This window comes from Onychostruthus taczanowskii, unplaced genomic scaffold (genome assembly GCF_017590055.1).
Source record: "Onychostruthus taczanowskii isolate IOZ18803 unplaced genomic scaffold, ASM1759005v1 scaffold53, whole genome shotgun sequence".
In the NCBI taxonomy this organism is placed as follows: domain Eukaryota; kingdom Metazoa; phylum Chordata; class Aves; order Passeriformes; family Passeridae; genus Onychostruthus; species Onychostruthus taczanowskii.
Genome location: NW_024502902.1, coordinates 256,869 through 545,226, shown reverse-complemented (window position 1 = coordinate 545,226; position 288,358 = coordinate 256,869). Strand labels below are relative to the sequence as shown.

The following is a 288,358-nucleotide window of genomic DNA, read 5'->3' as shown; positions in this document are numbered from 1 at the left end:
TATGCACTCTCAGGTCAAGAAATGGATTTTATTTTCAGGTGGAAAATAAGTACAAGATTAAAAGCAAAGTGCTCTTGTCTGTGCTTATGGAATTGTTTAAGAAATACCATTTTGGTTAAGCAGAGCATAGAAACAGATATAATTGTCCATGCTATCTAGACTGGAAAGAGTGCTGCAAGGGAGGAGGAGGAGGAGGAGGATGGCTTCCTGCTCCAGTACAGGCAGGGCAATTTCCCACAGTGGAAGGACTGTCCTTGCTGCTTAGCAGTGCCCAGTCAGTCACAGAGTCATGGAGCAAAATGAGGGCAAGGTTCTTTGAACAATAAAGCATGAAGCAAGAGTCTTCTTTTCTTACCTTTATGCTCCTTAAAGAAATAAACTTATTTTTGAAACGTTTCTCTATCAACAGGCTTTGTTGGAGCAGTAGTCCTGGGAAGGAAGGATCTAATTGTAAGGGTCCTGCTCAGAGTTGGGACATTGCTGAAGGGCCCTCCTCAGTCACTGGGCTCAGTCCCCCCACTCTGAGGGGCCCTACTTCTTCATACAGGCAAACAGGTGGGTACTTGCTGATGGTGATGCTGTTTCTGGCATGCCCATGCATAACTACACCACTCTAGGGGTGCTTGCAGAGCTGAAGCCTGATGGGGGAACAGGGATGCCTCCAGAGCATATGGACCCCTTTGCTATCAAACAAACAAGGATTGCTTTGCCAAATAAATAGTTCAGACTTCCAACTGGGAGAACGCATGATGAATTATATCTGCTTCAGCTAGAAAGTTGAAAATAATTTTTGGGATTCCTACTGCTGTGTCACGATCTCGTCTCAGTGAAGGGAGCTGTCTCCCTTGAGAGGCCATTGCAGGGGCACAGCATTATACCTGCCAGCAGAAGGTCTGGCTATGGGAGCTGCATGATGAGGCAGGGGAGAATCAAGTGGGTGGCTTTGGGGGCAGTACTTGGCAGCACTAAGAGCAGCCAGACCAAGGTTTTCTGCTGTGCCTTGGTTTTGCTTTTTTCCCCTCTTAAGCCTTATCTTACTTTGTAATTTTTGCTCCTTGTACTTGTCACAGTAGGGGGAAGCAAGAGGGACTTCATTCAGCTTTGTCTCTTCCTGTCAGACAAGTGAGATGCCTATGCCACTGCAGCCCTGACCTTGTGGGGGTCCTTTGGAGTCACCATTCTCTGGCTTCTGATGGAATACTGCCTTAGCATTGCCCACACTACTGACTGTGGCTTTAGGCACACAAGAGACCAGGAATGACTGCCACCCCCTTCTCTGCCAAAGGTGTGGTACAGCTGTCTGCAAGAGCAATTAGGCTAGAAATCCCTCTGGATAGAAGAAGCACTGGTGAAGATGGAGTAGGGTCCCCATAGATGGGAGGGACCCTTAGGACATGTGTTTTGAGAATCGTGATCCCTCAGCGAATTGGCGGCTGGTTCTCCTCGGTGTGCTACAAAAAGCTTTGAGGAGAAAAAATAATTTCATCTGCAGAGGCTTTAGATAGCACTCACCCCACACTGACTTGTAGTGGGAGACTGATGGAGGGAGAGGCTCCCATGGGAGGTGTGTGGAAACCCAGCCTCCAAGCATCTCTGGCTGCAACTCCCACTTTAGCTCCTCGTGTCCCTGTGACCTTGGTTTGGCACAGAGTGAATACAAAGCGAGGAGCAGCTTAGTGCTCAGAAGTGTAGCTAGCTAACTACAGCTGTCTTAGATCACCCTTCTGCAAGATCTACAGATTGCAAGGCAAGAATGGGGGTGGGGGGAGAGGATTTAGTCAGCCGATGAGCCTGGCTTCTATGTCTCTTTTAAGAAAGCGGATTTATTGGTATTAAACATGTCTCTCTTAATGTGGGTGATTTAAAATGGAAATTGCCTTTGAAAGGGGATTTCCTATTAACTAGCTGAGAAAGAAAAATAGGATAATACCATCATCCCTATACAGGGTCCATAGATGAGATGCTGGAACAGAATTATTTGGTTAACTGCTGCTTCTTCGGAAATTATAGATTCTCTGACAGAGCGAGACTTGCTCAGATTCCTCTGTGAGGAATGGTTCTATAGATGCTTCCATAAAGTTATTTTTACAGGAAAAGCGGCGATTTTACTGAGTCCTTAGGGCTTGAGGTAAGAACACAATAAATAATGATCCTGAGGGCATGTTCAGCAGTGTGTCCAGCTCTTGCAAGTGTTACATTTGGGGCCAGATGGAGACAGAGACACTAGAAGAGTGGACTGAGTATTCACTTTTGTTACCATGCAGTTAATGCCAATAAAAGCTTGGATTAGTTAACAATTTTAGTAAGAAAAATAAAGCCTTGTCTATACCCAAGTTTGCACTAGTTCAGTTCAGGTTGGCCCAGTTATCAATTTAATTAAGTCTATGCAGCCTCTTTGTGTGGGAGGATTGATTTACTTAATCTGAACCCTTTTCAGTTAGCTTTGGTTAAAATACATCTTTACAAGGGCATGGCTGTACAGCCAATGGAGATGGAGGTAGACATGTGTAACCTAGGTCTGGACAGACCAAATCCAGAATTCCTATCAGCAAACTAGTGCACATGGGCTGATTAATGGCATCATTATATACCACAATTAGGATTTTCTAATGTCAGTGTACTGTACCGTGGAGCAGTGTAGACATGCCCTGTCAAACCTAACAATTTGGAAACCAACATCTTTCCCCAAGTCTCTCAGGACAAAAGGCAATATGCGTTGGAAAGAAGTGGCCACTAAGTCTTCTGTCCCTAGATGGTCAACTTGGAGCAAACCATGGAGGTGATCCCAGCCCCTAATAGTGATACACCTGGTAAAAACAGTGTGCCCTTTAGTTATTGGGGCTGCCCTCGTATGGCTACACTCCCAGGCTGATGGTACCAGCACATGAGCCGCTGAGCTCAGCCTTCTCCTGGGGTGACTTCTGAGATTGCCCACGGCAGTCTGGGGAGCCTTTCTCAGCTGTGCTGAGTGGAGACAGCAGTTGGCTCATCCTGAAATCTCCACCCCCTCTAAACTCAGCTGATTGCAGGCAGTAAGGCCAAGCCTTCAATTTCTCCTGAGTGCCATGAGTGCCTTCCAAGAGTTTACTGCCTCTCATTTGCTCATAGTATCTGCTTAAAAACTTCAGGAGAGTGAAGCAGAGACATGACCTTCTGTCTCCATCTCCCTTGTACATGAAGCTATGTGGTTGTGAGACAAGGGATTTGGTGTTTGGGATCCGCTAGTGCTGGTCCCAGGAGGTGCTGTGACTGGCACCTGAATAAAAGCAGAAAGACAGAATAAAGAGCAGCAATTAGTCACTTCTGGATCTTGCTGCTGTGTGTTTGTCTCCTGCCATTGTGGTTTACAGCCCCTAAGGAATTTGTTCCAAAGGTGGCCAGCTGGGGTGTGCCCGCCCTGTGGCTCTGGTGGCTGGTTGAACCACCAGGATGATCATGTCATTGCATCTGCTGAAAGCCTGCAAGGACAAGGTGTGTTTCCAAAGGCAGATAAAAACATTTTGTTTCATTTGAAAGATTGGGGTGAGCCTGGAGGAGATACTCTCTGTGTTGCAACAGTCCTGTGGAGCAGAAGGAGGACTTTAAGTCAGGCAGTGGGCACTTGAATAATTTGTCTTGGTCTGTTGAGAGGGAGCTGACCTTTAGTATGTTGCATAGAATGACATTTTAGGTTGGAAGTGGCAGGAGTGCCTGGGATGGTGCTGTTGGTTGATGAGGGAAGAGAAGAGGATGGATCTGAGTGGGACTGAGCTATGGCTGGATGGAAGAGACGCTAAGAGGCAAAATGGTGTGAGGCCCATAAGCTTTGGAGTGGGTTTGCAACGGGTTGCTGTGGTCTGCCATGGTTGGTTGCTTGGAGGATTCATGTTGCTTGGCAACCCTGTTGTCACCATTCGGATGCAATATCCAAGGAGGGGACGCTTTGGTGAATACTCACTGGGAGGAGAAGGGGGAGCTGGGCCACAAGGGTGGGTACAAATAACCACGGTGGAGACCGGGAGCTGGTGAGAACCTTGGTGCTGTACAGGGATGTGGGCAGAGCAAGTGACAAGGAGGATGGGCACCCTGTTTTGGTACCGACCAGGGTTTTGAAGAGATTCATGGAACATGAGTGAGTGGGGATTGTGGAGCAGGCCTCCTCATGCCCTTGTGAAGGCATGCTGGTCTGTCCAGCCATCATGGTGCTTCTCAGAATTTTGGGCTCAGAGACCCTGTGGAGCATACTTCCATGCCTCTGCAGGAATTGACAGAGGACAGGAAGGCAGTGGGACAGATTGCTCAGAGAGGCGGTGCAGTCTTTATCCCTGGATATTTTCAAGATTCATCTGGATAAAGACCTAAGCAACTGGTTCTGGTCTTCCAAGTGACCCTGTTTGGAGCAGGAGATTGGACTAGAACCTCCTGAGGCCCCTCCCAGCCTGAATTATCTGTGATCCTATGACTGCCTGGTTGGTGAGGAGGGGCTGCTGTTACTTTGTGCTGTAAAATGCCCACAGACCTCAGGCCAAGCACCTCTACCAAGTATGGCCATTTCCAGTGGGGATTCCTGCAGCCACTTGCACAGTCCTCCTCGCTTCTTCCTTGAAGATTTTCATGTTTGGAATAATGACAGTTGAAGTCAGACTTCTCTGCAGCTGTTATGGTCCCCTAGTCTTTTTTTAGTATTCTCAGAAAGGAAAAATTCTCAGTTTGCATTTTTGGGGAATAAAGGCTGAGGGAGACAGTGGGAATTGCCTGAGAAACAGAGAATAGGTTGAACTCAGCTGTTAACTTTATGTTAACCTGTATGCTTGCACTCAACCCCAATCATCTTATCCTATTGCATGCTTTTTGTCAGGGATCCTTTGATGTGGGCTGCTGGCTTTTCTTCTGGTGGGGACCTGGTCTGGGAGCAAGGCCTTTTCCAGAATCCTGTCTATTCTCATCTCTGGGACCCAGTATATCTGGCAGAGAGAAAAGCAATTCTGTCCCCCTTGTTTTTTAGGCACTATTTAGATTTTTTTTCCCCCACTTGCAGGTGACTGACCCTGATTCCTGCTTCTGTGCTGCAGACCATCAGTTCTGGGAGACATGGATCAACACTCCACGGGTTCATGTTCTCTGCATCTCTAAGGCCAGCAGCAGCAGCAGGTACAGGTGCTTGTATACATGTGAAGATCTTCTGAGTTGCTGTCCCGTGAATTTGCACACATCCAAGACTGCTAGTGTGCAGCCTTTAAGGCCAAGGGTGCAGAGGGACACCTATCAGCTTCTGTTGATGGGTAGCAGCCTTAGTTCATCACTGAGGCTGCTACCCATCACAGAAGGGGAAAGCACTGTCATGGTGCTCACTTTTTATCCCATCTTGATGTGCCCCGTGTCACTGCACACCTTGTAGTGTCCCAAAGGGAGTACTAACAGTTTTAGTCAAACAAATTCTCCAGTTGCTGGGCCCATGGCTCTACAGATTGTCAGCCTGAGGTGATAGCTCACCAAAGGAAGAAAAAAGAGTCCTATGCCATTATAACATAGGGAGTAATGAATGGTTGAATAGGATGTTTGACCTTCTCTATGGGCATTAATGCAGACAATATTGGGTGTGTGTTGGATGCCTACGTAGTCAGGAATTCTCTGTGTTGTCATGGCCAGGTGAGGCTTTTTTCTGCCTGTGGACATTAATTTTCTAGCACATATCCACCAACCTGCATTCCAAATGATGCAGCTTATCCTAATTCTTGCATCTCTTTCTATTTCTGGCCATCATGAACATTGCACTATGCCTTCAGGTCCTGTTGCCCTACCATGATGTGCATGTTCAGTCAGTCACCTCTAACAGCATCCCAGGGTTTGCTGACATTTCTGTACCCTGTTCTGGACACCACAAGACAGTGAGGACAACAAGGAGCCATTTCATCAACAGTGGATTTGCTGAAGTCAAACCTACCTCTGCTCAGCCCAACCACATCACCAGTATTGGTGACTCCTGGTAAGTAAAGGTCTCTTTTGGTAATATAAATGCCCATGGCAGAAAGGAAGTGAATGTAATTCAGTTAGGATTGACCAGTCATAGAATCACAGAACAAGCTGTGTTGGAAGGGACCCACAGGGACCATCAAGTCCAACTCCTGGTCCTGCACAGGATCCCAAGAGTCACATCATGTGCCTGAGAGTATTGTCCAAATGCTTCTTGAACTCTGTCAGCCTTGGTGCTGTGACCACTTCCCTGGGGAGCCTGTTCCAGTGCCCAAACACCCTCTGGGGGAAAAACCTTTTCCTAATATGACACCTAAACAACACCTGACATAAAGTCATAGTTTTGCCAAATACTGATCTCCTCATTACCCTCTCCCAGCATCTCTCTTCTCTCTGCATCCCCTGAGCTGTCACAAGGAACAATATAACTGAGACACAGACCCTCTCTAACGTTTTTGAAGATGAAAATATCTGGGGAAAGCGGCATTAGTGATACCTCTCTTCCCTGTGTTTTTACTTCATTGGATTGTGGACTGTCCCTTTGTTGTGACACTGAGACAGTGTTCTCTGCAGAGGCTGGGCTACAACAAAAACCCTGTTAGGCAAAAGATGGGGGCCTAAGAAAGTTGAGTCATGCACGAGACACCAGTCAGTTTATGACAAAAAATGTACAATTCCTTCAGGTAGCATGAAAACACTTGGCTGTCCTTGGCCTAGGAAAAGAACATGACCAACAAGGGCACAACAGCCTGCAGGTTCCCTCTTTGTCAGCATGAGAAAGCCTGGTGGCACATCAAGCCCAGGGTTCTGACTCTTGACTGACATATGGGCTGGAGCAGAGATGTCCAGCTGCATTTTTGCCAGGGGAACAAGCCATAACTCCACAGGAGTTTAATGTACTCGCACTTAAAGGGCACAACAAATGACAAATGGCCTTGTTGTAAACCCACAGAATACAGTCACAGATTTCCCTCTACTCAGGCAAACCTATCTACAAGCACCACAGGAAGCCAAGATTTTCACTGTGAGCTGCTTTAAGCTGTCCTTCCAATAAATGTTGCCTTGCTGTAATGCCCAGCCTCCGTCCTTGGACTGGGAAAGTTGCCAGGGTGTGGCCAGAGCTCTAGGTGGACATTTTCTCAAGATGATGAGGGAAGAGGAACAGAACATCGTGTGCTTTTCTGAATTCGGTGAGGAAAAGGCCTAGCCCATGCACAGCAAGGGTCCATATTTTACATTTTCCCACTGCCAGGGCATAGAAACACAATCAACCCTTGAATCCTGGAAGTAACATGGCAGGTAGAGGGCATACTTACAGACTTGCTGGAGGATGGAGGCTGGTCAGCTGAAGATAACCCTGGCTCTGAGTCCATAATCACTGTGAAGGTAAAAGAGAACTTATATTTGAGTGAGGCCTGGTGTTGGAGTCAGGTTTACAGCTGATGTAAAAGAACCACCAAACAAGCAAAGAGAAAAAGTCACAGCATGAGACATTTTGTGAATAGTGCATGCCATTAAAATGCTGAGGTTTGAGTTTGGGTCAGACCTAACAGGAGAGCAAAAATGGGCTGCTGGGCTTCAAAGCTGTTGAGACAAATGCCTCCATTTCAATTTGATGGTAGATTAAAAGATGCAGCTGAAGTGTACTAGAGGTCTTTTGCTTATTGCCTCTTCCTAGATGTCTAAGTAAAGGAGAAGAGAAGGTGGCAGTTTTCTTTAGAATATAGAGTAATCTGACAGAAATCTTAATGTTTCTTCTAGCCAGAGGGCTGAATTATTGAGTCAGCTGGCTCACTTGGAAACAGCTCAAGCAAAAGAAATCTATCTCCATTTGCATAACGTAATTTGCCAAGGGTAGGTCTCATTTTATCAGGAAGGTGTGGTGGTGATGGAGCAGCAGGATAACCTCACTTGCTGTAGGCAGATATTCTCTCCCGGGACTGTGAATATTCAGGCTTAGCACATGCTTTTCCATATTTTGAATTAATGAGACTACGAAATAAATGGGCAGAGGAGCAGGTGACCCTAATGCTGCTGGCTCTCAACTGACCATGGACAGCGATTTTCAGAGCTACTTTTAAGCTCGTTAATGTCTCTCTTCTGTTTGCCCCCGGGCAAAGAGCTATCTTGGGGGACCACAGCTGCATGCTAACAGAACTAATTTTTCACTTTAAAGTGTGTCTAAAGAAAACATTTGTCTTAAATTAGATGGTCAATGCAAATGTACAATAAATGCTGTAGTGAGCACCTAACTCAAACCCAGTGAGAACATTTCCAGCTCAGAGGCTCTTGGCTTGCTGGTGAAATCATTCGTCCTTCTGTTTCAAGGAAGGATTTCAGGCCCATATTTCTGTGTTAGAAAAGTGACCTGCTTTTCTAACGTCATGCTGCTTCTTTTTCAGAATCCTTGTCAGTATAAATAATATTTTCTTTCTCTACCATGTCTTCCCCTGCACCCTCTTGGTGAGTTTTTTGTAATACCATCTGCTTCACCTGAAGGAGAAATGAGATGAACAGAGAGAGACTTGGTGCTGTTATCAACCCTGAACTTTCCCTGAACATAAGCAGGAGCTGTTAGGATGTCATGAACTAAGGGATTTCCAGAACTGTGCCGACAGGGAGCCCAGCTGGTGATGCTAACCAGCCTGGTTATGCCACACCGACATTAAAGTGAATCCCTTTGCTGGATATACCCTCTCCATATGTACTTGTGTGTAATAAATGGTATCAAAAGTTCTGACAGAGCTTGCAGTGAAGGAGGGCGCAGGAGATGTGTGGGGTTTTGTCTTTGTTTTCCATACATTGTTTCCCTGTGTAAAGGACTGGAAAGAATCTGTGGAGAAAAGATAGGAACCATGTGTTTGGGAGGAAAATAGTAGTGATGCTTTGGTGACAGTATTTTTATGTCACAAGGTGTTTAAACAAAAAATGCATCCTTTAGGAGAAAACCAAATATTTGTGGACACTGCTGCTGTTAGATTTGGCCTCAGTGGTGACACATGTATTTTTAAGAGTGAAGGATTTATTTTTTTACCTGCAGTAACTTAATGTTCTAAGTGAGTTTATAATAGCACTGATTAACTGGTACCATTTAGTTTGAGTGAAATATCAGCTCTGATGTCTCTCTGTACTCTATTTTGCTCCAGACACTTATCAGTCTTGGAGCTATTTAACTTTACTTATTCTTTTCGTAGGAGGTGGTACATGTTTTAGCAATGTCCCATTGAACAAGCGTTAAGGATTTGAAGCTGCAGATGTGAAGTTGAGGCATTCTGGGTAGTGTTAGGAAATCTGTGGAAAAGCAAGTAAAAAGCTAGAAATGTCCCATTGTTTCGTCTAGAGGCCATTGAAATGGAGTAGGGCTTACTAGCCACTTCACCAGCATGTAGGCCTTCTGGGTAAGAAAAAGAAATGTGCTTATTTATGATAGCACCAATACTGTAGAACTTTGACCCAACTGTAACACACGGGGCAAAGAAGTGTCATGTTATTAAGTATTCTATTCTCTGCAACAAAGCAAGTTAAAAGGTGAAAGCCAGGGAACTTAAGTGACTGAAAACTTATTGCCCTGTATATTTGTAGTGGGCAGTTTCCCTTTTAATACTGGGGGCTGGGAAGTTTCTGGGCATGTGACCAGTTGAGCTTTTGCCTTTATGTGGATATTGTGTTAAAGATGAGACCATCTAGGTGAAGCGGATCCCTGAGGGTGCTTGCAGCAGCTCTCAGTAGCATGAGCAGTAAACTAGATAATTGGTGTGTTGGTTCTCATCCAATAATAATTTATTTCCTGGGAGCAACTTCAAAGCTTAATCCTAGAATTAAATCCCCTATTCCTCCTTGGGATTTTAATTTAGTTTTGAATGCTCTGATGGATCATCTCCTAGAACATTAAAGACAGCTTTCAGACATAAGGGTGATTTTCTGGCTGCTGTATGCCCTGTATGGAGAATAGGTGAATGCAGGTACTTTCCTGAAGAAACTCTTCTTTAGCTTTTCATCACGATAAGCTGGCAAAAGCTACACTTTATCTTTTACTGAAAGCGGTTTTTCAGTTTCCTTTAAACCGTGAAGGCAATCTGCCTAATCCATTTTGCAGCTCTTCCAGTGAAGAGAGTCATCACTTGAATCTGGAGAGAACCAGTAAGATTTTCATCAACCAGAAAGTTGATTTTAGAAAAAAAGCCCAGATAATCTGTTTGTCTTGTTAGGGTTGGAACAGGATGGAGATGACTGCCGGGAGGGTTGTGGTTTCCCATTCATTCAAGTGTGTCAGGAGACTGTATCTTGTTAAGACCAGTGAGATGGGACAAAATCTCCAGCCACTGGAATGATCTTTGCACCCCAGAGGTGGAGAAGAAAGGCATCTTCCTCAGAGTGATGCAAGGCAGTGAGTGCTTCAGCCTTTCCTTTCTGCTTCTGCATGGCAGGGTAAAAGGGATGGTGTCTATGGCTAATGTTTGTACCATTCTTTGATGAAATACAGTACTGCATTTGATGTTAATTACTATTTATTATTAGATAGATGTGGTGCCTTTTGACAGATAGTATCTTCAGTCTGGGTGTGCTATAGGAAGAAGAGCCATGTATCATCTTAGAGAAGTGACAGTGTCAGTTTGAAATCCTGGCTGTACTTCTGCAGTTCAAAAATAACACATTTCCATTTGAAAGAACAAACTCCACAGTTTCTTAATTTAATGTGCCTGTATTTCATACATAAATGACCATTGAGGAAAACCAATTTCAGTGAGCCTGACATTCCATACTCAAAATAATAAAACAAGTCTATAAAGACACAGAGAAAGCTATTTAATCTGCTTCACATTGTTTTTGATTCTGCATGACAAAAACCCAGTCTGCTAGTTGTTAGAATTTCTGGGGCAGACTGACCATGGCAGAGACAGTAGGGGATGCTGCAACTATTGCAATGTAAAACGATGAGAGCTCAGCTAAGTGTCCTGGTATGACAGCTGAGACAACATGTGTAACACTTCAAAGCAACCACAGCAGTGCTCACAATTCCCTTCTGCTGGGCTGCTGGCAGGATGAGTGTCCTCCAAGTAGCAAACGAAGTGATCAGTCTCCTTGTGCCCAGGTGTCCTTGCAAAAGACTGATGAGATCTCCCCACCCAGTGGCTTCTGGCTCAATCTTGCTCTAGCATCTCTTGGCCCTGAACCACGTGCAAAAGAGAGAAGACAGGTTTCATGCCAAAATTTAGCTGAGTCCTTCAGCCAGGTGCTTGTGCCACTCTCAGGTTTGTATGCTTGTTTCTCCATTTGCTTTCCCTTTAATTAGCTGATTAAATTTCTTCCATGCTGTTCTTTATGAATCACGACATGGCATCTTTGTTTGTGGACCTGCATAGCCAATGTTATGGTGATCTTCCAAAACTGACATAGGCCTGGTATCTGAACACCAGGACATGCACATAGACATATTCAGCCACTTTATAATCTGTCTGGCTGAGTAGAGCAGGGCACAGAGCACCGTGTAAAAGCAGCTGGAGTCTTGGTTACCATGCTCTGCAGCCCATGTGCAAACACCCAAACGCTACTATGAAAAACCTTTTTATGGTGTGAATTATCCAGAACAATTGATCCATTACATTGACTATAAGAAATTGTTTTCCATAGACCTGGCTTTCCTTCTACTAATGCCAGTGTGTCTGTGTTTGAGCAGAGGACCTATGAAGTGGCAGTCTCTTCCCTTAGCCGCAGACCCCATTTATCTAGAGCCCTGAAAATAGACTCTGATTTCATGAAGTCAGCAGGGGTCAAAGGGTCTTTGACTAAGGCTCAAAGCTACTTTGGTCCCTGTCAGTGCTGGCAGAGGCTGTTCTGTTGTGACAGAATGGCTCTGCTGGATTGCATCCTCGCCAACATCATCACTGCCACATCCAGCCCCGGTTGCTTTTGATATAAGAACTTTCATTCACATTCTTTTATCTTAGGCAGGACAAAAATAATACAGCCCTTAATTTATAGTAAACATGGACCTGTTTAAAATAAATCCTCAATTTGTCTTACAAATAACCTTTAAATGCTTTTGAATTGAAGAGATGTTTGAAAAACTGCTTCATATCAGAGATGTTATTTGTTTCATTTTATGCAGTTTATTCATCCCAGTTGATTGGAGAAAAAAAGAAAAAAAGCCTACCCCAGCTAGTGAGAGTAAACCCTGCCACAGTACTGTGCTGTTGTAGATTTTGCAACATTTTTTTTTTATTTGGAGCCAACCTCCACACACATTATTTACAATAACTATTACATCTTAATATAAAAATAATTTGGGTATTAGATGCTGTGCAAAATCTTGAGGAGATAATTCTGAAGCAATTGGCATTTTTATGTGCCTGATTTCAAACTTGTAATTGAGCCTGATTTCTTTAGTCAAGGGGAACACACCCATTTTGTCTGAAAAAAAATTGTTGAATTGGACACTCAGGCCCCTAATCACTCTAGGGAACTTAACCCTTATGATTTATTTAAGAAGGAATTCTAAATATACACATGTATTATGTTTATGCAAGATGTGCATGGATATCTATCAAGTAGAAAGGCAACTAGTCTCATCCTTAAAAGTAAACAAGGCTTTCATGTACCATGTAACTGTGGAGTTGTGTAGTTTTATAAAGAAAAACAGTTGATGAATTCCTTCATCTTAAGATCACAGAGAATTATAACCTTAAATACTGCTGACTTGCTTAAAATGACTGCAGCCCCTTCTCAGAAATTGTTCCTAGAAATACTTCTTAACCCTCCATTTTGTGTTTCTAAGTAATATGCTGGATGAAAACTGCTCTCTGTCTTTTTCTCAAGCTCCTTGTCTGCTTGTTTCAACCAGAAGAATGCAGGAGGACTTGTAGAGTCATAGTTTATCCCTTCTTGCCATATAGAAAGGGAAAAAACATCCCTTGGCCAAATCATATTTGCTATTCCTGTATCACTGTTATCAGTGAAAGGAATGGCAAAGTCAAATGACTAATATCTTCAGCTATTAGCAGCTTCTGTATGTAAGTATCACTCTACAGTTCTTTTCTCCAACTGTTCTGAGATAATTTCAGATTACTTTAGGCTTTGGCTAATATGTCTTCCATTTTTGCTGAAATTAGAATGCAAAATATCATAGTCACTTTTTAAAGCATGCCTAAAAATGTTAGGAAAATCTTTCTTACAGGAGAACAGCCCTTACCAGCACCCTCAGGAAGATCCAGGCTGTCAAAATGAAAATATTGGTGACTGCTTTTGTCAAAGAGCTCAAGCACAGATTGGTATTGCTTGTGGTCACTGCAGCTACATGAAAAAATATCACTGTACACACACTACACATGGAAACAGAAATTCATTCAAGCTCCAGATGGCATATTGATATAGATGCACGCAGTGCTACAGCCACATTGCTGTCCATTACCTTCCCTACAGACCAGCAAACTCTATTTGGAGCATGTGGATCGATTCTGAGGTACAAACTGAGAAAGAACCTAGGGGTTAAGAGAGAGTCCACAGCTGCTGTGGCTCTTGTAGGAGGATTTCCTCCCTCAGAAACCTTGGCCAAATGCATGTTTTGCCCTGCAAATACATACCTGCAACAAAGGTCCAGCATTGAGTGCTCATCCGCTCGCTGGAACACAATTCTTTGGCATGTGGGGTTCAGCCCTCCTTGCCTGTCTTTTGAGCAGCATCTTCTTCACTGCTCCTGGACATAGAGAATGCTAGGTAGGTCCAAGCAAGTGTGTGTTCCTTGGAGGGTGCTTTCAGTGAGAGGGGTGCAAAGGCTGGACAATGCAGTCTGCATTGGCACTGAAGCACAGCATGTGATGTTCGGCCTGGGGTCTGATTTCCTGCAGGACAAGTGTAGCTGGCAGGGAAGCATGGGGAGGGCTTTCCTCAGCGCTCTTATTTATAGGGCGTCACCAAGGACCATCTGAGCTCTTCCAAATCTCCTGCCAAGACTCAGACATTGGAAGGGTGGGTGTTTGCAACCCTGGAGTGACTACACATCCTGAAGGCTGCACTTGACACTTCCACCTGGAAGGGCTTTGCTTTTGTTACCCACTCTGGCTTTTCCTGGTAGGGCGCAAGACTTACCCTAGGGCCATTCTCTGGTGCAGAGAGGGGTAGGTGGGCACGCTCTGCTCAGGCCACCCATGGCACAGGAGGGGACAGGGATGGATCTGTGACCACAGAGTGGATTGCCCTGGCTCAATGAGGCTGAGAGCACCATGGGCTGCAAGGGTGCAGGCATCCATGGGCAGGGCAGGATGAGGATGAAGACACGAGTTCCTTTCTGTTCAGGCTGATTTCACGTTTCTTAGCTTCCAAGGGGCTCTGAGAATAGCAATTAAAGCACCGGGCTTAATTGTGGAGTATCCAATTTGGATATTAGCGTTATCTCTGCTCTCACTGCTTTCTTTTCGTTCGGATCCAATTCTGCTGCCTGCCTGCTGGCTGGGTGCCCGTTCCTTTCTTCTCATTATTACTATTTTATGGCTATTGTTAATACATTTTTTTAAAGCATTCCTACTCTCGTTGCTTCCAAACACGCGGGTCGCGGTCCGGGAGGGCGCCGATTGCAGGGAGCCCCGGGCGGTCCCCGCGGGGCTGCGGCGGCGGCTCCGCTCGGCTCGGCTCGGCTCGGCTCGGCTCGGCTCGGCTCGGCTCGGCCCGGCCCGGCTCGGCCGGACACACAGGTGCCGCCCGGGCACGGGCTCCCCTTCGCCCCCGCCGGAGGCCGAGACCTGCTGCCTCCGGCAGTGGGCAGGGGTTGGTCTCCCGTTGCCCGTACTGTCCTTCCTCCTCGTCTTCTCCCCCCGTTTCCCCCACTGCTCACTCGCACAGCTTTCCCTCCCCGCCCCTTGATATTTCCCCCTCCCCACCATTTTCCGCGGGTATATTTAATTATTATTAATTATTAAGCTGCTTTATTAATTCACCTTCCCATGCTTTCCCCACCTCCGGGAAGCGTTCTCGGAGCTTTAATATTGCAGAGATTTTTTTAAGATGTATTTTTAGAGTGATGCTCTGAGCGCTTCCACCTCTCCGCCCCTCATCTCCCACCCGGCCAGTACCAGCGAAGAGAATGAAGAAGTTGAGCATGTCTGAGGCGGATCAGCCTTGCAGGCAGAGAGGGGGGCAGTAGCTCCTCAGAGCAGCCCGAGTGCTTGAAGCAGGATTTGCTGGTATGTATGTGGGTCTGGATTTTATGACAGCTCTAAGTGTGAATCTTTTACCGAGCGAGAAAGGAGGGGAGAAGAAATAAATATCTGCGGCTTCATTAAATAAATGCCTGCATAGCTGTAAGCCCTGTCCGGCTGTGCTGGAGGAGGTGGAGGTGGTGGTGGGGACACTCCCAGCCATCCACCCACCCCTAGGCGAAAAAAAAAAAAAAAAAAAAAAAAAAGCCCAAGCAAAGCCCGGAGAGCCGAGGGTTGTGCTGTTGTGTTGCCGGGGCCGAAGGAGGCGGGGGTCTCGCAGTGCAGCCCGGGCCGTGGCAGGTGCAGCAGCCCCGGTGCCCGCACCCCGTGGCGGTGCGTGTGCGTGTGCGCCCAGCGCGCCCCGCGCTGCCCCTGGAGCCGAGCGCGGCGGGCAGCGGTGCCGGCAGCACTGCAGAGGGGTGGGCACGGCCCTCGCCAGCCCTCGGGGGCTGGGCTCGGGGGTGGGCGAAATGCTGTGCGTGCATGGGGAGGGGGCCGCGGGGGGTGGGGGGGAGCCGCTTTCTCTCCGCGATTCACATCGCGCCCGCTTTCTCGTCTCGTATGCATGCCTATCCCGGGAATGGTGTAGTCAGCCCGTATCTGAATTATTTATAGACTCGTGCCAGCTGGTTTTTTTTTTTTAATATTTTTTTTTTTTTTAAAATTCCTCTTGTGTGCATTATTGGGAAATGCGTTTTGCCTTCCTTTCTTCTCAATATATTAATGTCTTTGTTGGGGAGCGTTTTCTATCCCCTTCAGATCCCTCTAATACAAAATTGATGCTTATTTTTCCCTTCAGGAAGGGGACGCTTTGAGGATAATCATGCTTCACAGAAGAACGGCACCGACCTCCAGTTGCATTAAACACAACCTCCTTCACTAGGGCTCCAGGAAAAAAAAAAAAAAAGAGAGAGAATAATTATAAGAATAATCATTAAAAAGGCGAAAGGAATGCTTACTCTGGAACCTGCATTTGACGATCCTCACCACTCGCGCTGAATATCCTCTGAAGTGATTCTCTCCAGCTTTTGAATTTGCACCGCTTCAAGACGCAAGATTGCCACAAAGAAACCTCTATTTTTTTTACAGCCAAATAGGATTGTTTTTTAACTCATTGCCCTACGTTTGCCCCCGACCCTTATTCTTCTTATGTGGATATGCAAGCAAGAAGAGGAGACTGGACATTCCCAACATGCTCTCTCCCTTGATCTGTCCGTCTAGAGGTTCTGCTTCTACAAACCAAGGTAGGGAAATTCCTCTTTTTGTGGTTTTGCTTGCAGCTCGTTTTGGTACGCGGGTTTGCCCAGGGAAGATCACTCACGGCAGAACAAAAGGTTTAGGGATGCTGCTTTTAGAAGCAGATAGAGGCAAAAAACCCCCCCAGCATTCACCAGACATGTTGATCCCCTCTTGGCTCATCAAATAGGACACGAAGAGAAGGCGAAAGGGTTTGACTCAGGTACCACGTTGTGAATTGGGGGAAAGTCCCTTGTGATTTTTTTTTTGGGGGGGTGGGCAGGTGGGGTCGGGGGAGACACGGGAGGAGGAACACGGCTTTGGAAAGGGGTGAAAACGAAAATAATTTTCATCCATCCACCCGCAGCGTGCCTCCTCCTTTTCACTGGTCCAGCAGCTCCTTGCCATGCTTTGATGTGAAAGCAGAGCTGGTCAGGAACAACGGGACGTAGAAACCCGCTTGTTGCCGGGGAGGGTGGTGCATTACTGAAAACCCACGCCGGCCTCTCGATCGTGAGCGGCCTAACGCGGGGGCCGGGGCCGGGGCCCGGGGAGTGGCCGGGGCCGCCCCTGGCACCGCGGCAGGAGCCCGCCCAGCGCCGGGGCGAGTGCGCCTGCTTGCGTGGAGGTGGAGGGCTATTTTAAGTCCAAGCACGTCAAGCGACTTAGCCTGAACCTACGAGGCGCTGTATTCAGGCAACTTCACGTGTTTTCATTTATCCCCGTCCCCCTGGTGCTATCAGCGGGCATCGTGGCCCCTCTCCGCCTCGCCCCATCCTTCCCCCTCCCCATCCACCGCGCCTTGCGCCCCGCGTCCCCGCGCCGGCAGCCCCTTCCCCAGCCCGCTCGGGAGGGATGCAAAATGGCTATCGTGCCATCGCTCGGCTGTAGATACGCGAGAGATACCGGTGCACCCCGACCGTAACGCGACATGTGAGTCTTTCCGTAAGATGGTGGCAAGACAAAGGGAGCCGGGGGGTGCGGGAGCACCGGGCACAAGGTGTTGAACGTCTCGGGGTTATTTTAAGCCTCAGCCCGTGCCCGCCGCGCCGCTTCGCCCGTCACGCGTGGGTCTGCGCGCCCCCACGCCGGGAGAGGCGGGGGCAGGGTGAGCTGCTGCACAGCCCCCCGGGGGCGGACCCCCAGCACCCTCACCCGCATCGCCAGCCCCCCGCCCAGGCTCCCCCGAGCCGCCTCTCCCTTCCACACCGGGAGCTTGGCGGTGGGTGGGGGGCGGCAAGAGGAGCGGGAGGCGCACCCCACAGCAGAGGGAGGAAGAAGGGGGGTCATCCTCCAGCCCTGCTGCGGGGTGGGGCAAGCCTTAAGGCACTCTGAGCCCTTGATGCATCCCGAGCATGCCGAGGCGGGGGCGCGCCTTCCCTACCACCTCCTTTGCCTGCATCCTTCCAGTAGCTCCTTGCCACATTTCTGGGGGGATGGGGGGGGGGGGGGGGTTTGTCGGCCTATTGTTAAAAACCAGGAGCGGTTCCGCGTGAAGGGGTTGAAGAGCCACCTTTCCTGACATATTCTGGCTGTGCTTCTATAAATATCTAAGGCTTCCCAGGGTATCCGCGCCTGGATCCTCCCTGCCTGAGCTCTCCCTCCCTCGCCGCAAGTGGGAGTAGAAAGTTTACCTGTGCGGAGAGGAGGGCGTGTGGGAGCCTTTCCCCCGTTTTCCGAAGGAATTTCTCAGGCCTCGCAGCTCCTAGATCTTCCCAGGGCCCCAGCACCGAACTGGTGGGGGATTGTAGCCCCTTTCATCGGCCATCGCTTACCCCTGAGAGCCCCTAAAAGCACAAACCCTGGCGGGGGGATGCACGGAGAGGGGAGGCTGGGCTCAGTCCCTGCTCCTCTGCCCCCTACTCTGGGTTTTGCAGGCACATCGGACGGCAGAGGGGAAGGTTTTCTCGGCTGCCTGGCCAGGGTGGCAGCCGTGGGCAGCGGGCCCGGGCTGCCCGCTCCCCTCGAGCGGTGCCCAGCTCTGCCTGCCCGCTGCCTGCCACTGCCGCCAGCCCTGCCCGCGGGGCACCCAGCCCGAGCGGGTGCCGCATCCCTGCCACAGCCCTTCCTAGCCAGGGCCAGGCCAGGCTCCTGCAGGGGTGGAGCTGGGCAGGTGGGACTTGGGGAGGGGTCTTAAAGCTTTGATGCTCGGCCGCGGGAGCCAGGAGCACCGGCCCGCATCCTCACTCTTTACTGCCCAGTCTCTCTGGCTGCTGCCTTTACCTGTGACTTTTCCTCATCTTCTCCAGTGTGGGCAAAAGGAGATGTCCACTACCATTGCTTTCCCCACCATCAAGCACAGCTACCTCAGGCTTTGCAAGCAGTGTATGGAGGCAGCTGATCCCACCTGAGCTGCCCCTTGGGCGGGCAGGAAGGGCTGGGCATGCAACACTGCCAGCTCATGGGGAGCTAGTGCTGTCCCACACCCCCAAGGCCTTGGGGAGCAGAGCAGGGACACAGCGCCCTGCCGTGTTGTGTGACCTGGTGTGCCCCAGCTGCAGCTCTGCAGAGAGCAGCAGTTTGTTCGTGGGTGCAGGGTGCTCTGCAAGAGGGGAGGGAGGTGTGGGTGTGGGCAATTTTCAGCTGCTCACCCACGCCGCCCCAAAGCAGCAGCTCTTGTCGCCTCCGTATATCTTGCTTTTCTTTGGTCCCTCACCACACCAGCTTGTCTCCTGGTCTGGGTGGAGGTCTTAGAGGGGTGGGAGATGACGGAACAGGTTGAGAGCAGAGTCAGGAAACAGCCTGGGGATGGTGAGATTTGCTTCAGCTTCCTCTTGGCTCAGTCATTGTAACACAGGTATCAATGCAGATCTCAACAGAGAAAAGGAAGGAAGCATGGTGAAAGCCACAGCTCCTCTTCCCAGGGAGCCTGGGCTCTGATCTGTTGGCACACCTGCTGCACCAGCCAGTTCAACTTGTGTCAGTCCTGGTGCCTGTTGTGATCCCTGTGCCAGTGAGACCATTGCTGAGCAAAGGAAGGTGTCAGCAGCGGCACCCAGCCGTCCTGTTCTGGGCAAGGGTCTCATGACAGCAAGATTGTTGGCTGAGTTCTACACTGCACCTGTACATGCCAGAACACCACACAAGAGATCACAGAACAGGGGTAAAAATCCCAAGCTGCCATCCCCATCTAATAACTGATGCTTTGACTCGTATTATCCTCATTTTGGATTTCCAGCTGTCCCTGTATAAAAAGTCTATCAACCTATGAACAAGCACCTGATCCCCAGCCCCTAATCTACAGGGAGAAAAGGTGATGGAATTAATTTATATTAATTATAAAATTATTTTAATTGCTGGGACTGTTTCTCTTGCTTGGTTTGGAAGAGGGCAGGTGCTCCTGGCACCGCTCGCTTCCGGTGCCAGAGCTGTGGAGCTGTGCTTGGATTCCCACACTGGACTCACATTGCCTGGGTTGGCACCAGCAATCGCTCTCTCTGCAGTACCACGTGGGAGGTCTGGATTTGATTCCTGGTGCTGTTTTTCATTCCCCCAAGCTGGCAGAGGGTGGGAGCACTGTACAGATAGCACTGCTTGTATCTGCAATGGGCTCCATTCCACATTCCCATCCTTAGGATGCACAAAAGCTGCCTATGAGAGTCCAGACTGAGGTCTGCTCCCAAAAGGTTTAATCTTCTTGGCCTTTAGGGAGGCTGCAGCTCTACCCTGCCTGGACTCTACTCAGCAGTGTGGTTTGGTGGCCCGTGGTGAAAGCTATCTTGCGGCTGGAGAAGCCGCAGAGGGTTTTTGGAATTTTTTCAGTTTTCTTTTTGTAATCTGAAATTAATCACAAAAAATTGGATTATTTAATATGAAAGATGGACTAGATGATCTTTCTGAGCAAAATGGCTCAGGGTATTGTGATTGCCTAATCCACCATGGAATGCTCGTGGTACCCACGCTGCCTGACATCAGGGCTCTAGGCCTGCCTGACTCTCCTGCAATTCTGTGATTAGCTTTCTTTGATATTTATTTATACTTGAGAGAAAAGTGGTTGGGAGAAGCACAGCTGATCAGTTATCTGCTATTGCCCTGATCTGTCCTCTGTCTATCCATCCACAAGAACTCTTTACACCAAAGTGAGTCAACTTATTAATTGTCGCTTTGCTGCAGTCAGACAGACTCGCTGCTGCCTTGGGTACCTCCCTGCGTAAAATGAAATGGCAGTTTGAAGATCACAGCACTTAAATATGTAGAAGGGGAATCAGAGGAAAATAAGATATTTGAAGCTAGGCATGGCCCACCTGCTACTACTGTCTTGTCCCTTCTTACGAGTTTTGTCTTTCTGCTTTCTGCTTTTTGCTTACAAGGCAAAGTGCCTTGTATTGGGAACTAAAAAACCCATTTCTCCAACCACAAACAGGGCTCCACCATCCCTCTGACCTACCTTTCTTGCTTGTCTGTTTATCTAAAGAGAGGAAAGAAGGTTCCTGGCAGCTATGGATTGGTGCTCGCTCTGGCGAAATTAGTGCCATGGTGCTAAGTGCCTGGGAACTAGGAGATTGATCTGACCAGGTTAAATGTTAAAGCTACCTTTCATGCTGGGGAAAAAAAAATCCAAGCAAACCCATCCTTTATTGTTCAGGAGATCGTTGCTTCCTTAAGTTGCAAACCACAAGCTCCCAGCTAGAACTGTACGGGGTGTGAACTGGTGTGTGTAGAAGTTGACCAAGTGCAGGGTGGTGATCTGTGCAAACCAGGCAGCGTATCTCCATGTGCCTGAGGTCACTGCAGAGAAAAAAATCCCCTCTCTATGCACTCAGAAACAAATGTATGGCACAAGGCAATGTGCAAACTGTGCAAATTCAAATTCAATTCAAACCATGGCTAATTTGGACCTCTAGAGGCAAGGCTGCCTTTTATTCAGTTTTCTTGGAAACAGAAGAGAACACTGACTCTGGATGGGAGAAGGGACAGAATTCTCTTTATAAAATTTTTACATATATATTGAATATGCTTCATGTGAGAAGAATAAAAACACTTATTTTTCCGTACCCAGGGTCACCAAAAAAAGTGAAGAGTGAAAGGGTATGTGTTCTGAGACTCACTGCCAGCTCATCTTCTCAATACAGCTGGTATTTTTAGACTGCAAAGTATGCTGGGTGACTCTTCTCCCTTTCTAACACAAACAATTGAAGACCATGTTTTATATCAATACATATAGTCTAGATATACCAATATAGATTAATTGATTAAACATCGGGGGGAAAAGAAATTTTGAATGAGAGTGATTATGGGCACAAAATGAAAGGGATACTAGCCTGAGATCTCTGCACCATTCACTCCCTATACCTCAAACCCCATCCACAAGGAAGGTTCCAGACTGAAAAGAGTCACTGAAAGTGGCTGAGGTAAAAGGTTAGATTGCTAGCTCTGAATACTGAAGATGTTTCTGTATTCCCAGAGCCTGTACAGTATTACTAACATTGGTGTGCAAGGCTGTGCTGAAACATTTATAAGAAAGAAACACTCTAAAGGGAAAAATGTGAATTTGATCTTCATGTTTGGTGGCTTATCTGTACTAATTGTTCCTCCACTAAAACAGGTGTAGGGCCACCAGGTTGTCTGGACTGATTAATCCATGGGATATAATTATGTCACTCCTGCACACCGCTGGCATTTTGGGGTTGTAGGAGCTCACCTCCAATTAACTGTCCATGTGACAAACTCTTAAATTGCTTCTCAAGGTAGCACTCAGCCTGCTCTACTTTGTCTGTGTGTAGCTATTTAGTTATGGTAACAGTTCTTGCTTACTGTACTTCCAGTCTGGATTTTCAAACACAGATCAAGGAATTAAGCAGCGTAGCTACCACCATCCTCCTCCAAACCCACTGCCCAGCCCGTGTGTGAGCTCTGTGTACAATCCTGGTTTGTTCAAAACAGTGAAATGATCTGTCTAGAACCTATTTACAGAGGTGGTTTAGCTCTGCTTAGGTAACTATGTTCTGTTTGAGGGCAGCACTTCTAAGAGAGGGAAGGACTGGGGGGAGTGTGCGGGAGTGAACTAAGGCAATGATCACAGAGCAGAGAAAACAAGACCTGTAAAGAAAGAATGAGAGAGACCTAGGGAAGCTCAGTCTGGAGAAAAGACAACTGTGGGTGGATCCTTAGCTGTCTGCAAATACATAAAAGACTGTTACAGAAAGAAGAGAGGGGCCAATTATTCTCATTAGTCACAGAGGACAGATCAGGAAATAAATGACTTTAAGATGAAGCAGGGAGAATACAGATTAAACATCAAATTAAATGTTTACTGCACTAATGTTTTAGTGACAGTAGAAGAGCTGATAAATTTGGCAAATGCGCTGTGACTGACAATATTTAAAGCTAGATGTAGGTGCTGAACTATCAGGATTTTGTATCTAATAAAGTCTGTCTCCAGTGAACCTCAGATCATGATATTTGCATGCCTAACCAAACAGCTTTGGAAGAAAGATAATGAGGTTGATTTGTCCTGTGTGCAGGAGGGAGAGGCTGTCCCATTGGAGGAACCTGATTGGGTTTGGCTCTGTGCAACAAATCTCATATGGTGCCTGTAGGAGTCAAAATGATGGTGTCAACTGGTGGCACAGCTTGCGTGTATCAGGAGCTCCCCAAAGATGCCTGCTTTACAAAACCTCTGGTAGGCTGTGACAGCTCATACTGTCCAGGGGACTGGCAAGAGCTGCAGTATAGAAATCGGGCAGAAGAGGCTTACAAACATGTCTTGTGTGAACGATGCTTTAGCATTTGCAAGCACAGTTCTTGAATCCTGGGATGAGTTGGGCTGTTTAGATTGAGACAGTGTCTCTTTCATTCAGAATCCTCACCTGTCTGTAGCCACTGCTTTCAAGGCTTTACACTATCACAGCATCTGAATAGCTGCTGTGCCAAAACCTGATTCTGCAGGGGGAGGAGAGGCTGACCGTCACACACTGAACGGTGTGAAAATTCACACCTTGCTATTGCATGATGTCATTCTTTTGTTTTGCAAGACGAGATACGCTTTAAAAACACCTTCTGTTTACTCCTCTTTGCTGCTTCCAGAAGATAAAATGGGATATGGGCAGCCATGAACATTGTGGTTTCTGAGGATCATTGCTCCACTAGCCAGCCTTCACTGTCACGTCTCTTTGTGCTCTGAGTTGGAGGAGCTTCCTGTGGCTGCTTGGGGTTTGGGTGAACAGCTCTGGCAGTGGGTTCTGTGAGGGATCTTCCTGCCTTGGGTCAGTGGAGATTCCCCTGCCAGAGGCTGAGATGGCTGAAAGGGCAGTTTTGAAATTGTGAGTTTGGCCAGCATTGGGAACGTGCTGTACAGCCTAAGGCCTATACCACTGCAAATCCTCCTGTGCATCAGCAGAAATGGTGACTGTGGTGCAGCCCTGCTGGTGGATTACACTATTTTAAAAAAGAGTGACAAGCATGTAATCCTGACCTCTGGTGTTTTTTTGTGGGAATCGGGAATTTTCTGTACAGGTGTCCAGGACACACTCAGACTCAAATGGAGGAAATGACACAATATGTTCTCTCATTATACTTGGATTTCATGTTTTTATTTAGCTTCTTCACCTAATCTCTTAGTTAAGGTTGCCATGCTCTTTTGGGAGATACAACTCTCTCACATGGATGTAGTTTCTTGCATGTATGGCCTTTGAAGCATTTGGAGGATTTTTGAAAAGGAAACAAATGTAAAATTACTAAATTCACTACTTCGAAACAGACTAGGAGGTGAGATGGCTACTTGAAGCCAGCTGAGGCAAATAAAATTTGATGTCACCAACCTGATGATAATTTACTAGTGCAAATGCCATGTCATACATCACGGCTGATTGCCTAGTGAACAGAAAATTGGTTTCAGGTGATAGGCATAATAGCCTCCTGGATAGCTTAAGAGTGCAGTGGTCCCATATTGTTACCTCTGCCTGTGGGCCCTGAACAGGATACAGTGGGGCACAAGTAGGTTAGAGATTGAAGTCTGTTATAACAAGGGACTGTGGTTTCCCTGTGTCACATGAGACTTCTGCTACTCAGAGCTTGAAATGAGGTACTGGAGATACACAGTGGCTCTTTGGAACGTGAAAGGTGAAGGTCCTAAATCAATACCACCTGGAAATGAATTGCAGAAGAACTGCTAGGATCCTAAATCCAAAGGCAATCCCAACTCTTCACGGCAGTGGTTTTGAAGCCTGTGCAGTGAGAAGAATGGCTCTACTGCTGCATGAAAAGGTGTCAGGATGCTGCCACCTGCTCCAGGAGGAGGATGGAGGAAGGGTTGCTGCTGTAAATTTGCTGTTGGCTCTTTGTGCCAGGTAAAGCAGGATGTTGTTTAATTGTACACAGCTGGATTGCTGGGGAATTTCTGTCACAAGGCTTTGCTTAGAAATGCATTTGAAGTGCATTGTGGCAGAGGAAATGCACTAGAACGCACTAACTCGCGGCTGCTTGCACGTAGGCATACGCTTGTATGGAAAGCACATGGGAAAGATCTGCATATCCCTGCACCCCTCTCTCTCCTCCTCTATAATTCTCTATTATTGCTGGCTGCTGTAGTCAGTGGCCTAAGTATCTCAGGGGAGATTCCCTCCTGTCAGACGTGTGTTTCAGCAGAGGCAAGCTGAAACATCAGAGGCTGACAATCCCCAAGGGAGAGTCTAATGAAAGCGACAGAATGACATAATCTGTTCTCATAGTCTCTCCCTTTCAGCTCTCCACGTTTTTGGTGCAACTTGAAATTACCCTCTAATTTATTACTGAAAAGGTGACTATCATATATAATTGAAGTTATATAGATAGTGTTCTGAAGTGTTGGAAGTCAAAGTATAAAATCAGTGTGGATGTGGTCTGCACTACTGTCTTTCTGGAAGGAAGCTTTTAAGACTCAGTCTGAAAGTAACAGTGGTAAATGCCATGAAAGTATAAATAGAATCTCAGAAAAGACATTGCAATAATTTCATTAAGCTATGGGGCACTGGTGTCCTAAACAGGAGGAGACAAAAATTAAGTAGTATAGAAAAAGAGGGTTGCTGTGGGATGGCTGCCTTGAAAGATACAGTGGCTCTTGCAGAAAGCACTTTGAATCCCTGGTTTGGAAGTTTGTGAACTTTCAAACGAGGGATCCAGAGAGAGAGCCAAGGATCATGCATTAACCATTTTTAATTTGCACAGTTTCTATGTAGAGTAAAGGGGCTCTGAAGCTCTCTGAACTTCAGTACTCAGAGAACTTTGCAGGATCTGAGTGCTTGTACCTTGGTGCTCTCTGAAGCAGCAGCTGGATGACACAGAGGGTATCATATATGAACAACCCTTTCTGTGCAATGGCCTTTTTCTTACTGGAGGGTATAATAACTTTCAGAAACCAGGAGATGCACAGATAGGACTGTTTCATGACATGCCTTGCCTTAATAGTCTCGTATGTTTTTTTTTGTTATGACAGATTGATTCCTGACTTCAGCTTTTGACATTAGAGAAGATGATTTATGTTTTTGACATAAGAGGTTTGGAAATGGGTTAACTGCCCAAAGGAAAAAAAAAATAATTTCAGAGGTTTTGCTAGTTGTGCACTGAGCTTAATTAGAGTGTTTGATGTGTTTTTATGAAAAAGCAGAGAAAAGAATAGCTAGCAGCCTGGTGGGCAGAAAACTAACAGGGTTTTGTGTGACGCATCCTTATTCTGCATACTTCGAACTGGGGACTTGTCCCTGAGGTTGTCCTAGCCAAGATGAGGGCTCAGACTACTGGGTCCTCTGCAGTAATGCTTTCTTAGTTGGAACTTTTCCAGTTGGAACTGTTCTACTTTATATAAATGCCTATTCATTGTGCTGGAGAGAGAGTGCTCTAACGACTGGGCTGTGGAGGTAGTTTGTTTCTTTGGCCCAATACAAAGTAATTACTTATAAAAAGAGAATTTATTTCAGCCTGAAAGAAATGGAGGCATAGGCTCTGTAGCCCAGAGGCAGTGGAGTCCTGTGAGACATGGGAGGCATGGGAGCTAATTCTTCCTCCAAATTAGTCAGTGCAGGTTTGTTCTTGTTCTGCTTTGGATGCATTTGTTTTTTCCCAGTGACATGAAAACAAAATGTTTCATTTAGCATTGAGCTCCAGTGCTGATTCCAAGTGGGGAATAAAGTGACAGGAGGAGGTGAATTCCTGGGAAACAAAGACCTAGATCCTCAGGCAAGTGCTCTTAAACTAAGGATGAGGGATGAGAACTATGGACTCTGTGACAGGAAACCAGAGTTACTGCTCCAATGAAAATTTTTATCATTTCCTATAATGTGCAGGTATCTCTTTACAATTGTCTCCAGATCTTTAAATTCACTTGGGATTTTCATTCCTGCAGTTCATATCCTGGAGTATATCCCCTCTCATTTATATGTTATACATTTGCTTTGATAAGCTTGGTGAGATGTTTGACTTTTATATGGAAGGGGGAGTTTTTCCAGAAGTGAACACTGGCTGTGGGAGACTTGTTTCCAGAAGAACTCCAGGGAGTCAGTGGAGAAAGACCAGGTTCTTCGAAGGGCAGTGTAGAGCAGGAGTCCCATGGATGTGCTCCAACTTTCCCTCTAGAAAAGTTAATCCCTGTTGACTAAGGTCAAAGGTAGCCTACATAGATGAGCTTTCTAAAAGATTTTATTTATCTCTTTTGTTCTACGTGTATGCATTTTAAGGATGTACTGGGTTAGGAGCTAGAAAAGACAATAGGTGTATTAAATTATTACTCTTTCACCATCCAGTTTGGAAAACAGTTATGTTCCATGAGGAATCCAATATCTCCTAATGCCTCTTTCTGTGTCTTGTCCTCTGTAAGAAAACTGTGTACCTGACAGTCCATCCCTTTTTGAACGCAAGGGCTGGGAGATTCCTTAGTCTGTGCCCAATGTAAACGGTTCTCAAATGTGATTTGAGTTTGCAAGTAACACCAATGTCCCCTTAGATGCGCTGAGCCATGATTTATGGATTTCTCAGACCTTCCTTTCAAATCAGACAGTGGCAAGCGGGTGCCTGAGATCTGCTGACGTGACCAGGTATAGGGCTGGTCTGTGGCACCCCACAGAGACCTGTTTCTCTGGATGTTGCAGGCTAAGGAGAGATGGGCCAAGGCTTGCTGCTTGTAACACCACTGTGTCCCAGGAGGGAGCTAGTTTAAGGATGACATTTTATTATATGTCTTTGTGCTTTTTTTCCTGCATGCGTTTAGAAGCATTGCCCATCTTCATCAAGGCACATCTTTCCTAAGAAAATACTGCTTGCGTGATGAACCATAGAAATCAAACAAAACAGAAAATTAGACAGAAGGTTTGCCCTGATAGTCTGTGTCCTTTTAAGTGCACAGAGTAACACAGAAATTTGTGTGTCCTCCGAAGTGACAGCCTTCTGTGATAGCGCAGTTCGGCAACTGTGGCAGGACAAACTGCAATGTGTACCTGTGCAAGGGTGCAGCTGCAGCCCAGAGCCTGGCTCCACTGTCCCTTTGAAATGGGGACTCTTGGCATTGGTTGTGGAGTCAGCATCAGACTGGATTGACTTTGAATGTCTGCTCTGTGGTACGAGACATAAGGGCTTCCAATATTTATTTGAATCAGCTTCATTTTAAAATATTTTTGTTTATAAACTGGTTCACTTTTGTCAGCAGAGGGACATCATAAAGAGCTATTTAGGTGCTGTATAGGCTGCTGTTGCAGTGCCTGCAATGAATGCTGCATTAATGCTTCATGTTAATACAAAAGGTGCTATTTCTTGTCCTTGTGTCTGATCATTTCCTTTTTTCTCAAATGTTAAATAACATGATTATAAGGATCCAACAGATTCTTAAACACTTCCATATAAGTTTTCAGGTGTTTTTCTTGATTGTGTAATGTATTGCTTTTCCTGCAAAGCAGAAAAGAGGAGCAGGTATAGAATCTACCTGACATTCAGTTTTGAGATCAGATTAAGTTGTATCAGGTTTGCTCCCCCAAATCCTCATGGACTGTGCCTGGGGGAGAAAAATCAATGCTCTCTGGTAGAGCTGCTTAAAATTGACTGTATTTGGCATAGCTGAAATTTCCATCTGAACAAAATTTGAGACTTTTAAAGCAAATTAATTGGTTTTCTCATAATCTGAACTACTTTGAAAGAATAATATAAAATGGTTTTAAAGCTGCAGGACAAAACTTGATGGAAAAATCCTAGAACTTGATTTATGGTCAAAGATCCAGAGGGAGAGGGGAAAAAAAAAAACTATTCAAAACACAAATTCCCTTTAAAATTTGATTTCCTTATAGGATGTCTAAATATTTAGTGGCAAAAATGTTTGGTCCAATGCTGCTCCTGCAGTGGACAAATCTATGTATGTTATTTAGTCGAAGCCTTGGGGTTTAACGAGTTTGTATGCAAAAGACTCAGCTTGAATCTTGGCTTTACTGAAATGCCACATTTATTACACCAGCCAAAGAAATGCAGAACTTGGGTAAAATCATCTGGAGATAGTAATGCTGCATGAAAGATTAGAATAGCAAAGTAAAGAGAAGGTAAGCTTCCCCTGGGAGGAGGATGTTAAGCTGTGCCTCTCATAACTGGGAATGAGACATGAAACATTCATATCAGTAAACAGAAGAACACACTGGGGAACAGCTGTAGAACCTTGACCAGAACTTGTGGTGTCCTGAATGGATGGCTGGAGTTCCTCAGTGCAAAACTGAAGGGCTTGGAGAGGATGTAATTGGGAATCATCTTGTCATGTGCTAGACTGGGAAGGTAAAAGCCCACTAAGCTTTCTCTTGGCCATAGTCAGCTTGCAGTTAGGTGAAGCCAAGCTGACCATCTCCATTCTGGTGGAGCTGGTCTAGTACATGCTGATCAGCATTTGGCAGAAAGCGGCCACCCTTGCTCTGTGCCTGGAGATACGGTCAGGTGCTTTGGATGGAGCTCCTCTGCTTTAGATATATGCATAGGTCTGATCTTTCTTTTCAACTAGAAGCACACTGGTCTCCTGCAGGAGGGCCCTTGGGCTTCAAGTAAGTGCAAAGTGTGGGGAAGGTGTATGTGTGCATCTGTGCCATCCCATGTTTTCTGAACATACAAAGGACAGACACAGTTTTGTATTTTTATGCAACCCACTTTGTTTTCTCTCTGCTGAGATGGATTCTGTTATAAAGACCTTTGTCATGGTGCTAACAACTGTCATGATTCCAGCCGATTCACACATCTCATGGCTTTTCAAGTGACTTGAGTTGTGCTTAGCTTCCTTTGTCCCTTCTGAGTCTGGAAAGTTAATCAGAAAACCTTCTCTTGATGCTGGTGAGGGGGAAGTGGGCTGACAGGAGTTATGAGAATAAGTTGTGGCCAGAAGACAGATTTATACACCTTGTTGGACTTTCACTGGCTGTAAATTGCATTTTGGTCCTGCTAAAACCTGCACCATGAAGGACTGAGAGAACTGGCACGTTTGCCCACACTGGCAGTACATACTCATGGGAGAGGTGGGAGTGAGTAGCTTTATTTTGGACTTATTTTCTTTGAAGAGGGAAGCTGATGCCACAAGCCACTCTGTGTGGTAGATGTGCACCCTTCATCTGGGTCCCAGAGCAGAAGGGCAGCAGGCAAAGTCAGAGATATAGTGTCAGGGACTCCCCACTTCATTTAGACACTGCTGAGCCACAGCTGCCTTGTGGCTGTCAGAAGCTGGACAGGGCTCAGCAGCCTCTTCTCCATAGAGCTGAGCAGCCATGGAGGCAGTCAGTGCTGCCCAGGGCAGGCTCCCCACCCACCCCCACCTTTCCCTCGTTCTTCCATCTTCTTTTCTCCTCCTACAGTCTGGACAAGCCCAACTGGACTTCATTCTGTAAGGCAGAACTTTGGGCCAGGGCAGTCCTGCAGGGGGTTAGTGTGGCTGGGGAGGCAAAGCCAGTGTCTCTCAGTGCCTTTGAACTGCTTTGGGAGCTGTTGGAGGCTCTGGTGTCTGGGAGCTAGAGGGGCAGGGGAAGAGTTTTGAAGGAGATTTGAGAAGGAGAAGTTTTGGAGAAGGGAAAGGGTTTTTTTCCTTTTGCATCCTAAAAAATACTCTTTGCACCCAGGTCCTGCTTCTATGACTACTTGCTGCTCAGGCAGCATTGGGTGTGCTTTGCACAAATGTGATGTCTCACAGAAAGGCTTTGAAGTAGCCTCCCACCTCCCCTCTCTTTGGAATGAAGGAGGAGGGAAGGCTTAGGCACCGCTGTTTGGAGGAAGCTGATGTTCAGACTATTGGGAAGTACTGTGCCCACTTTGAGGGTGTGCACAGGGAAAGGCAGTGTACAGGAATGTACCTTGGAGTGATGCTTAAGCACTGCTCAGTGCTCCCAATTGTTGTCACAGGACCTTGCCTGGGTCTCCAGGGCCCACTGCTTTTTCTGAGAGCAGCAACGCTGTCACACAGCAGCCCAGCATTGGTCACCACCAAAGCAAACTGAAGCCCTTGAAAACCTTTTGGCAGTTTTTGCTGGGGGACTGATGACGGGGACATGTCTGTGAAGAATCCATATTGTCTTGTGAATTTTTGGGATGTGTCTTGACTTTACTCTGATGACAAACCCCATGCCTTTGCTTTGTGAGAGTTTTTCCACTGGAAATCAAAGAGATTTGAGATACATAGCAAGCTAAGCAGTCATACCTCAGAATAGGATTTGGGGATTAACAGAGTGGATAGTAAATTGAATAGTAGGAGTTAAAATCAGACTGTGCTTGGAAAGAAAGCAGAGATGAGAGGTACACCCTGGAAATAAGTAATGCTAGAAATGACACTGGGGTTATAGTGGTTAGCAAATGAGACATGCACTCACAGTACAATGCGGCAGCAAAGAAGCTGATGTGATTTCTGGATTGCATAAACAGAACTGTTGTGTCTTGAAGCAAGGAAATGTTTTCTGTGTCTTTCTAGTCATGTTTCCTTCAGGAGCCTCATCTGAGTGTACCTAGTCTAATTTCTGGAGAACTTAGTGCCCCAAAGATGGCAGCAAATTAGAACAAATTCAGTGGAGCAACAAAAATGATTAAGATGCTGGAGGGATTGATCTAAGAGGGAAGATTAAAGCAACTAATTACATTTAGCTTGGCCAAATGACAATTAAAAGAGAGATGTGATGACTGCCTTAAAGTGTGTGCTTAAGAATGTAAACAGAGAGGAGAGAGAACTGGAAGGAGGGATTGTCTAACGCTGGTCAGATGCCTGCTCTGCACTGCTACCGGAGCTGTGTAGGAGCAGAACCAGAGACTGAGAAGTAGCTGTAGCCAAACAATAGCAGCAAATGAACAAAAGAAAGCACTGAATAGACAGCACAGTTCCTGCTGTGAAATGTGGCAGAGGCTAAAGTACTGTTTCCAGGGAAGTGATGGTAGACTCTTGAAGCTGTGCTACAAGCAGTGTCCAGAATTCTCCTGGGGAGGAGGAAAAGGGTGTGGTGTTCCCATAGAAGTCCTCCCCCTCTGATTTGCAGGACCCAGAGATAATTTCTCCTCTGTCCTTTTGTCCGTGAATGTGTAGTGTTGCATCCATGTCAAGGTTCAGTGTTTCCAAAAAGATAGTTTGCAGGGTAGAGTGGGAGCAAGCATGGGGATGGGGTAGATGACACCTGTAAGAAATGCTGAGAGAGCCAAACATGTTCAGTCTAGAGGAAAGATAACTGTGGGTGGAAACCAAACAGCAATTCTGTAAAGGACTGCTATAAAGAGAGGACAGGGGCCAATTATTTCCTTTAGTCACTAAGGGCAGATCTAGAAGAAAGTGGGCCCTTGGCTGAAGCTGGGAAAAGCAGGACCTGTATAAAGAAGAAGCCTGAGTGTGGGGTGACAAGGAGGCCAGGAGGAGTGGGGGGAATTGTTATGCACGTAGATGGCCAGGGGTGACATGAGACCTTGTTTATCACACACCACAGGTATTGGGAAACTGATCTTGATTCAGTAAATTTTCATGTGATTGTGGAGCATCTAAAATCTTCTTGAGCTTCTGAACAAGATAGAGCTGTGGTCCTTCCCTTGCAGGTTTTTTATTCATATTATGTGTATCAACATATTTATTAATATTTCTGTTTATATTTTCTTTGATTATAGATCTGTTTGAATGCTGTCTTTTGCAATGAAAGGTCTGTGGAGGAAATATACCCTTCTTGCAAAAAGAGCAATGAGGGGTTAGTTCCAACAAAGTGTGGATTAGCTGGGGTTTTTTGCCCCTTTGGTTTGAATGGGTTGTTTTGAGGAATAAAATAAACTAATTAGTTTTAAAAAAGTGTACAGTTCCCTATCTCCTCATATTGATAGGCATGGGAATAGTTGAAGTAAGAGCCCTTATCACAGTAGTTCTCATCCAGTTGTGCTTAAAAAAATCTGCACGTTTTTCATATAAAGCCCATTTTCACATGTTAGGCTATTTCATACATGGAAGTCTTATATACCTGGAAATGTTAATTTCTTGATCTGCTTTTAAGACTGAGTGCATTTCCAAGTGAAAGGAAGAGGTGGTGATAAGAAACAGAACCATTAGCTGGTGCAGTATCTCAGCTGGTGGCTCCAGCCTCCGTGGGTGAATAGCTGTGTGGATTATGATGTGAAGAGCATCCTAAATGTATTCTTTTGTGATACCTGTTTGCAGGACTATTTGTAATGTAAGTGCTTCAGCATAGTTCCCCGTAGGACAGTGACTGTCTCCTGGTGTCACAGCTAGTTCCTGGGCAATTTTAAGAGGAATTTCAAAGAGTGACAGGAGCCCGGCATTAGAGGAACGGGTCCTTGCTGCAAATTTGTAAGGGCGCTTTTTAAGGCAAAGGCTGAAGCACTGTGTGCAAGTGTGGGGCTGTGCTGTCCTGGGCTACAGGGAAGACTGAATTTGTAGTAAAGATAGGAGGCACGTCATCAGGGTCCTCCTGTCTGACTGTTCCATGAATTGGCTTTTATTTAGTTAATCAAGAGCTGTGGTCAGTAAAGTCATTTTGCTTCATTGCCTCAGCAGTTTTTTCCTGCAGTAGTTCAGTGGTCTGGCAAGCCCACCTTCATTGGTGGCTGAGGATAGAATGTCAGGCTGTCAGCTGGAGTAGCTGAAATGCAGGCACAGGTTTCCTTCTGCCTTGCCAGCTGCCCACAGTACCTTCTCACAAGCCTAGCAAGCTGGGCTTGGACAAGTCTTGAGCAGTAGCAGGATTTGTCAGAGCCCATGAGTAAGTCGCTCAGCCTACTTGTGCTGCTGCGAGCTGGGATGATGAACACTGTACAGCTGTATTCAAAAGTCACACTTCCTTTTGTGCTTGTGAGGTGTCACTTTTCAGCTGATGGTGCCACAGAATCATACTTACTCTTGGTCTTAGCTTTCAGAGCTCTAGCCTTGGCATTCTTCAGTGATTTGGCACTTACTGAAAGAAAGCGAGCAAGCAGAAGCACCATACAGAGCAGAAAAGCACTTCACAAAGCATATTCTGATGAAGTCAGCTCCCTGAACAGCTGCAACAGGGACAGCAAAGCAGCCAGAAATACAGAAAGGAGAATATGATGGGAGACTTATGCTGGTGAATCTATTGGAAGATCTGCAAGATCTATGCCTAGAGAAGATCTCAGGGCTGCCTTATCTGTGAAGCCCTCATCCCAGACTTCCAATGCTCTGCAACCAGTGTTAGATTTGCAGGTGTTTTATGTGATATGGGGTTTTGGATACAGTAAAATCCCATGTCCTCTCAAACAAGTATGGAGCATATTGGTTTTTCCCAATATTTCTGTCATGGCTTTCCACTGCTTATGTATTTATTTATATCTATTTATTCTTGTTTTTGGAAGGTAGCTACTTGGCTTATGCAGTTTGTAAGTTGTCAGTGCCAGTGTGCTGAGGCAACCACATGCCCTGGACCTGTAGAATTTTTAGGAAGAGCTGTACTCCTGCTGCTGGAGTATTGAATGGTGGTGAGAAACTTGGTCTGAAGCTCTCTATAGCAGAGCAGAATATTTTTACCTTTGTTAGTTTTGGAAAATCTAAAATGTTATGTTATAGCTAAATAAACAACCCTCTAAATGCCTTCATTCTGGAAATAAGTGGATTTGAACAATACAAAATGATTGAAAAGAAAGTCTGTTTCTTTCCCCAGACTGCCTCTGAGTGGCCAGGTTTGACTCTAAATCAGGATGGAGTTGTAAACTGCAAAACTTTTAAACTGCAAAAGCTTTGTCTAAACACAATCCTCCTCCTTTGCAAAGCTCCGAGAAGCCACTGTTTGGGAACACAGACCCAGCTCAGCTGCTGGCTCAGGGACTCCAGAGCCGACATGGACAGCAGTGCCTCTGAAAGCTTTACGGGCAGAGCTAGCAAAGCAGGACACTGCTCTGGGCGTGCAGCGTGCACGTCCCTGTTGGCAGGGGGCTGCCCTGTGTCCCTCACCATGCTGCAGCAGCAGCTAATCAGGTTTTCTACCCCAAAGGGCTGTGTACCTGCCTGCTCCCCATCTGCCCTGCTGCATTCTTGGTGCTGGCTTTAGGACACACGTGTGCAGGACGTTCTGACCTGCTTCATGCTCGGCAGACGGTGGAAGCTGATTGCTGGAGGCAGCCTTTGGTCTGCCTGCAGATTGGCTTCAGGGATTACATGCAGGGAAGTGTGAGGCAGTAGAGCTGCAGCATTGATGTACCACGCTTCTGCATGACTTTCTAGTGCTTGAGGGATGTGAACTGCATTGTGTGAGATCTTTGCAGCAGCATGTGTGTTCTAATTTCCAAAGAAGACAGTTGGCATGTCCACCTTCCCTTTTTCTCTAGGCTGCAGTGGGAGCCAAAGTCCATAAACAGCACCCTTCCTCTAGCCTGTTTCTAATGTTGCTAATATCCATTGACAACATTTTTCCCTGCCAAGTGCTGCAGGTTGGAAGGATTGGTGACACCCATGGTGAATCACTACATGTTGAAGTATTTACTTTACCTGTTGCTCTGTAGAAGCTTGAGATCCAGACTCTGAGGTTTTAACGGCTCCCTGCCAATCAAATTAAATATTTAGCAGCAATAGATTCTGGGCATCACATTTCTGACAGTGTATTTCATGCATCATTTGCTGTAAACGTTGGGAGATTTTTAGCTACCGCTTGCAAAGTAACTCCCTCTCCACTTTCTCTCCCACTATTATCTCTTCTTTTCACTGTCCCTCACTTCTTACTTTTCTTCCTGTCCTCCCTTTCTCTGCTCTGCTGTTTCCTTTCCCTTAGGTTTTATCCACTTTCTCTGATCACTGTTCATGGGAGTGTGGGTGTGTGCATTTCACCTGTCATGGAGCTCAGCATGTGGTGGTGTAGTTGGACTGCCTACACCTAACTGTGCACAGCCACCTCCTTGGAAAACCGTGCATTGCTAGAGGAAGGGCGCAGGCTGGTGCGCTTGTCAGGGAGTAGTAAGCACCTGAGGACAAGAAAAGGCAAAAAGCATCTCTGTCACCCCTCTCTCTATGATGCAGCTCTATCTGCAAGGACTGTCTGCTTTACTCTTAGCACATCTGCTGGTTGCTCTGTGACTCTGTCACTGTAGGGCAGTCCTTTTCCTTTTAGTCCCCTTCTGGCTGAAACTTTTGTAGGAAAAAGGTACATGTGCTCAGTCATCTGACTGAAAGTGTGGTCAAATCCATCCCCACGGGATCCCCTTGTCCCACCAGTTGTCTACTTGCAGCAGAATTCTGTGTCAGCTGTGCTGACATCTGGCTGGCACCCTCGTGCTGGGATGAGGCCCATCAAAACCAAGAATCCAGTGAAGGTTATCAAAAAAACAAAGGGGTGTCTCTAGGTGAGGTTTCAGCATTAGATAGTATTTTCTGTAATAGCAGAGGGTTGTCTCCTGGAACACAGCAAACAGTAGGGAAAAGACAAGGACCTTCCTTTGCTTCCTTCAGGTGCTGGACAACAGGTACAGGTTTCACAAGTACAAAGATTTCACAGGTACAAAGTACAGTGTTCTAGTGGTCATCTGAGTTTTCAGGTGTGATGTCTAAGGACCTTTAGAGGAGCTCTGTGAAACGAGGATTAGAACTGCCACTAGTGGTCATTCTGGGCTGATGCTGGGTTGGGGAGGGTAAAGTCTTCTGGGCAAGTGTACTCTGTAGGGAGGCTGGTGCCCTGCATGTTTTATGCTGCAGAACCTTCCCTAGACCTTGCCCTTCTTTCACACATTGCTTGTCTTGCTTTGATGCTGTTCATTGTAAGCTGTGGTCAGATGGTTTGACTCTTCATTACCCTGCTCCCTTGACTCTTTGGTACGTGCATCTTTTCCACTGCTCTTGCTCTAAATGTGTTGTCTGCTGAACATGTCATTGCAGTCCCAGAGGGAGCCTGTGGTTCTTACTGCCTCCATGTTTGCCCTGTGTGACTGCTGCTCTGCATTCCTGTCATCTCACATCTGGTATTCAGCCCCAGCAGCTCCAGCTGCCCTGCACTACCAGTCCAGGAGATGATGGTTAGTGCCAGGGCCAGGTTTTTCAAGCATGTGCCGTAATAAGTCCGAAACCATCTGGCAAAACATCAGCCTTTTCTTTTCACATTTCTGCTGGCATGGGACATTTCCCCTCTTCACACCAGTGGCCTTGAAGGCATGAGGGAGACAGGACCAATGTTACCAAAGGGATGCTTAGGATGCCTTGCTTTGAAAGCTGGAATGTGTATGAGATTATTTTTCTTCATGAGGGGACTGGGGACCCTCTAGGTAGAAGGAAGAAGTGAGGGAACCCATAGATCACAATACCTAGAAAATATGTCTCTTCTTCTTCTCTGATCCAATGGGCAGTGAAACCTTTCTGGCTGAGAATCTGCTGGGCTGGGGTATGGCAAGCCAGCTGGTTTGAAGCAGGTACTGGGACATTTGGGAAACTGCTTCAGCTGAGATAGGGAGTGGAAAACACCTGTAAATTTTGTGAAGCAGAATAGGTAGTGATGAACAAATGGGACTGCTTAATTTCTTGATTTATTTCTCTCTCTTGCTTGCTTTTTTTTTTTTTTTCCCTTCCCTTCCCATTGCTCTGGGCCCCTGCAGTCCATTCCCTGCATCTGGTGGCTTATTTCCCTACAGATGTCATCTTGGCAGTAACTCAAACCTGAGTACCTCCCTTAGGGAGTTGATGCACTGCCTGAGTGCGTTTTCTTTCCCCAGTGTCTGGGTATCTGATATTTTGGATATGAGGTGGTGATTTTTCTTTCTTTTTTCTTTTTAAATTTAGGCAATTGTATTTTATATATAAATAAAAATTACAGCAGTGGGGGGAAACTGGAAGGCAGATGGACCTGGAGAGGCTGGTTCCTTAGCTGTATGGAGGCCAGCCTGGGTAGATGAATCACCTGGAAGGGCTGCACAGCTTGCCCACCGACTCACCTCAGTTCCAGGTCTATTGAGTCCTCTGATTTCTTTAATTAGGAAAGAAGGAACGATAAATGGGTATTGTTTTTTGTCTTGCTGAAGTACCCTGGGACTCTGGATGAAGTGATGACAGGGCTGTGCTAGGAATATGGTCAGGGAGGTGGAGAGTCCCTGAAGCTTTGCAGGCTCTGAAGATAAAGTATAAACAAGAGGAAGGGGATCCCAGAACACCAACAGTGCAGTCAGTTGATAATGCATAAGTGTCTTATTTGTTCCAGCTTTTCCCTTTCTCCCCTGAGACAAATAGCACTAGGAGTGTGGCAAGAGGCTTCTCTCTGGATGTATGCTCTGTGTGTAGATCATGACTCCCCTCCTGTGGCACACAGTACCTCACAAAGGTGCAAACACCTCTGCAAAATAGGTTTAAGATGCTGCCACATCAGATCAAAGGGGCTTTGCACCCCTCTGGCACAGTAATAGTGGAAATGAATAGTGCAAAGGCCTCTGAGAATTTTAATGTACTTTGCCATCTTCATAAATATAACAATTGACACAGCTGCGTGCAGAAATGCCTCCTGGCTTGGAATCAAGGTCCTGCCACATTGTCATCCTGAAAAGGACACCAAAGCAGGGCTGTGTCAGAGAGGTTTAGCAGGAAGCAAGGATGGTATCTAAGGGCTGATTTTTTTTATTTGCACCTGGGGACCCCATGGGGCTGAAGTTCACTGTAGCCTTGTCCTGGCCTGGAGAAGAATCAAAGCTATGTTGAGTAGAAGAAACATGAAAACCCCAAAGTGAGCATAGCCCCAGGAGGTTAGAGGGGGATGAGTGGTGTGCTCAAGGCACTTGGACAGGCAGTTCATATAGACAACTGGGTTTGCTTGATCTACATCATTTTGGGGATGGGTAATATTTGCAGCATATAATCTTTGGCTGTTCAGGATGTCAATATTGGTACTGCTGTATACAAACAAGGGTGAGACGAGGCAAAGACCATTTTAAGTGACTGCTTTAACGTGGTGGTTATTTGCCACTATAACCTCAGGGTTGTATAAAAGTCCTTCAGAGGGCAGGACTGGCACCTCAGTGCTATTGCAGCAGTTCAAGATGGGCAGTGTTGTGACAGCCCTGACAATATAGGCACTGAACCCCCACCCACTGTCTGAGTGGTGCCTCTTCTTCCAGCCCAGAAACAACTCTTGGGAGGGAGAACAGCTGCTTTGTGCTGGGTGCTGGCCTGTGGTGAGCAGTAACACTTGGGTTTTATGACTTAGAAACTGATTTCCTTCAAGGACCATCCTAGATGTAAAAGGGATGCAAACTTGAATGTTGTCTCCACCTTTTCTTTTTCTGCCCCAGGACGGTTTTTGAGTTTTCCCATTTTCAGGTATACATGGATTTAATGTGTTTGGGAACTGGTGCCATTTTAGGTCTGACAGAAAAGGGGTACAGAGCTGCTTCTCTCATCTATTTTCCACCCTCGAAGAAATGCAGACCTGTCTGTTGGTTCAAGATGAGATGGAGTGCATATATACCCTCTAAACTGATATAAAAATAAACAATGATAACAAACTCTTTGTTTATATATAAACAAATATATACCGTGTGTGTGTGTGCATGTAAAAATGCATACACACCCTTATTTTACCTTATAATTAATTCTGCAGTGGGAATGCACTAATCTCTCAACTTTTGCTCCATGGCAGTGTAATCCAAGAAATAGTGGGAACTGAAAGAAGAAACTGAGTCAGGGTGGGCATCTCTTTTCTTGACTCCAGGACTACTTCAGCCATCATCATTTGTCCCTGCCCAACGGGAAAATTCCCCAAAGCAGAGCAGTTTCTCTCTGTAAATTTGTCAATGACAACAACTACCCTTTGGCTTCCAGACCCCCTCAAAACCCCTTGTGTTCTCCCCAGATGTCAAAATTCCCTCCTTTTCCCTGCAAATATTGGGATACTGCAAATTCAGAGGTACCTGGAAGAGTCACTAATTAACTGTGGTGAACTTGTCACAGCTGTATTTCTTCCCCCAGCTCCCAGGGCTTCTAGTTGTGGGCTGCTGTAACTCATGGTCTGGTCTAAGGGCATGGGGCCTCAAAATTACATGTGAGGACTTCTCCATGAATTCCAGATTTCTGGCACCTCTGACACTAAAGCCCCATACAGGACTCTTGGGGTCTGCAGGCTCCTGGATTTTGTTTGGGAATGAACTAGAGCTTCCAAGACTTTTTGTCCATACTGCAGAGCCTGCCAACTCTGGTCTGCCCACCTTCCTCCAGATCAAATTAAATCCAGGCTCTCCATTTTGGAGACCCATGCCTAGGCCATCTCCTTTTGGAGTTTCTGCAAGTGAATTGAAATGGAGCTGGGCTTTACATTTTCACTGTCCAAGAGCTGCTGGAACCAGAGCTCCTGGATCTGTGTCAGACCTTCAGGGCAGGTCTCTTGATGAAACGGGAGTTTCCTGGGTCTGGTTGGAAGTTGCCTGGAGGATGGACCTTGGTGCTGAGAAGAGCTACAGCTCTACCCCTGAAGGCTGGCTGCCCACTGCAGCTCTGCCTCCCTCACCATCGCTCTTGCTCTTCCTTGCCAGCAAGGCTTGGCACTAGGTGAAATGTATCATGAGTTTAGATATTTTTGTGAGCATAAGCTTAACAAACCTGCAGTTGCTAACATGTTTCATCAAAAACTACAGATCAGCAGTGTTTTCAATTTGAGTCAATGTGGCAAAGTCGATATTGAGTATCAGGAATTAGCTTGGCAGTTGCCAAGTATTTATGGAGTTACAGGATTTCCTTTCTCTCTGCTCCTAGCTAAACTAGAATTTATTGTCCTCAAGATCTTGGACATACAGGCTTTAATACACTCTCTTGGGATCCTGTGAGTAATGTTGGGTACGATCTCACAAGAAGACATTGCTGCCTTCGGGTAAGTGCAGTGGAAAGCAATAATAATAATCTCAGCTCCTGTAGCTTCTATTGCTTGAGAGTCAAAAGTACTTTAAACACCATAAATAATTAAACATTCCAACTCTGTGAAGCAAAGAAGATGCATCTCCATCTTTCTGATGAGGAGAATAAGGCAAAGGATGAGAAAAAAAGCAATGGTATTTACACTTTCAAAAAATGCTATTGGTTTTAGATGGTGATATGAAGGATTAGAACAAGACTTCACTTCTTGTGATTTGTTCCCTCCATGCTTTTAAGATTTAAACCCAGACAATGAATGGTGTGACTACAAGTAAGCTAAGAGACAAAAAGAATGGACCAAAAATATGACAGTGCTTAAAGTGAGAAATGGAGCCATGAAGAACAAGAAATGGATTGGAGAAAAATGATGGATGGAGAAAGAAGGGTGCTAGAGTAGGACATACATTGTAGCTTGAAGGAAGTTGATAGGGAGTATTGAAATACTGGATTTTTAAAATTTTTTTTACTAAGTCCTCTTATACTATTTTAAAACTAAACTGGTCTTAAAGCATTAATGAGCCAGGGTTACACTTTGTCCATAGTATTGATATTTATTTACTGGTATTCTCTATTGTGACAATTGTTGCATTCTGGTCATGTTATCTCTTACTCTTGCTGCTAATGCTTCTTTTTCCTGCTGCAAAAGTAAGCTATAGTGACTTTTGTGTAAAGCAGATGTGGTCCAAGGGAGCTGAACTGCACCACGATGAAGTCAGTAGTGGAGCTGGGCTGGAAGTTGACATGGGCTGGTACTTCCTTGCATGCATTCACAGGCATGAGGAGGAATGAACAGTGGAATGAGCTACTGGGAAAGGTGCCTGAAGTAGCCAGCATCAATGAATTTGAGAGGCTGTAGAAAACAAAAGCCAGAAAAAAAGTGCATGGAAATGGCATTCAGCTGAGCTAAATCTGGTCTGTTTGCACTGGATTGGGTCTTCCATCCCTGTCCCTGAAGCAGCAACAGCCAGTGATGAGCTGTGGTCTTGACATGGCTTTGCCTGTGTATCTTTCCTTCACTGCAGCACTGTAAATATGATGGAGTGCTGAGAGAGGGAGAGGTCAGTGGCTGCTGGCTGGGTCCCTGCAGTTGGGAGAGCTTTCTGGACACCTTTGATTGAAGGTCTTAGAAAGATGAATTGGCCCTGACCTGTCACACAATCGCTGGCACAGCATGGTCTGGTGCACAGCACTAATGTACTGTGAAAGCATATTGTATCCAGCTGCTTGATGGCTGGTCCCTTACTGGTCACTGAACTCAGAAAGTTAGGGAAAGGGAAGAGACTTGGGTTGGAAGAAGAAGGAGGGAAAGGAGAAGAAAAATGAGACTACCACAAATTTTTCTGATTTGCAGTTATCAATTCTCCAGTTATCCTGGCTTTAGTGTTTGTCATAAGGATCAAGCTTTTCTGAAGTGATAAGTGTTTTTTGGGATGCTTCTGGATAGGGAGTGTACAGCTCCAAATACCTTAAATTGCACCACTTTAGGTGTCATACATTTGTCTTGCCTTATCATTTCTCCTGGGTAGACTTTTTATAGTTTTATTTTTCAATAAGTAATGATAACAGGAATATAAAAGTCCTTTACCAAGGATCAGAGTGAGAAGAAGGGAGGGATCAACAGACAGGCCATTACAAAGAAGGAGACTCAAACCAAAGTTTTCTGGGTACTTTATAATTTCTAGTGGCCTGACCAGAATTTGCCTTTGACTCTTCTTGGCTTCAGTGGCCTTGTCATGCCTATTTCCACATGCTAAACCCATTATCTCAGTCCCTTTCACTTTCAGATTAATTCCCTGTCTTATTTCATAAACAAGGCTGGCACTGTCACAGCATCCCTTGGTGACTAAACCTCACTTTCCAAAGTGCTACATAGCAGTGGAGAACAAGAGCCCATGAGGCTCCTGAGGGATGTTGGTGGCTTGTGAAATGTGGCCCATCCACGTCTGCAGCAGTGCAGCTTTGTCCTGCACCAGGTCACAGGATGCATCTCTCTCTCCACCCCACTACCTCCACTTAGCAGCTCTTTTGTCCTCATCACATCTTGGTGCTTCAGGCATCAAGTGATCTTTTCTGCCATTTCTGCTGTCTGTAACAACTTCATAAGAGTCTGATCAAGCCTGGTGAACCCTGGCACTCTGCTTTGGGGCTGTTTCAGATTTGCTGTAGCAGTGCCAGTATGAGCGAGTCAGTGCATATTTTTTCCTACCTTGTCCCTGCCGCATGGTTTCCAAAGCTGACGTGCACCCATGAAGATCTTTCTTAAGGGATGGGCAGCTTTATGCTTTAAAACTCAATCCCGTCTCATACATTATATGTGAGAAAATAGGTAGCAAACAGGATGACTGTGTCCAAAGTGCAAGTGTAGTTTGAGGCTGTCTCCCTCTGACTCAGATGTCCTTTATAGAATTCCCAGACTTGTAGAAGAAGGAATCACTCAATTTTGGCCTAAAAAAGAAAATATTTTCTTTCCTGCTTGTGTTATGTTTAAAAAAAATGATTCTGAATTGGCTTTTACATGGTTTATGTCTGGCATCCAAATAATTTAACACTGTCTCTTGATGTGAGACTTTGAGTGATCAGTGGGGATTTTGGCACTGGTGTGGAATTTGGCAGCTGCCTTTGAGAGCCAGTGCAGACTCTGTTTACCTGCTCTGTGTTTTCCCTTTAAGGAAATGATGCAGGGAATGAGCAGGTACTGAGTGAGATGCATGAGAGAGTGGGAAAAATAAAATTTCCCATTTAATTTTCACCATTGGAAATCCAAATTCTCCTTGTTTTTTAAATTTTGAAATTTATTGTATCAATCTGTCAATGCACAAAATGCAGAGTTGATTAAAGTTGAATAGAAAACCTCAAATTAATATATCAAATAATGAGAAATGCCAAGGATGTGCTTTTCTAAACCATCCAAGTGAAGTTAAATGTGCATTTCTCATGGTTATTAATGGATCGGAGGTATTTAAATCCCTAGCTTTTGGAAATTGCAGTCTTTAATATCCTCATGTTATTAATGTGCTGTCAATTCCTTCTTGGAGGTGAAAACTGGAAGTGGAGAATTAAGAAAGGAAGGAAAGGATGGTCCAGTGGATTTTCAAAGGGCTTCACTTCCATTTAAGAGCCAACCTGGTGTTGCTCTGCGCAGCATTCTGCTGCCTGTTTAAACTGAGTCTTGCTCTTCAGGAGGCAAAGCTGCTGAATTTCAGCCGTGCTGAAGTGCTGTGGAGGGGCCCTGCATGCAGCAGCCTGTCCCGTGATTTGGATGGTCTCGCTCTGAGCCGAGATTCAGTTCTGAGGTGGGGCAGACAACAGTTGCAAGTGGGAAATGGTGTATGCATCGTAAGCCTTGAAATCCCTTGTTTCAAGTGGAGCATACACATGCATGGAGTGACAGCTGTGGCAACTGAACCCTCCAGGTGGTGAGGATATTTCAGTCTCTGGCAGGGAGGACCTGTCTAAACCCTCTAAACTTCTCTAAGCAGGATGCTGGGGGAAGGGTGAGATCCTGGCAGGGGAATAGTGGCTTTAGCCTGGCTCCGCAAGCCAGGCTTGCAGAGAGCGGTGGCTGTGCCAAGCCTCTCTGCTCTGGCATTTAGAAGCTGGCACTGGGCAATGCCAGACTGACCTGCTGTCTCTCTTAATGGCTTTTGTGTGTGTGACACTGAGTCCTGCAGCTCTGCACGTGTGTGCCAGTCTGGGTAAGCAGGTCAGACCCGCTCCTTCGCTCCCTTGCCCAGCCATTTCCTTCATTCTCCCTCGCTCATCCTGATGAGGATTCAAGGGGACTCAAATTATGAGGAGCAATAAACACAGCTGAACTTTTCCTGCAGCAGAGGAAAGTCTCAAGGGGTGATCAGATAACCACCTACAAGCATTTTCACGGTGGAAATGGTGAGTTGAGAGGGAGAAATGGTTTAGGCTGAATGAAGGAGATGTTACTAAAGTTGCAGGATAGCTGAGCAAAGGGAAAAAATCTAGGCTGAGTTTAGGGATAGGTTTCAAAATATGAGCCATCTCCTAGCAGTGGTAATCTTATTGTCTGAGTTGTTTCAGAGCAGGTAGTGTGCTAAATCAGGTGCTGTAGACAGTAATCCTGAAGTGACTGGGGGAAGGGCAGGACTACTAAGCAGAGGATTTTCATTTTTGATTTCTATGAATCATTTCGTGTTGGTCTCAACAGAAGGTTGCAGGCTGTGGCTGTATAAGTTATCAGCTGTGATATGTAAAATATGTGGGTGGGAGGAAGTGGGAAGGACACTGGGAACTTATCCTTGGGCAAGCTTGAAATAATAAGACATAGTTCTTCATCTATTGGGAATGATATGGGTCTAATTGATGATCAAAGTATTTTTTGTACTGCCTTAAGTGCAGGGAGAGAATGACTCTTCTCCTTTGCATGGGGTAGAGAAGGGGAAGCACTTTTTCACCTTATTCTGTTGGACAGACAGAGGCAAACTAGCCTCTGATGTATCTTACACTGCCCAAGTCAGGCAGGAGTTTGTACCTGGTATAATAAAGAAAGAACAGCTCTGAAGAAAATAAATAGAGACTAGAAGTAAACATGTGTGCTATTTTCCACACAGTGTCTATGGAAAGAGAGCTGACAGTGAGGTAATGAGAGAGATCCAAGGGCTTTGAAGGCTTCGGCTGGGGGTATGTGATACATCCCCCAAAAGAATAAGGCTGACTTGGGAGAAATAAGGAAAAATTGGAAACATTTTGTATGTTAGATAGAAATGGATCTGTGGGATGTTACAGGCGTGAACAGAGGTACATGTTGAAGAGGGAGTGATTGTGAAGAATAGGAAGAAGACTGGTCCAAAAGACCTTAGAGGAATGTTTCTGCCACTATCGTAGGAGCATTTATAGCTCAGAATGGTAATATAAGTGATGTCCAAAGCTAGTTAAAATAAACTAAACCATATCACAACAAGTTTTCATCTGAAAATACTGAAATGCCCTTGGAGGGCTGTTTACCCAGGGTCACCATAATAAACCCGTTTGCTGCAGGTGCTGGATTGTTGCATTCGCCACTGTGTATGGCACTTCCATTGTCCCCAGTCTCTGCCATCTTTCTGCTCTGAATGTATGGAAATTTTCCTGCAGCATCATTCATTCGGTTTATCAGCACCTGAAGTGTGCAGGTGCTTTCAAGATACATCTATCGTGCCCCAGATCCATCTTCCTCTTCTTTGTGTCTGTTGACAAAATTCCTGGAACAACAGGGCTGTGAGCGAGAAGAAGATTTATGGGCATTTATGTCACCTATGTGGTAGCAGTAATATGGGAAACAGCAGCACAAGAGTTGTCAATGAACAAATAGCCTGGGCTGAAGGTGTGGTAGGATAATAGTTACAGCAGTGTTAGAAGAAGAGGAATGCCTCTTCAAAGGTATTCAATATGCAGCATGTCTACATTGCAGAGTAACCATGAGATTGAGAGGATGTCCTAAGCTGAATCTGGGTCATCAAAAATCAGAGAGATGGAGAAACTTAGGTGTAAATTGTGATGTGGTTTATAGCTTTAAACCCCAGCTCTTCAGAGTAACTGTTGATGAGATTCCAGTCTGTCCTGCCTCTTTTTTTTCATGGGTCTTCTTAGCACTTCCAGTTTGCCCATAAGGCAGATAGTAGACAAAAACATGAAAATGTCACCAGTCTTTTGTCATTGGTAAATACAGAAATAGTGTTCTTTGATCTTTGGACATACTTGTATTTCCTTGTGTGACAGCCCAGTAGCCATCTAGTGCAATGCTGACTTCCCTACAGCTTCTTCTAGTGAGCTTGTTCTCTGGTCGTGTGTTGGATGCTAGGCTCAAAGCACCTTTGAGGTTCTTAAAGTATTTCACAGGTGAGATGAATTTCTTCCTACCTCCAGCTAGAAACCATAAGGATTGCTTTTGGGTTCATTGTCTGATACTGCTCAAGCTGTCAGAGAAATGAAGGCAGTGTGAATTAAGATGCTATCAAAGGTGAGCAAATGGCAAAGGGTAATGCTGATGTCTCACACTGGGTCTGGCAGGACATCTGTCTTTAGGTAGTAATGGAACTGAGGGTGGTGATAGTGGCAAGGTCTGGAATTGGGCTAGTGATGAGAGTAGGGTTGGGAATTACCACTGCAGCTGGTACAGATACAAAATTAGCTGCTGAATTCAGATTCTGTGGCTTGAAGTCTAAGTAGGGCTTAGAGCATCAGAGCTCTCAGTGAGCAGAGCCCAAAAACCACTGGGATAGGAACTTCCTTGTGGCCCTCCAATGAAGCCTAGGAGGGGGAGGCTGGAGGTAGGCTTTTCATTCTCCCGTATGGAGCCAGTATCCCTGTGAAGTTCCTTTTGATGGTGGCTAGGGCATTGTTCAGCCTCCTGTCCCAAGTATTGTCTTCCTCTTAATTAGGAAAGCTGCCTTCAAGACAGCTTTTTGTCATGAACTGCAGTATTACATCACTTCCTTTTCTCTTGCTGTCTTGAGCTTGGTGGTTAGGTTTGGGGAGCCTGCAAGCACCTTCCTGTTGTGCAAGACTACTTAGAAGGCATGATTGCAGCAGGAGGAGGTACCAGTGTCAGCACACAGCAGAACTACCCCCAAAAAACTGTGACCAGCCCTTGTTCTGCCTCAGTTTCTTTACCTGACCTGAATATGGTTTGGCTTTGCTGTGCACTGCTGGAGTAGTAGTCTATTTACAGTTAGCCTGGTTGAACACACAGTGACCTATTTGTGTACTTTCTGTATTTTGAAATATCATCCAGAACTATCTCTTAATGCTGAGCTGTATTTTGCCTGTGCAGCCTAATAATTTTCTATTAATACTTAGGTCTGATCCATGTAAAAGTGCAGTATCAAGTAAGGTTCTCATGATATTTTTAAGCAATCTAACCTTTGGTCCTGGCTAAATTCCAATTGGAATAATTACTGTCTGACTACCTACATTCCTCTTACATTTTCAATTGGAGAAGTTAGCTTTCACTTCCCATTTTGAAAGTGATTGTGTAACATTGCTCTGCAGCAAGTACACGCTGCATTCCCCTACAGTGGTGGATATATTTTATTGGTAAGTAAAATAAGATTATAGAGGTGTAATGATTTTACTGGCATGTTTATACCTAAATATAGATATGTCTGTAAAACCACTTTATCTAACGGCCCTACCATATATTATTTTCTAGGGAGTCAGAGACAATATAATAGTGTGCAGTAATGTGTAAAGGATTTACGTACCAGTCTGGAGTTTGGGATTTACTAAATTGTTTTGGAGTGCCATAATCACAGAAAATACTTCGAACACTGTGCTGCCCCACACCACCTCTAAAGGAAAATCTGCTCATGTAAAATACTTGGTAATAAAATATACTTGCATATTTTTATAAACATTCTTGGCTGGTGAAATTGTACTGTAAAATTATTAAAATTTCTTGAAATGACAAAGGGTAAATGCCCTGTTTTACAGCTGTAGCCTTGTCAGGTGCTTATGAATTTCTTTGTGTGTGAATTTCTCCATCCCCCTTTTCACTGGAAACAGGAACACACTTAGAAGGAGGTCTGTATGCTGCCTCCAGTACTCTCTTAATTGAGTACCTTGAATGTTTGCACTTGAACACTGTGGAAATCACAGACAAAACTTGTTGCTCTGTATGCAGAAACACATTTTCGCAGTAGTTCTGGGGTCCCCTTGATCTGATAGTAAGTCTGTGGTGGTTCACACCTGCCTTGTCTCTACTAAAGTGAGCCAGACCAGAGGAGGAACATGAGGTGAGGTTGGTGTTGGGATGTCCTTTCTGTTCCTTCCTCTAACAGCCAGCACGTGCATGTGGGCAGCTGTGTGAAGAGTGACTACTGATGTGAACACAAGTCAGCCCCAAGGAGGGAAGGGATTGTAACACCATAAGCATCCCTGATTTAGTCTTTGAGCAGCTCACCCCTACGCTGCCTTGTGGGAGCTAAATGGTGAAAACCACACTCTGCCCTGGGTTGGGTGTGATTTATTGATGTTCTCCTGCCTTATCACATCCCCAGCTCCCATCCTATGAGGGAGCCCAGCCTGGACCTGGTACCTGCTATTCCCTTAGAAGAACTCTGCTGTCTGTCACACAGACTGCCCATGGAGCACCTGAAAAATATCGTGAGCATGACAGATGTGTTATGTGTGAGTGAGAGATGGAGAGAAAGATGTCTTGGCTGGTACAACACAGGGTACCCAAGCATTGCTCTGCCTGATCCAGAGAGGGCTTGTGGCTGAGGATCTGAATTGGAGATGGCAGGTTGGCTACCGAGCCACAGAGAACCTCCTCTTGGAATGAGCTTCTTCCTAGCCCTGGCTGCTCCCTGCATATCTGGCCAAAGCCTGAGGATCTGGCACTGTGCAGATAACTCCATCTTGTATTGAATGGAAAAATCTGCCTGAGTGGGGCACAGACACCCAACAGATTGGCACCTAAGTGCTCTTCAGGATCTAGACTCTCTTCTCCTGCTTGGAGGTAGATGCTAGAGATTTATTTGCTTTAATGCAGGTGAAGAGTAGGGAATAGGTTTCTTGGCTGCCATTTTTTCCCACTGGGAGAAGCATGTGCATGAAGGTGACAGCTGCCATGACTGCTTGTATAGCTCCTTCTTGAATGCTGTCTGAGCCCTGGGTTGGAAGGCCCTGTACATTATTCCTGGTGGGAAAGGGGCTGGGAAAAACCTACACTCTCCTCCCTGGGCATCACAACTAGCCATTGCCTAACCAACCATAATACACTGTATGAGTCGATGCAGAGGGACTGCAGGAGACATATTTTAAGAGAACAAATATAGCATTTAAGTGAGTGAGCAAGAGAGTGAGAGACAGAGAGCGTATAGAGTGCATTAAAGTTAATAAAGCATTGCAGAAATGGGGACTGCATTTCACTGTGAAGGAATCTAATTTAGTGACTCGTAATTGGAGGATAACAGTCATACTGGAATGAAGTTAACTGTTCATTTTGCCAAACTCTCAAAGTCTCTTGGTTCTCCTTGTGAGCATCTCTCAGAAAGTGAATCCTTCAGAGAGCTCAGAATCGATTGGTGCTTCACACCCGCAGTCCCTTTCAGCTTCTTAAGTGGATTTGGTTTCTCTGCTGCATATTTATTATCTATTTTATTATCTGCTTATTTATCTGGTAATCTCAATGCAGGATACATCCTCTCTGCTTAGCATAACAATGAGGGAGCAGGTGTTGAGCCTGTGTGTTCTCCTGGGCAGGGCAAGATGGGGCCTCTTGGGCCTTTTCCCTGTGGGCTGGTGTCATCTAGGGATGTTTTTGGACTTCCTGCTTCCACAAAGTTTTGCCAGCATTGTCCCTGCTGCTGTGACTTTCTGTTAGTTTGACAGAGGCATGTGTAGCAATGAACAGAATGGAAGGGTCCCATTCTTGGACACCCAAGACCAGAGGCGTAGCACAAAGAAGTGCAGGGCTGGTGTATTTATTTCAAGTGTGCCTGGTTGCTGAAGAACAGAATTCTGGGCATGAGTAGCTAAGCAGGACCTGTTGTTTGAGGGAAAATCTTCTTTAGTTTGAAATGCCTGAAATCTCCTTGGGACATCAGTGTGACTCTTGGTGGGCACACCAAGCAGTGCTAGCTCCAACAGGTGTGGTGGGCAGATGGGGGGACACTGTTCTGTTGTCTCTGATATTTACACTGCATGGGTGTTGTAAGAATTAGTTCATGAGTGTTTGTAGAGTGCCTTGAGGATGAAAAGCGCTGTGGAAATGTGAACTATTATTAAAGTGGGACTGAATAAAGAAAGAGCGAGGAACAGTCCCACAGGGAACTGTCCCACTCAGGCAGGGGCTGGAGAGATGACCTCATCAGGTTTTCTTCATCTCTACTGTTGTGATTACAAAATAAAGTGGACACGCTCAGGGGGAAGATTAATGTGGCATGCCTGGCTGTAGTAGCTGAGGGTGAACCACTGTAAGCTCTGTTGGCATTTCTACTTCTGTGCAAACACAGCTGTCATATGGACTTGGAGGATCCTGATCCAGTTTTGGCCATGACAGCTGGGAAATTTTGTATTCCTGTTTTTCTTCTTATTTTTTTTAAAAATAATCCTGTATTGGTGGAAAGCATATAGTTGACTGTACTACACACTGGAGCTGCGTGTGTCCTGATGGTGTGTGCAATGGATACACACATACATATACATCCAGTGATCTTACCCATTTGTCCTCACTTTATTCTGGAGGGACTGTGCTGAGAAAGGAAAAGGGAGTCCCCATCTGCCTGGTGTCCTCAGTCTCCCTGCCTGTACCTCCAGCACAAGTCCAAACTGATCGCAAGCACCAGTCATTCCTTTGTGTTGAGGGTGAGCACTCTGACATGGGCTTGACATAAGCAATTAATTTCACAAAGACAGCTGATCAGCTGTCAAAGGACAATTCTCTGTCACTTTTGACTTGGGTCTCAAAGTGACACAGGACCTGAGAGATGACATGATCCCATCTTCTGCTGACAGCTGTTCTCTTAAGTGATGCCAGACTGAAGTAGGGGGCTGAACTGGTCTGACCCCCCAACTTTAACAGAGCCTGAATATAGCCAAAGGGCTCGGCATCAGACTAGAAGGATCCTTGGGAGGAGAGCTAGTGGCTGAGCATGATCAATGGATCTACCTCGAAGGCTGAGTGCGTGATTGACTTGTCAATTAATCACTTTGTTTTACTTTTCCCCCTTTTTTCTTCCTCGCTCAGGGAGTGTAAGAGCCGAAGATGAGGCCCAGGGTGGAGTGCTACTCTCCAAGGTTTTGGCTGGTGCTGGCAGTCCTCGCAACAACAGGGAGCGGGGCCCATGCCCAGAAAAGCCACCCGAGCATTGGCATTGCGGTCATCCTGGTGGGGACCTCGGACGAAGTGGCCATCAAAGATGCCCACGAGAAAGATGACTTCCACCACCTCTCAGTGGTGCCTCGGGTGGAGCTGGTGGCCATGAACGAGACAGATCCCAAGAGCATCATCACCCGCATCTGTGACCTCATGTCTGACCGGAAGATCCAAGGGGTGGTATTCGCTGATGACACAGACCAGGAAGCCATTGCCCAGATCCTGGACTTCATCTCTGCCCAGACCCTCACTCCCATCCTGGGCATCCATGGAGGCTCCTCTATGATCATGGCAGATAAGGTAAATTTAAATGAGCTTCCTTCTGTTGCAGACCTGTGGATCCAAACTTAAAACAAAGAGAGGTATCTTATTCTGTGATCCTCAGGTGGTGTCTCATGGGGCCAAAGGCTTGGGGGATTAGGCAGCTTCAGATTCAAAGACAGATTAAACGAGCTAACTGTGTGTAGCACTACTGAGAAGAGCCTATTAATCATGTGGAATTATCTGCAACAGAGAAAAACTGAGGAGGGAAAGAAGCAGGTAGAAGAGACCCACAAAAGAATCAGCCCTTTTCTTCTTCTTTAAGAAGGGTAAAGAGCCCCTGCCAATTGTAATTTTTTAAAGGTTTTATTTTTGCTTGTGTTTTACTTTAGAAGAGCCAGGGATCATAGCCTGGGTTTTTTCCTGCATGTAGCTGGAGGACATTGTGGTATTTTCAGGGATGCTTAATACAGCTCTTACATCTTAATTGGAATATAATTGAATCTTTAATAAAGCTATCCTCTCTAAAAAGTGTTCATTAGCTCCTGAAGTTAAATAGGTGTTAGCTGAAGTGACTAACCAGTCTGAACCAGTCCAGCTAAATCTTTCTTTTTTCTACTGCACTACTTTATTCCTTCGTGTCACAGACATTTCATTGTTTTCCCAGGCCCTAGCCAGTCTTTAAAGAATTACAACACAAACAAGCCATCCTGCTACTGCTTTTGAACAGGGCAAGATGCAGAGAGGGAGTAGCATCTTTGGCCAGCTGATAACTCTCGGTGAAGCCTCCATGGGGTGCAGGCGGACCTGATACAAGTCTTCCACCTTTCACAAACAGGACACACAGCAATTCACACCTGAATGTGCATTTGGCCAGGTAGTGTGGCTAACAGTGGCCTTGGGGCTACTGCTGGCCAGTGGGAACATGTGAGAGAAGCTGGCTGTCCCTTTTCCTGCAGGCTTGAAGCCAGACAGTCAAGGCCAAGGCTTTTATTGAGAAGACCCTCTTGACCATTCTTTGTGCATCCCAAAGAAGTAAACAGGGACACAAGCTGACAGTCTTTTTCTTTTACAGACGGCTCTCAAGTGTGTCTGAGACATTTAACTAAGCAGAATCAGGCCTAATTGAATGAAGGGTGAGAACTGACCTGGCCACTATGGCAGCTTCTCCTCAGAAAGAGAGATCTAGTGAGATGAGAAATCCAGGCACATTCTCTTTTATTTACCTTGCAAGTAAATAATGCAGTGCAGGCTTTTGAAGGTGCTAACAAATTATTTTCTCACTTTTTGACCAACCATTCAGTTGCCAAATAACACACGGTTAGTATGCAGTGTTATTTTCTCCTATTGCCCTTTAAACTGACATAGTCACTGAATTATCACGGGCCTTTTTTCTCTCACTCCTTGAATAGTTGCACGTGTGCTGAAGTCCCACTGCCCCATTCTACCCACAGTGAAGCTTTTCAGCTTTGGAGGCCAGGCAGGCAGCAATGCTGCATCTTGATGCTCTCCTGCCTGCAGTGTTGCATGGTTATCTATGTCTGTGCAAAGGAGGGTTGGAAGCAGTGCTCAAGTGCTGCATTTCACACTTGGGGTGACATCTTACATCTTTGAACAAGTGTAAGATTTACTGACAGAAGACCTCCTAAGCACTGGGAAAAGTCCTTGTGACTTTGAACATGGCAGGCCAAATTCTGATTTCAGATTCCCACAGTGCAAATCCAGCATGGCCCTGCTGCCTGTGGCAGGATTAGATCAGATTTACGCCGCAGCAATTCAAAGAGAAATTTGGCCTGTTGAACTTTGAAAAGATTTTTCTTTCTACCTGTCCCTAGTCTCTCCTTGGGAAGGCAGCATCTCCTGCCACTGCCCTGTGTACCCCACTGGCTCGCTTCTAAAGAGTGTTCTGGCAGGCAGGCAGCCCACAGGGAGCTCAAAGGTGGAAGCCTTATGAATGGAAACTTCTATTTTACCAATCTTTTTCTTTTTCTTTTTTTTTTTTTTGGTAGTTTTGCAGACAGGAGGTTTGCAGGTTATGTACAAAGATCTGAAGTTTTAAGAAAGGGCAAGGTTTCTTTGAAAAATAATTTGAAAAGGCTGACCTTTACAACTTCTGATCCACAGGTGTGTAATCTTTAATGGATAATATTTATTTGATGAATTAAATTAAAATATGGTAGAGTGTAAATACACTGAAATTCTACTAAAAATACTGAAGTCAACCTGGTAAGTCCTTCAGCAATTTATTTTCCATTGAGGGCCTTGACAGAGGCTTTGCTTTTAATGACTCTTAGTCATATTCTTTGCAGATGAGTTGTGTGGCTGAGGTTTGATCCTGCAAGCATGGAATGCTACTTTCAGCATCCCCTCAACGCCCACAGCAGTCAGCTGTGATTGAACTTGCTCAGCATTTCACAGGTTCAGATCTGCACTTACAGCTTTGTTAAGCTCCCCGTGTGTTTGTGATCAGTAGTGCCAATGCAAACCTAAGGAATGCTAGAAACCATGAATGTCTTGGTGTGACAGATAAGCCCCTCTTCACTGGAGTTTAATGCAAAAAAAACCTCCCCAGTCAAACCACCTTTCCTGGAGCAGCATGCGCAATTCTGTTTCACCTTCAGTGAGGGTTTAGTAAGTGTTCTGTTAGGAAATGTGGGTCATGTGTAAAAAGGGCTTTGTAATGTACCATGCAGCTGGTAAATTGAGGCACAAAAGGGCAGGCAAAAAGAAAAAAAAATTAGGGTTTCAAGCCTGAATTTTCTTTTGTCTTGTATATAAAGACAGAAATATTGTATAATGTGCCCTATAAGCTGGCTTTATCTCAGTTAATATTCATCTAGAAGTTTGCTACCCACCAGCTGGAGATCTAGGCATAGATCTCTGAGGACAATTCACCCCACCCAATTCAGGGTGCAGTGAAATCCTCATGGGATAGTCCTGTGTCTCCCCACTGGTTACTGAAGAAGGCTGTACCTCAACGTGTTCATGATGTCTCCAGTTAAATGCCATGAACCCTGCCCTAGGTGTGACATAGCAGGTGGAGGTATGTCGATAAAAGTGTAACATCATTTTTTCCTGATTTTTTCAAACTCACATTCTTTGATATTGTATTTTATTAGATTTTGTAAATAATGTTTATATAGTTTATTTTCCCTGTATTTTGCCTTTTTCCTCTGAAAAATAAGTATACGGGAATTTACATGTTTTTGCTGCTTTCACTCCTTGTGGCTCTAATTCCACCTGCGTGCCTGTTACAGAGTGTTACATTTAATTTCTGACTAATCTGGCGTAAGAAGAATGTGCCCAGATGATCTGTGTGCACACTGCGGTCTGGGTTTAGTTCCAGGAAAACGGTGGAGCAGAGACACACAGTGTGCCTCCCTCGAGCTCTGGAGAGGCCGCTTTGCCGAGTGAGAGTTCTGTCACAGCCAGTTCAGTCCCTAGAGCTGGGTGAGCCTGCCAGCAGTGACTCCAAACAGAGTGAAGTGCAGCAGTCCTTTTGTTGGGGCTGGGTGGCCTGGCAGTGATGGCTAAGGGGGTCCCACAGACCCCACATTAGTTCCTCTCCGAGGAGCAAGGCTGTAGCTCTGGAACAGGGTAGAAGAGTGCTCACACTGCTCCAGCTCTGTAAGAAAGCACCTTATTTTAATAGTGCTGGCTCCTTGAAAAGGACTAGGGCAATAGCACCATCTCACCAGGACCTGTGATTAGAAAGGCAATAGCACTGATCACTGGTGATCTGTGTATAAGCCAAAATAGATGAGATGGAGAGGAGAGAAATGTGCACCACCTGCAGAATTAGGTTTCTGTGGCCCAGAAACTTTGCTCTTGGAAGCTTGCTGGTCCCTTCAGTTTGCCTGATGTTGCTGCAATGACCTGCCTTTGAACAGCTTTGTGTTTCCTGATTTAAAGCATTAGTTTATATTGTCTAGAGGACTGCAATGCACATCTGACCAGAGAGCATATCTGCTGGCCTTCCAGCATTGTAAATAATTTATGGTTTCTCCCCACTTGTTTTGAAAGCAGAAATTAAATTGTATGAGGATGCCCTGTGTTAGGAGACTATTGGTGAAAGTAAATCTTCAAGAATGCAAACCAAACTTCAATTCAGATAACCACACAAACCACTATCTTGGGCTGAAGACCTGAAACTGTAAATCTGAACTAAATTTTTCTTCGTTTTCATTTCCATATTACCTAAAATCAGTTCTGCCCAGAGCTAGGAGGTAAAGGAGCAATCACAAAAAAACCAAAAAAACCCAAAAAAACCAAAAAACAAAACAAAAAAAAAAAAACCAAAAAAAGGAAAAACATTTATGAATGTACATTTATAGGTATCTCAAGGGAAGAGTAAATTGTTATTTTGATTTACAAAACTATGACCACACCATTTCCCTGACTGGTCCATTTTGTAATGATAGACTATTTATTTGTTTTAAAAGAATGGAAAAAGGCAACTTGGTGATAATGAATGCAGAAAAGCTAAGAACAGAAAATTATTTGGGTTCTCTTACAGCACAGCTGATGGCCATCATTTTTGCTGCAACTGTTCCTCATTACTTCTCAACATTCACGTTATTTTGCCAGAGCTTCTTGTCCTGTGCAGCTTTATAGTAACACAGTGGTGCACAGACAGAAGAGGAAAAAAGTCTTGGAGGAAGAAGATGGTTATGTTTTCCCAGGTGAAAATCAGTCTCCTCTGTCTCTGCATCCCTTGCTGTTCTCTCCAGGGTTTGCCCACACAGGGATACACGCAGTATGCATCAGCATGCTGATGGAAATAAAACGGTGGGAAAGAGTGATCTATTACTCAGCTGTGCCAGTAACACAATTGGTAGAAAAGCTGCATAAAACGAACCTGAAATTTAAAATCTGTTCTAGGCCAGATTCTCCTTCCTTTTTTTCACACAGTGTGGAGCTGGCTTTTCTCTCACTCCCTCCACTAGCCCGTTCTTTTTTCTGATTATACCAAAGCCGCAATGTTTTCTCTGCCTTTGTGTCCCCACTTCATAAATCCCTGTCCCCTTTATTTTGGTTTTTGGTAAAATTTCCAAGACGCGTTGTCTCTCTCCTTCAGTGCCAAAGGTTGCTGTGATCACTCTGTGTTTGGGCCATGCTGCTGCAGCTGTCATTTCTTTGGTATTTTGGTGGAAAGGAAGTCCAAAGTTGGACAGTGGGAGTAAAGCACCAGGGAAGGAGGGCAGCTGTTGGCCAGAGTGCAGCAAAGTGATGCTGCAGGTACAGGGAAGCCAAAACTAGTTGGATAAGCTGGGCACCTAGATACACACTGAAACCAGGACAAAGTCAAAGACACTGGGACAGTGCTGCTAAAAGCAGAACATCTGTAATTAAAAGGAAAGCACTTTCACTCTCAGGTTTTCAAAGGTTAAGTAATAGGGATGCAGAGGGAATGAAAACCTCATTTTTTGGGTGTAAATCTGTTTCATTTCCATTAGGGATGACATCTGAAGTTTTTCAAGCCCTTGTGTGAAGGAAATTCAGTAAAAAAAAATTAAAAAAAAGAGTTAAGTTTCCCTTTGAATGGATTATATGAATTCAAGTAAAATAAATTCCAAACAAAATGCTGCTTAGAAGGGGGGGGGCGGGGGAGAAGGCACATTTTGATCTGCAGACATTGAAAGATTTCTATCCCTTTTTCCTGCAAAACAAATTTATATGCAGTTCATGTAATTTCACAAAGTGTTTTTCATTTCTCTGAAACTGCATTTGATGATAGTAATAGTTTAAATGTTTCTTAAACTTATCTAGTGATTAGCAAAGATGAGTTTGATTTTAAAAAATAAAAAAGAAATCAGCAGTTTCTCTCCAAGCTCTTAATAATTTTATTAAGGACATGATTAATACACTTATTTTGCTTTTAGTACTCTGTTGTTTCCTTTTGCTGCCAAAATAAAGCTCTCTGTAGCTCACAAATAACAAACAAAATATAATGTGTTCTCAAATTACAAGTCTGCTGCAAAGGTTGGGGAAGAAGAATAAAAGGTAAGTCACAGAGACATAGACAATAAAAGCCAGTATTGTATGCCAGTGTTGTTTTTCCCTTGTATACACATGTAATAAAAAGCCAGGTGGGTCTGTAATTTATGTTTACATCTGTGTCTAATCAACCCGTACAAAATAACATTTTCTTTTATTCATATAAAGAAAGGGAATATGGGCAGCATATTTGTGAAAGTTTAACACCTGAGGATTTCCCTAGAACTATTTTTATTACTTTACAGATAAATTACAGCACTTAAAACCCCTCAGATATTATGAAACCTGGAAATGAACTTTTGAGAGGTCTAACCCCTCCCCAGTGCCATTAAGTCCTTGAATGTGAACTCTTATTTTCTAAGGAAGAGCTCAAGTACTCTCATTAGTATTATTCCAATGAAAATATGACTTTTCAAAGAAATGTATAATTTCTTTTATTAATTATCCTATTAAAATAGTGTGCTTTTTGTGTGGTTTGGTTTTTTTTGTTTTTTTTTTTTTTGGGGGGGGTTCAGTTGGTTTGGTTTTTTTTTAAATTTTTAAGGCTTTCCTCAAGTTCATCCCCAATTTTCTTGGGAGGAACTTAATTTCAAGGCCTCCACTTTTTTTCTGGGGCATTGTTTTCAGGAGTCACAGGAAAAAAAATGTGGAGTTGATTTCTTTCTTTTTGGTTTATTACTTAAAAGCAACAAGAAATCCTCTTTATGAAACAAAGAAAACAATTCTTACGGCAGTGTAACTTTCCGTAAAATATCCCTATTGCTTTTTCCCTCCTGGTAATTGATACTGGATGCACTTCATGTTTGCCCTGAGCCTTGGACACCTGGTGCTTGACGGTGTTACCTGAGTTTGGGTGTCAGAGAACCGGGAAGGAGGAAGCCTGGTGCCCTGGTGAGGCTCACGCCCTGCCGAGGTGCCCTGGGATGCTTCTGGGCAGGGGCAGTGCCGAGCGACAGGATGGGCACACAGAGGTGTGGCTGCTTTCCTTTAGCAGGAGTTCTCTCAGACAACAAATGTCAAGCAAAAGTGAAGTCTGATTCCTTCCCATCAGCCTTCTGCAGCTATTTATAAGCTGTTTTGTTTCGGGTCATAGGATTTTTCCTCCAGGAGTACGGAGTGTTAGTTTTCTTCTGTTGTTGTAGTGATGTTTTCTTTTGAGGGACAGAAGACCTTTCCTTCCTTAGCTCTGCACGCAACTTCTGCAACCCACCTGAGGTAAAGAAAAGGTAAATTAACCTTGTCACTCCTATTGCTTAAATGTGATGTTGCCACTGTCTACCTGGAAATAGAACTGTTGAACTCTCTGTGAGGAAAACATTGATTTCCACCCAGCTTAGACCTGGGCATTGTTGGATTAAGGTTTTTTAACACTAGGTGTTATTATAGTGAGTTGCTTAATGTTATATGGGCTACTTTTAATTTTTGAGGGATTTTTTTTTTTAGGTTTTATTTTTACAAATGAGTTAATATCTTTTTGGTAATTGTTGTGGGAACTTATTTAGGTTAGTAATTTTATTCTTAAGGAGTACTGGGGTAGTATAATTTGTACCTTGATTTTCACACTAATGATAATTAGGTACGTCTCCAAATCTGTAAGCACTTACCTGAAGAAAATCTGGAAGCTTGATGAGCTCTGGCCAGTAGTTATTTATAATCTTTATCACAACCCCTCTCTTCAAAACAAAAAACCCAACAAAAAGGTCTTAAATCAATTTGTGCCATCCCCAGCTGGACAAGGAGATTAGTTTCTTCAATCTGGACAGGCAGTCCTTTATTACAACCCCAAGCAGTAACTTGTCTCACAAAATCTAAATTAATTACACTCAAATTTGTCCCTACCCTAAACTGGCCTCAAAATGAAATTGAAAACACCGAGTGTGAAATTGCCCGATGCTGCTGCTTTAGATCTGCGTGTCATTCCCCAGTAACCGCAGGACAGAGAGAAACAATTCTTTCCAGGGAATCTCTTATTCTCTTTGCCTTTTATTTGCCTCATTAGCCAAGTTTGGAGGGATGGATTATGAAGGAAGCTAAGGGAATTACGTATACAGAGGCTGGAAAAAACAGGGTAAAGAAGAAGACATAATTGTAGTCTGGTAACAGTCTGGAAAGCTGATATATCAAGAAAGAGTTAAACAGCTGTATGTGTGTGCTGTAGATTGGTTGAACAATGAGTCAGGGTGTGATTTATATACTCAATGAATAGAGGTAGACTAAGATTGGAGAAAAAAATGCTTAGTGTAGCTGCCAGAAGCAGACATAGGGATGACAGGATAAAGTTAGGGAACTATATTACATGATGTATTATGATGCATCAAATGATCATATTAATTGATATATATGTGTATCAAGAAAAAGGCTCAGACACTGACTTAGGAAGTACTCCAGACTTCTTACGGAAGAATATGGAAACCATGTTTCTTCAGCTGTTTTCAAATAGGACTGAAATGAGTGCTGGAGAAGATGCTATATAAATGAAGCAGAGGAGAAAAAGGATAAAGAAGATGAAAGACAGATAGGAAAACATCCCCTGAACCTAGCATCATGGGGAAAAAATTAAGGGAAAAAAAAGAGTAAGTTCTGAGAGTAAGAAAAAAAAAAACCTTAAAGGCTCTGTAGAATCAATTTTTCTCTGTGCTTGGCAATAGCTTTTAGCTGTGTATCTGTGAGGTTCCTGATAATAACAATAAATGTAGGTTTCAGAGGAAGGGGGAAGACAGAAATGAAGGATGTGGAGAGTCCAAGGGTGAGTGGGCAAAAAAGTAAAGGAGGCAGGTACATGCAGTGAGATTTGATCTAAAAGGTGCCAACAGAATCCAGCAATTCTAATAGACCCTAGTCCTCACTGCAGCTCTGCTATAAAAACATGACTGTAAGACACTTGCTCAACTGCTGTCTACAGCAATTTGCCCTTTACAAGAAGACCATAACAATGTTTTTGTGAAGTTTGAGCTCTATAAAAGGCAAAGGTGACCTAAGTACTAGGAAACAATTACTGGATTTTTCTAACCAAAGTAAATACAATGCTTGAGATGAAAATCTGGACTCCAGGAGGAGAAGCTTTAACCCCCGTTCGAGATGGTGGCTGAATAGCTGCATCATGCTGGAGAACTCATTTTATACAGAGCTGATAGTACCAATCTCTTGTAAGCTTGGTCAGCATTCCCCATTATAAAATTCTCTTGGGGGTTTCTTGTAGTTTTGCCAGACTATGACTGTTTGAGCAAAGTTTCCTATGCCAGATGTATGCCTCAAGCTGATTGATTTAATTAGATATTTATTTGGAAAATAAAACATCTCTGTCTGAAAATGTGGCACAGGACAATATGTGATTTATCTATATCACAAGTGCTGTCACATTTTCCTCCAAAGTTTCTGCCTGACCACCACATGTTCTCAGGTCTGGAGCAGGGGTGTCTTGCAAGGAAGGACATGTAACCGGAGATGTGCTTTGGCTACCACTGCTTGGCTGCTCCAAGTTTGGCCTTTTTATACGTGTAAGAAACTGCAGATGTGCATGGAGTCTTTTTAGATGTTTTCCACGTCTCTTGCAAAGAACTTGTCCTTGCAAAATGTGCTTCAGAACTGCACCTGGCCCTGGGGGCTGCACAGGCTGTGCTGGAGCTGGAGGTCTCCTGTGGGATCCTGGTGGGATCCAGGAAGCAGGAATGTGGTGTGCAGCAGGGAATCTGGGCAGAAATGTGGGTGGGGTGGGAGCCATGCAGGGTATTCTGAGGAGCCACTACTGAGGGTGAGTAGAGTATGGAAGAGATCCTGATATAAGGAGAATGGGCAGGGGGACTGGATAAAGGTAGGAAGCAGGAGATGGTGGATGGGAAAATGCAGAGAGGGAAAGAGAAACCTGCTCAGGTTATGCTTCCTTGCTGGCTGTGGGAGCAACAGCCAGGGAGCACAGGAACTGCTGAACACATGGGATGAAGAGCGTGAAATGGGAGTGGAAAACCTGTCAGGTGGGAACTGTGTAGTTGAGAAGACAGATCTGGGCCTGGGCCGGGCACAGGACAGTGGGATTGGGCAGCGATGCCTTCCTTGAGTGTGCTGCTTCCTTCCAGCTGGGCAGAAATATTTGCTTCCCATCCTGCCCTGAGCCACAAAGGAAGTCAGAAATGACTCTGCAGGGTGACTGGGACAGTGGCATCAGTGTTCCCTGCTGGGGCAAGGCCAGCGGGTCTTCCAAAGTGTGCCTGGGGCTGGCTCGGCTGTGCACTCCTTCAGCCCTGTTCCAGGGCAGGGGGAAATGGGCAGGGGGAAAAGCTCCTGCAAGGAGGGGGCAAGGCTCTCACAGCCTCCACCAGCTGCCTGGCTTGGGGCCAGCACAGTCACTGTCAGGCCTCTGTGCTGGAGGGGATCAGCTCCATGATGGAGCTGCCAGCTCCTCCATGTGCGAGTCCTGCAGTGCTGTGTCCCTGCTCCCGCCTCGGCTCACTCGCTTTCTGCAGAGGCAGAGCTCTGTCCTTGCCCCCCTGCTCCTGCAGCAGTACTGAGCTGGGCAGTGAGGAGCCAGTGGCCCTGCCACTGGGCTGGGCTGACCACACACCAAGTCAGCAGCCCTGCTGGGTCTCAAATCCTGCTCTGTACCTATCCTCGTTCCTATCTTCTCCCTTCTCCTGCTTCCCTTCCTCTCACCCTCTCCTGTCTGTCACTCTACCCATTTCTTAATTCTTGTTTGCACTGTGCTTTGAAAATGCAGAGTGCTGTATAAATGTAAAGTATTATTATTATTTCTTCTTTTTAATTAGCATCCCTCACTCTCTCTTCTATTGCTATTGTGGCTTCCAGAGAGAATGTGTGGGCTTACATTATTTATAGCTGTGTGAGAGTAATTACAGAAATGATTTAATTACTCAGTTAATACCGTTCTCCACATCACCAGCTTGACAAGCCACTGATCCTCTCACCACAGCCGAACATGCAGACTAGCATCCATGTCGTGGTTGAGTGGGTAAGGGGAGGCAAAGCTTGGGGAATGATTTGTTACAGCCCTGCATGTCGCTGGTCACTCCCCCGGGCTAAGGGATGAGGCTGCTGATCTCTCAGGGGCTTGGCCTGGGGCAGTGTGTGGTGTCACCTCAGCTGGGGCAGAGCTGCCCCCAAGGAAGTGGTGTACAGCGATGGTTCATGGCTCCCAGTGACAGGGGCTACCTCCAACACAAGCCTACTCAAGCTGAAGATTCAATATTTGGTGTGCTGCATTAACCAGCACTTCACATTTATCAAAGGTCAGAGATCTGGCATGGTTTTGTTTTCTTAACTTCTATTTAAGCCTGCCAGATCAGAAGGTAGAGGTCATGCACCCTGTGTGGGGTCAGAGTGTGAGATAAAATCATCATTGCCAGTAATGTTCTTTCTTGCAGGTGGCCATGTGTGGGTCCTGACCCTCTTTAGGTAAATGAACTTTCCCTCTGAAGGGGATGGCCTCTTCTTGCTGAGACTCCTGCCATGGGAAATGAAGTGTTTCCATCGCTTCCAGTTCACAAAGACTTGTGAAGAGCAGAGAATGTCCTGTTTCTGGTGCAGTATGGAAGGAGTTTGAGCAAGGAGAGTACATGCTTTCCTTCAGGGCATGCACCGAGCAGATGGTTACCAATACTTTTTAGTTATCTACCAGAGACTGTTGAAAAAAGCCCCACAAACCACCTTGTGAGCTCAGCAGAAAGGTAATGAAAAAGATTCTTCTCTGACTGCACTGTAGATAAAAAGGAGAGGTCAGTGAATCCTTAACAGAGGAGACAGTTGCTTGGGAAGTGGAGAGAGAGGCTCTTGTTGGATAGTGGGGTATTTTTCAGATAACGGTGTATGGGGAAAGCATCTCTCAGAAGTGCCTGCTTTCCATGTCTCCAAATTGCCTGGCTCCATTTGGGCTCCTTCATGGCCTGGGCTGTGGGCCAGGTTCAGACTGTTCCTCGCCATGGCAGGGCTGGGTGGGCGGCGGGAGGGTTGGGAACAGGTGGCACCGAGGCTGGTGGAGTGGAGCGCCTTTTCCACGCGGCTCCGGCTGCCAAGGCTGGAGGACACCTGGTATCTGAATGGGCTCTGCCCACCTCCCAGGAAGCGATGGCAATCAAAGAAGTAGGCTGGAGTGTTTTAAGTGTGAACAGTGAATATAGGTCTTTCTTTTTTTTCAACATCCAACATGAGACAGGTTAAAGCAGCTTACATTGGAGAAAATGCTGGGTGTCTCCATCTTCTGAAATTTGAGACTTTCATGTTGTGTCTCTGAATGGACACTCTGAGTCCCTCCCTCATTGCTTTTGTAAATGCACACTAGAGGCTTTTATTTATTTTTCCCTTTATTTGACACACTTGAAAGTGAATTTTATGACCTTACATTGGAACAGCTTATTGAGAAGACAGCGAGCAGAATGGCAATGGAACAAGTAATTTTGTCAGCTCCCAAATGAATGAATCCTGTTTTCACTGGATTCACATCTCACAGTTAATTGACTCTTTAACTGAATCATATACTAAGGCTATAATGTGAGCTTAGTCCATGGTAGACACCAGAGTGTCCACAGAGGTGAGAACTTGAGCTGAGTGAATATATTTCAGAAGAGCTGGACTCATCCTTTCCCCAGTGGTGAAGACCAGGGGCATTAAAAGGATCTCATTTCTTCACCCACTGCCTTGTATCAACTAGGAGATGACCAGTCCAAATAAGTGCGTGCACCCGCAGCAGCTTCAATTTTTCAGGACCTGTCTGCACCTCCTCCCTGAAAAATACCATTCTCCCCAGATCTCCTATTGTTTTTCTCCCAGTTTCCACTGTGCCTTTTATAGTCACTGGCTGGCACAGTTATGAGAGAACTGTACTGTGGTGGCCTGAGGCTTCTGTGTTGAGGGGCTGTTCACCACAGGCATGCTGCCAGCTCAGGATGAAGTCCATTTGATTGCCTAGCGAGCCTTTGACTGGGAGTGGGTGAATCATACACGCTGCTGCGAGGTCAGACCAAGGCTTTGGGACTGCAAGCAGTTGCAGGCTGTGTTTTGTAGAGCACTCCAAGAATTTAATTCTCCTTGAGTCCTCTGCCCCTTTGTCAAATCAGGTGGAAATTGGCCAGCAGGTCCAAGAGTTACTGGAAGGCGTGACAAACACACACTCCCCAGGTTTGCAACAGTCTTGTTTCCTGAAGGAAACAAGCTAAAAACGCACGCAGAAAGTGGGCACGGTGCTGCACCAGGGCGTCTCGGGAGCTGAGCTTTCGACACGAGTGTCCCAAACACACACGGCGTGTCCCGAACACACACAAGGTGTCCCGTGCCGCACACAGCGTGTCCCGTGCCGCACACAGCGGGTCCCGAGCACGCACCGCTGCGGGCATCGGGGCCGGGCGGTGCTGGCCCTCGAACGGGGCGCACATGTGTGTGCTCTGTGACTCACGCTGGAGCTGGGCTGCGGCAGCGAGGGAGGCACGGTCACCGACACGCGCTTGCTCAGTGTCGCATGCTCCTGTCGGTGAGCTTTAGAAGGGGAACGTGGCGCCAGGCTTGGAGATTTTAATATTTCTGTCCCACGACAGACCTCCCGAGAAAAGAAATTAGCCTGATGACAGCAGCAGTAATTGGATTATTCCGTTAGTATCCTCTGTGGAAGGGAAAAACATGTGCCTTTAACTGTATTCTCAATGCAGACTTAAAACTTGCACTTAAAATGTGAATTGTGCCTTTTTCCCTTCATAACTGTCAAGCAGAGATCTGTTTTCTGCCCCACTTTTTTTTCTTCCTTTTGACTGGCTGAGCTTTCTGACTAGCTTTATTCTTAGCCTTGTGGCAAGCCTACAGAAAACTGGTGGTTTGAGTTCCTCACCTGGCGCTGAAGATCAAGGCATACTCTAATCACTGTGTGCCTCGGGTGGGCTGAGGAGGGGCCAGCCTGGTGATGGAAATAAGGGAGGATGGATGCCTTGATCTAAATGAGGGAGTGTGCTGAATGGGCTGAAATCCTGGGAATGGGAGAGTTGGGGAGATCTGAATGGTATAATGAGATGAAATGCAGGGCAGGGAAGTGCCCAGCAAACTTGGGCTGTACCTCTGAACAGGTAGTCCTCCATGGCTCGCCAGGCTAATCTCTGCAGCTGCAGCCTGGCCATTGAAATGGTCTGTAATGGGACTGACAAAGTTTTGGAATATGTGTGTGTCTTCAGGGGACAGCGCTGCTGAAGTGGAGGGAGATAAGGTGGAGCTGGGCAGAGGATGAACCAGTCAGCCATCTCTTTCAGTTAGTTTTGGTCATCTGAGAGACTCCCCAAACCCATGTGACCGGCTTCTATTTTGTTTATAACTGTGAGGTTAGTTTTGATGTGTTTTAGGCACATCCAAATGTTTGACACAGCCATTACCTACCCAGAGATTTAATTTTTTTGATAGTCAATTGGTTCTTTAATTTGGATTTAATAAGCCACTTTGTGCTCCATTAAATAGGCCTTCATGCAAAATGTTTAATGCCAAAGTGTGCTTGCCTGCAGATGGTGGAACAGCTTCATTTTGGGAATGGCTGGAAATCTCACCAGGCTGTGCTGGTGCCCATGGTCCATTTTCCCCCAATGAGCCATGCTGCCATTAACCTTTGCTGTCTCCATGTCCTCCTGTGAGACTGCAGGGCTCATCTTCATCAGGACTTGTCCCAGCCATTCTCTCTGTTTCATCCCTCTGCCCTTGTCTGATCAGCCTTGGAAGATTTTATGTGCACATGTGGATTTGAGGTTTCAACTGCTTAATTGTTACAAACTGAAGTGTGGCTGGCTGCTTTTTCACCAGAGGCTGGCAAAAACCATGCTGTGATACTGACCACTGGGAGGAGAAAGAGAGGTTGTGAGTGATATTTGTTTGCTATGCTTAGGACCACGTTTTTGTCTGACAATGTCACTCAGCGGTCACTATACTGGTCCTGCAGTCTGTTGCTCTATGTCTTGAGGTGTGCTTATAATAAAATTCAGTAATTCACAGTACAAGCTGTGGGGAAGCATTTTGTGCTGCCAGAGAGCCAGAAGCCAGCCAGCAGCTCATGCCGTTCTGCTTCTACACAATACACAAATCTCTTGAATCATACACTGAAGGCTTTTTTTTTTTTTTTTTGTTTGGTAATAGTGGGGTGAGTTTAGTTTTTCCATTTTTCCCTCTCCTGGTCTAGTCTAGACTAAAATACTAGGGAGAGGATTATCTTGCTTGGCTTATTTGGGTTTCTGTGGCCAAGAAGAAATGGTTTAATATAAGAATGGGTAACAGCACCTAGGAGAAATGTGGCTGTGTCTCTGTGTAACCATGCTCACGCAGAAGCATGTCCTGTCCTCAACACTGAATCCATCTCTCCTCTCAAGGAATCCTTTTAGCCAAATGTTTTGCTGCATTTGATGAATAAATTGGATAAGGACATGAGGTGACATGAGTAGGTTAGATGAGTGATGAGGATCTTGCCTTGACAATCAATTTATTGCTTTGCACTTAGGAATCTGTAGGGGATGGTCCTCTGGGAACTCATCCACTGGGATTAGTACCTTCAGTTACAAGGAGGTAACCTCCAGAAGATAAAATATTTTCCTTGCCACTCACCTGGTCTTGCTATTCTTCATACTGGTCCACCTCCATGTACCAGCACTCTGTGAGGTGTAGCCCCTGCAGACTTGGTGGGACCTCTCATAAAGACTGAGAAAATGTAACAGAACTGTGCCAGGGGTAAGAAAAGAGATGGGAAGATCTGCTGAATATGGGTGTTTCACAAAGGGCAACAGTACAGAGGAAGGGTATCCCGAGCGTGAGGGTGGAAGGAGGCCAGGGTGTGGGATAAGGAAATTTGTTAAGATATTCAAAGTAATTCATAGACTAAAGCAGAGAGAAAGGGCTGAGGGTGAGATCAGATGATTAATTGACAGCTGCAGAGATTCATCTTCCTCTCTCAGCCAGCAGGATGTGCATTGTGTGACTACCAGTGAGCATGTCACTACTGCTGCTTCTCTCACTTAGCCCATGGCCAGATGTGCTCAGCAATCCCAGATCTCTTACAAACATCCCGTATGTGCTTTCTCAAGGCTATGGACCAGAGGCTGGAGCTCCTGGTGGTCACTGCCACCCTGTATCATGTTGCTGCTTCTTTGGTGAGATGTGCTGCCACCCTGCAGTGTCCCCATGTGATTTGCCATGTGTTGCCAGTTTCTGCCTTGTCCTGGGAGGTTTTGGTAGTGGACTTTAAGAAAGGAACAGGGATTCCAGTTGCCTTTCCTCCCTCTGTTGCCCAGTAGGCAGGATCTGACCCCACTGCTGATGAGCACCAGGCTGGGGAGGGAAGGCAGTGCAGGCAGTAAAGAGTGACTCATTCTCCCCAAACAAGCAAATCCACAAAAATGTGTCTGCACCTAAGGATGGGGAAAAAAATACAACTTAAGACTCAAAAGGTTCACTTCTGTTTCCAGAGTACCCCAGAGGAAAGCTCTTTGTTGCCAAATACTTTCCCTTCCACAGCCCCATTATTTTTTTCCCCTTAGTATTTTCTCTTAATGGTTGAATCATTTAACACCACATATAAAGTCGTATTTGGCCGCTCTGGGGCGATTCTGGGTTGCCATGGCAATGAGCCCTGTCTCTCCAAATTAGGACATTTTTCCTGCTGCCTTTTCTATGCGAGGCTTTCTCTCATCTCTTTCTCTCTTACTCTCCCTTGATGTCTAAAGTGCTGAGCGCTGCCTCTTCTTTCGCACGCTCCCTGAAAGGGATCAGACTTTACCTGTCTAAATTAATTCCTCTGAAGCCTGTGCCAGCTTGGCATGGACCAACTTTGTGCTCCACAATGAACCTGCTGCAGAATCAGGATCAGGGCGAGGAGGGGTAGGAAGGTGTAAAGGTGGTGAGGTTAGCAGGGGACAGCAGCGTGTGACCATGGTGTGCTCATTCCCTGCTTAGCACACCATTGCCTCATCTCTGCCTGGCTGCTGCCAGGGCTGCGTGGAGCTGGGTGCTGAGGTGAGAGCTGCTTAGCTTAAAATATATCTTAGGACTAGAAAAGCTAGTGTAATAAAGCTAGGGTGAATGTAAATGTGTAGCATGCACAGATCTGTCGGACAGCCTTGGCTCCCCAGGGTCCCATCCTCCATGGGGCAGGCACCTGCAGCTGGAGGACCATAGGAGTAATTTGTCTCACTGGGGAATTGTGGTTGCTGGATCTTGTCCTCTGGATACACTGAGCTGTACCTGGTATGTGACAGTGTGCTGAAGCAGGCAATTGGCTTTGTACCACTTCTGCACCTGTATATTCCCCTTGCTGGCTTTGGATTTGGCATGAGTCAGACCCACCTCAATTTATTCTGGCTGCTGACAGACTCCCAGGGCCCCTGTGGCAGCTGGGAGTAGTCTGACACATGGATGCCCCCAGCCAAACTGTCTTCCCTGGGCTATGCATCTGACCCAAGGGAGTAGGAAAAGAGCTGGCACAGGCAGCACTAGAAATTTGCAGAAATTGAGGCATGCCCATATCAGGCAGGTCTGGGTGGCTGAGTATTGTCAGGAACTGGGAGCAGATCCACTGTCCCAGAGGAGTGTCATCCTGACAGTGTGAGGTGCTACGTGGCAGAGCAGTACAATCCAGCATTTTCTACCCATCAGGGCAGAAATGAAAAGGTGATGAGGTTTCCTTGTTCTTTCTTCCCCTAGCCAAATGGGCTACTATCCCAAGACCTGTTTTTAACCCTGTGGATTATTTTGGAAGTTTTACATATAGCAGAGGGTAGAAAATCAAGGGAGGATGAAAATAATTGTGAGTGTTTGGAACAGAGATGAAGGTACAAATGTAGGTTGAGAAAGTGATTGGCCTCAGAGCATGTTCTGTCCTAACCATGGTACAGCATTGCTGTTTTTCATAAAAGATGTTTTGAAGCTGGGGGCAGTTGGCTGTGAAGTGAAGAGCAAAGCAGAGTGATGTTCCATGGCTGAAGTCCTTGGGCTCAAACCCAGGTGCTCTGCGTGTTTGGCTGCCATGGGACAATGTTAATGTCCTGCCTTTTCTCCAGGAAGCCAAAAGCCTTCTTTCTGTTTAATGATGCAGTGTTTAAATAAAAAGAGGTGACTGAACTTGTATATTGGTTTGACTGATAGTGGTAGGAACTTTGCTGCACTGTCCTGATAGACTTAAAAATTGTCCAGTAATGTTAAATGTTATTTTAGAAACCTTTTTTGTAATGATGTGTAAACTTGTTTATATCCAAAGGTAATTTAGTCCAGGATTTTGCATCCAACAGCAATTGATAGAGGATCAATTAGAGATACTTCCTCAGAATATTCTCCAAACATCCCATGAGTTATCACTTGGAAGTCTCTAAGATAATCAGTGTGTCTTTGTGTTTAGTAGTGCTTGGTGGGGTTTTCTTCCATACCCTTACCAACATACAAGTTCTTGGCATTTGTGGACCCAGGCATGTTTTTAGCATCCAAGAGACAAAGGAGTTTCATCATTTAACTACTCATAGGGTGAAGAAGTTCTTTGTTGGAAACTTGCTCCTTGGTATTCTCATTTTGGTGTCCCCTCATTCTTTGACAGGAAAAAAAAATAGCCTAACAGTTATTCATTCTTCACCTTCTCTATCCAGCCCCTGACCTTAGAAGTCCTTACTATCAGTTTTCTTCAGGAGAACAATAACTTATTTAGTTGACTATCAGGAGGACTTTTCCAGTTGTGTCATCCATCCTCATACCTTTTTTTGCCTCTTCTGCATCTCTCTGTGGGAAGGTATTTCATAGAGACTCTCCACTGGAAATGAGAAGATCTGTAGGCTGTGGGAATTACTTGCAGGATCTAGCTGAGCTGGCCCTGACACAGACAAAACGTGCCCTGTGCTGTCCTGAGGGACTGTTTTTGGCTCTGCCCTCTGAGATGTGGGTAAGAGATGCAGGTATCCATCCCTGATTGAAAGGTAGTTATGAAGAGGATGGAGCTAATCTGTCCTTGGTAGTGCCAGATGGTGTCACGGAAGGCCATGGTAGGTCTTTGGACAACAGGAAAATAATTTCAATAGCAAGGTGGTAGAGTGTTGGAGAAAGAGCCTTGAGTCAGCTACAGCTAAGCAGATCTACTGCTGGTGATGGTCTTGTTGTGAGTGAATCCTTCAAACCCTGTCCTGCCAATGTTTCCGTGGAGTGCCATGAAGTGACATTGGGATGCCCCAGAGATGATCCATGAGTGTAAGATGCAGGAAATTTCTAGGATTGCTTGTATGGTATGAAAGCTCTTTATGACACTTTTTTCCCCATCTGATTTCAGATGGGGAAAAAAGTGTCATAAAGAGCTTTTTTTTTTTCAATTGGCATTGATCTATTAGGTTTTTGTCCCTTTCCTGTATTCCTCTAGGAAGCATACAGCAAGATTTTGGGCTGCAGTGCTGAGCAGGTGGGATTTTGTGCCTGGGAGCAGTTACCATATCCCCGGGAAGCTGCAGCAGGCAGAGTAACTGCTGTAGGAATGTCCTGGGGTTTCCATCAGCCCGCCTGCCCAGCTGCACAGGGATGCTCAAACAGGCCCCAGTAGCAGAGAAGAAAGTGTGGGACAGAGCTTGGAGTGAGTTTGGCTTGCTGAGCAGAGCAGCAGCTGGGTCACAGGGATGGATGCAGCAGAGATCTTGTAGAAACAACTGACGCCTGAATCATTGCGTGTCTGGAAGATGGAAAAGCCCATTAAAACTACAATTAAAAAAAAAAAAGAACAAAGCTCCTCAGAGTTCCTTTATTTGCAACAGATGTGTCTGAAGCTTCCTCAGATGATGTGCAGGTTTTGGTGGTGTAAGCTGGCTGAAAACATAAGATGTGCTGGGATGGGAGGCAGGATGCTTCCCAAACAACAATTCTCACTCCGAACTTTCAGTGCTCTTTTCTTCTAATTGTTCTAAGATATCCTGAAACTTTTCTTTCTTGTACTGCTATTCTATTATTTCAGGTGCTTGTCCTGTCTTATAAATCCTGTTGGATTTAAAGGCTGAATCTCTAGTCACCTCGTTTTGTCTGCCCTGATCGTACTGTTTCTGGCACCTTCATTCTTGTGCTGCTTTTGTAGATTATAGACTATTAGGATTGAAAATGTGTGGGAAAAAGGAAAAAGTATCTGAAATTAATAAAATAGCAGTGGAGTGTGTGTGTGTGTGTGTGTGTGTGTTTGTACCTGGCAGAGGTTACTGTGAAAATAATTTGTTCTGAAATGGTATGGGGTGTGCAGAATGGAGGAGACTTCAAAGGCTTTGTTTAACATTATTAATGCTACATTATACATGTAAATGCCATTATTAAAGGCTTCTGGGTATTTCAAAGAAAAATTAGAAGGAAACTTTGGGGCAACTGGTGTAAATCAAACCAAATGTATGAGCTGATGGCAAGAATAAATAATGATTCCCTTGCCTCGTAATGCACTCTTGCCTTAATTTCTATGGCATCCTTTCCCCTGTTCTACAATGAACAAATAGCCCCAGAAGAAAATAAGAATGAAATGAGAGCACTTGGTGCTCTGAGCATCATCTGGAAAGAGGGAACTGGAGTTCTCTTTCTGAATGTCTGAGAGAAGTACAGGAGGACTAAGCAAAAAAGCACATGAAGAAAGTCTCAGGCCTTCCTAGAAGTGCAAAGAATTTAAATTAGTGCTTGTAAAATGCAAAATGAATAAGACAGGTAGGTAAAAAGTAATTTGGTAATACCAAAGTGCTTGAAATTTTTGCCAGAGGGGAACATTTTCACCCTCTTGCTTTACTTGAGAAACAATTCCCTTTAAATTGGATTGAAAAATGCAAGATGACTCTTTATGTGTGGATTACTGCTACAGGATGACTGCCAAAACAGTCAACTACAGTGAACAAAGTAGGAAATATAATTATTGCTGCAATTTCAGATCACAGAGAAAGAATTGCAGCTGCCTCTAGGAAAAGCAGAACTATAGCATATAAAGGAAACAAATTTTTAATTTTTCCAGCCATAGAATCCCCCAGGAAGGAGCTCATGGGGTTGAGGAGAGCTTTCAAAAAAGATGAAATCGAGTCTGCAGTCCAGTATGCACACGCAATATCCACACTTTCCTGTGTGACAGAAAACATACAGGGATGGTACACTTGGGTTCTGTGTGCTGATATAATGCCTGTGTCTACAGCTTGTCAGCAGATCCTTATGGACTGCAGTGAGGCTCTTCACAAGCGTGGCAGAAGCTGCTTTGCAGTCAGCCACACGATCAGAGCAAGAATGAAAATTAGAGTTCACCTATGGGCCTCTCTTGCAAAACTTTGTGCTGATCATTCATCATTTTTACGGTGATTGGCATTTTAAGGGGCATATTCTGCCTTTTCTTTAGAGACATGCACTTGAAGTATCTGGAGATTATAGAAGGTGAATAGCATATTAATATATGCCCAACATACTGGTATATACAAAACATTTCTAAATGTGTAGTAGAACTACCTGAAAGTTTTCCAGTGGAACATTTTTCTGCTGGAAATTGTTGATTCTACGGTATGAAAAGTCCACTGTGAATGTGTCAGGCCTGTCACAGCTGTGGATGGAAATGAGGCAGGTTGGTGGGTCTGCAGAGAGTCTGTGCAGCTCTTCCAGATCCCTCGCCTGCCGGCTGAGTAGGTGACAAGCTAAAAATGCAATCTCCCAAACTGGAGTTTTTCAACTATTTATCTTCTGTAAGTTTTCTCAAATATTTGATTTTTTTTATACATGTTAGTGGGAGAACTTTCTGCTCTCTGACTTCAAACAGAACAGCAATTCTGTGTTCTTGCCAGCTCAAGGTATGCAGCGCAATTATCAGCACTCTTCCAGCTACCTGTGCAAAGCACAGCACTGTGAGGCTGCTAAGGCAGGAATGAACTCTGTCTCATTCAGACCCCCTTCAGACAAAAGCCACTTCCAGCATGCCCCTCAAGCTGCTCTGGTGCCTTCCTTCTCAGCAAAAGCTCAAAGCATGCAGGTTCCATCGCTATCTAATCTCTCTTTCAGTCCTTTTAGGCTGCAGCCTTATTGGCTGCACCCCCGCATCACCACCCACTGCACAGATGCTTCCCCATCCTGAAGACATATTTAGGTGCAGGGTATAGGGTGGGATGGGGCAAATGAGAAGAGCTACCTCCCTACAGAAATCCTAGAGGATGGAGGAGAGAGGCAAGAAATTTATATGTATGATTCCTCTGGTGCTTCTTTTTCCTCTGGGAGTCCCCTCTGTGGTGTGGGACTCATCCAACCCATCTTTGTCTCCGTTCCACCCACTTGCTGAGGACACATGTCCCTTCTTCTGAGACGCAGCGGTGGCCTGTGGGGTTTGTAGGGGCAGAGAAGGGATTTGTGGCAGTGGGGACTTGTAAGAGCAGGGTGATACAGTCTGTAACAGCAATACCGAGGAGAGGAAAGGCTGTGTTTACTAGGAAGAGTGAAGGGACATTGAGCCGAAGCTGTCAGAAATCTGTGGAAGGCAGATGGGATGGGGGGGGCAGGACAGGCTGAGAAGCAAGAGGTTTCCATTCTGAGGACATGCACATGTTGTGTGGAGAGGGGCGGTGCTCGCTGCTCAGTGCTTACTTCTTGCGTAACATCCTAGTCTGTTGCGTTAAGTGGGAGCTTGTGCAGGTCCAAGATGTCATGTCTGCACACTTGTGAATGCAAATATATCTCCAGGAGGCTCTAGATTAAAAAAAATTGAGCTTTTTGACTTTGATACAGCATGCTGCTGTCCAGGCCCTGGTATATCTAAACCACAGCTATGAAAGTCAGGGCATTTCCCCATACTGGTTTGTGTTCTTCTCTCCAAGCCCTGGTGGGTAGCAGGTAGGTAGGAGAGGTGTCTTGCTTGGACTCTGTATGATGATTGTCCAGGATGCTTATAATTTACCTTTTGTAATTGGACTAATCTGCAATTTGTGAGAAAGGTGACCTTTGCAGATCTTCTTGGTCATCCTGCAAAGCAATGTCAGTCCAAAATGCACTGCTATGGATAATATCCAGGGATTATTGGGGTGCAGAAGTGAAGACTCTCTGAGGAGCATGGCTGATAAAATAACTATTAGAGGGAGTCCATCCTGAAGCTGTGTGTGGGTGGCTAATTCTGCCTCCAGTTTGTAATGAGGCTGGCTAGTCACTCCCCAATAGTGCTTCTTTTTTGTTTCTGCATGACCAGAAGCCCTTGAAAAACAGAGTGATCACCAGACTGTTCCAAGAAAGGCTTGTCCATCACCAGAAATGTATTCTAAACCAGACTGTGTATGGTCAAATCCCACACATAAGGCTAATGTTGATTTGCAGCATGTTCTTCGTTTTAGTAGGCTCTTGCCTACTTAGTAATTTCTGAGCTGCCTGAGCAAGCCCTTGCACAGCGGACACATTCTCCAGGATGCTTTGCCATGACCCAGCTGTAGCCAGCTGTTGTGTTACAGGGATGCTTCCCTTGCTCCTGTGAAGCAACCTGTGAAAGGGATTCTGGATGAAGGTGGCTCCTTGACTCCGAGTGAATATTGGAAAATACATAGCACCAGGAGTAAAATGAGATAAAAAACATGTTGAGTAGAAGAACAGAGCAGACCAAAACCTTGCCATAACTGAGTCTCTTTGGAAGTGTGGGTGATGCAAGGGAACACGTGCATAGTAACTGACCTAAGCCTGCAAGCAAAATGAAAAGCATGGGTAGCTGGAAGCGTAGGCTTTTCTCAGGGGTTTTTGTCCATATGAGCTTTCATTTGGAATGGGAGTGCATAAATTCTATGATCCTGGAATTAGTGTAAATTCATCCTGTGGTTTTCGACCAGAGTAAAAAAAGAAGACAAAAAACTCAAGAGGGCTTGTGAAAGTGGAAAGGAAAAAGTCTTCCATATCTGGCAATTCTGAGATGTTAAACCAGTCCCTCATGAAAGACTGGATGGTGCTAGGAGGCAACAAAACTCAGTGAGTGTGACCAGAGAGAGAACGTGAACACAAGATTTTCTATGGTACCCCTTGGTAAAATATTCTGAATTTCTGATGGGAGAAATCACTGAGTCCAGTGAAAGCCTGGACTTGTTAAGGAACCTGATATGCTGCAAAAGAAGAAATCTGCAAAAAGCTATTTGGCCACCTTCCCTTTTCTAAGTCAGCATCCACCAGAAATGACACAGAGACGTGCTAATGTTGCAGCAAACAGCAATAACCAAGACAGGGCCGACATTTGAGAAAAGGCTGTAAGAACTGCAGCGCTGTGCTTTCTTTGCAAAGGCAGTCCCAATATAGTAATGAAGATGCCCTCATCATCATTAAAACTGGGCATTTCTTTGTAGCTGCAAAGAACAGTTCTGCAATAGATGATTTTGTTGTTGGCATCAAAGGAAGTGGGATACTTGAAGTGAACTTGCACAGGAGCATGTTATTCTGATGCCAGAAAAAATGACAGCCTTAAAAGTAAAAATAATGCAAGGAAGTGATAAAGCAGGGAAGTTTAGGATGTATGGGAATTGTTGATCTTTTGAAGGGAAGTGGCTGAATTTAAAGTATGGCTAAAAGCCCACAAACTTAAGAAGGAATGGCACGTAAGGGTCAAAACCAGCTAACCTTTCTCTCCAAGGAACCATTTGAGGGTACTTCATGGGGTGAGGGAAGCTGCCTAGCTATAGGGTAGAGTGATAGAAGTCAAGTCAGCCCATGATTCATAACCCTAGAAAATTCCCTTTTCGTTGTAAGTGGAGAGTAAATAAAGATTTTATTCCTCTGGAAATCGTCAGGTGATGAAGCGTGTAAAGCTGGACACATACGATCTTAAAGAGTAAATAAATGTTTAAAAATAGATCAGTTCCTGCTACTGTGAAGGGAAGAATTCTGAGACAGTGGGCATGAACATTTTGGCAGTGGAAATTTTGAGCTGCATTTAAACTCCATAAAGCCATTACCAGATCTTTGTGAGGAACCAATACCAATGAAGTGTAAATTACGTACTGTGAAGATTTGTTAATGCAGGTAGATCCAAGTATTGCCAATACTGTCCCAGAGACGAGGAGAAATTACCACAACTTTGTAAGAAATTTCAGTGCCTCGTTTAGTTCCAACAGCCCAGGTCTTGAGAGCACTTCTGTGCAAGATGCCCAGTGAATACAAGATGAGGAACTGAAGATAATGTGAAGGTAATTTAGGGATTTAAAAGGAACTTGAGAGGGGCCAGAGAGGTTTTATCCTGAACTCAGAAGAGCAGTGATATTGAAGAGGCTGTCAAAGCTTTTCACATGCATACCAAAAATGTAAAATGTAGGCCAAGTCAAGTGAAAGAGTTAGTGGTACAAGGAAAACTGTCCCCTTGCTGCCTGGAAAAAGCAGTGAAACAACCAACACAAAAATAAAACAATTCAGTATGTACTTGTCCTAAGCTATTATTCTCACTTCCTCGAGTTAACATTATTAGAAGACACTCCAGATAAGTAGGTGATCATGCATACGAAATTTGTTTTTCCAGACACCGTACACCTGACTTACTTAGTAACATCTGACTATAGGCCAGCTTAGTAGGCATGAATTTAAAGTAGTTTGCATGGATTTTGACATGTAACTGCTAGTTTTCTTCATCCATGATTTAACAGATGGGTTGAAAACCTCATTAAAATAATAAAGAACACAGTGAAGGGGATGTGGGTTATAGTTTGATCTGTATTAAGCTCTTTTAAATCACAGCATGGCATCTACAGGGTGAGATGCCTCCTGCAGGCTTTTTATTCAACAGAATACTGGAGTCAAAAACTGGGGTCAAAGTGACTTGGGATTTGTGGAGAAGTAAGGCAAACCAAAAATCTCAAAGCATTTGCAGTCTGAGAAGCTTCCTTTCTTCATGAAATGATATTATTCACACGTGCTGGAGAAGAGCTAGGGGTGGGCTTGGCGACACAGGAAAATACTCTGTTGTAGGAGACTGTCAGGTCAGGTGGACACAGGAAGACAAGCAGTCTTCACATTCTGCATGGGAATGCAGCAAATCAGTCATTTTGCTCAGCAAGCCTTCAGAGGAGTTACAGCCACAGCAGGTGAGAGATGTGACCCTGGTCACAATGTGACTGACAAACTCAGCCCTGCTCTGCACACGGAGAAGAGCTGGTTCACGTGAAAGCACAGGTTGCCTCAGAGGGTAACTCAATGTACTTCTTTGAGAAGGCAGTGGACAGGTTATAAATATGCAAAACTTGGTATTATGTTGATATTTGTTGATTCCTGTTATTCCAATACTTGCTTGGGAAAGGAAGGGGTGAGGGTCTGTGTCCTTGATGGTCTCTGACCTAAGACAGTTAAAACCAATCCTTTTCCCATCTGGGGGCCTACTTTGCTCCATGCATGTCAGATGACAGCTGCCATTTTTTACAGTATATAAAGAGTCTCTGTATCATTTTTTGTGGGTGATTTCCAACCCACTTGGAGCAAAATTTTCTGGTCTATCCTGGTAACACAGTATCTTTCTCCATAGCTGTGGCAGAGACCAGGGGGTTGGTAGAGCAGAGGCTAGATTTCTCTCTTGCTCTGCATATAATCCCTTCCTTAGGACCCATGATGGAGGTCAGTAAGATGAAGTTTTAGCATTTTTCTGCCTGTCAGTTTGATCCTGGGTCTCCCTTGCTTCTCTGGTGGTGTCCCTCTGAAATTTAGACTGTTCTCCTGTCCCATTCCTGGGATAGGTGGTCTAAGCGCTACAACTAAAACTCCTCATGATTACCAAGTCTGTTAAGGACTGACTTATCAAGGTTCTAGGTGGACCTGTGGTCTTCCAGCCAGTGGAGATGGCTTCTAACACTCATAGGCTGTGTGTCTTTGAGAGGCTCAAATACCAGCAGCATGCGCGTTGTGGTGTGCGCTTCCTCAGGCACTCAGTGGATGCAGGGAGGAAATAACACGTGTCTTGCATACATCCATTGTTTGATTTATCCCTCCATTTTATGGAGCTCTTGCCATGAGTATTTTTTAGTATGAACCATGGGATGGGAAGCAAAAAGAAACCCCAAACCAGAGGAGAAGATTAAGGGGAGCCTGTTCTACATTCTAACAGTTAATTAAATCCTTAGTTTTGGAAGCTGGTGTTCCTGGCAGACAAAGGAAGATAAAAGAGTCCATGCATGCGACTACTGTGACTACTGTGTTTTCACCTTAATATATTACCAGGTGAAATTTTGCTGGTGCAATTCAACTTGAATTTTAACTGTAGCTTTTTCTACTTTTATGCATGGAAGAGGGGGAAAGAAGCATGCTTTTAGTATTTATCTTCAAAGCATACTTCTACACATTGTGATTCAGCAGGAGGCCAAACAGGAGGCCCTGCTTTTCTTGTGTACCATACCCTTTAATCACCAGGGGCACACCAGGAGGTCTGGGGGCTTGTAGTGTGGAGGTGGGTGCTGGGGAGGAGCAGTGAGATGCTTCAGCCGCAGAGGGGCCTGAAGGCACAGATTCGCAGAGTGCTGTTTCCATGGCAGTGCTATGGAAACAGGTTCTGCTGCTCACTGCTGCTCAGGGTGGAATTTCAATGCTTCACACAGCCCTGGTACCCAGGAAACAGCAAACCCACAAACAAAACTCCACCAAACCTGTAGATGCCTCACTAGAGCATGGTTTCTCATTCAGTCTGTACACCCTACCCGCTGGCCTGGGGGAGGAAAGGACAAGCAAGCACAAATCAGCTGAAATTAGAGTTTGTTACACACTTGTCCCCCCCACCTCCATCTGGGCCCCTCAGAATAGTTTTGGAGGTTCATATAAATTTGACCAACTCTAGAATCTTTGATCTGCTGTTATATGTAGGCTGCTGAATGCAGTTTGGAAGCCTCAGGCAGCGCTACAGTCTGGAGGCAGAATGGCTGGAAAGCAGCCCAGCAGAAAAGGCCCTGGGGGTGTTGGTCAACATGAACAGGTTGAACAGGAGCCAGCATGTGCTCAGGTGGCCAAGAAGGCCAATGGCATCCTTGGCTTGTATCGGGCTTAGTGTGGCCAGCAGGACAAGGGCAGTGATTGTTCCCGTGTACTCGGCGGTGCTGAGCCTGCACCTTGAGTGCTGTGTCCAGTTCTGGGCCTCTCAGTTCGGGAATGACTTTTGACAGAAAAGGGTGGAAAAGCTGGTGAAGGGGGAGAGGACAATCCTCTATGCAGCATGACTGAGGGAATTGGAGTTGTTTGCTTGGAGAAAAAGAAGCTCAGAGAGGACGTTATCACTCTTTACAGCTGCCTGAAAGGAGGCTGTAGCCAGCTGGGGGTTGGCCTCTTCTCCCAAGGATGAGGGGGACATAGTCTCAAGTTGTGCTGGGGAGGTTCAGGTTGGACATTAGGAGGAATTTCTAAACAGAAAGGGTGATTGGGCATTGGATTGGGCTGCCCAGGAAGGTGGTGGAGTCACTGTCCCTGGAGGTGTTTAAGGAAAGGCTGGATGTGGCACTCAGTGCCATGGGCTGGTTGATGAGGTGGTGTTTCATGGATTGAACTTTATGATCTCAGAGGTCTTTTCCAACCTAACTGATTCGGTGATTCTGAGTGCATTGCAAAGAGTGAGGAAGCAGAAGGCTAAGAAAGACCCAAACCAAGAAAAACTCTCTTCTGCTCTTGGCTTATCTTCATGATCTTCTCTGAATCACTTTGGTTCCCCATGCCTCAGTGCCTCGGTTTCCCTATCTGTAGAACAGAGAAGATAATGACAGCTTCCCGTAGGCTGGGCAAGGTTGAATTCACCGGTCAGTGCAAGCAGGTCCTTGCAGGATTTGGGCTACTGTGAAAGTTGTTTAGCTAATGCTTGGAAAGTAGTTTGAGGCCCTCTGGTGAGAGCGGTTAGATAACAGCCAAGTTACGCCACTCTTCGGAACAGCAGCCTGTAAAAAAAATTACATAAAGCTTATGCAGGCCTCACCCTCTTGTTCCCTCTGACCTGTGTTTCTCCTGCAGGATGGAGCACTGGCACTGTGATTCAGTACATGGAGGCTCCAATACAGCAATTTTAGTAGTAATACTGGGATTGTTAGGTCTGCCTACCTAAACAACCCTTGCATTGCATCCCTTGCATACCAGAAACATCCCTTGCACAGTAATGGAAAGGAAAACAGCATTAAAAGTTGATCTTTGATTTTACAGCCTTTCAGTGCTGGCTGATTTTGACCAGTATAGCTTGAAACCCAGCAATCAGTTTAGCCTACTTAAAATTTGTCAGTAGTTTGCCTGGAATGCTGCTGAGTATATCCCTGTGCCAGTAACAATGTCCAAAAACCTTTTGGTTGGTGGAGGCAGAGTCAGAACAAGCCACAAGAGGCAACCTTCTACCCTTTCTCATCCCTTTTTTGTACCAGCAGTGCCAGTTTTGGACCCTGGAGCTCCAGGATTTCACCTCCTAGGAGCCTGTATTAAAATTAAATTCCCAGGGAGCTGCAAGAGCATCCGTGGGTCCCCCCACTGGTGTCTCGGAGCTCTCCCTTCTGCCATCCCAGCCAGTATGGCACACTGCATCAGGTCATCAAGGGCAGCCCATCCCTACAGAGAGGTACTGGCTTCTGAGCACATGTCCTGTGGAGTGGGAAACACAAAGCTGCCTGTGACAGCAGGGTCATGCAGAGTCACTGCTGTGTGTTTGGCAATGCTGCATGGAGGTGGAGAGGAAGCAGAGAGGGAAGTGTGGGTGTTGAAGGTCCCACCTGCAGGTCCACTGCTCCATTGGCTGCCTTGGGGAATGCTCCCCATCCTTCTGTGTTTCCTTAGCATGCTGAGGGAGCCAGGCAGGGGGACACAGCACCTCACAACCTTTGAGGGCTCTCAGGATGATGGTAATAACAAGAGATAACTTGCTGCAAGAGCTGTCAGCCTTATAAATACCAAGCCTATGACAGTAATAACAGGATGGTCCTTAGTCATATGTTGGGGAGAGGATCTTGGAGAATCCTTGGGGGCTGTGATTGTGTTGTCAGAGCAGTATCTCCTCACTTGCCAGGGATGCAGGCAAAGCTGTGGGCATCTCTTATCCAGAGAGCAGCCTTCCCTTTGGAATCAGCTGCCCCTCTCCCCCTGCAGAGGAATTGCCTTCTGCTTAATAAACGTCTGCTTGTAATATTCTGAAACAAGGAGGCTAATCAAAGGCCCCATTCTGTGGAACAGGGATGCTAAGTGACAAGATTAATTTCAGTAATCAAGCAGCTTAATTTGGACATTTTTTTCCCTTCTTCTCTGTTGCTGATGGAAATTGAGGCAAATCTCGTTCTGGAGAGACACTCTTTCCCTGCCTGATACCAACAACTTCCAGTACTGAAAATGCTTGTGTAGGGATGGGAGGATGGAGAAGAAAGAAGAGTAGGAAAGGGTCACATAGAACAGTGTCAGTGAATGTGTGTGGACTGCTATGAGTGATGTTTCTTGAGCATCTTTCCTCTGGAAAGCTCCCAAAGTGTTTTATAGACTGCATCGCAAAGGCTCCAGTCAGCAATGAAATGCAGTCATCTTGGCTGGATTGCAGCAAGTCTTTGAAAGGACATGGAAATTCAGCTGGTAAGGAGAAGGCAAGCAGGAGGCTGTGATACCACCAAAGGGAAATCATGAGACGTGAAACTGTGTGATGGTGTGGAACTTATCTGAAACACACCTGTGGCTCAAAGGTCTCACGCCTGCAATGAAGAACGAATTAGTCTTCATCCTTCAGTGGTACAGAGCGCTGAGGGCCCCTTTCCTCAGTTCAGGGCTGGTGCCACCAGCACAGCCTCTTACAGTGCTGTGGATGGTTCTCACTGATCTGCCTGGCCACTGCTGCTGCCATCCCACCTGCCCCACATCCACCTGTGGAACCTCACCAGACATGATGTCACTGAGCTCTGGTACCACTGCAAGCTGAGAATGTGTGCCAGTGATCGACCTGGGTGCCTTAGCCCATTTTGCCCATTCCCTGATCACAGGAGATAGTGGAGTCAGCTGGTGAGATGGTTGGGGAATAAATCCCAGAAAATGTGATTTATGGTGAGGCAGGAAGAGCCGAGTCCCTGCTCTGGTGTCATGAGGAAGCACTCCTCCTTTAGTTGCAATTTTGGCAGGGGAACACATTTCCAAGTGCCGTAGCAGAACTCGGGACTGGGTAAAGCCCTTTGGAGTAGGTAAAAGTGGTGTTTTTCTTGGGGGTAGCTTATGCTGGCCTAAGGCTGAGGTGTGTGCGTGGGCAGGCAGGAGAAGTCTAATAATAGCTATTTACTCATTCAAACGCCTGTGATCTGAGGAAGCCTGGACGGGCACCCAGTGGCGTGTGACAGAGCCCTCCAGAGCCAGCCGAGTGGGTTTAAGGGAATGACGTCCTTGCCCGAGGCAGTGAGGTTCGGGTCTGGCAGCTTTCCATGCCGGTCTCTCCGGTCCCCCTGCCGCTGCCTGCGCTCTCCTCCTCCGCCGCCACCTCTCCGGCGTGTCCCCGCGGGGGACATTCTAACGTGGCTGCACCCCCTGCCATTTCTGGCAATCAATTTTTCAGGGACAATCCGTGATGTTTTCCTGACCCCCCCTCCTTTCCCTCTTCTCCTTCCACTCTCTCTCCCTCCCTCCCTCCCGCTGACTTGTTATTATGTACTGCAGCTGCCCGGAGGATTTTAAATAGACCCATAATCGCACAGCAGCTCCTCTTGGAAGTTTAAATATAACCTCCTTGTTAATCTCGCGTGTGGCAGCAGCACAGCACCTGGGGAAGGGAGGAATGGACGAGCACTAACCCGTGGCTTTACATCAGAACTGGGAGGGCTTAGTGAAGTTATCAGGAAATTGCCGTGTTCATTTTAACCAGAATAGTTCTGAGGCTGGTGCGAGGTGCCAAACCGATAATTTTTTGCAGCACAAAATTATTTTCTTAGTTACCATCCCAGGCACATCACAAGAGAAGGCTGCCCTGCAGCTGCCCTCCCACTTGCCCTGGCTCGGGCCAGTGTCTCTCCCCTGCTCCAGGAGGCAGCGAGCAGCTCGGACTTCCTTTGCCTTCCTGCGACAGCGTTTGCTGTTCCTGCGGCAGTTCCGTGAGTGCTGCTGAACAAGGTGTTTCAGCGGGACACCCTGCAGCTCGCTTCCCAAATTATTTCGTGGTAGCAGACTGATTTCAATATAATTTCTAGTTGATGGATTAACTAATTTACCCCTCAGACTGGAGCAGTGTTTGCTGGGCATCATAGTTCGGGGACACTACAGAAGAGATCACAATTAATAATGGATTTTCCCAAAGGACCTGTTCTAAAAGAGCAAATTTAGTGTTCAGTAGTCCATTAAATGTAGTGAGACACTTTCAAACAGGAGCTGTTGCCTGTTGCTTTAAGCTAACAGGATCCCTGCTCTCCCTGCATCTCAAATGCAGCCGTCTTCTCATACAGAGGGACAAGGGATGTGTGTGAGGGATCATGTCCTAATAAGTTCTTCTGCAGTTGCTGGAAGGAGGATCTAGCTGGCTGTTCAGGGATGTGGGTTGTATTTCCTCCAGTGAGCTGGTGCACACCGGGAACTTTGACACACACTGATACCAGAAAGGTTGTTTCTTTATTTTCCTCCTCTGTAAAATATAGAAATAAACCAAACCAAATCAAACAACAACCCCCCTAAACCCACAAAAAAACCCAAAAACAAAAAACCCAACCCCCCCCCCCAAAAAACCCAAAAAAAAAAAAAAAAAAAAAAAAAAGAAAATTAAGCAAAAATCTGTCTTTTAATTGATGTTGAGCGGTACCTAGAAAATAAAGTATTATTATTGATGCTAAATTATCCATCAAGTCTAGTAATCCAGCCATAGTAATTGCTGAGCTGGGGGACTAATTCACAACATGTAATTTATTCAGTGAACTTAGCTGCTTTTTCTGTTCATGGAATATCAATTGTGCAGATCATAATTTCCTCAAATTTATTTGAATTTACTTAGTGAACTTCTTGGAAAATATTTACTCTATGGATTGATACAGGCTGCTTTACTTAATTATGGTTGGTCAGAGAGATCTATTTGGTATTGTTTCTATTCCCTTGTTGAATGAGCACACAAGCACTCCTGTCTTGAATACTTGCATATGAACGTGGTAGATGTACACTTCTGCAAGTTTTTGCAAATTTCCATACATGAATATGCAGATAAAACTCCTATATGAGAGCACTGACAGCAAACAAACACAGACAAGCTAGGCTTAAGTAATTTTGTATTAAAAAAGTGAATTAATATTTTTAAAGGGCCTAAATTACCAGGACAAAAGTTGCATTTTTCTGCAAAGTAACCTAGTCCTTGGTAAACACCATCTTGAATGGCAATAATGGAGTGTTGAATCATAACCTAATAATTTTCCTCTTTGCCTCTCTCTGCTGATCAGTGCAATGATTTCCTATAGTAAAAGGAAAGATTGGACATTTATTGTATGAAGACTGTTTCTTTTTTAGCTGGCTGTATTCATATGACACTTGCTGTAAATGTGCTTGTGTCCTTCAGTTGGGAGTGTTTGTCTGAATGGCAGACCTGATTTTCTCCCTTCCATTAATTACCTTTTTCCAACCTGTCTGCCCAGCTCCCTCTTTCCATCAGAAAGATGCAGTGTGGCTAAACCGAAACTTTCTAAACTACGGAATTGCAAAAGTTTCCAAATGTTTGGCTCTGGTTTATGGCCTAGAAGTGTGAGAGATCATATTCATAAGGACATTTGTGCACACGTGGGAGTGAGTAGTGTAGCGTGATCAACACAGAATGTAACAGGGAACAAACAGGAGCTACTGGACATTCTTGAGGACCACAACGTAGAGGAAGGTTGAAATGCACCAGTGTGAAGTCTGGGACCATGCAGATGGACGTGCCACTGCAGGGCCTGTTGTGGAGCCTTGCTTTGAGTAGGACCCACACTAGATCTTAAGGACTTGAGCAGCAGAAATTGTTTGGAGAGTGCAACACTAACACATTTATATTTCTTCTGACTGGTCTGGATGACTTTACACAGTCTGCTAGTCTGTATGGAAAGATTCTTTGTTACTCCTACTAATTGATCCCAGAAACAATAGGATTTTCAGTTATAAGCAAATGAAAAAGAGAAAAAGTGGGAGTATTATTTACTGATGCGATAACTGAGTCTTCAATATGAGACATCAGCATAAAAGGCAATTATATTCCTAGGTGCCAGGCAGGATATTCCCTGCCAAGGCAGGGAAGTGTCAGTATCATTGTAAAAGTCTCTACTGTAATTTCCTCTGTGTATAATTCTATGTATAATTCCAGTTATTCCAATTAAAGCAAAGTGGAGCCAGAAAAATATCTGGTTGGTAGAGAGAGGGAAGAACACATTTTACAGCAGAAGAGTAAGGCAGTGTAGCTTGCCTAACCTGGCAAAATGCAGTCTGAGAAATCAGAAAAGGCTGCCCTCCACTAAAACAAGAGTGAGGTAACAATAGTGCAAAGGTAAAGAGCTACTGGTGAAGGTATTGACTGGCTAGGAAAGGGCTTCAGCAGAAAGTCATCAGCACAGCAACTTTCAAATCAGATGGGAAAGTGAGAAACCTAACTTCCCTCCAGTGAGAGCATTATTGGTTCTTGAAAAGAGTAATATGGGAAGACTCTCTGGGAAACCAGGGCTGGGTCATCCCTCCCAGACTGCTGTTTCTTAATGATATCAAACGCCATGTAGGCACTCTGCTCTTTGGATTTAAAAGGACCTTAATTCAGTTTAGTTCAATTTTCTTCTAAGGGTTGGTTTAATTTGGAAGAACTGTGTCCATTCAAGGCTAATGATTTTATGAATTCATGCTAAACTCACAACTTAAGTTAATTTGGATTAATTTTCCCAACTGTTTCTCATCAGACAAGATGAGAATGTAGTAGAAATGGCAGAGAAATCTTGAGCAGTCCTGCTTGTGATTCAGTTCTAAACTGGAAAGTAGATTTTCTGACTGCAGAAGGCCTGACAAAACATCTGGCCATGTCATGCCTCTCCCTGGAGAGGTGCTGAGGAGGCTGCAAGCTCCCAGGCCCAGGGTCCCGACTGTTCTCTGGTGTTTTCCCTTCCTGCTGTGGGGACCAAGCAGAGCAGCCTGGTGCTACCCTTGTTTGGAAAGAGTCTTAGTGCTGTCCCATGGGAAGGTGTGCTCTGTGGGGCTACCTGCTCTCAGAGGTGGAGTGGGGTGGGCTTTGTGAGTAGCATTTGCCATAGATGAGGGTAGTGTGTGCTGTTTGGCTGTGTGCTACCTACACATAGAAAAAAACCCCCTTGTTTTAATTCCCTGAACCGCATTCCATTGCTTATGCTTGCCGGCTTCTAGGAAAGAAAACGCATTTCCCTGTAAAGCTGTTCTAAGGGCTTTACAGCTCAGCTGCGATGGGAGGTGTTATTTCTGTCGCTGCTATTAGCTGGCACATCTTTATTTGCCTCTTTCTGGCTGGCACGTCGTGGGTGGGAAAGCTGTGAGCCCTAATGTGTCGGGCTTGGGAAGGTGCACGGAGGGTCGCTGCTGGCGGCGGGCAGTGCTGAGCGCTGTCGGGCACGGAGCGCGGCGCTGCGGGAAGGGACCGTGCTGCCTGGCTCTGCGCGTTGCCATGGAAACAAAGCTGCATCCTTCATCGGGATGCGTGTGGACCTGATCCCACCGTCTGCTGGCCTTTTGGCCTCACCTCCTGCTGCACCAGTCCCAGCGTGGTTGTAACTGTCCTGTGCCAAGTGGGTGGGAGGGGAGCTGGTGTGGAGGGACCCTGCAGGGCTGAGGGTGCAGGAGAAGGGTCCAAGGAGAGAGGTTAAAGTCCACTTTTTTCACTCCTGGGTCCCAGGAGTGGAAAAAAAACACCTCTGCTGAGGCGCTGGGGGCAAAGGGAGCCTGAGGACCGGGCAGCAGGGGTAAGTCTGCCATGGCAGCTGTGGTGGGAAGCACTGTGAGATACTGGGGTGCCTAGGCACTGCAGGAAGGGAGTGAGTCTTGAGAAGGTCATTGCTACATGGCATCATGTGTGGACCTTTAGACAGCACCCAACAGCCTACCTTGAGGAATGGTACAATTGTATCACAACAAATTTAGCTCAGGGACCATACTGAAACCACTCTGCAGCCTCAAGGACCCAAGGTAGTAATTCTGCAAGGTGTTGCTGTGCCTTAGGGTCTTTTTAGGTTGTTCAGGTTAGCTCTGGCATTTCTGAGGTAGGGATGTGGCATTATACAAAATAAACATGGTTTTGAGAGTTCTGAAAATGTGAAGAGGCTGTTGATGGGGAATTAAAGCAATTGCATAGTGCACATAGAACAAGCTTATGCAAAAACGGGTGAGCAAAGAGATCTCACTTAATGTATTCCCTCTGCACCGTGAGCCATGCAAAGAAAAATTTGCTAAATGAAAATCTTTTCAGTTGTAATACCTAGCTCAGTCAATACCTAGAAGAGGGCATTTCAGGGAAATCCAGAAGCTGTAGCAAAAGCTCTTGACACCTCAAGAGGCAATAATCTGCCTTTTGAGTCCATAAAGACTGCAAGATAACTGATAAACTCTGAGGAGGTGGTTTGCTGGAAGCTGTAGGATGGAAAATGTTGCCCACTTGAAGTCCTGAAAAATCCCCTGCCAAGACTCACCATCAATGGTGATATGTCCATATCCCAGCAGGAAGGATTATGATCAGCCTGCTTAAAGTCCTCCTGACACTTCTGTCAGAAATGCTGTTCATGTTAAGTTTGGACTGTAAACTTGCACAGCATCACTGTACCCTGTTGAAATGCTGCTGTCACTGTTCCCAGAGAACTGAGGAGTTTCTTTGTCCAAGTCCAAGATACACAACTGACCTTGTGTAAGGGAGCAAACTGCCCTGAGAAGGACTGAGTCCCAGACTGGGAGGGCTTGTATGATTAATCTCTGTTGAAACAGACATGCTGGTGCTTATGGAGTGAAATGAAAATCTTCTGGGGATCCAACAATTGATGCATAGCAATGAAACACACAAATTACCACTGGGCTGTGCAGAATAGCCATGTGCAGAATGTACAGGGAGCCTGTCCATATATTCACTTCAATTTAGAGAGTATGATAACACCATGAAGATAGTGGGATTAGCCTGAGGAATAAAAGCACTGAGATCTACTGTCAGCCCTTAGAAACTGCTGGGTGACATAACAAGAGCAGTTGGACACCAAATGAGCTGTAGAACGCTGGGTTGATGTTTTCCATGCAGTGTGCTTCATTCACTGAGCTTGCCCAGTCTGCGGGGCTGCATGCCTTGAAGAGCACCAACACCAAGATAATAAATGTACATTGTTCCTCAACTCTGCTCCTTCTACTCTTAGCACACAGAAGAGGAGAATGTCCTCTGAGATAAAGGGTGCACAGCTACTGCTGCAGGCTCCTACGCAGTGCAGACAAATGCCTAGTGTAGGAATGTACACATCCTGAAGGCATTGAGATAATGAAAAGGTTGAGCTCCTTGCACTAGCCACCACTCTTGAAGGAAAAATGTTTCATCTCAGTGCTTCTCAGGAGGAGATATTCAGAAGTTTTATATAAAAAAGAGAAAAAACACTTTCTACTAGTGAAAAAAAAATGATCTTGAAGCTAGATGACCAGGGCGATGTCTTTGTATCAGCTTTCAGAATTGCTTAGCTGCACCCTAAAAGAAATGTTCCTGTGGCTAAACCCTTCCCACAAATATTCCCTCTTATGACCTACCTAAAGAAAAGACAATTTGATTTTTTTTCATTTTTGGTTTTGGGTTTTTTTTTTTAAACTCAGGTCTTCTTGATGTATATTATTTACATGATTACTTGCCTCCATGGAAAGTGAGTCCTGAAGGACTGTATTTTGTCAGAAGGAAGAAAGTCTGTTAAAACTATATCTTGAGTGTTTTCACCCATGATTTGAAGGCATCTGTCTTCCTCTGGGCTGTGGCCAGGGCTGTGTAGTGAAGCAGCCTGTGTAAACCCTGGCTTCTCCCTGAGAACACAAACCAGAGACTTAATTAGCTCTGAATGCATGTGTGGTGATGCAGACACTGCTCTTCAGTAAGTCTGGGCTGTGCCATCACCTGATTTCATAGGGATCATTGTCAGATGCTAATCCAGGTGCTGCCAGCCTGCACTGGAGTGTAGCTGGCATACTGGAGATGAGACACTTTGCCTGTTTTGAGACATCCTGCAAGTAATTGCCTTTGTACACATGGACATGTGTATGTCTATATAGACACACACCTGCGTGCAGTGAGAAACGAGGAGTGCAGAAAGACACAGGATGACTTAGAATGATACAAAGTGGAAGAAAAGACAAAACACCACAGTCTATGGTTCTTCCCTTGCAGCCAATGCAATGCTGGACTCAACTTTTTGTTTTCTCCCCTCGTATGGTCATTTGTTTATCTTTTGTCACAGGCCCTGGCCAGGCAGGACTTCAGTGTTCAGACTGAAAAGCTCGTTTCTCCGCTGCTTGCTCTAGCCCCTGCTGATGCTTCCATCTACTTCCCACCCCCCCATTGTGCCAGAGCATGTGGTTAGGAAAGAGAACAGCCAAGCAGATGAAGGAAAACAAGATGCACCAGCTTTGCCTTTGACTCAGTCAAAGAGCTATTTCTATACCTAACACATCTCACTCTGGCTTTTATTCTCTTAGATGCTTTTGTTACTCTTATTGTTAATGACCAGCGGAGGCAAATTCTTATGCTGCTCTGTCATTCCCTTTCTCTGCTGTGTCGATCCTCGACAGAAAGCTCAGTGTCTCATGTGCATGTGTGATGCTGAAAAAGATATGGCAGCTCAGTCTCAGCCTCGGGTTTTGTTTGAAAAAGTACAAAGCCTAATATAGATAGAAAAATTTGAATTCAAGTACAAAAAGTATCTTATTTATTATGCTGCTGCTTTTAAGTTATGTCAAGGACATATTGAATATATAGATATATATCAATGTGCAGGTAAGATTAGAAAGAACCTGAATTCAATTATGTGTGCTTCGGCACAAAGTTAAGCTGACTGGAAATGGACTTATTGACTTTCATTGTCCAAGCAAAAAAATATACAAAACTGAAACTTGGAAAGTCAGATGGACCAATTCCCACTTTCAGATCCTCTTCATCGAATCCTGAGGACTGTAAGTGTTCATGTGCTTAGATCATGGAAGTGGATATAATGGTCCTTACAGCACCAATCACTGTTGCAACAGTGAATATTTAGTACTTCAGGAACGGTGGGGATGATTTCATGCTCTAGCTCTACAAGTCTCTTGTGGTCTCCAGTCTTTTACCAAGAACAATTTCCAATTCCTCAGAGTTCAGAAATGGCTGTTCCATCGATAGGGAGTTTGCCACAATTTGTGCCTCAGTCTCATAACAACAAGAGCCGTGAAAAACAGCTATTAATCATCAAGGCAAAGAAAAGGAATTGAAGAGCTATGATCCCAAAGAAAAATAATAGAAAAAAAAAATAATGCAGCAGCTGTGGATTTGGCAGAAGGTGCTGCATATGTTTGGATGGGCATCTGTGCATGCAGGAGACTTCATGTATTTGTGAGTGGTTTTGTCTGTAAAGCTATAGAAAACCTGTTGTGTTTTCAAGACTTAATAGGTGGGAGCTCAAGAAGATTTGAGAAGAGAGCTTCTTTCCTATCTAATATCTGTGTAAATAACTCCATTGGTCTCTGAGTTTCCATTGGGGATGAGGAGAATAATTTAAAACTTTGTGAATCAATTTGATAAGCAAGACAGACATGACAGCAACTTCCCAACAGGGGCACTCCTCCCTGGTTGATGAGGAAGGAGAGCTGGGTAGGGAAGGTAGGTGCAGTTTTCATTCATCCTGGAACACAAGAGGTAACTAACTATGGCCACAGCAAGCTCTCATGGGGATGGGGTCTTCAAGCATATTGAAATACTTGTTGTTTCAGCCAAGAACTCTCACAACACACTTCAGTGATACAGTAGCTTTCCAAAGCAGGGGCCTAATCCAGAGCCCTGGTCCAATGGGTCAGGAATCCATCTTCTCCTCAGACTTGAAGAGTCCCCAGCTAGATGTAATACCAGAATAAGGGTCACCAGGATGGTGCAGGCTGGGATTTGAACTAGTTAGCTCTCCTAATCTGGCAACTCTACTGGACACGGGCTGGAGCTTCCATGCAGTGCTGATGAACAGATGCCTTAGGGCCAGTGCATGGTTTCTGTGCCTCCTGTTGCCTGGTGCAGACATACACATTCTGTGCTAATGAGACAGCTGCTTGCCAGCAGCAAGTCCAAACAAAAACGGACCAGGGTACTGTTTCTTCATTTTATGCCCAGATTATTTAATCCTGTTCTGAAAGTATAAGGCAGGGGATAAAATCCCTCTCCCTTTTAAAATAAAACTGCACAGAGCTGCCTTCTTGCCTGGTATACAGAACAATGATTTGGCATTCCTCCTGTCCCAGCCCTTGCTGTAAAACGCAGGTTGAAGCGAGCTGAGTCAGGTTTGGGAGAGCTCAAGACAGCAAGGAATTGTACTCTGAGCAAGCAGCACCTCCTTTCCAAAGTGATGGTATCTGATCTGGAAGGTGCGGTGAACGGAGTTGTGGATACTCACAGTCTCAGCAAGCTGTGAGTGTGAAATGGTGAATGCTCACTCCCAGGCTCAGGAGGAGAAAAGGTGGGCTCCCTTCTTTCCGAGTGTCCCCTCAGTCCCGCTCCCCTTCCCGAGCGTCTCTGCAGTCCCAGCAGGCTGTCGGGGGATGAGCTGCGCGCTGTGATAGTGACGGCCAACCCCAGTCTTCGCAGCTCCTATGCCGGGCCGTGCCGTGCCGGGCTGTGCCGTGCCGTGCCGGGCTGTGCCGTGCCGTGCCGGGCTGTGCCGTGCCGTGCCAGGCTGTGCTGTGCCGTGCCAGGCTGTGCTGTGCCGTGCCATGCCGTGCCACAGCGCTGGCGGGCGCGGTGCGGTGCGGTGCCTCCCGGCGGGATGCCGGCGGTCGGGAGCTTGCGGCCGCAGCGGGATTTCGTGTACACTGTTGCCAGGGGAACTTGGCTGCCCAACTGGGACCAGGACGGTGGGGCAGGACCGGTGCCTACCTGTCTCTCTCTCTCTCTCTTTTAAAATTTGTTTTTCCTTTGGGATATATTCAGAATATCAATTATGACTCTCTTAGAGAAGAGCCAGCCGGGTATGAGGTAATGGGAAATCTGAAGTCTGTGCAATCTAGTCAAACCTCAGCTCTTGGTTTTGTCCACTTGCTAGAGAGCTCTCCTGGCTTAAGTGAGAGTTTTTTTTTTTTTTTTTTTTTTTTTTTTTCTGCCAAGCAACAGAAATGCCCATTTACTGGTGTCCAGGATGGATGAGGCTGAAGCCCTTTATTGTTCCTTGCCTTAAGGAAAGCAGAGGGCACATCTACACAGACTTTGCGTGCAGCTGCTCACTCATTTGTACTCTAAGGCAAGCCAACTCTGATCCAAAGGGTATGAAAGTTATATAGATGTGTTAAAAATTATCTAAACTAGTTTATAATACCAGCCTGTGAGAAAAGATTAAATTCTGGCACAATATTACTTTAAACTGACTGCCTTACTTTAGCTGTCCATCTTAGAGCATAGATAGGCACAGCCAACTTTGCTCTGCCCATAAAGGCTGACTACACCTTAGGTATCATTAAGACTGCAGGTGCCATCTCTTAGGACAGAGAAAACAACTAACAGCTTAGCCTGCAGAAGGTTAATAATTAAATTAAATAAGCAAGGCAAAATTTGAGAGATAGGGGTTATTACTACTTTATAAGTGAAGAAGAATAGAGGCACTTAACAGACACACTCTGACCTGTCCTCAGCTGGACCATAGTGAGAAGAGATCTTAAGCTCCTGAGAGGGTCAGGGGGCATTGGATGCAATGCTGAACTTCCAGGACTTATGTAAATTGACTCTGTGAGCCTTTGGAGGTTCAGCTCATATGAAGGTAAGAGACCAAAGGTATACTCAATGAAATGGGAGAGCAGTTAATTTAGAAATTATAAAAAGAAATAGTATTTCACCCAGGATAGTTGATTTGAGAAATTTATTCGATGACATCTTGCCAAATACTGTGACTGGACTTTTTTAAAGTGCTGGATAGTTTTATGGCTGCTCTTGATTAATAAGGCTATACCAAATGACATCCCATTCAGCTTACAGTCAAAATTCAGTCCTTAGTCTGGAGGGTAAGACAGCCAGAAAAGAAGAGCCAGGCAAACACCATGATGTAATCAGATGGATGAGTAATGGGGCAGTCTGACTTTCATTTGTTTTGGGCTGGCAGTGTCAAGATATTAAGCCAGCCTAGTGGGCTTCTCTGAGTTGGGACAGGGAAACTGGTCGTGGGCTGCCCAAATTGCCCGCATGGTGTAATGTCACCTGGGGGGTGGACTCCACTCAGCATGGCTCTAATCCGTCCTTGTACTTTCATCAAACAAGGAAATACACACCTACAGAGGTGAAAATGGAAATGTAACAATCCTGGTGGGAAACTGTTTATCCTGGCAGCTTGTTAACTAGTGTTTCTCCTCTGTGGAAAAATGCTGGCATCCATGCATGGTGCTGTAAGAAGCTGGTACAACATACCACCATATATTAGCCTGCTTTTACCAGTCATTGTTCGTAAAAGTCACAAATTTTACACCCTCTCTTTAGCCAAACAACTGAATTTCTCTGAATTGTATATGTCAGACAACGGCTCTGGTACATTTGACTCCTTCATCTTTTTTATTAACTGCATGTGGTATAGAGTGGAACAACACCAAGATGAAGATTACAGAATCTAGGTTATCGTGTGTTTCCGCTGTTGCAAAGTCTTTTGAGCAAATTGTTTCTGCAGACCCTTAAGTAGAAAGTGGAAATCACTTAGCTTTTTCAGCCCTTGAGTCATCTTTAATTTGAGACCTTTTTGTTGCAGCTCTCAGGAACTCCTTGGTGCTGGAGCACTTGGACTGTTGCCCCTGGGTTAGGGCTCTGCAGCAGGTCTGTTTCCACTGCTACAGAGTGATTAATGTCCATTCCATGACTGGGATCTGTGTATATGATGAAACTTTTATATGTAGGTAATGTCATTATACATGTAAATTTAGTATATTTGTTATCATTTACCAGGGTAATAGTCGAACTGTGCTAACAGTTCTAGATTCTTCATTGCAATTAGGAGCCGTCAGGGATTGTGGCTTCTAGAGAAGACCTAGAGAGTCAACAACCATTCTCCTAATTAATTTATCACAGTGTATCCTGTCTTTCTATCAGTGGCAACATTGAACTGGATCTCTTGCTATCACTCATCCACCAATTCCTGTAACCATCAACTCTGAGTGATGTATCCCTCTGTCAAGTAAGTCTAGTGTGTTCAGTAATTATTGCAAGAACAAGGCAGGGAGCTGATTAATGATATGGTTATATAAGCCGCATTTGTTCATCTAAGAAATTTGAACTTCCCACTGATAGCACGTTCCCAGGGCAGCTTGGAGGATTTTCACTAAGAACAATCCACTCCTCAGTGAATCAGAACGTGGGAAAAGGATTGCAGGAGGTCATGTGCTATGCAAGTCAAAATCATTAGTAAGCCAGGGAACCTATTTCAGTCAAACAGGAAAGTTTTGAAATCTTATTAAATAGTATAAACTAGGCAGAGTCATTAGGAAATGACACAATTCAACGTGCTCCAACTTTACATTGAGTAGGTTTTGCTATGAATGTATATGTGGAAGTGTGTGTATATGTGTGTGAGAAGCAGAGATTCTATTTTAGATGCCAATTCCACCAGGAGGACATAATATTAGGTCTCTAGTGTCACCATGTTCTCATAGTTCCTACTGCAAGCATTCAAGAAAGCACTCACACAGCATGATGGCAACATGTAATATAAAAGCCAGAGTTTTATTGTATTGAGTTGTTGAAAACGAAATAAAAAAATTAAATTTGGAGAGAAAAAACCAAACAGACAGAGGATCCTGACTGTAGGCTAGCCTGAGGCAGTAATGGATTTGTGGTAAGATAAACAGAAGTAAATGAACACTTAAGCAACAAAGATCCTGATTTCCTGTCAGATATGTTATAACAAACGGGACTCGGACATATAAGTAACTAAATTATAGGACGTTGAACTGTAGTGGCATTTTCCGTCATGAGCAGTAAAACTCACAGTGAATCAAGTATCCGACCAGGACTGTGACAAATAGGTACACAGTGGTGTGTCTCAGTTTTGAAGAAAAGAAATACATAGGTAGGCAAATGAAAGCCTGTGTTTTCCCAGAAGTTATTTGGTGCTTGCTCACTCCTTTTTGCTCCCTCCAAATTGTGTGGTAGACAGGACTGAAATCTAAACAAGAGGCAGCCCTGTGTTATTTGGCTGTTGGTCATAGAGTAATTTTGCAAATCAAGACTGTACTAAAGACACATGAACAGCTTTTCTTCTAAATCAGGAAATGAGAAGAGGGCTCTGAAAAGTGATAGTGGCCTGAGTCATTAGGATCCAATAGGATCCCCTCTGTGAGCTGGAGAGGAAGGGCAGGCCCCAGTTGTTAAATTATGTCTGCATAGGAAGCCTAATGAAGCAGCAAATGGGGTTAAATATACAGATGTTCCCAAAAGCCTAATAAAAAGGGGCTACTAGCCTGGCAGTACCAATTGTATTTGTCCTGCAGCTGTGTGGAGACAGCAGAGTAGGGCATTTTGCAATGACACGGTAAATTTCTCAAAATCCTGGAAGCAAACAAGTGCTCTGGACTTGCTCCTTACTCAAATTCCTTGTGCATAACTTGACAGATCTTGCCTTATGTGGGGTCTGGCACTTCGACTGAAGCTAAAAGGAGCTTGCCATCCCTAGCAAAAATGTGTTCATGGACCAGCCAGCAGTGTGTGGAGCACAGAACCAGATTACATTCAGATGGGCTGCACAGAGCATGCTGATCTCCTCACTCACCGAGTCAGCAGTCAATACCATGGCTCAGTGCAGGGCTGGCCAGTTCCTCAGCATGAGTGGACCACTGCAACTGTTTTTGGGGATCTTGCATTCCCCTGCTTTGTGGATATTCCCCAGTCTGCCCCATGCTGAGAAGCAGTTTGGCTCTGGATTGTAAGATTCTGTTTTTAAGGCAGTAATTGTATTTGCTTGCCTGGGGAATCTAGAGTGCCTGTTAGGAAGGAACTTGTGAGAAAAGACCCCTGAGGACCTCTCCTGCCTCATCTGAGGTAAATGGCTCATTAAATGGCTGTGATTGGTTTCAAATGGTGCAACTGGAGGAGGGAGACTCTCCTGGGAGACTCATCTGCAGCCTTGCCAAGGGCTCACTTTTTCGGTGAGGTGTGGGTCAGACCTGGCCAATCTGCAAGTCTGAAGAACTTAGAAGCGTTGGTACTCTAAACCTTGTCCTACCTATGCAAACCCTCTTCCATCCACCTAGGAACTCGCTAGCCGCCAGTCTACCAGAGGAGGCTTCATGGTGAGTGTGTTTGTACCTTCACCGTGTGCAATCCAGCCTTCTTATTTGAAGGGTTAAACGTGCAGGAGGAGGAGGCAATACTTGTCCCAGCATTGGTAAACTTGGAGCAGATTTTCTGTGGGAAGCCATCTGTCAACTGGGGAGTGGTGCTGTGTCAATTGATCAGCTCCACCTCCAGCTCAGCTCTGCAAACTACAGATCCCTGGCCTTGTAGGGTGACAGTGGGGGAGTACAGGGATCTCTGGAAGCTTTGAGATCCTCCAGTGGAGTCTCTGCTCTTTCAGACTGTATGAGGGACACCCTGCAGCATCTTGTTTTCTCTTGCATCAGGTAGTGATGGAAAGGCTGAGCTTGCACGTGAAAGGGCTGTAAGGAAGACAAGCTTTTTCCTGTAGCCAGGGGATTGTATTTCACCTGGATGATGTGCAATGTAAGGGGCTTCTGATTAACACTCGACCTATCCCTGTCCCAAACCTAAAACTGCTTCCCAGTGGCAATGCTGAACCATATTTTGGCTGTTTCAAGGTAAAAAAAAGAAGGCGGAAAATGTGAAATTTATTCAGGAGAAAAATAGGAACTTATAATGTTCTGTAAAACCCTGTAATGTCTGGAAGGGTAAAATACTCCTTTTTTAGTTTTAGACTGTAATAAAGCAATAATGATTCTAAAGGGTATATGTGTGTAAAAATGGTAAAACCACCTTAGGTCTGTTTCCTAATTAAAAAACTTTCACTGTAGCACTACAGTAAGGTCAAATTCATACTCTGATACCCCCACTGTTCTGTATTAGTTCAGCTCCTTCTCTTTTTCCTTGACTTTTCATCAGGCATGCCCAAAAACAAGGCTGAGAAGAAAATTGTGGCTTTTGGACATTTTTCTTAGTTTGCTTTTTGTCCCCCTCAAAAGGTAGTGACTGAGATTTCTATCCAACTCTATCAGCAATTCTCCTGATTTATTATGAGAGGGACACTTTCTTCTCTGCTGTTGTCTGTCCTTCCTTCTTCACCCCTCTCTGAGTGCTGAGTTGGTCAGGTAATGAAGAACATTTGGCTAGCCCAACTATTGGGCTCATTAAGTGCCAAAAGACATCTTGGCAAACCAAGGTCTGGACTGGCTTGCACCTCCTTAATGCTCTCATTTTGAATATAAGTTGCCCCTTCTCGCTGCTTCTGTAATAGAAATGCCAACAGTTGCTCAAGAGCAATTATTGCCTGCACAGCCAAGTGGCTTGTGCTTGATGTAAAGTGGGATGCTTCCATTTCTCAATGGAGTGGAATTGTTTCGCTGGGTTGTGATAAATCTGTCTATTTGGTGTATTGGTTTTTGATGTTCTGATACACTCTTGTTAGTGAGGAGCTCTGAATTTTGTCCCCGAGTCTTTTGGGGCTGAATTCCCTCCGACAGTTAAGCGGTGCACTCATGTGGAACGAACTGTCAGCAGGCATTTTAGCTTGACCCTGTTTAAATCACTGGGAGGTCATTACCTCCTGCACCTTGCTATCATGCCTACTAACTCCTGAGAGTGTGTCTATGTAGCCTTGAAATAGCAGTGGATTTACCACCTAGTGTCCCCTGTTTGTCACTGAGGAAGCAACCAGACAAGACTTCCAGATGCTGTGTGTCAAATGTTCTTGTAATTCAATAACCAGGCCCTTCAGATCTTGGACTGTCTGCTAGAAATGGTGAAAAATTGCAGTCAATTCAGAGGCTCTTATGCATAAGTGTAGAAAGGCTCTTGTTGAACTTAATATAAAAATAAATACTAGTCATCGTTGTAGCTGTCTTGCCTTTTCGTGTTGCAGTAAGGCTGAGTCTTCACACTCTAGCATTCAGTTTGCTACAAGTGGCTTTCAAAGGCACTGTGCAATGAAGGGTGTTGGAGATGCTTGTTCAGGACTTTTTCAAATTCTGGCACATGCTGTGAGAATAGTTTGATTTTTTTTCCCTCTGTCTTTTCTAATTTTCTGCATAAGCTTCAAAGACATAAAGTATCTTTTTATTAGAAGAGTAGGTTCTTTTCCTGAGCACAGTTCGGACAGAAGGGGGTGAATTCCAATGATAAAAAATATGATATGTTTTCCATATATTGAGCAGCGCCAGTTGCTGCTCCCATTTTTTTTTTGTTTGTTTTTTTTTTTTTTTTAACTTGTCTTCAGTTTGTTGCTGTCGTCTTTTTCTTTTTGCATACATTTATTTTTCCACTAAGCAAAGAGCAGCCCTAAGAGAACTTTCACATGTGGGTGGTGAGCTGTATGGAGGAAGCAAACGGAGTTTAATCACCAAACCTTGTAAGAGAGGCATTTTGTATAGAATGTGACCCATGGGGAGCTCAGGAAAGAGAAACAAGCAGCTTAAGGCTGGGTATGGGATCAGGCCTTTACTTTTTTTTTTTTCTTTCCTCTGGAGTTGCTGAGCTATAGCATATTTTGTCAATATAGGAAATAGCTATAGATAATCAAAACCATGACTAAAGGATGAATGGATGATCGATTAACTACATCCCTGCCGAGAAACAGCTTTACCTGCCAGGCTGCAGTAGACTCAATTTGGTAGAGAGCTGTTCTAAATGTGACTATCTTGAAATAATGTCCTGAGGCACAATCAGTTTTCCCAGGTCTCAAACTCCTGACTATCCTTTGTATCTCTGGTCCAGTTTTCCGTCCAGTTTTCCAGGCTTATTAAAGGGAGATTGGGCTGTTCTCATTCCTTAAAGTAGAGTTTGGATTTGGAGAACTTTGTTATTATGATGGGAATCTCTACACAGAGAGATAGAATTTAATTATGGTGGTTTTCTTTTTTTTTTTTTTTTTTTTTTTTTTTTAATTTGTTGGGTTTTCTTTTATGCTCTAATCCTCCTCTATAGAAGTCAGGATGAGTTTGCAATTGCTTTTAAAAGATAGAAGATGTATCCCTAAGAGAGCATATTGGCAAATATTGTTCCCCATTCCTTTCCTTCATGAATTGGGCAAAAGATTTGCATTTTTCTGGATGTCATGAATTGAAAGCCTGGTATCTAATGAAATCCCAGGACAGAAGAGATTTACACTACACCATTGGAGAGCTGAGATCTGTATAAAACTCCTTGGAGTCTTTGACGTTGTAAAGTGATACAAGTTCTAATTTTTGCAAAGATTAACTTAGTATGGTAGAAGGATATGAGATCCACACCAAGAGAAATACTGAGCTGATATTTCTCTAAAACATGGTGTCAACAAACCTCATCATAGTTTAGAAATCTCTGTTTTATTTTACTGTATTTTATGTTATTCTGAGACTGAGCCTTCACAGTTGTACTGAGAAGAACTGTACAGAACTCTGTGCTGCTGCTTGCTTTGAGAGGAGCTAGCAGTAGAGATTGTCAGAGCTATTCCTATCCAATGATTTTGCCTACTCTATTGGTACTTCAGTCTGGATACTCAAACTGTCCCAAACTCAGTATCAAAGTGACTGTCCCAAAAAGCAGCATCAAAACTGCTGTGTATCCTGTTTATGCTATATATGAGGTTATGATTATCCTGATTAGAGCTCTTGATTTCATGGAAATATTTTGTACGTATTCCGCTTTTCTGTCCTCAATTGTGTACCACTTGTTCTCTGTCTGTTAGAATCAGGCCTAACAGTTGAAACCTTTAAGTAATTTTGGCAACCTGCCTTTAAAAATAAAGTAAGGACAGCTGGTCATAAAAAGGATTTTACTTCCTTCTCACTTGCTTCACTTAAATTTTAAAAAGTTAAAAATCTTTAAGCTCTGGCCAAGAAACGAAGTGAGATTCTGACTGTGTGCCTACCCTTTTCCACTCAATGGATTGACTAGGAATGCTGTTTATTTCCTTTGACCTATTCTTGTTTTCTTTTTTTTCTCTCTTCTTCTGAATTCCTATTCTAGGATGAGTCATCCATGTTCTTCCAGTTTGGCCCATCAATAGAACAGCAAGCTTCTGTCATGCTCAACATCATGGAAGAATATGACTGGTACATCTTTTCCATTGTCACTACTTACTTCCCTGGTTACCAGGACTTTGTGAACAAGATCCGCAGTACCATTGAGCACAGCTTTGTGGGTTGGGAATTGGAGGAGGTCCTTCTGTTGGACATGTCCCTGGACGATGGGGATTCAAAGATCCAGAACCAGCTCAAGAAGCTCCAAAGCCCTGTTATCCTCCTCTACTGCACAAAGGAAGAGGCCACCTACATTTTTGAGGTGGCCAACTCAGTGGGTCTGACAGGCTATGGTTACACGTGGATCGTGCCCAGCCTGGTGGCAGGGGATACAGACACAGTGCCATCTGAGTTCCCCACCGGGCTCATCTCTGTCTCATATGATGAATGGGACTACGGTCTTCCTGCCAGAGTAAGGGATGGAATAGCCATAATCACCACGGCTGCTTCTGATATGCTGTCTGAACACAGCTTCATCCCTGAGCCCAAGAGCAGCTGTTACAACACCCAGGAGAAAAGGATTTACCAGTCCAACATGCTCAACAGGTAAGGGAAAGCCATGGGCCAGCCATACAAAAGGGCGGTCAAAGACGACCTCTGATACCAGAGTATTTCTGCTAGGCATGTGGTGCTTTGGGCAGCAGATGGTGTTGGCCAGAACTGGGCAGGGGGAGGTGAGCTGAGGGTGGGACCCATGTTGCTGTGCATCATGAGTGCCAGTGTTGTCACCCCCTTAGAAAGCCTTCATACAACACAGAGGACAAGTCAGCATGAGGAAAAGAAATAACAAAGGCATAGTGCAACAATTTGAGTGTGCCCCTCAATGCACAAATTTTTGCTTTCATAACAGCACTGAACTTCTTGGGGTGTCTTTGCATGACTGGATCTGCACCTCTCAGGTGGGTTCTTGCTGCAAGCAATGGGAATGTTTGTGTTGAAGTCTAGAAGGCAGCAGCTTCTGTTCCAGGCACTAGCACTCTGTGAACAGGTGTTCCTTACAGGTGATGGTTGTGTAACCTACTGGAATAGTTTCATGGCAACTGTTGTCTGAATACCAAGTGTCCTTCTGCTGTTCATTAGCCCTGAATTGCAGGGCAGAAGGAAGTGCAAAGAGATGTGGAGAGCTAGAGCTCCAAAAAGAGTTAGAGCCATCGGCTCTGCTCAGATCCTTCTTCATACTCAAAGCGTTTAAAGACCTTGGATGTCTTAAGAATCTGGTTTACCTCAGAGGAGGGCTCATGCTGTCACCCTGCTCTTTGGCACTTCACTAGCCATTGTCTGCTGGGTGTTTTGGGTACCATTCTTTCTTGTGTACCTTAGGCAGAAAGCCTAGTACCTTGATTAGAGCAGCACGATTTTCCAAATTTAAAAGGGTATTTAGGCATAGGGAAAATCTGTTTGAATAAACATCTTATTTTTATACAAATTCAAATTTTTCTAAGAAACAGTGCTAAGGCATCTCTTTAAGGGCATAGAGGATGATTGTGGTGGAACAACCTCTAGAACAGCACTCTGATTACTACATGTTCCTCTTTGTCCCAGATGGAGTTTTAGCGTGTAGCAAAGCAACCCGGATAATTAGACATGGAATTCAGATGCCCCCTGATCTGCTCAGCTGTCATTGTGCAATGTTTTACATATAAAACCCTTGGACATGTTATATCCTTTGTGGTAAGAAAAGGAGAATCCAGGCAGTAACCATCAGGCCACACAGAGCTCAGTGTCTTTCTTAATTTGTCATGTTGAATCCCTAAGCAGTGCAAATGTGATGGATTGGTCCACACGCTGTGACCTCTCACTGTCAAATTTACTAGGCAGATAGAAGGACAAAGGGATAAGGAAGCAGGTTTTTGCTTTGCCTGAACGCTGGGGACTGTGAGAGAACTTTATTCTTTGGCCCAATATATTACCCATATTGCTATTTGTTCTTTGTCGCTATGATCCGTTGGCATATTGCCAGGTCTTATTGCTTTTTCTTCCTCTTCCCCAAGCTGTTTTTTTTCTCCATGCAGGCCTTGAAACTACCAAAGGTGCCCAGATCTTTTATCTTTTTCCTTCCCAGCTAGGCTTAGGAATAAGGGGTTTTTTTGCTGCTCTTTTGAGTCATCACTGAAATGATTAAGCACGGAAAATATATATATATATAGTGTATACAAAGTAATGAGAAGTAACATCAAGGCAGGCTTTTGTTCTACCTTTCCAAATGAAGAGGGATTCTGGGGGAAGTGCTATTATGTCTTTTCAGCAGTTATCTAGAAAACAAAACGTTCTCTGCTATGTGATGCAGCGTTCTGCAGAGACCTTCTGCTAATGAGTTCTGTTGACACTCTGTTAGCCTATGCATAACATCACACCCATACAGCTGTGCTGCTTCAAGGACTCAACATAATCTCTCTGCATAGCACCTCTTTGCATTGTTTAGAAGTCACCAGCTCAGAGACTCTTGAGTGTAGGTATGCCAGCACTGTTGTGCTGTTTAGATATGCCCTGAAGCCTCGGCACCCTACATGAAAGCAGTTCCTGTGACTTGTGAAGATCATAGCTTTCTTTTCACCTTCATGGCCCAAATCATGCTGTTTCTGCTCCCATGTCTGCTTTGGGCACGGCATTCACAGGAATGAATGCCAATACTTGTAGATACACCCCACTTAGTTTGGGTACTGACATCAGTCTCACTGAGAAGCACAGTCGAATTAGTCAGTGCCAGCCTCTGTTCTGCCACTGTAGATAGCTACAGGCACCTGAGCTAACTCATAAATAATTACACTTTTGTAGTTACTTGTGAGCGCAGTGCAAATATTCGCTTTGCCTCGCATGGTGCTGGCCTTTGAGGGGGTTCTGACCCTGCCTCCTTTCCCTCCCCCTGCCCACGTTTCCACACTCTCTGTATTTCCAAGTGAGGTGGCTAAAAAGTTTGACTTCAGTGAGTTGGGTGCTTAGTTTTTTATTTAAGTCAAATTACTTGCAGGCACCTTTTGAAGTTTAAAAGCTAGTGATGTCTGAAATAAGCCATTGCTTTTACAAATCCAAAGGTTCAATTGAAATTGGATGGCTTCAAGCTCAGCTTCATGCCTAAAGAGAAGAAGAGGTAGAGGAGAAGCACAAGATATGGAAGGAGGCAATCATGAAGATGTGAGTTTGCCTCACTGAGACAAAACCCACAGAGATTAATAGTTGTGTAATCTGTGTTCATACCTTTAAGTTCCATTAAATTTGCTGAAATTTACTATGTGCTAAGCTCTAAAACTCTCATGATATGCTTTGTCTGTGTGGGATATTACAGATTCTGCAGAGCTGGCTATTTCATGCTTTCCCTAACTCCTTCCACCTATTAGGATCCCACAGTACTTGTGCACTGTGCACACCAGGTAGCAGCAATACCTGCATGTCTGGAGCCTCGTTTGGCTCATTTTGGACTGGACTGGCTGCAGATTCTGGAAAGCTAATTTTACCCTTGCTCTGGACCCAGCAATACTATATTCAGCCATCTGTAACTTAAAGTTCCCCCTCCACATGCCTACACAGAGTAGAGAAATGCATGTACGTGGGCTTGATGTCTGGGGAGACAAAGTGTATGTGACCTCAGATAAAGCATTACCATGTAGCTACTGTTTCAGGAACTCTTGAAGCTAATCCAAAGGGGTCCAATTTACTTCAAATACATAGCTGGGGAGGCAAAGCAATAAAAAAAAATTCCCATTTTATTCTTTGGAGAGTGACACATCAAACTAAAAAAATGTGTAATTTAGTTCAGCTGGGGCACACTATACACTGACTGTGAATTAGTCATTTCCCAAGATCTTCCTTTGAACTCTGACCATTTCTTACTTTTTCCCCTTGTCTTTCTAAAAGAGCAGTTGTTCTGAATGCAGCTAAAATCAAATGGTCTTACTCAACATGGTGTCAGTGGTTGATCTGGGTATATAATGGAGTAAGGAGAAAATGAACTGAATGTTGTTCAGATTCTCCATATCCTTCCTCCATTTTACATTGACACTTGTTCGTTTTTGCAAGAACTTGTGCAAACAAAGTTTTATTTGAAGTATGGCTGTAAGCACAAAAAGAAACAAGACAGACTGTTATCTAAATGCCAGTTCTTGACAATGTAGGTGTTTGGTCTGCATCTTCTTGTATCGCTAATGGTCGCATAGCAACTGTTTCTGTTTTGAAACTGGTTCTCTTTTGTGTTAGACTGGAACTACAGAAGTATGGTCACGACCATTGAACATTTTGGATTTTGTCCAATAAGTGAACCTGCTGATGAGATAACTCCACTGAAGGGTAGTAAAATGATACTTTGAGAGAGTTTTGTTCTACAAGATTTGTTAGTTATCTTTTTGAATGATTTTTGAGGAATTTTTCCTCTAGTGAGGGATTTATCTCAATTTGTGCTGATAATAGGCTTAGGTGGTAATTTGGAGTCCAAATATCCAAATGCTGTTTCCCAGTTCAATTACAGTCTTTAATTCTTTGTTCTGTTTGTAATAATTACCTATTCATTTATTCCTTCATTGTCCCAGAAAAAAAATCTGATCTGAATATTTCAGTCTACCAAGTTTATAGTTATCCCAATATCTGGTCTTCTGGGCACCCAGCAAAAACACTGTGTGCTCTACTCTTTCCTATTGGGTGATAAGATCTCAAAGGTTGGGAAGGAAACGCTCAGAGGAGGAGTTCTTACCTCTTGGCCCTTCCTAGGACAGTTGCTAGGCTTCCAGGCATCCTACAAAGCTCATCTTTTTTCCCTTCACCATGGCTGCTGAGGAGTGAGTGGGCAGAGGTGGATGTGTTTATAGGCAGCCTTCTGCTTATTTCGTTATTTTAATTGATGGGACAGATTTCCTTGAGCTCTGGATTGGTGCTTCTCATTACATTTTAGAAATGGGAAGAAATAACTAAATGACAGGAGTATTCTTAGGAGTGGAATTCAGAGATGAGTCATGAGAAAAGAATATAATTTCTGGCACATATTTGAGGAATGGAAGCTCAGCTGTTTTCTATGGATATTCACAGTCTTTGGGCTACATAAGCTGTGGTTTTATTGTAGCCTTCAATGAGACCTGGATTCTTTCTCCTTGTTGTCATGGCTGCTTGTGAATGCTGGGCCATAACTACTAGTTTGTTGTTGCAGGGTTTCTAATGAGTTCTCCACTGATTGGCTTTAATAGTCTCTCATTTAACACCAGGCTGCACACAGCAGATTTCATTTTAATAAAAAGTGCAGTGGAGCATTTGCTTTGGAATTAAAATACAAATGTGGACTTATACTACCTTTGCAAAGAAATACTTTTAGAGGGAAACAAAGTTAGGTTCAATTCTGTACCTCAGATTATTCAAATAGGAAAAGAGCTGGCAAGCTTGCTCAGTGCACTGTTTGGACGTGACACTTCCACTGTGGGGGAAGTAACATTCATCTGTAGTTTTACCTTGCCAAACAGATAAGAAATTCAGAAGAACCTTTGATGAGTGCTGGGCAACTGTTTTTCCTGGAACAACCAGGGCAAGCTCTGTTCTCACATGACTACATTTCCCTAACAGAAGCTAGGAATTGGTGGGGCTTAGATACCTCAACTATGAGTCAGAGAGCAGAGAAAGTTCTTGAAATGGGGTTGTGCAAACAAATTGCTTCCCTGGAAACTCAAGACTATATGGGCTGTACACGTCTGTAAAAAAGTGCATTGCCCTTTCAGGGGGTATTGTGTCACCCTGATACCTGTGGGCAGCACCATACCCGTAGCACCCTGGACTTGTTTTCCCCAGGTCAATGTCAAGGACAGTGCCTAGGCAACACCTTTACTTCTTTCTCTGGTCTCTCTCAACCCACCCTCCTGCCCTCTCCTCTCTAATAATGGCAGCCATCACCTTCCACGCCAGACACAGGGGACATCATGTGTCATTTTCAGGTATTGCCATGGAGCCACTCTGTGCTGTCTCCTGAGTGGGTCACACACCTTCACAGAGTGCAGTAGGGGAGTTGAGGGCAGGAATGGACAATGGACCATTTGCAGTGTTCTTTCTCCATTCACAGGTTTGTCAAGTTATCCTTGCACTAAGAGACAGGAGCCCTGTCTCGCTCAGTTTGGCAGGGCTACTTCTACCTGCTTGGCAGCTGGCTGGGAAGCCCTGCTCCAGCCCTTGAATCCTGTGGCATTCCAGCTGTGGCAGGCACAGTGCTGGGACTTGCTTCTTAATGCTGGGGAGGTGGTGAGAGAAGGTATAAGTGGCATGTTCCCAAGGTTGCAGAAATTGCCCTTTTCAGAAACTTGGAGGGTGAGGGAGCATATGTAACTTTTGACCTTTTGGAGCCTTTAGGCCCATGTCTAGTTAGCAGCTCATTATGTTCCCACTGGTTGGTGTGTCCTGCTGCTGTCAGGCTGGTGCAGAGTGGCAGCACATGGCGTGAGCGCTGCTGACAAATTAGACATCCCTGCTGCTGAAATCTGCTTGTTCCTGTCACTGCTCCAGCAGCAGCTGGAGGCTGGGGCTAGCCTGTACCTCCTGCCTCTGTCAGGGTCTCTCTGCCTCCCTGCATCCCTTGCTGTACACCATCTCGCTCTCTGTGTGTACTGCCATCACATTTTTCTGTCCCTGTCTTGCATCTCCTGTTGCATTTCAGTGTGCAGTGCTGGTGAAAGCTGCTAGGTTTGCTGGCTTGGGGCTACTGGATATTCACATTGCCTGGTCAGGAGGTGAACAGTCATGTGCCACCACGTCTTGGAGGAAGTGTTGGCTTCTTCTGTTTCCTTTTTTTTTCTTGTCACTGGAGAGGAATGCTGAGGGCAGTTTGTAACATGCTCTTGATCCAAACCTCTCCCATACAGGTGGGCTGGTGAGGGTGCTGGATGCAGAAGAGCAGTCTGCATCTGGCTGTCCTTCTTGCTCTGCCCAGCTCTTAAGCAGTCCTGCTTGGCCAGTAGGAAGCACAGCTGACCTACAGTGGAAGGACAGACATCAAACTAACTTGTATGCTGGTAGGATACTGGAGATCCCTGGCTTCTAAGTGGGAGTATGTGATGGCACAGAAAAAAATGTTTGTTCCTCAGCAGACACGACAGGATGCCTTAGTCCTGCACAGCTGGGCTTTGTCAGAGGGGGAGAGTAGGCACTTGCTCAGTGTGGGCAGTTGGGTATTTCAACCTCCTTGCAATTAAAATAGGATCACAGAATCACAAAATATTCTGAGAAGGGACCCACAAGCATCTTTGAGTCCAACTCTTAAGTGAAAGGCCTGTAAATGGATTGAACCTGCAACCTTGCTGATATTAGCACCTTGCTCTAACCAGCTGAGCTAACAGAAGGGTTCAAGTTAAATGATGGGTTTTTGGCAAGGGTCATCTTTTGATTAAAGGACATACCCTTTCATAAACGCCTCCAAAATCCACCAGCTGGGAATGAATTTTGGTATGCACCATCAGTTTCCAGATGGGAAAATGTCCATGTTCTGCTTCCAGCCCTCTGAGACATCTTCTGCTCTGCAGCCAAGTCCAATTAGTGCTAGTACTGTGGCAACTTCACTTGCTGGTGACAATATGTTTTAATGTGTGCCTTCAGACTCTCTCCATTCTTCATGGAAAGTGAGTCAAAATCCTCCTCTGTGGTGGAGCTTGGAAACCACAAATCCAGTCTGGGCCACAGTTTAGCACCAGCTAAGCCGTTGCTGATCCTGCTCTGATCACAAAACGCATTTAGGGTGCTGTGGGCTTGAAAGTGCTGCAGGGAATTTGAAAACCTGCTTTAGCAGAGCAGTGGAGGGAAGGTGAGAAATATCCTTTTTCCTTCAAGAACTGGCTTGATGGGGAAATGGATATTTTCTGGCTTGCACACCTGCACACTGATAGCTGGCCATATGTAGTTTCATCACTGGTGCCTATCATGAACATGTGCATTTTTTTTCCTTTCTGTTAGAAACGTAGATTCTTTTTCTTTTTTTTCCCCTCTCTCCTCCCCTCAGACTTAATGTTCTTACTATCTTTCAAGTTTTTAAAAATAGGAACTGCTGCGTTGCTATGGCTCCCTGTGCAACTCCGGAGCAGCTTTTTCTTCTCTTTGATGCAATTTGGGTTCCTGATTTGGTTTGACAAGTGCTGCTTGCACCTAGTGGGGGGCTGGGGGGGGATGGAGGATGACAGCCTTTGTGTTCACTAAAAAAGGGAAAAAGATTAAGTCAGGTGACCTTTCTTGGAAAAGAGTGGAGGTGTTAACCCTGGTGTGTCTGGGATGAGGTTTTTTAATGTTCTGCAGATTTAACACTGTTCCTGTGGTTTAACTTTGAATGTTCTTTTCCCCTTTCTGCCCTACACGCCTGTGTGGTGGAGCTGAGCCCTGTCACACAGCTGGCTGCTCCCCTGCAGAAGCACCTGCTGTTCAGTGGCTTTTGCCATCCGTGCTTTGTCCAAGAGATTGTGCGTGGTTAAGTGCTTTTCTGAATTGAGGCTTAGAGCACTCTTGACTAGATGCTGCTGATGAAATTCCTCTCAAAATCATTGCTTTAAGGGTTACTTGAGTCTTGCATCCACGTTTTGGGAAAATGTGGATCTGCATATCTGTGGGGCAGCTGAATACTTATCTGAAAGGGACTCCACCAAAGTTTGCACAGGTAACAGGTTTTGAATACCTGTTACCTGTGCAGAATCCAGACCTCCCTCTGCAGTGTACATATCTCTCCACTGGCCTACTTTCAAGTAGCAATAATTTTTAAAGTACTTTTTGTTTTACTTAGCAAATTTTATTTTCATCCACAGTCCAAAGGTGAATATTTTTAAAAAAATCTGAGAAAAAAAATCCCTTTTCATCCAATTTTGAGTTAAGAGAGTGTGAAATGGATGAATTTGTTCTGCTTTCAAATAATTAGCCAGCAGTGGGCTTTCTGTTAGTGTGGACAAATAACTCAAAGCTAGCTTCACTTCAAACTTCAGAAATTGGTTTGCAGTGTTAGACAAGGGATTCCTGCTTTGCTAAGGTTAGAAAATGTGATTTTGAATTGAATATAAACATTTGAGGGTGATGTATATTACCTTAGTGTAATTTTTTTTTGTATTGTACATTTGTTGTGCACTATATTTCTTGAAGTATTTGAATGGAATATAATCTAGAAATGTGATGTTTAGAATGCTTGAATTTGAGTGAAATAATAACACAGAAAATAGAACTAGCAGAGACCTGTCAGCTTGTTCAGTACACCCTGCTCTATCATTTCTGCAGCGTGTTCTCTCCTGATTTAAGTAATAAAAATGTCCCTACTCAAGCCTGCAAGCACCTTAATATAAAATGAATATTAAAATCTGACCATAGTTGCCCTTGAAATGATCAGTCAGACTGAGTGGTGCCAGCCATCTTCATGCAAAGAAAGCTCTTTTTTTCCCCTGTGGAGAGATTTCTGATCTTGTTACATCACGCCAAACAGGTCTCTACCCGTCTTGACTGAATAAAGATGGTAAGGGGATTGGGCCTCCCCTTTGCAGTAAAGTACTGTGAGAAATGGTGGGAAAACAGCTTTGGTGAACTCAGTGTTGGTCTTTGTTAAGGATCTGGAGAGACAGAAGATAATCAGATGAAGAGTTCCCCCTCTTAATGGTGTGGTCATTGTGGAAGAGAGCTGCCACAGTGGACTGAAAACCTGTGAATGTCTGTAACCTGACAGCGGTTAAAAGTGCACAAATGCTGACTCGATGCTGACTTTTTTTCTTGGGTTTTGAAGCTGTATTAAAACGAGATGGAAATGAGTTTTTAGTGTCTTACCCAGTGTTCTTCCCTGTATTATTAGTGTCACAAATGAAATCATTTTTCAGCAAGATGGCTACCTCCAGTAGCAGTGTCAGCAACTTACATTTATTTATGACAGGCTGTAGCATCTTTTATCTGCAGTTCCAAGGCACTTTACAAAGTAGAAGGCGATGGCTTAATTCACAAAAAAATGCAGTCATCTCTGGGGTGAAATAGAGCAACTGTTTAACAGAATATAGTACGAAGTGGAGATGAATACTGCACCTCACTGGAGCTGCACGAGGAATTTCAGCTGGCAGAATGAATTTACTAGAGGTGGATTTTCGCCAAGACATTGGGGGTGTTTAATGAGTGCAAGATATTAGCGGCAGTGCCACACATGCCTCTCTGATGCCTGTGTGCAGCAGGCAGCCAGCAGCTCCAGAAGTGGTGTCACAAAGGAGGTTAGCAGCTTTTCCACTGTGCAGACCTCAAAAGCACATGATATCTAGTTTCAGTGACCTCCTTCATCTCAAGAGAATGGCATGTTTTGAGCTGATATATCTGGATTTTATGTTGATTATGTGCTTATTTCCCCTGGAGACAGCCCTGGGCAGTGGGAGATACCCAGCAAGGCTGCTGTGGTTACAGACAAGTGATAACCAGAACTGGATGGGGAGCAAAGGGGTTGACTGCAATGAAGCTCTGAGAGGTTTTAGCCACATGGGTAATAGATGTCATATATAACAGATGGTCCTCCCAAAAGGATACTTTTCATTGCTTTCTTCCCCCTTAAAATAATGTGTCACTGACAGATTAAGCCCTGTGAGTGACATGAGGTACCTCAAACAGATTGCTGCAAGCAATGCTTTCTACCTTCTTCACAAAGATGCTGATGTTGTCCTCCTGCATCTGAGTGGTGACGTATGGCATGGTGGGTGCATACAAGTGCTGGTACTTAAGCCATGGTAAAATGCTCTTCAGCATCACCAAGGGACTGTGAAAACTTTGAGGTGCAAAATACAGATGCTTACAGCCTCTGAATAAATCTGAACATCTAGCAATTACTGTGCAGTATGCCTAGTGTATATTCATGTCAAAAAGCTGTTCTGCAGGGCAGTGTGGGATTTTGGGCTTTCCAGCTTTTGACTTGCCCAGATTCAGGAAGTGCAGCAGAACCATTATTTCAGAGTTCTGCATGCTTCGCTGCCCTTGTCTCAGTTTCCTTTTCCTTTCCTTGAAGGCATGTAGCTGAGATACTGGGGGGCTTTACTTGCAAATCTATTTTGGTTTTAATGTAGCTTTGAGATAGAGAAAGTCTTGCTTTTTGTAAATGTGAGACTACAGGTCAGATGAATCACAGAATCACAGAATGGTTTGAGTTGGAAGGGGACCTTGAAGATCATCTACTTCCAAGCTCCCTGCCATGGGAGGGGACATCTTCAGCAAGACCAGATTTTTCAGAGTCACATCTTACCTGATTTTGAACACCCCCAGAGGTGAGGCATCCACAGCTTCTCTGGGGAACCTGTTCCAGTGCCTCACCACCTGCACAGTAAAGAATTTTTTTCCTAATACATAATCTAAACCTACTCTCTCTCAGTTTGAACGCATTCACACTTGTCCTGTCAGTACATGCTCTTGTAAATAGTCTTGCTCATCTTTCCTGTAAATTCCCTTCAGGTACTGAAAGGCCACAATTAGGTCACCCCAAAGGCTTCTCTTTTGCAGGTTGAACAATCCCAATTCTCTCAGCCTTTCCTCATGAAACAGGTACTTCAATAAGTGCCTTGGAGGTAGAACCAAGCCACATTTTCTCTGGTGGCTGTGGAAAGATGATAGTTCTGGAAAAGGCTCCAGTTCGGCTGTCTAGAGTGAGAAGTTTACTTATTTTACTGATTTGTATTTTTTTATCCCGGCAATTTTTCATGGAAGGCTCAAGTTTGAATTGAGGAAGGCACAAGCTTAGCAATGCTGTGAAATTGATTTGGAATAGTTCATTATGGTTCCATGAAATTGCTTAACAAGGAAGTTCGGCAGAGAGAGGGAGCCAAATGAGAAAAGCATGGCTCTCCCAACAGTGGATGGCACGGGGAGTACCGTGTAAGCCAGTATGGAGGCTATGTAGGCATTCAGGGGTAGGATTAGCCACAGGGGAGAGGAGGGCTGCCCAAGAGAGAGGCATCCACCAACGTGCATTGCAGATCAGGCTGGTTTGCATTGCTGCTGGTTTCCTCCCTTTTTGTCATCCTCTTCTGGATCCTCGCAAGGCCTGCAGAAGGGGTTCTGCCTATTGGTGCTCAGCTGCAGCAGCTCAGAAACATTTGTCGCAGCCATCAGTTGTCAGTGTGGAAGCAGGTCCCCAGAGAAGGGCACTGGCAGAAATGGAGTGTGGGGATGTGGTGCAGATGGAGGACCACTTGGGGGAATATAAAGCATCACTGAGCTTGGTTTTAGAGCACTCACTGTGAAGGACATGCAGCTGGTTCTCTAAGTGGGAGGGCTGCGGGTGACACTGACTTTCATTCCTCTGTGTGGTTTGGAGCTTGCCTTGCCTTCTCAGATGCCACAGGTCAGAGCAGCAGTTTACCCAAAACCAGGCAGTTGCATGGATGCTGTGACTTTGGCTGTGGCCATTCTGTTGAAGCTGAGCAGTGGGAACTCCTGTGCCAGGAAATCCCTGAACCTACTCTTGTCATCCGAGAAGTCAGGGGAAAGCAGCCATGTAAATTTGTCACATTTATGGCAGAGGTTCATGCTGAAAGTTTCTTTAAGTATCAAAGAAAGCTGTGTGGTAGCAACTAGGAGTCTCATCTGGTGATGGCCGAGTGACAAACAGTCCTTGGTCTGCTTCCCTCACCATTATAGAAAAAAGGAGGAGTTGGGCTGGTCAAGGAGACAAGCACTGTTTTGCCTGTGGCTATTTACTTAATTACTACACCTCTAGGAGGCTGCTGCACAAGGCCATGGGCCTCAGTCAATACTTAGGGTATTGAGGGTGTTCTCAGTATGGCTGTAGCCTGGTGAGGTGTCAAGGAGCTGGCTTGGTACCCCCTGGAAGCTGTGGAGCAAGTTTCTGTGTAGTGGCACATGCTGGTGGGACTGTGAAAGGTGTGGACAAACTGAGAGAGGTCTGTTTTACACAAATGGCTCTTTGGTAACAACTCACACCTTTACTGATGTAGACCTGTGAGAAAAAGCTTATTTTCCTAATCAAGTCCTTATGCCTTGGTTTTGCAATGTCTATTATGTATTTCACCACTAAAAATGCTATTCCTTTATGTTCCTTCTTCAGGCCAGGAATCCTTTTTCCCCCTCCTTTTGTTTGTCATCAGGCATGCAAACGGTGGGCTTGTTCTGGCCAGGGGGTGCAAGAGGAAGTTTTGCATTATTCAGGGTCTATTCTTCTGCAGTGCTTCTAAAGAAGGATGTAAATGGTGGGTAGTCAAATAGAGAAACAGAGAGGATGGAACAATTTGAACTAACGATTTGTTTGAACTAACAAATTTTTTACTTCCTCCTCAATCCACTGATCCTAATGGGTTTCCCCATTCTCTCTCTGTTTGCCTAAGAGAGGGCTGAGAGGGGTTGGGAGTAGGACGCTTGTGAGCTTGCCAGATCAGCCCTAGTTCTTGCTAACTGACATTTTATCCTTATTTTTTAGCATAATTTTGGGGCAGGCTTGCAGTTTTACATTGTGGAAGGAGAGAACAGGAGGTTGCAGGGGAGGCATTAGCCCATAGGCAAGGCCTATTGCTCTGGTGTTTCCATGATTCTATGCTTATGGTGTTTTGCAAACAGCCAGGGATGAGCCCACTGCTCTTGCTATCAGTCATGCCCCCTTTGTGTGTCTCTGTGTCCTTCCATCACTCTCATCTTCCATCCTCTTATCATTCCCTCAATAGGTGATTCTTTTCTACAGAAATATTAAATCTTAGCTTAAAACAGAAGAACCACCCCATTTTTCCTACTCTCTTTCTTTTCTCTCTTTCATCTTTTCTTCCCATGGAAGTTTTTGAAGTAGCACAAGTTCCCCAGAAAAGCATTTTTTTTTCTCCCTTTGTGTTTTGGCTCTGTGTCCCTTCTTCGTAATATCTTCCCTTTGTTATTTTGTTCTGCCTGCCTCCTCTCTCTGTTTTCTCCCCATCTCTCAACCCTTCTTCAAGGCTCTCTCTTCATTAATATGTTAATTTCTAGCCCAGGAATGCTTCTTGCAGCTCACTGTTCACCAGGGAGACCCAGAGGAGAGAGCCAGGAAAGAGAGAGAAAAGGGAGAGAAAGAAAAAGAAAAAGGAGTGAGTCAGTAACTTAGGACAGGACAATTGGTGTTAGCAAAGGAGAATCTTGCACTGACAGGTGTAATGATGCCAGGAAGAAGAGGATTATCCACAGTTTTGGACTGGATTGGTCTTTGTCCATTGTTTTGACATTTTCAACTTCTGAAACTTAATATTCGTAGGAAAAAAAGACTTGAAAACTAAAGAAGCTCTGAAATATTTTTTTCAAGTAGTTCCTTTTTGGCAATTACTAAGTTATCTTCCTCTCGGCACAGAATTTTTTTAAGCATCAGGCCCTACTCCCACCCTGATATGGTCTCTTTGTTTCATTTGTCTGCAAATATCTGATTTGTTGTCTGTAGGGTCTTTGCATAAGGCTTAGGCCATATTTTTCAGGATGGACAAAACCATACCAGAAATTCTCTGAAGGTAGTTTTACTCCCAAAGAAGTTTTCAGGTGAGAAATAGGGAATGTTTAAGCTGCTGTTCAGGTAAAGAGGTATGAATAAAGACTATAATCCTCCAGAAGTTATATGGCAGTGAAAATGTTAGGGAACCTGGGGTTATGAGGAGCATGACAACTGCTATTAGAGACAGGTGTGATGAGTCAAAGTTTTCCTTTCTGCCGCCCACCAGTAGAGTTACTGGGTGGAAGGTTGCAAAGAAAGAAGAGATGGAGGCAGGCACCTCTGCATCATGGACCAGATCTGGGAAGGATGCAGAATGCTAACACTATTGCAATTTTGCCCTGAAATGAGGAAACCTCTTTGCTGTTTTATATCTAATGAAGCGAGACCTCTGTAAGTGCTCATAGTCCTAGCATCGTGATTGCCCAAGCAAATAATTAACAATGTAGCAATGAAAGCTGGTGGTGGGCAGCTGGCAGGGTGGGTGGCTGGAGGTGAGGAAGCAGTTCTGAGGAAGGGCATGTGGTAAAGGAGAGAGACAGGAAAAGACGAGCTCTGATACAGTGCTGCAAAACCGGTACGAGCTGGAAGCAAAACAACTGGGGAGGAAAACTCAGGGGGACTGCTGCAATGTTCTGTGAAGTCCAAGGCCCCCGAGCCAAGAGCCTTTCATATATTACGTACACACAGCTGTGTCAGAAGAATATTATTTAGGTTGCAAAGGCAAGCACTTCAAACAGAAGAAAATGCCAGAATTAAGGCTGCAATCTTAATCTGGCATTCTTGTGTCTATGCATTATAGAGCAGTGGTTTCAGTACGATCTTTCAAGACAGGACCCCTGCCTGCTTCTGTATGCATGATGGGTAATATTTCCTGGCTGAGCAGCGATTCAGTATTTCATTTCCTCCGCCTTGCTTAATGTGTATCTTTAAGCTTTGTATTATGTCTGCTTTCACAGGCTGCTGAGAATTGAGGATTCTTTGTCTCAAGGTGTTATCTGTGGCACGTTAGGCCAGTGTCTCGGTACATCATGAAGTTCATGGATTTTCACCCTCCTCCTACGGGCTGAGAGGACACAAGCTACTTCATGTAAATCCATTGTATAGGTGGGGAACTGAGGCGCAGCAAGATTAAGGTCAAAAATGTCTATTAATTTTTCATGGCCCATCTGAGACACCTAGAATCTCATTATTCAAAGTACTGATCATTACAGAATGCTTTCAGTGTTCAAAGCAAATTTTTCTTTGTCTTCAACTCAGCAATTCTTCAATTGCCCCCTGCCAAGTCTTACCTAGGACTGAGCACCGTTTTTCATTGATTTTTTTATTAATGTAGAAATGGAAATTTGGTGACATACAAGTTATATGGGCTGTTTGTTTATACCCCGTATAATTGTTTGTTTTGCTGAAATCATCTTGAACCCAGGAGAAAAGCAAAACAGTCTCCAAACAATTTCCCTTTTTTAATTTTACTTTGAATTATTTCTTTCAATATATTTGTAATGAAACACTGGATTTCGAATTCCAATTAGTTTATGACTTCAATATGGATCTTCCTTTCATTTGAAAAAAAGATGTTTGAAAATGTTCAGATTCAAAAGAATATATGCTGAAAAAAAAAATATATATATGTTTTGGTTTTTTTTTCTGTCAGCAAAGTCAAAACTTTGTACTTACTGATCTGCCAAAATTGGGCTCTCAATAGAGTACTTCCTTTTGTTTGAAATTCCCCCCCCCCCCCCCCCCCCCAAAAAAAAAAAAAGGGCTGAGAAGATTTGTCCTGCTTTTGTTAAGCATCCAGAAAATGGGGTGCACAGATTTAGAGACTGCTTGTGAAAAGTCTGGTTTAAGAGAATTTACTGATCTCTTCTGCCTTGTGTCCAGTAATAGGATGTATGTAAATGGTTTAAAGCTCTGCCATGTGAGGTTTAGAAAAGGTGTTTGGAAGATTTGAAGGTTTTCTTTGCTGAGAGGGTGGTCAAACACTGGAACAGGCTTCTTGGAGAGGTGGCCAAGCCTGTCAGTGTTTAGGAGGCATTTGGACTAGATGACTGTTGTATGTCCCTTTCAACTGAAATATAATAAATAATATAATATAATATAATATAATATAATATTTTGTTTTATTTGTGCCACCATGGCCTTGTGCAGAGGTTGGGACAAATCCAGCCTTGCAGTACACCTTTCAGCTGGCTTAGCAATTTGATTTTCCTGTTTGTCCTAGCCATTCTCAACCTCTCACTTGATTACTGCCCACTTTCCAAACAGCTAAGCTTGATTCCCAAATTAATCTATCTAGTGCATTCAGTGAGATCAGGGTCCTGCAAGAAAAATTGTTGGTTCAGGACTGATTCTTGGTCATTATGCAAAATGGGATGCATTCAAATTGAATAACTATAATGCTGATGTTTTCCCTCTTTTGCAGTGCTTGACTTTTTGTATTGAATAAGCCAACACTTCTCCAAACTGCATGGTTTAGTGGTCACAAACTCGTTAGCTTTTCTCTCCCACTGCTGACCTCTTTTGTCTTGTCTCCACCAGCTCGCCTTATCTGTTCTGCCCTTCTGGCTTCTTGTCCCAGTCTGATTCTCTCCTAGCAAAGTTAGAATCTATCTTACAGACAAGCAATCTAAGCTCCAGAACTTGGGTCTAGCAAAATTCGGCTTCCACTGCTGGGCTGTGTCACTTATTTTCATCCATTTCCACTTATCTCACATTCTGACTCCTTGTACAATCTTGTTCCCCACCCCTCAACTCCAACAAGTCACAGTCTCTTTGTCCAAATAGTCCAGGTGTCACACCTCCCAGTTCTCTTCTTTTTTAGCCCCTTACTTCTTGCAGTGTCCCAAGTCAGTGTATCCTGATTTCCTTCTTGGCTCTTTCCTGCTGCTTTGGAATTAGCCAGCCTCCTTTTCCAGGCATCTCTGTGTGCAGGGAGCAGGCACAATCATGGGAAATACCAACCCAATAGAAGTATTCCTCCTTCTTCTGCTTTCCCAGTCCACTCATAGGCCTTACTTGAGCCTTAGACTGCAGAAAGCCCAGTCAGGAGAGGAGTTTAAAAAGGATAGGGTTTTTTTTGAAAGCTCTAATAATTTTTCTTGAACAACTGTGAATTGCAGTTTTTCCAAAGACTTATGATCTATCTAGGTTTTCACAAGTATGGGAAAAATCAGCATGAAATGAATGTTTGCTTTCCTCTCTCATCAAAATTCATGTCCCTTGAAAGCAGAGAACTACAGGAGCTTTTTATAAAGGTCACTATCTTTTTCCTAATGTTGGTAAAATAGCTTTTTTCCTCTTGCCTGTTTTTGGAAAAGAACAGACCATTTTAACTTCAATCTTCATCAAATATCAGACATGACATGAACATCTGATATAGAAAATGTCACTCTTAAAGATAAAATTTGGCATAGCTAGAGAAATCTATAAGGAAGGCTTTACCTTGGGAAGAAGAGACAGCTTGAAGAAATGGTGATACCAGCTCCAGCAATGCAAATCTCTCCTCTGTCTGTGGGCTTCCTGGAACATTTTTAGGAGAGCAAGGTTGATCTGCTTACTGGCTGAATGTGTTCTTGTAGGGTCTTAAACCTGGGTCTCAGTCAGCAAGCAGAGAAACTAATTGTTTTATTTCAGTTTCAATTGAAAATTATGTTTCTTAAAAAAGAGAAAAAGTGTCTACCCCAGGCTTTCAGCACCTTTAATCTTTGTTTAAAAAGGTATGTCACAAATGAAAGAAAATCGGTACCAGTCCCCAGCATGGAAGTAAAACCAACCATCCAAACAGTTAGAAAAAACAAGTGCAAGAGTGGAAAAAAATCCAATCCTCCAAAGGCTGTCCTTTTCTTACTTCTCCTTCTCTCCCTCCCTCCTTGCTGCAGCCATGGGTGTTCAGCTACAGTGCTGTATTTTGCAGTCCTGCCTTCACCAAAACACATTAACTCATGCAGCTCATGAATCATCCCCAAACATGGGAAGACTTAGTGGGAAGAAAGCAGTGCCAGAGATACTGTTTTTCTCAATTTTTTGTAAAATGTTTCTAGGAGCCAAGTGGCATGTTGGGGTTACAGGCTCCAGAAGAGAGCTCTGGCTGAGAGCTACAGAGTGTGGCAGACTGGAAGAGGCAAGTTTGGGGTCAGAATGCTGGGAGAGATTTGGCCAAGATTTGGCCAAGCATCTTCTGACACTTGATGCATCCTCCCTTGGTCTCCTGAAAAAAACATAGTGAAAAATATTACTTCTTTGGACTCCATGAAAGGCATTCTGTGTTCTGGGAAGACATTTCAGAGTAGGTGGTGCAGCCTTGAACCTCACCATTAACCTTAGCTAAATATTCATAGAATCAAAGTATCATTTAGGTTGGAAAAGATCTCAGAGATCATTGACTCCAGTCATTAACCCAGCACTGCCAAGTCCACCAGTAAACCATGTCCCTAGTTCCACATCTACACATCTTTTAAATATTTCCAGGGAGAATGGCTATACCATTCCTCTGGGCAGCCTGTTCCAGTGCTTGACAATCCTTTTAGTGAAGAATTTTTTCCTTACATCCAAACCTTACAATCTAAACCTTCTCTGGCACAACCTGAGGCCATTTTCTCTCTTCCTATTATTGCCACTTAACAGCAGTGGTGTGGGACTTGTGAGATGAACAAGGTATCTCAGTCTGGTTCAGTGCTGATATCATCTCTCTCCTGAGGCCGTTCTCAGATAGTTCTTGTGAACTGTCCACAGCAGAAGGGGTGGAGGTTTGAGTGGGGCTGAATTATGAACTGCCTTCTCGTGGCAGGTAAGTGATACTTCCTGGCTGGCATTCAGTAGACAGTGGAGGTACCGTGCCTGGCTGATGCTCACTTTATACCTTTCTCAGGGATAAATTAAAAATCTCCAGAGTTGTTATGATTCCTCCTCACATGAGCCTCAAATGCGCTGAGTATAAATTCAAAAAAAGAGGAAACAGGAAAAACCACCAGCATCGCAAATGATGTGCAAGAGGGCTGCTGCCTGTGGCACTTCATGTATTCAATTTCAGTGTGCTGTATTTACTTCTGTTTCCCTTCTGAAAAGACAGCCTCCAGGAACTTCACTAAATGGATTGAAAGGTTTGTCTGGTTTTAATGATGCTTCTGCAAGAGCTTGTGTGTTATTCCTCCACTCGAATACTTCAGAGAGACTTTGCAATGCCTCTTGGTAAATCAGAACATTATGAATACCTTGGCATTTAGGGGGCAGGCAATTATCTGTTCTGGGACTGCTTTAGAAGGAGTGACTGGGGTTAATAAGTTAATGTTTTCTAGGAGAGGGTATCCTAATCTGGGAGAATATGGGAACAATCAGTGGATTAATTAAGATGTGTGTAATGGCATGGTATGAACATTTAGCAATCACAGGAATTGGAAGCACAGTTTCAGTCTCAGGTGGGATGCTGTGCCAGCGCTGCTCAGCAGTAGCCAAAACTCTGGTGTGTTACCAACTCCTTTCTAGGTACCAATGCAAGGCACAGCACTGTGAGGGCTGCTGTGGGAAAATGACTCCATCTCAGCCAGATCCAATACAAAGCTCTACCCTTAATTACCATGGTAGAAATCTGTAATATCAGTGTGTTGAAGAGTGCCACAGAAGAACTGGGCAGCAGAGGAAAACTAAATGCAGTCACAGGGATTTACCTGCATAGCTGAGGTAAGGTCTGGCTCTATGGCTTTGGCATCAGAGAGGGGAACTCAGTGATCTGGGTGTGAAAGGATGTAGTTCTGGTTCCTCAGCATGATAGTTGTGAACCAGCATCCATGGGAAAAAAATTGGAGCAGTTTTTTTTTTTTTTTTTTTTCTGTTTTCATTCCCAAGTAGCTTCAGCTACATATCAGTGGTGAAGGATGGGAGAGCTTGGGGGAGACAAAATTGATTTGGTACCAATGACTGGTATTTTTTGTGCACGCAAATTACTTTTTTTAGGGAAGAAGTCCTACTTGGTACTGCTGTGACTTCAAGGAACAACTGTTCTAGGAGTGGCAGCTGTATTTCATTACCAGTACAATTGCATCTATCCTTAGCCAAGTTGGGGCTGGCAATATAGCCTGCAGTGATGACACTGTTAGATGCCACATATTCAGGCTTCAAAGACTCATAGAATCATAGCATCACTGAGGTTGGAAAGGACCTCTAATTCATTGAGTCCAATCATCCTAAACTATCAGGTCTACCACTAAACTGTGACCCTAAATGCCACATTGCCATCTACGTCCAGGGATGGTGACACCACTGCCTCTCTGGGCAGCCTGTTCACTAGCTCAACTTGAAGCTGTTTCCTTTTGTTCTATCTCTTGTTACCTGGGAGAAGAGACTGACACCCACCTGTCTATGACCTCCTTCCAGAGCAATAAGATCCCCCTGAGCCTCCTTTCCTCTAGGCTAGACACCCCCAGCTCCCTGGGGAGGGTTTAGCCTGGTGGCATCATGGGAAAGGGGCTCCTCTGTCCAGGATCCTGGGGGTACTCCCTGGGCTTGGTGGAGGTATCTTTTCATACATAGATTTCCTTGCCTTGAAGACAGGTTTCTCACTTTCTGTGCAAATTGACTATTATGCACTGATCATTTTCTGCACGTTCTTGGAAACGGGTTAGAGGGCTTTGGAAGGCTTGGGTGGTTTTGATCCCCCCTTATAGTCCATAGCTGCTTCTTGGCCTCATTCCTGCCCTTACTCTGTACTGTGTTGTGTTATCTCCAGGAAGTACAACAAGGATGTTTGTCTTGGAAAAATGCTGCCCTACTTCCTCATGGCCCCTTCCCCAGCCACTCTTCTTCTTTCCCACGCCATGTTATTACCAACAATCCTTTACTGGCTCCACAGCCAGGAGCTACAGGGATGCTGTGCAGGTTCAGGGCCAGCTGCTGTCCTGGGGACCCACCTGGTGCAGGCAGTGGGGTGTGATGCAGGGGCACTGGAATGTCCTGTGCAGAGCCCCGAGCCATCTCCTGAAGAGGGAGGGCCATTGCATGGGAACAGCTGTAGGTGAGGGCTTTCATTGCAAACACTCAAACACCTGCCAGTCCATGCCACCAAGCTGTCCTGTCGGCAAGTGGCTCCCCTGACAGACTCCCTTTCCTTTAAATCCCTCTTTACATAGTCTCCAATTTGGTAAAAACATTCTTCCTCTGACTCCATGCCTGTGCCCCTGGCAGATCCAGATCATCAGCTGGGAATGTGGGGGTGTGTATGGTTGAAGGTCTGAGTGTTCTGCCCATGCAGAGTATTTTTTTATGACACAAAATTACTTCTGAAAAAGGGATTTGGAGAATTTCTTCTATATCAGTATATATGACATCTTTAAATTTAGGGCACCTTCCCAGGGAGACTTTGCTTGACATCCTTATCTGAAGTCAGGCATTTAGAATTTGAGGACCCAGTGCTTTAACTACTGGGCTTAACTAGAGGGCTTTTCTGGAGAGGAAAGGAAGGTCTTGGTGACTGACTAGAGGAAGGCAGTGAAGAGAGTAGAGGATATATGCATCCAAAAGACTGTGAATAATGATGTAGAATAATGGACATGAATTGTAAAAGGCTCTGTCTCTGAAGAGCATCACCTTGTCTTGTGCTCTGAAAAGTGTCTGAAAACACTTGCCATCTCACACCTTGTAAAATTTGAGCCTCCTGTGTGAACATTAACTTTTAGAATTGATGGGTCAGCAGCTGGGCCCAAATTCCTGGTGTCTCATAGTACCATGTGGGCATAGAAAAGCAGCCCGCAGTAGCGTCCATTGCCTGATTTTCACTCAAGCGAAAGATAGTGATGCAGATAGCAGTAGTTACTCTATTTCTAAGAGGTATCATGTTAAAGAGCTTGTTAATATCCTCCTACCTCCTTCCCATCCCTTAGGCAACCAGCATGGGCAGCAAGTATAAATAAGTAAGGATATGCAAAGGGCAAAATTTTATTCCAGCTCAGGGCATGTTCTGTGATGCAACGAATAAGCACTTAGAGGGAAAGCTGGGATGGAAATTTGCAGTGCTCCTTCCCAGAGCTGGAGATAATTGTTAAAGGCAGACAGAGTCGGGGTGTGGATAGAGCTGAGTGGGACTGCACGAGTGGGAGAAAAACATGCCTGACTGACTCTGGCAATGGTAGGGGTGCCTATTCTGGCAGCAGGTGGGTGAGTGTGTGGGCTGCAGTGAAAGTGTGGTGAAGATGCATGATTGAATTATTAGTTTGTTATGCACGTGGCTGAGGCAGTTATGGGGAGGAAGATGGCCAGTGGAGCAGACTTTTCCTGTCCATCTGCTCATGGTGCAAAGAAAATACTGAAGCCAGTATTTTAATTGGGTTGTGAATCTAGAAGGACTCCCAGTGAGCAATGGCTCAGCATTGAATCCACCTTTTGAGCTCTCTGGGACATCCTTATTCCCTCTTGGGCTTTGCAGACCAATTTTCAGCTATTGTAAATTGCTGCAGGGCAACAAATCCATTTACATCTGGGTAAAAGAAAATATAAATGCTGTGCCATCTTTCTTGTCCATCCATCTGTCTTGCTTTGCCACCCTTTCTGCTTTGTCTTCGTTAGCTCTCCCTGGCTGTCACCTGAAGCTAAAATGAACTTTCTGGTTCCCCCCCACTGGTTCTTCCTTTCAGATATGGTTAGCAGTGATCCTGGATTCTGGGCCATGTATGACTGTGCAAAGAGGCTGCACCATGCCTTGGGGAGAGGGGTAGGCAGGACTAGCCAATTTATGATGAGAAGCACCCAGAAACCAGGGTATTAACCAGTCTGAAAGCAGCAGGGATAGCTCTGAGCACTCATGCTGGAGCCAAAGGACTGGCAGCGACCAGACCCAGAGCTACGCAGAGGGGACTCTGGGGGTTAGGGTCCTCTCCTCACCTGGAGAGAATTCTCCTTTTGGCCTTTGCTATGGGTGAGGGTGCTGTGCTGGACCATGGGAGCTAAAGGCTGTGCCACCCTCAGTCTCTTAAATCACAGAGGTTGTAGTGGGAGAGCCTCCAGCACCAGGAGTGGGAAAGCTGGAAGCTTAGACAGGGAGTAATGAAGAGAGATAGATACGGGTAAGATGTGGGTGTTCCCACCCTGCATGTGCTTCCTACAGGAATTGTGGCTCCCCTTCAGTTTGCAGGGAGCGGCTGTGTGTGTGCTCAGGGGCTGGAAATGGCTGACATCAAGAAAGCTGTCCTCATCCCTGGAGCTGGAGAGGTTGATGATTTCTGGGCTAGGACCAGTTTTGTTCTCAGTTAAGCACTTCTCCCTGCAGAGCTCTTCTCTTTAGTCTATGGTTTGGATATCTACTCCTCTTTCAAACTGTGGGAGGCTGATGGGTTGTGTGGTGTGTGTTTCTGCTGTGTGTATGTGAAGAAATCACGCCCCCCCCCCCCCCCCCCCCCCCCCCCCGCCCGTGTGCATCTCTCTCTTTCTCTCTCTGTCTCTTTTGCATGTGCCTGTAGGACTATCGACACACGCGAACAAAATCCCCCCCCCCCCCCCCCCCCCCCCCAATTAGCTTCTGAGCACCAAAAGGCTCTAGGGCAGGAAAAGCGATTGATATTAACCTTGTGCATTCTTTAGCTGTTGGTTTTCTTTTACTGAATGAATATCACATGTCCTTCCTTCCTGCATCATCCCCCCACCACTCCCCCTGCTCTGGGCTTTACATCAGCCTCCTTAATAAGAAGTGCTCTGTTTTTAGTCTTAAGTGAGTGCTGAGCCCTTTGCTGCAAGGCTTACTGTTGCCTAAAGCTCTCATCTGAAATATCAAACTGGTTCTTCAGGCATGTTGCACACCCCTGAAGAGCCAGCCCTATCTGAGCTACCCTGCATTGGGGCTCACAGCCCTTCCCCACGCCACCTCCACTCCTTTTATTCCATCAGCAATGTCATCAGCAATGACTGGGAGATGGAGTAAAAATCAGACTCTCCTGCTTTGTGGTTTATAATAAATTTCTTCAGGTAGTCAGCTGCCATACTGACAACGCTAGTAGAAGAACCCCACAAAAAATCATGGGTAACAGGACCCTGTTACTGAAGGAAATTGGCAAAGACACACCTCTGCTGAGCTTCACTCAGAATTGCCGAGAGCGCAGTGGGAAAACGTGTCCCTGTCAAGTGGCACTGACCTGGGCACACACCAAGAGGTGCATCCTTTCTCTCACCCATGTGCCCCCCACTCCATGGTGATGACTTTGCAGGGTGCTCTCAAGGCAGTGTTTCTTTCACATGTATTTCCAGTCCTTCAGCTGCCTCCACCTTTGTATTTGAGAGTTCGTTGATATTTCTTCCATCTCAGTACTAATTTCTTGAGACTTCTTTGCTTGACCTTACCACACCTTCTTCAATATTCCAAGAACAAATAGTATTTCCTGAGGTAAAATACGTGAAAGGCAAAAGACTAAAAAGAGGAGACTTAAAAATACAGTGTCTAATTAAAATATGGAAATAGCTGGAATATTATGGTGAATAGCTTAAAAAGAAACCATAATGGATTAACCAGCTTTCTGAATAGGACTAACGCCAGCTATTACACAGGGCTTGGTAGGAGCAATAAAAGCTCATGTATCAATTCTGCAGAGACAGTGATAGGAGGGAATTGCAGATGCTCTCATATCTCTGTTCCAGGCTGGGAATCCTCAGTCATCAGTGTCATTGCTAATGATTAAACCAATGCACCTCTCTGAGGTGGAGAAAGTTTCATCTTTAAATGGCCTGGCCCTGTGCTTACCACTCACTCTGAGCCCTTCATCCCACTGTTTTCTACCATGTGTCCTGGTGCAAGGAAAGCAACATCAGCTCCCTCTTCCATGTCAGCAGCTTTCCTTCACTCTCACAGCTGTGTGCATGAGCTGCTTCTGCCGTGGGTCCCTCTGCCTGCACCTGGGGCTGCCTCCTGGCTGAAGGGGTGGGAGAGCAGATACAGTGGTCAGGGAGCCCAGCAGGGAGTTGGCACCCATGGAGGCTCTGTGGAAAGAATGCTCCAAAATCAAGCAAGTTCCCTTCAGTATCTAAAACATGGCTGCTCAGCTCAACTGCCCATTGCATTGACTCTGAAGTGCTGAGCTAGAAAACTCAGGAAAACTAATCCTTGCTTGTGAAATTTTTTATATTTTGCTATACTTCTATCACAGATCCAAAGGTTCCTCATGCCACAACACTCCACCTCTCCATCCAACCATTCTGCAACCACATTTTTTGCCCTTCACTCTTTCCTCTCTTGCTTGAACCTTCTTCCCACTCTTTACCCATCATAGCTAACTGCTGGATGCTTTAGTGTTTTTGTTCAGTTGTTTTTTATTATGCTATTTGTTAGAGTAACTGAAGAGACCTATTGTTTATTTTTTGAAGATGGAGCTAAAAAGCTCTCTGTGTATGTGTCATTTGGGTATGTAAGAGTGGGTTACTATGACGTGAAACAATAGGTGACAAGTAAGCTAATGATCATAGTTTGATGTTTGGTTGCGTCATTGAAAAATGGATGGGAAAAGATTGCATAAGCTGTCCCTCTTTTGAGTGGAGGGCTGTGCTGGTCACCTGCAGAGGTCCTTTCTAAGCTGAATTTCTCTGTGACTCTTAAAATCCTGTTTGGTGTAATGATATTTTCATCCTGAGGTGTGTTTTTATTTGCTTGTCTCACGGCGTGTGGCATGGTGGGACTGGGCAGTATCTGGAATATTGTTGTCTAGGCACTGAAATCCAATCAAGTGTTTCTTCTTTCATGGCCTAAACAAATCTTACTTTGCAGGAGAGCAAAAAATGGCAATTTGAAGAGCTCATCTGCAGAAGTGTTTTGCCAATCAAGGGCTGCACTAACAAATGGGGTCGAAGACTTTACAATTTCAGAGAGCTAAATGAGGGCTTGCAGCTGGAAGTGGAACTGCAAAGCTGAAACTGGACCTATATGTGAATTTTGCACTACAGTTTGCTTTTTTTTTTTCTGTCAAAATGGCTCCTTTTGCCATGGGTAGTCTCTCAGCTACCCATCACAGCACCTCAGCTTCTTCCTATGAACTCATATTTCTCACATGACTTTTCCCATGTCAAAATAAAATTAATTGAAGGGGGCATAATGGAAGCTTCAGTGTTCCTAATGATTTCATGTTCTCATTCCAAGGCACTGTGATTAGCCACAGGAGCCTTGATTCTGGCTTTCTGTAAAGACTCCAAGAAGGATTTTCAGATATATCAAACAGTTTGAATTTTTTAGACATTAAGAAAGCAGGGTTAAGAAACTCTGTTTTGAATGACTGGCTACTTGATGTACCATGGCAATTGACCCTCTGGAGGCTCTGCAAGCCTAGCTTGCCTCTGATGTCCCTTCTCAGCTACCCCCGTCAGAACTGCTCCGGAAGGACTGATTCTGGGATTGACAGATGACATTTGCAAGTTGAGAGGCCAGGGATGCTCAGAACATTATTCCAGGGCCCACTCCACTGAGCTGCGTCCCTGCACAACCTCAGCTGTGTAAACTTCCTCTTTTTCAGTCACTGACTACTGGTCTTGGTGGCAGTGTTTGTGCATGGGACTCAGGAGTCACGAGGGCCCTACCCCAGCTCTTAGTGTTCTCCTTGACCTGCCCAACAGACCCCAAAGAAACCTGTAGCTTTGCCACCCTCTCTCAAGCTGTTTTCAATCACCATTATCATATGTGGCTGTTTGGACGCCAGCTGAGGCAGCAGGTTTTGGAGTGGGTCAGCCTCCCCTCTTTCACAGGAGCTATTGGAAGAGCTGACTGCAAACAGATTTTCACTGCCCCAATGTCAAACAGTGCCCAATGAGAGCTGACAAGCTGACAGACCCAATCCATCAGTGGAGGATCAGGGAGGGGGGAGAGAACGTCTCTTGCGCACGCCTTCAAGAGACACAGAGCAATTTCACAGATGGGCCGGCAAAGCTCTTGTAAGTGATACCAGTCCATATTTAATAGCCTATCCATTTCTCTGGAGGCAGGTGCAGGTGCAAGGGATACAGGGATAAAAAATTCAGTGCCAGGCACAAAGTAGCCAGTAGGAGTCTGGCTTCTAGGGGCAGGCTCCTGTTTGGTACTGCCACTGAGTTATTTCATTGGTGAATAACTGGGAGTGAGCTGGCTGGGTGCCCCTGCTGAGCTCAGAAGTAGAAGGTCTCTGAAACCAGACTTCGGGCCACAAGAAATAAGTCTGTCCCTTTTGACCTGTGCATCCAGTGTTGCAGAGTATTCCTGAAGAGTAATTGCAACAGTGAATTCAGAAAGAAATGCTGGATATTGGTTCCTTTTATTGGTGCACAGTTAGTTGTTGTATGCATAGTGGGCTCTGGGCTGCATTGTCCTCTTTTCACCTTTGTCTGAGGCTAAGATACAGCTTTGCTGCCCTTTGGGTAGGGTTCACAATGTTTTCTCATCTCGTGGGAGCCCCCATGCCTTCCTCCTGTCCCAACAACAGTTGAAGCAAGAGTTTGACCCATTAGTGATTTTTCACTAATTTTCAGCCTGATGATGAGATTATGAAGGCATTATTGTGGTATATTTGCATCAGACACATAGGAGGTTATGAAGCTCGGAAGAGTCAGTCAGCTGTTCTTCCCTCATCAGGAAAGTTGAGAAAAACTCTGCCACTGTCCATGCTCATTTTGTTTATCCCATATAATGTGACTAGATAATCTTAGAAGTGGTCTGGAGGCCTGGGCTTGGGCTCCAATCTCAGTAATAAGCACAGCAGTGCAGATGAATCACTTGGTGGTCCAGCAGAGCTGTGATTGGGCTCAGAGCACAGGGGCAAGGATTTTTTCTTCTGTTTGAGCATTGTCTGCAGGCTGGTTGCTTTATTTCATCAGTGCAGATCATGTAGAGAGATGAATGATCAGAGCATAGAGCAGTTTGGGATCCCCAGCTCTGAAATGTATGTGGGAAGAGCAATCTGCTGTTGCAATAAAAGTTAAGCTACTTCATTGGTGCTATACTGTCAGTAGTAATCCAAACACATAACTTAAAAACAAGCCAGGCCCTTTGTGTTTGGTCTGTGTCCTTTTCTGTGATGAGGTGGAAACTGGCATCTCCTTGCTTTATAACTGCCTGATTTGCAATCTCTCTTTCCCTCTTCCCCCACCTTCACAGCAGCCTGTCCTCATACTACTGATTCATTGTGCAATCAGATGGGTGATAACAGATGCTTCAGGAGAAGGGAATCTTCCTCCACAATTTGCTTAGCCAGTTGTGTGGTTGGAGTAGGAGTCAATTCCTTCCTGCCGTCTGCAGCCGTCTGCAGCCTGAAACGACTCATCCATCCCTTACCATGCTAGGGGTGCAACTATAAATACTAGCAATGGTCCCTAGAATTTGCCAGCCCTTTTAAAGTTCTTTCTCCAAACTCTGTCTTTGACCATTTCTTATGGCACCAAAAGGCTTCTGACAAAATACAGTGTGCAAAAGGGTGTGAATGGTTGTTCATTTCACTGAGTTGCCTGCACTCCAAGTGTTGCAGATGTGGGTTAGAAGGCAGAATTAAATTATTTTCACCATGTACTTCATTTCCATTAACAGAATCTGCTCTAATTTTTGTTTGGCCACAATATTGTGACATCTGTCATGTTTTAGAGGTAGGTTGGGATGTGTGCTATACTGGGTGGGACAGACACAGTTGAAGGAGACCTGGCCTTGTGCAAATGTGAACCCAACAACAGCCTTTCTTCTTTCCTTGGTAGCTAAGTTTGCAGGAAGTAACATTTCCATCTCGATTTCAGTGATTAGGAGTGACATCCTCTTTCTACAGCCATCTGGGGTGTGAAAACAAATACATCTGCGTGGTCCAAATCGATCCAGAAAGATGGAAAGAAAACCAAGGACTATCAGAAAAATTATCCCTCTTTGCCTTGCTGCTTTCTGCCCGCTCTTGTTGTTTCATTTGCTGACTTGTATTTCCTTCCACTCTTCAGCTGGGCCAAATTTGACTCTGTCTGGTGGAGGCAAGGGCAGAAGCAGTGTCAAGGCTGTTGGGAAAGGGGGAGAGGAGTGGGACTGGTGTTCTTTTGGTAGAGGTAGACTCAGGCCTGGCAAGGTGATTCCCCCAGCACCTCCCAGGCCCTACTCCAAGTCCATTTCTAGGATACTGACTGATTTTGGCAGTTGGCTGCCGATGGAAGAGGGTTTCCATGGCAATGTACCAGTGCTGCTTGCTCCCTCCTCAGCACTCTGCCTCCCATTCCCTCCCTCTCCCTCTCCTCACCCCCCTCCCCAGCCCTCCTGTTTCTCAAGCCTGTTGCCATGGAAAAGTCATAATCCACAAAGAATTTCAGATCCCCCCACACCCGTTGGGGTTTGGGTTTTTGGTTTGGTTTTTTTTCCTGTTAAAAGTTTGCTTTTCGGTTTCATGTATGGGTAGGGAAGGCTGTATCTGCCTCTTTGAAACCTTGTGCCTGGGCAAGAGGGAGGTCTTTGTCTTGGAACTGCAGGTCCTCCTGGAGGGGGGGTGGTATGAAGCTGTGGATGGCAGCTCCAGCTAATGGGCACCCCATCAGGGCTATGGCCTTGAGAAGTGCTTACATGACATTGGAGTTTATGACCAGTTTTTTGAAGGGACCGTTTCGTTTGGCATCTGAATCAATGATGTCTAAGCACCCAAGACATGCTGGAGAAAAAGGAGGAGTGAGAGATTTCTGAAAGGTGCCTCCTCTTGAGGCTGCTTTTTCTGAAGTGGTTTTAGTGACTGCTGCCAGCAGAAGAGGGTGCAGACAATTCATACGCTGCCACAATATGTGCATAGCAAGAGCTGTGGGAATGATGCAGCCGAAGATACTGCATGAGACCAGAAAAAGGGCCCACATTATTCTACCTGGTGCTCAGGCTAATTCCCAAGCTTTCAGGGTATGTCCACATCTATCAGGACTTGTGTATGAGATTTGTGGGTTATGTTTTAATTTGTTAGCTTCAGTACCAGTTAAAGGTGAAAATAGTTAAATTTCTGAGAGCTGGTTGAGCTGGAGGGAGCTGTGGTATAGTAATAGATGTGGAGCTTGACCCTCTGATGCACTTTCCATGGAAATGTTCTGGTCTCACTCCCGGGACACTTGTTTCCATCCATTCTGTGTTCAGATTTCCCACTGTGGCCTGGAATGTTGAGATGCTTGCTGGAAAACTGTTCTCACAGTATTTCTAGGACCAAGGAGTCCTGTAAGTCTCCTGAGCAAAGAAATATTCTTGTCAGATTTCCTACTCTGACTTTCAGGAGGGAGAAGGAATAAGGTTCAGATAATATATCCCAAATTTGGACCTTGTACTTATTTCAGACCTCCTGAGAGTCTTTTATTGGATGCAATGTTAGTATCATGCCTGAGGCTTCTTTAAAGTGACCTTTTCTCAGAGAAGAAGCAGAGAAATAATTCAAGATCAAATGCAACTCTAGAATAAAATGGCACATTTATTTCACTGGAGATGAAGCAAAATGGACTGAAGTTGACTCTTTTCTTGCTTCAGGAAACACTGAGGACGCATGCTCTGTTTCATTTTTATATAAATGGCTACGTTCAGGTGGCCTGCTGCAGTCTCCTTATCTACTCACCATGGTTACCTCTTCCCATTGTCTGTGTGTACCAGGCATCTGAGTCACTTGCTCCTCACCTGACCTCAGATGCCGTAATAGTCATGGAGTCTGGCCTGGACATGTGGAGTAGGGGATGGAGTATAACATTGAGTCTATTCAGATTGTTAGAAAAACTATTGATTTACAAAACCATAAAGTCATACTGCTAGGTCATTTTAGAGCCTCTTCTTTTGGATTAATCCCTGGAAGGTGATGGATTTCCAGCTGCCACAGAATGTGGTGTGCTGCGCAGAAAACAAGAAGTCTGATCTCTCAGCAATGCTTGCAAAAAGCCTGATCTGTCAGCAGGACTCTACCTTTTCCCTTGGCAATATGCCTTTACTCTGTTCTAGACAAACATAATTTCTTCAGTTCCATGTCCTAGGTTGTTTGGATACTTCCATTTTCAACCTCTTCTCCAACACTGCTGAAGAAGAAGCTTGGGAAGTTGCAGTGGTGTGTTGGGCACCTATCAGGTGGACCCCATCTCTGTGTTTCACAGAGGCTTCTGAACACTTAGCAGCAATTGGAAAAATTATTCAGTCACTACCAATCTGATCTAGGAGTTGAATTATTGACCAGAATGCAATATTTCCCTTCTTTTTGTACCTGTCAGACCTCAGGGATGGATCCCAAAAGGTTTTCCAGAACACTATGTGAGAATGTAGGAGTGTGCTGAGCATATCAGCAAACCAGTCACTCTCTTTGTGCTTAGCAAGACCTTGTGTAGCCCCCTGCTTTTACCAAAAGGAAGAGAGAGAGAGGCATGTAAGTTGATTTAACAGAGCCTGGACTACAAACTACATCACAAAACACTCTACAAAGTTAATAATACAAGGCACAAGTCGGATATGATATAAATGATGTAAATGTGTGAACTCTGAGTAGGACTTTGGCAGTGTTCCCAGCCGTGTTCAAAATGTACCCATGATATTTCTATCTCCCATATTGGGAACCCACTAGAGACAGGCATAAAAGACTTAGGTTGGGTTTATTATCCATATTTATCATTCATTTCAGAATAGCATCTTCCTCCCACACTGATCCATCCTCACGGCACTACATATGCACCCAGCTCAAAGCAGGATTCTTCACACCCTGGCTTTTGGGGCAAGAGTTGAGAATGGTGAGATAGGCTTGAAGTGTGTGTTGGGAAACCCAAAATAGATGGTGCAAGGGAATATGGACTCTGTAGCTATACAGGTGGAATTAACAGAAGCAGTTTGCAAGCTGTCAGGACATGGGACTTTGGGACAGAAAGGAGGCATGCCTGAGTGTAGGAAACCATGTGAAAAACTGGAAGGACCTTCTTGGTATTTATCTCTCTTTTATATTTTCCCAGTGTTTGAAAAAGGGATGATGTCAGTGAAAGAAGAGCATAGAGGTGTTATTGCTGTGACTGGGGTGGGTATAAGCAAAGGCTGGAAGCTAAGGATTTTCAGGGTAATTTTTGACCTGGGACCTGGGGTCCAGGTAGAACCCAAATGGGGGCATCTGTCACAGTCAGAGCAGAGAAGGTACTAGTTGTGCAGTTGAGCTGGCTGCAGTGAAGGCAGCAGTGTAAGGCAACTGGCTGTGTTGGAAGTGCTGATGGAAGTGGCGGATGCCAGCAGAGCCAAAGGGAAGGATGGCAGGCATGGCAGATTGGGTGGAGAAGCAGCCACACAGGGAAGGTGCTGATGGTGAGGAGGCTACTAATTGCACCGAGTGTTGTTGGAGTGCTAACTACAAGTGAGGACAAGGATGACTAACTACAGACAGGATTGTGAAGAGGAAGAGGAGGCAGGCTCGAGGAGGAGTGGTGAGGTCTGTGATTATGGCACTTTGTAACGAAGAAGATGCTGATCAGTGAGTGACTACAAGGGTTTGAGTTCTGGCATTAGCCAAAGCTGTGTTCTTCACGTGTGCCAGCTTGTGGCTTTCTTGCTACTCCTTCTATCTTACTCTTCATTTTATTTGCTATTGCAGCATTTTCCCTCTTTGCATGTAGTGTAGAAAGAAATGCGTTAAGGGTTTCATGTAGGAAAAAAAGGGGAATTAAGAAATCTTAATTTAGACACTACCACACTGGTGATGCATCCTGTGACCCTTGTCAGACAAATGCTACCTGGGAGGCCTTCTTGAAAGAAAGAGGTTTTCCTAATGCTACAGGAAAAAAAAAAAAAAAAAAAATCACAAGAAGGCTTAAAGGAAATGGGAAAATAATTAAAAAAAAAAATTGAATCCTAATAGTTCTGAGACTTTCCTCAGCCCAAGGAAGGGTTAATGCTTTAAATGCAATGTAATTTCAGCGGCAGTAAAGAACACGTTTCCATGGAAACATCAACCCACAGAGGGAGAGAAAGAGGGAGAAAGGAGAGGGAACAGCAAGCAGAGGGAGAGTGGCTCCTCTGGCGAAGGAAGAGCAACCTCCAGACCCTTCCTTCCCAGTTACAGACAGGAGCGATTATTTGTTTATTTTTTTAATCGATTTCCCCTTGGAAATGTTATAGGGAAGAAAGTGATAGGGTGCCAGCTTGGCCAAACTGCTACAGACCCAAGAAAATCCAGTCACACTTTTTGGAGTGAGTCTCCTTGCAGGCGTGACTCTGCTCCTGCCAACACTGTGAATTCATTGCCCCTTACAAATGTGCGAATGCCTTCAGTGCTTGATAAACTTGAATAATCCCAAAATCGCTACTGGTTTCTTCTTGGGTCAAAAAAGTTGAGCTAGTTTGCTTTTTCTGAGAATATAATAAAAGGATTTATTTCAGTCTCCAACTGGTTTAGCCTTGCCTGGCTTCTGCCAGTGAGATGGACCTTTCTGGCAGATTTGAGTGGTTTTCCACAAGCAAAAACGTTCTGAAAGCTCTGTCAGAAAACTGATGTGTTCACCTGTTTGCTGGTCTTGACTCCCAGGACAGAAACTGGAATGAGCTCTGGGTAGATAGAGAGAAGCCCTGATGGCTGGCTGCACACCAGCATCCAAGACACCTTCAGGAGACCAAAGAGGTCGTTGACATGCACATCTGCTCGGCCAGATTTTTTAAGCCGTGGTCCACAGCGATGTGAGATTTCAAGGGGATGTATAAAAATTATTAAGGAAGTAAGGCTGCTGTCAGCAGGATTAAATTCACTGCATAGGGACAATAGTTCAGCTGGAATATTTTTTTACAGCTCTTCAAATTGACAGAGCTTGAAAGACATCATCCTGGGTGAAAAATCACTGAAGAGCCTCATTTGACTTCTGTTCTGTGACTGCTTCTCCTATCAGTGATTGTATCACTATGCCTTAAGACAGATAAACAGATCTGAAGGACATATCCTAACCTTTCAGTATTTGCCTTATTCTAGTGGTATGGCTTTCATCAGTGACTTGTTAGTTGGTGCCAAGACATAATTATGGCCCATTGTTGGCTGTTCTGACAAATGTAATTTTCCATGCTTTTACTGCCCCATGTAAGCTGATTTTTAGTCCTTTCATATGGAAGAAATACCTTGAAAACTATTTTTGCTTTGGAGAAAAGTGATATGTTATCTGTACCTAATGAATAAGGAAAGATGTAAAGGTGTAGCAATAAAAAAGTAATTCTTTAAAAAAGTAATTGGCAGGAATTTAATAACTCTGCAAAGCTTTCCAGGTTGATCCAATTTTGGACTGAACATTTAGTTTTTATTTTATGCAGTGACTGTAACAATTTTGACCTTAAAGCTAATTTTCTATTAGCTATTTTCTGTTACTTAAAGGTTTGGTGAGTCAGTTCAGAAGTATATTTGTTTTTATCAAAGCTTTATTGGCTAGAAAAACCTTTCTGAGAATAGACTGATTTCCTATGACATTTATAGATAGTTCCAGCTTTAACAGACTATGCTCTTAGAACTTTCCCTTATTTCTATTTTATTTCCAGTGGGGCCAGAAGATGTAGAGGTATATTCCCTAGCTACTTAGGACTGTATCACTTTCCAGGGGGGGTGGGAAGGACAAAAAATTTATAAATTTAGAAGAAATCAAAATTTGTAAATCAATTATTTTGTGTTTAAAAGGGAATATTTTGACATGGAAATCCTATAAGCTGTCTCTTGTGATTAGGAGCATGGGAATTTTGTATTCCTATTTCTCCTTCACAAAACTTGAACTAAATCTTCAGTGATATTCCTTCCTCTGTTGAGGTGATGCTGTTTCTTGTAGGATTCTTTCCATGTGGCACATCACAGATGTGTTTTAATTGGGACTCTTTTCCACAGAAGAAAGGGCAGAAGGTGTCACACAACAAACCAGAATGTGTGGGAGCATGATGGTACCAGAAGCTTCACCTTCTGTCCAAAATTACTATGGTTTTCAGATCTTATGTTTCTTTTTCTTTCTAAAAAAATGTTGACTTCTTAATCAGAAAATATTGTAGCCACATTCTTATCCCATTTAAGAAATGGTTTTGCCCAATAATTTGTCATGGCTCTGGCATTTGTGAAAATAGGTTAGTCAGGATGTCTGTGAGAAAAAATTGTCCTTTGTTGAAATTTCAAGATATTGCTGTGACCAGCATAGCACACAGGGCAAAATCAAGATTTATCTTTCTCGTCTTCCCATGAGCAGGTTACATTATCCTATTGTATATTTTTTTATCCTACAAGTCACATACAGTCTGGCTTTGGTACTGTCAGCAGCGCCCTGGCACAGGGAGTGTGAAGTGCCACTGGGCCTGAATGGCACCTCTTTCCCCATTAGTGACTGCACAGGATGAAAAGCAAATGGGATCAGGTCCTGGATGACAATTTATAGACCGAGGAAGAATTTATTGTAAAAACTCTGAAGCTCATACAAGCAGCCTTCCACCTAGGTGTCATTACTGTCATGTCTGCCCCAGGTTGGAACCTGTGTTCCCTTTTGAGGGGTAGCTCAGTGAGCCTGCACAATGACTCCCCCACCCTGTCTGCTTCCTGATGGATACCTGTCTGTGAGGCAAAACCCTGTGGTGCAATGATGAGTTTCCCCTGACATTCTCAGGAGGGAGGCTGGGGCTGCACACACTGTGGAAAGTGAGCTTTGCTTCTCATTCTCAGGAATGGTCCCGTCTCATTAGGATCAAGCAATGTGTGTAGGAAAGCAGCCCTGCCATAGCTGTGGCTCCCTGCGTCCTCCAAGGATAGATATATCCTCAGTCCCCAGGAGCTGTCATCTCAGTGTCTTTGTGAAATGACAAATTTGTGGTAGATAAATAGAAGAAATGGGAAACAAAGTGGAAGCACAATTTTTTTTTTTTAAAGATAAAGAGAGGGATTGATGGAGAACATTGATCCTTCCACTGTACATAGGAGCTTTCACTTGGAAGTCTCAGCACACATTCACATTGTTTTCAAAGCAATTTTGCTAAATATGTTGGAGAAACAGCAAGGATAGTTCAGTAGAAATTTGTCTTCCACCAGAAATGGTTATTTCAGAGGTCAGGATCAAACACCAAAAATATTAATCTTCCTAGAGGTGAGGGGCCAGTCTCAGTGGATTGACCAGCATCACTCCATTGATGTCAGATGAATATCACTGATTTATTGCAGCCCAGTAGCTTCCCTCTTGTCTTTTAAAAAGGTGTGGACAGCAGACACAAACCAAATTAATCTCTTAGATCTCTGTTATCTTTTAGCCTGAGGGATATTTCCTAATCTAGATGATCTCCAAATCTTTTTGCTTAATGGGCATTTCTCTAAGGCTACTGGTCAGATTGATTCCCAGAAGTAATTTAGGCTGTAGTCTGGGCAGATTTTCTGGTGCAGGATGCCTGTACAATTTGGAATTTGGTAGCACTCTTTTCTACTCTTTCTTTCTTACAGTGCATCTCCCCATATTCAGTGGTACTACTGACAGTGAAAGAAAAAGAAATAAATGCAGAAGAGTGAAATACGTTCCCTTAAGATTCACTTTTCCTAGTCAATTGTTGCTTCTATTTCTTTTTTCCAAATTTGTTTTGGTTTTGTTCTTCATAATAGCCTCTTGTTACATAAAATCAGCTGCCCTTGTGCCCTTTGCATGGAATCCTTTCACTCTAAATTGTACCTGACACCAGGCAGATGTTACACAGATACAGCCAGATGTGCCTGCCTTTCACAACTCTATGATCCACCAACAGCGCAGCTGCGTAAGGAACAGTGCAGGGCAGTGAGCAATGAGAGAACCTCTGAAAGGCTCAGCTGGGATCAGCATTTTCAGAAGAGATTCCATGGCAAAATTCGATCAACGGTCCAGGCAGAGCCTGGTTTTGCCTTTTTTTGGGGTGAACAATTGGGTTTGATATCCTGAGGAGCCTGTCTTACCTCAAGAGAACTCATGCACGCACTGCTGGGTCTGGATGGCTCTTGTGTCCAAGTTGGCTGTGCTCAGAGGCAGAGGCAGCCACAGAAATTTTGAACAATGGTATAGAGAAATAATATCTGTATTATTTTAAGCTTTCCATGGGTTTGGAGAATGGAGGTATAAGTCAGAAGTGAAAGGGATCAGTTGCGGTTTTCTCATTAAAAAAAATGAACACTACTTGAGTCACTCAGATGAAGGCGCTAACAGCAGAGTTAGCACTGGTTAAGTCTTTTATCTGTCAATCACTTGCCCCTTGAAGGTTAGAATTCCCATTTGTAGATCAGTATAGTGGTCCTAGGCTCCCTTTTCCCTGTCCTTTGATCCACCCAACCTTTTGTCTGTCCATCCTTGTTCAGGAGCAGGCGTGGGGATGGGCAGGACCCTGCTGCAGGACAGGATTGATGTACTCTGCCCTGGTTGTTTGCATCAGGCAAGGCTGGGTTGGTCTTGCTGGTGCTGAGAGAGGGAATATGGTTTGGAGCTGTGGGCACTTCTACTAAAATGCAGTAACAAGCTTTTGCTTTTTTGCTCCTTCCTGGGCATGAAGTGGGTCTGTTCCCTGATACCTCAGACTGGTGAATTTTTAACACTGTCTCTAGGGGGGGAAAAAAAAGCTATTTCATCATGAAAATTCTGTGGAGTAAAGGCCTTTCACTGCTTTCATCTCACTGCTATTATGATTTGCCTCAGTGTTTCCCATTACAGAGAGATTCCAGACAGGATGGTGGTGGTATGCATCCCTATCCCTTTATCCTGCATCACATTCCACCTGCCTTTTACCCTGCAAAGGTAAAAAGTATCCCACAGCTTTTCCTTCCCCACCCTCCATCTACACCTTATTTTTCCCTTGTGTGCTGGGCTGCTGAGATGACTCCCCTGTGCTGACTGTGGAGAGGCTGTTTTATTTTTATGGTCTGTCTTATTCAGGGGAGCGATCGATGGAAGGATAATCACGCCATTTCAGACAGACTGCTTGTCTCACTGAAGCATAACAAGCACTGACAGGACGCAGGGGAGGGTGTGTGTTTGTGTGTGTGCTGCACATATGTGAGGCAGGGAAATGTGATGGAGTGAACTGATGCAGTGTCCAGATTTACCCCTCCAGTCAGCAGGCTTAGGAGGAGCTGATTCCAAGCAAGGCACTAGAGGCAGAAGTAGGAGTGGCTAGTGCTGATTTCAAATGTGTCTCCTTCACACCTGTCTCGGAGCAGAAAAAAATTTGTTTAGCACCCTTTGTGTGTTCCCTCAAGCCCCCTGCGCCCACCATTTGCCTCTCCAGGCTTTCTCCATCACGGCTGAAACCATTTAAAATGCCATCATCTCTCTGCTGGTCCTAAATTGGCCATCTAATGTGGTTTTAATGCTCTATTTGCTATGCTTTAAAACACTCTCCTTTAACTTGCAGGGTTGACAGATTTACATCTAGGATGGGTGATGTTACCTCAGAGCCCAGGATGGGGCTTAGGTCCCCCTGGGTCTAATTTGCTTTGTGCCCAAGGGCATGTTCCTTTGCTCCTGCTTGCTTGTCCATACCACAGGGCTCACGGTGTCAGCCTGTTTCCACAGGCTGTGTATGTTTTGCTCTCACCGTTTGAGTTTGGGCATTGCATCCGCTGCATCGCCACTGGGCTGGCGAAGGGCTCAACCCTTCTGTGCTTGCATGAAGTAGTTCCAGAAACTGCCACATAAGCAAAATCTTTTTCTGGAAGGTGCTTATAGCAAATTAAATTAAATTGTCTGTGTCAGCCCCCACCATGCCTCCTTTCTGTTTCTCTAACTCTTTCCATCTTGGAGTGCCAAACATGCAGGGATTAAGATTTTTTTTTTACAGGTGCAGTTTTCTCCTGGTTTATGTCACCTGCATGCACAACCTGCTTGCCCTCATGTTGTGCCCCCATTACATCTGGTGGCTCAGTTCAGACATGTCAGGGAATCTCTCAGCCCCTGCCTGCCTGCTTAGGGACTGGAGTGTGTGTAGGCTGTAGAGAGGAACCAAATCCCCCTGGCCAGAGCAGGCAGCAGTGGTGCTGGTGCACCAGGGCAGCAGTGCTGCCAAAGGGGATGACTGCTGCTGCAGTAATGATGGAGGGCAGAGCCACTCGAGTGTGGCTGCCTTGCAGCATGCTGCTGACTCGGCCTGCCTGGGAGTCCTTCAAGCCCTGATGCTTTGTCACATAGGCTCAGTGCACCCGAGCAAGCCCTGCAGCTCCCTGTGAGCTGCTCTCGCCCTGCATCCCTGTGTTAGCTGGCAGCATAGGTACAGGAGAGCAGGGAAAGCTGGGGGGGATGCCACTTCTTCTGCACTTCTACTGCAAACTTTTGTAAACATATTGCTAATGGGTTGGAGAGAAAACACTCTGAAGAGTTATATTGCCAAATTTGGAGACTAATTGCAGTCATTAAGGTGTGAAGCAAGGGATTTTAGTGCTGCTTTAAGTGTAAATCTCAAGGCAGCTCCAAGGATTGGAGTCATTGATGATCCCGCCTTGATTATTATTAGACGTTCTAATCTTTCCAGTGAAAATGAGCATAAATGACACCCTCTTGTCTCATATCTGTGCAGGTTTCTGTGAACTCTTCTTGTCAAGATGTGCAAGGGAGATTCCTGTAGTGGAATTGTTCTTGGGTGTGAGGAGAAAGAGGATGGAGAACGGTTTAATATTGGTGTTTGTTTAATTAGATGTTGGCATTGCTTACTCACTACTGACATATAAAGCTGCAACTCCCATCAGGCTAATGGCATCCTCATCGTCTTTGTCTTTACTCTGGTGACCAGTGCAAAGAAGTCATGAAACTGTAATCTTGGTCCACTGGAAGATCCCTCCCACCACCACCAGAGCCTTAACTAGGTCTTGTAGGGTGCACACACCTGGCAATGGTCTGTGCCTGGCATTCCTCAGTACCAGAACAATTCACACAGCTGGGGGAAAAAAAAGCCAGAAAAAGAGCTTGTGTGGTCCTGACATGGGATGTTTTATGATATTACAAACAATTGCATGGCTAAGATTTTCCAGGCGGAGGATGTTTTAGGGTTCGCTCAATGTTTGGGTTCCAAATGGCTTTGGGTTTTGGAAAATAACCAGTAGTCTGCCTTTGAAAATTGTCCTGTTGCAGATGTTTCATGCTGGGCTCCCTTATGGCTGTATTTCCAGTGCTGAACACGTCCCTTGAAGGTCACAACATGGAGCAAGTGTGGATTTTCCTTTAGAAATAAACATAACTGCTGATTGCACTTGGCAATGGGGAGTTAGTAGATGAGTTTGGTTGATTAATGGAGTTAAAACAAAAAAGTTTGAAAAAGGAAGAAACTGAAATAATGACCTGCTTTTTTATTTGTTTGAAGATGTTTCCCTGATACAATGATTTCTTTAGATTAGCAGGGAGGTCTCTTTGTGTAGATAGTAGGAAAGCATCAACCCACTGAAAGAACATATTTTTTTCCCCCTCTTATTTATTTTCTTGAAATTGGTTCAAATTGAGTTTATAACGGACAAATTGAAGCTGAATATTAGGAAATGTTTCCTGATGTCATGGTGTAATAGAATAGAAAACCTCTCATGTCTGTAATAGAAATGTTGATTGTGTAATTTATAGAACTGTGCAAAGTAGGGGAGTGCTTCAGAGTCCAGGGACCAGCCCTGCAGGCAGCTTGGTCACCTCTGCCTCTCATGGTGATGTGATGCTACTGGTGCCAGAGCAGATTTACAAAGGTAAAATCTACTTCATGCAACAGGATTGTGAATTGAAGTGAAATATATGAACAGGGTAAACTGTCAGAGTGCCATGGTGATGTCATATAAACCACTGAACTGTGAAATGTGTATTTACCTCCTCTTCCCTGCAGTGTATTTCTAGATGGTCTGACAGTTAAGAAAACAATAGACCTGATTCTTATTTACAGCAAAACCCCTTTAACATGCTTTCACAATGCAACAAGGCCTTGAAATGAGTGTAGCTGTAATCTCAGTCCACTTAAAGGCCTTCCCTATTGCCAGAGCTGAGTAAGGAGGCTTTATGAATAAATAATAAATAAAATTAATAAAATAATAAATAAAATTAATACATAGAATAAATGAGATTGAAGCCTGGACTGTTTAACTGTCCATTTGTACAGCTGACATGAAATGCCCCAACAGGGAGTGCCTTCTGCAGGAGTGACGGGGCCTTTCCAGACAAAGAGAATTGCTGATGTTGGCTGCAGGGCTGATCACCCTTTAGTTTGATTTTACTGGGTGTAAGGCTCGACTCTGTCCCTAGGTCACTGGGCTCTTTCAACATCCTTATCCCTATTCCTAAGCTCCTTCACAGGATCACTCTGGGCCCCATGAGGTGTGCTGGCTCTGATAGGGATAGAGCTGCTTGCAGGTGTGCTGCTCCTTCCTCTGGTCTCCGCTGCTTCCTTGATATTTGGGCAGGCGGGAGGCTGTCTCCACTGCTTCACCTGTCTCCCATCACTGTCCTGAAGTGGCATGCAAAATCCCCTTTGGAGAGTGAGCAAAGTGTAGGCTGTGGAGTGTGTTTACACATCTGATTGCTAAGGATCCCTCTGCCCTTTGAGGCAGAGGAAAACCAGAGAAGGTCTGTGGGCATACATGTGTGTGACTCTTAGACATGCTTTTAGGAATTCATTGAGAGCCAACACAGTATATCACTTTGCTATCCCAGTCACAAAATGGGGGCAATTTCCCTGCCTTTCCTGATTGTCCCAATTTCTGGACTAATTGTCCTGTTTTTCTAACTCCCTTCCCCTAAGATTTTCCATTATTTTGCACTGTGTTTCTACTCTCCTGGTGTGAGCTGAAGACGGGAGGCAGGGTCTCGTTTTGGGTTTGGTTTCCAAGCATTAATGTTCTCCTTGCTCTCTTCTCTCTCCCACAGGTACCTGATCAATGTCACCTTTGAAGGCAGGAATTTGTCGTTCAGTGAGGACGGATACCAGATGCATCCCAAGCTGGTCATCATCCTTTTGACCAAGGAGAGGAAGTGGGAGAGGGTAGGATATGTTTGGTCATTCTCCATCTCTGTCAGGGAAGAAGAAGGGGGAAGGCTCTGGGCAAATAATCCTCCCCACCTTTCTGTACTTCTTATCAAGGGCTGGCAATCTGCTTCTTGTTTCCCGGACCAGTGGTATCTCCAGTGCCCAGGTTGCTGTCTTCTCCATGAAGGATGCCATTACAGTCTTCCATTAGCATGCATAAAAAATTCATCAGCTTCCTTTCTGTGATCTCTGAACATAAGTTTCCTGGCCTTTCAGAGAAGATACCTCCTCTGTGCCATGAGTTTCAATGGCTGAGACAGAAAATATTTCTCTGTATGGCTTGGTGGCAGTGAAGTTCTGTACACTAAGTGACTATGATTGAGCTACAGCCACACTTAGTAATTTATGCCAGTATTAACTGTGCTTGATATATCTGGCCAGTGTCCCTTGCAATGGGATTGTACATTAAATAGGATGTGAACGTGAGATCATATTGAGTTGTTCAAAGATCCAAATTTGCATATTTTGGAATAATTTGCATGTAACCCAAAGCACCATTTTAGAAATGGTGTGAATTTCTGAGTTAGTGGGAAGATTTGGTTCATTTCACCTCCCACATAAATGTCAGTGGTCCAGGCTCCAAACAAGCATTCCCAAAGGGTTTCTGTTGAAGCAGAGGGGGTAGTTTAAGGGCTAAGAAAATGAGATATAAAAAAAGTTTTGGGTGTGAGAAGTCAGAGCAAAGGAAGGAGAATTATCAGAACACTCGATAGATATGAAGCAGAAGTTGGTCTGTATGCAACCATGTGTATGGCTTAGAAAAATGCCCCTTTGTCCCACCATGCACAGAAAACTTTCTCTCCTTTGCCTGCTTGTTCTCTGCATGGACTTGCAAGTGACTTGCTTGGTGAAAGTGAAGAAGAAATTAATGGGGAAATAAGAATGAAATGGGGAACTGTCAGGAGAAGTGTATTCAGAAAACTTACAGCTTGTGAATGAGACAGAAGAGCAACACTTCAGTGCCTGGCAGGCACTAGGGTCTCCCAGTAGTTGCAGGAATTTGGGAAGAAGGTGAAAGCCCCTAGCTTGTGCCTGGTTTCCAGGAGGACCTCTCTACCTCATGAACCGTGTCTACCACCGTTCAGACCAGATGAGGGTGTGTGGTCTGGCAGAGTCAGAAGAGGTCTCAGTGGGCCAGGAGTGTGAGGAAACAAAGGGCATGGCATAGCATGCATGGACAGCTCTTGGACATAGCTGAAGGCAGGCTGTCTAGATACTGCACAGGGGTGGACATGCAAAGCTCAGGCTGTAGAGACCTCACGTCAGGCTCGGTCCGTCACTTGACTTCATTAAAGCTTACCAGGAAAAGTCCAGGAGGATTTGTTCCTAGCTGGCACCACATTTGTTCTCACGGGGGAAAACTACATCGTCAGAGAAGGAAAAATGAAGCAGTAGCAGCATGAATCCTCCTAGGGGTTATTAGCAGGCCTGGCTGTGGGAATCTGTTGCTGGAATGCTTTGCAGTCTCTGGGGAGGCACGGCTAAATACAGTCCTGTTTTTATCTTGCCTGTCACATGCTTCACACCCTCGTGAAGGCTTGGTGGCTTCCGTCAGTGGTAAGAAAGGTTGTTCATTCTCTGGCAGATGAACCAGACAATTAGTGGAAGGGATCCTGGTTATCAAGAGTGTTGGGGTTAGATCTGTGACCTGCTTGAACCCTGCTGTCTGTGAGGACTACTTGGCATCCATTAAAAAAACCCAATCCTTAATTTCATAGGAGCTGGGGCTGGACTGAAATGAGGCTATGATGAACTGTGGTATTAGTGGTAAGAAAAACATGTAGTGCTTCCTGGACACAAATGTTTTATCTTGAAGTAAGTGTCTTCCTCAGAGAAGATAAGATTATTATAATGAAACTCTGAACTGGTTGAATTTTATGCTGGGAGAGTCTTTCTGGAAGACACTGAAGTAATCTCCAGCATGTTCTGATCACAGACCAAAACCTTTCATACCTGGAACCTCATGCTCTTAATTTTTTTTTCCATTCAGCAGGAGTGCAAACATAAGAATATAAGTGTGAAGCAGAGATCTTTATGACAAAGATCATAGTGTTGTTCCATGTTTGCAAAGAGTCAGGCAACACAAATTGCCCTTAACAGCAGCTCCCAGGCAATGCCACAATACAAGAAATTATTAATATATTTTTAGTACATGATTTCAATACCTTTATGGTGCTTTAGAACATTATCCAAATTCTCACTAATTTAATGTAAATAGCAAGGTGCTTCATCCTGGGAACTTTTAGGCAAACAAGCAGTAGGAGACATGAGATGAAAGTCTGAGTGGGAAACACTGATTTGGTCCAGTTGCATTCACTGTAGCTCAACCTTAACTACACACTTTTATTTATAATCAGATGCTATGCCTGGAAGGAACATCAAGAGGTCAACTAGTCCCTCCCTGTGCCCCATGAGAGGGTTTAACTAGACTGAAATTATTCCTGACAGATGTTTGTCTCACCTGTTCTGAGAGACCTTCAATGCTACAAATCCCATGAAATCCCAAGTCAATCTCTTCTACGTCTTCTTTCTCCTTACCCTGCTAATTTTTTATAATGTCTAACCTTGATTTCCCTGGCTGCAGTTGAATACTTTGTGTCTCCCTAATGGACATAGGGAATTGTTTATTCTCTACCACTTCTTATCATCCCCATGTGGGTTTGAAGTCTTCTATCATGTTGTCTCCCAGTCATCTCTAGTGTAGGTTAAACATGAATTTGTTCAGTCCCTCTTGGTAGGTCATGTTTTCTAGTCTTCTGATCATTTCTGTTAGCCTCCTCTGGATTTAGTAACACAGCTTGCAGATCTCTACAGCTTGGCACATTTGATTCTTGAAAGATGGCAAATGGATTTTGAGGGTATGTCTCATGGAGTATATATAAAAAGATATGTTTTAAAATAGGTGTGAAGTCTTCCATTTTCTGAGCAGCAAAGATCCAGACAGTGACTGAACTGTTTCAGGATTTCAGGTCTGTGAAATCTTTTGCGATTTTGATTTTTCCCCCCAATAAGTATCTTCACAACCTCACCAGTTATTTCAGAACAGGAATTAATTTTCCAGAGGAGCTGCAGCTGCCCCCAGACTCTGATGATCATAAATCTCCTCATGAGTGCTTCAGACAAACGGAAGCCTTGTAGGGCTGACAATCATGAAAGAACAAGAAGAAAACCCACTTTCTGCAAGGGGCCAGTAACTTGAGCTCTCTTGCTTGTCTTAACCATGAGTAACGATTCATCATGATAAGCAAATGTGCTGAATTTCATTCACTTCTCTGTACTCTGCTCCTTGGGGGCAGAACGCTGCACGCCTTTCCGCACTACCTTTTCATCAGCTGGTTAGTAAAGCTCTTTGCTTCACTGGCCAGATAGCCTAGGTGTGTTTTGGGTGCCTAGATGCCCCTGTTGTTTATCATAGAGGTGCAGGTGTGCAGATGGAGGTGGTTGAAGGATGTCTGCTGTTATGTCCCATGAAGGACCATGGCTCAGTGCAGTGATGAATGAGGGCCAGGTGTCTTGCAAAGTGCACCAGAGGGTCAGTACTACTCTAGGTTTTGTGTCAGTGGGTTGGGATATTTTGTGTGGGAAGAGATTTCACCCAGTGTTTTTCTTCACTATTTGCATTTTTCTTCTGCTCTCTTATGATTCCACATATGATGAGGAGTTATTTCTGGGTTCGTGATCCCTTTGTGAGAACTAGCAAGTGCTGCTATCTCCAGCTCTTGCTTACATCCTCCTTCTCTACTGAGTCCTATCCCACTAGCTCCCTGACAACAGTCCTGTCCCATTTAGCTCCCATATCCTCCCATCTTTTTCCTCACTTTCCCCCAGCAAACCTGGCAGTGACACAAATGTTATGAACTTTGAGGCCCTCTTTCAGATTCTTTCTCTACTTTAATTACTAGTGAGTTTGGCATCACTTCTGTGGCTAGTTTGTGCTCAGTCACTTTTCTTAGGTGTGTCACTGGGGATTCAGAGCACCTTTCCATGACACTCATAACACCAAGTTCTTGTGCCACCCCACAGAGCCCTTTGATTTACAAGCTCCCTCCATCTCTTACCAATCCTGCCCCATTCACTCTTCCTGTCTGGACAAGCAAAGCCCTGAGTGATGGTTTTGGACAGGGTGCCACTACAAACCACCTTAGAGGACAGATGGAAAACTTATGTTGAAAGATACATTCTCCTTGCTGCAGGTACTAATCCTCTGCCCCTATCAACCTTCACCCTACTCAGCAGATAAAATGTTTGCCTGCTGCTGGTGCTATAATTATCAGCACTTGATTTTTGAACTCTTCAGCTCCAGCAGGGTCTATTCTTCTTCCTCTAGCCGTTGGTGTGACCATGACTACAAATTCATGGGCAGGCTGCTCCTAGCCTGTACCCTTACACCATTGTGCACATTAGTGCTCCCTGGGAATGGGGCCATTTGCTGTGACATCCTCTCAACTGCCTCAGTGAGTGTAGACTTCCAAGACTTCCTAATGCTGCAGCAGGGTGGGAAATAGTGCCACTACTCTCTGCCATGTGGTCGTTTCAGAGATATGTTCAACCTCGATCACAGTCTGCATAAGATGAGTTCGTGAACTTCTGTGACCCTGTCTTCAGCTTGGGACAGAGCACCATTATACCCATCCATGCCTGGGAAGAGTTCCCCTGGGATATGGGACAGAGATTCAGAAAGGAAAGAAGGATTTGGAAAAGAAAAATGAAAAATGAAGATTTCCCTTATCTAAAAAAATGATGAAAGAGAACAAGATAAATTTTTGGACACCTAAATGACTGTTGAAAAAAGGACATACTAGTCAGCTGCTTTTCATTCCCCAGTAGGGAGAAAGAAAAAGTTGTCTTGCTAAATTGTCAAGCAGAAAGATTTCAGATGTGTAGGGAGCTGTCTAATTATTGGCATGGTGAGACATGGTGAGGCTCATTTGCTGGTAGAGGTTCATTTGCTGGAGTATATAGAGAAAAATATCCAACAGTGCAGGATCTCAGTCTGTCTTGTCCTGCCCCTGAGCTGGTGGATGCAGTAAGTGATCTCTTGTAGTTCTCTGCCAGCCTACATTTCTGTGATTAGATGAGCAAGACAAACCTGAAGAGTGTCTCACAAAAAGCAGCTTATTTCATAGGAGAGGCAACCCGGGTTATGGACAAGCTGATCAGCAGAAACTTCAAGCCTGATGCAATGAGGGCATAGTTTCTTCAAGCTTCACCATGAACCTTTTGTAAGAGCAGGCAGTTGGCATGTGAAGGCTATTGTGCATGTCTGTGAACAAAAGCTCTTATGGAGGCACTTGTCACCTCCTGAAGTCTGCACCTTTGGGGAGTGGATGAACACCACAGAGACGCTGAAGAGGCTGTAACATTTGATGATGATGCAGCCTCAGGCCTGATCTCTTACTGTGCATTAAAAGAAATATTGACTGTCATCTCTCTGTGTGCTTCAATGTCCCAGTGGCAGAAATAACAGGGGAGAGGACTGAAAATACGATCAGTATTCTTGGCTTTTAGTAACAGTCCATGGGGTACTGACCACTCCGTGAAGAATCAATATGAATCATGTTATCCTATCTGTTACATTGCTTAGCAGAAGGAAGGACTTCGATTTTTTTTTTTTTTTTTTTTTTTTTTTTTTTTTTTTTTTTTTTACTTTCTTAGAGAATAAAAGCCTCCTTAAAGAAGGCTCTTTAAAAATAGGAGAGGAACAAGAACGTAGGGTTGTGAGCTGAAAACTGCAGCTGTACAAATCCAAGTCCTCTCTGAAGGCCCTCCCCTGCTTTGGAAAGATGGCTGGATGTTTTGGGGCGGTTTCTTCCTCATATCTGGTGTCCACCTAGCCAAGCCTGTCACATGTATGCTTGCCTCCATGGGGTAGAAGTTATTGCCTTTGGTCAGGTACTCCTCTGTGTGTGGAGTTCTGGCATCTTGCCTGTGTGTCCAGGGAGAAAATGGTTTTTTATTCCACCAACTCCTTTTACAGTGAGACAAGATTGGATTGTTTTTGCCAATCAGTCTTGTTTTGCTAATTTTGCTGTGTACATGGAGATTTATGACTCATTGTCCCTGGGGAGAAATGGCATAGAAGTTTGTTTAAACCTACTCAGAGTAAGAGACTGATTCTGTTTCCACAGAACCAGTTTTTTAGAAGGATATAGCTTCTCTTAGGGCAGAGGGACTGTTCTGGATTCAAGCACATATGGCTGAAATTAGAATGGGAGTATTTTTAAAGTGTTCTTTCTGGACATGTCTCTAAGAGACCATAATTTGCTGAATGCCTTACTTCTCATTAGACAGCAGACTTGCATCAAAGAATACATATTTTATGGCTATCCCACTCCCAAGTGAGTGTCCCTTAGACACCTGATCTAGGTCACATCTGATGGGTCTGTTTATGACCCTGATTCAATCAGACAACCAGATGGCTTTATTTGTGCACCTATGCTGCATCCACTGCCAGGATTTGGCCTGACTTCTCACAGTTGCCCAGGATCTAACTGTATGTATTTGTGGCTAATTATGGCTGTGTTAATCTTACACCGACTCCTAAGGAGAAGGACAGATTCCAGTGCCACACAAAGCCTTCCTTATCAGAGGATAAATGGAACTATCTTTCTGAAAAAGCATTCTATGTAAATCTTGTAGCCATTCTGGTCAAACTGTGTCTTTGCAGGATTACTGCATCCTGCAATAATGAGCTAGTCTAGCTCTGACCAAAGAGAACATATTGGGTGTCTCTTCCTAAACACTGTGTGTTATGTCATTATAAGCTGTCCACTCTCTTTGCCTCTTGCTGAAGCAGTTCCTGACTTTGCTTGAATTTTGGAGTGTATTTGTATGATTCATGAGCCTGCAGAAAAATATTCTGGCTCTTCTCCACCAGACCCTACTCCCTTGCTACTGGAGGGAATTCTTACGTTGAAACAATGACAGCTTCTTGGAAAGACCTTGTCCTCTTATGCAAATCAAATATTGGAATATCTGGAGATCTTTATTAAGCCCAGGCTGTAGTTAGAATGCCTCCTACCATTTCTCTGCTGGTGAAGCTGATGAGGGTGATAGCAGCCATCTGACCTTTACCGGGGTTGCTAACCTAACTGTTTGGACAGGGGATCCTGGAGGATTGTGCTCAGAGTACCAATAACAACATGTGGCAACAACATCCAGCCAAAGAGAAGACTGCCCTCACCTCTGTTGTATTCTGCATGAGAACTCTTGTCTGGAGCTTTCTTTGCTCATGCCACAAAGTGAGAAGTGCCACTGTAACCCTTTGCCAGTGTATATGCACTTCTTACACATCATCATTGCTGTCCCCAGCACCCAGTTATGGACTTGGGACTCTGCTCTGCAGGGAGCTGAGTGAACACTAACAAAAAAGGTGGCTCCTACCCCAAAGTGGTTACACTTTAATTACAAGACAAAAGGTAGCAGATGGGTACAGATGGACCAACGGGGGAGTACAAGGGAACAATCAGACAACATTAGTCAGCATGGTAGGCAGCAGGCTTTACACACCAACTGCCTAACTCTTGTGAAGGCTTTGATAGGCAGCAGAGAATTATAACTGGCTTTGTGCAGGCTTATGGGAGCCTCACTGAGAGTGTGAAAGGCAGGCAGGGAAAAGCAGTAAAGGCGCTTGGAGAGCTGCAGCTGAGAAGGTGCAACAGCTCAAAAATACCCAATGCTGCTGGAAAATTTTCAGTCTTCTTAATATCTGAGGGGATAATCTAACTTTACAGAGAACCAAAAAACCTCTAGTAAGGCCACATCTTGCAATGCAGCACAAACTCCCGGTACAGGGCTGATGTGCTAGTGCCAGAGCCACATTGCTTCTAGTTGAAACCCTCCTGCTTGCCAGCATCTTGGAGATTTCCATGGCACGTCAGATGCTGCTGTGTATCTGTGTTCCAGCATTTCATTGATTGTGGGAATGTTTCATCTCAGCATGTTGAAAATAAACATCCATATCTTAATGCAGGAGATAGTTGATTTGATATGGGAAGATGAGCTTTCAGATATGGATACAGTAATTACATATTCCTATCACAGGCAGTATCAAGGATCCATCATATCATCATTGCTGATGAGTCTATAACATCCTCAAAAAACCCCAAACCCCAAAAAAACCCCAGACCAGGGATGGTGATTTGATTTTGTTCCTGATTCCCATCTGAACACAGGACTGTTTTTTCCCTGAATTCCATGTACAAGTGAGCTGACTGAAGTGGTTGAGGTCACTTGGCTTGTTCAGCCTGGAGAAGAGCAGAGACCTCATATCAGTCTCACAGAATTCACAACTTCACAGAATCACAAAACATTTGGAGTTGGAAGGGACCCACAAGGACTATCAAGTGCAGCTGTTCCTCACAAGGGGAAGGGGCCAGGCAGACACTGATCTCTTTTCACTGTGACCAGTGACAGGAGCAGGGAATTGGCATGAAGCTGTGCCAGGGGAGGTTTAAGCTATATATTAGGAAGAGGTTCTTCACCCAATGGATGTTTGGGCACTGGAACAGGCTCCCCAGGGAAGTGATCACAGCACCAAGGCTGCCATAGTTCAAGAAGTGTTTGGGCAATGCTCTCAGGTATATGGTGTGATTCTTGGGATGGTCCTGTTCAGGGCTAGAAGCTGGACTTCAGTGATCCTCCTAGGTCCTTTCCAGCTGAGGATATTCTAAGATTCTGTGATTCTCTGACTATTTATCAGCCCAACAGTAGTTACTTCATCTGTACTCCACTCAGGAGTGACGTGAACAGGTTATGTATCCTTCAATCCTGGATAGATGCACAGCATAGCCACTTTCACTTTCCTTTGCTTTGTGCCCAGTCATCTACTGGAAATCACCTCAGGGAGTCTGTAGCACTGAGGAGCCACACAGGTGCCATTGGAAGAGGAAGTTTATTTCCTGTTGCTTTTGGTGGCCAGACTGTGCCGTGAAAAGGCAGCTGAGGAAAGGATGGCAATTTAGGCAGCTTTAAGATTTGAAATGCATGAAGAGATGAGGGCACAGAAAGCTAGCAGCCAACCAAACTGAGTCTGGAGAAAGAACTAGCAGAGCTGCAGTTGAAGGAGACTCACAGTGAGTAAACGTGCCCCCAGTGCCTGAGGGTGTGTTTTCATCTGTTCAGTTGCATTTGCTTGAAACTGTCTCATGTCAACGACATCTTTGCTTGGCCTGTGAATCCTTTGCTTTTTCTATTTTTACATTATCTGAATGTTATTAACTAGAGGCTGTGTTTTTCTTCCATGGGGCTTGAGAGAAGTGCTGCATATTCATAGGACCCTATGTTTTTCTTTCTTTTGCCTTTTTCTTTCTCCTCCTCCTCGTCCACTTCTCTATTTGTTTTGTAAGATTTTGGCAGTTTGATTTTCCTGCCATAAAAGTCTGGCCACATTTGCTTCTGAATGAATTTGAAATAAGGTTTTCATAATATGAAATGGCTCAGACATTTTTCAGTAAGAAATAGTTTGTTTGTTGTGTCTTTGGCTTGGTTTGCTTCTCTCCTCTGGTGTTTGTTGATCTCACATGCTCCTTGTTTTGTGTTTGAACCCTGGTTGTATCTGGTTGACTTGGCTTGAAGCTGAACTGCATCTTGACTGTATTTTTTACTAGACCAGGACAGTCTTTTCCCTTGTGGTCTTCTCCACACTGTTATGCGTAAACTTCTCTGCTGTTTTTCAAAGGTATTTCAGCATTAAAGCTGTGGTTATCACTGGAGCTGCTCCGTGCTTGAGTTACTCTGGCTGCTCATGAGCTCTGGCATGCGCTCAGTGTCATCGATTTGAGCATACAATATGTTCAGCATCGTTTGTTTTCCCTGTGCCTGAACTGTGTTTTCCCCAAGTCTGTAATTTTTTTAGGCTGCCTTTGGTAACGTTAGATCCCGGCTCTGACTCTTTCCTTGCCTTGCAGTGGTGTCTGAGTTTCTGTCACCATCCTTTGGCTTTTCTTCCTTGTGAAAGGACCTGGCATTTACTGACCTGGGTTTAATTCTAAAATGTGCTGGGAGTTGTGCTGTCTTCTGCTGAATCAGCAGTTAGACAGTCTTATTTAATTTCCTTCTGCTGGGCTAGCCGCATGCTGCAGTATCTCCCACCATGCCAAGCCTGAGAGGCTGTTTGACAGTCGTTTTCTTGTTCCCCTTTAAGCTTTCAAATTGGTCTGCATTTTGTGTGGCAGCTTCTGGCGCTTGTTTCCCTTAGGTTTATTTCCTCAGTTCCAGTACACGATAATGACTTACATTTCTATTGTTCCTTCCTTTGAGAAGGATCCTAAGCACTTTGCAAAATTAACACAGAGACAACATTTCACTATGAGTAACATTCAGCTGCTCATGTGGTGGAATGGGGTTAGGCTGTTTAATGATGCAAAATAGCGCTGCACAACCATGTAAGGTAAGGAACAGGAGTCTCGAACAGAAGGAGGCGAGGAATTTTTAATTAAATTCTGGCCAACTTTGTCCACAAAGTCTGTTTGTGGGGAAAATGACATGGATCATTAAATAAGAGGAGTGATAAGGCCTGTGTCCTTGTCTTTCCAGATGATAATGTCCAAGCCTCAGAAGTATGGTGGGAAGAACAAATGAGTCTGTGAAAAAACGTAGTTCAGGATCAAAGGAAATATTAATTAATTTTGACCAGATATGGAGGATTTTTTTTGGAATTTTTATTGCTCTAAATGAAAATGGACATCTTGGTGTTTTCATGTTGGCTCACAAAAGCCTTTAGGTACCATTCACAAAGCTGATGTGAAGAAAATGGAGGAGAAAATGGCAGCACCTTCCCCCAGAACCCAGAGCCTTGCTAGGCAAAGAGTGAGGACAGATACTAGGCAGTGGGAAAACTGTATTCAAATAATTTCAGCCCGACTCAGAATGGAGGCTTAAACTGCGGTCTCTGTTACCCTGTTAGCTCTCATGAGAAAGGTCTAGCCTTTGGGACTGGGATTTTATAGTTTATCTTACTTTTTTTAATTGATACTTCGTTGCTAGTGAGTACATGAAGAGTCTTTGCGGCTGTGTGTTTCAATCCAAATTTCCATCACTTTTATTATTCATGTCTGATAAAGAACATGATTTTTTTTGTGTGTGTTGAATGACTGAGTTTGATTAGTGGAAAATTCTAAAAAGCAAACAAACCTGGGTTTAGATGGAAGAAATACCTGGGTTTAGATTGAAGTAATATCTTAACTTTTTAATTTTTTAAAAATTGTTCATATCTTGCTTTGAAAAACCTTTTTTTGCACAGCTTCATCAGAGCACCATTTTTGTCAGCGGTGGAGCATGAAGTGTGGGCACTTATGTGACTGGAGAAACTGCAGAGTGAAATGTAAATGCTAACAGGTGTTGCACATCTTTTTGTTCTCCCCTTAGATCCATCCTGGTTTATGTAATCATGTGATTTTTGAGAGGAAATAGTCTTTGCTGGCAAATCACCTCATATTGGGTGCAGCACTAGACAGCAGAGACATGCTGCAAGTTTTGCAGTCTAAACAGTGTCATACAACAGTCTCACCATCCAAGCTGGGATATCTGGAGAGAAAGAGTCCATTCTGCAGTCTGCTGCTGGAGATCAGCTCTGGCACGCTGAGTTAACTGTTTGCTCTAAGCATCATCTGGGTCTTTTAAGAATTCAGAATTGCTCAGGTCACTGCTTTCAGCGAGTGCTTTACTTTTGTTCTTTTTTAGAAGTGGAAACTATTTGCTTTCCTTCTTAGATGTGTGCTCATTTTCACTGAGGCCAGAGTTCTTTGTATTGCTGCATTAAATTATGTTTGCTTTGTAAAGACTGCTGGGATTATGGCAGCATCTCATTTCTGTAGCTTTTTTCACCTTTGACAGGGGCTACCTGTGGACAGCTGCTTTCCTCAAGCTTGTCCTATGTGTATAGATCAGCTTGCATTTGTAGCTTCCACCAGGTTCATGCCCTGTTCCTTTTTTTTACAGGTTATTGCTATTTGAGGCCTCAGTTTTTGGAAAGGCTGAAGAGCAGACCCATAGAGAATTCCCTGTGTCTCTATTTGAAAGTTTGTCCTTTCCATGCTCTGTCTCCTATTTGTGTCCAGAATAAGTTCTGTGTGTGTATAAATTTTCCTCCTCATTGCCCAGACACCTTGCTCCAGCCTGGGACTAATGGAGACACTGTCTTATAAATAAATAAGGACTAAAAGAGTACAGTCTAGTGAAATCAGCACTAGGAACTTCCTCCATTAAGAAGTCCCCTGTCTCAAATAAACACTCTGAAGAATTCCCAGGGTTTATTGTGCAATGTTACTTGAACAATAGTTAAAACCTGTTTTCTCTGGCTCACCTGTGTCTCACTGGACCTTTGCCTGGTTCCAGAGGGTAGATTTTCTCCAAATATATGTTTTTGCTAGACAGGGAGTATGATAATTTTCTGCAAGTGTTTGAAGGGAAAATTCTATAAGAAAAGGAAGGACTTCTTTAAGACAATCCAAGTGAATGTAATTAAAGAGTAATGGGGAGGCAGGGGGTAGAGCAAAAGTGCATTTAAATGTAATGTTGGGAAAGGGTGGGTTCTTTTAGAAAATACAGACCAGTAGTCTGATGGATGTGCTGGAAGCCTGGTTGCTGTAACTGTTGACTGTGGGACAGGACAGACCACATGGGAGGAAGATGGAGAGGAGCTGACAGCAGAGATATCCACCAAATTTTTTATTTCCATTGTTCCATGTCTGTCAGTGTATTTCTCTAGAAGGAGAGCAGCACAAATCCCCTCCCCGGAGAAACCCTCCCTCTCCCAGATTGCTCTTCCCCCAGCAGCCCTGCCTGCCTGCCTGCCTTCCTGTGGGCAGGAATGTAGAAGAAATTTCCTTTGCTTGACAGGGGCAGGCCCAGTTGGTGCCATGACAGAGGGAGAGAGGGCTGAGAAGCCCCTGATACCCTGAGAAGGCTGGCAGGTCTCTGCACTGCCTGCTTTGTCCCTGCACGGGTGGAATTTTCCAGATCATCCCCCTCTGCCACCACCATCACTTTGCAAATTCCAAGAAATGCAACTCATGAAAATGCATTCTTAGCACACAGCTGACATGGTCAACATCTGTTTTCCAAAGAGAGTGCTGTGAGAGATTTCAAATTGCTGCACTGTGGAAAAAAATTACTTGGGGTAATTATAGATACCTAACAATACTATTTAATTTCCTCTGCCATATCTTTCCTACATAGTGGATCTGGTAATGCTTCACAGAGCTGAATAATTCTGACAGAGGGCAGTGAAAGGGGTAGGTAAGGGAGGAAAAAATCCCTGTGATTTCAGTTGGGATCTGAAACGAAGGAAATGTGAGCACAAGATTAGGCATTTTCAAGTCCTGCTCCAGAAAAGGGACCTTTGCCTTTTTGTGCAGTGCCTGCAGGAGTTAGTAGAGGATGTGGATGATGAAGGCAGCTGAGGAAAGCAGGACCTCCAAGCACAATCTCACAGGTCAGGGGAGCTTAGCACAAAGCCTCGCTGGTACCTGGGTTGCTGCTTGACACCACTGCTCCTGCACAGGCCCAGGGCTTGGGATCCCAGGAAAAAGGGAAGCGAAATTTACGAGGTTGGACCTATGACCAGTTGCAGGACTGACTCTTCCAGGTGGCAATTCAAAGTGCCTAAAAGTCAGCCCTGCTTAACAGCACCTTTGCTTCCTCTAGTACAGAGAGAGCCTGAAAAGTCCAACCTCAAACAGGCTCAGGACGAGTGTGGGTCCTGTGCGTCTCCTCTCTGCTTCACAAGTGCTGTTCTGTTGGCACTACATTCCAGAGGTGCCAGATAAGCTGTGTGTGTTCACAGACTCCTCTGGGCAGCACAGGGCCAGCTGCTGGGATGACCTATCCCCCAGGAAGTGTTCACATTCCCTGAGGGCTGCTGCAGTGGAAAGGGCACCCTTCAAAAGAGGCTCAAGGGTCAAACAGGTGGGCCTGTGGGAGGGTCAGAAGATGGTTTAGGAGAAGCCCTCAGAGACAAAGTGGCACATGTGAAGGGCACAGTGAGAACCATGGAGAGCAGAAGTGGGGAGCAGTGGGAAATTCCAGAATTTGGGGGCATTGGATGTCAGTTCTGGCATCAGAATGGATGCACCCAGGAGAGACGGGCCTTGGGGACTGTTGAACCTTTCTGCAGAGCCAGCAGCAGGAGAATGGTGGGAGGTTGCTATTTGACTTGGCTTGCTATGCATCCAGGGTCAAAGTGTATAAATAGGGATGCAAGGTGAAGATGAAGTCTGTGCTTTCTGCCCTTGTGCTGGGTGCTCCGTCCCACCTCAGTTCCTGTCCCTGAGACAAATACTGATGTGCAAAGTTTAAGTGAAAGGTAATGGAGGTTTTCTAAAGGGATGATAGAAAGTCAGGCAGAGACTTCAAGCTGAGGACTTCTCAATTAGTATGGCTTCTGCTGGTAAATTATCCCATGAAGGCAAACTGTTAAGTGTAATTTCTTGTAGAGAAATGCACCAAAAGGAATATAATGAAGATATTCATATTATGGAAGTGTGGCTGTTATCCTGGAAAAAGCACTTGTTTGTCTATCCTGCTCACTGGGGCTTTGTTGTAGGGATATGTAACCTGAAGAGCTGTTGATGCTGACTTGTTACAATACTTAAGTGTAGGCCATGGGAAAGAGGCCTACATGTGCAAAGGTGTATTTGAGTTACTCTAGCCTGAAGCAACTTGTATTGAATTAGCTTGCCGAAAAACTTCTGAAGGTGGAAAATTAGTATTTCAATTTTTTTTTAAAGTGTTTATTTTCATTGAGACACCCTAACTTTTTTGAGAAGTCTGAAAGACTGAAAAGTGACACTCTTGAGTCTTTTATGGTTAGAAATGGGCACTTTGTTTGTTTGTTTGTTTTGGTTTTTAATCTCAAATTTTTCACTACTGTTTTGAAATTTTCAGCAGCACAAGTTAGGGACCTCCTCTCATTTCTGTTCAAATGGATATTTTTGTGTGATTCAGGAAGCCAGAAACATGAACCAGATGATTCTGGTATTAAAAAAAGAACATACTTTTAGCCACTGCACCTCCTTCAGAGGAAATTATCATCTCTCTCTGCTCCAGAAAGTTCTGCAGTGATAAATGCAAAGTTGTGCAGATGCTGATGGAATAACGGAACCTTGGTTTCTGAGGAAAAATCTAGGGATGGAAATCAGTTCAAGGCTGAGATCCTTGAACTGAAAATGTTCAAGGACAGTTGGATGGGGCTTTGAGGAACCTGATCTAGTGAAAGTTGTCCCTGCCCATGGCAGGGGGTTTGGGACTGGAGGATCTTCAAGGTCTCTTCCAACTCAAGCCATTCCATGATCCTGGCCAAATCTGAAGCTGTGAACCTGTTGAGAGTTTATGAAGGGTATGGTGAACATGGGCACAGCTGTGTGGCAGGAAGTATACAGAAATTATTGGAAGGAGATACAAGAATGAATGATAAATATTTAGACAGCATCACAACTTTGCAAAATGGTTCCTAAAAGTTAAAGCAAAAAAGAGGTGTTCTGTTCTTGAAAAGCCTCTCTCTAAACCACCCAGACACCATCCTCTATAGTGACATGCAAAGCGTGTGCCTTTTCCTTGCTGCCTTCTGCTCTCTCCCACTTCTGTTGCTGCAAACCAGACTATTCTGAGCTATATTGATGCTGTAAAAATGGTACTGCAGTTCCTGACCCAGCCCCTCTTTCTGGGGCACAAGCACAATCGCTGTCTGCTGGTGGGTTGGGACAGCAGTTCTTGCCTGGTTCTTAATGTGAGATGCACATGCTGAGAAAGTCTTTTCATGTTCTCCCAACATTGTCCCTTCAGACAGTGCTGGACAGGATTGTCATGGAAAGCTCAGCAAAGTCAGAAAAGGAAGATAGCCAAGAAAAGGGGGAAGAGGCAGGAAGTTTAAAATAAAGGACTCTCATGAGATCTGTGTTGAAAGAAAATTGACTGCATCCTTGATTACAAATGTGTATCTTGGGGAATAGACTAAGCCAAGGTTATTTCTGCTTGAAATTTTGCAGTTACTGGTCATCTGTTTCTGCAGCACTTCGCAGAGCAGTGAACTGAATACTGAGTGCCACGTGGCCAGTCAACAATCTACCTGCAGCATAGCACTGACAGCAATGGAAACTGGAACTGACTTCAAGGATTTTCTGGCATCACCATGGCATCTTTCTATAGAAAGAGAGGGAGACATGCTACCAGCCTTCTGTGAGAAGCTCTAAGAGATACTGCAAACACCTATCTATCTTCCAAAGTAGATGACCTCTCCCTTTATCTGCCTGCCTGTCAGAGGGTTTCCTTGCAGGTGAAGGTAGTTTCTGAGCTGCCTGTGTAGAAGTAGATCTGAAAAAATCTCTGATTTTCTTCAACTGTTTCAGCTCAGGTTTGGGAACAGGGAAGCTGTGAAGGTTGCAATTACAGTGATCCAGTTGCTGAGTCAGACACAAGGTTTTCATTAACACCTCCGTTCTGTTCACTTCAGCTTCAGGGTAGTTTAAGGTAATTGCTTATCTCTACAAGGGTGATTGGTCTGGGGGATAAGACTTCCATGTGAGTGTGAGCAGCATCTGTTTTTGGTAGTTTTCAAGGCTCAGACTTGACTGGAAGAGGCCACAAAAACTAAGAAAAGCACTAGACAGTGTTCTAATTTGCCCATGAAATGAGACTGGAAGGCTGATCTCCTGGTACCAGGGTGTCCCATCTATTTTGTGTTGGACATACAGACAAGACATAGTACCACAGCTGTTTAAAAACTTTTTTTAATATACATTTTACTTGTGTTTTGTTCCTTTCTTACTGCAGTCACTATTTCTGTCATTACTGGGTGTATAGGAGCCTGTGCCGAAGTCATAGTGAGATTAGAGATATTTCATTGAATAGTGCTCATACACTGGCCCTACAGCACATATCTTTTTCACAGGTAGATCTACCTTGTTTTGTGTTTCTGGTGCAACTGAAGGTACTAAATCTGTTCTTCAGAGCCCTCTGTGGCTTTGCATCCTCAGTATTTTATAGGTTTATCTTTCAGCCTGGATTGAAATCGGGTTTGTGCATGTAGCTTAGAGGTGGTGTGGTATTCACACAGGGTGTTAGACACTGATGCTTTCTTCCGTGCGCTTGGTAAAACACAGGCAAAAGGTTGCTGACCTTTATGACAAGTTGCACTGCCTGCCTGCTTGCTGAGGCTGTTTCTGAGATGTTTTTCTTCTTTATGGGCTGTGGAGGTCTCTAATGTAATTTTTCTGACCTTGTGTTAATTGGAAGTGTTTCCATGGATGTTTTTCAATTTTATTGCTATTGCACTTGGAGAGATTGAAATAATACACAATACAGAATGGGAAGTAAATAAACCTAATGATCTTATGAGGTTTGGCAAATCTTACATCCGTGGTGCCTGGAGCATCCTTGTTGGCTAATAAACTACTTGTCCTTCTTTTTCTGGCTGCTCTTCTGGAGAAAGTGTCCCTTACCTCTTACAGTTTGCCACATTTGGAGTGAACCCCTAAAGGGTTTTGCTGCAGTTCACTAAAACTGTCTGTGATGATATCTTTTCTAAATCCCCCCGAAGAAAACACAATTTTATTTACTTTGATTTCCATTCTCAGTCTTTTGACAGTATAGTTTACAAAGGGGCATATTTCTGGGATAAATTTGTTCAATATTTATTGTCCCAGAGTTAGAATTTCCTCTGTACCGCCATTCCCAACAAATTAGTTTACTTGAGAATAGGAAAATTCTGACATCTTGTAATTCTCTGTCCTGAAGCCATGCTGACTACCAATGATCTTCTGGCTTGTGGCTGTGGGCAAATATTAATTTTCTTACTACCTGTTTTACAGCAGCAGTTTTTAATGCAACACTGTAAGGGGGCAGCTGCTTCTGAAAGGGTGATGGTTGATTGTTCTAGGTCCTTCTTGTAGTACCTCTGCAGCCTGTGATGGATGGCATGTGGTATAGATTAATTCATTCTTAAATCTGTGCACAAACTCCCCAAGAGAAGCCAAGGGAGGAGAGGTGGAGCTGTCCTTGTGACAATTTTCCCTCCCTCCCCTGAACACAGGGGCCAATTTTCCTGACTCCTGAGGAAGATGTATTTTGAGAAATGGCAGCTGAAATTAAACTGTGGCAAGAGGTGGTAGAGAGAAGTACTTCTTGAAAGAACACGTTAAATCCTAAATGTCTCCTTCAGTCCAACGCCTCTGCCACTTCATGGTGAAGATAGATCGAGGGACTTTCACTGACAATCAGAAATAGTGGAGTTTCTTTCAGCAGCTGCTATGAAACCTCTGCTCTATGCTACAGGTTTTTCTGCTCATGGGTAGAAGTGTAACATCTCCACAGCAGGCAGTGTTTTAATGTGGGCAATAAATGATGTGTGAGACTTCAGAGTGGCTCAAGACATATTGCCCCATTTTTTCAGTAGCAAGGCAGGACTGCTTCTGCTTTCTGATGAGCTGAGTGAGTTGCATCTTCAGGCTGTCCTTCCAGGCTCCTCCACAGATGCTGAGAACTGTTAAAATGCCAGTGGACTAATTTAAGTGCCCAGTGATTTGAACTTCATGTATAAGTCATTCTCCCTTGGATATTTTAAGTGTGTGGTCCTCTGGAACCCAGGAAAAGAATTAAAACTGTTCTAGGAACAAGAATTTTTTGGCATAATTCTGTGCTCAAAGCTGTGTTCTTTCAGAGTTTCCCATAGGCCAGGACAGTCAGCAGAGGTGGATTTACTTGTGGAATGGCTTAAATATAATTGAGTGAGCTAGATTCCCCATCAATGTTACGTCTTCAGGGAAAATAGTCTTAGTTTTTAGTTTTGGGGTGATGGATTTTTTTTTCTGTCCTCTTTATTTTCTTGTTTTGCCTGCAGTCTGGGATTTCTGTTCAATGGCCAAAGATCTCAGGCAACCAAAATGCCAATTGTGAAAGTTTGCAATGTTGTGTTCTGCTTTACACTTATTATCCAGGCTAGCTTCTGGCATTTGTGTGCTTCTGCACTCAAAACACCAAATATAAGCCTAGAAACAAACCTCAACATGGCTGTGAGCAGGCAGTGGTTGGTACTGGGTGTGAATCTTGATCATTTTCACAGTGTTTCCAGGAGATGATGCTTCTGTGAGGTGTTGTAGGGCAGACAAAACTTTGCATGTTGCTCTTTGAGGGGCACAGGTGAGTGGTGTTGTCTGCAGAAAACTGCAGATCTGTATATGGATGGTTGGGCTTAACAGGGTGGGTATGGGAGTGTACGTGTCCTGTGTGTGTTTCTGTGTGTGAGTTAAGAGATATTGGTCCTTGCAGTGTGTGTGGAGCACTGTCTTGTTATGTGTGTGTGCAGGGCCTAAAGCCACCGTCGCTTTTTCACTCTTGATTGACCACAAGGGTTTTCACCACTCCTGTAAATCCAAGTTTCTTTGTCTTTGCTTCTTTCTACTCATTGCCATTGCAACTTTGGGAGTGTTTTCTAAACTGGGGAGTGCTCAGTCCTTCCTTCAGTATCAAGCCATGTTCCCTATTGTAGTGTTATGACAGCAAGTTCCATAATCTCACACTCTAGTTTGTGGAGAAGTATTTCCTAGGTCCTAAAAGCATGTATATATGTTACTAAATTAAAGACACTTCTTTCTTTTCTGGATTGTAAGCAATTTGATTCTAGTGGGGTCTTCTATAGATGCATCTAGTCTTCTACAATCTCCTAGCTGACAAAGCTCTGCCTTTGAGGATCATGGTAATCCAAAATATTCTTATTCTGTATGTGCTTGACCCAAAATTTCTTTAAAATTTCAAAACTGTAACAAAAACCTTGAAAGAAAAAAGCATTTAGAATTTGACTTTACTAAGTATTTTTCAAATTCTATTACTGTGAAGAAAAAAATACCTCTTTTTAATAAAAAACCACTTTTTAGTGCTAGTATAATTCTGTGGTTGGTCAAATTTTAGCTTCATGCTTGTTATGTGGCTTGAGTGATGTTTCCCGTCCAAGGAAATCTAGTTCACAAATAGAAATGTTATGCGTGATTGTGAGTGAATGTTCCTTGAGATTGCAGCTGTTCCTTGAGATTTCTTCTCATTTTCTCTTTTTGAAAGCACATCAGCTGTGGATCTCCTGAGAGAGCTGCACCTAGACATGCGATTTTCTGGAGAGTTGTACTTTATATCCAAAACAATTGTGAAGATTAAATGCTGGCTATGGCAAACATTCCTGGTGAAGTGCAGTGGATGCATGGGCTTGTGCTGCAGGAGAGAGTCTTCTGTCACATCCCCATGTGAAAATGTGTTTGATAGATGGGGTGGGAATTTAGATGTTGGCAACTCGTTCAGGGTAAGGGCTGTCTGTGCTTTTCCCTAAATGGCCATTGACACAAAGGAGCATCAGAAGTTTCATAGCTCACTGAGCTATGCCATAGTCTGTGGTAGCTCTTTGTAAAGCTGTGAAGTCCATTGAGGTCTGGGGCAGTGCAGTGGTCAGGATGTGTAACAGTGCTGCTGGGGCAAGGATGGGTCCTTGGCTTTATCTGACTCCAGTCCAAGGTCTTCTCTGCAGTCCTGGAGCTGGCCTCAGATGGTATGGGCTGCATCCTGAGGAAAACAGGAATTGCTGTGGAAGGAAAAGGGTTATACTACATGGGTGATAATATGTGGCATCAAGGAGGCCTTTTCTGCACCACGCATGATTTTCTCTGGCAAGGGGAAGGCTCTTCCCTCTTCTCTCTCTGTTCTTACTTCCTTCTCTCCCCCCACCTCCACCTTTCTCTTTCCTTCTCACTGGCTGGGTTGCTAAGAGCAGCCCAGTTGGGACTGAGGTAGAACTGCAGGCTGGCCTCTTGTGCAGTTCTCCTAAATGCCTTTTCAAGCAAGCTCAATAATTGATGAGCACCTGAGCCCTTGTCTGCACTGGAGTGCACATGGTATTTAGTACATGAAAATGCTATTTTGCCCATCACAGCTCATTGCTGGAACAGCACTGTTTCCCCAGCACACCAGTTAATTGATCTCTCAGTAGTTATAGAGAAACTTCCTTTCTCCAGTTGTCTCAACTGCTTCACTTCTTCCAGCACAGAACTTGTGCCTGCTGTTGACTTCCACTTGTCACACCAGACCACAGTTCAGTTGCCTTCTTCCTCCAGCGGGTTATTCCCTGATCACTCCTGTCCAGCCTGTCCTCTACTGTAACTGGAACAAGTGTATCAGACCTCAGATCACCTCCTGGGTTTCCACAGCTTGGGTTTTCGTACTGAAACATTTCACAACTTGTTGCCTGCCCAGGATTAGCTGCTTTTACTGAGGTGAAAGATGCACTGACACAGCTGTGGGTGCAGGAGAGAGCAGGAAGCCAGGGTTAAAATGTCTCAGAAGAGATGAAGAAGGAGGAGGAAGAGTGAATGCTGTGGTTTAATGCCAGCCAACAGATATGTATCAAGCAGTCCCTTGCTAACCTCTGCCAGTGGGATGAGGAAGAGAATCAGAAAAAAAGGTAAGACTGATATATTAAGATAAAAGCAGTTTAATAATTGAAATAAAATATAATTATAATAGTAATAAGAAGAAATACAAAAAAGAGAGGAATAAAACCCAAGAGAAACAAGTGATGTACAATACAATTTCTCAATGCCTGCTGATCAATGCCCAACCCATTCCTGAGCAGCAACTGATGACTGCCAAACAACTCCTCTCAGTTTATATACCAGGCATGACATTCTATGGTATGAAATATCCCTTCAGCTTGTTCAGATCAGCTGTCCTGGCCATGCTGTCCCCAGTCTTCCTGTGCACCTGCTTGCTGGCAGAGCATGGGAAACTGAAAAGTCCTTGACTTCAAGTAAGGACTACTTAGCAACTAAAACATCAGTGTGTTGTCAACAGTGTTCTCGTACTAAATCAAAACCACTGTACTGTATCAGCTAATAGCAAGAAAATTAACTCTATCCCAGCTAAAACCAGGACAGTGGGTGAGAACTGTGAAGGGAAGGTGCAAGCCATCAGCTTAACATCAGTCCCTGCTGAGCACACAGGTTGGGTAGGGAAAGCAGGACAGAGTAGCTGGGGATGCTGTTGGCAGGACAGAGGCATATTGACAAAACTGACTGTGGAGTGGCAGGAAGGACTGAAATAGTTGAGATGCTGCAGATGGGGTCATAGATACACTGATGACTAAACTGCTTAGTAACAACCTCCTTTCTCCTGTTGCAGCAACACATTACATACTCAACCTGCTCAATTTTCAAAGCAAATCTACAGAAAGGTCATTCACTGAAGGCACTGCATTGAATCTGTATGTGTAAAGCTGACCCAGCTGGTATTTGCCAGATACTGGAGGAACATCAATGCCTGTCTTTAAAAAAGATCAGAGGAACAGAAAGGAAAGGAGCTCGGGAATGGGAGATTTATGGCATCACTGTTGCTTTACCCTGATTCTAAGAAAGCATATGAAATGAATTATCAACTAAACTCTTTGTCAGCACTTGAACAATGACATGGAGACTTGTAGAAGTCTACCAGGATTTGTTAAGAACAAGTAATGTCAGACCAATCTTGTATCTTTCTGTAACAGGGTAAAAGACATTTTGGACAGAGGTGAAACTTAAGGAGTCATCTACTTGGACTCCAGTAAGGTTTTTTTATCCCTTTTATCACACTTTGCTAGCAATCTAGAGGAACAAGGTCTTGAGGAGAGTGAATAACAAATGCATGCAAAATGAATAAGAGTGTCAAAAGGGAAGGGAGAATGGACTGGAGTTCAGTGAGGGTCTGTCCTGTGCTCATTTCAGTTCAATGTTTTCTTTAATAGACTTGGTGGTTGATGTAGAATTTGTATATTAAATTTGAAGATGACAGAAAGCTGTGGGGACTGTAAATTTGATGGAGAACAGGGTTAGAATTCATAATGCTCTTGACAAATTGGAGGTACACTGAAAAAGTGTGATGTAATTCAATAGAGACAAGTGCTAACTATTGTACCTTGGCAGGAACAATGGACTACATAAATACAGTGCAGAGAAAGATCAATTAGATCACAGATCTGCAGAAAAGGATTGGGAGAAAGGATAAAAGAGGATCACAAGCTGAACATGGTTGTGTATTGTTGAGAAAGAGGCAAATGCTGTACTTGGGCATATAAATAGGAGTTTAGCCTGCAAGGCATATGATGTAATCTCTGTGCTTTGCTGGGCGATGGTAAGGCTTAAAATCTCTCTGCGGTTCTGTGGATAGCACTTCACAAAAGGTCTGGACAAACTAGAATGACACTGGGAGAGTAATCAGGGATGTAGAAAATAAGCCTTACAAACAAGGATTTAATGAATTGGCATTGTTTAGTTGTAATTTGGAGAACTGAGGAGAAAGGGGGAGAGACTGCACAACAGGCAATGGACTCTGAATCTCAGAGCTTCCCCATTTGCAGCAATCCCTTTGGCAGCACTAAGTGGCAGCATCAGTGACAGTGTCAGCACTTTTACCTGGTCCCTAGTGAAGGAATCATTTCTGTGATGTGGTTTGTATGGTTAGAGGTTCAGGTGGTTCCTGTGTGCTGGAACAGTTCCTTTGGACTGTGGTCAACTTAGTGAATGGAGGTTGTCACAGGAAAGAGGGGGGAGCAAGGGAGCAGGGCTCACGAGGAATCTCTCTCACTTGAAACAAGTGGGTGCATCCAGGCCAAGGGTCTGCTTGGGCCCAAGAGACTCAGTCACTCACTGTCTGTGCTGTGTGCCAGCTGACATCTTCAAGATGAGGTTGGAAGGTTGGCAGGTCATCTTCTGCACACCATCTGTAACCCTGGAAGAAGGATAAAGGCTACATATTGTCTCTTCTATTTTTTTTCTTTAAGCCAGGCTTTGCTCTTTATTGTCCTACTTGGCCTTATCTTTGTTTTTCTCTTTCATCTCTATCTTCTGTGTATGTTTGTTTATCTTCCTATCTAACCAGTATATATCCACAGTGATTTAACTGCCTCAACTTCCACTCTTCTGGACTTTTTGTATGTGTCTTCTGGGTTGCTGTAATTCCCTAGGACTTTCATATATCAACTGTCTCATCTTTAATGTCATTGTTATGGTGTCTTTTATTAGGCACCACAAAAACACCTTCCTGAGGTCAGTCTCTTGGAAGTGTTGAAAGGAGATATTGCTCACTACAAATACATAAATTAAACATAGAAACGGAGAGAGTGGGAGATCTTGGGTGCAATGAGGAAATGAAATACCTGTATTGTAGCATAATGAATAGTGTTTCTAACTTGGAGTCTGAATAGCTCATGCAGACATCAAAGCTGAAGAGAGTTTGAAGGCTGAATGTCATAGCATTTAAAATGATGTCTATATTCCACTGGATGCCAGAGTGCCAAATTCTGTTTTCTCAAGGGAACTGGGAAACAAACTTAATCTTCCATACCTGAAACTGTATCCCATTAATTTATATTTTAAAAATGTCAAATGTATTCACTACATACTGCCTTGACATGCTTTTCTTTTTTGGGGGCTAGTGGTTGTGCTGCTAATGTAATATTCATAGATGGTTATCTTCTGCATTACTTTTAATATATACTAAGAGTTTGAGGCCTTGTGAACTCTTTGATTAGCCCTATCTGGCAATACTTAGGAGCTATATAAAACAACCTTGAAGTGTGGAGGCAATATTTGGGCATGGAAGGACAGGTGTTCTTCTGTGTTTTGAGAAGATCCAAAGTCTGTAGCTGAAGATAAAAGGGGCAGTCAAGAAAGCTCCTAGGAAGGCAGAAAACAGAAACGCAGCATTTTTATGGATGAATGAGCTTTTATGAAGTTGCTTTTAAAAGGCTAAATTATATGGCCATTTGCACTGCCTCTTGATTGCTCAGTGCACCAGCTATTCTTTATGCTGCATGCCATTTTCTGCCTTGTATTTAACTTCACAAAATATTCTGGAATGCAGTTTTCATAGAGAGACCTGTATTAACACATCTGTACTGTTTCTTACTGTTAGATGGGGGTAGGATTTCCTCCAGGGGTGCTCATTAACTTCCAGTATTTCTAGCCCTTATTTTATGCCATAGCTGAGCTCTAGGCTCAGCTGAGTTAGCTGGGCTCAAGACTAGAGTATGACAGATGGCTATACTACTGCAGCCTTTTTTGGCCCTTTTTGTCCTCCACTCATGCTATAGCTGCAATGTAAGCTTTGAAGGCTCATTATCTAAATCACAGCATAGAAAAGTCTTTTGGGAGCCAAATTCACCTCTGGCATAAGCATTGCAATTCCATTGACTTCAGAGTAGGTTCACTGCTTGACGTCAGGAGAAAATTTTTGCAATGTAGATATCAAAATGAACAGGTCTAAGACATAATGGACTCCTTTCTCTCCCCAAAATGACCCATTCATAGGCTTGGTTTGGCTTCTGGTCAATGCTGCACTCCATCCTTGCATACTGAGAACCTCTTTGCTGTTTCTTTCTGACCTGGGACTTTCTTTTCTGCTCCATGTTGTATCCTCCCAAATGCCTTCAGATCAGCTTGTCTGCAATCTCATGCTTCCTCTCCTCCCTCTTTGGAGGTGGTTGTGCCGAGTCCTTGCTGAAGGCATCATTGAGACAAAGCTGAAACAGCTGTCCCAGGATCATCATTGCCACTAGGTCTTAGGAGGTTGTGGAAGATGTGGACTGAAGTCCATAAATGCTGTCTCATAGCTGCTGCAGGCCAGGACTCCTGCATCTCCCTTATACAAGGGAACAAAGACAGGGAGGACCTCTGGAAGCCTGGTGTACAGTAATCTTACAAACCTGAGGTATTTTCAGCAACCAATACACAACTCCTGGTGGTATTTAGAGCCTTGCAACCACTCTAAAGGGGATGAATTGTGTCAGCGACCCCTGAGATGGTGAGGACAGTGGAAGTGCAGGCTGGCAAAGCCTGAACTGATTGACTCTTATTGGCAATGAACTATTTTTGGGAGCCAATGATGAGAACAGCCTGTACTGCTGCAAGTTTGACTCTGCCTTGCAAGGTTATTATCTGTGACTTTAATCAGTCTGTCACATGCATGGAGTGAGTAGCTAGTGTTTCAAAGGGTGTGTTTCATGCTGGGATGGGGGAAGAAGAGCTGGGCGATGGGGAGAGAAACTTTTGAGGTATGAATGGAAAAAAAATAGACACTCACTTCTTGAGTTTCTGCCATTTTTTCAAGTGCCATTAAATACATATAAATTACTTACATAAATTCGAGGCAGACTTCCCAGATACCTATGAACTTGTGGTCAGGCAAAGGCAAATCTGTGATAGCAGATCTCTTCTTTTCCCTGAGCCTGGAGGGTCTCTGAGCTCTCTGTGAATGAACTGTGTTCACAGAGGTTGCTTTGCCCTCTGTAGAGATGTAACTGTGCTTTCTTGGGATGAGATGTGGCAGCCGTTCATCAGCGCAAAGCCCTTCTAACTGGCCATTAGGAAATGTGTGAAAATGGAGGGGTAATTAGGGAAGCAGACACTGTAATGAATAGTGCTCAGGCTGCAGTACTACTATCATTCTCTGTCATGCAAAGACCAGCCCTGGTGAGTTTGATTTATGAACTGTGCAGAACAAGCTTTATGGTTATTTTGATTATCTGTGTTACTCTATTCACCGAAAAAGCCTGCCAATAACCAGTGCCCTGTTGTGCTGCGAGCTGCACAGAGAAACGTAGATGATGGCTGTAGCTACTGAATAGTTACCAGGTAAATATAAGCTGAGAAAACATGGTCACACAGACAGATGGGAAAGCCAGTGCACAGCGAATGCAGGCAACTTAAGAGTAGTAGTAAATAACCAGGATTTTCTTGTTCAGCATACTTTGGGGAAAGTCTGTAAAGAGATGACATATTTTATCCACTGATGGCAGTGAATACTTTTGCATTGGTCTGCTAGGGAAATATGAATTGTAAATGGGTGAGAATTTTAAGTTTTCGGGACTATAAACTTAATATAACCAGCAGCCTGACCATTGCAAATTATCTGCAGAAAGTGAATAAAAGGGCAAAAGTGAGACTTATGGTAGGGAAAGACAAAAAGTAATGACAGAACTTCACTGATATTCATGGGACCTCCCTCAAGAAGAAGGCCAAAACTGAAGAAAATTGTGTGGGTCTCTAAAAAGCTCCTGAAGAAAGTGGAACAGGTCAGCATTCACATCTTGTTACTGACTGAGGGGTTAGAGGCATAAAGTGTCTCGGAAAAGAGGCACTTGATACAACTGAGAAGGGAGGAAAAGGAAGAATGAAAAGGAAGGGGAAAAATTATATCAGGAAAATAATCTCTGAAACAGCCTTTAGAATGGATGTGCAGGGGTGGGGGGACTGAGAGGTATTTGCCACAGCCAATGTGAAAACATGTTAGAGTAAGGAAGGGAGCAGAACCATTTATGTCAGTGAGGGTCAACAGACCTGGGTCCTAATCCCCAACCTCAGACCTGCATCTTTGAAGAAAAAATGGGGTCAGGAGTCTGGCTATGTTCCCCTCCAAAAAACAGTCTGCCCAGAAGCAGGGCTTGCTTTTTTGTACCCAGGAGTTTGAACATGGAGCTCTCCTTCACTGAGTCCCACTGTGCTGCTTGCTGCATGTCACCGGACTTCTGTTTTTCGGAGATATCTTGTCCAGCTCTCATGAGACCTGATTTTTCCTGATCTATAGGATTACAAGCACTTCTGATAACAGCTTAACAATGGCACAGTTGCAGAAGTGCAATAACCTGCAGGAAGCAGACAGAAGTTCTTATGTGTAGGTAGATGCATGGATAGTGAAAGGAGCCCATTAGTCTGTCAAAAACTCCTGTTTGTTCTCTATATTAGTGTCTGTTCTGTTTGGAAAGTCTGCATTTTTTAGGTGAGAGAGTTTTGTAAAGTGAAAAACAAGAGAACCCAGGAAAATACACGTATTTACTGCAGTGCTGACAGGTGGGGGTAATCACAGACAGGGAGGAGGTGATGAGTGGAAAGGGCTTGATGCCACACAGAAGGCAAACTGCAAGAAACCTGACAATGCAGCAGCCACTTTGGGAAATCATCAGCTGTGATGGCTGTGAAAAATCCCAAGGGAATCCCAAGTGCGCAAATGCAGTTATGATTTGACATCTGGATGACTGGATTGACATCTTGGGAAGGATGTTTTCATTTTCCACTCTGCTTAGAGAGAAGTGGGAATGGATTGAAGGAATGGGCTGAATTCTCATGTTCAGTGGTATGCACCACACTGACAGGGCACTTCCATCTGCTGCTCTGGTGGATACTGCTGGCTCTTCTCACTCTTTAGATTGCTGAGGAGAGGGGTGCTTCTCCCTGTGATGGAAGAAAGTTGCCTAGGGGGGAGGTACATTTCTTTATACTTCTTGCATAGAGTTCAGGTAAGGAAACATACCCTCTCCCATTGAACACCTAGTTTGCATATGTTCAAAGGCTTGGTTTTTTGATTTATTTATACAGATTGTGTATTTTATTTTGTTTTTATTATCAATAATGAGCTTTTAACCCAAAATATCTTCCTTTCCTAAAGAACACTGATGTACAGCAGGGTAAAAAAGTCATAAAAAACCATCCTGCTGAGGCAGAAAGAAAAGCTGCAGAAATTGCTGAGAGAAGAAATGGCTTTGGCTGATTGCATTCAGATTGGGCCCAAAACTCTTGCTGATGGCTTGCTTCTTACCACAACTCAAGTAGCGGCCAGAATCTTTGTACTGGAGGAGAAAATAGTACTAGAGAACCTGAAAGGGGGCCTTCCTTGACCTTTCCTGCTCTCTGGGGAAGTGAAAAATCTGGGACATACTCCTGAAGGAAAGTTCTCCAAATCTCTCTGAAATGTCACCCTCCAACAGCTGCATGCCAGTGCACAAAAAATGCCCTCCTTTGATCATACAAGTGGTCCTTCAAGTCTGCTGGTTCCTGCTGTGGGCTCTGTGATTTTTGCTAGAGTGTGCTCTGCGAGAAACTGTCTCTTGAATGATTTTCTGAGAGCTTTTTAGCTCTCCTGGATATGTTGGGAAGCATACAAATAGTATGTGGTTTCCTAAGGTATGGCATATTTTATATGGCTATCCCACTTCAAACTGCTGTCTTACATGGGTGGCCAGATGCATTACCCTATTCCCTAAAATACCCATTTCCAGAACAATGTTTCTCAAGGAATCTAGAAAATATCCAAATTATATTCTTTGAAGTCTCATAGAAACTTGTGAAATCTGTAGTGCTATGGGCACAAGTAACTCTGAGTGGATATAGGATCTCTAAGCTGGTGAGCCTGGAAGGAACTCTCACAGGAACCTCCTGGTACCCAGTTCAGAGGGCAGAGGAGCAGCCAGGTCTGGGTCTCATGCCTGGCCTCCCTCTGTGACAGACCCAACCAATCCTCAGAGATGAGCTTCCAACCTTCCCCTGGGCATTCAAGGCCTCTTTCTGGAGTATGAAAACAAACTAGGAGAGCAGTGGAGCAGTTAAACTGAAAAAGACTCAGCATTAGTAGTAGGATTAATTATCTGTGTCTTTGATGGTCCAGTTAAAGGCTCTTTCCTCTATCAGCCTCCCAGTATGGCACATTCTTGGCTTTTGGATTTCTGCAGCTGTATTAACACAGACCTGTATTATATCAGCTCTGGTCTCAGGGTGAAATCCAGCCCACTGTTCTGGCTGGGTCAGAGAAGAGAAGGGTATGGCTGTGTTTCCAGTTCAAACCCTCATCACTTGTCTGCTCCAACCCTCCAAGCCATGCCTCTATTCTTTCTCCTTTGTGCCTTGAATACTGCAGACAAGTCCCTCACGTGCTTTTTGCATCTTCTGTGGTTTAGTGGCTACTTAAATATTTATTTATGTAGTATTTCCCCCTAGGGATTGTCTTATGAATGCAGAGGAGGGGTGTTGTGAGAGAAGGAGGTAATGAGCAGTCCCTAGAGGGCTCAGTGTTGTCTGTTGCTGAGAGGCAGAAACTGCACGAACAGGCTTGTCCTGGAAAAAGATTAATGTGTGAAAGAACAAGCACACACCCGTGCACACCAACACACACACATGTATAAACACAAACAGACAACTGGCAACTGAATGCAAAGAGAAGGAAAACATTTGCATGAGTCAAGTGATTAGAGTCAGTCTGATCTGTTCAGTCATGGAATTTGCTCTCTTTTGACCCATAGGACACAAGCATTTTTACAGATCTGCCATCCAGAAAATGCTGCAAAAAAAGATATATAAGTCAGCAGGGATGGCCTGAGACACCACATTCAAAACAGGTTACCATCATTTGAAGGACAGGCTGTATATCATCAAAATATCCATGAGTTTCCTGAGGTTTGCAAACACACTTGAATTTGCCCATTGATTTAAGTGTTAACTTAATATCTTTGTAGACAGCATGTAGGAAAATCTGGAATCTTTTTTTTGCTGTTATGATTGATATTGCTTGAACTTTAATCATATGCAAGAGGCAGCTCAGCTTGTTGAATTCATTAATTGCTAAGGCGTAACATATTCACTTAATTGGATTCTCTGCTAGATAGAGATGTATTTATATGTATTTGTATATGTGGTTAGTGTATATATATTTAGCTCCACAAAAGATGATATTAATGGAATGTTCAGGTTGCCTGGTGAAATAATCAGCAGACTGGAAAGGAAAAAATGTTCAGTCATAAGCACGATCTTTTCTATTGCAAAAAAGGGTAAGACCTGGCTTACTGGATATTCTTGGCACAGCGGTAAAGCAGCCAGGCCTCTCAAGCTGGCACTGAGGAAAATTTGCACTTGTGTGTTCTTGGGCTGGCTGTGGGGCTCTGTCCCACCACAGTGCCTGTGTTGTCACTGTGGACTGCTGGTCTGTCTTTCTCCAAGACTCTTTCTTCTGCCCTGGTCTCAGAGGCTCCCTCTGTTTCCTTGTGGAAGAGAGCACTGCATTGGTGAGCCAGCAGCTCTCAGCCACAGGTGGGGACCATCCTTGGAGGTGGACTCTGAGGGGTGCAGGACAGGAAAAGCAATGCTGCTATCTGAGGAGGCTGCAGCCGCCTTCCATCCCTCCGTCCCACCCAAATCTCACCCCTGTGTGTGGAGAACTAATGTGTGGGACCCTGGATGGCACAGTGGCTGCTTCAGAGCCATGAGGGAGAGCTGTGGCCAAGGACCTCAGCTGGTTGAGCTTTATGTTGAGTGTGGGGGATGAGATGCATCTGCTTCCTGGAGGCTGCAGTGGGCAGGGCTGAGTGCCACTGCATCAGCCAGAGCATCGCTGTGCTCCCTTTTCCAGGAAAGGTATTTTCAGAGAGCAAGGAAAGACAGCTGCCTGGTCACTTGTGTCACTTCAGCTTCCAGAGCAGGTGGAGAAAACCCAAGAATGTTCTCTTGAACTTTAGTTAATCTCCTGCATCAAAACTAGTCCTTAACAAGTTCCGTATAAAATCCTGCTGTTCCATTTAGAGCCGCTGATGCACATGCCTGACCTGCGGTGCTGCTGCTCTGTCATTAATCAGCACGATTCCCGCTGCTGACGGCTGCCATGCACGGCTGCTCCACATGAACCACCACCCTTCTTTGGCAGAGCTCCTTCCTCTGATGGAGGTGTGAAGGTGGTGTAGGTGCAGCCCTGAGCTGCACAGCTCCTCTGCAGTGGGTGGGCTGAGGCATCTCCTCACTCTACTGACCCGTGTCATTGCTCTCAGCTGTCAGGTCTTGTTCATGTCCCTTGTAACAAGGGACTGATTATTCAGAACCTTTAACAGAGGAAAAGCTGAGCTTCAGGAAGCTTTGGTGGCTTTCTTAAGGTTACAGAGCAAGCACAGGACATGACAACAGCCAGCACTTGGGTCCCTTCACTCCTGGGCATCTGAGGAGAAAGCGTCTGCTCTCTGCACAGCTGCTGCACAGCTGCTTAGGGCAAGTTTGCCCTGTGAACACAGCTATGTGCAGCCTGTGCTGGCATATGCTTGCAATGGTAAATCCATACGGGGCAGAGCAGTGCCATAGGGGTGCATCAGCCAGCAGGGTGCAAGGCAGCTGTGTGAGCCTGGCAAGCTGCCTCAGCTCTCACCTTGGCCTTGCTGGGCTAAGACTCCATGGCATCTGTAACCATCCCCATTGCATCCACCCCTTCCATGGTGCTTCTGCTGTGAGGTTACAGACCAGACCAGCTTGGTCCTGTCCTCACCTTCCATGCAGTACAGCCCTCAGCCCTGTCTTAGTCTCAGGAGTGTCTTGCTGCAACACAAGAAACCTGTCTGCGTCATGATCTGCCTGATCAGTGCCTTCCTTTCATCTCACCTTCTGGGCATCATGACGATGAGGGACCTGCCAGCTTCACCCTCTTCCACCTCTCTCCAATGCACCTTTTTCAATTTGGCTTCTGCTTTCTTTGCCTCATTCAACCCCTTGGCAAGGTCAGTGCTGCTTTTTTCATCACAAAACAGAATTGTGTAATCTCTACATTGGTTGGTTTTCTTGCTGTCCATTGCTGTTTCTTAATTCCTCTCTTCTCTGCCAGTGCTTGGAGATTCATGGATAGCTTTTTCTTCATCTTCACAGAAAGTTCTTGGCCCGTTTGTTGGTTTTGTAATAGCTTGTGCACATTCAAGCTGTAGAAGCAATTACATACAGAAAATAAAAGAACAGTGATTCAATTTTTAGCTTGTGAAGTCAAGCTAGGAGATACCAGTCTTGTTTCCCAGGCCAACTTAATTCTATTTCTTCAAGATTCTTTGAAGTGCAAGGGTTGAGGGAGGGACTCCATGGAGAGAGCTGCATGTACTCATTAATTAAAATTTGAATTGAAATGTCCACACATAAGTGGGATGGAAGAAAGGCTGAAAAGGAAACTGCAAACCTGCAATTTTCTAATACTTCAGCGTAAATAAATTACCCTTAATGTAGTCAGTTTTATGGTTTGGTGATGGGGTTTTTATATGTGCTGTGTTTTAGTTTGTTTCTTAAGAGGAAACCCCTCAAAATCTTTTCAGTAAAATAAATTGTTCATTCTCATGCATGCTGAGCTTTCAGCACGGAGTCTGACTGTTCAACCCGGTGACTAACCTGTACTTGTTTCATAGACATTCATGAAAACTCAAAGTGGTTTGCCTTTCTTCTGCATCCTGAGTAGTGGAATGCAGGTGACCTTTTCACATTGAGGCACATTTAAACAGATAGAAGAGAACCTGAATGATTTGTCCACATTTTGTGTGTAGCCTGGACCTTTGCCTTTCTCTTGCTCTTCCAGAGCTGAGGTATTGTACTTACCATGGTGCTGGTGGGGAGTCACCACTGGTTTACTGAGGTGCTGGGTTTAGCTCTTAAAACATTTATGCTGACATGCTGTTTGGACTGTCTGCCAGGATTTCTGCGAGAAAGTGGCAGAAAAGAAATTGTGATTATTCAACAGTTTATAATGCAGCTAAGACAGAATGAAATTTGATGGGCCAAAGTAAAAAACATATCCTTAGCCTCAGAATTTTTGCCTTGCTGACTTTGAAATGCCTGTTGCAAAACATGGAGATGTTGGTTTTTCCCAGAGAACTGGCCTGAAGACTCTTGCAATGGAAAATGTCAGAGAACTTAATTACAGGCTAACTGCTTATCCCCTTATAACAGTGATAGCTACGCAGTACACATGAATTTAAATAGACAAAGCCATACACCTGGTTCTAGACTGACAGAAATTATCCTGTGTGTGGACTTACATGCTATCATAAAAGATATCCTGCAGCCTTAGCTTCATCTTATGTCTCCAAGACTGCCTCTGTCATGCCTGTTCTCCTGCTTTTAGGCCACAGAAATGGCACAAGATCTGTTTTGTGTTGACATGTTTATGCCCAAAATGACACACATATCTTTGAAAAAGAGGTGTGTCTGAGGCCCATCAGGTCTGAGAGAGGGGAGAAATTTTATTTCTTTAAGGCTATGCTCCCAAGAAAACAGTTCTTGGTTTAACTCTTCTTTGCTAGCTAGGGTTGGCAAATACATAGCTTCTTCTCTCCTTTCCAAGTCACTGATTTCAAGGTTACCTCTCACTCCCTCCACACTCATGTCTGATTGTGCTCCTTTTGCACAGAGATGCCTTGCAGCCCAGATGGCCTCAGCTGGGCCCTTGGCAATTCTGCTTGGACTCCAAGCTTGGATGGGCTTAAGATAACTGCTGCTGGGGGATACTTCTGTGTGTGAGTACCTGTGCATGGCATGGAAAAGGAGAAAAAAATCTTGGGCAGAATCACTCCCTGGTGCTCCCAGAGCACTTGCTGGCTACAACCAGTGTGGCAGTAATGCACATGTCCAGCTGTCCTGCTGGTGGGCTCCATCCTGGTTGGGTCTTCTCTGTAAGGTGCAGGTAAAGCTGGCAGGTCTTGTCTAATGCTCCACCCAAACTTGGCAGAATGCTGTGGTTTTCAGGCAAAGCCCAGCACTTGGCTGTAGCAGTGGGTCAGGTGGGGGTCCTGAAACTCATGGGTTCTCTTTCTGGAGTTCTCATCCATCAGAAAGTCTAAAGCTTGAGCTTCTTAGGCAGGAGTCTCCAGCTGGGGAGTACAGCCCCCACTAGCTCCTGGGAGGCCCCATCTGGCCTGGCAGTCTCTGCTGTGTGAGAGGTTGATCTGCAGCTGCACAGGCAGAAGTACCCTGGTAAGTCCCACTGCTGGTGGAGACATAGAGTGCTCACACTGCTGTGGCTTGGGCAGCAGTCCATTTCAGGACAGAGGTGGACACTGCTGGGATGCAGACAAGGCAGTCCATATCTAAGTCAGTGGGAGCTGGGATAGGGGTAAATCACACTGCAAGTTGCTCCCCCATCCCTGCAGGTTTCTCGACTGCTTGCATTGGTCTCACTCCTTTGACTGGTCCTGGCACAGGGGCACCAGACTGAAGACATGATGGAGGCAGTGGTTAGGACATGGGTCTGTGCAGTGAGGACTGTGTCCATGGTGCAAAGCAGTGACAGGACAATAGGTGGGTGGGTGAGATGGGTGCCAGTGAGCTGGGCAGGAGGGACCACCATCCATTTCTGTTACATGGGTGAGATGGAGACTGTCTTTCTTGCTGCTTTCCCCCAGCCCCACTCCCTGTCCCCTGTGTTTGTTGGGGAGCACCTGAGTGAATAAAAGAAAGAGGAGAAACTGAATCAGGGCATGAGGGTATTTACATGCTTTCTGCATAGAGGCAAATAAGGGAGACTGTGGATAAGAAAAGGTGCAAGAGTGCAGTGAGCAGCCCCTTTAACCACCCACGGAACAGAGAGAAGGCAGCAAGGTTGTCCCCGGTTGCTCCTATCCCACAGCTTTTCTTCCCATCCTGTCTCTTTGCAAAGCCAAGAAAAGGAGCCCTGGCAGAGACCCAGGATGCAGAGCAGACCTGTAGTTTCAACTTGGTTTGGAGATCTGGTGACAACCTGGAGCGGTGTTTCAGTTGGCTGCCCCTTGGGATGGACCTGGTGCACTGCACAAGGCTCCCTGCCGTGTGCCAGGCTGAGGGGGGCTGCAGACACGCACCCTGAAGATTTGGAGGTAGTGGGGCTGGCTGTGGCTATGCCAGTGTGAATCCAGACCCAGGATCCAGACCCAGGATCCAGAGAAAGGCTGTTCTGCAGATGAGGGATCAGAATTTGCAATCAGCAGTCCAGTGCTGTCAGCGGTGGGAGAAGAAAGAAATGGAGACTTGCAGCTTTGTATCTGGTTTCCCTGGAATATGGCTCCCAATTTGTTCAGTAATTCCTCTGGAAGAGGTTTGATCCTCCCCTTTCCAGCAGTGAGAGGAGAGATGAGCACCGTGTGTCTCTGCCAGAGGGGCATGTGTACAGCCGTGCCAGTGCTGCTCTGGGCAGGCGTGCAGCTCTGCACAGGGGCAGTGTGGGGCTGCCAGGCAGAGGGCAGGGGCTCTGGCTGCTCTCTGCAGGGTGGGGAGGTGTTTCACCCACTGTGGCACCCACCACCAGGATCTCTCTCTGATATTCTCAGAGATGCTTTTCAAGCAGTGCCTTCAGTCTTGCTTGCACACCACAGAAAAAAGTGAGATTTAGGTAACTCACCTCCTCTCTATGTTTTCTCCTCTCCTAACCCTGCTGGGATCGGTTTCAACATTTAGCTTTTCTCAGCATAAGGGAACAACTTTGGCCTTCTTCTGTATCTGCATTTTTGAACATTCCTTCATCTTCAGATTCCAAGAGATTCTGGGAGAGATATTCAATCAGTGTAAAGAGGAGGTGTCACTGCACACGTGTCAGGGTTTTGTACACCACTGTACCGGACTCACTTAGCGCCAAAGCTCTAAACTGTCTCCCAGACTGCAGAGTGAATTGGCAAGCATCCCTCCCTCTGTGTAACATGCTTTAGGGGGGAAAAAAACATCTGAGTGAAATAAATGAAAGCTCAGCAAAATGAAACTCAATCCCAGAACTCAACAGGGGAAACCAAGGGGAAAAATCATTAGATAGGGCATTACATGCATGGACACGTACTGGATGCAGACACACACCTGCACCATGCGGATGCACTCCTAGAGACTGCAAAATGCTTACATAAAGCATTTAGATGCCTATACATGCACATAAAAATACATTTTCTTTAAAGCCTTTGTGACTCCGGAACCACCTGGGACACGAAACGTTCAAGCTTGCCAGTGCCCCTGCTACATTTTCCCCTGCCTCACAGTTCTGCAAAGGAGAGCAGTAGAGATGCTCAAGGTGAAACCTTCTTTGACCTTAGATGAACAACGATAGGGACAGTATAAGCTCCCCGAGTTTAGATTTTATTTACCAGACCAGAATCAGTAAAGACTGATCTTGCCAGAATTTGGGACATTTATTAAGCTCTCCTGTCCTCACACAGTCATTTCAGAAGGGCATGATGGCTCTAAGTATACAACACTATTAAGAGTCTGAGTCAGGTGCTGTCACTGCCTGTTAGCTGAAGGTGGGTTATGTTGGATGGCAGTCAGTTTTCAGTATTTGTTAAGATATAAATTTTGTTCTAATTCTTCTTCCCAAATCCTAACACCTGATTTTCCCCTGCGAGAAGCTTAGAGTTGCATTCTCCAGCCTACTCAGATCATAGCCCCCGCTACCATTAACAGCTTCCTCTCTCTTCATGTCTCCTATTTATGCTTGTGCTGATTGCAGTCTGCATTTCCATAAATCATGGTTATGTATACATCAGGTAGCACTAAGGTCCTTGAATAACCATGTTTCCCTGGCATCCCTGCTGTCCCAGTTTGAGCCAGCCTTGCCTGGATGAACCACTTTCTGGGATACCAAGTTAATGCTACCATCAAGAACATCATCATCTCCCAGAGGGGCTAGTTTTATACCTGTATTGAATTCTTGGTGCCTTCTGGTTTGGAGGAATGATTTAGCAAGGCAAACTCTTTGGCATTCTCACAGTTCTGACCTTTTTGTGGCACCAGTGGAGCCCCACAGTTCACCAACTTTGCAGACGTCAGAAGTGCTCAAAGTATACCTCATTAACCTTCTCTGGCTAATCATGGCAGGGGACAAGACCTTAGCAACTGCAAAAGGCATATAAATGCACCAGGAAAGAAATGTTTCAGCAAAAATGGCAAGAGTTGTGTAAATGCCAGACCTCGGTGAGATGGAAGACCGTGTTTCTGCAAAGAGCTTTTATTCCCAGAATGAGTTGTAAAGCAGGAGCAAGTACCTCACCCTGTCTGTATTCTAAGCTCAGCCTCTCTCCTTCTGGCATATGCTAGGTGCTGTATAAATATAGAGGGGAGAAAATCACACCATCTCCTGCAGCCTACATTTTTAATTGAAAGGCTATTAGAAGCAATTCCTGCTTCTGCAGGTGCAGTCAAGAAAGCATCCTTCCCCAGGTGGTTGTGGAAGGTGAATTTGAGGTTCAGGAAGGAGTGTTGTTTTTGTGTTAATTAATTTTGCATGTGGAGCATTCACAACCATTTCTTGTCTGCTTTGGCTGATGTGGTTAATTAATCACCCTGAAGTGTCTGTAAACAGGGGATTTTTGCTCTTTGTGGCATCTCTTTTCCACCTGTTGTAGACCAGCCTATGTGAGGATACAAAACCTGTAGCATCACAAGAATGATACTTTTGGTAGTGGGTGTGATGTCAGTACTGCAAATCTGAGAGTCATAACTTAACTACCTTGGGTGAAGGCTAAGAGGAATGTTTTATTCTCAGGGCATTAGAAAAGGTGTTGCTACTGAATGAAGGAAGTAGGAGCAAAGGAGTTGGAGGTATCATTTGCATGAGTCTGTTTGTTCATGTGGGTTAGCTGGGGGACAGAGATATGATGATTAAGACTGAGTTTTGACATTTGCAGATGGAAAAATTGAGGGGAAAAGGCTTTTCACAGTGGAATTCCTCCTCTTGCTTCTGCTTATTTATAGTCACTGGACTGGAAAGGTTCATCTGGTCCCATCCCTCTGCTCTAGGCAGTAAAATCATATAGCCCTATACAAACTAGTTGTGCTTCTTCTTGACCTCATTTTAGTTGTTTTCACAGCTACTTTTGGGCAGCTGTTTCAGAACTTCTCCCTCTGATGGTTAAAATCTATCTTATTTTCAAGGCAAATTTCCTTTCAATCAGTTGTTCTTTTACTGGCATTGTTTTTCCTGCTTAAAAACCACTTTCTTTTCTCCCTTGTGTATCTGTCCCCCCTTTATTTATACAGAGCAGTCATATCCCCTCTTGGCTTTCATTTATCTAGGTTAGACAAGCTTTTTAATCTCCTTCTTTAAGACAGGCTCTCTAATCGCTCAATCCAAGGTTATTTCTGATAACTAGCTTTTCTGTAAGGTTCCTTGCTGCTTTGCCCAAACTGAGTGTAAAACATCATGACCTATTGCCTGTTGAGTAATTTTGGGGTAAAGAAACATGCCAGCTATCAGATCCAGAAAAAGAAACATCAAGGTGCTGCTGTGAAAATTTGCATTTGTTCTCCATCTAATCTCTGTGAAGCTAAAGACTTCCATAATAACTTGGTTCCTGATAAAATTTCTCTTTAGAAACAGTAATGACATCTCCATCTAGACTGAAAGCCAAGCCTGTGGAGCTACAGTAGATCTCTGCAGTTCAGTCCTCATGGAATATCTTGCACCAGCCTTCCAAAACCTATTTCAATTCAAAATGATTCTACTTTATTTATGCATGATTTCTTCACAGTCTACTGCAGCATTAAGGTTACAACAGCATCCCCAAGGTCTACCCTGAGTAATGCCTACTTCCATTGGCAGTGTCCCAGTTACAACTGCTATTTCTATGGTGCTTCTAGAGTAGCCCTTTTCAGGTCCTCCCCAGTTGTTCTGGTTTTCCCATGTCCTCATTTAGGATCTGTACCAATTCTACTGACAAGAATCTTATTTCTCCTTGGACTTCCTTTCTTCCCAGAGGGGTTAGGTATGCTTCTCCATCAACTATATTACCAATAACAGTCCTAATTTTCTGCCCCTTGTCCAGCATCCTACCTTTACCTTTTCTATATTTGATCTTCCATTTTTCATGTATTTAATTCAGGAGTAAAAGTTATGTAAGATTTTTCCAAAGATTAAAGACAGGAAGTTTTCACATTCATACACATTTATACGTTTCACATTTATACCATTCATAGATATAATATATCATATATTCATCATATACATGCTGTATATGTTCCCTTGTCTAGCTCTAAACACGTGTATGTGTCTCCTCACTTTTACAGTATCTGTGAGTCTCGTGGCCTTTTCTGTGTGTATCTACCCAGTGCACCCCAGATGTAAAAACATGGCATTATCTCAGTTTTACCCAGTGTCGAGCCACAAGGGTGCAGCTCGAGTTACAGAGATTCTCCATGGAATAGGGACTTTCTGCCTCCTAATTCATGCTCTCTGTTGTTGCTTTAGTGTTTCCCCACTGGAATGAAAAAACTCCTTAACTCCTGGGGAAAAAGAAATAAAAGAACCAATAATAAGGGAGGAAACATTGAGCTTTTGGGGAAATTCTGAAGGCAGTTCAAGTCCTAAGTGTGTTTGGAATAATCTTTTTTTTTTATTCTGTAGATGAAACCAAATCCCTTTTGTTTCTTTTGCATTTCTTCTATAGCAGGGCGGGGGGCAGGGGGGTGTGGGGGGCAGGGAAGAGAGAGAGCAGGAATTGAAATAAGATTGTAAATGAAAAAGGAGTGGTGCAAGGCATGGTGCATACAGGAGGTGAATAAAATAATAACTTTCAGGAGACTTTGCCTAGCTGGTTTTCCTGCAGCCTGTTGAAAAACAAGCACCTGAAGTTTCAGGCTCTCTCCCGAACCTTCACCACAAATACCCATGCAATGCTGCTGAGTGTCTTGCCTAAGAAACATATCTGAATGTTTCTGATTTAATTCAGAACTGTACTCTCCTGCCTAGCCCTTGAAAACCAAATTTCTGGAGGTTTTAGTTTTCCTCTCTTGATAGTAGTTATAGGTCTTTTCAGATGCTCTTGTGTTTTGAAGTCCTACCTTGCCATATTAGGAGGAACTCAGGGATTTACTTCTGCCTTTGTTGGAACAGATGATTTTGGAAATTCATGGGAGTAGCTTGTACTTGTCCATACTACCCATCTGGGTAAGGATTTTGTAAATGGTGAGACTGGGTGCTGGTCATTTGAACAAGTGGCTGCTTTTGCCAATGTAGCTCATAAGACAGCCACTGAATGAGACTATCAGCTCCTCTCTGTTAAAAATATCTTACTGACCTGATAACACTGAAAAGAGCACATGTAGGAGAATAAAGAAATACACTCTCTTGGTATAAATTGCAGCAAGACGATTTAGGTTAAACATCGGGAGAAAAACCTCTCTTTTTAATGGGAAGGATAGCTAAGCACTGGAATAGATTGCTTGTGGAGACCACGGAGTCTCTGTCAGTGTAGGGGCAGGTTAGAGAAACATCTGCCACAAATGGCTGTTACAAGCCTTAGCTTCCCTTGGGAGGAGAGAAAAGCCTCTGTTAAGAATTAGTTTCAAGGAACTAATGTGATGCACCTTTCATTAAAGATGCGCATTAACATACTGCAGAACTCTTTTGTTCTGGCTGCATTATACCGCGGTTCAGGCAATTTGCCAGCTGGCTGGAAGGCTTTCAGAAGGCTCCCACTTGTTTTCCCCTTGCACAGGCAATCTTGCCTTTTGTCTGCATGGGATAACTTATATTCTTAGACACACAAATAGCATATGTCATTACCTTTCTGTTCTACAATAATTCTCCCTTTCTTTCTTTGCAAATGTGTTGGACTTCTACTTCCAATCTTGTTATCCAAAATAGGATCTTATATTTAACGTAAAAGTTAGCTACTCCTCTCCTTCAACACCTTCAAATTCACCCCCAAGCCAAAGTGACTTTACTTTCTTGACAAGATCAGATAGAGCAAGGGGCAGTTAAGGTGAAATTCTGTTGCTTAGGAGTTGTGTCCTGGCATAAAGTAGTATTACATGGGGATTGGAGAATATAATTAGAAAGGAGTTTTTATAGATTCCTAGTATCTTTACTTTTACTTATTCTGTGACCTTTCAGGGCTCCTAGTAGGAGTTTGGATGACTGGACTGATTGGAGAACACCCTACGGGTCTTGAAACTGCAGGGTGACCAATAGGAAGCATGCCTGGGATAGTTTATTTTTCCTCTTTTTGCTGAGGCAAGCACTCATCAGAACCCAAGTAATAACAGTTCATAGGCTGCTAATACAAAGTATCCTGAGACTTCAGAAATGCCTTGCTCTGCTCTGCACAGCTTGGTAGGTTATATTCTTTAGGCTTAGGCATCTTTACCAGGACAAATCTCTGACATTTAATTCTGCTAGCTTCTGTCCCTGCAGTGAATTGCTCCTTCCCTCATATGGCAGATTATCTAGCATACAATACACATTTGTGTATTCTTTATCTTGCATTGTCTCCATCCTCTGCACATGTGGTGTTTCTTATTGCCCACATGTTGCTTATGCCCATCCTTCTTAACTATGTGCATATATATTTGACTTTTGCATGCATAAGGATGTAAAGAAGTCTGCCCTCTTTTAATTCACTATGATTTTCTGACTTTTCTTATTAATATCTGTACCTGTATGGGGTTATATGGCATGTCTGATAGCATTAAAATGTAACATTTGCACATATTTTTGAGACAATCCATGGCTGATTTGGAGATTTAGGTCAGAACATTTACTTGCCTCCTGTTTTTCTTCCTCTTTGGAAAATTTAGAATTATTTTATTGTGATAATAAGGAATGGGTGTGTACTACTGTAGTTGCAGGTGAGGTGATTTAGTGCACAGAAGGCTGTGGCAATGCTGTCATTGTTATCCTAATTTCATAATGTTTCTGTGTAGTACAAGACTGTGAGACGTGCCTGGCACACAGCCTTATGAACTCCCCTTTCTGTCCCAGAGAATTTCTGGGTAATTATGGGTTGGGTTTGCCTATCTGATCTAATTTATCACTTAGGGGGTTATATCATGCCTGTTACTGAGATATCTAAGTGCTGCTGAGATTCTGCGAGATGTCTCTTTCATCAGCCACTTATTTCTATGATAAGTTAATGTTACTGAGCTGAAAACTGGGCTGTTCTGCGCAGCATCTTAATCACTGGTCCCTGCTGAGCCCTGTGTGGCAGTTACTACTTTTGGGGATTTGAGCTCAGTTACTTGAGAGCTAAAGTAGCACTGCAGAAATCTCTGGCACAGATGATGATAAATTGAACTGCTTGGTGAATGAGTGGGAAGTCCAGGGCTGAGCAGACCCTGGATAAACACGTGAGTCTATTCTCTTTATTCCCTTAGAAATTCACTTTCCACATCCATTCTTAGATATTAGCATGAGTACAGAGCATCTCCATGGGTGGATGGAACATTATGGGCAAGCTCTCCTTGGCATTCTTTGCCTTTGGGAAGGCAAGACCAACAGCCCATCTTTTTACAACCCCCCCTGCCTTGTGCTCATTGGGGTGCTGTGTTCACCCTGCACATGGAGGGTGGATCTGGAAACTGCTATCTCTGGGTGATTTCTTCTGCCTTTCTTCTCCCTCCACTGCCCTCAGAGTGGATTTTTCTTTCATGGGCAGATGAAGTGTTTGTTTGTTTTGAAGGTGACAAGTGTTTTATGTGGCTTCTGGATACTCTCAAATGCAAAACCCCAGCTGGGCTTTGAGTTTCACAGATTATTCACTGACACCTAATGAGCCTTTAATAAATGTTTCTCCCTCCCATTCTGTCATTTCAATAAATAAATGACTGAAATTTGGGGGTTGTGGGAGGGGTGTTGGATTGGAGTGGAATGAAGATTTTCTGTTTACCCAGCAAGCAGGTACACCACTAAGAGCAGTCATGCAAGCTTCCCACACATCCACACTGCCTCTGCCATCAAGTCAGCATGCCTCAGTCCTGGCCTGGAGGACTTGCTTTGAGGATCATGCAGGAAACTTCTTCTAAAGCCCAGTTAGCTTCTTCACCCTCTCAGCTTTGGTTGCCAGCCAAGGTGCTAATTACTGTCAACTGTGATGGTGGGAGAGGGAATTGAGAACAAAGGCAAGACTTTGATAGTTGAAAGTACAGTTGATGTTCAAGTTTTCTTTTTCCCTGGATTTTTTTTTTTTTTGCAAGAAATGGTCTGCCTGTGCAGTGGGTGAGCTTGCATGTATTGTCTCTTTAATGACTGCAGTGGCTTCTAAACAGCTTTCATTCTTAGCAGGAGGTATAAGATAATTGAATCCCTCCCCCTTTTTTTGACTACTGAAGATATGATCTCTATTAATTTAGGAAATGGAAAATTAAGTATTTATTCTAAAATTGCAATAGAAATTTATGGAAGTTATGAGAATTAGGGAAAAATAGAAAGATTTAAAAGTCATCATAGATACTTTTTGGTATTAATTTTCATGCATCAGAAATGTAAAACAATTCCTTGTTTCCAGCTAAGGTATGAAATCAAGTCATTGTGTTCCTGTTGTTTGGCTGAAAAAATTGAAGGACATAAGTCTGACCACAGTTACAGTATTCCCATGGTTATCCATTCACTCTCCCAGAAGGTGAGACCATCACAGAGATGAGACAACTCAGAGATATTTCTTGTTCTGCACTTCCCCCGTGTTTGAATCTACTTACTCAGAGCCTTCTCCCCAGAAATGTCTCCATCTTACATGAGTCATGAGTTTGGTACTCTTACCCAGTCCTGCAGTAGCTGTGGTTAGTGCAAAGGGATGGCACGATTAGAAGTCTATCTTCTGTGGTTTGTGTCTCCACAGGTGGGCAAATGGAAAGAAAAAAAGTTGCAGATGAAGTATTACGTGTGGCCGCGCTTTGAGCTGTATCCTGACTCTGAGGAACGTGAGGACGATCACCTGAGTATCGTGACCTTGGAAGAGGCACCATTTGTCATTGTGGAGAACGTGGACCCCCTAAGTGGCACCTGCATGAGGAACACGGTCCCTTGCCAAAAACGCATCGTGACTGAGTATGTACCCCTGTATTCTTCTGCTCATCTGGGGCTTTGGTCTCAGCAGAATGTAAAGTGTCTGTTGGGCCAATACCATCATAAGCTATAATCCTTTTTCGAAAATCACCTCCATTTGCCCAGCCTGTCCTATGCCCCTTCATGATGGGTCCCTTTGGGCAAATCATTGTAGTGGGTCCCTTCACCCTCTGGCACAGAGAGCACAATATAAATTCTCCACATTATATAGTGGGAGGGGGAATGCAAACTGACAACAGAGGGGAATTATAGGTGTTTCTCCCAGTCTTTTAACCCATTTTTTTAAACCATCACCTATTATTGTGATTGTTCAGGAACAAAACTGATGAGGAGCCAGATTACATGAAGAAATGTTGCAAGGGGTTCTGCATAGACATCCTCAAGAAAATCTCAAAGTCTGTCAAGTTCACCTATGACCTTTACTTGGTGACTAATGGCAAGCATGGAAAAAAGATCAATGGGACATGGAATGGAATGATTGGAGAGGTCAGCAGCAAAGGGAGGGCATGGTGGGCTTCAACCCTGGGCTGGGTGGTATGGGTCAGGTCTAGCCTCCCATCATTATTGGGTCCACTTCTGAGGCAAGGACAGAGGTGACTCTGGAAATGACTGGCCTGCATTCTTTCTTGGCACTGAATGAATTAATTTGCTCTGAGACTCTGACCATGACAACCTTTCCTGTCTGACCATTAATTATTATTCTCTATGGTCTCACAAATTTGGCCTAGACAGTCTTTGAAAGAGGCTGATATCCATTCACCATGGTTGCTGCAACCTAGATTATGCTTAGGTTGTATATAAGGTGAATAAAGAATGAAATAAGGCTTTGCAGTGTTCGAGGGAGGATAAAGCAAGGACAGAAAAATGAGATAAGACGTCTTCTCTGTGGATGATGTGTTTATCCTAAGACCTCTGTGGATTTATTTTTTGTACACATACCAGCTTTGAGGAGAAGATTAATGTCTATAGGTTTTCTGAAAGAAGAAGGTACCCTGATGAAAGATTAGAAAGGAGAGATGTTACAAACAATATAGGGAATGGGATTACAGGAGTAAAAGGATTGTCTTGAAAGGCAGGAAGATGAGAAGGGGCTTGGCTGTGGTGCTTGAGGGCTGCCTCATGTCTGTGTGTGATCTCTTTCTTTTCTTCCTCCAGGTTGTCACCAAACGGGCCTATATGGCTGTGGGATCCCTCACCATTAATGAGGAACGTTCAGAAGTGGTGGATTTCTCTGTGCCCTTCATTGAGACGGGAATCAGTGTCATGGTGTCACGTAGCAATGGAACTGTCTCACCTTCTGCCTTCTTAGGTATTGTTTCAATCTAAAATTAAAACTTCACCCGGTGGTCATAAAAAAAAATTAGGTGAAGGTTGCTTGTGATTCTTAGCCTGAAAGCTCTTTTTTGGGAGTACCTGTGGGACAGGTGTATAAAAATATACTGTGATGTTTTAGAACTGAATCCCAGGCAAGCAAAATCCAGGCAAATGCAAGTGCAAATAGGCCCTGCTATGAGTTCCAAGCCAAGGCATTTTTCAGCAAATGTATGCCTAATCCTAGAAAAATTGGGCTCACTCAGAGTTGTCACATACATCGCAGCACGTGGTTTCCCAGTGACTCAACTAATAGTGTGTTCAAGGAGTGTAGGCCAGAAGAAAATTGATTCAAACCTTATAGCTGGGATGCTGTAACACTTGGTGATAGCAATTTGCAATAAATAGTTGCACATTGAGGGACATTATTTGTAAAGATATTGTTAACTTGGCCCTCTCTTGACACCTAGTAGAAGTTAGAGAACTAATAGACCTTTTCAAGAACAGTTGAGCCATCGGTTCTGTGCTGACACTGTGTCTTACAACAAAGGCATTTCTAATGTCCTTCAGCGATGGAGGGTGATCAGAGAATAAGGAAATGATACTGTATTTCCCCAAGACATTCGTGCCTTCCTAGTGTCTACTGTTTGCCTTTATAAAATGCTTTATGATGCCGCAAACACAGTATATGGGTTATGTAATTACTGTCTGCTCTCTGCCAGAGTCCCGAGAACATTCACAGACAGAAATAATTTTATATGGGTAATGAAATTTTTTCAGACCTTTTTAGATATGAGTTTCAAGACTACTAATTCTTCAGGAGTTTTTTCCCTTAGCAAGTCCACCAATATTGCTGGGATATGTAAAAGCAATGTTAAAGTTATCTCCTAAGTTCTAAACTGCAATTTAGCTGAAATTGCAATATTGGCTATACTCTGGAGCAAAGTTCTTTGTCTCTTTTATCTGGTTCAGTCCTATCTTTTTCTGTTCAAGCTGGGAGAAGGAGAAAACCTGGCAGAGATAAAATACTTGCAGAACATGAACACTAACATTTCTAGAACGAGCCAGTGTTCCCATTGCTAGAGGGATGGAATACTAAAAATCTACTGTCATTATGGTTGAACGTTAGAAATTTGGAGATTCTCTTTGGCTCGATAACATCTTGAAAGTTGGATGCATGTCTGACACTCTGCCAGTTCTGCCTGATTTTCCCCACTCTCTCCAGATGGTGCTGAAGGACTTCCTGGGAACAATCTTTTATCAATGTGTTTTATTTTATCAATGCATGCCACAATGGCTGTGTGTGGTTCCAGATGGAGCCATGTGTCACAAATGTAACAGTACGATGGAATGCAGTCATTACAGAGACAGAAACTTCAGTTTTTCCAGTTCAAGAAGTTTTCAGAATCAGGTTGAAGACTTTGTTTTAGCTTCTGCTTTTCCCCAACCCAGTTTGCCCCACACTGGGCTTCTCTGGAGAGCAAAGGAGGTGAGGTATTATCAGGTCTTTCACCATGGTTTTCTCTTCCTCTCCAGAACCTTTCAGTGCTGACGTATGGGTGATGATGTTTGTGATGCTGCTTATCATCTCTGCGGTGGCTGTCTTTGTCTTTGAGTACTTCAGCCCTGTGGGCTATAATCGGTGCCTTGCTGATGGCAGAGGTAAGGAGAGCTGTTTCTTGCTATGATCCCCTCTGGTTTCCAGTCTCTGTTTGTTTGTTGGGGTGTTTCTTTGCCTTGAATGCGATACGGATCTAGCCCGCTCTGAGCTCTGCATTCAGACTGAAAAGGACAGGGATGGAGGCGGAAAAAGGCTGTGAAGAGAGCAGATGTGTATAATGGATAATTTGCTTGGCATGAGAGACGGAGCTGTGTCGCCTTTCATGTCTAAAGCACATACCAGCTCCAACTTGTTTCTCATTGAAGTAAAATGGGCCCTGGTAGCCAGTGCTGGCAGGGCCTACAATGCTGTACTCTGAGGCAATCACAGGGCTCAGCACTCTCAATCCATCCTTCAGTGCTACATCTCCCTGCAGAGCAAGTCACTCTGCTGGCCTCCTGGCATAGTGCTGTGTCCTCCACAATCCACATCTGTCATCTGGTCAGGTCCTTCCCTGCCTTTCTGGCTTTCTAAGACCAACTGAGAGAATGGGAAACTAATTTTCTTGGGAATGGGTAAAGAATTATTTTTCAAGGGCAGCAGGAAATTTGGGTCCAAGCAAGTGATCCAATTTTGTGGTTCTGATCTTCAGAAGGCAGACAGGTGAATTAAAGAAAGGCTGTCTGTCCTTCCTAAGATACAGCCTTTTTCCCCTTATTGACATGAAAACAATTAGCAAGTTGAGTCTTCTGCCATCTGCATATTTTCACCCCCTGGTGAATCAGCCCTTCAAATTTTTCTGGATTTATTGGTTCATACAGAATAGTGGGAAAGAGACAGTTACTGGAAAATGCACTCATTTGCTCCCAGGTCTAGTGCTTTGAGTGAGTTTATGCCATCAAACTAGAGAGGAGTGAAAATAAAAAGTGTTAATGAGAATGCAGGGAGAATCACATACATGGGGGAGTGGATAACTTGTCTCTTAACACAGAACTATGGAGGGCCCTTATGACACCTGGATCTGTGGGCACAAGTACTGAGAAACCTGAGTCTCTTAGGAGGGATTAATACAGATGTGGAACTGGAAGCAGTTTTTAGTACAGGCATGCAGTTGTGCAGTTGTTAAGTTAGCTGAACTGCAGCTACAAGTATCAATATTTCTGAGTAATTATGAAGAGTATTGCATTATCAGACAGATATTATCCCTGAGAGATGAATTATGAAGATACATAAATCTGCTGCAGAGACTGCAATACTGATTTTGGTAATGAAAACCCTGGCTAATGTTACTTTGGCTGCATTTGAACTATGACAGTACCCCCCTGACAGTATGCCTCAAACACTTGCATTTTCTATTTATGGGCATCAGGACTTGTAATCCCCCATTACAATCTTGTTTTTTGTCTGACAAAGTAATTGTGGAAGCACGTGGGGTGATCAGTGGGGAGAGGAAGGCTTTTAAAAGGGAACTTCTCAAGATTTCCTTCTACCATACAGTTCCCACTGATGTTTTTCAGACCTTTCACCTGTATATCTTAGGGCACATTAGTTAGAGAGAGATGTAAAAATACCACTCCAGCATGTAAAAAGACAAAGACTGCAAAACTATGTTTCTCTTAGGAACTTTATCTCCCTGGAATTTAAAGGCACCTGTTTACCAGGCAATGATTCTGCTCTGAACTTGGTATGCAGTTCCCTGGGTAAAAAATGAGCCCCTTACATTGTTCAGTTATATTTAGGGTAACACGGTTAGTGTTTCCAGATGATCAATGCTATTCACTGCTCGGAGGTTTGGAGAGGCATGTCAAAACTTTTTTCCCTTTTGCTATTTTGCTGGAGTCAATCTTAACCACAGGCAGCAGCACTGGGACCCAATCAGCCTGCCTGAGGAGATAATGTGTAGGATGCTGGTCAGGTTGGCGCCATTGGAGAAAGGACAGATGCTTGAACTGTTCCATTCATCCTAAGAGGATCTTCTCAGTGTCCGAAGAGTGATCACATTCCAAGGAGTGATCATATTGGCATTCTCCCTCTCAGCTCTTCTTGTGCTCAAGTTGAGGAAATTCTGGGTTGGGTTCCCACTAATGGAACCAGCATGTGCTGGGGTTACAAGATTGCTGGGAGACAGGTGCCATTTCACATGTTTTCAGATTTTGTGCTTCATTAGCACACATGGCTTCTGGGGTGTGACTGAGCTTCCACACTGAAAAGTGAATAAGGGGAAAATAGGAGGTTTTAAAACATTGGATCTGCTTCTGGACTATCTAGGGCAGACCTGCAGATTTTCTTAAGGTGAGACAAGTATATGTCACTGTCATGTACCTTAGACACAAAATATGGGGAGAGGGAGCTGTGTTCTTCTCTGGTTTGTGGATCTTCAACAGGCTGAGTAATGAAACATTCATGAAAAAGTATTTGTAGAGCCCTGTTATTTCAGATGGTGCGCTTCCTCACACCTTTACAAGTACAGTAAAGAGAGCCATGTTTTACACAGATGTATGCTGGGAGTTTGAGGACATTACTCTTGAACAGATGGAAATGAGGATAGAATGTTTCTGTGCAAATTCTGTTTCTGGGGACAACACCTCAACCAAAATTAAATGTTTGGTCTTCTAGATACTTCAATCTAATAAAAAAGTGCCCTTGTATAAGGTTTCAGTGGAAATCCCTGAGATAGAAAAATATGGAAACCCGAGGACATTTTTTTAAAAAAAAATTCAGGTTGTACTTAGCTGAGATATGGTAACATGAATTTAGGGGAGTGTTGCTGCTGATATTCACCTCCAAGTGGGAATAGATTCTGCTCTTAACTCAAGATGTGTATATGACTGGAAATACAGACCACTTACTCTCAGATGTTCACTGTGGGATCATGTTTCTCCATCACTCTAGAACCAGGAGGTCCCTCTTTCACCATTGGCAAAGCTATCTGGCTGCTGTGGGGGCTGGTGTTCAACAACTCTGTGCCAGTACAGAATCCCAAGGGTACAACTAGCAAGATCATGGTGTCGGTGTGGGCCTTCTTCGCTGTCATCTTTCTGGCCAGCTACACTGCCAACCTGGCTGCCTTCATGATCCAAGAGGAATATGTGGACCAGGTGTCTGGCTTGAGCGACAAAAAGGTAATGTATCCACCCAAACCCTCAAAGCAGCCTTTTCCACAGAATAGGCTGCTCTACCCTCTCTTTTTTCTTTTCACAAGGAAAGTGGGCAGGTGTTTTCAGAGTAGCATCATCAGAGCTTTAGACCCTAGTTTACATAGCATGGCTGTTCTTCATTGGTATTCAGTTGCACTTTTACATGTGTTAAGCACTTCAGGAATGAATTATAGACAGAACTGACTTGTGCTTGCTTGCACAGTCTCAAACCACACCTTGACTGTCAGCAAGAAACAAACTAATGGAGCTTTGGAGATGATGTGTATAGTGGCTGTAACCCGTTTTTTCAGAATTAAATAATTTGTCTTGGGTAGGAATGTTGGCCATTAGGCTAGCAAATATGATCTGTTAATTTATTCTGAAAACAAGTTCTGTCCATGGGGGTAAATCACTGTGCCTTTCATGATTTGCTATTGCTTGCATTTGAAGTTATACTGCTGTTTTTCGAGGTGTTTGGAGGCTTACCACAAAAAATCATTTTGTGTTCAGACTGCATTTCAATGCCTTGTTTATCTGCACAGCATTTTGTCCATGCAGAGCATTCACTTCTGCTGGACTCTGAACACTTGAGGGTTTTGAGAAGATTGCTGATACATGAAGGGTAGCACTGTTTGGCTTGTGAGGGTGTAATGTTTTGTGCACTCCTTTATTTTTGTTTTGTGGTGAGGCTGCTCACAAGGAATTGTGTATTGTGAGGCTTGATTGCCCATGCTGAGCTTGTTACTCAGTCACTGGGGCTGCTTAAGGGGTCATGCCATTGCAGGGCAGCCAAATAGCAACGGGTTGCACACATTGCTATGGGGGTTGCAGCAAGAGGAGGACTGCAAGCATCAGTTGTGGCTGCTGGGTTGGTTATGGGTACTGACTCTTGTGTCCGTCATGACAGTCTAGAAATAATTTGTGGCCAGGCCTCCTGTGTATACTGTGTCCTGTTCAGCAGGCTGGAAATTCTGTGATGGATTAACCATAGAGTTTTTCTTACTCATTTAGTTTTTTTTGGTTTTTTTTTTTTTTTTTTCTGGAATGAAACATGGCACAGAATAATACAATCCATGCAGAAGTGCTCCTGTTATTTGTTTTAATTTTGACCTCAATTTGTTTCACATTGTCTCCTCATTTGCAAAGTGCTGTGTTGAGGATAGGGTGGACTGGAGAATGCTTTTCTGTCAGGTGGAGGTTGTTGCAGAGACTCCTTAGAAGCTGTGAGCTCTAACCTTCAGATTGAAAGATACTGTTCAAAACCAGCCAGCCCTATCAGAGGTAACATTAGTTTGTCATCATTAGGTTTTCAACTATCTGAGCTAAATGGGATAGTTTGTACCTGTGATCTATTGTTTCAGGCTGTGCCTAGGCTCATGGAGAGAACATGCTCTCACGTTTTTCAAGATATTTTTCATACCTGCAGAGAGATGTGCATGAAATATCATTTGAAAGCAGTGACTCCTGGAGCTTCACAGAGCCTTTGAATACAAATTCCTAGGCCTGTTTCAGTTGATTTCACTCTAGGGCCACCTGTGTGTATGGGATTGAGGCCATTTTCTTCTGCTTTTCTCTGCCACCGTACCTCTATTTACTTTTGCTAAGCTAAAGCATATGTGCTTTTTTCCTTGGGGAAGAGAAAGGCTGTAGTACACAGAGGATTGTGGTATGCCTCAAATGTAGCTGCTAGTGCAAGTGCAATATTTGGGTAAGATTACAATCTACCAGAGCATCTGGAAACAAATGAAAATTGGCTGGTGAAACTGAAGGCCAACAGCTGCCTTTGGGCACTAAAAACAGGTGGGACTAAATCCATCCAAAACAAAGTGAGTGAATGAGCTTGATCTACTGGGCTTATGGATTTTACTCTCTGAATATGCAAAGGGCCCTGCAGGATTTGTGAGCTGTCATCGAGACATTTGTCACAGTGCTTCAAGATCCCCTGGTCTGGGAGGAATTCACTCTTCTGAATCTCATCTTTACCCTTTTCTGAAGCCTGCACACTGCTTGCGACTCACTGACCCTCTCAATGCACTGCTTGGCCAGGATGAAGGGCACAGCCACATCCAGGGCACATGGAAGTGGCCTGTGTTCTACCTCACTTCTCTTGCCTGCTTAAAGCCAGTTCAGACTTTCAAAAGAGGCAGTCACTGTTCAAAGCCAGGTGGGAAAGACTCTTTTCCAAGAGGAAAGATTGTCACTTCCAATCTCTTTTATCCCAAATGTATGATCTGGTGTCCACAGCAAAAGTCAGGCAGATTGGTCTCCTGGCCTTCTCCATCAGCTGGTAAGAGCACCTGTGTCCAGCACAAGGACTCAGCAGATGATGTAATCCAAGACAATAGGCAAAGTGACAGTAACAAAATGATATTGTTCCTACTTGCCTAGACCCAGATCTGCTTGCAAATATCTCTGTAGTTCTACAGTACCTGGGGAAGGCGTCCCACTGGCACTGTAGAGCAGCCAAAATGCCAGATGCACTCACAAAATCCATTCCTGTGCCTGGGTGAGGTGCACTTGCCAAGGTCAGGCTGGCTACACTCTGCAACAGCAACCCTCTCCTTGGACCGTCTTCCTTAGATTTTGCCTGGATTACTGAATTACTGCAAGAGATGCCTACAGCTGGTAGCATGCCACTTCCCCAGAAAAGCAGACTGAAATGCTCCAGATGTCTCAGGATGGTGGATGTCTCTTGGCTGATGTCTTGGCTGTGCCCCAGCATTTACTTCCTAATGGCGTGCAAGACAATGACTAACATCATGCCCCCACTGTGCTTCTGTGGACGCTTGAGCATGTCTGTCTGAGCTGGGTTGGGTGCCTCTGTCCCAAGGTGTTACCAGGTTCAACAGAGGGTGTCTGGAGGACCCCTGTATGAATGTAGGGACCTCTGACACTCACTCTCTGTCCCAGGTGATGCTCACCTTGCTGAATGCCACCCTTTGAACATAGCTGGCTCTAAACAGGTGCCAGAGTTGGTGCAGGAACCCACCTTTTGATGGCTCTTAGTTCCCCCATGTTAACCTTGGGATCTGCTAAATCACGCATCAAGCTTTAGCTCTTAACTCTGGGGCAGCCATGGGAAGTTTGAGGGAGGAGAAACCTGCTCCTGCCTGAGAGCAGCGCTGGCCTCATCAGTTCTGCAGGAAAAATCCTACTATTGACAGCATCTCCTTTCCAGCTCCCTGTGCTTGGGGCGTGCTGAACCACTTTCCTCCTGCACAGGTGCCGAAGCAGCACCTTCCACCTCCACTGGTCCAGCTTGTGCAGCAGAGGGGCTGGAGGTGGTCCTGGCAGTGCCACACTGGCCGTGCCAGCTCCCAGCAAGCCCAGCTGGAGCATCTTTGCACGTGCTGCTGGGCTGCATCCATCCAGGATCCGTGTGGGGGCTGCTGCTCCCTGAGCCCTGTCCCAGGAGCAGTCAGCTCCTGGGTCTGGATTCCATCTGAGTGTAATCAGAAGATATAACCCAATTTCCATTAGTGGGAGAGCTTCAGACACATTAGAGAAACAAGCGCCTGCGGTATTTTGGTCTAACGAAGGCAATAAATACAGGAAAGACTATATAAAATGAACTAATGTGTGAAGTAATCTAATAGCTATACGTAATTTCCATTCATATAAAGTAGTAATAGAATAAAAGCAAATGTGGACAGCCAGCAGGGCATTTAAATAAAATGATTTAGAAGACAGTAGGTTAATAATAATAAAAAAATACTATCCTTTCCTATAAATTAGTTGGAAATGCCAAAGTTAATACAGTATCAAAATGGTAATTTGTAATTGACATGAAAAGGAGAGAAATTGATTTCTATATGCCTCCAAATTGATATAGATTGCTGAAATTTCACACGTATTTGACTTATTTGCTTTTTAAGATGTTAATGCAATGTTGAGACACGTGCAGCATGGGTCAGTTATTTTTTCAATAGATATGAGTTTATTTCTTTTTTTGAAAGGTAGGTTTTGAAGATAAGACTGGCCAGTATTTTTATGAAAAAAGACCCAAAAACTTGAGGAGAGTATAAGAAGGGAGAAGGATTTTCTGATGTTTTCCAAAATAGCTCATTTTAGTATACTTTATGCAAAATATTTTGATATTTCTGACATGTATTTTGACATGTCATTTTCTAAAAGCACCACTCATAAAAGTGACCTACATTTAAGGGGGAAAAAAGTGGAAAAAAGATTTTTTTATTGTGTGACAAAGGAAGGGGACAGACAGAGATAATTGGAAGATGAAACGACATAGGTGGATCTGAGGTGAATGGGTGAATGGAACATTTCAGGTTGATACAAAACAAAAGCCTCACTGAAAAACCTACAGAAAGAGAAGGACCTGCTCTTTTCTGGCAGTAATAGATGCTTGGCTGTGAAACTGAAAAATGAATTATTTCCCACATTGTACTTTGCGGCACATTAAATTGAAATTATACAAGGAATCCAGATATGCAGAAGACTTAAGCGTGTGCTTAACTTTGTGCCCATGAGTGGTGACATTAAAGTCAATGGGCTATTTTCCACATGATTGAAGTTAAATGCTTCCCTGAGCCTGCAGCTTTTGTACAACAAATACCTGTTCTGGAGAAGTTCAGGGAAAATGCAGAACAGATACCTTCAGCTAGATGTTTTTCAAGAGGACTAAAAGTGAGGGTCAGTCTTGTGCCTTGTGAGCTCTGCAAGGGGAAGATTGTCTAACTGGGTGGCTTGGAGGTAGTACAAATCTTCCACGGGATTAAATATTTAGTGTTAACTGACATTTGTGAAATGTGCTTCCACACATTTCAGCAGGATACAAAGGAAGTTTTATGTGGCAGTGTCCAAAGGCAGAAAGTATGTCATCTTTCAACAGCAGAACGGTTTTTATTGTCAGGACACCTTTGTGGAGGTATGAGTTAGGCAGACAGAAGAAGGACCGTGCCACTTCCAATCCTGTCCTCTTGTGATAAATCATAACCTTTTCCAAAATGCATAAATATGATGCACCTTACTTGACAGAAAAACTTCCCCTAAATAAAGAGGTTCTTGAATCTCCAGACCTTATGTCATGGGGTAGAGTTGAGTTTCTTTCCACAGTGCTTTCCAAGGGGTACATCTCCCTGTAAATGAGTTGAACTGTGCCTTTTGCTTAAATGTGACCTTTGTCAATAACAGCGATATCAACTAGAGTGCTTAATAAAAGAATCACTATGAACACATTGGTCTGTAGTGAAGTGAAACAAACTCAGAGCTCTGATAATCTGAAATACTATGGCTTAAAATCTGATTATTTCTCTGCATGTCCTTGTAAATCATCAGGTGCTACGGTAAGAAGTATTTAAAAATATTAATAGTGTAGCTATATATTATGTGTAAACACACATAATGCATGTGTACTATGTGTAATTACATATTATGCTAAAATTTTCTTATTAATAAATAGCTATTAAATAGCTACAGCTGATCATATGTTAGTAATAGATTTTTCTGATTTGTGACTTACATTTATTGTATACATAAATATAATCTTAGATAATTTATTGCAGTTGCAGATGGGTGTGTTTACGATAGATTTAGACATTCTGCAGTCTTTGTATTGAGATAATTTTTATGCTTTCTGAGATCTTTGGAACAAATCCCTGTGCCTATGTGCTAAAATGTGATTCAGTAGATTTTAAGACTATAAATGTTTAAAGTCAGTGGGTCTTCAAACATGTTTTGTTTTCCCCCTGCTTCAGTCCTAGTTTCTTTGTCATTCTCCCTCTTTTTCTTCAGCTCAGCACTGTACAGTGCAGAGCAACAAGGAGGCTGCAGTGTGCTTTAGCCTTCATTTGGTCTCTCAGGATTCTCTCTTTTTCTGTTCATCTGTAGGGACTTCCCTGGTATCAAAAATGACTGGGGGTTGAAGGGATCAAGAGCAGCCCTGCTGAGAAGGACTTGAGAGTGCAGGTGGACAAGAGGCTGGACATGACCCAGCAATGGCACAGCCCAGAAAGCCAGTTGTATCCTGGGCTGCATCCAAAGGAGCGTGGGCAGCAGAATGAAGGAGGGGATTCTGCCCCTTTGCTCTGCTCTGGTGAGACCCCACCTGCAGTGCTGCATCAGCTCTGGGGTGTTGTCTTCTGAACAAAAAGAACATGGACCTACTAGAGTGAGTCTAGAGGAGGCCACCAAAATTATTAAAGGGATGGAGCACATCTCCTTTCAAGGAAAGGTTGGGAGAATTGAGATTGTCCAGCCTGGAAAAGGGAAGGCTTTAGACCTAATTGTGGCCTTCCAGTACCTGAAGGGAAACCCACAAGAAAGATAGAGAGAAACTTTTTAACAAGAGCAGGTAATGACAGGACAAGAGGTAAGGACTTCAAACTGAAAGAGAATAGATAGGTTTAAATTAAGTATTAGGAAAACAATCCTTTGCTGTGGTGGTGGTGATGCGGTGGAAGCAGTGCCCAGAGAGGTTGTGGCTGCCTCGTCCCTGGAACTGTTCAAGCCAGGCTGGATGGGGCTCTGAGCAACTGGTCTAGTGAAAGGTGTCCCTACCCACGGCATGGGGATTGGGGTTACATTATCTTTAAAGTCCCTTCCACCCCATTTTATTGTTTAATGACAGTAAAAACCTCTAATGGGACTAATCAGGATTTTTGACAGTTAAAATGCAGTTTAGTTGGGAACTTAAGCAGATAAGATGCGAGGGGCGGGGATATTCAGAGTCAGACTGTAGGCTTAGTTCGTCCTTGCTGGAAAGGAAGAAATGCAACCCCCTGGGCTTTGTTGGAGGTACAGATGAGAGCTGCAGGATGAGGGACTTTGGTGATGGGGCCGTGGCATAGTCCTTAGCTTGCAGCTTTTGGATTCCCCCTCCATAGCACCCTGACCTTTCCCAGGCCTTGGCCACCACTGACCCTTTCTTTTCATCTTCCTTTTCACCAGCTCTTGGAGCTATACCCCTTTGGAGGTAGTGGTTAAATTTGGTTGCTTCTGTTCTAATTGCTTGGCAGTCTGGAAAAAGCTGTCTTTGGAGAATTACGTAAGAGGGAGAGTGAGAGAGGGAAGCAAAGGATTGTCCTGCTTCTCACATCAGTATAAGTCAAGGGAGAGGAAAACAATGAATATTTTTATTTATTATTTATATGGTGCCATAAATGTACTTGGCACTTTGCAGTCAAATAAAAGACAATGGCCCTGCCACCAAAATTTGGCAGCCTGAGAGATGAGAGCTGGCCTCCTTCAGCTGAATGATCAGGGCTGAATTACTGGTGGGGAAGGAATGGGAGTATGAGATCTACAGGATCTAAAAAAAAAAAAAAACCAAAAAAACAACCAACAGCTGTATCCCCACACTTTCATTCCTGATGCCTAGTGACCGTGACATTTGGAGTTATATGCACATACAGATGCTTGATAAACATTTGGCAGGTTATATCTTTCCAGGCATTTTTACTTCACTGCATGCTTTACTTTAATTTACTGCCCTGCTTCTCCCAGGCCTTTGGCTGCTCAAAGTCAAACTTCCCCTAAATCTTGGTGGCCCAGTAGACTTGTTTATTTCAGATGTAATTCAGTGCCCCAGGACTCACATGGGAGTGATATGGCTTTCATTTCTCTCTCTTTCACTTGCAGGTAGGAGGCAGTTTCCATCAGAAGGTTAAAGGAAGGCATCATCTCCCAGCACTGGGAAGGTGCTGCCCTGTCTGAAGTGCCCTACTTTTTTGCTTTGCATTTCTGCCCTACAGATGTGCTTAAGAAATTGCACTGATGTAATTACTAAGCTTTTAAAATTGCTTGGATGAAAGTTATGGCCCCTGTGAAATCTTTTTGGAGGTTTTCCAGGCTTGTGCAGGGTTTCAACCTGATGCCCAGTGGATAGTATCCACATAATAGTAGGTTGACTACTGTTAGTATTCAGAAGACAGGAGGATCTGACCTTCCTTTGTTAGTGAAAATGGGTGAAAAATGGGTGAAAAATGGAATTGCTTCCCCACCAAACTACATTCTCTGAATTTCTCAGAGTGTTTCATAATTTGTTAACCAGCTGTCTCATGTGCAAACAAAGCAGATTTCAAATTCCTCTGTACTTAGCTGTCACCTCTTCTCTCAAGGTCTTTTTAATCAGTTAATTTTCTCCCTCTGAATGAACATCTACACTCCTAATGATATTAACATGAGTGTAGTAAGTGGCGTCTTTCTGCCTCACGAATTTCTCTTTAGTGTTTGCCTGGGATTATTCAATAGATATCCTTTGTCCCATTGTGTTTAGCTTCCAAGGAAGCTGACCTTCAAGAATCAAATACATGGCATGATTTGATGCTGGATAAACAGATGATCTCCATCCTCTACGTGCATGTAACCAGAAGTTAAGTGTACTGTAGCTATGATTTCATGGTGCCCTTCATTGCAGCAGATATGACTGTGGTGTTCTGATATATACATGCTAACACTTCAGCTGTGCAAGCAGCTTTTGGCTCTGACTGGCAAAGCTCAGTGATTCCACTACAGATTTCTGGTCGAGCTTGAGGAACACCTAACAGTGACTTGAAGCCTGTATACTGCCAAATGTGCCCTGAGGAATATTTAAGGCTTTAGTATTACCTGTTGGGTGGAGAAACTGCACGGAGCCTGTGTAATGTTCATGCACTTGCCCCCCTAGAAGACTCCTGGTGTGCTGGTGGTGGGTGGGCTCTGTCTGTACATGGTGGTGGGATCCTGCAGTGGCCCCTCAGACCTGGATCAGCATAAAGGCAGTGTGGTGACAGCAGGCACCAGTAGGTGTGTTCATGGAGCACGTGGGATCCCCGACATGCCGTCTGTTTGGGGTGGCACTGCCCTGCCCAGGGTGCAGAAGTGGCACAGAACAGGTCTGCACATAGCAATCCAGCTTGCAAAGAGGCTGCACAGTCCTGCTGTGTGCACTGCTCTGGCAATAACCGCATGTGATGGAGGCTTCTTCCACCAATTGGATCTCTGCTTTCATCTCAGTTATTTTGCAAGGACAACTATTTTTAAAGTTGCTATATTTGAACTCTTTTCTTTTGCTTTCACCTGCCCCCCCTCACCTCTGCATTGTCACCAGGTTGCTCTGTTCACTTTCCTGACCCACACGTATCCATATTTCACCAACAGACATTCACAGATATTTTTCGTTCTTGTTTGTGGATCTGACCCACACTACATCTTCCTTTAAAAGGAACTTTAATAGAATTCTTTGCCAACTTCACTGCAGTCAGCTGCACTAACTGATAACTCCTTTCTTGGACTTATCTAGAGCAATTCATGGGTGAAAGCACTATGCAAAGCAAGACAGAGAACATGAAACATCACTGGGTACTGAATAATAAGATAAACCACAAAGTCAAAGTCTGAGGGAGGACAGGGTAATTTTATGCCCTCCCAAAATTGACATATTTGATTTGTTGCTGTTTGGTCCTCTTTTTTTTTTTTTTTTTTTTTAGCTTCCTTTTTTTGTTTGACTAGTGAAAACAAGAAAGTAGGATTTCATGAAGAGTTGATGTGGCAACTGGATTCAGAGCTGCAAGGAGTCCCAGCCACTGCTGAGGAGACAGAGAATGTTATTGTGACGGAATGAAGGAGGGAACTAAAAAGAGCTAGGGTAAAAGGATGATCTGAAAACTCATAGTCACTTAGAAATGGCTGAGAGTTCCACCTTGGAAATAAAAATTGTCTGTAATGTCAAAACTACATGACTGTGCAGAGGGGAAAGGAATGCTTTAGGAATGAATCTCGAGAAGTGTCTTTACAAGAGAGTCATTAATAATAGAGAATAAGCAGCACAGTCACTTTAGTCTGCTCTCCTCACAGACTTGTACCAGTGCTAAGATGTAGGTTTGCAGTATGATTTTCTGCCTGTGCTGTTGGGCTGGCACAGCTGGCGCACTCCTACCTGGGATGCAGTTTTGTCGGTTTTACTGTGCCTACAACACGAAGCCACCAACAGTTGCAAGTTCTGTGCTCGAAATCTGTAGAGCACCTCCTCTACCAGGACAGGTGGCTGGGGGCATGGGTTTGTGGATGTGCCTATGTGCACAATCCAAGCTGCAGAAAGAAAAGAATACAGTAAAGGCTCTGAAGATGGTGCTGGCAGTGTTGATTGACATTCCAGAAACAAACTGATCGCTACCTGAATGCAGATCAGGACAGAGTTGCAGCTTTGAAGAATTTGGAAACTGAAAATGAAGGATCGACAAAACATGATATAATACAGAGAGGCCCTGAGAAGAGGAATAATACGCATGAACTCTGACTAGCATTGTTTGTGTTGCCCTACTGCAAGCTTTTTTACTGCAATATTCTCTCAGCATCTTTGGATCTTGATCAGATTGTTCTTGGTATGGTGGAGAGCATGTTCACCAACCAAACGTAAATCAAGAAAAGACCTACAGGATACAGCCGAAGGACAACAGCAAAAATGGTTGCAGGTCCATATAATACAGCTTGCAAAGAAAGACCAAAGGAACTGGGTTCTTTAGCTGCAGTCAAAGAACATGGAGAAGTGGCAGCACAATGGTCTTCAAAAACATAAAATGCACCTTCAGAGAAGAAGAAATTATTTGGATTTCCCTGCCCATGGAGAAGATAACAGAAAATATTGCAGTTGTATTTGCAGCTGGAAGACTTTAGTTCAGATACTTGGAAGAACTTTCTAGTAATAAAGCTCTGGGCATTGTCCAGGGAATGAAGGAGTCTCCAGAACAAGCCATCTTCCACAGTGGGCTGGATTAAGAGCAGTCAGGAATGGCGATGCCCAGGAGAGACTCACCAGAGAGACAGAGGTGGAAGAGACATCTTCTCAGGGTCAAATCCAGGTTTGGGATTCTGTGGCATTGTTCGTGGTGCAGCTTGGGGACAAAAATTATATATTTTAGGGATAAGAAAAAAACAAACCTTTTCTCTTTGAGACTCATCCATTAGCTGTGAAGGAATTAATTAGCTAGCTGAAACAGAGGACCTAGAAGGCAGCTATGGCAAGACATGCTGCTGTGGACATGTGTAACCTCTCAGGACTTAAGTACAGGCATAGAGCTACTTCAGAGTTAGACCTGAAAAGCACTGACCCACTCTTCAATTTTTAAGGTTCTGAAGGAAGCTCTTTGCAAACAGCCTGGTTGGATTTTCAGGCAATGAAGAAAGGAGCAAGCTGACTGCATTGACATACAGCTGAACCAGAATAAGAGGAGACAATCGAGGATGTTTGGGCAATGCAAAGAGGTTGTACATTAGGGGGGTGGTGGGCACTTTGGGCTTATTGCTACCCATATTGGTTGGCTCCCTGTACTTTTGGTGGGAGATGCCCTGAGAGCTGAATGGCCCAGTGGCTAGATTAATTTGGGTTGATGTAGATGTCTAGAGCTATTTTAGATGTACTGGAGTGTCCAAACTACCCTCAGGTGGTGGGCAAATTTGACACAGGGACTATGAGAGACCTGTTCCCAGGGTGAAATTCCCTAGGCATCTCAGCTTGGCACTTACTTTTGGGTAAATGAAGTGAGCTCAAAGTATCTAACATGGGCTTAAACTCTTTTGGACTTGCAGCTAGTAGAGGAGCTAAATATGTGGTTCTCAGTTTGATGGGTCAGAGCTGTGGGGCTTCCTGTGGTAGAAAACTTTAACTGGTCATCAGCGCCTTACAAAGTGTAAGGAGCCCTCACAGAGAAGCTGTATAAGGGTAAAGCACTACACTCACACACCCACACACCCACCCTTGCACCAAGTTCTGCCAGCTCGTTATGTTATTCAGCAGTGGATTGATTTGGTTTTTTTTCAGCAGTGGCAAAGTAGATCGGCTGATAAAAAAGAGACTTTTTGTTGCAAGAGCTTGCTGAGTTTGGGAAACTGCTTTCAATGCTATTGGCAAACACTTTACAGTGTAAACAGGGCCTACATGAGGCAGATAAATAAGTGCAGATGTGCTTTTCTGTAGGATCCATTCGGTAACAGACAATATATTGAAAAAAAAATTCTCATCAAATTAATTGTCACCAATTAGACATAACCCCTGCCCCTCATCTCTAAATCCCCTCCATTTGCTGCTCCATGAATGGGAAGAGCTCCTATCACCTGTTTCATTATGCAGATTGATATCTGAACATCTGAGAACAATGCTGCTTTCTGCACGGCATGGCTCCAAATTGCTAATGAAACAGCTCTGCCAGCCGAGTCACTTAAACCCGCTTTCACTGCCGCTGTCGACAGCTCTCATGGAGAGATGTGCCGGGGAGTGGCAAAGGAGCTCTCCACCCTGAATGTGCTAACAGCTTCCAGCCTGTGTGTTTATTGCTCTCCAGAGGAGGAAGATTTCTGCTCTCTGACTCGGAGAGGTTACTTTTGCAAAGCCGAGGTCTGCTTTGCACTTAATGCTCCTTGATTTCAGTTTGTGGATTGAGGGGTTGAAGAGGCAGGCAGCCACCGGGCTCTAAACGTAGATGTCTCATGTCCCAGAGCTACTGCAGCCCTTCAGGCATCCCCGGTGCCTGCTTTCCACCCCCATCTCTAGCCTCCACCTTCACAATTGATGTGAAACAAGTGGGACTTCTTTCATGGGTGAGAGGCTGTGCGCAGCACCTTGGGTACATAATAGGGGAGCATCTCACAACAGAGGTTCCATGGTGGATGAGTGGGAGGATGCAAGTGGGATACGTCTCTGTCTGGGGCTCTTTGGGTTCAGGACTGCAGCTGAGCTCTGCTGGTTCCCTCACAGGCAGTCACCCTTCGAGGCAGGTAGAGCTGGGCAGCAGGACAGGTATAATGTGGGGCTCCTACAGCTGGATTTTCTCAGCAACTAATGTAGTTGCTTATCTTCCCTTCCCCTATTACCACTGCATTTTTTTGCCAGAATCACACAAGACTCCTCTTCACAGATGCCTGGAGTGGAGTTGTTGTGACTTAAAGCTCTGACAGGAGAAATTTTTGCATGAAATAATGGGACAGTTCTCTAATTAATCTACATTCTGACCCTTTCTGTCCATATCTGCAGTTAATTCCTTTGTCAGTGTTCACTGCAGCATCGAGATTACCTCTGCACAGGCTTCCTCCATGTGATAGCCCCTGCATTGTGCATCAGCTCCTCCCTCGTGTCTCAGACTCCCTGTAGACCTGTCTTCCCAAGAGCCCTGCTTCCCTGGGGATGATCCAGGCTCACGGTCCCAGCCCCTGGGAGAAATCAAGAAAGTGGCTTTCCTTACTGAACTCTTTGACAATCTGTCAATTGACTTTCCTCCTTACAGATCGTCTCCAGCTCCTCCACACATTCCTCTGCAATGTTGGCAGAAGAGGACACACTCCTTCCCCATCTGTCCCATGAGCTTTCTGGGAAGGCTTACATGTCTTCTTGCTCCCTCAGGATGAACTGTGTGGGACAGAAGTCAGTTCAGAATGATGCAATATTTTTTTACTCTGGAGAGCTCACTGGGGATCCCTTCATCCCTGGACTGGGCTGTGCCCACTTACTGCCAAGAAACACACATGGGGATTTTTGAACTGCTATCTCCTATCAGAAAGCTGCACGCATGTACTGCTATGACTTCTCAAATATGGAGAAGTGACTGCTTATCTCTGGCTATATTGACTGTAGAGTCAGCTGGACATTGGTTACTTTCAGCTTTGTAAACATTAAGCTAGGTTAGCTGGGGATCTGTGTTCCTCTTGGGCACTCAAGCTAAAATTGTCTGGTGTGGGCCCCATATGGATCCTTTCATATAATTTCCTGTCTTGCTGTTCACCAAGCTATTGCTGAAGTGTGTGTGCATGTTGGTGTGTGGAGAGTAATTTGCATTTGAAGATCTGTTCTGACTAAGGAATCAGCAGGAGATAAGGATTGGTGAGTGAATGAGTAGTATGTGAATTTGTAGAAGTCATCAACCTGACCTCTTTCTCTAGAAATGTGCTTTTCCTGTTGCCAGAAACAGTAATTTCTTACAAGAGAAAAGTTTTCATTTATTTATTGATTGCCCAGGAGATTAAAAAGTAAATCTGGAGCCTTTCACCTGTGTCTGCTATTATGGGCTCTGGAACAGCATGGGGACAAAAGATAGTTCAGAGTTGGGATTATTTCCCTTATCACAGGGAAATGACTGCCTTTGAAATCCTTCTTACTCCAGTTTGTAGGCATCATGATGGAAGCAGACAAAAGTAGAGATCGTAACACTGGGAATGGAGGGTGGGAGTATAAAATGAACATGCCAAAACTCAGTCTCACAAATGTTGGTCAGGCCTGCCTGATGCTTCTCCTGTTGGCTGTACTCTGTCAGAGGGCCCTGTGGGAATGGGAATCTTCCTCTAAGGTGGGCTTGTGCAGCCTCTGGGAAAGCAAGTTGCCCATGCTGCTGTCTCCTGGTTTAACATGTCATGGGAGAGACTGTGTTTCTTTGTGTCTGGCATGGCAGTGCCCTCCTTGTGATGGGTCCCCTAGGCTGCTGCTTTAATCAGCTTAGTAAAAAAGAATAATTTTAGCATGCTGCGGTGATTTTCTCCCATCAAAGTTTGCTTTCATTACGGTCTTTGATAGCTGTGAGTTTGTCTTCCTCCCTAGAGCATGTGACAGAGTTCTAAGAGACACCTTAATGTCTGTTTTATGCTATGTGAAACTTCTGTTTTGTTGGTGATGCACTAACCTGAGCTCAGAAAAACAGCCCTGATGTTTTTTATTGGCTTAAAGCGGTAGGATAGATGTTCTCTCTCACACACTTACATGCACATGCAGGTTAGCCCACCTTGCCATCCAAACTGGAGAGACGAGTTGGCTGGTACACAGAAACAGTGTGCTCACCTATGCACAGAGCCAGCTTCTAGCTGTCCTCATGGCTGAGATGTGAGCGAGATACACTGCTTTAGGGGCTCTGGCCTCCTCAGATGAGCTGACCAAGTTCCAAAATGGCTTTAAGTAGAGCTCAAGAACAAGGCTCACCTGCATGTGTTTTAAGCTAGAACTATCTGTAGATTGCAGCCCTGTAGAAGGTGGCAGTGCATGACTGCACATGTTCATGTACCAGGTGCACTCCTGCTGTTAAATGGTTTTGGTCTGACCATTAGCCTGTTGTTAGCGTGCTTCTCAGGCTCATAGAAATACACAGTCACAGTTGGGAGTCAAGAAATAACACCAGGCAAGCTGCTGCTTGATATATCCAGAGAGAAGGAGGCTTCCTTCCATTTAACCTACCTTTACACCTTTTTCTTTACTGCTTATTCAGTTTCTGGTTTATAGTTCTGTGTTTCTTCTCATCTGCTGGTTCTAGGGGTTTTAAGCAGTCTTGATAATTGACAGTCTAAGTTTTACTCCTCATAAAATCCCAGGGAGCATTGATTATGACTTGTGTTAAGGAAGTAGCATATAAAATCTCACAGGCTTGTGGCCGTGGGGGAATGATATGATGAATGTATTTCTTGCGAGCAGCAAAAGCTTTGGAGTGTTCTGCCAGCTCTGTTCTGGGCATCAAATGTTACTAGTAACTCACAGCCACTAACAGCATTTCATTTGGGACATTTGCCCAAAACTTTGAAAGCTAATAATTTGTTCGGCGAAGTGGGTGTGAGGTGTGCTGAGAGGCATCTCTGCTCATTAATTACTTTTCTACCTCTGTTAGGACCAGGAAGTGTAAAGGCATCCACAGAGCTGAAAAAGATACTTCTTAGGAACTAAATGAGAGTTTGTGGGTAAAAAGCACATCACATAGACTTTATTGGAAACCATTTCTTGACTGTGTTCCAGCGCCACTGTTAGATTTTCCCTTTCCTTTTTTCCTTTTATCTAACCTCCTATTTAATCTCTGATCACTGACTATTTCATGCACTTAATCCAGAGTAAAGAGCAGCTTGCTCAGATTTACTTCTTGTTTCTTAGGCATTAATAGGAGATATACATGTTTGACAATAAAATATAATATCTTCTCAATTATGTGTTCTACATGATAGTAAAATAAAATCAGATCAACCTTCTGATGTTCTCCCAATCAGATGACTGCTTCAATCTGAAAGACTGTGAGAAATATTCCTTTTTCTGTCTCTTCAGTTCCAGAAACCAAATGACTTCTCACCCCCTTTCCGCTTCGGGACAGTTCCCAACGGCAGCACGGAAAGGAACATCCGCAACAACTACCCTGAAATGCACAGCTACATGGTGAAGTTCAATCAGAGGGGGGTGGACGATGCACTGTTCTCCCTGAAGACTGGGTGAGGCTTTCTTACATGCTTGCTCACCACAGAAACCTGACTTTTTGCATGCTTGTCTGGAAACTTTGCGTTCTAGGGTTTGAAAAATGAGCCTCTTTTATCATTCCATGGTAAATGTACAGCCAGACCACACATAGCGCAGTAGCACAGGAGAGTGACTCTGTGGTTCTTTTGCCAGGTTTTTCTATTGACATCTGTATAAAAGTTGCTGGTTTTGCTGTGTTTATAAGAATTTAAAAACAAAAAAAACCAAAAAAACCCAAAAAAAAACAAAAAAAAAAAAGAAAAAAAAAGAAAAAAAAAGGATCTACTGTATCCCTGTGTACATAATCCATGTGTGTATTGGTCCCAAAGACCTTGCTTCATCAAGATGTTTCATGCTGATGGGTTTTTATGAACACAGAAGAAAAGCTCACAGGTCTCTGTGGAGAAAGTTTTTTTCAGAGCATTTATGTTGTCATCTGGAAATTCCTTTGTTTTCCCTCCTTCTGTGTATAAAAGATTATGTTAATCAGGAAGCTGTCAGACTAATCCCACCCCAGTGTATCACCAGCTAATACAATATAATGGAAGGTAGGTTTGAAGCAAACATTTGGAAGTAGCCTACTCTCTGGAATATTTTAGTATCAAGGGCTAAACAAAACATTATTTGAATAATATGGAAGTATAAAAAAATGTAAGCATTTCCTTGGGTAATTTTGGAGACATGGAAAAAATCGTTAGCAAAAAGCATGCTTGAATAGCTCATCCTATTTTAATAACAGTGAGTGTTCAAAGGACCTAACTCAAAATGACATTTTGCAAGCCTTTGTCCTTTGTAATTAAAGACCTGCTCTCAGAACTGACCATTTTGGTTGTCAGAGCCCAGCCACAGTGAACAAGAAGCATTTTTGCTTACACTCCTGTTGCACTCTTATGAGAAAGTTCATTTCCAAGCACAAATTAAGATGTTTAGCCAATTTAATTACTAGATTGACTGAATATTCCTAAACCTGTTTGCCAGGTTCAGAGGCCTGCAGCCCATTACAAATGGCTGTACCATAGCTGGATGTCATCCTGGCAAGGTACATTTGCCAGGATAGTCATCATTCAGGAAATAAATATGCACTGTCCTGGAAATATATGGATGAGATAGAGGTCATCACTTGTGATAGATGTCATCCTGGCTTCATATTCACCCTTGGACAGACTTCCTCACAGACAAGCACTTGAACTGAGATAATCACCAAATGTAAATATATGTGCAGGAGGTGTATTGTAAAGATAGTACGTGAGAGAGAATGTGCAGCTGGAAGACCTTAGGTCATTTATCAGAAAATGTTTCAATTTAGATCTAGTGGGAGGATTTACTCATCAGCTGTCTTTGGGTTTGTGGAAGGTGCCGCCTCCTGAGACTGTCCCCCACAACCAAATCAATTTGTTGCAGTGTGAAAAGGCTCTCATCAGGCAACTGTGCTCTCTACATAGTCCATAATGGGGATTTCTCTGTGTTGAAACAGAATTTCTGTTGTGATTTTCAGCTGAACATTCTTTAACAAAGACCAATTCAACAGGGTAAACTATAAAGCTGCTCTCATGGCCAGTTGACATTGGTAAAGATCTGGTAGTACTTTTCACAGTAACTGAGGGGTTAATCATAATGTCCTGGCTGTATTTGATTTGGAAAAAAAATGAATCTTTCTCAGCTAAGTCATGCCAGCATTTGAATTGAAGAAAATATTTTCCTTACTTCAATCCCTACATTGCTATCTAATATTGATATATTTTATAAGGCATTTTAGATTCTTTCAAGATGAAAGGACAGAAATATAAGCTATTCTTAACGATATAGATCCCCTTGACTTCCTCTTCATTCATCTTTATCTTGCAGTATGTGTGTATTCCAAATTTCCTTTAAGATCAAAATGACAATTAGCAGATAGTCAGAAAGAAAGAAACGATCCTCATTTGTAACCCAGATTCACCTGTAAGACAGCTTTAGGCTTAGATCTTTATTTAACTCTGGTGAAGATGATGCCTGAAGGATGGGATACCATCCACAGGGACCTGGACAGGCTCAAGGAGTGGGCACATGGGGATGTAGAGAGATTTAACAAGACCCAGTGCAAGGTGCTGCACCAGGGTTGGGGCAAACCCGGTATCAACACAAGCTGGGGGATGAAGGGATCAAGGTCAGCCTTGCCAAGAAGGACTTGAGAGTGCAGGTGGACAAGAGGCTGGACGTGACCCAGCAATGGCACAGCCCAGAAATCCAGTTGTATCCTGGGCTGCATCCAAAGGAGTGTGGGCAGCAGGATGAAGGAGGGGATTCTGCCCCTTTGCTCTGCTCTGGTGAGACCCCACCTGCAGTGCTGCATCAGCTCTGGGGTCCCCAGCATAGGAAGGACATGGACCTGCTGGAGTGAGTCCAGAGGAAGCCACCAAGATGATTAAAAGGATAGAGCTCCTCTCCTACAAGGAAAGGCTGAGAGAATTGGGATTGTTCAGAAGAGAAGGCTTTAGGGTGACCTAACTGTGGCCTTCCTGAAGGGAACCTACAAAAGAGCTGGAAAGAAACTTTTTATTAATGCATATAGTGACAGGACAAGGGAGAATTTTTTCAATATGAAAGATTAGGTAATAGGAAAAAAAAAATCCTTTGCATGATGGTGGTGAGGTACTTTACTGTGAAGTAATGAAGGTGTGGATGCCCCGTCCCTAGGAGTGTTTGAGGCCAGGCTGGATAGGGCTCTGAGCATCCTTATCTAGTGGAAGGTGTTCCTGCCCATGTCATGGGGGCTGGTACTAGATGGTGTTTAAGATCCTTTCCAAGCCAAACCTTTCTATGATTCTACATAACATATTGCAGTCCATCTTAAAGAGGTTAATTTCTTCCTTAGCTACCTAAAGACACCTTTGATTTCATGCAGACGTTATGTTTTCTGTACCATACCCTCTTGTTTCTTGCCTCTGTGCAGGAAGTTGGATGCTTTCATTTATGATGCAGCAGTGCTAAACTACATGGCTGGCAGAGATGAAGGCTGCAAGCTGGTGACGATTGGGAGTGGGAAAGTGTTTGCCTCCACTGGCTATGGCATTGCCATCCAAAAGGACTCAGGCTGGAAGCGCCAGGTTGATCTTGCGATTCTACAGCTTTTTGGAGATGGTAAGAGAAAAGAAAAAGAAGTGCTGGAATTTTCCTAAGAAATACTGAGTTTTGCGTATAAGAAATGGAAATTTCTGGCTCTGGTGCTTCAGATGTTGGGAACATGGAATTATTAATGGGGCTCTTTTAGAGGCAACGCAGCAAAAATGCGAGAATGTCACTTCTTTCTTGTTATTGATGCAGGGTAGCGGTATCATCAAAAGCCTTTAGTGCCAAAAGCACTAAAGTTTTCATAGAACAAGATCAGATGTGTGTTTGAAAAATATCTTATGTGAAAAATATCTTGTAAAAACAAGATTTCTGGTGTGAATTTTTCACTAGCTTTGAGGTTTTGCCATGACCAAACCCACTAATTATATTGGACTGTCTGTGGTTATTCCATACTTTATAGCTGTAGACAGGATCAATTTATTCAGAGTTCACTGAATTAAAGGAAAAATATTTCTGGATGAAAGAGCTAGATCAGATTTTCCAAAACTTAAAAAAAAAAAACGAAACCAAAACAAAATTTAAAAAACCGAGGAAGAACTTGAGACTCAGAAGCATATTTTGGAATGAGTTTTTAATTAGAACATTATAGTTACATCATTCACCTCTTAATTTACAGAGAAATTGCTAGTATTAACAAAAACTGCTCATGGCAAAAGAAATTCCTTCTTAGCAAGTATTTTCCTGTCTTTCCATTTCATATTACATTTTCCTGTGTCCTTTTTTTTATGAATAAATAAAATTACAGGTTATTTTATTTATAAGTATTCTTTTTCTTCCCTGAAATCTGAAAATAACATATGGTATTATAAATATGGAAAGAACATAACTTGGACATACTTCAGAAAATTGGCCACCTGACATATAGATTGTTCTGTTTCTCAAAAAGCCTAGTATGTACTATTTCAGAGAAGGACATAAGTTCTCCACAAAGCTTCAAAGACTCTGTTATGGCACTACTTAAATGTATGGATTTTTTTCCCCCTGCCACTGGACTGGAGATTGAAAATGTGAAAAACTAACTTTTCTAACAGCATGAAACAATTTGTCATCCTGCAAAATTAGTTGGTTCTGAATGTCTCAATATGTGCGTGCGTGTGAGTGTTTACCTCCCTCTCACCCCTCATGACAGCACCATAATGGTAGTAAGTGGTGTATGAAATTAGAGTACAGAACATTTGCTCATAACTGATATGAATTAGTAAAATTTTTTATTGGTCAAAGCCCTTGTAAGTGTTGAATTTGGACAAAATGGAAGGGAAGAAAAACAAGTAAAAATACTCAAATGTTTTTTGGAACATTGCACCTGGTTTTAATGAGCTATGGATATGATGGAAACAAAAATTGATTGAAAACAATCAATATTTTGATTCTGAGTTAGAAACATACAATGTTTTCATCTAGAAGTGATTAATTTTTGTCTACCACTATCAGTCACTAATTTTTCCCTTCATTGACTTAATGAAAGTGGAAGTTTGTGAGGCCAGATCCTCAGTCATGTGGTGAACAACTGTTTCAGGATCTCAGTGCAGACATCCAGCAAGTATCATAGCTGTGTCCTGTGGTACAGCTTGTTATGGCTAATATCAGACTTTGGAAAAATCCTGTTGGCTTTCCTGTGACAAATGGCACTTGCCCCATCACAAGGGCAGTCAGGATATTTTATTGGTGTTGTAGATGGGGAAAAAGAATGTGAAGATGGGAAATTACGTTAGATCAGCTTCTTGCTTTCAGTATGCCCCAGTTTGAGCTCTTCAGCCATTGCAAGATTATCTAACCTGTTCCTTTCCTCCTGTCTGTCATTCTAGGGGAGATGGAAGAGCTGGAAGCTCTCTGGCTCACTGGCATTTGTCACAATGAGAAGAATGAGGTTATGAGCAGCCAGCTGGATATAGATAACATGGCAGGTGTCTTCTACATGTTGGGAGCAGCCATGGCCCTCAGTCTCATCACTTTCATCTGTGAGCATCTCTTCTACTGGCAATTCCGCCACTGCTTCATGGGTGTCTGCTCTGGCAAGCCTGGTGTGGTCTTCTCCATCAGCAGGGTGAGTGCTATTAACTGTCAGGGACAAACAGAGGCTTTGTTTAGACAGTCCTAGGTACTGGAGATGGCAATATCCACCAAGACTGTCTAGTACACAGGTGGCAGTCTGCACAGTGTCATTTTTGCACTGTTAATGTTGCAAAAACATGTTAGTTTTTTCTTTGGTCTCTGCTGGATTATGGTAAAACTGTTACTGTTTGTTCCTCCAAAGTGAGTTGTGAGTTGCAATCAAGTAATGATGGATGGTATGATTAGAAATTCAGGAGTTTTACATTGTCCTCTAAATTACAGCTTTTCGGCTGTTAACTAGAAGTGTGCTTTCATTGACAGTCAAAAGTCCTTAACCGAAAGGCATGCCCTGAACTATGCAGAAATCTTTTTACAGAGGATGACCACATAAACTTAGCAATTGCTTTATGCAAATCTGCCTTAGGGTACAACATTTACATTTAAAACAGATTCTAGCCATTTCTGAGTCATCTTCCACTATTAGTGTTGCTAGCAGTATCCCATTTGGAGCTTTATTTTCCTTCTTTCAAGCCGCTGGTCGTTTCTCCTGATCCATTCTGAAGTGAGGTCAAATCTTGGCATTTTTTAGCTCAGCATCTGATGTAGCAGAAGCTACTTTGGTTGTACAAGGAGTATGTAATTGCTGCATAACGTATTGAAGAGAAATGACAAAGCCTTTTGAATGCAAGGGCACAGCCTCTCTTCTGTGTTGTTAGTTTCTAATGTGGTTTAGTCCGGAGATGAGATGGGACGTTGTGTTTGGTGACCCTTAGCTAAGAATAGATTCTTTCATTCTGTGGTTATCTGTAAGACCTGGGTTACACCTGGTTGGTGAAAAGTCTGAAAAGTGTTAATCATCTGCTAGCTGCTGAGAAACCATGATAACATGATGTGATGGTGTCCATTTCACAATTGACATTAATCATCAGGCACCATTTGGAAGGTCAGGGAATAAAAGAGCCCCTTTCATTCTGTTCCTAGGGATAGCCCTTGCAAACAGTCATGAGTGAAATGAGCTTGTGGAGAATGTGGAGAAATTGGGCCTTTCTGTTATCTGATTTGAGGTTGAAGAGAGGAATTCTGCTATCAGGGGTGTCAATTCAGAGCCTGTTATCATTGTTAAATTTAACAGAATGCAATTAAGAATTCTATTGTACCTCAGTCAACCACATGCAAAATACCTAAATACCTATTCTAGAGTTCTGCTATGTCTCTGTTTCCTTTTCTAATCCATACTGGTGATAAAGGTAGCTAAGTTTATGACAAATGAAGTTGTTCCCTTTTAAGATAGCTCCTGTCTCGTTGATTCACTGATGCCCAGGTGATTTTCAGGGGCCAAAACAGACTTTCATTCTCTCATCCACACAGAATCATTTGTCTTGATTCTTTTATTCCCAAGAATATTATTGTCCCCATTTGCAATTCTGTGTTATACCTACTAGATTTGACTAACTCTTACAGATGCAAGCAGGCATTCCTGCATCCTGGAGATACAACTTGAAACAAAGCAGAGGAAGAGGAATGGAGGGAAAAGAGAAATGTGAGGGCCAAGAAAGAGGGTCAGAACAGCAAGGGTTTGTAGAGCAGATCTGATTTCATTTGATTTGATTGTGCTTCATGATGGAAGGCCGATAGGCCCTACTGCCCTACAGGAACAGACTCTTGATGCACAGGGTGGTTCCCAGTTTAGGTCCCCCTCTGTGTATTCTTTGCAGGACCTCTCACCTCCTTTCTTTCTCTCATTTCAGGGTATCTACAGCTGCATCCATGGCGTGGCCATTGAAGAACGCCAGTCAGCAATGAACTCCCCCACAGCAACTATGAACAACACCCATTCCAACATCCTCCGCCTGCTTCGGACAGCCAAGAACATGGCCAACCTGTCAGGGGTCAATGGCTCACCACAGAGTGCCCTGGACTTTATCCGCCGCGAGTCATCTGTCTATGACATCTCTGAGCACCGCCGCAGCTTCACCCACTCAGACTGCAAATCCTACAACAACCCTCCATGCGAGGAGAACCTCTTTAGTGACTATATTAGCGAGGTGGAAAGGACCTTTGGCAATCTCCAGCTGAAGGACAGCAATGTGTATCAGGACCACTACCACCACCACCACCGCCCCCATAGCATTGGCAGCACCAGCTCCATTGACGGACTCTATGACTGTGACAACCCGCCCTTCAACGCCCAGTCGCGCTCCATCGGGAAGAAGCCCTTGGACCTGGGGTTACCCCCTGCCAAGCACAGCCAGCTGGGTGACCTTTATGGCAAGTTCTCCTTCAAGAGTGACCGTTACGGGGGCAGTGGGACCCACGACGACCTGATCCGCTCAGATGTCTCTGACATTTCCACTCACACGGTCACCTATGGCAACATTGAGGGCAATGCAGCTAAGAGGCGGAAGCAGCAGTACAAGGACAGCCTGAAGAAGCGCCCAGCCTCTGCCAAGTCCCGGAGGGAATTTGATGAGATAGAGCTGGCCTATCGCCGGCGACCGCCCCGCTCACCTGACCACAAGCGCTACTTCAGGGACAAGGAAGGGCTACGGGACTTCTACCTTGACCAGTTTCGGACCAAGGAGAACTCACCACACTGGGAACACGTGGACCTGACGGATATCTACAAAGAACGGGGAGATGAGTTTAAGCGTGACACAGGAGGAGGAGGGGGTGGATCCTGCACTAACAGGGCCCATCACAAGCACGGCTCAGGCGAGTTTGGTGGGGGCAATGAGCACAAGCATAGCGTTGTGAGTGGGGTCCCAGCGCCATGGGAGAAGAACCTGACCAATCTAGACTGGGAAGACCGGACCGGGGCTAATTTCTGCCGCAGTTGCCCTTCTAAGCTGCACAACTACACGCCATCAACGGTGGGGCAGAACTCCACCCGCCAGGCCTGCATCCGCTGTGAGGCTTGCAAGAAAGCGGGCAACCTGTATGACATCAGTGAGGACAACTCGCTTCAAGAGCTGGACCAGCCGCCTGCCCCTGTGCCCGTGGCCACCAGTGCCACCTCCTCCTCCAAATATCCTCAGAGCCCTTCCAATTCTGCCTCTAAGGTGCAGAAGAAGAACCGCAACAAACTCCGCCGGCAGCACTCCTACGACACCTTTGTGGACCTGCAGAAGGATGACTCGGCCCTGGCCCCCCGCAGCGTCAGCCTCAAGGACAAGGGCCGCTTTTTGGAGGGGAGCCCCTACGCCCACATGTTTGAGATGCCAGCCAGTGAGACCACCTTTGCCAACAACAAGTCCTCAGTGCCCGCCACCAGCTACCACCACCACAACAACCCCGGCAGCAGTGGGGGCTACATGCTCAGCAAGTCGCTCTACCCCGACCGGGTCACCCAAAACCCTTTCATCCCCACTTTTGGGGATGACCAATGCTTGCTCCACGGCAGCAAATCTTATTTCTTCAGGCAGCCTGTGGTGGCAGGAGGGCCCAAAGCCAGGCCAGACTTCCGAGCCATTGTCACCACCAACAAGCCGGTGGTCTCAGCCCTTCATGGGGCTGTGCCAGCCCGTTTCCAGAAGGACATCTGTATAGGGAACCAGTCCAACCCCTGTGTGCCTAACAACAAAAACCCCAGGGCTTTCAATGGCTCCAGCAACGGGCATGTTTATGAGAAACTCTCCAGTATTGAGTCTGACGTTTGAGTGAGAGGGGAAGAGCGCGGGGAGGGACTGGGGATGTATGTGGAGCATGGGAGGGTGGGGTGGGATCAATCCCATCAGCTATTCTCCTGAGTCATCCTTAATTTGTGGGATACTGGAGTTGTGAGTAGTGCAGCACTGGTGACAAGTGCCACCTCTTTGGTTTCCCCTCTTCCTCCTCCTTTCCCAAGCCTCCCGTTTTATCTCTTTTTCCATGTTCTCGCTCCTCCCATTCTCCTTCATTCCTGGCCATTGCACTTTACAGTGATGTCGGAGTTGGATATCCTTGCTCATGGTTTCAGGAAGCAGAGAAAAAGGCAGGGAAAGGGTGGGCTGAAGAGGAGCAACAGTGACTTTAGTGTTCACTTCTGCTGGCTTCAAGCAGGGAAAGGCATGTGCGCACACGTCTGTGTGTGTGTGTGACAGGAGGAGGCAGCAGCAGCAGTGTAATGGACATGCAAGAAAATATGTTTGCTCAGGCAACTGTTCCTAAAACTGCCTAGAAAAGAGTAGTGTTTGACGTGGAGAAAGTGAAGGGAGAATAACAACACTAACTTGATGATGCACTTACATGTTAGCTATATTGAGGTTCTTGTTACATTATTTTGTGAAGACTATGGGGGTTTAGGGCTGAAATATATATATATATATATATATATTTGCATATATGCGAGAAATTTTACGCTAAAATTTTGAATTGTCTGCTGGGTGGTGTGGAGGGAGGGAGGGAAGATTTGTCTGCAGGTCAGGCTAGTGGTTTCACTATGGCTATTACAGCCATTGAATCTGTGGAAGACCAGTGGGAGAGAGAGAAAAGAAATGAAGTATGAGTTTGAGCCTCCCTGACTCCAGGTTTGGTTTCCCAAACTTAGACAAAAGATGCTGGTTTGCACAGAAATAAGAAGGATTTGAGGAAAGAGGAACAGGGTTGGTTTGTTAGCTGTGAGCTGCTCACTAGTTCTGGCATTCTTCAAGGGTGGGAGCAGTATATAGTATGGGTTTGCCTATCTGCGAGTATATACGATAACTTTATACTTGAAATGTCTGTGAAGAAAGCGAAATAAACCCAGTATCCTATGAGGTGTCTGGAGAACAAACACAGTAAAACAGACCTTAAGAGTAGGGAAGGGGAGTTTTTTCACTGTCACTTCAGGGGACACTAAACCCATTTTGGCATGTCCTTTCAGCAAGGGTGGGAGAGAAAGAAGGAGCTTAATCCTTCTGCTCTTTCTACACTTGGCCAGCAGGTTGGAATGCAAAGAATAGGGTGCCCTCTGCCAATGATGGAAAGGAAAAAAGAAATGCCATAGAAGGGTGCGTGTGGTGGTGGTGGTGCTGGTGGACTGTTTCCATGCCTCCCTGCACATGTGAAAACGGGAGGAGGGTGTATGCACCCGTGGGAAATACATGTGTATATTTACTATTGAATGTACAGAGGAAGTACACAACTTGTCTTCCTGGGAAGGGATGTGCTTGAATAAATGCCAGAGAGCACAGAAACTTGTGCTGAAGACTGAAGATGTACAAAGCTGAGATGTGCGTGTACGTGTGTGTGTGCCTCTGTGTGAAAGAGAGAGATACTAGCACAGGTGTAAAGCTGGAATAGCCTAGGGTTTCCCATCCCTGCAGTTGTAGTGACAGCTTTCCTGGTGCACTTAGTATCAATAAGAGTGTTTTTTCTTTTCATTGTATCATTTTAGATGCAAGCGAAACTAAAGGAAAAGGAGTAATGGTAGGAGTGAGAAGCTGAACACACCTTTCATATGTCATCGATCTCCTGAGATGGGGGTGTGGACCGACCTCTCCCATCCTGAGAGATATGGCAAAGTCTCTATGGCTTATCCTGGGTCTGTCCCAGTGTCTCAATCACCATGGCTCCCCAGGTGAAGGGTTGAGAGAGTCCTGTGCTGAGAGCATGGGGACGCTGCTGAGGATTTACTCTGAAGGGAGGTGGCAGCCCTGTCTTTATGTGCCACATTTCTTGAGCTGAAAGCCACCTCTCTCACATTCCTCACCACACCATGGTTGATTTTATCTTACTGTTCTCTTTATAAGCCAACAGAAGGCCTTTTATTTATTTACCTATTTATTTAATTTATTTTTTAAGCTGAGGCAGGGGGAGGGTGGGATTTACCTGTTAAGTCAAAGTGTGTGAGGAAAGGGTGGGCAGGGTTGGTGAGGGGAATATTTTCTTATGTTTCACAGAGGAAATTAAGGAGGAAAGAGGGGAAGGGTCTTTGTGATGCCACCCCCTAGTCTTTGGGGTAAGGGAACTTCTTACTCTTTCCCTCTTCTCTCATTACAAGAATAAAAAGGAAAAGAAAAGAGAAAAACAGAAACCAAACAAATTAACAGAGCGATCTGCAATCCAGAACACATGGCAGCTTGTCAGACTCCTCTGATAGCGGCCACCAAGAAGGCGTTCCTTTCTTTTGTAAATATTTCTTTTCTATTGCGTTTTTGTATAAATTGGTGTTTCTCTTCTCGTGAATATTCAGGTCGTGGGGTGGGAGGGAGGGGAAGTTTGTTTCCGTTCTGTTTGTTTTCTATGACTTTTCAGGCTGCATTTTTGGAAGCGGTTTACGCAGGTCGAGGCCGTATGAATGAGGGGAAAAAAAGAGAGAGAGAAAGAGAGAGAGAAACCCATGTGTGTTGTGTTCCCCCAAGGCCCCCTGTATTGCCCTGTCACCTTTATCTTCATGAATGGAAGACGCCGGAACGTCACTTCAAGCCTTGCCAGCAGGGTTTCATGTTTTGATGGGAACACCCCCAATTCCTTTTTGCATATAAACTCTCTGTACCAGCATCTCTCTGTGGAATTTGGGCCTCAAGGCACTACAATGTCTTGATAGTGGTGGGGTGAACCATCAAGTTGGCCACTCAGGTTGGACCATCATTTTGACATTAAGAGACTTCTCCAATGCTACTTTGGTTTAGAAATCTTGGACTTGGGAAAGCTCGTGATAATTTCTGGTATTTCCTAAGGGCTTGGGGTTGGGAAGCTTGACAGCTGACGAGGGCAGCTAATCTCTTTGGTGGTTATCTCGGTACTTTTCCGTCCCTCCCCACCTGGAACGAGGAAACCTGGAGGGTGGCTCTGCAGGGAAATTAAGCTGAAAACAAACCAAAAAGAAGTTAATGGAACTTTTTTCAAATCTCTTCTTAAAGGTTCTGATTTTTGTGTTCCGGGTTGAAAGTTGGTTCGTATTTTCTCCGAACTGGTCTGTCCCTTGTTCCACTGATCGGCAAATGATAGTTTGCCAAAATCATTATCTAGTATTCTTACTGTTGTAGCACTGTTAACACTCCGAGTGCTCTGCAAATATTAACTGTGCCACAAACCACTCAAATGAATGCTCTAGGGCAACCAGAAAAGAAGAACTGGAAATTCTGGACTGAACCACTGGTCTAACCACAGGAGTCTGGTTATTTTGCCTTCTCCCTTAATATATTAGGCCACGTGTCCATCAGGTTAATCCTTTCTCCTATAAGTGATCTTTTCTGGTTGCTTCGTTTATTTTAGTTCTGACAGGTCAACAAGTTTTTGGGACAGAGATGACGGGGAAGGGGTGGGAGGAGGGAGGGTATAATTCATAATCAAGAAAATAAATCAATGATGTTATTAAACTCTGATTATATATTTAGAATTTTAGATTTGGTGTATTTTCATTGTAAGTATTCAAGTGAATCAAACAGGTAATATTAGCAGCAGTTGTTGTCTATACTAGAAAACCACTCATGTGCTGTTTATTACCTGTCCAGAAAAGAATGGGATTTCATACCAGAGCCTGACAAAACTCCACATCCCCTGCCTTACCATTTCTCTCTCTCTGCTGTAGAAACACCAGTATTTTCTGGGGAAGTGGCTGGGAACATTTCCTCTCTCTGAAGTTTTCTGCACACAAGAATACTGAGCAAAAACCATTGTGTCCTCTACAGTTGGTGACCTCTACTGATTATTTGCAGACAGCCTCCCAGGAAAGATTAGGCACCTTTGGCAATGTTTCTGACATTTACCTCCTCACTTCTAGCCAGATGTATGGCTCTCTGAGAAGTATTTTCATGAGCCATGTTCTTTTGAAGTGGTACTGGAGTGTCCATACTCAGCTGAAGGAGGATGTCTATGAAGGAGATGGAGGAAATATGCAAAAAATATCAGAAATGTGCCATACACAGTAGAAAGCAAATGGCAGGTAGAACTTGCAGCCATGGATCTCCACATCATAAACCTTGTTGGAGTATTCCCACCGGCTTTTTACTGTAGTGCAACACAACACAGGCTGGTGTACCAGTTCTCTGTCTCCCATCATGCCTCCCAGTGAGAGCAGTATCGGAGCTTGCAATGTCACATCCTAAGCAGGCAAGAAAAGCTGCAGTCAGAACTTGTTGTCAGTTGAGACAATGAAGCACACCGTTCCCACCTCAACAACAGCAACAACAAAAAATTGCATTCTCTCTGAAATCCAGCATGCATTGTCAGAACTCTCCAGGTGAGAACCCCAGTGGGTTCAAAATGCTCAGCAATATCAAAGTATGAACTTTGCCTATAGGGAACTGGTACTTCAATTTCCAGCATACTGGGGGAGGAAGGTTCTTTTGTGGTCTTGCAAAGGATTTGATGGAGGGGTTAAAAGTTGCCAGGATGGGCCTCTTCTTCAGCAATGTCTGCTGATGTTGAGCTTCTCACTCCAAGAAGACACTAGCATCCATCTTGAATAGTGCCCGTTTTTACATTCAGGTCAGGCTGTTGCTCACAGCAAAACTGCCAGCAAAAGAGAGAGTGGGAGATAAAGAATGAATATGATGGTGGTGACAGGTTGGAGTGATCAGAGATACCTCAGGGATCTTCATAGGCAAGTCTTTGCTTTAGAGCTTTCTATCAAATATGGCATATCCTCCCACCTCCATTGCTTATCAACAGATGGAAGCAAGCCTGGGAACACAGCCAGTGATCAGACTTAGGCCTTTCACACATCCTCCACTCCAGTCAAGCAACCTTTGTTGAGCCCTTCTCTTGGAGAAAGGTGGGAGGTTGCACTTCCCCACACATTTTTGGTTGCCAAAAAGAAAGAGAAAATGGAAGCAGACAAAGATAAGGAGTGTTGATGAAAGGACTTTGTGCTGACCCTCTGTGCCCTTGCTCTATGGAATTACACTTTACCCTTTCTTCTCTATCCAAGCTGGCAAAGGGTAGGGTCCAGTTATGCTTCCTTTCTGTGGCATATGCCTGGTCACCACATGAGTCCCTGGGAGCTGTGTGCGAGAAAGGAATGAAATTGCTGGTAACAAATGGGGACAGACTCCAAGCCACGATCCCCATCTGCACCCACTCTTTCCCATAAGTGCTTCCCTGCTGCTGAACACACCTGGCGTGTCCACCTGGAACACACCTACCATGCTGCTGGATGCTGCAGGTAGCTACACTGAGATAGTAACTAGTGGGACCTGATTGTTGTCCCCACAAGGGCTTATTTTCAATTTGCAGCCAAATAGATTTCCAAGCCATAGACCCTCGCTGCATTTACCTACAGTTCCCTGTGGCTTCCTCTCTCCTCCCCCATCAAAGGCAAACTGGGGTGCCGAGTGTCTCACTGGCAACATGAACACTATTGCTCATCTTCATCATGGGCCCTCTGGACCTCCCTGGGGCTGACTGCAGACAAACCTGGGTGTCTGCCACTAGAACGGCAACAACAAAAACCACTTTGCAATTGGCTTTCAGTTTTTTCTCCGTTTCTTGAGATTCCCCAAATTCCTCTCCTAGCCATGCCATTTGAGTGAATTCTGGCACCCTTCTGCCATTGCTGACAACAAAACTGACACAGCATAAACTTGCTTGTGTATAGAAAAAGGCAGTGAAACCATATTGCAGAGACCAAGACTCATGACCACCAATGTCAAGGGTACCATCCCCTGAGGGCTGAGGTAAAGAAGGATCTCTGTGATGTGTTAGTAGTTCAGATCTCTTAACCTGCTGGCTTCCTGACATTAAAGGTTCACAGCAAGCACTGGTATGCACTCCAACAGGTCAGAAAATAATTCCATGCTGTGGAACAGGCGTTCCTCTGGGCACGCACACACATAGAAGACATACTGGGGAAGTGAGACATACATGAACAAACCTGAGACAGCAGGAAGCTGTGAGGTTTGTGTGCCTGTATGTACACACACACACAACACAGAGTACATTGCAGTACACTTAATGACTCTGTCCCACAACAAATTTTTGTCAAGTAGGAACAGCGTGACCTTTCCTAATGTTCTGCTGGTAGTTATTTAATTTATGTATTCACTTTGTGACTTTTACATCATCTGCTTTCTTGACTGCAGCATTACTGTGTAAATACATGTGTATATATGTACAGAAACTAGCTCAAGCAATTATATTCAGGTTGGGAAAAGGGTGGGTTTTATATCTGTACAGTATTTCCTTATTAAATAATGGCATGGGGGGGGGTTGGGAAAGTTAACTTCTAAATTGTGGTTTTATTGGTCTGTGGTGTTTGAAGTTGTTTCAGTGGTTGCTTTTGCTGGTTCGGAAAGTTTATCTGGATGTTATATGTGTGTGCCAAGAAAGGGTCCCCAGAGAGGGGAGGTTTGGGATTGGTAAGGGGTGGTGGGTAGCAGAGGGTGTTAATAGTTTCCTGTAATAAAAGCCGTGTTGATTGCTAGGGACTGTTTGTGTGAGGCACAAGGCTGTTTCCTTCTCTATGTGCTTTGCTCTTTGATTACTTCCTCTTCCCTGGTCCCCATTGTCTTCTCCCTGGGATGTCAGCAGGGTACATTTACTACTGTGGATTACAGGGACCTCCCTATGGGCCTTCCTTTCCTGGCCAACCCTTCCTTCTCCCTCTTTTTGTGGTCTTTCCAGTACCAGTGAAAGGGGAGGGAGCATGGTCTCAGACCCTCTGTGCCATTCTTGACCACTTTATTTCTTCTGCTCTTTGTCCTTCCTCTTAGCAGAACCTCATTTTCAGGTGTTTTGATCTATTCAGCAGCTTACTGCTTCATCTCGTTGGCCTCTGATCTACTTTCCTATCTTACACCAATTCTTCAATTTCATCTCAATGCCTCTTCCCTCAGAATTACTTATGTTAACTGTTTTCCCACTCTCTTTCTCTTATTACTCTCTTGTTGCTCTGTTGTCTTCATCAGCCTGTGCAATGCTGTGTAGAAGATGAGTGAAGGGCAGGCATCCACTTCTTCTCTCCTGGAAAATTCTAGCCATGACCAGATTTTTAAAAGATGATATTTCTTAGCTATTTTTGACTTCTCTGTCATGTTCACTGAGTGTGCTCTTGCACACTCAAGAAATCATCAGTATGGCAAGTTTGTCCATGCAAGGGAGCACTAAAATTGTATTTTCTGAGAAAGCCCAGAGAAAGAACATAATTTCTGTCCTTGATGGCTGAGTGATAAATTTATAGCAGGGAGTTTTTATCCACTCCAGGTTGATCCATATCAGGATCAGTACCGTTTCTTTGCTTTTACTCTATGTGAATAAAGCAAGGCTGCTGGAGAGAAGTATGCTAACTTTTAAAAGCACAGGACACTTCCTTTATTGCCTAGAGGCTTCTAAAGACCTATGTGAAATTCTGTTGTGTTGAAGACCTGGGAGTGAATGCCCAGTAGAATTTGGTTCCTTTCTGTCTGACAAGTCAGTATAAGCTGGTACTTGGCATTATCTGCTATGGTTGGTGGTCTGAGGTCATAGCAGTAGGGAGAGTGATAGGATGGTGAATAAGCATGGACAGAGCCAATGTGAGACTGGTAGAGGTTTTAGGCATATGCCAAGACCATCTCCTTCCTTCCCTTTTTGCATTATTCCTTAATGAACATCCATCAACCCACCATCCTCAATGTCCCTGGTGCTGGCTGCTTATCCCTGAAGACACCAGGGTCTGCTGGCCACAGTCTGAGAAAGGGCCAGTCAGTCTCTGTGTGTGTAGTGTAGTTCTATGGAAGTACATGGGCAGTGCAGGGAGCAATGCAAAGGGTCAGCATGGCCAGAGGTTATTCAGAGCAGTAGTCTTCTCCCAGCTGCAGCTAACTCTTGCTCAACCTGCCATTCCATTGCAGGCCTGTGTTTCTGATTTCTGGGTGAGAAGAACCACCACAGCCACCTGGGAATGGATCTCTGCTCCCAGGTGCGAGGAGGATAGTCAGGCTTTTGATGTACCCTTGCTATGATTTTGGCATAACTGTCCCAGCATGGTCCATGGAGGTCTGTGTACCGGTGAATACATGGCTACAAATTCCTGTAAGTCTGGGAGGAGGTGTGTGTTTGCACATTTGAGTGACTCCTGGCAGAACTCTAAACATAAATGGAGTTGGAAATGCTGACCCATTTAGTGGTACTGCAGTGACGCAGGTAGGTATCTCCTTGGGCGAACATCCCATAGATTAATTTATGGCAAAATAGTGAGTTACCTTTCTGAACATCACGAGGCCCATTGCTGTGTTTCCTTTGCTTACTCAATGTGCCAAAGGTACAGCATATGGCAACATTTGCAGGGTGTCCAGAGAGAATGCATCCATTACGTGAGACTTCTCTCTAGGTCCTTGGGCACTTGGCTGGTAAGTCCCATGTCAACCAGAAAAAAGTGATACCTGTCCCTGAACAGAATAAAAACCAGTCAAGGGGATAAGATTCAAGTTTTGTACTTTCTCCCTCTGCTTTCCTTCCAGGCCTTGGAGCCAGATCTGTCTTCACAGGCAGCTAAATCCCTGTGAAATTCAAGGAGCTTTCAGAAGTGCTACTTAGGGGTTTAGATACTTGGAATGGCTTTTTTGGATTCTCTTCCTTGCGTAGGCCTCTTCCTGCAGTGTATTTTGCCAGGATTCATCTCCCAGGAACCTACCATGCTTGAACATATCTTAGAGGGCTTCCGTCTGCTTGGGATCACCATGTGTATGTTGCATGCCTGTTGCTACTTGTCTGTATTTCTTGCACTTGTCTGTCGTGGGGGGCAGGGGTGGGTTCATGTTGGTATGTGTATTTATGCAGCCTGCACACATTTGTATGTGTGGTGCCACTGTGCGTGTGCTTAGGTGTTTGTACGCATGTGTTTGAGCTGAGAAAAAAGCGATGGGAGCCGTGTGCTGCTAAAGCCAGGTGATGGTAGGTACCTGCAGGTAAATTGGCAACCCTCTTGTTCCTTCTTGGTACACCCTGGCATGGCTGCTGGTTTTGGATTCCAGGGGACCAGCTCTGAATCAGTGATGAGGCTGGGTTGCAGACCCCTGTGGAGGGTTTGACTACAGCATCAGAAACCCATTCCATGTGTTGATTCACTTCTGTACTTCATCCACTGAAGCCACATCCATCTGTGCCACATTTCCAAACCATTGTGCCATGCTCATTACCTACTTTGGCCTTAACTGGTAGGTGGAGCAGGAAAACAACCACACACTGACTAGTAAGGTCTTTTGGGAGAGATCTGGTCGATCTGATCTGTGACTGTAACAAGAGACTCCCTTGCTACACATTTTGCTGCCTCCTAGGGTGATGCAAGCACTGAAACTCCACTTGCAAGAAAACATTAGCCTGTCCTATCTTGCTCTTGTGTCAGATAGACACACAAAAAAGCTGGGCTGAGGTGAATTGGTCTCCCACCCCATTACTTGGAAGAATATCACTTTTGCTGCTTGGAGCTGAGTAGGGAGCTTGCAAATTCCACACTCTGGAGGGGTTCCATTTCTCCAGAAGGGACAGTGAAAAGGAAGAGTAGAAGGAAGTAAACTTTCTGCAGCCATTCTGCATCCCGTTCATTTCCAGGAGAGATCACAAGACTGCTAGCACTAGAGAGGATGACCTTCTGGGAGGGCCCTCCACAAACCAGCACAGCACTTTAACTGGCCAAGCTGCTGAACAAGACACTGCTGTCCTTGTCAGCAGCCAGAAAAGACAATCAGGACCCAATGAAGAGATGCCATGATTAGCCAGACAAGGAAAGAGCAACATTTAGGGGCTAGGGCACTCATCATTTAACCTATCTTAAGTCTGCTTAACCAGCCCTTTAGTGCTGGTGTCACTGGGCCTCTTTGATGGCTTTTTTTTCTTTATATATATATGAAATGTAAGAGAATAATCTGTGGTCTCCAATGACTCATTCTATCAGACCACATTCGTCCACTTCCTCCACTTTCTTCCATGTCTAGCTGCTCTTTCCTTTCCATCAAATTGTATCCTGTGCTCTGCCAGGTTTGTCATTTATGGAAGAGAAGATATATGTGTGTGAATGCTTGTACATGTGCGTGTGTGTATTTTAGATATTATTGCTATTATCAACATGCTATACACCTAAAAACTCCTAGCAAGCTGGAGCCTTCAAGAGGTGCTGTAGGAAATGACCTTCCCACTTGATAGCAGTCAGTGTGGAGGTTAGCACAGAAAGCTGCTAGCTTTGGAGGCCTCTTTGCCTGTCTTGTTGCTTTTCCTATCTTTGGAGCAGACTGTCTCTCACCTGAGGTCAGAAAACAGCAAACTGCTCTTTTTAGCTTTGCATTTTTGTATGTTTGTTTGTTTGTTTGTTTACACAGTCCTTTAAGTGGGCGCAGGGAGGTGTTTTCAGCAATACAACTTTCCGAGACCTCAGTTCTGTGTGGTTATTGTTTGTATGGTTCAGCTGTATTTGGGGTCTTTCCTTTGTACATGTTTTTCCTGAATGGCAGGGCTATCTTGAAACGTCTCTTTGCCAGTGGCCAAAGCACCATCTGTAATTGGAGGTGAGGCCTGGTATATAGTGGAGGCAGCAGCCTTTCGGGAAGTAGCTTTTCACTGACTTCCCTGTGGAGTCACAGAAGACAAAATATTTAATTGTTGCACAAATGGGCTTTGGAGATTTTTGTTGTAGTTGTGGGGGTTTTTGGGTGTTTTTGTTTTGGTACTCCCTCTCTTTCCTTCCTTTTAAAATTTCTCTTTTTTTCCCTTAAAAAAATTTAAAATGTTTCTCCAGTGAGCTTTGGCCATTGCACCAAAGGCTGTTGAAAGGCAGGGAGCCTTTCTGACCTTTGGGTCCTGCCCTTCTGAAGCCATGCAAGATAGTCCAGGAGAGGATGGAATTGGCAGTTTCCATGGCCATTCTTTGGACAAGACCCCTGTAGCAGAGGGGTCTGACCCAAAGGGAATGGTCACCCACAGCTGATCATCCTCTAGTATGTGTGGGTTGTGGATCAGGCTGGAGGGCAGGCAGGGGAAGATGGTTCACTGACTCCTGCACAGTCCTTCCCATGCTGGAGCAGGAGCCAGGCATGTAGGTCTGCAACAGAGACAAATGAATGACTCTGAATGGGCCAGAGGTCTTCAGCCTTGCCTCTCCTGACCTATTTTCAAGTGGGTAGGAATGACTCTGAACTTGGACAACATCATTCAAGGCTGAGCAGAGTGTCACAGACCAAGAAGTAGCAATTAAATGTGGTGCATGGGCAGCTGGCCAGCTCTCAGTATCATGACACCTAAGGGAAAACCCAGCACCTTCATCCTTTGGCACTTGGAAGTGGCTGAGGACAGCAGTGGAGGACTGTTGTGTCTACTAGGGTTGGGGCAGGTAGCGTCTCTAGACCTGTCACAGGTCAACTTCAGCTGTATTTGCTTTCTAACCAATGTACATTTACTTTGGAGAGCACCTTTGATAAGCTCAGTCTATCAACCAAAAGAAAAATACTCACCTCTAGTCTAAGTCTTCTACTGCCCAACACTGCTACCTCCTCTTCTCTTGAGCTGTCGGTACCTTGCGCTGAACCTCGCCACCCATCAGGCTGTTGAACACAGCAGATGTATCCTATCTGCTTCTGAGACCATCTTTGCCTAAATTTTGCCTCCTCTTCGTACCCTTTATGCATGCATATGTGCGCGCACACACACACACACACATGCCCACCTCCAGCCACTTCACTGGTGAAAATCAGAGCCACAGAGACATGAGTGCCAAACGACTTTTTATTTCTGAAGTAAATGATATAAAAAGTTTTGTTATTTTTCTTTTTTTTTCTTTTACATATGCAAATGTAAAAGGGAACCGACAGTGAATTGGTGGTGGCGAGAGGAAATGGGATGTTTTGTAACCCTAGCTGCAGTAAAAAAAAAAAAAAAAAAAAAAAAAAAAAAAAAAAAAAAAAAGAAAAGAAATAAAAATACATTAAAAATATCTAAAAAACACAAAAAGGAAAAAAAAACTTGAACTATTTTGGAAATATTGTGAATAATTTTTTGATATAAAACCTAATTTTTATGTAGCATGAAAACCACCAAAATAAAATGATCAAGAATAAAAGCTGTGCAAAGGGTGTTTTTGTTTAGTTACTGAGGGAAAAAAAGGAAGAGAGAAGCAGTGGTGTATGAGAGAGGGATACTGCAGTCATGGCTTTTACTGTGACATTCACAATACATAATGTTTTTCTTCAGTCTTGGTATTCAGTCTTGGTAGCTGGAATCTTGTGATTATGTAAAAAAAAGAAGGAAAAACCACAACTCATTCTATATGAAAAGATCTTTTTTATCTCTGATTGCTGGGAAGAAAACGTTGAAAATAAGAACAGAATTAATCCCAAGGACTCAAAAAGCAAAAGGCAAATTGAAAGTGGGTATGAATTGCTTCTGAGTGTTGCAGTCATCATGATTTTTTTTCTTCTTGATTTAAGATTGTTGAGTAGTTGAAGTATCAATAGTGGGAGGCAGGTACGAAGGAGGTAAGACATCAATGAAGGACTGAAAAAATTCTTTTTTCTTGTAATGTGAATTATAGGAGTTAAACCAGGGGCTCTTCACATTTCCTTCTGAGTGAAAGAATAAGGTAGTGTCTTTTTGCAGGATGAATGGTGCCATTCTTCACTCTTTAAAAAGTTTTACTCCCCCTCCTCCCCCCGGTTTACTGAAGGAAGCAGACTGCCTCTCCAAATTCCAGACAAAACAGTATGTCCTGTCAGCATTCCAGACCCTCTTAGAAATGATGGCTGTGATTCTCTGCTCCCCTGAAGGTGGTGAGGTATCAGTGCTCTTTATCTCCACTGAGGGCTCTGATTCCAGGTGCTGGAGCACTGCTTTGCCTTTGAGCAGATGCTAGCACTCACCCCACCCTGCTGTGGATCAAGGTGGTTCCTCAGCACATGCTGTGAATCCTTCTTGCTCGGAAGACAGGAGATGCTGGTTTCTGGAATGGTCAAGGAAAGTTGGTAGGTAGCTCTGAAGGTTGCCTTGAAGGTATTCCACGTGCCTGAGTGAATCAGATCTCCTGCACATGAATTTCAGCTTCACTCCCTCATGCTCCCATTAAAACATTGCCCCGCCAGCTAGCAGGGGACCTTCTCTGTTGCTGCTGTCCTTTTTTTTCTGGGTGTCTTCTACACTCTGGACTGGAAGGCAAGAGGCAAATAGTGTACCATATAGCTTAAAATAAGCTATTAAATAAATTTTGTTCAACACTGATGGAGAAGTCTGAAAAACAGTAAAGTCTCAGTATGAACCTAGGCCACGCCTCTAGCAGTGCACAAGGAAAAAGAATCCTGGATAAAAATCTTGTCTTGTGCTCAAGTCAATATAGACTTGGGTGAAGTTGATAAGGAGGACCTGAAGGCAATGGTGGTAGAGACCAGCTAGACTGGTGGGTTCTTGAATTCTGAACCAGGTATGAAAGAGGATCCATGGGAACATTGTCTCTTGGGGGAAAAAAGAGGGAGAAAGTCCTGTTAGCATAAAAAGGACCAAATCCTGAATCATCTTCTTGGCCTCTGTGGGTCCTAGTTGGCCTGTCTCTCCCTGTTGCCAATCCCTATGCCATGCACTATCTGTGATTGCTTTTTGACTTCTACAGGGAAGAAGAGATTTTGTCTGCTTTATGAAGATTTCCTCATTATTTTTTACAAATCTAGATTGTTCCTCCAGTGAGTATCTGGCTATTTACCATTCTTCCCACTTGTTCTGTCTGCTAGTCCCATCCTTTTTGCCCTTGTGACCTGCCGCATTTGCATGTTAAGAATAAGGGTCCTTGCTCCTTTATGGGAGACTCCTTTGTGTCCTTCAGTCATTTATGAGGGCAGAGAAGTCATTACACACAACTTAGTGGTATTGTTTATCTTAGTTTGTTCCAGTACCTTGTAGATTCCATCTACTTCCTTATTAAGAATATGGTATCTTCCACCTGTGACCATTTTGCACTAGCTCTGCATTTGTTACTGGTGGACCCGTGAAGTAGAACAGAATTAAAGCAGATGTTTGGAGAATGCTCTGAAGATTCAGATTTCCAAGCATAATGTCACAGACTCTGGAACCACTTTGCTGGAAATTCAGCCAAGGGCCATTCTACTCCAGCCTGTGTGCTTGCTCTCACCTTCCCTTCACTGGAATGAAGCAGGATCATCTTCCCTTAGACACACAGGGCCTAATGACAAAGTGGAACAGCTTTCATCCTGCTCACCTTGGCTCTGCACCAAACTGCTCAGATATCAGGTCTTTCAGGTAGACACTCAACCATGCCAGAGGGAGGACAGAACTCCTTCCAGTACATGTGTGCAGCAAAGGCAGGAGTCTGGAGGTGTGTAGCACAGAAGCCTTGGATACTCTTGAAATGTCTCTGTTAATGAGCTCTGGTGGCTTTGTTTGCCCTCAGAGATTATTTGTGTGACCACCAGGAAGCCAAGATTATGTCAGTGAAAACCAGCTATTCAATGTGTCTTTTTGACATTTGAATAAGGGACTAGGATTGTAGTTACACAAAAGGCATCTGCAAAGGGGTATTTCCCATACCTGGGGAAGATTATCTGATGTTCTTTACTTATTTGAAGCAAACAATTAGGCTTCACTTAGGCCTTTCACGTGTAAGGAATTTTCCACATAATGAAGGCACTTCTCTAGGTTCTGGTCCTTTCCTGCACAGAGATACTCCTTTTTCAGCTCTGGAGGCTGAACCTTGCTGTGCTGAGACACAGGTAAAAGCACTCTATTTGGAATGAAAAAGAGCTAGTTGTAATGAACCAGCCACTTCTTCTAGCTTTGTGGCTTCACATTGCTTAGGAACCAACTGTTCAAATGTTCTTCCTCCTCAAGCCACTTCAGGGCTCTCTCTGGGCTGCAGCAGCAACTGAGTTTGCTGTCCTTGCTGACCTTCCCCATTTTACATTCAGGGTGCGAGGGCTTCGTGGCTGCTTTCTTATCTGAGGCATTGGATTAAAACTGGAGCAGCATGATGCTTTGGACCTGTCTCTGTGTCCCTTTGATTAGTTATCCTTGCTGAGGAGGCAAGACACGAAGGCCTGCCAGCTGCAAGGTGAAGCTTTGGGTAAGCGCTTGTCCTTCGGCAGCGGACGTGCACTGGAATGCTGAGTGACTTACACTGTGTGCTCGCCAGTCCTTCAAGGCTGCTGTGTAGACTCGCATCGAAGCAGAGAAGAAGGACTTGGTTTCTTCCTTCTCTATTTCCCCAGCTCCCAAGGGACAATTTCCTGGAAAGGAGAAAGGGAAGGTTCTTCGCTCACTTGGAAACTCTGACTGCTGTCACTCCACTCAGAGCATTGTTTTGCAGTGGCAGAATAAGGCAGATCTTTGACTGGTGCTCAAACACAGCCTCTGGGCATGTTTCTACTTGGGTTTTTTTGAGGGAATAGACTAGTTCCGGCCACAGAGGGCAGGATCAATTTCTCTGCCACCTTGTTCTCAAGGGATGAGCCCTGAGTCCTAAGTCTAGCACTTGCTTGGCCTTGTTCAAGTCCCCCTACTACACATCCTGGACCTAGAGCACCCCAGGCAACTCCAGATGTGAGCCATCAGCACTGCGTGTTGGGAAGAAACAAACACTTAATGCTTTTGCCATGTTTGCATCACACAGGGAAGGATTTTTAAAAATACACAATAAATTTATTATATCAAAACCCATCTTATTGAAAGCCAGTAGTGCTTAGATGCCTTAGATGCCTTCAGAAATTTCCATTACAGAAGCTAGAAATGTTTATTCTTTTTAAAAATATCTTTGTGAAGGGACTGGAGTATTTAATACCGAGGTAAATTAATTGAGTTCTCCTGAGCCTAAAATATTGTGATATTAATCTCAACTACCAACTAATCCTGGAGGATGCCCTGGGTTGAGCTGAGGATATGAAGATCCCTTGAGAAGATGCAAAAGTTCCCTCCTCAGTAGCTCCTGTCACTGAGGGGGAAGTAGGTAGCATGTGGGGCAGGATTTCATCAGAAAGGTATGCTTGGGGATGCACATCAAATGCAAGCAGTGACTGGTGGCTTCAGGGGTAATTTTGTGTTGATCAAAATGACTCCACCTCTCCTAACAACACTATTGCTGTGCAGCTGGACCGTGTCAGTACTAGTCATTAATTTGGGAAGCAGCAAGTAAAGTGAAATGATGTGCCAGCAGGGTGAAACCCTGACATAAAATTGATCAAAACCATTTAGGTTCTTTTTTGAGACAAGATTTGTCCATTTGATGCTTCACTCTGCCACACTCCTTACTTCAAAGAGTTTGCAATTTTGATGCTAAACTAAAATACGTTAATATTAGCATTTACATTAACAATTAAATTGACAGATGCCATAGTTTACATATATTATGCAAATATCCTGAAATCTTGCATGCATTTGCATCTAATTTTCTTGAGGTTAAATGAGAAATACATTTTATAGGGGAAATAGTTGAGGCATCCAGACATGATAAGCAGGTGACTTGGTATGACTTGTATGAACAGGGATAAAGACTAGGAGCAGAGGAAAAGGACATCTGGCATTTTCATTTGGAAAAGTATTATGTTCATGATTGCTGTTTGGAGAAAGCAGTGCAGTCAGAAGTAGTGCAGGAAGTTTGTGCTGGGAGACCTTCAACCTGAAGGGCCAGTCAGGGTCTCAGCCTGTTGTTTGGGGGTTTTTTTGTTTGTTTGTTTGTTTGTTTTCAAGATTTGAAAGAGTTACACTCATCTCTTTGCACCATTGTGTACATACCACCCAACTGAGATTCCCTCCATGCTCTAAAGTGATTAGGTTTTCCTACACAGGCAGGGGAACAGTGAGGAGGTGAATCTCTGATCACTCAGGAGCAAGCCACAAGACCCCAGAGTTGCCACTTCAGTACCTGGAAGGATGTTTTCTTCTTCTTACACTTTTGGAAATCTTGAAGGGATGACAGCATGCCCAGGGTAATCAACATCAGCTTCAGGTGAGTTTAGTGAGAAATCTTGTTATTCTGGCAGTGCTCTTGTTTTCCAGCTTCATTTCACTTTTTCAGTTGGGCAAAGCCTTGAGGATGCCATAACTTATCCCAGCCTTGGACAAAGAGAACCTGACCATAAATTGTGATTGCTCTGTGCATTTTCAATTAGCTCTACTTTTACAGATAGCATGGGAAAGTGCATGTATGGCCCTAATCCAGAGAGGTGCTGAGCTGTAAATGCTCTCTGAGGATGTGTACAGTGCACGGGGCTCAGCCTCTGCTGCCAGCTTGACCCAATTTATCTCAGCTGAAGCTCTACTAGTATTCAAAATACAACCATTTCCCTTCTTTGGAAACTTGCACATCAAGGTCTTACTGTACTCCTCACAAGTAGTCTTGAGCATCCCTTTGCTGCTTTTGTCAGGCTGCTACAAACTTTCAGCATTTACAGGGAGACTGTCAAAATATTGTATAGAAAGTAATTCCCTTTTTTTGGTTCCACCAGTGTGCAGTAAGTAACACCTCAGGCTGTCACACTGGAGAAGCTTCATCAAGAACCTCTTTGTATCATGCAAAGTGTTCATTCATCTTGGCAACTCTTCATGAATTTCATCCAAGACATCCTGGTCTGTTTGAATAGTGACTGAACTTTCTGGCCAACTACTTCTTGGGCATTTCTTTCAAACCTTGAAGGATGGTTTGAAGCGCAAACAAACATGCAACTGGACAGAAGTTGACCCAGCTTCCTTTTGTTTTCAAATGTCTAGGATAATAAAGCCAGCTTTCCTAGGATTACAGGTCAGCTTAGTTCAGTTTGCAGCCTAATTAATTGCTCCAAAATTGTAGATCTGTCTTGCCAGAACCCCTTTAAATTATGCATACTCCTACTTACACAGTCACTGCCACTCTTCAAATATTCAAGGGTTCCTTACATTTTGGATGGTTTACTCTCTCCAGGGAGGAGGCAGTGTTTTAAAAAGAAATTGCTGACGTATAAAGTAGAGCTTATGTGACTTGCAGCAAACAACAATTTGAGTTCTCAAGACCATGTTTCTTGGACATGTAGATTTTACTCATTTGCATTTAAAAGACACGTGACACACAACACTGCTTTCTCATCCAGTAACATTATCATCTAGTGACATTAACTTAACGGTTAATGTCAAGTTTTTATTAACATTTACAAGCACATTGGGAGATTAATTTGTTTACTTGCATTATGCAAAACTGATTTAAGATCGTGGTCTGCATTTACACACATTTACATAGTGTTTCCTGATTAATACATTATAATACACACAAATCATGTGGAAATTGCAGGCTCACATCTGCAACATAAACTTCATTTTCTCTGTCGTGTAAAATTTTACTTAGCTGGCAGACCTTTTCCAGCAGGTTGCAGTTGAAGTCAGGATATCCTATGGAGGGAAGAAAGAATTGGGATCCGAGGTGGATTTTCTGTGAAGTCTTTCCATAGTGCCTGTTACTGCCAATGCCCTGCAGTCAGGAAACAGAAGGAGAGGGTGCCAAGGTTAGCTGGCAGCAGGATGAGTCTCATGTAATGGAACTGGAGTTAGGCTCCTGTGAACACAGCTTAGTTGAGCACTCAGTGACTTGAGACTGGGAGTGAAATTGGATGAGGAGCAAAAGGAGCAGCAACCATTGCTGCCAGTCATGGATCTGTGTGAAGGGTCTCAGCTGGGTGCAGCGGAGACCCCCGAGGCGCTCTCTCTGCTCCTTGTATACCTTTGGCTGGAGATGTCCAGGGCTGGCATGGGAAGACCAAGGAGGGTGTGGGGAGAAGGGCAGTGATGAACCCTGAGCGGCTGGTGTGGGGCTGAGACAGGATCCAGAAAGGCAGCACCCTTGCGCTGAACGTGGGGGCAAGGGGACACTGGGGACACTTCCCCAGTGTAGCGTCTTCCCAAGGGAAAGCGCGGTCGAACTCAGGCTCGCCTCACCTCTCCGAGGCCCTAATCCTACAATCTTTTCTCCGTCTGTCACAACCTCATTCTCCTCTTTCCCACACCCTCACCCTCCTCCGGTTCTTCTTTCTGTAAATAACTCTTTCTGATTTTGGACAAGCAGGGATCAACAGATTCTGGAGGGGGGTGGGGAAGACACTTGTTTTGGTTTTTTTTTTCCCTTTCTCTCTTGAATTTTGGGTGTTTGAACTTGAAAAAAAATAATATCTCTAAATATAATAATATATGTATTTAAGCAAATGGATTTCCTGGACAACTATGAAAGGAGTTAATTTTTTTCCTCTTTGATTTCTCTTGTTTCTTATTGGGGTTTGTTTTTTGGGGAAGAGGGTTTTTGTGAATTGTTGAGATTTCCGATTCAGCGTTGTTTAAAGGATGTGGAGAAAAAAAAAAAAGAAAAAAAAAGAAGAAAAATCAACAAAAACATGAAAACCTTTGTGATGTACAAAACCTGTAAATAGTCAAAGATACTTTCTCTTTTCTAACAACAAATTATTTCTGTCACTTTATATTCGAAAATAAAGAAATGTACCACAGAATATCAGGGTTAAAAAAATTGGAACCCATAATCAGAATATTTTCTTTGTCGTCTTCATTCATTTTGTTGTTAACTTGGAGAATGCCTGGGAATTTTGCTGCATGAGTGATGTTTTAAAAGCCTGAAATGGTGATGAGTTGAAATTAGGATGACAATATTACCTGAGAGGGGCTCTTGCCCTGGTGTCCACTATTAGCTGTGGGTTGGGGGCTAAGCTCTTGGAGTTGGGTGATGAGAGTGAGTGGATGAAGGAGCCTGATCATATTCATGAAACACAAACAATACTGAGGCACAGGCCGGAATGGGAGGTGTTCTTTGTGGGTTGAATCTCCCTCTATACTGCCTGAAAATGTCTCTGGGGGTTGCATGATGAAAGCCACCACGAAGTTGCTGATATCTCTGCTAACCAACCTGCAAGACTATGGAGATATCTTGAACCCTTCCTGTCAGCCAGCAAGTGACAAGGCTTTGGCACATGGTTTATGTAAAACAAAGTCCAGACTGAGACTATAGAGGAGTGACAAAGACAGGCGTGGCAAAGATGGTAGGGAAGTGTTCAATGATGTCACCTTTACTGGGCATCATTAATCACAACCCTCAAGACTACAGGAAAGTTGAGGGAAGGAGTTGATCTTTGCAGAGGTTACCCTGGTCCAAACAATGGAAAAGGCTCAAGAGGTTATTTATAAAGAAATGCTAAGAACTGGTGTGCTTTGGAAATACAGAGCTGTGCATCACCTTTAATGGTGAGAGGGCAGTCAGTTATTTTTAGGCAAGCTAAAAATAAAGAAAATGTACTAGCTGAGTTAGTCAGAGGATGCTAGACTACCTGTGGGGTGCAATTAAAAGTGTGGAACATAGCAGAAACACTCAGATGCACCAAGTCAGATTCAGAACAGGAAATGCAGTGTTCAGCCAAGAAGCTTATAGCAGCTGACACAAATTACATGTTAGTAAATGAAGATAATTCATAAGGTGAGCAAAACTGAACCAGGGAAAGAAAATCTCCAGTTAGTAAACATGAAGGTAAATAGGATTATATATACACAAGCCCATGCTTAATGAAAATCCTGAAAATAGGTGTTAAGTACTAATGATGAGAGATAAGTCAATAATAGCACAGGAGAGACTGAAAGGCTCAATATTCAGTTTTTATATGAAGATGGAGAGACAAATGGGTCATTACCCATGTCTGCACTGCTGTTCATGACCAAAGGAAGTGGGACCTTAGCTGAGACCCAGTGAGGGGTGCAGCTCCAGGCCTCCACTGTCACAGCTGCACCCCCTGATACCCCTGCCCCGTTCCCTTCCCCCAGCAAGGCACTGGGCTTGCTGCAGTGAAATGACTCAGCTGCTGCTTGTGTGGATGGCCTTGTGACAGTGGTTCTTCCCAGTCTCAAAATCCACTGGTGCACTTGTGACCTTAATGATACCAGAAGGCAAAAAAAAGGTGAATATTGGGGTTTTGGTTTTCAGTCTCAAATCATGTGTGAATATAAGGTACTCACCCTTATATTTCTGAGTTCCAACAACATCATTTTGATGAGTAATAATTACTTTTTTGGCAGTGGCTTAATGCAAAAATGAAATGTGATTTTCAGGCCAATTCTGCCAGCACCTGATATTTATTGTTAAGAAAACAAAATTCTGTTTTCTGGGTCTGGAATGGAGTGGCATTAATTCCCACTCAATGCAGGATACTTCACCAAAATTGGTTAACTTCCAACACTTAGCTGAAATAGAGTATATTTATTCAAACTTTAGCTCGTTGCCCGGGTTCATGTGCCAGAGGCAGGCAGGCATTTCACTAGATTGCACTTGCAATCAGAACGAAGCCTTGGCTGGAGGTGCAGGGGAAATTAATGGTTTGAAAGTTTCAGTGTTTTGAACTTTTATCTTTTCAAAACAGAAAGATTTTATACCTTTTCAATACCATTCTAAACATTTACTCCTTTTTTCACTAGAGAAAATTTTAATTGACAAGTTCTGTTTTGAAGATAGAAATGTTTGCCAATTTAATTTCAGGTTTGAAAATACTCACCCTTTGGCCAAGCTGCACACTTAAACTCCTAATCTACTACAAGTAATCCAAACAGAAAAATAAATGGAGTGTGTGAGAGAAAAGTAAAAATAATCATCAAAAGGGATTGAAGAAGGATTCATACAGCAGAAAAGTATTTCTCAGGGATTTTTTACTTCTATAAATTTCACTGAAATAATATCCAACCAGAACTTTTTAAATGGCTCAACTGACAGTGGTTTAGCTGAAGCAAATGATATTTAAGAGGTCTGGAGATGCTAACAGTGAATGGGACAGCAACTGAAAAATCAGATTCCCTCTCTGAATCTCCCAGATGGACAACAATGTGCTGAAAGTGGGAAGAGATTGATTAACTTTCCTCTATAGATTTTCTTCTTACTTTCACCTCAGCCACAATCCAGTGACCTGGGACTAGATATGAAAAACTGGATTAAAATGTGTCGGGAAATAATCACATTATCACTACTCTTATGGTACTCAAGTTTGACAAGTATAGGTTAATTCTGATGTCCCCAGCACTTATTGACACCTTTGGTCCCTTGAAAAGCCAAGGTTTACAGAAAAGCTTTTAAACACAGCACAGGAACACAGTGACAGAAAAGAACTATTCACTGCTCCTTGCAGGATCTGCTACCATCACCACTTAGGTGGGGATGCATCTCCCTGACAGGGACACCCGAACCAGCGTCTACCAGGGCATATCTCCAAGACTCTTTCCTCCAAGAAGAAAGCATTTTTCAAACAGAAGCTATGCTGGGCCTAAGGCTTTTGTAGGAGGCACAATTGCCCTTGGAAAAGCATTACTCTTATAATTGTTCAGATAATTGGCACTGGAGAGTGTGTCTGTGTGTGTCTGTGTGTCTCTGTGTGTCTGTGTGTGTATGTATGTTTAGGGGTTCACCTGAGCTTTAGGGGTTCAAACCTCAGCTATATGCTTAGGTTTTTGCTGGTATCTAGACTCTGTCTAGTCAATGGATTGTAGAAAAATATTTACATCCTCTCCAAAGAGATACCTCTTTTGGCTCAGAGAAATCTCCCACCAAACTCATTGTCTGGGAAACATCTGCTGGGAGTTTGAACCCATGGATATCATCAGCAGAAGACAACTAAGGACAGATCAACCAAAGCCCACTGCTTGTGTTTAATTGAAGATGGCAGACATGACTGGGGGGTAAATGCCTCCCTTACAGGTGAGTTGCACTGAGTGACAGGCCCTGAGGACAGAGGTGGGATTGGAATTCCCTCCTGGCCAAGTTCTTTGCTGCAGGGTAGCTGAAAATGTCAGGCACAGAGGAGGGGAGGGCTGAGTGATGTAAAATGAGAGCACAATGAACTGTAATGAACTCTATTGTCTGAGGCATCTCTTGACAGCCTGCACTCAATGGCAGATCAATAAGCACAAAAAGAGTCAGAAAATAATGTATGTCTTTGGGGAAAGAATGTAGCTGAAATAAAAGGTACTTATGATTGCAATGGCTGATGTTGTCTTCAGTACAGCAAGGGTCCCCACATGTCCCAGAACACAGCCACACTGCCATCCTTCAGCACTCTCCACAGAACTGACAGTGCAGCTGTAGCTCAGAAGGACCTTGGCTCCTCCACTTGCCTTGGAGACCAGCTCTCCTCTGCTGGGTGCACCATGTCTGGTGGCTGTCCCTCAGAAAATGCTGGCAAATGGACTCAACCCATCAGGAGCAGGCAGGTTTCCCAACACCCCTTGTGTTGTGTGCACTGCCTTCCATCTTCCTATTTATGTCTTTTCAACATTAATCCCAAGCTATGCAGAAATATGGTTGCTCCAGTAAAGGTCCTGTGCCAGCTGCCGCATCCTCCTGTGCAGGGTGAGGAGGATGAAATCAGTCCATCATGTGCCAGCAGTGAAATTAATGGAGCAAAGAGGGCCCCTTTCTGTACCAGACAAACAAGAAAAGTTTAGCAAGCAATTAAAATATATTAGTGTCCCCCCCAACCTCTACTATCCTGGGCTGCCCTCTTCTTTGACTGGCCTGAGGGATGTGAACCCTTCAGTCTTCATTATTCTCAAATTAGGAAGGCTTATTAGAGGACCCTAAAGCAAAAGTCATCACTGCGGTGCCTTGCATAGGATAAAGCCTCTTTGGGAGAGGCAAACAAGATCCTGCAGGAAAATCTATTGGTGTAAGAAGTACTCACGGCTTTCAGTCAGGAGTGAAAAAGAAGACTGAGGTTGTAAGCCAGCTGCAATGTTGTGTTTCCACTCTTGTCCCCCCATTTTCTGCCACATGAGTTGTAAATAAAGCACTGTACATGCAGAGAGCTTACAGGTCCCTGTGAATCGCTCTCTGGGGTCAGCTGCACAGGGCTGTTTTCTGTACCTAAATCCTGGTGAGCTCTCTTCTCAGCTGGTGTAACATTAGCACAAATGGCCACAAGAGCATGAAGGACAGTGGTGCCTTGTACTTGAACGCTGTGTTCAGTCAGAGATTGGATCCTGACTGATCTAGCAGGGCCCTGGAAAAATTGCACTCAAGAGCATGATGTCCCATGACAATAAGACCAGGGTGACCCGGAGGGGGCTGTGCTGGCTTGTTCCTGCTCTCAGAGGAAAGTTGTGCTCAGCTTTGTGTCCTGGTACTCAATTTGCTACAAGCATGTTCAAACATGATAACGTTGTGTAGTGTAGAAAAGGACAGTGTCCTGGCCCAGTTCCAGCTTGTATAATTAATTTCTTCTTATCTAAAAATTCTACCTGTAATTTTGAGTGAGTGGATGGATTTTTCATTTTTTTCCCAACTACAGCTTCAAACCACCAACTTCCTTTTTTTTCTTCCTGTGACTTCTTAAATATTTCATGTCTCCTTTACATACATGTATATTTATATCCCTCTTTGTATCTTTTGTGTTGTTTCACCAACAAAAGCTGTAATTCACTTTGCTTAAATTATTGTGTGATCGTGCAATGTGCTATATGGGGCTACATGCACTAATATCCTGCCAAGAAAACAAAAAAAGATTGAGCATCCATATATTGAAAACACCCTGAACTATTCAAATCTCCCAAAGACTGACTGCTTATTACTGCATAGTGCTCCTTGCACCAGCTATCTGAATGCTGCTCTTTATTCAGCAATCAGGCATATACTCAGCACTGCACATGCATTTGGATATGTCTGAGCTCAGGAGATGCAATCAGAACAAGATTATTCTGTGAGATGATACCTATTCTTTGCAGAAATATTTTTTAGTTAACAATGTAGAGGAAAATTACTGCCCAAAATTACCAAAAATCCTTGGTTTAGTGCCTGACTGAAGGGCTGTTGTATGTATTTTCTTACTTGAGCCCTGAAATGGGGAACTGCCTACTTTAATCCATTTGTAAGAGTGGATGAACACAGCACCTCGGGCATGGCAGAGGTGCTCTGCCCTACTCTGTTGGGCAATGTGCTGTGTAGTTAATGTAGCCAACACTGAAACTGTTCACATTAACATATTTGCTGTGTAAATGATAGTGTTAAACATTTTCTAGTGAGGAGATGCTTTGTTTGACTGCAAATGAGACATGCCCAGAAAGCGGCATTTGCTTGAGCTGTCAGGGTGCTCTCCCAAAGCACTTAGATGTGTCCTTCTGTACATCCTTCTTTTCACCTCCGATGCCAGGTTGTGACCACCTCAGTATCTGGGTAGCAGTGGCTGTGGGAGGTGCTTGTATGTTAGTGGTGAATAAAAGGGTTTCTGCATGTATGTCCCCTTGCACAGGACATCAGTTTGAGCCAGCAGAATTGCCACTGACCCTTTTGGAAGCCTGGTAGGTACTTAGACTCAATATTCAGCTTGTGGAGGGTGTCATCAATGGCAAAGCAGATCCCACCACCGGGCAGATTTGTGAGGGAATGTTATTCAGTTTGGCTGAAGAGTGCAGAAATAGTGTCCATGGCTGGCTTCCTTAGGCTGTGGACAGTGTTGAGAACTAGTTTGATAATGATGTCACTGCTGGTGCTGGGAACAAACAACTTCAAGCATCTCTCCCAAGCCCTGTCTCCTTGTCTGTGTGCATCATATAAGGAAGGAGGCTGTAGCTTTTCTCTTCACCTGCCCAATGTTTCTGCTGCTCTGCTCACAGCCACAGAGATGGTGGTGATGTTTGTGGCCAGGCGGGCCTCTCCCCTCCCTCAGCTCAGTCAGGAGTCAATGTGAATGTGTGCTGTACTGGGTGACTGAATGTCTGAGCCAATTCCTCAGTCAGCAGTGCCTGTGTAACTAACATGGCATTTTGACGGCTGTTCAGCCCTCACCAGCTAAGCTGTTTCAACACCCTGTCACCATGTGTTGCCAGGTGGTTGTAAAACAAGCAGAGGTGTGCCAATACCAACAGCAGAATAAACATAGGAGGGAAGAAAGGAATGGTGTAATTAATGAGGAGTGCACAAATCATAGAGGTCCAGTGAAGGGCAATTCAAGTGATCTAAAGCAAGAGGGGCTGGGGAGCTGCCAGGGGATGAGCAAGGAGCTGATGCACGGTGGGACTAGGGATGCTGGAGACCAAAGTGTACGTAATAAACAGGTGCATGATGAATGATCAAGAACAGGCCAACAGACACTACAAGCCAGCCTAGTACAAGAGAGGAAGTCATAAAGGCTACATGCTTTTCCTTTTTATAGATTGAAGGCACTCACATTTCTCACCCTGCAATTAATCAGTCCCTGGGATTTGTTCTTTTTGCATACATCAAATATATATATAATGTGACAGATTTTGTGGAAAGACAAGCAGGTATTTATTAACAGCAAGGCTCCTGGGCAATGTGCTTAGAGAGACTTGCAGCTGTTTTCCACATCAGTCCCGTTGGCTGGAGTTCTCATGGCTCAAAACACCACTCAGAGAGGAACAGATTCATCAATTCCCACCTGTCCAGACCAAAGCCACTGTCACAGTACAGCACAAGGAATAGTAAATTTACAGATTGGACATTAATGTAAGAGTGTTGTGCCCCAGCAAGAACTTGGCTAAAATTTACCAACAGCAAAATCAAAAGCATAAATTAATCTTTAGTAGGGTGAGGAAGACATTGGGGGATTTTCCAATTACAGGTAGTGTAGAACTCAGGTAGGGAAGAAAAACTACTACCTTTCCTGCTGGTATGTCCTAGGCCACAAGAAAGACAAGCTGCAGAAGAAGTGTCTCCTCTCTGAGGGATCAGTCAGGGGCATTGAGATGAGGGGGATGAGTGTAAAGCATGCTGACTGCTGGTACCTGCACGCAGCACGGCACCTGTGTTACTGCTTCCTCACCGTGACTCCTGGAGAGGAGACGGGCGATGTCTGTGATGTGATTCTGCCACTGCTGACATTAACAAGGGGATGCTGTAGGCAGCCTTTGCTGCTGGATCACCCACACCATGGTTAGGTAAGCCATGATGAGGGAGGAAAGGTAGCTGGAGCAGAGGCCTGTATCTGCTCCTTCTCTCCTCCATCTTACTCCAGGGTTTCTCTGGCCTCAGACTCCTCTTTCTGTGATAGTTAAACAAGTCCTTGAGCGAGGCTAGGCAGTGGATATGCCATAACCACAGATTATCCTACTGCTGAGAGGTCAGGAAAGCAGAGCAGCTGCCAGGGCACAGGTGCAAGGTTTGAGAAGGGGGTTGCCACTCTGGGCTCCTATGTTGGTTCTCCTACCTCTTCTGCAGCTGATGGGCTATGCCTCTTCTGTCAATCTTGCTGTGCCAGCAGCTTTTCACCATGCCTGGTGTGCAGGACTCATACAGGAGGGATGAGCTCTCGTTGGCGTTCATGAAGCAGCTAGCAGGTGGGGACTTTGTGCTGAGGTTGTCTCCAAAGGTGTGCCACAGCACAAACACAGTGTGAGCTTCTTGAAATGAAACAATATGTTTTAGCCACCTACATCACATTTGTAAGCACTTCAGTGGGGACTCAGTCTCTTGTGAAGCTTTTATCTTCCAGTGGAAGAAAGGCAGAACTCAAAAGGGTAGGCTAAATGTTTTTAGAAACAGTCATACAAAACCACATGGGCACTCTTGAAAATTAATCCCAAAACAAAAGCAAACTCATGGAGTGGGTTAGCAGCTAGAGGCAGCTCTTTCTGCATGGGAATTCCTTGCCCTTGGGAGTAACATGGAATCTATCCTCCTGGCAGGGTATATATGTGACCAGCTGGTAAGTGTTAGAGCTGCTTTTCCTATTTGGATGGATTTAGACATTTTGATTGCACTCCTGTACTGTTCTTACTTCAGCTGCCTTGCCTTGTTAAATGCTGAAGGGTTCTGAATGGAAATACCAGAAGGGAAGAATATTACAAAGGGAACTGACACGTGGCATGAAGTCCCCTGGCACTGCTCTTCTTGTGACAGGCACAGGAGGAACACGAGCCAGTTCCACGCTCTTCTGTGTCCTTGTGGCTGCAAGGATGGGCAGCAGGTTTGTGTGTCTGCTGAAGGAGAGCTGCAGCAGGACAGTGCAAACACACTCGGCCTGATGTCCAGCTCTATCTGCCATGTACACAGGTGATCCAGCCACTCAGCTATAAAAGTGAGTGGCTGTGGATGTGCAGGAGGCAGAACTGATAGGAGGAGAAGTCAGCTTTTCTTAATCCTGTAGAAGGGGTGCAAAGAGACCTTGAGACAAGCCTTTCAAACCTGTTGCTCTCAAGCACAAAGAAATACCAATGTGCCTGAAAAATCTCTCTGTTTTCCCACTGTAATATGGGAGTATAAGTGACTCCTTAGTGATACACATTCTGGTTCCTCTTTGTTAATGTGACATTCTGTTATTTTATTAAAACACCTAAGAGCATATCAAGCCTGTAATCAAAAAATACTACTAGAGATAATTTCAGTCCAGCCAACAAAAGTCAGACAGTGGGAAAAGGGCATTATTCTGATCAGCAAACCATTCCTGGTTTACCGAATTTGTCCTTTCTGTGCACTTTGGCCTCTGGCTTGTTTCCAGTAGGTGGAGAACTTCATTTCATTCCATGAAGGATTGAGTTCTGCAGACACAGAGCAACATTACTGACATTGTATGAGTCCTGGAAAAGGAGGTACAATCTTCTGTTTTCCTCAGGGGATACCTCTAGGGACATCTCAGACAAGCAATCTAGATGTGGGTGGCAGAGGTGTTTTATCAGTCAGCTTTTTTTCCTTTCTTTCAAAATCTGTTTGCCCTGCCTTTGGACCTTTGATCATGCTGTGATTTCATCAGTGCAGGCTGTGTTTTAAACTAGATTCATGCACAGCCTTCTATTTCAAACTCTGTTGATGTAGTTTATACAAACATGTCATGGTCACTTTTGCCACATGCTCTCATTTAGTGGTTATGACACATCAAATTCTTTCTCATTTCTCTAGGAAATAACAGTTTGACTCTCTTTTTAGAGAGGTCTTCTGTGTCTTCTGGCACATAGGTTTATTTTGTAGCAACTTCGGTATTAGTTAATCTTGGATCCAAAGACTTCTAGATGATGGCAGAATTCCTGTTCAAGAATCTCTGAAATAGTGAATCTCATAATGTGCTGCCAGATACTTTGTTCTGTGCTAAGACAGATCACTTGAATCCAACAGAACTTGATCTATCCAGGACTCTTGTCATTTGTATGGATTTCTCGTTTACCCTATTTTACTCTGCATTGATGGTGTGCTTGGAATGACACATCGAAGAGGAACACACAAATGAATCACTACTTATTAGGAATGCACCCAAAACTTGGTACAAAACCCCTGCAATTTTTTACTTCTATTAGCCCTCATTCCTTGTTGTGCAAAGCTTGCTTCATAGAAATGAAAACAGTTTTTTCCCATTTCATTCAATCTGAACAGTAGCTGGACCATGGACAATTAGTAACCTCTAGGAACATCACGGATCCTTTGCCAATTTGTCTTTAGGATTTTTGTTGATGCCGTAGATTGAAAACCTTTCCAACAGCTCTTTCTCTGTGATCTCACACTACCTAACACTGTCAGTCTTCAAAGACTTATCTTTGGCATCTTCTTTTACTTCTCCAAGGCTTTTCCTCTTGCCACTTAGGTTCACAGAAGCACAGAATGCCTGAGATAGGAAGGGGCCTAGGAAGTAATTTTGTCTGGCCTCGCTCACCAGGCAGTGCCAAGGACCCCTCGAGTATTGTTCTGGACCAACTCAGATGGCTTTTGAGTGCCTTCACGGATGAAGATGCTGCGGCCTCTCTGGGAAACCCGTGCCAGTGCTCAGGTGAAGAAGTGTCTCCTGGTGTTCAAAGGAAACTGCCTGTGTTTTAGACTGTGCCCATTGCCTCCGGTCAGTGTTCGCCACTGAGAAGAGCCAGGCCCCAACGACTTTGCACTCCCCTTTCAGCCATTTGTGCACACTGACAAGATGGCCCTGAGCCTTCTCTTCTCCAGGGTGAACAGCCACAGCATTCCCAGCCTTTCCTGATATGAGTTCAGGTGCAGCAAAGCAGCAATTCCTTGTGTAAGTATTACTTTACCCATTGTTTAAAGTCCTGCATTTTAGGAGATTTCTTTCCCATTGCTAATGTCTTTCCAGGATTTCTAACTGCTTTTTCACAGCAGTTCTTTTTAAATAATTTTATTCGTTTGTTTATGCTCCATTAAATGGTCTTATCTTGGCATGCAGCAGAGAAAAATGCATAAAGTTCTGTTGATGAGGAAAAAAAAGGGAAAGAAGGAATTTTAAGAAAATGCAGCCACAATCCTTTTGGTGAGTGCCAAAGGGAGCTCTATTTCTGTGTGTAACATCCCAGGTCAACAGTAACACTGTCACTGGCAACTCATTCTGTAAACTACATCCAGGTGAGGCTGCCTACTACAAACTCTACTTCTGTAGTTTGTCTTGGTAAAGGCAAAGATGTTAGGCTTAGTTTCGCTCCACGGACCCCCTGGGAGGCCATTTCAGAAAATTATTTTTATCAAAAGAAGTGCTTGCTGTGATGTAGATATGCTTGGCTTGATCTGTCATGTTTCCTTTGCTTCTTTGTTCCTTTCTTTCTGTCAATCACAAACCAGTTTGTGGTGAAGCCTGGTTTCAAAACAGCTATTTAAATCATCAGCAGGGTTTTGTCCTTCAGAGACATTTAACTCATTTTACATTTCTTTCTGCTGAGAACAACATTTCTCTCCAATGGTTTTCTAGCACGCACAACGCAGAGACATTGTGCCTGGACACTGTTCAGCTGTGCTGAGGTTGTCTCTGCTTTAGTGCAAGGCAATCTGGCCACCGCTGTGTCCCTGCCCTATTTACCACGGCTTTTTTAATTAGGTGTGTATTTGTTCCTGCAGTGTTAGCTTGTGCTTCAGTGTGGGCAGTAAGTAACCTTAAGCAGTTGTCAGCTAGAGTGTTAAAACATTTATTTTTCCCAAGTGCTGTGCTGTTGTGGCCACTGCTACAGGCACATCTCTGCTGAGAGTTAATGTTAAAAAGCAAGCCAGCTCAGGCCTGGCAGTCTTCTGATTCTGCCCATCGGCAGCACAATCCTCGCTGCCATTGCAAGTACTCATGGTGATTCCAAGGTCAAGAGGTCCCCTTCTGCTATTTTTGAGCATTAATTATATTTCAGATGGCCCAGTTTTTAAAATTTCAAAATACTTCAGATTTGTATAATACTGTTTATTTCCTTACTGCATTCTCTAATGGGATCATCAATGTTGTAGTCTGCTAGCTAGTTTATGGCAGAAACAGGGTACCTTTCCTATGTGGCATTCTCATCCAGAGCAGAAAATCCTCCAAAAACTTTTGCCTTGCTGTTTGCACTCACTGCTGAATGGCAATCCTACTGACATGCACATCCTGGTATTGATACCTAGCTTGCAGGGTTTTTCAGTGCCTGTGCATTTTTAGGCAAGATCTGTATTGCAGGCCTCCACTGCCTCTCAACCTGCCAGCTCTCACCTCTGTCCGTGTGCCTGTACACCTCATCTCCGTGACACAAACTGAAACTCAAAATGGGACAACTTTGCTATCATGACCAGCCCTGCAAGGATCAAATGCAAGTACTCCAGAATGGCTTTCATGAGCTGCAGGGTTGCAGTAGGCTGTAAGATCTGGTGTCCTTTGCACAGTGGCACGAAGACACAGTGATCCTTAACTTGCCAGAGGTTTACACTATCTACTCCTGCTGTTCTCTTTTCCAGGAAGAGAAATTCATGCGAGCCGTTCTCTGTATGGCACTGCAATGATGAGAGCTCCTCTGTGTCACAGTATGCACATGTTGAAATGGTCCCTGTTGTGTGATGGGAATTGGGAATACAAATGTGTAAACTCCATTTGCAAGGACAGAGATCAGTTTCATCTTTTGGCAGCTTCACATATCCCTTGCTGAACACTGATTTATTTTATTTTATGCTAGAGTCCAAGGTCTCATATCACTGACATGCTTGCTGAGTATCTCGAGCAAGCTTCAGTCACCTGAAACACAATTGCAAATTTTCAAGGCTCAGGATCACTATAAATCTCTCTGTCTAACTTTTCTGAAAGAAATTAATGTTTGTGACAGGGGTGGAAGAGTGACCTACCTCTCTTTTTTCCAAAAGCTGTCTGGGCATGGAGAATCACTCACCACTCTCTTCCTAGGTCAAAAGAAAGCTTTGCTGTGTGGCTTGTGGAGCACAGTGAATGACTGGCTATGTTGAGAGCTGGACCTACCCCTGCACACACAGCTTCTACACCTTCTCCCTTCCCTCCCTATACCTCACAAGCATCTGCAATTCCCCACGAGCAGGCTTCCATTCTTTTTCCTCACTGCCATGTGCCTCTCAGGCTCTGACCTGGCTCTGCACCCAGCTGACACACTGCTATCACTGCTGCCAGATCACCACCCCCGTGGAGTTCAAACCACCCAAAAGCACAGCTCTTTCCTGGCCACAAGCTACCTTGCCAACTTCAGAGCCCTTCAGTACCCACATGGACCCACATTCTCCTCAGAGATGAGTGTGTTTCTCCTTTCTATAGGTCCTCAGGGCTGTATCTTCAGCTGGCCGCAGGACCCAGAGATAGAGAACACAGGATCTAATTATTTGCTTGCCAGAAAGGCTGCTATAGCTGCGACATGACACAGATCTCCTCTGCTGGTAGATTTCACATGCACAAAGCATCAAGTAAGGGCAGCTCTGCTGTCTGCAGCTTTGCATGCTGCAGTGGCAGTGAACAAGTGTGGGACATGGCTGCTGTGCTGTGTGACAGCGCCCAGCTCTATCAGCAGCAGTGTGAGCAAGTGCCAGAGCTCGGGGCACCAGGGCAGCTGATCCCTAAGCAAGGGGAGCAGTGTGAGAACAAATGCAGCCTCAAAAGGACCAAGTCCCTAGGTACCCTGCTTCCTTGTATTATTATGTGTGCTGGCATGTGACAGCACGGGCTCAGTGCTGGTGGAGGTGGTGTGGGGGGTGCAGAGGCTCTTATTAAGGCTGAGATTGCAGGAACATGCAGTCCACTTAAACCTCAGGTTCTCTTCATGCCATGGGTGCCTCATCCCTGCAAGGGAGGACTGGTCCTGCTGAGCAGTCAGTGCTACTTGCAGGAGGCAGTTTTTGCTGTTGTGATGAAGAAAGCAAAAAAGGCATGAACCCCCATCCCATACACAACAAAAAAAAGAGAGCTCATGTGTTAAGAAGGAGAAAAAAATGCATGGTCTCTTGGCAGGAAGGGGAATGCTGGCAAGGTGAACAGTGAAAACCTCGGGCAGGATGAACCATCTGTGTAGAGGCTGAAGAGTACAGTGTATATAGTGGTTAGAGATTTCTGGAACCTTTACCCAAACACCATGGTGCTGGGGCTTCCCTAGCCGCCCTTCTGTGGTGCCACCAGCCTCTGCTGCCACCACAGGGCCTGCACTGTCTGTCTTCATCAACAGAGTTCTTTGAACAAAAGGCTCTAGATTTTACAGGTATGATATAGTGGCTTTTGCAGCCCTCCCTCACCCACACAATCTGGAGAGCTGGACTTTACTTCACCCTTTCACTCTGCTGCTGCTTTAGAATAACCCCACAGCAGCAAGTATGAGGCAAACATTCAAGGGACTAAGCTGAGGAAGGACCATGCAAGGCAGATCTATAACTTTGACCCTATCCTCCTGCCTAGCACCCGAGGTTTTTTGTACAGTGTCCTCCCTGAGCCCCGGTGCAATTTTTCCTGCTTTCTCTGGAGGTTTGATAAAGTGACAGCCCAAGGGCAAAGAGCTTCAGCACACATTGTTCTGGCACAGCTGTTTCAAAGCTGCCTCAAAGGCTTCCTCATTAAAAACAAAACGTGTTACATAGGGCTTCCACATTGTGGGGTTTTTATGTTTTCCTTTTCTCATTTTTCAAAATTGCTTGCTATAAAGGCTGATTTCTGGTTAGAAAGGTGCGGAGAAGTGGAACTTGATGGACGTTATACTGGAAGAAACCTGTTTGTATAACTTGTTTATAGAAACCTGTTTATCACTGTGTTTTCCAGCCTGGTATTCACTTGGCCTACAGATGTGAGGGAAACTGGGACAGCACAGTGCAGCAAGACCCAAGATGTAAACCTCAGAGGATGGAAAGGGGTATGTGGATTTCATTTAGTATGCTCTCCTACTATGCCAATAAGAGCAGGTAATGGCATATTCCTTACATAGAAACAATAGGAAGGCCCTGGTATGAAAATGTGCAAAAGTATTTTTATAGCCTGCCCTGAATACTGTTAGTGATTAAGTCTGTTGAAGCCACTAAATACCCCACTGCCAATGGCAGAATAGTTATCCTGAACACTTCTCACAGAAAGAAAGCTTGAAAGTCAGGGAAGAGTGCTCAAACCCAGGAAGAAAAGGTCTGCAGGAGAGATAAAAGCTTTACTGAAGAGTTCTGAAATGACTGGAGGAGGTAAACCAGTTGTGACTGCGGAGAAAATGGTCTGACACTAGCAGAGAAAGGGTCATGTGTGTGCCCATGTGCCCTTTGAACATCTAAGAGGTGAGCTTGTCTCATCAGCTCTGAGGAGCAGGAGCAGAGGTGACCACCAGCACGCAGGATCCCTCTGCCTTCCCCACAGGCAGCCGCTGTGACCTGCAGAGCTCAGCCCTCCCATGCAGTGGCTTGTAGGATGTCTCTTGCCAGGGTGCCTTGAACTGCCTTTTCCTTGGGGTGTCTGGCCCCTTGGGCTGGGCTGGCAGCTCACACACATGGAGATTGCTCTGGAGGAGGCATTTCGGCTCCTACCCAGAGTGTGGCTTACTTTTGAGTCTAGAAATGCATAACAAAGCATGAATAAGAAGCATTCCCTTCCCCACAATGCTTACAAATGTTTAGGTGTCTTCAGGAGCAGACAGCTGAAGTCCTTGCAAGATGCTGGCAGCAGAATGAATAGGCTGCCTGTGGAGAAGCAGCTCAGACTCTGTTTTACCACTGCAGAATTCCCTCTTCCCTCTAATCCTTTTTTATCTTCATGGGTTACAAATGAGAGGTCTGAAAGCAAAGGCACACAGCTGTACCAGAAAACAGGAAACTTAATTCCTTATGAAGAAAGAGGAGGGTCCAAGACATGGATTTAAAACCATGAGATGATTTCCATCCTTGAGACTTTGCTTGCATTGTAGACTCTCTGAGAATGTGCAGGGATTTGAGGCTTCATGAAGAATTTCTTGACACTGTGTTTCTGCTAGGAAACTGATTCATGAGGCTCTTGTTGTTTGGCAGGAGTGCACCCAGTTGGATAAATCCATGGATGGGACTCAGGCATGTTAAATATTTGTTTAGAAAAGGAATTGGCTGCTGCGTTGCCCCTCACCTTGGCTTCCAGCCCCTTGCCTTTGAGTCCAGCAGCTGTATCCAGGCTAGCAATCTTGTTTTGTTGGTTCTTTTGTGGGTTTTTTTTTTCTTTTGGTATCCAAAGGGTAGTTATCCCTTAGCCATTTTCACAGGATCACAGAATGGTTTGGGTTGGAAGGGATCTTAACATTCTGAATGTTTAATTTGGCAGAGCCAGAGGTTTTCCAAATAGTGAACCAGAGGCTTTCAGAGCCTTCAGAAGATGTTGGTGCCTCTTAGATGAATTCCCATACCCTACTGTGTGCTGACTCATCAAATATATTGCAAAGTCGGAAGGGCTCACTCACACCTCTCAGTGGTCCCTGTCTGCATGCTTTTTATTCATGGCTACACACAGGAAGGCGTTTTACAGTGATGGTACCTTGCAGCAGAGAGAAAAATCAAGGGAGAAAAAATTCCTTTGCCTTGCTAAAGGCAGTAAGTACCTGGGCTCTGACCTTGTTGACCTGGCTCAGCTTGGGTATGGAAACAAGGGATCTCTGGGCTTGCCCAGCATGCCACAGATGGGAAAAGATAAATGAAGTTCTGGGAGATATAGGAAAAGAACTGGAAACACCTGATGGTAGTTTGGCTACAAAGTCTGTATTAGTCAGACAGCTCCACCAGAGCCAGTGAGCTGACGGGTGGGAGGCAGGGTGGAAGCCTGCAGTGGACAGAGTACATAATTGCTGCAAACAGCTGCACAGAAAGCCCTTATTCTTCAGAGTTCAGAGCCTTGGACTGGCTGCAGGTGAATCTGTCTCTGCAGAGTATATAAAGGAAGGCCCAGTCATGGCAGCACTGACAAACCAGGGCACTGTCAGGGCTGTATGAAGTGATGGACGTGAGCAGCTCCGTGGCAGCTCACAAACCAGCTCAGTCACTCCCAGCAGTTCTGGGGCACTATCTATAATTGAAGAGCTCGGGGAGGCTTGCAGGCTTGTGGTTCTTCATCAATTAGGACTAAAAAGTTCCACTTATTAACAACTGGATTGTTTAAATAACAGCTCCCATCAAGTGCTTTGGCTGTTGAGCACTCAGAAACTTGAGTGCTCAGTGAGTTGTGCAGTGCCTTGCAGATGCCTCTCTCTATAGCCCCTGTGCCAACCCCCCTGAGCCCAGCTCCCCCCCAGTGCCCTGCTGGAGGACACTGATCCCTGCCCACTGCCCACCACCTCTCACCCCCATTTCCACAGGACCACCTTCCTGCCTGTACACACACAGACCCACAGCTTCCCCCACGGAAATGTGCTCACACCCCTGTGCATCAATTAGGCTGCTTTTTGGAGGAAAAGTGGATTTTATGTTCAGTGCTGGCACTGAAGGGACAGTGTGTTGGGTCTTAATGGAATAGATGATGTGCCACATTTAGCTTTCTTCTCCCCTAGTGCTCCTGGGACACACTCATGCAGTGCTTGTACTGTTCTTGCTGAACATGTTTTTTCCACTATTTCCTCCCATTTTGCAGTTTCATTGCCCTCCCAAAAAACCAGAAAAATAAAACAAAACCATACTTTCAGAGTAAAGCTTTTACCAGAGCATGTCAAGGTCTGACCAGGACCCACACAGATGGAGTTGTTGCCATATGTTTTTGAGGCCAGAACAATAGCATACCACAACTTTGAGGTGTCTACAGCTAAGAGAGAAACTGCATCCTCCTCCACCTTCCCCAGTCTGGGCTTTGTTGCAGTTTTTTTGTGCTAAGCTAATACAGAGTTCTTCACCAGCCAGCTGAGGAACAATTCCTCCAGCAGTCAGAATCACCACCACGTCCTGGGCTTGTGAAGGCAATAAATGGAACTTGAAAGAGGCAGGGAGTCCATTGGCCACAGCACAGCCTAGGAGCCTTTCTTTTGATTTGTGGATTCCCACGTAATCATCTGTGTCAGACACAGGAGATCCCAGGGTGGGGGTGGGTGTGAGATGAGGCTGGGGCAGAGGACAGAAGCTGTGCCATTGTCAGGTTTGTGCAAGAGGAGGGGAAGATGTGGAAGATTCTGGGTTTCCAGACCCTTCTGGCACATGCAATGCCCTCTGTGTCTGGCCATTGTCAGAGTCCTTCTGTCCCCTTGCTCTTCATTCCTGTAACAGGCTCCTCATTTCACTGTGTGCATCCGGGTTTTTGGTGCTTTGGAGTGTGTCTGTTCCTGTTAGTGTTGAGTGTACAACCTCTCAAAAAGGGACGTGCAGTGATTCTGAAATGGCCAGTCCCGATGACAGTCTGGTTTCTCTGCTTCTCTGGGTGGATGCAGCCCTCAGTGCTGTGCTTCTGCAGTACGGTGCTGGTATGTCTCCAATGCTGGAACACTTGGCTTGAGAGGAACTGTAAGGACCCCTGACACTCAGGTCCATTGTTCAGCTCTTTGTCCAATCTTTCCATGCACAGGCTCTTCAGGGAGCACAGCAGTTCCACTTCTCTCTCTTTGGTATCCCACAGTCTGTTCCAGCAAAATCCATTTGCTATTGTGAGCTCAAATAGGCTCAACCCTCTGCCAGCTCTGTTCCTCCACTGCTCCCTCTGCTTCATCCTGAACCTCTCCTGTGCCCAAGGGATATTTTGTTACATCCTCCACTCTCAGGCCTTGGGGAACAAAAGTGGAACTGAAGTTTATTGATAGAACTAGTGAAGGCCAGAATTGTTCAATGCATGCTGTTTGTGGAGAATCCCCATGGATGCCTTTATGCAAAGAAACCTAGCTTGTATCTCTCTTCTTGAGAGAAAAGATTGAACACAACCCCTTGCCTAGCCGCAAAATATTCCTTCAACCCAATGGAACTCTGGAGCTCTCCAGATTCTGACTGGATTCTCTTGCTTGTGGCCACTGTCCAGGCTCTTATGTCTGCACAGAAGATGAAGAAGAAAGTTATGCAAACAGGGGAATTATTGTTTTCCAGCTCTGTAAGCTCATTTTCACATGGTCAGCACACGTGTTTATGCACATACAAAACTAATAGCCTTCTGCAACTGGGGCTAACTGTGTTCCTGTTGGCAATGTCTGAGGAGATGCCAGAGGTGGAGCAGTCTGGCTTCCCTCAGACAGAAATGCTGAAGCACCAGGGGGAGAAGGCTGCTCTGTACCTCTCCCCAGGCAGGATTGCATTCTGAATATCAAGACACAATATTCCTCCCTGGAAACCAGCAAAATTCATTCATTATGTAGAGGAGGGCAGAGGCTCCTAAGTTGCCACTGTTCACTTGTGTGTGGTGCCTTTTAAACAAAGACCTCTTTGGGTCCCTCCAGAACAGGATATAATTATTTTTTAAGAGAGTCTTAGCTACTCTCTGAAGTACTTCTTGGGTACGGTTTATGGCACAACTCCCTTGCCCTGCACTTAGCTGCCAATCAAACAGAGAAAAGGCAAGTGTTCACTGTAATTGTCCTTCAGGCTGAGGCTCTTGGGAAAGTACAGAGGCAGCCATGGCCTTCCTGGGCCACAGCTAGCAGACCAAAAAACCAGAGAAATGAGAAAATGGGGCTGGGCAGAGCAGAGCATTAGCCTCTACTTGGCATGGAGGCTGCCTTAAGTGAAAGGATAGATAAACATTTGTCTTGTAAAGGAAATGATAACTACTTGTTTCTTGCCTCTGAAGGTTGTGGCAGTTCTGAGACTCTGGGGCTTTGTCTACAGGGTGTGTGGGTGGTGATCCTCTGCTTTCCACAGCTGTCCTTTGCTTTGGCCATGCTGGGCCTTAGGGGGAGGGCACTTGGGCTTTGGAGAAAAGTCTTGATCTGAAGGCCAAGGCAGCCCCATGGTCTTCACCAGTGGTGGCAGTGGTCCTGCACCTGCAGCAAGCACAACATCTTCCCAGATATATAGGCTTTGAAACAGTGTTTATGTCATTGGTCTCCTCACTGTTTTTTATTGCCAGGTCAGTTGTGTATTTATGTGGGTAACTAAAGCCTTTAAAAGCTCTCTAGCTGTGGGGAGCAAGTTTCTCTCTTATGTAAACTGCCTACCATAGTGCCAGGCTCCTGTCCCTTATATCCATGGGAGAGGAAGGGCGTGATTTGTCTCATTCTTATGTACCTATCTCAAAAAGATCAAAGAATCACAATGTAAAAGTAGATGTCTCTCCTTTGACTGCAAGCAATTCTAGCTAAATTTTCTATGTTATGCTTTTATCTGTGCTTAGACACCAAAAATTACATGGCATTAATCCCACCTGGGCATCTAGCTCCTTCCCCACATCAAAAGTGCATCTTCTGCCACTTCTGTTGCTCTCATTTTCAAATGAGAGCCTTTGCCTCCTCAGGAAAGCTTTGTGAGCAAAATATCCCCTGCCAAGCTACAACGGGTACAGAGCATGGAAATGCTGACCACAAATGAACGTTTGTCAGGGAAAACAAATCACTTTACCCTGTCGCTCTGGAGAGTTTTTATGGAAGACTGGGCCAGTCTCGGGGTTGTGGGCTTTAGGGGCTTTTTGCTTGTCTCTGGGACCTCCTGGCACTCCAAATTGCAATTGCCTTTAGGGTTTCATTGTAGCATCTGAAGTCCTGTGTTAAAGTTTCTTTAGTGTTAGGGGTTACCCTGCTTCTGCACACCTCAAGGGCTTTTGGTGCCAAATACAGCTCCTCTTAATTATGTCCTTGCTTGTCAAACAGAGGCCCTGCTTTCTTTTGATCTCCTGAAGCTTTGTTCCGTGCATGAAAATACAGGGCATGAATTCAGAGAAATATTCAGAATGTTTTCTGTTTTTTCTTTCTTTGTCCCTGGAGTTGGGTTGGGGTTTTTTTTGGTGTCTGGTCCTTTTCACTTGTCTGGGGCTGGATCAACCTATTGGCTTCTTCCTCCTTTGCACACCCTACCCTCCAAATCTTCCTGCTTCTTTTCTCATCCTGTAGCTTCTTTTGGTTTTTGCTGAGCTCAGTGTGTGTTCAAGCTGGAAGGAGTAGCCCAGTACTCCCTGCCTCTTAGGTCTGCAATGATGATTCCTCTTAAAAATTCTCTGGAAGTGTCCTGAACAGCTCTGCAACACTCTTCTGAAGGACTTGACAGTCTCCTCCAGTACTTGATAATGCTGGCTAAGTCTCTCATACATCACATTATGCCTCCCAATAAACTGAGCATCAAAGGCTTTCCTCACCTTCTCATAATACCTTTTTTATTTTTTTCCTTCCTGGGAATGTCAGCAGCATTCCAGTCACCACCTTGGGCCGAGAGCTTACCTGAAGCCATTTGTATCCCAGATGAGACCTGGTGTTCTCTGAAGTGCCCATGCCTTCCCAGCCAGGCGATCCAGCTTTCCGGAATTCTGTCATTAAATGTCCCAAGGACCAAACTTGTTACAAGAAGTGCAGGTATTGTCTCTGTTGTAAAAAGAACAAGTTATTATGCATAAGCAGGAGCTTTTCTAAGATTGCTCTCAAGAGCTGTGTGCTCCCCTTATTCACTGCCTATGGAAAGGGCTGGATGATCAGACATGGCCAGCATGCCTAACCCTTCCCCTCTCTGTTTAAAATCTGCTGCTGAGAGCCACAAAGCCCATTCCACTTTCCAGTGAGTGGTGATGGGGAAGGGATCACTGTGAAAACCACAGTTTTTTACTTGCCTTTGCCAGTGCTGCTGGCTGAGTTGATAAAAGGAATTCCGGGATGGTTTGTATGAAATCCATAGGAATGGTTCCTATGTGGCTGTGCAAGCCTGAGGAGCCTCCCTGTTTGTGGGAATGTACTCCTCCTGTCCAAATCTGCCCTTTAACAGGAGCTGTGCATGTAACTCTCCTGGTTAAAGGGTAAGCACTCTCTCCAAACCTCACTCGCCACTAGATCTACTGCTCTCTTGCCTGTCTTTTCTTCACCTTTTTCCTTCTTTGGATACATTTAATTGATTCTAGTGCTGGATACTTAGTACTTAGTTTCCTTGGCTTTTTTATTTCTTGCTGCTGGGTCTTGTGTTGGGTCATATCTCTTCCCATTCCATTGCTTTATGTGCTGTGACCTCTGTGGGCTTTTTTGTCCTCATGTGGGATATTTTCTTTTTCCATCCAACATGTAAAGGAAAGCTTTTTCTCTTTATTCTTCCCTTCTCCCTTCCCTGACTCAGGCCTTTGCAATCAGGTTGCTGCTGCCTGGTGGGCACTGAAGAGCACAAACTCCTAAGGCAAAACATCTGTTTCCAGGATGATCTGCCAGGAAGAGGCATAGCTCTGTCCTAGTGCCTCTCTTGGACCTGCCTTCCCACTAAGCACTGTGTGGATTGCAAACATCAGTTCCTGTCCATGTCCCCTCTGGGAAGCAAATGCACATGAGGCAAATAGATGTGGCTCTTTCTGATCAAGAATAAGCATGTTTTCTCTGCCCTTTTCCCCTGCTGCTGTAGGAACAGCCTAAATAACAGTTCTGCCTAAACAAAAAGCCTGAGAACAAAGAAATCATTTGTACCCTCTGAAGGCTTCCATGAACGATGCTTTCTGGGTGGATGGAGCCAAATGTGTAGAGCAGGGGGAGCATTGACCCTTCTCTGCCGTGTTCAAACCCTGTTCTCCCCACTGCCAGATAGACTGGGACAGGAGCTCTGCTTATTAATCTTCATTGAAAGAATTTCTGTCTCCAGACACCATCATCTGTATTTACCTGATGACAAAGTTCCCTGTACAGTTTCTTAATTACAGGCCTATTCCAAGGGAATTAATTTGTTGGAAATGCATAGGGGGTAAGAGAAATCTTTGAAGAGCAGGTAGGAAATTTAGGCCATATCTTTTTCTGTTTGGGGAGATAGTATTAGTGCAGATTTGGAAAGCTAGGCAGAGTGCTTCTGCTTGCTCTCCTATAGGACACAGTGGAGAAAACCAAGAGTGAGAGTAGTGACTGCATTTATATCTCCTCCCAAAGACCTCATCACCACATCTGAAACTACTCTGGATTTTTGTGGCCCAGAGCAGCTCATGCTGTCCTGCTTTCCTGATGAGGCAGGGGGCCATCAAGGGCCCTGCTTTCCTGTGCTGTCCACAGCTTGTCCCTGTGGCAGGGAAGTGGACAGAGTGCAAGGTAAGAGCAGGACCATGCCAAGCTCATGATCGCCCCAGAACCTTCTGCATCTGTGGTGCCAGCGTGCCGGGGCTGTCTCCTCAAGCGACACAAGAGGCTTAGCAGGGACTGAAGAGCCTGCATGCTTGACCTCCCTGCTAGTTACTCCATCCCTGACCCACAGGCCAACAGAGGTTAACACTCATTCTACACCCCTACCCTGCTCCCAGTTGTTTGGGAGCCCAAACAAACCATCTGTGTCTGTCTCTTCTCAGTTTGTCCTGTCTGACGGATTTATCCTTTAGCAAATCCCAACTTTTCTAATGCACACCAAAATTTTTCATCAAGTTTCAGAGAGGCTTTATCGAGGATTTGTGCTATCTTCAAATATACTCTTCATTTGCTCTTCAATTTTCAGCTTCTTAATACAGCAGGGGAAAAGCCTCCTCTCTTTTCTGCTTTATCACTTTACTGGCCAAAGAGCAGCAGGACAAGAGCTGGTTATTTCCTTCCCCTGATCCATTCTTTTCCTCCTACTTGTCTTACAGTGAATTTAAGCAGCCATCATGTGGAGAGAACTCAACACTGACTCAGTTGAGCCAAGCAGAAATTGCTGGGAGTGCACTTAACCCAAACGTTAGCTCTGTCCCAGGGACCTCAAGGGCATTGGAGGGTGCGTCCGCTGTGCCAGCCTCTGCAGCTTTGCCATCTATCCTGGGCACGGTTCAGAGACAAAGCAAGGAGACAAGCTGCCTGAAGCAATCCCTGGGTAATGCAGAAAAAGGGACTGGGATCTGGGGGTGCCTCTTTTTCCTTGCAGCCCACAGTGATCCCTGTTGGCTCTGGCATTGGATTGATGGACACAGACTCTGTACTCTATGTCCCTTCTCCTCTGTCATGTCCACTTCTGCTTTAATATCCTGGGACCTCTCTTGCTGATCAGGCAAAGGGTCACTTTGTTTCCAGGGGCCTTATGTTGCTTACAACAGAAGAAAATTTTTCATACACAGTTTTTCAAACAGTTCTGGGGCTCGCGACTGGTTAGAGCAGCTTAGGTGAATGATGAAAGAAAGTGGAAAGAGGAAAAGTAATGCAGCATAATCTAAATGCTCCTACTGGAATTAGATGAGAAAGTCAGATTAGACATCACGTCATGCACACCACACACTCTGGATCATAAAAGACTCTTCTTCTTTTGGTCATGAAAGAAAAAAAAGAAATAGAATCCACATGGATAATGTATTTACTGTCTGCACAGGATAAGAAGCTCCCTCCCTTCTTCCCTGCATCACTGCAACACCCTGTCTCCCCTTACTGACCAGTCCTGCTACTGATGTGAGATCTGACAAGATTAGAGTCCAGGTAGTTTGGCTGCAGGCAGAATAATTCTTCCTTTTATGGAAATTCTTCTGCTTCTCCCCTGACAATGGCCTTCAGATCCCTGCTTAGTAACAGAGGAGATTTTTCTTCTTGGGAGCCCTCACAACAACCATCTCACCCACCTAGAAACCACCTTGCCTTCTGCAAAGAGCCACGGCTGCCAGCTGTCTCACTGTGAGAAGGTTCCAGCTGTTAGAGAGGAGGAGATGGGGTGCACAAGGAAGAAATATCCCTCAGTCCCCTTTACTCATCACGCTGCTAAAGTCACTGGTGTAAGGACAGCGGTGCTAATCTGGGATCTGCTGAGTGAGGCAAGCAAAGGATTTTGCAAGCCCCCAGATCATTTGGGCACAATATTTTGCTGCTTCTTATAGACCGTGGCATAATTTGGTGATAGCTGCAGCTAAGATTAAAGTTTACTTGCAGAATGTGCCAGTGGTAGATCACCACCAATGATATCTATGCTCATAGAACCAGGGAGGATTCACTTTCCCATCTGGCAGCATCTTCATCCTATTTGTTCTTTCACATTATGGTGATGCTTTCCATCAATCTGCCAGCTTCTTCTTTTAGGCTGAGATGAGATTTTTTGCTTCAGATTTTTCACTTAAGCACCACCCCTCCACCTACACCCCAAAATAATACTAATTTTAAAAAAAGAAAAAACAGTGAGGGGATCTGCCCTGCCTACGTAGGACTGGAATAGCTGTCGTGATTTCAGTTAATTGAAATCGTAGATGAGCTGGGGGAAACCAGGACAAAGAAGCAGATGTGCTTTGGCAGAACTTGAGCCCTCCTGAGTGTTCCTGGCAGGTATCTGCCATTGGAATGGCAGCTATGGCTTGGCTGCGTGGCACAGAGACATGAGGCATTTCTGGCATGGGAAGGGCATGAGAGCAGAGGCTACAGACAGTAACTCTGGAGACTGGACTGTTATGCCCTGCAAGGCTCAGATCAGGAGACTGCTCAGTTCTGATTTGCTACACCAGTAAAAATACAGGTTGGCTGTGAGACCCTGACAAGGGTACAGGATGCCAGCTGGCTTGCTGGGAGCACTGGTCCAGGATCAGTTTTGAGCTTCAGGGGATAGAAATGAGGTGAGGTTTCACACGTCAGGGTTTGGGAAGGGAGCATAGCTCTTTAATGTGATGCAGACAGATTTAGCTTTAGCACTGATTTGGAGAGAAGGCAGCAATGTACTAATTCATCAGCAACTGTGGGATATTCTTTCATGCTACTTGTATTTGAGCTCTGGCAAGATCAGAGCTTGAGGGGTAAGGGTGCACTGTGCTTAGGTAAAGATGTTCCCTGGGGTTCAGATGAGGAGTATCTACACTGATGCATTCTGCTGGTTGACTTGTCCTCCAGGCCAAACTAGAAACTCTGGAGATCTGATTTTCTATTTATTTGGCAGCAGCATTTGCTTTGCAGATTCCCTGCCCACTTATCACTGCCATCATGGATGTCTTCTCCTGGCTGTGGACAGACCCACTGCTGGAATAAAAAAGCAATTCAGTGACACGGTATCTCAGCTGAATGGTCTATATCACATTACACTCCCAGGGCAAAAGGCAATACCTCTGAACATATTTATGGGATTCTGTATGATGTACCATTTTGCTAAGTGTCTGCTTAGATATCTCTGTACTAGACTGCATGGGAGTTACCCTTGGATTCATCCAGGATATTTTTCCTGTGCCTTTCAAGTGGAACTAGGAAGCGCCTTTGGACACAGGTGACCAAACAGGCAGTCATCATGAAAAGGATTGCTTTGTAGGATGGTGTTCTGGGATGATTTGCAATGTCAAGCACTGTCAAGCCAAGCACTGTAATGTAGTTTCTCCCATTTGCTGGAGCTTCGAGGGAGCTCACCGATTTCACGGCACTGAACGTAGCACCATCTCACACGTGTGTGCCATCCCTCCTAACCAGCAGCTTAGAGAACCACTTTGAGGCTTTTGCTCTGCAAACTCAAAAGCAAATTCATGGTCTCGCTTTTGCTCTACCCTGTGGATTACTGACTTAAATTTCTTCCTTGTGAGCAACATGTGGTTTGAAACAATGCCAAGCAGCACCCCACAGTTACTCAGCCACCCATTGCTCAACTGTTGATGATTCAGTAGGCTGTCAAACAGATCTTTATCCTTTTCCAGTTCTCCATGTTGACCTCACTGAAACACAGAGGAGCCCTGGCTGCTTAATGTGGCTGATCATGTGCCCTCAGTTACTAAGCACCAGAGAAAAGAATTGAGTTTGGATCTCAGTGTTGTATGCCTCCACTTGTGCTCCTTGCATTCAAGGCTGCATAGGGAGTAGTGTCTGGTTCTGGTCCATACCTGGACTGTGACATCTCTCAGCAGATGTCACAGATGCTTTGCAGTGGGCTGCTACTCAGGGGTATGTTTTTAGCGCCAGCAGGGTGCACATACAGGTCTTTCTATGGTGGGGTTGTAAAATGAGTGGGTTTCACATTACAGGTTTTGCTTTTGATCATATAGGATAGATATTGGGAAACCTCAGAGATTAAAAAGCTTTTTTAATCCTATGGGCAAGCTGGGTCAAAACCTCTGATTCTTTTTCCAGTGTATGAAATCAAAAGAAATGAAGTTACAAAAATAGTAGGAAATCTAGGCAAGAAATGAGGAATTGGAAAGAAAAGAACAATTAAGTGATGAAGCTTAGGGAGCCAAAGAAAAAGGTCAATAAGTTTTAGAAAAGGAGGAAGTTGTGTTATATCTGCTGTAATGCTTTCTGAAGCCCAAATATTCATGAAAAAGTTTATCAGCAGTTGCATTAAAAATAAATTGTTCTTATTCTGCCATGGTCCAAGATTACTCCTGAATATTTTCATCCTGTACATAGCAAGCTTGATGGAAACAATTTGTTGGGTTTCTCATAAAGCCTAAACTTGTCTCATCTAGTGTTAGATACTTAAATATTATACTGAATTAAATATTGTGGGGCCATCTCATAACTAATGTGCAGATCAAGTAGGCAAATTACCCTCTCTCCCTATTTCTATTGACTGCAAAGGAAGACAGCGTGATCTGGTTTCTAACTCTGGCAGATGAGTTAGAAACCAGAGATGAATCTGTGCACATGTGATTGCAAAAGGAGGGAGAGGCTTTGGAGGGGGAAACCAGAAGGGGATGAAAAGAGAGGGGGGATGGTAAAGTGTTTTTCTGAAGCGCTCAAATTGCTGTCAAGGGGCCAGGAAAGCCTGGAAAGTGGCCCATGCACTTGTGTCTGCAACAGACAGGAGGGTGTCAGATTCCACAGGCCATCAGCTACTGTGCAAAATTTTTCATGGTGCTTTATTCTGGCACTCAAAAGAAGCACTAGAAAATGGTCAAACCTATTCAGAAATGGTCCCACATTTCCTCTATGACAGGAAGGAACAAGAAGAATTGGGCTTCCGCAGCTGGCTCCACACGCTTCTCTTCCTCTTTTCAGTGTCATCCTTGTTGCACATAACATGCCCTTTGCTGTAGATTCATGGGGTGCGGGGGGGGGGTCAGAAGCTCACAGCTTTCCTTGCTTTCTCTCTGTATGCCTTTCTCCCTCTCTCTCCCTTCTCTCCGTCTGCTTTTTTCCCCCTTTCCTTCCCTTTTCCCTGTTGGCAGCAAAATAATGTCTTGTCTCTGAGTAATGTTCATGGTGTATAATTTACAGCCTATAAATAGATGACTGTTATTAAAAAAAAAAAAAAAAAAAACAAAAAAAAAAAAAAAAACCAAAAAAAAACCAAACCAAAAACCAAAACCAAAAAAAGAGCCTTCCACATTTTTTATTCCCTAAGCATTAACTAAAACATTTCAGACATAGACAAGCCAGTCTCAGTGTAAAGTGTGTGGTGGCCAGCTGAACGGCCAGTTCTCTTTCTCCTCTGATTTCTCATTCAACTTGTTCCACTCCTACTCTTCATCCTCTCCTTCTCTCCAGCTTTTCCTTTTGCCTTCCTTTGCCCCCACCATCAAGTCCCTTCTCCACCATGTGGAGCCACCACCTGTCTCCACCGCTGTGCTCTCTGCTCCTTGGCCCTGTGGTCTCAGCTGGAGCTCCAGCCCTGGCCAAGCCACAGTGAAGATGCTACATGAACAGAAAAGCAGAACAGTAAGAGAGAAGGAGGGAGAAAAGTTCAGGCACAAGAATGAGCAAGCAGAAGAGCTGGCAGCCACACTATAAAGCACCAAAATCTTGAGGCTGAGCCCCAAATCCAGATCTTCTGAAGTCTCACTCTTCATGTGTATACCTTGCTCTGCCCACAGCAATGCTTTCCCGTGTGCGTGACCTCCTGTGCAATGGAGCTGGCTCGTCTGTGTAAGGTGCCTGGCCAACAACAGCAAACCATTGCCACTTCTCCAAGGTTTTCTCCAACTTACTGGCACCTCTGACCTTCCACATCTGTGGAAGGGTTCCCTTCTTATCGTGTATCTCTTCCAGGAGCTTTGTTTTCTCTCTGTGTGTCTCTTTCAATACTTGTCCTCTGCAGCCACCCACCTGTAATTTCCCCCAAACCAGCCACCCCTCCAGTCCTTGGGGAGGCCCTGTAGAGGCCAGTTTGTGGTGCCAGGGAGGAGCAGAGAGAGGCAGGAAAGCTGGAAAACAGGAGATGTCTCCACGTCAGGGGCAGTAGTCCAAGGGGACCCCAGGAATGTGCTGGCATGTGGTAGGGGCAGCTGGGAGAGGAATGGGGAATGTGATGGACTGCCTGGGGGTAGAGGGTAAAATGCATTTACAGGCTAAGCTCTGCAAGGTGGCTGCCAGTGTAGAGAGGTCAGTAAAAGTGGCAGAGGGATGTTCCCTTTGCAAGCTCTAAAGAAGGGATGGAGTGACCAGGTTGTGGAGAAATAGGACCAAGGGTATCTTGCATTTCCACAGAGCCTTGCATGCCCAGGAATCTCATGGGAACAGATTCATACATACACTGTGCTCCACAATGCTCTTGTTGGCCATCAGGGGCTCATCTCCTGTCTTGAACCAAGAGCAATGCTAGCCCCACTGTCTCCCACTACACCCCAAGCTTTGAATGACGGGTGTGAGCTTTGCACCCTCTGCAGCTTTCAGGGAGTGATTGGCTCACCTGGAAAGAGACTGAGAAAAAACAAACAGAAAAGTAAAGGGTTGTGTCCCCTCAGCTGAGTCACCCTGGGGCAGGGCCGTCACTCAGAGGAGGGCTCACCATCCTCAGCACCCGCTCTTCTCTCCAGGGGTGCAGGCAGCTGAGAGAGTCCCTGGGGTGCAGTCCAGCCCAGGGGACAGGAACATGGGTGCTCATCCTCTGTGTCAGGACATGCAGGCAGTGCAGCAGTGATCGTCACAGGCAGGCAGCTTGAAAGGCCACACCTAGAAAAGATGCATCAGTGCAGCACAAGACTGTATAGTCCTTGGAAATTTGGGTTATTGTGTTTCTGTTTTTAAATAATATCCTGGACCCTTGAAAGGTCTTCAGAATAAGAATACTGTAGCCTTTTTATTTTTTTAATCTATGCTGTGTTATACGTTTGTGTATTTCTCTGAGTTACAGGATTTGGCATCCTGCAGTTTAGCCCTGAGCTGCTTTCCTGAGCTCTTGAATTTTGATGCGGAGAAAGAAATCTTATGGAATAACTGCCAGAAATAACACATTGAGTCACTGTTAACATGGATGGCCGGGATTTCTCTCCTCTCCACCTCTAAACATATTAGCAGAAGAAGGGAAGAAGCCACAGTCCTGAGGCCAGGCGCTTCATCTTTGCAAGAGACCCTGTTGCTGGGTACTGGGAATGGCATGAGACCTGGGTGCAGACTCCAGCCTCCTCCTGAAGCTCAGGCAGCTCTGACAGGTGTTGTTTTCACCCTGTGAGCTGAGGGTGGACTCCTAAATGTGTCAAGAAATCTGAGGAGTCTCAGTGGAACCTGTTTCCAAGGGGTTCAAAGGGGTAATTAAAAAATTATACTAAGAGCAAATTAAAAATTTAAAACAAAATGTTCCAAGTACCAAACAGCTATGATAGCAGTTCAGCAGGGATTTGTCTGGATTCCCATCTGGACATTAGCCTAGAGATACCCTTTTCCAGCCGTCCTAAGATGGTTCTGGTCTTTTGACTTGGTATAGATTTATTGTCTTTTACATTCAGACAACTGCCTCAGCTTTCAAATTTCAGCTCTGACTCCTGTATTGTGCTCAGTGAGGAAGAGTTTCAGTACATCTTGTGAGAAGGGAAGAGATTCAGAGCAATAATGCCTGGATTCAGAGAAGTGTCCCATGTGACAAGTTTAGACGTGCCTTTAACAATTTAGTGTTCCTGTGCTGGGCTCTGTGTGTGTGCTCTGCTTGCATTTCTGCCTTTCAGATGCCTGTGAAAACTCATCTGGCAGTGTGATATATCATACATTATTTTCACACAGAGGGGTTGCTTTATTTGACTAAGGGCAGATATTAACGTGCAGTAGAGATACCACAGCATCTTCTGCTACTGCTGATGTCTGGGCTGTAATAACTAATTGTGTGGATGCTAACAGCTCATGACAGATGGGAGATAAAACATCTCAGTTATCATCATCATGAAAGTGCATCAGCACAGCTTTTCCACTGGCCAGAGAAGCTTGATGCAGCCAGGCTTGCTGGGCTGTTGCTCCAGTGCCACCGGATGTGACTGAATTTCTACTAGGGTTAGCAGGGCAGGTAGCAAAGGAGGACTCATTCAAAAGTCATGAATTGCACAAGAAGTCCTGGCAGCTGGACTTCTGCAGAGCAATCTGCTGCAGTCACCTGGACCCACTGTGCTGCATGCCTTAATTGCACTGAAAACTGTGCTGATTGTTGCAGTCACATGGCATTCCCCACAGCCTGTCTGAAAGGCCTCATTGATATTTACCTGTCCACCTCTTCTTTCCGCCTGTGTGTGAGCCCACCCAACTACAGCATCAGCATCCCAATGGCATGTAACAGATAAGTAGATAAAAACCCTTTGGAAAATGCAATTAACTGGCTAAAACCAAGAGAAGGTTACTGCCTGGAAGCAGTAGAAGTAAATCGATGGAAGCCTTACTGTTCCACATGAGCTATTTTACCTCTCAATGCTGTGGGCCATGCAGGAAGATCATTAACATTCCCAGGTGACAAATGCAGAATTGACAAATTCCAGCCTCAAGCCTTGGTTTTGCATCCCAAGAGGTGACATTCAGGTGGGAGGAAGGAGGAGCAAGCTCTTTTAATTTTGGGATATAAACCCCTCTTTTTTAAGTCAGGGCTCCTGATGGCTTCCAGTTACAAGATAGGGCAGCACCCAAGAATCTGTAGCTGCACATGGGTCATCCACACAGACACAATTCTAAAGGGAAGGACCAACCTGTGTCAATGGCCCTTAAGGATGCTTTCTAAAACAAATCATCGCCAGCTGTGATGCAATTCTACAGTGAGGACAGGTTCATCTCCTCCCTCTGCTCCAGGGCCAAGGGTCCCTGGGTGGTGCTACCAGCTCCTGTGAGCTGTGTGGAAGAGGGGGTATGGCACGGAGATGTCTGGTGGCAAAGTACCTCTGACTGGTCACTGACACACTGCTGACTCCTGTGTACAAGTAGAGTTTAAAGGAGAGAGGTTTTTGTGGGTCTGTGAACAGAGCAGGATCCCTATGGGAATTCCAAGGAGAAAACATGAGGAAGAAGACTGGAAGAGGCAGAAAGGGATGAGAGGGAAAGTAAGAGAGGTAAGAGAGAAGAAAACATGACAGAAGCAGAAAGGAAAGGAAACAAGTAGGAGTGAGATAATGAAACCAAGGCACACAAGTTTATTTACACTTTGGGGTCCTTCTCTTTTCCCCTTTGATGGGTTTGATAAAATCTCTTTTTAAAATTGCCTCTCTCCAGAAGTGAGGTGAGATCATGGGGAAATGAGAAATGTCAGTGTGGCTCTGGGCAGCCTACCTGTCCTGCTCTCCATCTCGTCCTGTTCGAGGGAAAACTCATGGCCAGAGCTGGAGTGACTGTGTGCACATCCAGCATCATACTTAGCTTGGCTGACTTTCATACAGGCCATGACTTCTCCACCTTTGTCCTCTTTGGCTTCATAGCCACACTTGCTGGGCATTTCTGAGTACAGAGGATCTGAAACATGTGGCAGAAGGAGGCCAGTGTGAGAGATGCTGAATTTGACAAATTTTTTTGACAAATCCTCCGTCCCACCACTGAGCTGAGGGCTGCTGAAGTGGTGTTGAGGATGCAGGGCTCCTCTTCTCTCTGAACTGTGACAAGATGGCATCCCATTTTGATTTGTCTTATCAACAGAGGATCTGGATGCCTCTCCAGAGCTCATCTGGACCCACTCAGTTCTCTTGCCTGATAAAATTTCTGTCTGAAATTAGACTGATGAGAGTGCTTGACTGACACCCCGGGAGACTCACGTTTCCCTTTCATCACCCCTCCAGATAAAAGCTCCAGCTGCAGCATAGCAAAGATAATGTGCACCTCTCCTGGCTGTCCATTTCTTGGAACAGGAAGGAAGCTCATTCCCTGTTCTAGTGAGTCCTTTGTCTTCTGGGCTAAAGTTACCACCAAAAAGGAGAATTAGATTCAGTCTTTGGATGCCTGTCATAAGCCACAGCACCAACAGGAACATGAGATGACCATTTCTCACTGAGCAATACAGTGGCATTTTGTCAGTAACTCTATGAACTGCAGGAGAAAGACTCGCAAGCATTATCACCCCAGTCTGTGTCACCCTTTAACCCAGGGAAGAAAGAGTTGAACTTCAGTTTGACAGAGATCTATCTCTGTACTGTGCCCATTTCTTCCTGCAACCAGTCTCACTGCTAGGTTTCCAGCAAAGATACAGAGCTCATAAATTACTGAGGCATCAATAAATGACTCAATGATTTTAGAGTGACTAAAATGAAACGTATCTTATTTATGTTAATGAAGATGACTGACATCTTGAAGAATCGCTCGCTGCTTTGCAGACTACATACATTCAGCAATCATTCAGCCACAACTAAATGCAGCTACCTCTGGGATGGATTGTGTCAGATGCTTAATAATGTCTTGAAACCCAGTGAAGACATATAGCAGTAAGCAAAAACAGCACTTTGTATGGAAACCAGTAGGGCAAACCTGAGGTAGACAGTGTGTAGCAACAAACTAGGATCTAATGAGATTCTAACCTTCTTTTTGAGCAGTGTTTGACACTGAAATCACAGACTTTGCTGTTAGGAGGTTGGGGAATGAACTCCGTCACCACTGGGGGTCTTGTGAGGCTATTGCATGCTTACTTTATGTGTGTAATGATAGCTGCTTTGTATTCAAATGAGGCTGAAAAAATGTTTGCTCCTGTAAAATGCTTGGTTTGCACAGGCACTCAGCAATTGCAAATGCCATTTCAGAACTGGGCAGGCAGGAATGCATGTGCCTCTGTGCTCTGCTTCTGCAAACCTGAATGAGCTGTCATGAGCAGGCACTTGGCTCCCCATGTCACTCAAAGCCAGTATGTCGCATATCTTCCCTGTCTGCTGTTACTCACAACTGTGAAACAGAGATAGAAAATAAAATGGTTTGCCAAGTAATTAAGAGAGACGTTTATGGGTTTGCTTTCAAGTCAGTTCTGTGAGTGCCACCTTAGTAAAGCTGTGGATTACTGTAAGGTAAAATGAAGAATGTTCCTTGGTGCATGTGCATGAATCACATTGCAGGTGCTGTGGTGGGTGGGGGAGAGTTGGGGAGGATGAAGAACCTCCTCAGTTTTGCATTCCTGCCATTTAAGAGCTCTTCACATGAGGTCAGTTACACCCCTAATTCTGAAGGAAAGAGCTTTAGAGGTTCAGGAGGGGTGAAATGACTGTAGCACTGCCCAAGTAAAGGCAGTCTGACCATTTTACACCAGCAGAGCATGGCTGAGGGATGCAGGTGTTGAAGGAACAGAACCAAAACACAATTCTAAGATCTTAATGTATAAATGGGAATTCATGTAGGGAGGCAAAAGGGTCTCCTCTGTGCCTGCTGCTGGAAACTGCAACCCATAGGTCCCTGTGCAGCAGAGGCTACATTAGAGCCTTCAACAGACCACTGGCAAAACTTGTTCTCCCCAAATAGACTCATCTTCTCCAGCTCTGCCCCACAGTATTAGAAAAACTCCCTCTAGACTAAGGCAAAAAAGGACCCCACCTTGTCTTCTCCAGAAACAAATGGATTAGAAATAGTTGTGGATTCTTTTTGTCCTTTTACATCTGAGAGCAAGGAAATGGCTGCTGCCCCAACACCATGCTGAATTGAGGGAGAGCCCAGAAGTGCTCACTGGGGCACCTTCCCAAGGAGAAAGATGGAACCATTTTGCCTGAAACAACTCTCTGACTGCAGCACACGCTCTGGATGGATATACACAGCTGCTTTAAAGCAAGCTCCCTCCTTTTTGTATGTTAATGCCTTTTGCTCAGCAGATGCTCTCTGGAGCATGCAGTGTATACTGAAGAGTGCAGACCATGATTCAAATTACAGGGGTGTAAGTGTGAGTGTAATATACGTGGCATGCTTGCATTTCCTGGCTGCACACCATGTGTGAGGCCAGGCCCTGGCCCATTTGCCCCTCCCTGACACACACAGGTATCTGTGCAGTTACAGATTCCCAGGCAGGTCTGTGCTGCATTCACACCCTGCCTGCAGAGCAAGTTCAGAGGGGCCCATGATGCAGAACTGGCAGAGCTGTAAGTCAGGAGAATGAAAAGGAGAGAAAGGCAGGGGAGGAGAGCTGCGTGAGAGGCCTTGCTACCCGGCTGCAGTCCGCAGCCACTTCTTAATTTGCAGCTCAGGAAATGCACAGCCTTCACCTTCCACAGGTTTATCACCTCCAGTCTGCCAAAAAGGATTGTAGGGAGACAACTGGTCGTTGCTAATAATTAAGACAGCCAAATGAAGGCAGAGACAAGAGGCAGGGGAGCTGAGAGAAAGAAATGTCCGTCCAAAGAACAGGATACTGGGGTCTTAGGCACACTGTCGTGCCTGATCATCCCTTCTCTTTTGCACCTCTAAAAGCCAACCTGCTGTCTGTTCTCTGACTAAAAGCTGAACAGCCTTAGCTCTGCAGGTATTGTGGTGGGAAAATAAGTGCTTGCCTAATTTTTGGCTGTCTTGGAACCTCTCCCTATGCTGGATGAGACCATGGTCATTCTGACAGCCTGAGAACTGGGGGCAGCATCTTGGCTGCATCATGATTCCCTATCTTCAAGTGAAATAGCGTGAAAATTTTAATGCACAGGAGTCTTGACACCCAAAAAGCCCCCTGAAACTCAGGCTGTGTTGGCTCAAACACAGCCATCTGATACCAGCTTAAAAAAAATGCAGTAACTGAAGTGATTCAAATGGAATGGACTGCAAAGACCACATAACCTAATAATGGGCATGAACAAGATCAGAAGGAAGATAACAATTATGGGTCTAAAAACGTCAGTAAACAAGACCTTAGATGTATCTACTGCCAACAGTTCAGGAACTAGATTAAGTTCTGCCTCACTCCTTCCCAGAGGCTTGATTTTCCTCATGCCAGGTAGAGGACTGCCCCACAAAGTGTCCCCCAAGGGCTGCAATGCCTAGACAAGACCTGTCTTGGGGATACTCGATTAAATTATTAAAAAACAGTCTTCTCCTTTTGGCCAAAGGCTCAAGGTTTGCTTTCAGTAACTGAGCTTTCATACTCATTTACTCCTGATTTACTGTTTAGGAAAACAAGACTGGGCTGTGAACACTGGTGCCAGTGTGACCTGCATATGCAAAGAAGGAACTGGACATGGTCTTCCTGCTCAGGGACATTTTCTGTCCTCCTTTCCCCCAAGTCAGCAGTGTGCTGGTGCTGTTGGTTGGCTTTTGAGTGAGCCACAGGACTCATCCCCTCAGCCAGAGACTGGGAGAGTGTTTAGCTGCTGTATCTAAACTGTAGTATCTCCTTCATGTTAGAGCCAGTGTTCCTGTTGCCCTGTACCTTACAGGGGACAATTGTGAGATTGTCCCTGCTGGGCTGTGAGGTCTGTGTTTTCTGCAACACCTGAAGGTGTCCAGCCAAGGGGGGGCCATTCTTTTACATCTCTTGTTCACACTTGGGATTTAGGTCTGCAAGATTTTCCTGCTGTTCAGACATTAACTAACTGAAAAACCTAGAGAAGGCAGCGAGGTAGGTGGTGCAGGGAAGGAATTTGTGCTGGAGTCAGAGGATAATATATATTTTAAGACCGCAGGGAAGCTGTAGGACATATGACCTTTAGTAATCTCTTTGCTTTCAGGCTTCTTTCCTCCCCATTGAGAGCCTCTCTCCACTGTTCCCCAGGGGATTTCAAGCATTGCTATTATATATAATTGCACAAAAAAAGGAGAGTGCTCTGGCCCATGAAAGGAATAAGAGGGATAAACTAATTAATTCCAGGCCACAGAAGTGGAAAAGAAAGCAAATACTTGGCAATTAATCAGGGGCAGCTGAGCCCTTCTCTCCTATCAGATATGGCGGAAAGTGCTAATTGCAGAAGATAAGCCACAGAGTGGGATGCATGAAACTGCCTCTGAACTGGGGACAAAAATAACACATTCAGCTGCCAGTACACAGAGGAGAAGGAGGGGGAGCAATGGGCACCCTCTACCACCGTCACCACAAGTTGTAGTGTGGGAACAGCACATTGTGAAGGGTCTGGCTGCTCTAAAGCATTTGGGAAGAGCTGGGGAAAAAAGGTAGTAGGGAACTGGATGGGAGATTTGACTGTGAAATAGTCCACCTCTCTGTGAATCACTCCTCTCATCTGTGAAATGGGATTTATGGTTCTGTCCCTGGGCTGGCTGTGACCAGGGCATGTGTGATGCTGAGAAGAGCTCATGAGAACCCTCATAAATCTCCCAGTATGTCTGGCTTCAGCAGGGGTCTGCAAGGCCAGCAGAGAAGCTGTGGCTCTTGGGGCAGGTAGTGTGTCAGTGAGTTTGGTAGGGTCACCTGAGGCATGCAGCAAGCATCAGGTAAGCATCAGGTTGGCTGCTTTGCTCGTGTTTGCCTTCACTGGGTTTGGCTTCTGGCTGAGAGACTTTCAGAAGGGATTTTCCAAGGTCTTTAATCACTTCAAAGTGAGGGTAGTGTAGATGACAGTGAGGTTTAGAGGTGCCAGTGCAGCACTAATTTCAAGCATTAGAGCTTGGGAAATTCTTATTATGCTCCTGTCTGTAGGAGAAGAAGCTTTCATATCTCCATGTTCCACATCCCTGGAAGTGTTCAGGGCCAAGCTGGATGGAACCAGCAACCAACTTTGAGCAGCCTGGTTTAGTGGAATGTGTCCCTGATCCTCAAGCCAACTGGAACTAGATGATCCTCAAGCCAAACCTTCCAACACAAACCAGCCTATTACTTTATGACCACGGGAAGACCTGGATGTTTCAGTGATGTGGAAGACTGAGAAAAGACTCTTGGCCTGCTTCCTTCGCACTTGTGCCTTCCTTCACTGTCATCTTGCTTGACCACTCTGTCCCTACTGGAGAATATAGGCTGCCTTCTCAGATGCAGGAGTTGATAGAGCATTTAAAAAGAGGTCTTCTGCGGAAGAGCTGTGGTTTGGAACCTCTGTATGCAGTGATATTTGAGGCCTTCTATCTCCATCTCTTCCTACCTGAATGCCAAATGCTCAGGAACAGCCACAGCGCTTCACTTGGAGGTCTGTCAGCAATCCTCACCTCTTTGATGTTCCTCACTTAGCACTCGGAGTCCAATTACATACACAGACTAACAGGCATCATCACTTTGTTCCTCGGAGGATGCAAAGAAAAGCACAGCTCCCTAAATGTTATGGGTTGTTGTTGGTTTTCTTCTTCCAAGTGCTCAGATCCCCTGGGGACAAGTCTTTTACATCAGGCCCGGAGGGGACTGATTACCGAATTGTTATGCACGCTTTATTCCTGCCAGAGCCCATGAAAGTTGGACATGTGCAGCAATGCCTGGAATGGCAGAAGGTACTGTGGAAACCTACATGCATAAACCCCCCTGATGGGAGTGTAAATCTGGAATAACTCCCTTTTAGCTTCACTAGCCACAGATTTACATCTGTGCTAACAGTAGCTTGGCCCTCCCCTATAATTCAAGGCATAAATGCCGTGTAAATAAGCTCTCTACTTGGGCAGCATGTTTTTGCCTCTTTCTTGGGGAACCAGGAGGGTCGGCACTGCTCGGGGCAGGTTTCCTGCCCTGCTACTGTCTGTGCCCGTGCGCAGAATCAAACATGATCTGGCAGCTGCTGCAGCAGCCCTTGTATTTTGCTGTCCTATCCCTCCTAGGATTTCAACACATTTGCATTCCTCCTGCTGAAGATGAACTGCAGGCTTCTTCTGCATCAAACCTTCATTTAGGGGAGCAGAATTCATCAATATTTCATGCTGAAGGGGGAGAGGAATATGTATATGTGCATATATACTCTTAGAGAAGGAAAAGGTTAGTGCAGTGAAAAGAAGCAGTTAAAGCTGAGGAAGGAAGAAGGGAGGTTTAAAGGATCCATTCCTTCATTTTTGACCTCTCATTGGTTATGCATAATCCTAGGGAAGGAAAAATCCATGTGGCATTGAAGAATCCCTTCTTAATAATTCTTTTATTTGTAGACATCAGTACGGGCAGTATTTCATGACAGCCAGGCAGAGACTGCAGATAGGTGAAGGGAGAAGGAGAGACAGAAAAAACAACACAGAGAGAACAAGAGACAGTGTGAGTGAGTAAAACACGTGCACACATGGACTGGGGGGATTTTCAGCAGCAAGGCTCCTGCTAAAGCCCTACAGTCCTTACTCAGCATAATGTGGCTAGTCGAGTGAATACGATGCTTTTGAAAGTCTCTGGCAGCTCTTTTATTAAAAGCTTGACCGTGAGGCTGGGTTATAAATAATTTGATATTAAACACACATGTCAAAGAAAAGGGTGGTGAGGGAGGAAGATTGTTTTCAAGCCAAAGAATAATTATTCGGGTATATAATTTTAGCTCCAAGTTTCTTGGGGGCTGCAGAGGCAGCACAGGGTGAGGGAATGGTGAAGAGTAATGGTTTCAATATCAGGCAAGACTGCGTTGGTGCTGGCTGCAGCACAAGGTGGGGCTGCCAGCTGGCTGAGGTGCTCCCATGTACTGCACAGGCTGAGGCTCTGCTGCCTGTATTTTACGAAATGGGCTGAGAAATAAGTGTCTGGGCTTTCACTCACTGCCACAGAGCCTATGTGTGCTGCGTACCTCTACCCACCCTGAATGCACACATGCACACACAACACACACAGGGCTCATACCTGGGTCTAGCCTGCACACATACATGCATCTGTCTATGTGCTGCAGATGCTAAAGGAGACTCTTCCAGCCAGGACTGCTGATGCTGATGATCTGCATTGCAAAGGACAGGCTACAAGGGTTAAAAGTATCTCTTGGAAGGCAAATATTCCGTGTGGGACTGTGGGAAAGGAGACAGACAGCAGGGACGATGAGCAGCCTTCAAAACCTGGTTGGAGGAGGGAAGAAGCATTGTAGGATATGCGGTGAGCCTCCACACTGGCATGCTCCAAGAAGGTTTCCTTTCACCTACAGCCAGGCAGCCCAGCTAAGTCACTGACCCACCCCTTTGTCCCCACAGAATGGGGTTATTTGAGCATGGCCCACACAGGGCCTTTCCTTCAGCTGTTTCAGTGTGCCATCACACTCTCCCAGTGCTGCGTGGGGCTTCTTGCCAGGGCCAGCACTCACCTGCAGGCTGTCCAGCACCTCCCAGCTGTTTGCAGCAGCTGGCTGTCTTCTGCACAGCCCAAAGCGCCGGGTGCGCGGTTACCTTAGAAACTGCTTTTCCTCCTCTTCCTGCTGCTGTGCATGAGTTAAGTGATGGGTAATGCAGGAAGAATTCGGTCTTCTGCCTCCAACAGGAGAAAAGACCCAGTGCTCTGTAGGCTGGTCTTATCCCTCTCTATAAAGGTGCTCCTGGCTCTGCTACCAGAGTGAAAAGTCCTCATTTTCCGCCGTAGCTTGGCCAAAGTGACTGTGGAAGAGGAGGATAGGCTTAGACTTTTTTGGTTGCTGGATACCATTGTGGATGCTCTTGTCTGTAAGGCAATTCTTTCTAACCTTGGGCACACATTTTTACCTCAAATTGGATTAATTGAATAAATAAACACTATTTATGTTAAATAAAGCTTAGTGACCTTCATACTCTTTACAACATAGAAATACTTCTCCCTTGTCTTAGGACTTTTGGACTGCTAGAATGGGATGGGGACTCAGATTTGCTCTTAGATGGGCATTCCTAAATGTGGAGCTGGTAAGGTAATTAGTGTTTATGACCTTGGGACTGGCAGTTTTTTTTAACTGTGGGGCAATGACAATGGCAACAGATGTCTGCCCCTGAAACAGGCTGGTGGATCTCAGTCTGGTTTCCAGATAGGAAGAATGGCACCATATCAAACTACCACTTAATAGCTAAATGCAGACTCAGCAGGAGATGAGGGACTGAAAAGCAATAAGCAGTTGATCAGTATTCCTCATTAGTTCTGAACAGAAGTCACCTTAGTCTTTTTAGAAAATGGATGAATAAGCAAAAAGATCTCAAGCCCATCACGTGTTCTACTGACATTCTTATTCCATTATGATCTGAGATTGATGTTTAAAACAAAATATTTATTTACTACAAGTTTTTAATTTTTTTCTCTGGCTCATCCACCCATGGGATTGGGAATAGGCGTCCATGGATTCTGGGGAGCTGCAAGAAGAAGAGGGTGATGTCATTTTGCGGAGCACTTGATGCATATGGATCACACGTGGTAGGCAAATTGGAGGGTGGGGAGCCCAGTGCAGAGCTGTTTGTTTGTTGCAGGTTGGGATTTTATCTTTGTTTGCTTTGTGGGTGTTCCTCCAGCCCCACCCTAGTCCCCTTGAGCAGATTTCAGCTTCTCCATCTTAGCTTCATGTGGCTTCAATTACCTTGAGCGTTTGTGTGGCTCAGTGTTCAGGGAAAGGCTCCGGATCATTACTGTGAAATGTGTTTGATCTCCTCTCGCCTTTCCATTTGAAATGGAAATAACTGCTCTCGTTAGCTCCTCAGGTCCCCAAGTAATCGTCCCACCGGTTCCTTCGGCTCCTTCGGCAGACTCCCTCCTCCTCACCACTCGGGAGAGCTAATGATTAGCCTACTCCACCTCAGCAAGACGTTTTTTTCCCCTTTCTCCCAGTGTCATTTTGATCCGGATTTGATAATTTCTTGTTCTTCCTGCTGCCAGCAAGTTCCTCTTTTTAGTGGTCTCTGCTTTTGCCCTCCTGACTCTCAGAGTTTGCTTACCTATGCTTTACCCTCAGAGCAGAAACAGAATTTCCTCCCTACGTTGTGACTCCTCAGGACTGTATGAAGAAACAAGAGATCGCCTGGAAATTCACTCTCCTGTCTTTTTACTTGGGTCTTCCCTTCACTGGCACAAATGGTTGAAGGTGGTCCTTTTTATTGGTTGGTTGGTTGGTTGGTTGGTCATCCTCTTCACTGCGTTTTTGTCTTCCAGCCAGAAATTGTTTGGCAGACCCAATTACTGTATTAGTCCAGCTCAGCAGCATGGAGAGGATGTGACTGTGTGTTAATCTCTCCACTAAAACAACCTTTCAAAAGAGGTCTCTTGCTACAACTGCAAGCCAAGGAAAGAGAAGGGAATGAGTTTGTGGTGCTGGAGAAGAAAAGCTTGACTTTCTCCATGCTAATTTTTTTTTAAAATCTAACTGTCACAGCATTTGAAAATGCCTAATGCAAAAAAGACCACCAGTTTCTCAGGTTCTGTAGGGCACCCCAAATGGATCGCTCTATCCCTCTAGTGTCATCTTCTTCCCACATCATGATCACCTCCTTGCCTTTTCCCTTACTAGTCTCTTCTTCTCTTCCATTCCCCTCAGCCCTCCCCCATTAGGCTGCTGGACCTGCTTTCTGCAGTATCCTTGGCTCCCATGGCATGAGAGATCATCAGCTGGAGCACAGGCACTCCACAGCAGGTCCACGTGCAGGTTTTTCTTGGGCTGCACATCAGCATGGAGGAGCAGCAAAAGAGCTGCCTAAGGCACAAGAGCGCCTGCTGCAGCCCAAAAGCCCCATATTCATCTCCGCGAACATAATTAACTCTGCTCATGAACACTCTCTTATCTGAAACACAGAAGAAAAATGAGCTGCGGCGAAGGGAGACAGGAGAGGGGAAAAAAAGAAAAAAAAAAAGGAAAAAAAAATCTCTCTCCCTGTTGACGTTTGGCAGTGTAGCAAGGCAGCAGATGGGCAGCCAGCATCCCATGGTCCTGGCAGGCACAGACCAGCCGACCCGTGCTGCATCCCCAGCTCTTGTTCACAGCCAGGCAGGGTCAGGCCCCCTGCTCCCCTTGGGGGATTGGAGACTGCTGATGCTCAGCGAGGCAGCCTGTGACTGACGCCTCCTTCCTGCTGTGAGGTCCTGACAGCATGTAGTATCCTTCTCCTAATGTAGGAGATCATTACTGCCTCCCTCGCTCTCCTCCCAACACAGCCTGTCTCTTCTAGAGGAGGGTTTTCCCCTTTCTCTGAAGATGGGGATGCTTACCTGTCTGAAGTATGTGTAAGGATATGCACACCTCAGTGCACATGGTGGTGTTTCACATGCAATATTCTTTGCTGAGTCTGGCTGTTGAAAACAAGGCCCCACCAGCCATTTCCAGCAAACAATAAGTCTATTTTTGAAGGAATATGGTAATTTGACTTCTTTTCCCATGGCTCTGAATACTTTATCTTGGTGGTTTCCCTCTGAGCAGGTGTTCCCTCCTCTGTGGCAGCGGGGTGTGCTGGTCCTTCCCCGTCCGGCACGCCCGCCGCAGGATGAGGATGACAGGCCGGAGGGCTGAGGCTCAGCACATGGGGACGAGCCACTGGATGCTTCTCAGGGATGCCGGAGCTGCCGAGCATATCGGCTTCCCGCATGCTCGCTCTGTCACACTTGCCAGCTGAATTCACTCAGCTCGCTGTGGGCTGCCCCTCCGGTCCCAGCCCAACCTGGTAATTGATGCAGTAATCCTCTGGATTCCCTCATTAGCAGCCGCTAATGGCCGTCGCGTTAGCAATGAGCAGTGCGAGCAGCGCGATTCAATTAAGCCTCTAATAAACCCATTGTAAACGGCAATAGCCGCGGAGTTCAAAGGCAGGATTACAGAAACTCTTCCCAATGGCTTGTGACAGCAGATGGGGGGTGCGACTCCCTCCCATTAATTGACTGTAATGGACTGAAAGACTTAGAAACCCACTGCACTGACTGGTGGGAAGATTAGGGGACGTGGGGAAGGAGGCAGGAAGGAGGCTGCGATTCCTGCACCCCGCCCGTCAGAGCCCTCGCGTTCCCCGCCAGGCTCCAGCGCCGTGTGCGGGGGCAGCGAGGCTCAGGGCACGGACCGCGCACGGCAGAGGTGACTCCGTGAGCTGCTCAAGAGCACTTCGTGGTTTCCTCGCACATTTAATTTGAAGTGACTTGGCAGGTGATTTTCATAGATAATTTGTGGCCTGTCACTCATCCAGAAGACACTGCAGTGAGCAGGGCTAGGCAGAAATGTTTCACTAAAAACTTCTTCATTCCAACGGTTGTGGGATTTGTTTCTTTGTTGTTTTGCTATTCCCTGGATAAAAGTCGAAAGAATCTTGTAAAATTCCTTTTTGGAGAATGTGAGATAAGAAAATTTAAATATGAAAAAATAAAATCAGAAATTGCCGGAATTGCATTTGAAAAGATTTTTTCTTTAGAGATTCTTCTTCACTACTTTATTCACATTATTAACGATGTGAAGATTATACATGCTGACATCATCAGAACTTATTTAAAAGCTATAAAAAACCCTAAAACTGGAAAATTAAATAAAAAAGAAATAAGAGAACTGAATACATGATTTTGAAATGTTTAAGTGATTGAAACATTACCATGTTCTATTTCTTGAGAAATATGGCATATTCATTTCAATTTCTAATTGTTTTAATTAATTTCATTCTGCATTTGCACTAATTAGACCGGGCAGGTAGGTCACATAATAGGTCTTTGTTCTCTTGTTGGATGTGTGTGATTCCTGGAATCAAGTTTCTCATGTAAATCCTGACTACAGAGGATATGAAATGTCTCTTATCACATCTCCTTTAGGACTCATTTAAACGTTGCTGGTTCTGCAAACACACTCACGACTGGACTCATGTCCTAGAAACCTTATGAAAATGACCACAGGTGGGGTACTACCACGCAAAATTATTTCATAATTGAAATTAACGTTTCCAGCTGATATTTTTTTGGCCTTTTCCCTCCCCCATGCTGTCTTTGGTTCTGCAGCCTCCTGGTTCTACAGCCTTCACACTTTGCATCACCTTGAAGACACACCTTGCATGAGCCACAGCTCAGGCAGTCACAGCGGGAGCCCAGGGCCACGTGCACTGCCGGGCTCCCATCTTTTGTCCAGGCTCAGTGGCTCACAGCCCTGTTGTCTGCACCAGAAGGTCTGATCTGGTGGTGCAGGGCTTTAACACCAGGGTTCGCCCAGCCACGGGCAAGGGTGAGTCAGGAAGGAGCTGTTAGCAATAAAGCATACATGGGCTTGATCTGCAGTCAATCTCAAATGCTTCTGAATCAACTGGACATTCTCTCTTTGCAACCCAGGGATTCCAATATCTCTTATGGGCATGGGATATAATTGCATCATCATGCAGTTCTCCTTCCAGGCTTGATAATACAATTACCGTTCTCTGGACAATTCCCAGTATATAGAGTTTGGAAGAGCCGTTAGCACTTGGTGAACCTGTTCTGGCTGGGATTTCAAGGTAATGACTCCCTGACACCTCCTCTGTGTCCCCAGGAGAAAAATCTATTTACCACTGCATCTGACTCAGCCCAGGAATAACAGCAGGCTTTTATTCTCTGCCAGTAATGCCCTGGGCAAAGCTCTTAACCTCCTTGTTGATGCATACAAATCTAAAAAGACTCCATAAGAAGCAATGTAAGTTTTCCATAAAAGTACAAGGCCTGCACATAGCATAATAGAAAGAGAGAAGGAGAAGAAAAGGAAACTGGCAAGAAGGCAAGCTGGTCCAAAACCAGCAGCAGGAACCTCAGTTCCACTTGCCACAAAACTTAAGGACAGGTACAGTTCTTCTCACTCCCTGTGTGAGAAAGTGAAGCTATTTGTCTTTCATACATGCTCTCACACTTTCTTTTCCTATCACTCCTATATTTACTCAATTCTGGCTGCAACATATTACTGGATACTCTTCTGGATTTTGAGGGACCCCTTTCTCAGAAAAATTCCTGGGCATGTAGTCCCTACTTATTGAAATTGAGAGTTGAGCAATTTGAGGATGTCGAGTAAATTAACAAGAGCTTGAATAAAGATATGATTTTCTGTTAATGTAGAAATCCTGTTTTACAATTTTAAGGCACTCTCTAACCAAATATGTTCACTTGCACAACCATGTTCTTTTGTTTTCTGTCAAATAAGATTCTGACTTCATGTATCGTGATCTATCTGTGCCTCACTGGGAGTTTGGACCTTAGCCTGTGTGCTTGCCAACCTTGACCTTGGAGATCCTCAGTGTATAGGCACCATTTGAATTTACTTCTCCAAATCCCTTTAATTTTTTTTCATCACTGAGTGTACATGTGGCTGTCAGTCACATGCACAAAAAACCTGTGATACAGAGGAGGGAGAGGTGCAGCACTAAGAGAAGTTCTCCTTGGACTGGAAAAGCTCAGCCTGTTGCATCCACCCTAGAAAGATGGTCTGCATGCTGCATGAGTGTATCAGAAACCAGGGCAGAACAGTTCAGGGGGCCAGGCAGGATGGGGACAAGGCGTAGGAAGGTAACTCTTTCTTAAATTATACCCTTGGAGTGCATGTCAGCAGGGACAACACTGAACAACTCTGAGTCGTAACCTTGCCTCTGGGTGCTTGTCACCACCTCCAGTTTCTGTCTTGTCTTTTTTTCCCTTTCCCTTACCCTTACTTCCTGCACTCTTTTGTTCTCTTAATTCTTGCTTCTGAAGAACACCGCAGCATTCATATGTAAATTGCACCTAGGGCTGCAAGGGGGAGTGTGTCTCAAGGAGATATACATGCCACCCTCCTCCCGTTGCATTTTCCACTCCTCTCTCTCGGTCTAGGGAAAGAGGCAGGGATAGGACGTGTGCGGGATGGGGAGATCCCACGCATGGCCTCCTCCTGCATTTCCTTTGCACCTCTGCCTCCATGCTCCCTGTTTCTGCAGTTAGCAATTAAAGCTGTCATCTCTCATCGCGCCCACAGCGTGTGGGGCGGTCGGTGCTGCAGGTACCGCCCTGCACCAGGGTCATCCCAGGTACCAGTCTGTCACAGCCCAGAGCTGCAAGGCTGTCCCATTCCTTTGACACAAATGTGATGACTGTCATAGTGTCGTTGTTTGTATAGGTCTAAGTCAAGCAGAAAAATCACATACAGACACACACATGGAGTGATTTTTAATTATTTTTTTTTCCTCCCAGGAAAGGGATTTTCAGGAGAAGTCTCCCCCAGGGGACTGGAAACAGAATTTCTTCATGTGTAGGCAGTGTGCTGGCAGGTTTTTGTCACTTTCATTCACTCCCTAGATAGGTTACTGGGGGCTGAGAGCTACTGCTCTTCTCTTCCCTGTCATCTCTTAACCAGATAATCAGCTTCAAAAATCAAAGATTTCTGTCCTGCAAGTCAATGGAGCAAAGCCATGTAGTGCACCCTGAAAAAGGAGAAGAGATCTACCTGGACAGCTTTGCTATTCTGCTGGGTACTGACGCATTTATTCTCACCACACACCATGGTCCAGATTTAGCTTATTCAGCCATGGCAACCCAGCTGCCTGGGACCTGCGCTGTATTTCTCCCAGGCTGTGTATGACGTCTTCCCTCTGCTCTGCCCCTCCTTGCCCCTTCTTGAGGAGCAGGCTCTGAATTCGGCACAGGTTCAGGAACGTTTCACACCACCCTTTCAGTCAGTGCTGCCAAGGTTTCTGAACTGAAATATCAGTACAGCTGGTTGGAGACAATCACCTTTCTGAGCCCAAGGGATGGTCATGCAATACGAACGAGGTGTTGCTTCGTGAGGATGCTGGCTTTCCCAGCAAGCAATACTCCATACTGGAGCACTACAGAGGTGAGAGGAGCAGCAGCACCTGCAAGCCCTGCATAGACCCAGGGTGCCATGATGGGAAATGCTGAATGCTCCCTGGGATCACCCACTCATCCATTGGTAACATTAAGAAATCTGATGTTGATTATTGGCAACCCTTTTGACTTTTGTTGTTGCAGCTGCTGATCACTGATGCATCTGATGTTGGGCCCCAATCCAGAGTGCCTGCAGGTTAGGGGAGACTTCCCTTTGTGCTTAGCAGATTCTGGCTCAGAGGTGTGCTGCTGGAAAGAGAACACTGGACTGTCTGTACTTTGGCTGCCAGGGTGGCTAACCCTGGTTTGCCTCTCTCCCTCGCTGCCCGTGCTGACAGGGCCTGAGCAGCCCTGTGGTGAACCTGCAGGATACAGGACTGATGCAAAGGGAGATGCACCAGGGGACCAATGGAAGTGTGGAGGGATCTGAGCAAAGGATTTCATCCTGCAGTAGAGCTGAGATCAGCTTTTGATGAGTGCATGGTTGGATGCAATAAAGTAAAGCCCTTTTCTCTGCGATGCATCTGAGTTAGCTGAATGAGAAGGAGCAGCTTTTTAAAGGCTATTTCTCTGCAGCAAGACTGTGCACAGTTTTCATGGCTGGATGCAAAGATGGGGCAGCACTGGCCCTGGTTACACTGAGAGCAAGGGATGGAAGCAGGCTTGCAAGGAGATGTGATTCTCAGCAATGTCAGGTGTATGAAATGCCCATTTATTAGGAAAGAAGCAGCAGTTTTATGCTTTTGATGTCAGCTACTGATTTACAGTGATTTATATCATCAACTACAACCTGTATCTACATAAGATTTCTCACACGACTCTCAGGGCTCTGTAGAAGAGAGAAAAAAATGGTCTTAGGCTAAAATTCTAAAGCCAGAGAGCCAGGTTCTTTGCAGGACTCTGCCGAAGCCTCCTGTATCCATTTAGAAAGGTTGCTTTAAGCTTAGCCCTTCATGCCTGAGCTTCTCCATCTCTGAAATGGGGACAATAACACTTTTCATCTTCACACAGAGGGGTGGGTGATAGAAACTTCATGAAATGTGATTTACAAAAGCCCAAACCTTTAAGATCTTGCAATAAGAAATGCACAGCTCCTAGCAATAAACATCCCTTGGGTGAAAGAGCACACCAAAATCTTTAGTAGTCCTGCCTTGTCTCTGGGCCTGTCTCCAATGAAGAGACACTCTGTCTCAGTCTGGATTAGATAGATATGCCCAGGCCAGGATGCATTCCTCCAATCACTGCTATTTGCATGACCTGATACTTAAAGGAGTCAAAACAGACAGGGTGGAGGCACAGCACCAACCACAGGGGTAGGGCTGCCAGGGCCCATGCATAGCTCTGATCTCTACTAGAAACTAATGTGCACCGCTAACAGCCCCCTTGTGCCTGCAGAGTGTGTATTCTCCTGTTTCTATCAGAGCCCAGCACCTAAGGGGCACCACTGCTCCCTGTGGGAACCCTGACTGACAAACCTGGCCCCGCTGCAAGGTGCTGAAGTATTGGAAAGGGGCTGTGTGTGTCACAGGGAGTGAAGGTTGCTGTTTTCCCAGCCAGGTGGGATGTGGGAGGAGAAGGCTCTGTCCATAGGTCATCCCTGTGTCTTCCTGCTGGGATGTTTAATTTTTTTTTTTTTTTTTTTTTTTTAATGTGGTTGCATTATTTTTTAGGCCTCACTGAATAAATTAACCAGTTTGGAACACGAAACATGATTTACTAAAACAGAACCAAGAGAAGACGTTGTTTTTTGCTCATGATAGCCACAGTTGGACTTGCCCAGTATAAACAGAGAAAATTAATGATTTTCCTTTACTGTGCCAGGTCCAGAGAGGAATCTCTCTTCTCATTTCAGGATGGCAGTGAAAAAACGTGGTCAGTAAGAAAGATTTGTCAAGCTCAGCAGATCTTCCTTTATCTTAATGTCCAGATTCTGCCAGCCCAGAAATTACTAGTCTGAACCAGGCCTTTTAATTACTCCCTTTGTGCAGTTCTGGGAGAAGCATCCCAAGTTTAAGCTACTTGAGGGCATTCCAGCCTGCTGGAGCTCTTACCCACGGCTGATAGTCTCCAGCCAAGAGAGGAGAGGCTGCTGGCTGCAATGAGCAAGCAGATACATGTGTTTTGTCCCACAGTGGTCTGTGGTGAAGATAGAAGAGTGTTATGTGATACAAGAGTGTTATGTGAGGCTGTATTATGATGGAATTAGATAATGGTGTTCTACATAGCAATTGTCTCCCAGGCAAAGAGCTGTGTGGCTCAGAGCACCATGCTGGCTCTGTATCATCAGAGGTGCTAAACAGATGAAAGGCCTTTAGTCCATATGTCTTGAGGTTGGCCACAAGTAGAAAATATTGATTTGTGGTGAAAAATTTAATTTCTAAATTAATTGAAGAAAGAGATCATTCTGCCTCAAGCTGTTCCATTTGCATAAGAATGAGATCACCTTAGACAAGAACAAAGAGACCCTTATACATAGTGAATCGTGCAAAAAACCCCCACAAATTAGCTGGAGGTGGGAGAGCTGAACAGCCACTGACAGGACAAAATTAGCTAGTCTGCATCGTAACTGTTATAGAAACAACAAGGAGGAAAGAAAACAGACCTTTGAAGAAAACATGGGGTTTTTTGCTCTGGAAAATAGACTCATGAAGTACATTTTGGCATACTTCATTTGATTGATAAATGACCTAACAAAACATGCAGCACTATCTGCCTGTCCCATTCTTGGTGTGGCACTCACAGCAATTTGCAGAACA

General features: G+C 44.6%; 1 protein-coding gene across 1 annotated transcript; it reads left to right on the top strand.

Annotated features, from left to right (window-relative positions):
• Positions 1–51,361: 51,361 nt before the first annotated feature.
• Positions 51,362–218,667, top strand: GRIN2B (glutamate ionotropic receptor NMDA type subunit 2B). Its single transcript, XM_041416757.1, has 12 exons — positions 51,362–51,772; positions 100,929–101,527; positions 143,115–143,229; positions 187,394–187,602; positions 187,935–188,106; positions 188,776–188,929; positions 190,468–190,593; positions 193,424–193,653; positions 209,663–209,823; positions 212,781–212,968; positions 214,765–215,003; positions 216,760–218,667. The coding sequence occupies exons 1-12, from the start codon at positions 51,362–51,364 to the stop codon at positions 218,665–218,667; spliced, it is 4,512 nt and encodes a 1,503-aa protein (XP_041272691.1).
• Positions 218,668–288,358: the final 69,691 nt, after the last annotated feature.

Bases quoted from the DNA above. Each gene is read 5' to 3' on its own strand.
- GRIN2B (XM_041416757.1), top strand. From the start codon at position 51,362: ATGAGGCCCAGGGTGGAGTGCTACTCTCCAAGGTTTTGGCTGGTGCTG. The intron at 187,603-187,934 runs GTATGTACCCCT...GTGATTGTTCAG, and splicing joins CAAAAACGCATCGTGACTGA to GAACAAAACTGATGAGGAGC. The intron at 193,654-209,662 runs GTAATGTATCCA...CTGTCTCTTCAG, and splicing joins CTGGCTTGAGCGACAAAAAG to TTCCAGAAACCAAATGACTT.